Raw genomic sequence first — 284,623 nt, forward strand, 5'->3', positions numbered from 1 at the left:
TATGATTAGTTACAAAATCTTTTGCATCCATCCATAGGTCTGGACACAATGCGCTTATCTTTCCAGCAAAGGGAAATTTTTTACTTTTTTTTTTTTTTTTACAAATTTTTTACATTTTTTATAGCATCACTGACTTATGAATGAGGCAAGATGGATCAGGTAGTATTCTGAAACACAGCTCACCTCCTTTACACTAGCAAAGATTCAAAAGACAAGAATTTCCCTGAGCTTAAGGGACTTTCTGCAGGCGCTTTTGTTTGCAGTCTGCTTCCAGAACATTCCCTCTCAAATCGTGCATTTCATGCAAGACCAGCAGGGATTCTTGGTACTGAAACGTGCCACAGTCATATCAACATTTCACAGTGACCATTAAATTTTACTATCATATACACAGCGCTGTGCTTTATCCAGACTGAGAATTCCCAGCAGGGAGAGGAATGAAAAACAGGAGATGTGGCTAAGCAGTAATCACCTCCGAGTCTGCACTAAAAATCACACGGAGTGATTCCTTCACTCACGTTCATGTCTTAGACTAGATTATTGGAAGTGTCCTCAGTGGTTAGACTTTGAGAGGTGAAGGCAGGCGAGACATTTCCTAACTACATAATGAGTGTTGGACGGAAGCCTTCAGAATAGATAATCTCCTATAAACAGTTCCGGGAGCTCAGCTGACTGGGTTGTATACCTGGCAGTATCCCAGTATGGGTATCATGTCTGAACACTTCTATCCAGGTGAGTGGCAGAGTTGTACCTTATCTTGTGCCTGTCTTGGCAGATGAGACCGCACAGGTTTAGGGACACAAGAGAAAATGCTCATGAGGCAAACATTAAAAAAAGCGGAGCTTTGGCTCGAAGTTAAAAGTTCTGGGACAAAGGGCTTTGTGAAACCTCTGGGTTTACTTAAGATATGAGAATGCATTCATATTCATGACAAAGAACAATAAAGTCTCCTTTCTCCTATCTCTGTCTCCACAAAGAGGTTGAAATACAATATTATAAAATAGTGATGGATTGAATAAGAGTACTGGGTGGTAATTGACCAAACTAAGTTTATTTATTATAACATTAAAACACAATTCAGAAGTCTAAAGGTATTTTGAATAGATGCATTATAATGGACTTTTACATTCAACTACCTTATATAATAAGCACATCCTTACCTATAGTGTTTTAAATATAAAATGTATAAATTTTGTAATATAAAATGTATTACTTATTTATAAATATGTATTTATAAATTTTTATTAACTATAAAACTTTATTACAAATATAAATATTTAAATGTCTGATTAGATGTTACATTGAAGCACATTTAAGTCAAGAAAACCTATGTCTATGTACATGGCTGGACAATGGCATGTAGACCATACATGCAGAAAAACATTCCAGCGTATAATAAGAACAGAGAATATCTGTTCCCTTACTGCAAGGCACTTCAGCTGCTCTTGGATATCTTGCGGTGTTTAATCATTCTGCTTTGTGCTCGTGTATCCCATCACTTTGATGAGACTTAACGTGAGACAGAACAGTCATCTCACTGAGACCATCTGATTGAGGGAAGCACTGACAAAGACAGGCATAAGGTTCAAAGCCCAATTATCTGCCGAGGAGAGATCAGGCATGTTTGAGGATGACAATTATCACAGGTTTTTGGTTGTACTGCATTCCTGTGGTAATCTCAGTGCTCATGGATGGGGCCGAGTCCTGCTGGAGCTGACGGGGCACATGCGAGGGCTTCTCTATTGGCTTTCACACCCATCTCTGCCTTACATGACAAACAGCTTTGCCTTTCAGCCATTTCCTCCAGACACATCATCACCTCAAGCAGGCACTCGGGTGAAGAAGAGTCTCAGCATGCCAAGCAGAAGGGAAAAAAAACACCAAAAGAATGACAGAGCGCAAGCACACCATACCACATATCTTCCTGGAAATCAATCAAACACTTGAAATTTTGGAGATGTTACCTTTCTAAACTGAAGAAAAAGCATTATGCCCTGAAAATGGAGCTGTTTATCCAATAAGGTCTTTAAATTGAGACCAGTATGTTTTCCACACTGAAACTCACTTGATTGCCATTATGCCATAGGGGCATATCAACTATGACACTCCATATTTTTCAGTGAGGAATTTGTATGTATTATTTTACTGTAGTGATGAATGCATCTTTTTCTCACACATATCATGCTGTTTTGACTGGCTTGGTAGGTCTAAATGCAATGTATAAAACATATGTTGTGATACCTTTTCCTCTTCACAGGCTTCGCAGGCACACTGAAACAGATTTCTCCATGCCATCTGTTTATTCATTTGCCCTGGACCACAAGTGCCTACAATAGCATTCCCTCCTTCTTCCAAAGCTATTCCAGGTTCTTCTCTTGTATTATGTTTGGATCCAATCTTTCAGCGCGCCTTATAATGGAACGTGTCAGTAGTTGTCATGTCAGCCAAGGCCTGGACAGTTGTTTTTCACACCTCAGTTGTTTTCTTACTGATAATTTGATCAAAAATCAAGATGAAAGACCATTAGGATTTGTGGTGTGATTGGGGGGGGGGGGGGGGCAAAGGGAAGACCAATGCCCTGAAACTGCCACAGTGCATCCTCACTTGATGGATTGCAGCTTTTGTGGAGACACTCACTGGACCAATCACAAGCCACAGAGAGGTGGGGAGAGGGGACAAGCCATGTAATTTACCAGCCTGGGGAAAAACATCAGAAACCTAAAAAGGGGGTCAGAGCTGAGTGTTAAATGGTTAAACGCTTTATGCTACAACCCGAATAACCTTTGGTAAGTGAGGTATGCATGGGCATTTAGGAATTCAATTAGGAAGGCTTTCTGCAGTTTGGGCTGAGGGTAATTACCTGTGAAGTGGAGGTGTAAGGCTTGCTTATGCAGCACCTTGGTGGATGGTTTCACGCCTGGATGAAATAGAGCCTCAGCAGGCAAAGAGCATTTTCACTCTTATCAGAGCATCCGAGCCTACAAACGCCCCATGAGACACACACACATACAGGTTGTGATGGACATGTTGAGAGAACATGAAGAACATACACACCATGCAAGCACTTGTAGTAACCCAAAGAAGTCCAATAGAAACATTGTCTTGACAAGGGCAATCTTTGTTCATGCCTGTGATTAACGCTGAAGCGTGGTAAACCAGCGCATCTCTATCCTGAAGTCAAGTTAGGCACAGCACTGACATGACGATCTTACACCCACAAATAGTCAGGCTGTTTGTATTAGAAACAAAATATTGTATATTCAAGATGATATCCTCATAATAATTTGCAATAAGTGTTGCTCCAGGAAATATTCAAATGTTTTTAAGTTCATTTCTGTGGTTTTAAGTTCAGGTCAACTACAGGTCAGGCGCAGTAGTATCGAGCAGGAGTGAGACTGTTTGTCAGCAGCACGGCATGCTTCAGACTGAGGAAAAGCCGCGTGGTGCCAGCGTGAGGGGAGTCGTGGAGGTGCAGCGGAGCGGCACCGTGGCCTGAAGCCCACGGTGATTTACTGTGCTGCATACCGCATCACCAGGGCCAGCACATGCAACCTGATTTTTACGGTTTTATGGCTTTGTTACACCTCTCCCTCTCCCTCTCTCTCCCTCCTCCTCTCCCAGTCTCCCATTTTCTATCCCTCTCTCCCTTTGTCATCACCTCTCATCAGCCTGGTATTTCCCACTCCGCTTTCCCATCATCTCCCGTCACATGGCCTTTATCACACGTGTACACTCCTCGGCCGTTCTTTAGCAGCTGGATTACAGCACGGTGCACTGGACGGGAAATGTGTCGCAGCTGTAGTCTGCACCAGGGCAGCAGGGCTTCAGGACAGACGACCCCTAACTGCATCTCACTGCCCAGTTTCTGTCGCACTTCTTTAATCATCTCACGCCCCCAGCTCAACCAATGAATGGACCATTCACCCCAGATCTGGCCTACTGAATAATCAGTGCTTTATCATACGTAGTTACATATTCACACTCACGCGTACACACTGAGCACTAAGACATTAAACAGACACAAAAAGAACACACTGTGTGTAGACATCAGAAGGTGGTGACTATTAGAACCTCCAGATCTGTGCCATTTACTTTACTGTATTTCCTGGGATGCTGAGAGAACTGAAATGGAAGGTGGTGGTTGTAGACAGAAGCTTTACTACAGTACCACCACAACATATCACAACAGTAGTGATTAAAGGGGATTTATGAAAATGGAGTCTCTCCAGTGCTTTGGACTAAAAAATAAGTAAAGGTGAACTCTGTGAAATCTGTACTTATTATGATGTCTTGATTAAAGTCATGACAAGATCCCTCCCTGTTTTTACATGAAAATTCAGGCTTTTTCAAAAAATAAATTTTGACTTACCTGACAATTTTATCCAAAGCAACTTACAATTATGACTGAGTACAACTTCGGCAATTGAGAGTCAAGTGGCCTGCTAAGTGGCAACTTGGCAGTGGTGGGGCTTGACCCAGCAACCTTCTGATTACAAGTGAAGTACCTTAACCCCTGAACTACCATGGCATTGCATCATATGATAACGATACAATGCATTACATTAGTTGTACCCTGTTACCCTACTGTAATAGCCTCATGGTCTCAGTCTGCATGCAAGTGCAAAACAAGTGAAGTTAAGACAGTTTTGTAGCAACCTAATGCTAGCTGCGCAAGCTGCTACATACACTTTTAAAACTGCATACTACAGTAATTGTAGTTGATTTGGTTTTATTAAATAATGATTGATTTGGTTTTATGAAATAACTTGTCATATTTGGGATAGAAAGAAGTTAAAAACACTTACTTTAAAGAAGAGTGCTTGTATTAGCATGACTCATGCTTCTGAAGTGTGCTGTTAACTAGCTGTCAGAACCATGGCTCCACCTCTGACCTCCCGCCCACGTTCCAGCTCACGGGCCTTCTAACCTGTAACTTTCCATTCCCCGCCTACCACACCTGCAGTCTATCATCACCCTTTTAAAAGGATTCAGTGCCTCCACTGAAATTGCTGATTCTCTGTGGTTTTCCCTACTTGTAATACCGTCATTCATCACTTGTTTTTTTTCCCCCTTTAGACTTCCCCATTTTTTGATCCCTGGACCATTTACCGTTTTTTGTTGTTTATTACTGTTGCCTATATTGTTCTGTTTTCTTGAGATTGGACCTTTTTTCCCTGCTTACTGTTTTCTGATGTTGGATTGCTGTTATTGTTCTGTTTGCCATGTTTTTGACCTTGGACTGTTTGAGTTCGATATGTGCAATAAAACCTCTCTACTTTTGCATCCTGCCTCAGTGTGAGACATGACACTACTTAATTTACCAAAGTCGATGTTACCCCACTGACTCCTAACTCATACAGCCAAGTTTACTATTACTGTTGATAAACTGTAATATAAATGGTATCAGTTTACAAATATGATTCTTTATGTGACCAATTGGAAGCATATAATCACAGCCACACAGTCAGATATGCCCAGTTATCCAGAACAGATGTCACAATATTCATTTCCCAGGGCTACTTCTGGCAAAGGAGGCAGAGACATGACTTTCAAAGTATGAAAGATTTATTTAACATTTAAATCAATAAAAAAACACCATTACCACAAACTACTTTATTATAGTGTTTCTTGTAAAAAAAATTAAAAGTTATATATATATAAATATAAATATAAATATATATATATATATATATATATATATATATATATATATATATATATATATATATATATATATATATATTTGCTAACTGCTTTTAAAAAGGACCTTCAGTGGAACCTGCCAAATGTTCATGGTTTTTACTGCTACTCAGTGGGTTAAAGCCAAGGGGTCTGAAGAGAAGGAACAAAAGGGAGTGAGAAGCCTACACCAAAGCCAAGCCTTTCTATATTACACTTCTCAGTATCACCTATGTGTAATCACTAGATCCTCAAACCACATAGCATTGTTCTAAAAAGCACATGTTAGATTGAAGTTCCGCACTACTTTTGCAAATCTGCCAGGCACCACTGGAGCAATATTTGCTTTTACCACAGTACCAGAAGGTTGCTATGACAAGCCGATATCAGCCAAAATATACAAAATTCAGTAACCAGAATACCAACCAGACACAAGATGAAACCAAAGCAAACGATTCTTAAACCACTCTAAAGAAAACAAGAACTTAAACTCTAAGCAAACTAACCAAATTAATCAAGCACCTATTATTTAATGCCTATTAGACCAAATTATCTAAAACAAACATACTATGCAAAGAATGACACAAAAACAGACACAAGTAAGGCAAAAATAGCTAAAAATAGACACACCTAAAATAAAAGTTCATTAAGTCATTAAGTTATTACATTCTCTCATTACAATGACCTCAAGGTATTTAAGCACTCCAACCACACAGGCATTAAAACTCAGCTTTAATGGAGAGTACAATTGTACCTTCCCCAACACACAATGACTTGTTGTTAGAAATATCCAGTGCGTGGACCACAGAGGAAGTCTTCCCAAACTGGAGGATCAGCAAACTCTTAATACAATAAATAAACTAAAAACATTTTTGAAATATGCAAAAATGAGCTACTTACTCAAAATGCAAACATTACCTCAGGTATCAGTGTGTTTGAACAACTCTTCAGGAGTTACTCCAACCAGAATATTTCAGACAGTCACTCAGAGGGTAATCCAAACTCACATAACAAAGGCAGACATTTCCCTTTTACAGAAAGAGCCTCCTAATTATCCGCCCCAGAGACGAAAGGAAAGTGGAAATAACCATTTTCTAAAACTGCAAAAATGTAAGGGGGGGGGGGGGGGCACTGAGGGAAAACACTCCAAGAAAAAAACAAAGATAAAAAAACCTCTCAGTTTCTCAATCTACCACAATCAGAAAAAAAAAATTGTTTCTCTGTCTGCCAGTCTTAGTAACCTAATAACTACAAAAGGACAAAGTATGAACAAATACAGCAACTGTATGATTAGGCTAACTAAAATGAATGCTAACGTAGAAATCCTAATTACATGATGGTAGGTTACTGATTTGAAGTAAAGCAGGGTATAGATATGGGTGAAATAACAACTCCAAATTGTAAAAGCTATAGCTTCCACTCTGGTGTCTGAAAGAAGATTTGACTTCCACATTTATGCAGAGGCCTGTTAATTTACAGTAAATGAAAACCAACAATGGTTGCCAGTTCATCAGATATAAATCCCAACCAATCTATAATTCCCTATCCATTATCTGTTTATGTGCAACACAGCTTTTTGTCATCTAGAAGGCAACTCAGTACAAAGAACCTAACCTTTGGTTATTTGGTGTGTTTTAACGAGTTGGTTTGCTGTCTGCATGTAAATGAGCATGTTAAGTGTTTGAGAAGAAGCTGGTGTCCCTCATAGGAGCTAATCATACCATCCAATGCATGACAAAACATGAGCGCTGTGCTAATAGTAGCCTAATAAAAGTGTAAAGCCTGCATCCCTTACCTTTGTTAGAGGCAATGCACTTCTGTTAGAGGACTTTATTCCATGGGTACTCTGTTTTCTAGCAACATAGGGGACAGACAACATAGAAGGTCTGCTGGTTAAAAACATGTACCCCACTCCATAAGTCAGAGTGAAATGTTTACAGCAAAGTTCATAAAGGCTCATAAGTCTTTCATGAACACAGAGGAATGCTAATAGTATGCATAGTCTGTACATATATATGGTTCATAAATTAGGAGCCAGAACTAGCATTTTCCAATTTTGACTGTTCCATTTTTTTTTCCTCCAGCAGTGGTCGTGCTTGGCTCCCCCAGTCTGCAGAAGACAAATCATTCCACAGTAGATGTGTCACGAAGCAAAGACTAAACAGATGCTCCAAAAAAAAAGGGAGATGTTGTGAGCAGACAGAGGAGGAAATCTGAAGCAAATGAACAGTAAATATACAAGCAACAAAAAGACCAAACACACTCATAATGAGGACTACAGTGGGCATGCAGAGGAACTGTTCTCAGGCAAAGAGATGGTTTATGCTGAGGAAAGTGTTACTTTGTTAGCTTCTGATCTCAGGTACTGTTGAAGGGAATGTGAAGAGGGCATATCCTAGAAACACTGAATTAGAAAGCTGAGTGCAATTCTTGTTTCTAGCTCTTCCAGACAGTAAATGTGAAGTCCTGGCTTTTGGTTACAGAGACATTATCCAAAATGTTAACGTTGTTGTTTAAAAAAATAAAGGTAGTAAACAGTTCAGATTATGCCATTAAGATTATACTAACCTTCATTATTAGTTAACACATTAGAATTTGTGGATGAGGTAATGCTCTTTTTGTGCCTACTGTTCAGCAATTTTGTGTCAGTATTTCATATAAAATAAAAACAGGAAATCTGGGAGCTGGACAGCTGCATCCCACTAATGGGCGCGTTAGGGGAGATGTGTTTTATGGAGTTTCAGCTAGAAGAGCAGTCCCACTCTGAAACTTGAGACATGGGCCACTTTGCCAATTTGCTACTGTACTCGATAAGTACATCTGAGTGGAATTTCCATTAAAATGCTATAAAATCTTATGAAAAATTGTTGATTTATTTAATAATAATTAATCATTAATAAATGATTATTGTTTCACAGCAAGGGGGTGATTGCGGTGATTGCAGGCTGTTCTGAGTGTGTTACAAGCATTGTTGTTAGTCATTTGGCCATCAGTGAGTGAGAAGTCAGGAATTTATGACTTCTAAGCATAGTACCTATATGACACTGATTAAACGCAATGATGAAAGCCAAGGAGAAGTACTGAGACCAGATGGCAGTGGTGTGGGGAAGCACAGAACAGGTGCAGTCGGGGGGTATAAACATATCAACCCAAAGGCTAAATTGCAGTCTGATGTCCGGGAAGAGGAGGTTCTCTGGACTGCATGGCCACTTTTTGTAAACAATGCACTTATCATAATATGAACACCAAATTATTTCTATGAAAATGCACAAAATACTTGAAATCTGAATTGCATAAAATCGATTTATTTATTTATTTGTTGTTGTTGGGTTTTTTTTTTTTTTATACTACCAGCTGAAGGTTTGCCACTGAAGAGAGATCTCTTCTCTCTCAGAAAGGCAGCACAATACCTTTTCTCACAAAAATTCAAAAGAGTGTCTTTAATTCATTATTGCGTTTTGTTTCTGGTGAGCCCTGAGACAATGCGTCATAGCACAGACTGTGTCCAGCAAGGAGGACTTCTGCACTGCTCAGCTACAACAGCGTTTACGCAAACACAGTCTATTATCTTTCACTCCACTCTGCCCCCAGTGGCCATTGAAGAAGATTGCAAGCCACTACTTAGCCATACCAGTGGGACATAGAACTATTTTGATAGTTTTGGTTCCAATTTAACAAAAATTTTCTTCAGTTTCCAAAATGATATCTCTTTTGGCAAAGCCTGAGACAATATACAAACAAATGTTAGCGACAAATTGTTTCTCTAAGTGCTTTTCATCTGAGGCTAACCAAACTATTAGACTTTAGAAAAGAGTCTGAAAAGAGTGTTAAAAGTCTGATGTCTGACAACCTCTCACATCTAAAGGCATTGTAGTCACAGGCTATGATTTTTCAGACTGGGGATCTTGTAGGGTCAATATTTGTAAGACTGCAACTAGATTACATGGGAGATTATTTCCCCTCCTGTTATAAATTTACCAGAGAAACTGTTGGAACAGAAACAGAAAAAGCTTTTGAACAATGAACAGAAAGAGAAGCAGCATTTGGCCACAGCTGCTACTGTGTGTGCAGTAGTTTGTTCTGTACAGCAAAAACAAAAAGGCAAGTGGCTTCTGAGGCTTCCCCAGAGTCTCCTCCATGTCTCATATCTCATCTCATCCACCAGAGATGTCCCTGTATCCACTTTGCTGCTTCCTGTTCAGTGCTAGAGGGAGCTCGCCTTGTTAATACATTACTATTTTTACCTAAGACTACACACTCATGATAACATTAAACATGGTTGATGTTATTAGAATGTGAAGATGTGAAAAGGACAGACTTAAGACAGCTATCGTGGACACGTTATGCCATCTGATCAGGATGATGGGATGGTGCAACAACTCTTGCAACTCAAGATTTTAATCCAACACTGGAAATTTGTCTGGGATAGCGAAAACATTGAAAAGTCATTTGCTGTAAGGCCAGCATTACTTAACCTTATCGTGTCATTAAAATGCTTTGATGTTCCAAACACAGAATTCTAGTTACTAAATTCCAGTTATTACAAATAATACATGAAAAACACAACACATTTAATCAACCAATTAGAAAAAAAAAAACAATGCAATTTAAATCCATAGAAATTTAAACCTGAAGGAAATAGATGAAAAATGAAAAAAGAGGCATAACATGTGCTGATGATTCCAGAGAGGTATGCTGTATGATACAGCCAAAATAGTCGTATATATAGTATGAAGACTACATGTAGGGAGAAGAGAATTAAGAGAATTAATTTACCACTTGAGAGGATTGCATGTTGTGGGTTTGCCTGTCACCTTAGAGGAAAGCATCACTGTAAATAAATACAAAGTTAATCTGAATTTAAGATTTATCCTATGATGCCATTTATTTCCAGATTTATATCCTAGGAGTGATCTCTCCAAGCTAACCATACTACCATCCATAAAGCACAAGTGATCAATGGTTTGATGGTGTGAAAATTACCAAATATGAATCCAGTTGAACATCTACAGAAGATTTTGGATTGACAGTTCTAGAGTCTTGACTAGAATCAATGTCAAGGTACACTGAAGATCTTTCTGGATGCTCACGGTGCCCCAACACTTTAACTAGGACACTTTATGTTGGTTTTTACTTTGTCAGCCATGCCAGGTGAGCTCCTTGGTGTCTTTGTTAAAACAGAAGACAACAGTCAAGCATCTGTGTAATTGAGGAAACTGCACCATAGTGCCTCCAAAGATTATTTGTGGTCTTTGGGATTGAGAGCATAGAGCACTGCCAGAGCATCCTGTTTACATTCTCATTTGAGACAACATCAGTTTTCATCACTGTATTCAGATCCATGAATAGTTCAATGACAATTCACACTTAAATGTGCTCCTTTCCCTTATTGGCAAGTTTTACACTGACCTGAAGATTAAAAAATCTTGCCATAATGACTGGATGTACAAAGTCAAACATAAAATAGCAAATAGATTATAAGAAACTCAAAGGTTATCAGTGTCTGCATATCATGCACAGGGAAGAGCATGAAGTTTGTTTGTTTTTTAAACTCTGTTAAAAACCCCTCCTTGAAAAACACTTTGTCAGCCATACTGATTTCTTCTTTTAATATATGAGTACACAAAGAAGTCCATGGAGGAATAAGGTCCTACAGATGGTTTCAGACTGCTAATAAGTCACAGGTTTGTACGTGTTGTATGGCTTAAGGATTTTCATCATAAACCACTTATGTGCCAAGATGGAAAATGTTGAAAGCATAAATACATATAATTCTCTCACACATGGACCATGCTACTTTCCAGCACTCTCCCAGGATCTTGTCTAGGTGATTTTGCTAAGATGTTTGACATTACTCTGAATTTCATTCAACAAATCCATATATCCTTTCTAGGACTAGAAAGGGATTATTTTTTTCCACAAGAGAGCACCATAATAGTATACTATTACCTTGCTTCTCTTTATTTGCATTTAGATATTGTGACAAAAACTTCAACATCTATACAAAAAGGTTATATAAATATAGAAAGGCTGTGGAAGGGAAAAAGTTTTTCAAAAAAAACACGGAAAAGAGTTCATCTTCTTTCCGAAAGATGACAAGAATCAGGGTATGTATAATATGAAATGATGCATATAAGGTTTTCAGCAGAATCTGAGACATTGCAAAGCAACAGGGAAAACATCATACAAAGGCTGTTCTGAGTCAGGGGTCAACAAAAACATGAATAAAAAACACTGAGGAAGACAAAAAATAAAAAAGGCACATCAATAGAAACATGAAAGGGGGCTTTCATGTTACACTCAGCATGGGACCAGACCTGGGCATCACTTCACTACCCTTATGCCACACAGTCAACAGGCATGTGAAGCGCCAGTGCTCATCTTAAACGGCTGGATTTTCTGTTTCTGTTGTCTTTGAATTTCAAACCCAGGACTGGTGTATCTTGTTGTCATTATCAGTTGAAATACTGTCACAGTTCCCCCTATGGTGTTCCGGTTACCATGGCAATGTGCGCCATGTGGTTTTGTTTTTGCTTCCGTCTTTGGCCTCATATTGTGTCTTTTGTTTCTCCACCCTTTATTGGTCGCAGGTGTTTCTAGTTTCTGATTGTTTCTCCTTTGCATTTACACCTTGTATTTTCCTATTTGTCAATCTTTGTAACCACCTGTGTGTTTTGTAACACTCTGTGCTTCGTAACTACCTCCTTGTTTGTCTTTGTCCCATGCTTTTCTTTTTATTTTGAATCATGCATTTTGGTTTTGCTTTGATTTGTTCTGGTTTTCTGACCTGGGATTGTGTTAAAGATTATGAGAATGAATTTGCCCACAATAAACATCGTTCTTCTCTGCAAATGTGCCCTCTCTAGCCGTGCTCATATCACAAATGCCTCCATTTCAGAGTGCTGATTGCTGTCCAGCTGAAATGGGGCTGGTGGTCTACCAAAAAAGTACAAAGAGATAAACAAAGAAACGCATGTTCCAGGATGGTTGTATGACACGTCAGGCGGTGTCTCTTCACATTTAAGTGATTAAAAAAGTTAGGGTTAGCATGAACCCTAAAGAATACTGATTCAAGATCAGGCATTAAACACTCAAACAGTCAAAACATGTTCACAAAACAGTCTTATGGTCAATTTCACACAAGCCTAGTGTCACTGACTCATTATGCTTTCAGATATTTTCTGTTACACACATTCATGTCTGCATTTTTTTTTCAGAATGTGAGAAAGAATGAAAGAAAAACACTTCAAAATGTCATTCTGATGTAAGTAAAAGTAACTTATTGTCTCTTTTGCGGACGTATAATATGTTCGCATGATGTTGGAAAGGAAGAAGAGAGGTCACGATAACATAAACGCTAGACTTTGGTCAATGGTCTCAGTTTACAGTAACCTGGCAATAAGGCTACAGTATAACACTTCACATCCCAATAAACACAGACCATTAGAAAACCAGAACAGGGATTTGAAAAGCTAATATACAATTGAAATCTAAATCAATGAGAAGAAGACCTGGGACTAAGCATATGCAGTGTGAAGCTCTCTGTTTGTGTAGAGGGACAAATCAAAATGATGCTCCAGAACTTTAAGGAATTTGTAAAACGAAGTGTCATGACTGTTCAGGTCTATTTTTGAAGTGATGGCATTACTTTTGTAATAAGCGATATGCAAGTCCATGTAAGTGGATAAGTGAGTGGATGGGTGGACTGGTTTACATTTACATTTATGGCATTTAGCAGATGCTCTTATCCAGAGCGACTTACAAAAGTGCTTTGTCATTTACTCATAGAATACATCCTAGCCAGTACAGTAGGTTAGAGTCCAAGATACCAATGAACTAGAATACTGTTGAAATACAGGGATCAATGCTGATGCCTAGAAGTGCAAAATACATAAGCTCTATCAGTGCAATAAACAATAAGTACTAGAGTTTATTAGTCAACAAAGGAGCAGTCAACATCAGTGCAATAAACAATACCCTACAATAACTATTAGTTTCAGTTAGTTAACAAGGAGCAGGGTCAGTGGTCATTTAAATATTGCATAAATAAATGGGTCTTCAGCCTGCATGGGACTCTGCTGTCTGGACAGCAAGCAGAAGATACAGGAGCCAGGACAGAGAACGATGCTTGTCTTCCATGAGACTTGAAGTATGGTATTTCAAGGAAACTGTGAGGTCGCGGTAAGGGCTGGGGTTGAGCTTCAAGCAGTCGCCTGTCATCCATGACGCAATGTCAGTCAAGCATGCTGAAATACATCTAGAGACCTGTGTATCGGAGGGTGGGAAAGAAAGACATAATTGGGTGTCATCAGCATAGCAGTGGTAGGTGAAACCATTAGAAGATATTACATCACCAAGAGAACGAGTATACAAAGAAAAGGCAAGAGGGCCTAATACTGAGCCCTGGGGGACACCAGTGGAGAGTCTACATCGATTGGATGTGGATCCTCTCCATGTTACCTGATAGGAACGTCCCTCCAGATAGGACTGAAACCATTTCCATGCAGAGCCAGTCACACCTAGGCTGGAGAGAACAGAGAGGAGAACATGCTTTACGGTGTTAAAGGCTGCTGAAAGGTCTGGAAGAATCCAGACAGATGACAGATTGGCAGCTTTAGCAGGATATTAGTATTGGTTGAAGGATGGTAGTATTACATCTATGCCAGAGGCATCCCTTAGTTTCTACGAAATTACATTCATCAGTCAACAGCAAAAAGAAGCATCTTTTACACTGATATTCAGAATAAGGTCTTAGTGAGGGTCGCATTATCAGTCCCCTTCACACAGTGAGTGGTGGGTGTTTTCCTGACCGGACCAGAAACTCAGTGTATGTATGATAGAATGAGGGGCAAGACTTTTTCAATACACTTTCATAGGTGCTGTTACTCTTGGCCATTACCCTGATTTATGGCCTTCAAAATGGATGGCCTCCATACCCCCACACCCATTGTCTACTAAAGAGATTAAATCCAATAAATTCATGAACGCTCTCCCCAAGGTCAGAACATATTATTCTTCTATATCCAGTGAGATGATCCAACTAACATTCCATGTCTGTCGTGGATGTAAGAAATGTTTAACTGAGGTAAATCTACTTTTTCGACTCATTCAGACTTGATTCATTTAAGCAGCTTGGGCATGTTTTTCTTGAAGTGTTTAGCATTTGGGAGCAAGGAAGTGCTAACTGTGCACCAGTGATGTAAGGCTCAGTGAACATGCTTGATTTCAAAGCTCTAGAGGTACAAACAAGCTACCAGAGAGGACACAGTAAAATTACTAGTTTTAAATTATAGGGTTTTTTTAGCTGCTTGAACATTTTTCTTTGAATAACCCTCAGCTTTTCAAAATTCTATATATACACTTCTAAATTGTTTGTTTTAACACACAAATCAAATGAACAGAAACACTGTCCAGCAGTATTGTGGTGCTCTACCAAAATCCTTTTTATGTCAAATGGCAAAGTGATTGAATGAAATGACCCAGATGAACACTCTTACAGACAGGATATACATGGCCAAACTGTCAAACTAGTATTTAATATAAGATCAAATGTGTCACTATATTAACTAGGCTATTAGGTTAGGCTATAATGGATGAGTAAAAAGAATATTTATAGTCATTGAAACATGAGGTCTGATAGTAAACCTAATCTTTTTGATTGACTGTGCTTAAAATGTGAAAATGTATATTTTAAAAAATTCACATTAACTTATACCTCAGTAACAGTTATATATTTCCATATGTCACAGAGGAAGCTCTCTGTATTGTTATTACTTAATAGTGGGTTTTCATACAAAGGTAAAATCCCAAAGTCAAATGTACAGTATTTACTGCTATAGTTCCTCAGTACAATATCCATTAAATATCTTACAGAAGTGAATGTAAACTCTGTAATGTAAGTAAATAAGAAGTACAGTACATTTTATAAGACTGAAGCCCAAACCACAGCATATTTGTAAAATCAAAGGCTCAGACTCCCACTGGACAAACAAGGGTTTGCATATATTAAATACAGTAATCATCATTTATTTATACTGAATACATTATTCATCGTTTATGTGCTTTTTTAAATATTCCTTTCTGATTGCTATTTTCACTCTCCTTATTTAGGTAGAGTGAGATGAGATACTAATTTTCCACCCTGACAAAATATATGTTATTTAGCAATACAGTCATATGAGTGTCATCTGATGTGTGACTAATATGTCCTAACAGAGGCAAATAGAAAACAAATTACAGTTACAAACTGATATTAAACTGAACTGGAATTCTATTTGGAGATGTTGTTACCTAACAAGGACAAACCAAACAGCAAAGGCCTCCAGAAAGCTGTTCACTGGATATTGTAAAATCATAAGTAGAATTACCCAAATCAATTTCAAGCTTCAGGAAAATAAAATGTCAAAGGTACTGAAAATTTTTCTTAAATAAAGTGCAATGAAATATTAAAACCTGACATATTTGACTAAATCTACTTTTTCATAAAAATATTTGTGTGCTCTACTTCATCTTAGCATGAAGCTGGAACATGCCAGGTAGTGTATAATATCTGCTTTACATTTACACAGGGTGCATTTTATTGCTTTAGACTAACAGATCGTGTTCTTGTGCCAAGTAGTGTTTCGCCTGCTTTAAACTTTTCGTCTGCTGTTCAGTCAGATAAAGTGCTCACTTGTGCACCATATGAGTTAGCCAGTGCCAAAATTCCTCCATATTCTCAGATGACCACGAGACAAAATGTTTCATCCTCCCTCAGTGACGCGCATGTTTGGGTAGGGATCATACTCAACTATAGCAAAAACACCTCTAGGCCTGAAGTGTTCTCTGCATGATGGCCCGAAATAAACTGGCTTAGATCAAATCTGTCCCAATCTAAGACCATTTCATGAGGTGTTTTATTGAAGCACCACCCTGCAGGCATTTTAAAACACATCGCTGTCCAGTTAATGTTCCCATGCCTCTGTCTGCCATGTAGAAAACATGTATCAGGTTGGTGTTACTCATAAAACAGTGGCTCAGGCTTGCAGTACGGTATAATTCTTGGTCCAAAGAAGTGGGGCAGCAGGTATGGTGGCACTAAAGTGCAGAATAGGAGACAGGGGCTTCTAAAAACAATCACTGCACTATTATAGCAAACACAATCACCAGATGGGCTGTGAAATTGATGTCTGACTAAAAATGTTCATGAACAAAAACAATTTTTTCCCCATTAACTTAATGTTCAACAACAGAATTTCCTGATAGTGCCTGCCACAGCCATAATCCACTTTTAACGAGAGAAACAAATCTGATACTAACAATGCAGTAAAAATCAATCAGTCAATAAATAAGTAACAACTTTTTTAAACATTCTGAATCCATGAGGCATATGGAACATTTAGGATGTGCACTGAAGTCACTTAATGTGTTTAATGTTCAAAATAAACAGATAATTTTACCGTGTTTCACTAAATCCCCATTTGTTCATTTGAATTTTAGGTATTTGTCTGAGTTTGTGCATTTCAGTGAAGTAACACTGAATGAATGCACTATTGTATTACACACTGAGCATTTATTTTTGATAAATAGAACATTCCAAAATATGGACAATTTGTCCACAGAGGTCCAGCCAACCATAGAACTAAGTATTTTGTAATAGCATCTAAGTGACAATTTTATATTAAATAAAATTCAATAAATCCAAAGCAATCACAAGCAACCTGCTTACATGGATGGCTAAATGCAAGGCTACAAAACAAAATGATATTGTTTTAAGCAATTTTCCATACATTTATGTAATGCAAAGATGATCACTGAGAAAAGGTCATTTTACAAAATATCAGAAAGAGACACGAACAGACAGTAAACAAATAGTCGCTGGCGAAAAAAGTCTCACACAGTGGCAAGTAAAATTATAGTGTCTATGTAACACTGAGATTGAACCTTGACTATGAGAACACTGTAACTGTCATAGGCATGAAACAGCAATGCTGACACTTGAGCTGTAGTCCTAATTTAGTGTGGTTTAAATGTACTTATGTTTCAGAAAGAGGCACACAATCAAATGTGGCTGAGGAAAATCACTTGCCTGAACTGAACAGCAAATTCTTTCAAGCACAAAATCCACAGAGATATTCTAAAAACCAACTTTCCAAAATTACTTGAAATACAGCCTATAACAGATAACGTTAGACTTATCAAAGGTTTCTGAATACCTTTCAAAATATGGTAAGTCCCACTGGCCATTTTCCTAAACTAATATCAAATGTTGAAGCAAATAATACTCTTTTTGTGCATCTTGGACATACTTTGAGAAAATCTGCTGTTTATTTGGGTTTTGGTCTGAGTTAGTTCTCTCTCTCAAAAGCATATCATTATAGTCAGTCAGAATGGGACCATTTCTAGTCCAAACCCTTTCAGGCAGAGCAGGAGCCCACAGAGGCTGTGGAGAACAGAGAAGCTTTAAATTATCGTATATTGGTGAACCACAGTGGTGAGGCAAATTCATGCTGTAGTTGTTTACTGTTTTGGAAAAGCATTCATTGATCATATCACTTGCCACTCATGAAGAGACAGTGGTTCTCTCTATTTCCAGTAAAATATGGAAAAGTTTTTTTTCTTAGATAAAACACATGTATGAATTATAATGCAAAAAAATAAATGAATCAGTGAATGAATCGGATATAAAAAAACGTGATATGAGAGACCATTATAAACCTGAACTCTTTTTTACTGGGGGCGTCTCTTGTATTACAATACCAAATGCATGTGTCTTCTTCCAAACAGTCATTTCTTGGTGTATCTGCAAATGAAAATAAATGGTCTAACTAAATTTAGCAGCAACACTGGTGCCAAATAAGAGTCAGTCAAGCACAGACCTGTTTTTAGACTCTCACTGCACAGTCACTGTATGTGGGTTATATAACAGGATGTCAGCTCTTTCAGAAATAGCCTGCTTTTGCCCACGCTTTCTTCCCACAAAGCACAGAGGAGGATGAGAGCCTTTTCATTCTTGGCCCAACGCGATTTTGCCACCTGCTCCCTGAACCGCAGAAACACTGGCAATGTGAAATGAGCAACTGGGATCTTTAAATCCCTTTAACCTGTGAGATTTACTCTCAGGTCCTTAAGTAACTACTGATACTCTGACTTTCCTCTGCCTGAAGACTTCTCTGCAGTCCCTACAATCTTGCACTCATCTCCTCAAGGTGCGTTTTGCCAGCCACTGCTGGAGGATGGCGGGTGGGTGATAATAGGACAGAGGATGAGGGACTGCTTCCAAAGACAGCAGAAAATACAGAGCACCACATGATGGAATAGATTCATTTAGCTTCTAGATGAGGAAATGCTTCATTATGTAGGAGGGATATTATTTTAACCTTTTGCACCATTTAGTGGTTATAGTTATACATTGTTATACTATAGTGATCCTTGGTGGGGGGGGGGGGTGGGATAGGTTGGATAGGAGAGTAGGGTTGCAGCAAGTCTGGAAAACAGCATCCAGGGCCATATGGGGATGACTCGTGGAGAGGTGGAGAGGGAGCCTAACATAGGACACCATCTGACCTTGCCATCTGTCACCTGATCACGCTTCACAGGCCAGGCAGATGCCACAGGTGAGCTGGACAAGTCCCAACCATGACCAACTGGCACAAAATACAAACAAGCGGGGTCTCTAACAGCAGTGGCATCAGCACTTTGGTGGGGCTCTAAATAAGGATGTGGTAGGATTACAAACGTTAGACATTAAAGCAAAGACTGTGCCACTATAATTACAGACACAAAATTCAGTGGTCTTACAATGGGATAGAATGAGTAGTTGACATGTACTACTTAATGGCGTAGACAGTGATCAGACGTAATACACAGTGGTATATAAAGGTAAATAAGGGCTTTCAGGGAGATATTGTGGTGGACCCTCCTAAAAAGTTTGTGCATACCAGGTGCAAGTTTCAAAGTGCTCCCACAGGCCTATTCAGATGGTGGGCAAACTATCAGAGCACTGCAGCAGCTTTCTATTGCCAGCTCTCATTACAGCCTTAGATGAAACAGCCTGGTAATTAGAGTAGCAAATGCATTCCAATTCATTTCTCATTTTTAATTACAGCCCCTGCTGCTTCCTGAGGGTGTCTGCGTTGTTTTTTTAATCCCACACAGCTCTCCCCTTTGTTCGTCATTTTATTTATCCACCAAGTTGCATCTCCTTTCTTTTTCTTTTTCTTGTCTAATTTTTATTTTTTATTTTTTGGTCTGCAGTCTTTTAATTGCCTGGAGCTGGTGTGTCATAAGCCAGGGTGCTTTGATTTATGGAGTGGGTTATGATAGTGCCCTTGGTCCAGGGAACACATCTGTGTGGGTAGGTGAAGCTGCAGCGTACACGGCATTATGAGGGCACAGAACCGGAGCGTCGCTTCCGTCGCAACCTCGGCAGCCCGAAAATGAGATTCTCAGACGATGGATGTGTCAAAGTCACACTCTCACCTCTGGCAAAGTGCACCTCCTGTATGTGCCTTCCCTATGTCACAGCTGCTATAACAGGCTCGAAATATACATGCAGCATGTATGTCACTGCCGTCAGGGTGTTGATGCCAATTTAAGGAGATGGTGTGATACGTACAGTTGTTCTACACTGAACCCTACACTGTTCATGGAGAGAGATGATCTTCAGCTATCAGATAGTGTTGCCATGCACACACACTGGAACAATGAACAGTTATAAGTATTTTTCATGAACTTAACCAAACAGTAGCAGGATCCTGTAATGTAATTTTTGGCATGGCATAAAACTGGGACATTCCATTTTTGATCACTGCCACTTTTACCTGCCACTTGCTTGACAACAAGTCCTTGATTGAACAAATGACAAATTCCTTACTTCCTTGCTTTTGACATATTGTAAATAGAAGAGTCTTTATTCTCTATTAATCAGGTTTCATGACTCTAGCTACTTTATTATAGTTTTTACCTGGCAGACAAATGTAACAGGTTTATGGCAGCAGTTTTACTGGATTCATACTGCACAGAGATGAATCTCTTTCCCTTTCCCTCTTATTGTTTTCTTATGTATCAGTGTAGCTCTGCATCCAGATCTGCAAAATATGTGGTATATGAGTGTAGGTATTCTACATAACTAATACCATAAAAGTGTCTAATACCAAATGACTGTGTCTTAACCACACAGCATGAAAAACTAAATACAAATGACTAAATGAAAACGAAGAGGAACACTGCCTAAACAGTTTCTAGAACAAATGTAGCATCAGAAAAGCTCTTTGGCCAACACTTAAAGCTCCATCAGTGAGTGTTGTAATGCCTCAGAAATATCACCATGCAGAAGCTTGATGAATGGGTGCACCATAGGGTGAAAAGGAAAAGATGTGTTGACTGAAGGATGATGAACTAGTTCCTGTAAATGAGCCAAGAAACAAAATGAGGATGATAACCCACATGCATGATGCTGTTAAGAGACAAGGTGACAAAGGAAGAATAAACTACAAATGAGGAAGAAACTAGAAAAGCACACTCTTGCGGGACATGTGAAAGGAATGTGATGGTTTGTTTACACAGAGAGGAACTAGGCCACTGGTTGTCCAGGGCTTTGTCAACTTGACTAAAACCAAGGGGTCATAGGTCTGATGCCAACTGATAATGTCCATCCAGTGCCATTCCTCTCTTGTGTAAGTAATTTAACAGTAACCCTAAGATGCCCCTAAAGGATTATATCTGACACAAGCTGACATATGTGCCGTTCACAACAAAAAATAATGTATTGGTCCAATCAGTACCCTTTAAAACTATACATCTCTCGCAACTCTGTTTGTAAGAGAAACTTCCCACTCCCATGACAGCTCTGCTGATTTAGGTATAGGTCTGATTTAGGTATAGGTCTGATTTAGGTATAGGTCTGATTTAGGTATAGGTCTCAGTGTCCAAAACCATCACCTGAAATATATTACAGTAACCCAGTTTTATTTATACTGTGTGTTCCCCAAGCTTTAACTCATGGGGCTTTAATTATGTGGCTGTGATTGGGCATTATACCCACATTTTACTAATTTCATATGGTGCATGTGCATTTACTGCCATTTGTAAATTTGGTGGACAGAAATAAATGCACCTCCTCCCTAGTGGGTGGACCGGCATGACATTTAAAACGGCATGACATTTAAAACGTTACCAGCTGCAACGTTTTAACCCATTTTGTCTTACTACCTCCTCGGACCTGCTCTTAGCGTATTTTCCGCACAGGCACATAAAGCAGGCACAAAAAGATGTGTCCAGCATCTCACAATGCGATGATCTTGACTACGAGCATCTCCTAATAAAAACTAAATACAACTGATTTAATTATAATTTCTTTCGTAAGGAAACTATTGAAAGTGAATCAGACGTGTTATTACGCATGGAAAATTATATAATTAAACTAACTTAAATAGTCATATCACAAGTTTAAATATGACTTTTATTCTAATCATAGTGAACAACATTAATGAAAACATAATAATTAATAGTAACATGTATTATCATTGAGTGCCATGGCGTGGCAATTTTTAATTTTTTGGCACTACTTTTCCTGCATACTTGCTGCCTGTGCACTGTGTCACTGGCTCATATATACTAATATATACTGATACGCACACCTGTTGATCATGTATTCCGTCTAACCCTACCTGTAATTGCGCCGCTCTGTGGCGGATTACTCTCAACTACAGGTTATGTGAGTAACAAACATTTCTACCACGCCCACTCATGCTTGCGACGCAGTCTTATTTCTGCGCTCGGGCTGGGTGTCCAAAAACAGAAACTCCGTCTAAACTCCACAGTAAAACTGAGAAAAAAATATGAGCATCTTGCACAGTATTTCCGACGTCCTTTAAATGGCTTAGATCACGTGCCTTGATCTTGGCCAGCCCTGTAGTGCCGAGTGTGTAGCCCTTCTCCGCTTCAGGGCTCGAGCAATCACGCCTTTAGATCTGTGGAAACGAGCATAATAAATGAACCCATATGACTTCCCTCTTATTCACGTCCCTTTCCGTTCTCAGATGGCGGGGCGTTTTCCTGAGAGATCTCAGCGTCTCATGCTTCCCTTGCCGCTCACAACGCACGCGAATTAAAGCGGCAGTTCGAATTTGGACCCCTTGCTCTGCTCACCCTTCTGAGCACCAGTAATTACTGACTGACAGTCGCAGTAGCAGTCCCACTGAAGTTTCCCAGCTTAGCCAGTATCCGAAACATCAGGAAAAAAAAAACAACTTTCGTTTAACAAATTAAAAAAGGGGTAAATTAAGAAAGCGGTAAGGGAATGACCACTAACAAAATGCAGTGCGCTTTAGTCTGCGTGAAACAATCGGCAAATTGGCTTTTTAGTTTGATCGAAGTTTTTCTGCATTATTTAAACAATAACAGATAAGGAGGCAGTAAAGTACAAGAGGAAAATGGGAAAAAAAAAAGAAAAAATTTTAAAGCCCACAATATCTTGACATTAATGGACACAAGCTGAGAAAGAAATCAAACAGGGTTTAATGGCATGAAATAACTCCTCAAAACATAGACATTTTGCTCTAGGCTATTACTAATTTTTTTTGGAGCTCTCCAGTCTGGTTTCTCTAAGTATCAAGTACTGAAACTACTTTGTTTAAGGTCACTAATAACCTCACATCTGCAGATGTTGGAGCCTTTAGTATTCTTATTGTATTAGATCTGCTTTCAGCACGGCGTGTCATTCTTTCAACTTTCAATAAAAACAGCTCTATTAGTCTTTCACTGGAGAATACAGTAGTCTCCCCTTCCTCCCAAGATAGAAGTCTGGGTGTCATCCTTGACTAAGCTCTCTAATTCCACATCAGTTCTATTGCTAAAACCTCTTTCTTTCATCTCCATAATATAGCCAAAACACCCTTTCACACCATCCCTGCTGCTGTATCTCTCATGTATACCCTGTATTTTTAGTCGCTTGCACTACTGTCATTCTCTTCTTGGAGGTATTAGTTCTTCGTCACGCCACAGGCTCCAGATGGTCCAGAATGCTGCTGCACCTTCGCCCTCACACTCACTATAACAGCCACATTACACCTGTTCTCCGAGATCTCCACTGGCTTCCTGTAAAAGGTTGCGTTCCATTCAAAATCCTTCTGCTCACAAAGCTCTTAATAACCTCACTCCTTCCTGTCTGACCTTCTTATTTACCGCCCCCATCCCCTCCCCCGCACTCTCCACTCATCTTCAGCTGGTCTGCTAACTGCTCCTCCTTCTGACCTTCATAGTTTTGGTGACTGAGCATTCTGCAGATTAGCTTCCCTTCTCCGGAATTCTGTTTCTCCACATGTCCGTCAGACCGATTCTCTTCCCACATTTGAAACAAATGTCAAAACCCATCTTTTTCTCTATCTTATAACTTAACCCCACCTTAATTTTACCCTCTCAGTATAACCCTGTTTCTGTTGTCTCTTTGTGTTTTTTCATTTGTCCTTAAGTGTTCCTTATTCTAGTATTAATATAGCATCTTTGGGAACTCAAAAAGAGTTTAACGTATTATTATTATTATTATTATTATTATTATTATTATTTGTAAGCTTAGTTTATTGTTTGTTGGCTTAACATGTTAACCAGTGCATCATATACAGTGTTGTTTTCCAAATATATGAAAAATGAATTCTCTCTTTGGTTAATTTTAACATAAATCATTAAATCTTAAAAGAATCTCCTACAAAAATTAGACTATATTTTGCAATATAATTTTGGCATGTTCTAAGGTTTCGGGTTCAATAGTGCATCATCCTAGCTAATGACTCACAGAGATTACCTTCTCTGGTCATTGGAACTAAAATAGAATTATCTGTGAAAGTCCAGTAGATAGCAAGCATAATTGTGTCAAGGGGATCTTGTGGGAGGAAAGACAGAGACAGATAAAGAAATAAAACTCAGAGAGGCAGGCACAAAGAAAGGACCAAAAGAGAGAGCCTGCTATCTGGTGCATAGTTAAATAGCTGCCATTTGCCATTTGGCTGTCTTTAGAGCTGGAATGGGAGAATAACCTCTCCTCCTGCAGGCTGGCGACGTGGGAAACCATGAGTCACATTTGAGGATTCTCAAAGCATTTGCATTCCTTTCTCTTTCCCTTTCAGCAGGATCTGCACTGCACAACCAGGCAGAACCTCCACCGCCCCTGTGTTTCACACTTGCTGGAAGACACAAGCAAAAACACCCTCATCGAAACCTCAGTGACAAACTGTCGCCATTTTGGGCCGACAGAGTGGAGCTGCCTAGGTGGGGGTAGACCTGTTTCTTTGGAAACAATATTATCCAGGTGAAGCAAGACAAGTGTGAAGCTCCTCAGACTCATGAAAATACAACTGCTTTTTCCTTCTTCCCATTTAAGTGACAACTCATTCCCTCAAAGATCACTTGTAGTCCTAGTACAAACAAAACAAGGATCATGATGCTCGTATTTATTCACAGATACCTGTACATATATAAAATAAAATATCTTTATCTTTATTTTGGCAGTGAAAATATTTTCAAACTAATGTTGAGGAGGATATTAATAATATGTGAAAACAAGATATTTTCACTGCACAACAGGTATTCCATGAAAATCTGATACTGTCACAGCAGGTCCACTCCAAAAGCCATCTGACACACTTCTTTGAACTGATTCTGCACAAGGACATTGCTGTCTCCCCGTGGAACATGCGCTGGAAACAGACTGAGGTCTAGAGGCACAAAGTGTGTGCTCTTTGGCATACCAAGCCTGTGGACTGTGCTCTCCTTTCCGACCATTTGCAACCTAATTAGACCTTTGAGATGTGCAGACGCTGGACGAAAGTCATTATCTTTCAATGGCCCTGCATACATCTCTTTTATATTATGCCAGCACTGGCTGACATAGCAGCATATGCTAATCAATTATCAAGTATAGAATTTGGACACAGTGTGTCCTTTGAGGGGGTTCATGTTATGAACTACGTGTTGAGGAAATTCTGACAGGAAAAGTGACTTATCACAGTTGGTGTTGATTTCATCAGCCTCTCTGAAATAAAGTGTGTTCTTTTCTGTATCTAGAGTGTTCTGTTGAGAGTGAAAAAATGTCTGAAATACAGAGTAGAACATAAGGTCTTAAACTGAAATAAAATGTGCAGCTTACATGTGGAGTTGCTTTATAACTATCCCTACAAAAGAATATTTCAATCTCACTGGTGAATTCAGGAGAAATGAAATTCATTTCAGTGGTTATTCACCAAGATAGCATAATATTTAGCTGAAGCACAGGTTAAAAGTGAAGGTCTATATAAAACACATTTTCCATTCGAAAGGAACAATGAACCATTATAACCATTATAATAGCAGTTCTTAAAACAGAAATATTCAGTGGTGCTCTTGGCACCATCATAACAGCAGTGAGATGTTACTCCTATGACTGGATCGCCAGCCTACTAACCACAGCACCTGTTTGGATCTGCTATTCCATAAATACATGCTGTATAGTCTATGGTGTGATTGTGATAAAGATTTTCACAGAGACAGACAAAGAGATAATAATAAACATTTTTAAAACTTAACCATTTAATCAGTGACTCTTGTCAGTCTGCCATGCTTTCAGGGGTTATCAGTCTGGGCACAATGTTTTTATCTTGAGAAGTGTTGGCTTCTCCTGCCACACCCCATAACAGTATCTTGAAAAGGTCAGTTAGCCAGTGCCATCTTAGCCTTAATCCTAGTTCAGAGACACCTTTGTGCACCAGGCCCCAGCTTGAACAAAATGCTTTCCAACACCAGGTGCTTCATGAGCTACTGATTCAGATGCAATTTAAAGCAATAAATTGTGTTGCCCCATGGTAATTGGAACAAATAAAGCCAAGCTGACATGACAGTTTGCACAGTTTAGCTGCTTCCGTTAATGAGACACTGTAGGTCATTGGAAGCAGGTCAGCAGGTCAGAGTGATATACAGCCTTTTTACACACACACACACACACACACACACACACACACACACACACACACACACACAATATACATATATATATATATATATATATATATATATATATATATATATATATATATAGATAGATAGATAGATAGATAGATAGATAGATAGATAGATATACACACACACACACACAATATATATGCACACACACACACACACACACACACACAATATACATATATATATATATATATATATATATATAGATAGATAGATATACACACACACACACACACACAATATATGCACACACACACACACACACACACACACACACACACACCGATAAGCAAAATTAAAACAGCTCTGACCCCATCAAATCACAGACTTCACATGACTTTGAAAGTGAAGATCTGACTTATTTTTCCAGCACACCCCACAGATACCCAATTGGACTGAAATCTGAAGAATTTGGAGGTCAAGTTAAAACTCTTTGTCATGTTCCTTAAAACATTCTAACTCATAAGAAATACCATTGCCATGATGGGGTGTACTGAGGGTGCAGCAGTGTTTAGGTAGGTGGTACATGTCAAAGTAACAGCCACATGAATACCAGGACTCAAGGTTTCTCAGAAGAACATTTCCCAGAGCATCTCACTGCTTCCAGCCCCTTGCCTTCTTGTCTTCACAGTGCATCCTGATTCCATCTCTTCCCCAGGTAAATGATGCACATACACCTGGCCATCCACCTAATGTAAATTGCGATTCATCAGACCAGGCCACCTTCTTCCACTGATCCATGGTGCAGTTCTGATGCTCATGAGTACTCTGACTGCTCTTCAAGCGTCAAGCTGCAATGCACTGTGTTCTGATACATTGCTATCATGGTCAGAATGACCCTTTTCAGCAATTTGTGCTACAGTAGCTCATCTGTGTGAACATACCAGATGAACCAATCTTCATTCCCCACAGGCATTAATAAGCCTTGGGAGCCCATCAGTCTGTCACCAGTTCACTGGTTGTCTTTCCTTGGACCATTGCATACTGGGAACACTCTACAAAACCTGCCATTTAGAAGATGCTCTGAACCAGTCATCTAGCCATCACAGTTGGATTCAAATGCTTTACACTTGCACATTTTTCCTGTTTCCAACACATCAACATCAAGAAATGACTGTTCACTTGCCGCCTAATATATCCTATCCCTTGACAGGTACGATTGTTATGAAATAATCTATCTATCTATCTATCTATCTATCTATCTATCTATCTATCTATCTATCTATCTATCTATCTATCTATCTATCTATCTATCTATCTATCTATCTATCTATCTATCTATCTATCTATCTATCTATCTCACTCTCTGTATATATATATATATATAGAGAGAGAGAGAGAGAGAGTGAGATAGATAGATAGATAGATAGATAGATAGATAGATAGATAGATAGATAGATAGATAGATAGATAGATAGATAGATAGATAGATAGATAGATAGATAGATAGATAGATAGATAGATAGATAGATAGATAGAAATGAATAAACAATACATTGTGAATCACTAGCACTCTTGTAGAATAGAACCACAGGGAGTCTAGGCCACACAACCAGCAATAATGTCTCTGCATTCCATCATTATAATGCTTGATGGTAAAATTGGACGGTGCTGTGTAATACATCACAGCTCATTTATCCCAGTCAGTCAAAATTCCAAAAGACTAATGAGAACTGGGTAGATTGCTCATTGAGGACTGCTTAGCACTGCATTGTGTCTGTAACTCTGTTTTGTCTACACCCCTTGTAAAAAATCAACACTTTTAATGCTGTTTTTGGATGAAACTCAAAAGCTCATATTAAAAGATCATCTGGATGTTTTAATTACATAGAATCCAATGTCCTCTAATGTTCGAAGTGAATTGCAACCAGCGCACTGCATGAGATCATTTGAATCTGAATCTTTGAAGATTCCGATAGATTTTGCGAAAATTATAGTTCTGCTACCCTAGATGTACATAAAAAGAAATGCCCTCAACTTTTTCACTGTTTCCTCAGAGGTGTTTCTGATAGGATTACTCATGCCAGTGCTTTTTGACCAACTTCAATAATAATCACAAGCCAGTGATGTCACTTGTGTATGAATACTGTGTAGTTTGAGTGACTCGTTAGATGTCTCTCTGTGATGTATATGGCCATACAAGGTAACCTGATATTTCTAAGCATGACATCTACAACCTGATGAAGTCACACATTTTGCTGCACTGCACACTTTCAAGGCCATACAAGGTCTGTGTTCTTGGAGTCTTAGCAGAAACTATGACAGACATACAGCAAGCATGGCACATGTCCACCACTGTGGAGGTGACACATCTACATGTTTTCCATGGAATTCTGGGTTTTGGCAAAACCCTTTGATCCAGAATTACTATCATGTCTTTCCCTGAGTTAACCAAAAATATAAACTTTGAACTATGCCCTCCACTCTGAATAAACTAATGAATAAATATATAAATTAGAACAAAAAACACACAATTAATTGGAATACAACAAACATAAGTTTGCTGGGGGTTTCCTAATTCTACATGGTCTACTGAAAACAACAAACATTGTTTTTGTTTTTGTTTGTTTGGTTGGTTGGTGTTTGTTTTATGTCCTAGATGTTTGTCATAATGCTTAAGAAGAACACTAAAGAAACATGAAGTGAAACACACCAAAATAACATTAAATGTTAAGCATTGGTTAAATGATTTGTGCCTTCTGAGTCAAGTCTTATGTACTCCTAGAAAACATCAATGTTTCATAATTGCTTTATCAGTGAGGAAGACCTTCTGGCTTGTGGGCCTGCTAAGATGACCTAATTTTGGTTCAGAGTGTGTGTAGAGAATTCAGTGCACATCCCTATGCATCAGGGACCTGATAGCTGACAGCTCATTTGGGAACAAAGCGCTATACAGACTACTTACTGCTTTCTAGCTGGTGTGGGTTCTCTAGTTTCCAAGTCTTTTCGACAGTAACACTCTTGATCTGCAAATGTTTTATGAGAGGAAGATATATCAAGACACAAGCACACAAGGACTGAGAAAGATAGAGGTGACATATACACCAGACACACAGTACAGTAGATCACCAGAAGGTGTTAGTCAACAGCAATTCCCTCAAGTGAGACAGAAAAACAATTAATGCACATAATAATACAAACTAAAAAAACCCTGTCATGATTAGAAATTATATCAAACAATACCCAAAGACCAAAAGTCAAAAATGCAGAACTTAAAAATATGTATATAAAGCAAATATAGAGTATACTGTAACTAAAGCTTCAGAGCATCCAAATAACTATCTCCATTCCATTCTTTATTATGAGGTTTACAGCTGTAGACATCCTAGGGAAACTGAAGAAGAAATAATATTACACTACAGCTTGATAAAGGTCATATACTGCATCTTGATGGTAGGTAAGACTATTGCACAATCCTAGGAGGGTAGACCATGTCTGAGGTTATGCAAATAAACTGACTACATATTTAAATATGTACATATTGAAATTCATCTACACTAAGAACACAGATCAATGTCAAAGGTTGACAAATATTTCCTTAATGTTTTAGGAGTCATGACTCTGCAAGTAAAGCTTTTTTCCATTTTTCATGATGAACAACACTAAAAACATCCACTCTTTTTGGTTTCACTATTGGAACCAGATGTCTTTCCAGAACCAGGACCAAAGCATTTAAAACTATGCAGCACATAGCTTAGAACACATTTTCTACTAATTTATGTTGTAGTTAGGTGCTTAAAATGTAAAATATTTCCCAATCCTATATTTTCCATTTCCCTCAACAGAAATCAATCATGTCATATTATCCCATTAAAGCCATAATCAGGAGTTATTACACCTGGCAGGCCACCTGGGAGACAGCAACATTAGAGTACAGCAATATTAGAGTAACATCACTACTGCTGTCAGCACTGCACCCCGAGAGGGGCTTCATTCATCCTGCTGATGGGCATACTTAAGTGATTAATAGACACCAAGCATTGCTCTCTCTCCTAGTAAACTCATGGATAACCATAAGACAGCCATAGCACTGTTTTAGCTTTACCCTCATGATTGCGCATACAGCAATCCTCATTTCAAAGAGTGATTCATGCCGAAATGTTATTGTTGCTAATCATCAGAATGCATTAGTGAGCAGGATTCATTTAGAGTGCTAAGAGGTCCAAAAAGTGATTCTCTTCTACTCTGATTGCCCAAAGTCCTGCAGTCATTGCTTTCTCACCTAAAGTATGATGCACACGGGGTCAATACAAAAAGAATGCATGTAGTTTACAAAATGACAACTAACTGCACTTTTAACTACCACAGTAATCCAAATGGAACCTGTGCAGAATGGTCAATAAATTATAACAAACGGAAATACTTAATTGCACAAAATATAATCAGTGGGCCTAGTGGTGAACTGAACAAAATAGGTAATTGCAATTGCTTATCAAATACTAGTCACTAGTCATTGCAACACCTGAAAAACAAGGACAAATAACAGATCCGTAACGCATTTATGTGATGCCTTTTATCTGGCTGTTATATCCTCGAGATCCTTAATCACCGTTATTTCTCAAACACACTCAAATTGGGTGAAAAGCATTTTTGATGTTGTGAAACCAGCTTTCCTGTGTGTTATACGTGTGCACAACTTACCCAGAGCCCACAATGACTCCCTAAGGAGCCATCCGAGAGCTCTGAAAAGCACACCAACCTGGGCAGGCTCAGATGACACCACTAGAGACAAGAAGCACATTATGCCATCAGCAGTATATCGGTGGAGTGCTCACTGAGTTATGTAAAACACTCATGTTAACTGATACCCACTGTTACATTTCACTCCAATAAGAGGTTACTTTCAAGTGTGCAGAGAAAACGGATGAAACTATGATGAAACAGATGAAACTATGAATGGCGGGATGGTACATTTATACAAAAGCACATACATGCCAATAAGATAGTGATAGGCCATGATTACAGATACATTTAACAACTCTGAGAGACAATGTGCAGTACATCAGACAATGTGATAAGCATCCTAAAGCCCTAAAACTCATAGGTGTTCCACCAACATTGTGTACATATTTCAAGCCGCTAGTAAGCCCACACTTTAACACATCTGCAAATGGATCTACACACTGTCATAATAGTGTAAAACTGTAAAAATATTTTATTGGAAATAACACTGAAAAAATTTCTATTTTGTTCATATACTTATTTGACTGGGGAAGAATTTAGGTCACAGGTAGTGACAGGATATATGAATTTAAGGGCTACAGGTCCTGCAGTTGAAAAGACATATTTTAATATGAACAGTTTATATGTAGCTGTTCCATTGTTTAGGCAGGTCAGGTGGACTGTGATGTGCATGTCCACCTTGCATAAAGACCAGAGGTTGGTAGTAACACTACATTTACTCTGTTACACTTACTCAAATACCTTTTTGAACAAATTGTATTTTTAAGAGTTTTTTAAAGATCTTTTTCAGTTACTTTCTTACTTTTACTTAAGTGTTAATTTAAATAACTACTTTTATTTCTATTTAAGTAATTTTAAGTAACAGCACTTTTAACTGGTTACAGTTTTTGGCTCTGATAAAGACCAAATACACTGAACCAGTTTGCTTGCTTTGCTGTTGCACTCAGAGCGAGCGCTGTTTGGCACAAGCAGGCATGTTTTATATTTTATTCAGTAGTTTAGCCCAAAAACGGTGCATATTTGATCTTTCAGGCGGGAATGCCTTAGAATCATTCTGCAGTAAAACACTAGTCTCCTTTCTTGTCATCTGATTACACTGGAATTTTTGTTAGTTTTTTTTAATCCTTGTATTTTAAACATAAAGGACTCATTTTTTCCTTATCATACTGTCATGAATGATCTTACTTTTCTTGATTTGATAAAGCAAGAACACAATCCCCTATCAAAACCAACCTCAAAACTCACTGGACTATTTATGTAACAGAGAGAAAATGGGTGCCTCCGTTTGCCAGTAGCTCATTTCACTCTGCAGAGATCAAAGCTCAATGTGATAGCAATGGCAAGCAACGGAAGGCAGGTGCAGCCATGCACACATCACATTCCTGTTTCACAGCAGCTGAATGGTAAATCAGTTTCCCCAACAAGAAGATGGGTGTTCTCTTTCCCTTGGAGAGACAACACCCAAAGAAGGAAATTACAGTGTATACCCCTACTGATTTTCCCATTTAAGGGTGCATTCATATCGGGTAGTTCAGTTCCTAGTGACTTAGCTCAAAGCTATTTCATTTTTTACTCCCTAGTATCTATTTTAGTTCACTTTGTCCTTTCTGAAATCCTTTTTTGTCCTTTCTGGAAGTAATGTACCACGAGTGACAAACTACAACAGCATATGCTTATGGAAAAATCACTCATTACCCATTTCATTTTATTTTTAATGTAGTTTGCCAATAAAAGGTACATTATTGGTTTGTGATTTTCATATGTTTGTAATACATATATGATTATATATTTGAAATTGCAAATCACAAAATCCAAGGCCATCCAAATTTTAAGTATCAGACTTAAAATCAGTTGTATCCTATAATCCTATTGAAGATTAATTACCAATTTTAATTAATTACCAATTTTATTTTAAAAAATGTATTCACTAAAAAATCAGGCTCTTACATTTATAAGATTTTCCTTATTCATAGTACTGACTAATGTGAACCAACGTTAACTTTAAGAGAGTGCCATAAGTATCTATTATTATATTCAGGGTTATTGCAATCAGTAACTGGGTCTGTTAAAGAGTAACAGGGGGAGAGGGGGGAGGGTAGAGAGAGAGAGAGAGAGAGATTTGCATTTATCAATTTCTGTATGTCAGTAAGGCACTCATCTTTGCAACTTCACATTAAGGCTTTAAAATATTTGTGTTTTGGTTTTTTTTACTATGAGAGCCAAAAGTGTGGTAATGTTTTACTATTTAAAATCAAAGGACTGTCATTACACTTTTTTACACATTAATGTTACAAATTAATGTTTTTAGTTAAAAATGAATAACAGTGAAATAATTTAATCTTTCCAAACAAGGATCAGTGTACATCAAAAACAAACCTGAGAGTGAGCTGGTGAACTTTCCTGCATATCACCTCCAGAATATCTGCATTTCACTCATGTGTGTGTTCAGCCTCTCAGTGCTTATACATTAGGCTGGTGAATAATAACTACTGAAGCTAAATAGGACATCAAACAACAAAAACATAATACAATGAAGACTACTGCCTTCTTTTTATCTGTGATGCTCAGATATTATTAAACCTTATTCCAAGTCTTTTCAGAACACCTAGTTCATCAATACATCAAGCTGTATGGAGTTTGTGTGCACCTAGCCACTGTGGAACAAGAATTCAATCAGTGCCTGGACAGGCACTTATTGCTCTTCAGGGGACTAAAGGAGATGGTTAAGCACAGGGATTGGGAAGAACTGACTTATGTCGACAGATTTCAATAAAGCTAACTTAAATCCCTCGCGGTGGTCTTTGGAATTAGTACGCCGGGTGAGAAGTCAGAGCAATCCTTCTCCCAGAGTTGTCAGTGGAATGCCTCCTGTGTCTGAATAATGGATGTGCGGCATGGCGTGGCAGAGGGTCATGCAGGCCGTGGTGTGGGAAAAGGAGCACGGCGAGGCCTCGCCCTGCTGCTCGAGTGCTGGCACAGCAGACGTGGGCACGTGGGAGCTTGGCATCCCCTCCAGCCACTTCATGCTGACTGTAGTAATCTCTGAGGGCATGAAATTACCACCCATACAAACAGCAGGTTGATGTAATGTGAATGCTGAGTTTCACTAAGTTCTGAGAGATAGACTGGATAGGGGGAAAGGATCCAAAAGCACTATATTTGTTCTAATAGGATTTGAAATACTTCTGCCCTGGTCTATTCTTTGTTTAAACTATGAGGAAGGCTCCCTGCTACACCAGACTTTTTATACTGCAGTTATCTCATTTTGGTTTTGTGAGTAGTTATCAGATTTTAACATAATCATGACCTTCAGATGGCTTACATGTCCTAGTACATCATCAGCAAATGCTGAGAGCTGTTTAACAGGTGTAGTGGCTAAGCCAGGCCATGCCCTATGACCTTTCAGAGTTCAGAAGTCCTAGATGCAGCCATTCTGTATCAACAACCACCATGCAAACAACACATGTACCAGGGTTTTTCTGCCCTGATCAGACATCCTCTCCACACCCCAATAAGAACTATAGTCAGTGGCCACCCCAGAGAACAGCAGAGATAGCTATAGCCCCCTGTTTTTCTTTCCCTTCCTGGAGCTATTGACAGTGTCTCCCTCATTTTTCATCCCTGTCTTTGATAGGATGTTACACAGAAGTGGCCAACTAACCCCTCCCCCCTCCTACAGAGGGAAAGGTTAAATAGAGGCTTGACTGGGGGTCAAGAGAAGGTATCGTATATATATATCCTCCATCAGCATGCTCTCTAATCAAAGAGGTCATGTATTATAGAAGACATCTATCTGTGAAAATTGACATATAGCTGTCTGCAGCAGCCACACAGTACCTAAATCACAGAGCCTAAAAATAAAGAGAACTGGCCAAACATTTAGGCAGATGCAAGCAACACATGTGTGATGCCAGCGAGGTTTACAAATACTAAACTGATGTTCATGGTAGCAGAAAGATTTCCAAGATGATTAAGAATTTAGTATAGTAAATTCCAAATGGCTGAGTAAAGTGTAGAGTTCCCCAAATACAAAGGTCTCGGTTTCAAGGCCTGTTTGTGGAATGAAAGTCTTCTCTATTATTGTCTACAGGATCAATTTTATTTTGCCCTATACTAACATTAAAATGCAGGGATAGCTCATTTGAGACTATTGGAGTTAAGTGCATTGCTCAAATACATCCTTAGCTCAAAGCTAAGTTCTCTTAGTACTGTGCTACTTGGAATGTGTAGAGGACATGTCTTGATAATGGTGTTTGCTGGCCAGCAGTCAAACCTGCACAAGTTCTGTGTTAGAATTCATTATTCAATGGCATATATTAATCTGTAAAAGCACAAACTCTGTTCCTTTGGAGAATGTTAATCATTTCATTTCAAATCCCACTGTGCCATCCTTGTAAGCACCCAGTGACGAGGTGTAGCCAGTGGTGTGCAATCAGACCCTTCTAACCCTTCAGAGAGGCGTAACACAAAATTGATGGAAAAAATGATACAAACTATTTTCTTGCAAAAAAAAAAGAAAAGAAATTAATACTATTCAAAACTGTACTACTCAAAATTGCTCATTAGTATGGCTGCAGGTGCTGACTGCTGTGTACATGCCTTCATGACTCTTCTAGTGATATTTTGAAGTCTGTTAGCAAGGAAAATCAGGAAATCTGACAAATGAAATTATGATTTTCACTGTGGGAGCTGGACTATAGCACCCTGGCCCTTCTCATCATTCAGACAGGCAGATCACCATGGTCAGCTACAACCTGTGTGAAACAGCAAGGCTTGCGGACTAGCTGCAACTTGCTGTGCTCACTGGTATAAAATGGGTTTAACAACTAGCCTACAGCAATAAACGCCACTTTTGTTTTGTCAACTGTAGTTGCAGTTTGAGGACTGCTGAGCTGTATTTTGGGAATGCAAACAATAATTTAAGGTTGTGTGTAATGGGGGAGGCGGGGCTATGCAGAAGGTGTAAATGCTTTATGCACTGCCCACCACTGGGTTTAACTCACAGTAAACGAGAGGCGTATGTCAAAAGTAGTGGAAGGCGAAGTGCAGAATCAGCACAGGTATGCATGCTTGCCCCTGGGCAGCTGATTCTGCTGTTGATCCTTAACTTGTGGCTCCATAAGCTACACACTCCCACAGTCACTGCCCAGCTTTGAGCTATTTACAGAGCAGCAGCATCAACACATTAGGAAATGCCATAACACTGTGTCTGCCAGGACAAGCAGGCTTGGCAAAGATTTTCTTCTGATATCTGATTTAAGAGAAAAAAAAGATCTTCTTGGTACAGGACCTTACCAGGCTGAAAAAATAACTCCAATGAAGAGTCTGTACTAGCAGCAGAAAATGTAATCCATGACCACGCATAATCTGGCCCTGGAAATGTACCACATGGATTCTTAAAAAGAAATAACATGCGTTATGGATTTAAAACTCTTTTAAAAAAAGAAATTTATCTAATCATCGATCTGAGTGCAGACTCAGACTTATTTATTTATTATTTTGTGGTTATCTCAGGTCTCTGATTGCATTCCTTCTACCCCTGCTGCACCTCACAGTGTTCAAAGACCTGGCAATGGTTAAAGAAGAATTGTGATGTAAATCATTTGATCAAGTCTGTTAGCAGCTGTTGCCTGAGACAAAACATGTTCTCTGCATGACCAGCAGATGAAGGAATAAAGCAAGACAGATTATGCATCCACTCTGACTAGCAATCAGTGGCTGACCACAGGCATTCTGTGCTGAGAGAGAGAGAAGCCTATTCACAGAAAATGAGCAGGGTGTGACGATGTATGCAGGAAAACTTGAACGTCGGGCGAGCAGTTCATTAGAAGCTTCCAATATAAACACACGACATCTAATCCATTCAACTGATCTGCCTTACTTACATTGCTGAATCAATGTGTGTTTCTGGGAACAGGGCGAAATGAATTTACAGAGTGATGTTTCACAGTTGGTGAACATGCAGTCTCAATAAGCATGTAGCATCTCCAAAGATGTCTCTGTCAGAGCCATATTATCAGAAGCAAGAAACAGGCAGAAAACAGGCACAATAGCATTAGGTTTTCCCTGAAACACTTACTGAAAGTACTCTGTTCAGACTGGAGTAGCAAGAAAACCCCTTGTGTGGCTGCGAGGTGAAGAGAACTTTAGTGCCAATTAATATGCTGTGCATAGAGTGAATCCTCCTGGCAGTAATTGAAATGATCCAATTAAAACTCCCTGATAGGAGTTTATCTCCTGGGCAGTAACAAGCACCCGGAGGACATGCAGCAAGAGATGGAACAAAGGACCAGCTTTCCAGCAGCCTACCTGGGTTTAACATACCTGAGTTTCAAAATGTGTAACAGAATGGAATAGTTTTCCTCCCTGGACTGTTAAATAAAGTCACGATTTTGAACTGTCTGACTGCCTGCCTAGCAGTGGGACCGAGGCCTGATGAAATGCTAAATGTTTCCTATTTCTTTCTGTCTGTCTTTCTCACACTTTAACATTCTCTCTCTCTCTCTCTCTCTCTCTCTCTCTCTCTCTTATTCTTTCTCTCTCTCCTTCTCTCATTCTCTCTCACTTTCTCTCTATTCTTTCTCTCTATCTCTCTTATTCTCTCTCTCTCTTTCTCCCTCTCATTCTCTCTCTCTCTCTTTCTCCCTCTCATTCTCTCTCTTTTATTCTCTCTCTTATTTCTCTCTCTCTTTCACACACACACACACACACACACACACACACACACACACACACACACACACACACACACACACACACACACACATTCTCATTCTCATATCATTCTGCCAAAAGTCAAACTTTTCTGCTTATTGTGTGACCCAGTTTAACTGTTCATTCCAGTGAGTTTATCCATTTTAGTGTGACCCAGTTTAACTGTTCATTCCAGGTGAGTTTATCCATTTTAGTGTGCATCAGCCCCCTCTGTCACCTCCTCCTGAGTGTCATTTTAGTAGTGGCGTTTGCTTGGTCTGTCAGCGATATCAGCTATAGGCTGATACTTGATATGTCGCCGTGCCTGCTGTCCTATAGATCTCGCTTCCCATCTTCACCCTCCCACCAGAGCTCTGATCTCCACAGGCAGCTTTGCCTCCCACCTGGCTGGCATAGGGAAAGCCTTTCTCACTGCTTTACCACAAACACCGCAGCACTGTCGGGCTCTGCAGTGCACCGTCACATCTGTCACATGCTCTTTTCAGGCTTCCTCGCCCACCTACTGCTCTCAGCGTGTTCAAACCAGGTCATTCATGAAAGAGGTCAATGGAGACTTGCACAGGTTCAAGAAAGTCAGTCTGCTACCTTCAGCCAGTTAATGTCTGAATACAACCACAGTCTAAAATAAGTTATTACAACTGATACAATTGGATGGCATCTGGCGGTCTCTTGGGCACCCTGTATGCGTTATAGAGTGAGTAAACGGTTTCTCTGTACTTTGAACACACATGAAAAATCATTTCCTGTAGACAAACCAAAGGCATAAGCAATGCCAAGTACTGCCCATATTCCATCATTTCACCGTTTTTTTCATCCTAGTTGTGCAGCATGTAAGCCATATGAAAACTCTGCTCTAATTAATACCAGCATGTAAATTCAAAAACATACTAAGGTGTGAATCCTGGTGCTAAGAATATTTTTGTGCATTTTACCACCTAGCAGTGTGCAAAACCAAGCACAGTGAAATGCACAAGCTTTCACCCACTCCTCTCTTCAGTCTCTCGAATGCGCACTGATCAGCTCTGATTATCTGATTATAGACACATCTGATAAATGAGGCCTACAGTGTAGGAAGGAGAAGAAAAAAATTGGAAAAGAAGTGAGGATAAACAAGTAAAAGAAAGGAGGAGCAGAGTTGATGAAAGTAGCGAATGTAACAGCATACGTGTTGTGCTATGTGTGGCTCTGACCTCGACCACTCCATTCACATTATGCTCTGTAGAGGGGAGTTCTGCTCCAGCCTTGTGGCTCCAGCGCTGGCACAGTCCATTAAAATGGAAAAACAATCATGGGGCAGTGGGTGATGGGGTGTAGAGCATTTATAGCAGTCTCATTCTTCCCATCTGATGCAAGAGGTTTTCAGGAAAGGGCATGCTGTGGACACAGCTCGGGGGTGAACTCTTGACTGCCGTGAAGGATATGGAGAATCCTTCAGACTGTTTCCCTTTATAAAAATGAATGTCTCAAAAAAATAAATAAATAAAAGAACAATAAATTCAGTACCATGACTCATATAATTACCTATTAAAAGACCAATAAAGTTCAATGGTCATGAAGGTTTAGGGATTAAGCTAGTCCCAAGAACTGTGGTCACCCTGTTCAGTATGCACACCTTAATAGGTTATTTGTCCCAGCCATAAGGTTTAATTTATATAGCACCTTTCTTATACCAAAGGTGATTATACAAGCCAAAACACAGACTACATACCAAACAAAGCCAAAACAAATGTGGTGTGTTGGAACTGTACATTACAAATTACATTATATTCAGGTTTACAATGCTTTACAAGGATATACTACAAGTATTCTTAATGCTAAGCAACAACTTATTGTAGTTATACCTGCAGTTGTTATAGTTCAGTGCATTCTCACATTGAAACACACAGACCATTTCTACATGACAGAAACATCCAGAGCCAAAACAAATATCAACACCAACTTCCATAAGATGTGAACTTAGTGGCAGGGGCACTAATTGGCTGCCTGCATGGAAAATAATTTATAATTAGTGTTCTGTTTGGAAGGAGCTTCAGTAAGCATAAACAGAAAGTATTTGAAACAAACCATTACTCCCCCTGCTAAGTCTGAGCAGTACTCTAGAGCAGTCCCATCCCAGACCAGACAGGATTCTGTAGGGGAGTGAAGAGTCCCTCAAAAGCGCAGCAGTTTTAATGTATCAGTTGGTAGATGCTAAATTGACCCAGTTTGACCAGGTGCTGTAGCACCATCAGACACAGATCAACTAATCAGTTGTGACATGGCGCCGGAGTCAGCAAGCGAGGCGCATCAGTCGGCAACTAAGTGTTTTATTGATTAGCTCTTTCAAGTAGGTTTCTGAACAATGGCTGACACACTCTCCTCATAAACACTCAAACATTTATTTTTGATAAACCCACAAACATTTATTTCTGACCAGGTGCTGCTGGAAAAAATAACCAAGCACTTTTCTTTGCCATCAGATTTCTTAGCATTACATCAAAATAGACAGTCTGCTAACTAGACCATAGGCACAAGGCAACATTATAAGTTCCTGGACAATTTCTGAATATATCATAGTGAATTCCATCTATCCTATGCAATCTAAATCTGTTTATAAAATCTTGTATTGACCACTAAAGGAAGATATAAATATCATCTTATGACATAACAGTGATGGAATAACTCAGAGTATTATTGTATTTCTGGAGTATGACAATAATGCAACACAATGACCCAAGTTGGGAGCAGAAAACACAGAGTGCTGCATGTATTTGTGAGTATGTGAGTGTGAGATACAGCACTAAGAGGTGAGGCTGAATCTGTAGCTATTTATAGCTGTCTTAGTAGCCACAGGGAACAGCCACCATCTGCATAGAGCTCAGTGAGGAGTAGGCAAAGCCAAGCACAGCTTTAGACCAGAAAACTATCACCTCAAATTAGCAAACAGGCACCTACAGCAAGCATAAGTAGCCCAGAAAATTATGCAGACATAAACACAAAGATAGGATTACTTATGTAGAAAACAAAGGCACAATTATTATGGAAATGATAACCATGATTATTTTGCAGATATTTTGAGTACAGTCATCAACTGTGATTAACAGAGATTATACATTTTAATATAAATCACTCCACCAATGATTTATCAAGTAATAGGAAAATCAATAACATCTGTGATTGTTCAGAGCACTGACAGAACACTCAGTGGAAATTTCTGTAGGTTGAGTAGTCAGACAGATTCTGATACCGTGACTATGCTACAACAATAACAGCCACCTTCCTCTGCTGAATAATTGCACGTTTTCAAAAATATAGTTACAAATAATGTATGGTTTATTGTGCATCCTTACAAGAGCACACATGGAGGTAGGTACACACTGAAAGCAGCACAGAACTGCACATTTTTTTTTACAACAAAACCAACCTACATTAAATATCACAACCGTTATTCACAACTAATGATGTATATAGAAAATTCTTCATCCTCCTTTACCGCTCCAGATTTTGCCGCATCAGCATTGCTGAATGAGGTTCCTGCAATGCGCAGATTTCCAACACAATCTACTGCTGGACCCTTCATTTTACGCATGGGCTATTTATACAGCAGCTGCTATTTATAGCGGCATCACCACAGCCCATGGTTCTCCTCGGCTCCCTTAATGCAGACCTGCAGCAGACTCTGTTCAGACACACATGCAAACCACTGCAGAACTCTCTACATAGAAAATGGGAAAGGAGGAAAACATGATGGAGAAAAGAGAAAGAGAGAGCGAGAGATTAATTATGATAAGATGAAATATCATAAGATGAAGTATATATCTATTTTGACTAAATTTGCTTCCACATTTTCTTTAATCTCTTTTAAATTATGAAGGGCATATCAGAGGTCCCACTGAAAGTACTTCATTACCCATAGGCCTCTTCCTGCCTCAGAGCTCAGATGTTATTTCTTTCTGAGCAGCTCACTCAGGCCTTGTCACACTTCTATATTGTCGGTTTTCCCCACTAGACAACGAGGTTATCGCTCTTTGGAAGTGCATCATTTCCGGTCTCAGCAGGAACTGCTGCTTGGGGCCATCTGCACCATAACCAAATATTGGAGTATCTGACCATAAGAAAGAGCCAGTACTCACACATTATGTAACTGCCCTATTAGCATGTGCAGCCTGTCTTGGAAAAGGCAAGTCCAAGCTCCTAAGTGGCTCAGTGGTCTAGTGCTAGTCCTGTCATTTTGTGATTGCTGGTTTGATCGCCAGTAATGCTGGAGTCAGACCTGGGTGGGAGTCCAAGAGGGCATAATTGGCCTTGCTCTCTGGGTGAGTTGGATGCCCCATATCCTGACATGGTGCCAGCCAATCAGACTGTCTGCTTGCTGGGGAAGCAGGAGCTTGTGGTTGGTGTTCTCCAAGTGTGTTGGAAGGTCTGGTGTGCTTGTAGCAGAAGATAGTTGAAAAGAACACACATGTGCTAGCCTTCATCCTCCTCATCCTAACACTGGGAGAAAATTGGGGCAAACCCATGACAACATATGAATATCATTTTTTATAAAAAGCTAATTAATGTTAAAAATCAGACCTGGACATATGTATATTTTTAAAAGGTCATTTCCTGTGATTGAGAGAAAAGCTGTTTTGAATTACTGGTCAAAAGCAAACTATTACTCTGTTTTGCCTTGACATAATGTACTTTGATACAATAATTGGATCTCATATATATGGGCAGTGGTAGCTCAGTAGTAAGGTGTTCTCTTCCATACTAACTTAGGAATGTTCTGGATGCCAGCCAATCCTCAGGATGCTACAGAACCACCAGTTCTCAACATGCATAGCAATATAGGCTGCATTACATTTACAGCATTTAGCTGACACTTTTATCCAAAGCGACTTACAATTATGACTGAGTACAACTTGAGCAACTGAGGGTTAAGGGCCTTGCTCAGGGGCCCAAAAGTGGCAACTTGGCAGTGGTGGAGCTTGAACCAGCAACCTTCCAATTACAAATCAACTGAGCTGACACTGCATTACTACCACATATAGCTTCAGCAGAATCAAATGTACAATTAAAACTTTTTGTATTGTCAGTGTGATCTTCCAAATACTGTTAAAAAAAATCTGTGATAACAAAAGTCTACTGGATCCTTAGCAGAAGTTGGCTCAAAGGAAGCTATAATCCATGAACAACAAAACAAGGTTGATAGCTGTTAACATTCTGCCCTCTGGTGGTGCATGTAAAAACGTATCCAATAGATTTCAAATTGCGCTTGGATTAAATTTATTACTGGTTCAGTATGGCCAGAAAAGCTAAACAGTGATTATAAACAAACACCAGGAAAGAAGTGGGCAGTGAAAGTTGAGAGGAAGAGGAAGAGGGGTTTAGGCAGCGGGTGTTTTTAATAAAAGTATTTCCCTCTGTTCTTCCCTATTCCTGTGTGCAGAACAGAAGTAGTAAAATTTTAAGTTACAACCTGTGAAAAGTTAAAGTGTTTATAAAATCGATGACATGGCTTGATAGCTATACTGTAATGTTGGTTGCTTCTGTATTCATCCAGCTGTAAAACATTTTTGGCCTTGAGTAAGTGTTTTACTCCCAACATTCCATGCACAACAGACGGAAGAGTTGTCATTCCATAATGCGTTTTGCTTTTTTACTGGATTAGAAATATATTACAAGCTGTCATGATCCTTTTCTGGGTATGCACCATGCAATCTGGCAGTCTGAGAAACAAATCTGTGGCTGCCAGATTCCAGAATAATGCTACATAGTAGAATGCATAGTCCAGTAAAGTTTGTTGCGAGGGATAATGGTCTGAAGAGAGAGATTTTATATATATTCATCATGATGTTTGAAGAAATACCAGTATGGAGGGAGGGTTTGTCAGAAGATAGTGTGCTGGTGCTCTCTGCTACTTCCCTCCTTACCCATCCCCTATGCTTGCACAAGCTGCAATGAGTGAGTGCATGACATTACATATGAGAACGCTAAGACTCACTCAAAGGGCCATATTAACACTACAGGAGAGACACTGAAATGTGCAGACTATTCTGGAAAAAACAAACTGAATATCAAATTTCTTCTGCTGAAGAGATAGATGTGATACAATCACAGTTGTACAATGCATAGCCAAGTAGGGCAATTCTCAGCTTCAACCTCAATGTGAGAAGTAACTAAATAAACTAACTGTGGCTTCCACCATTTACAACTAAAGCAGATGATTACAGAGCTCATACCTCTAGATACAAATTCAAGACCAAATCATGATTTATGCATTCTGAATGGTTTAAAGAACAAAAGATGGCCTATGTGGTAATGAACTGTGACCCACACTCACTTTTGGAATATCACCCACTTGCCAAATCACATGACTATGACTGCCATGCTGCTGTGGACTGAGACATTGATACAGGAAGTCTGGCTGGACATGTCTTGAGCCGTGAGGGTGACCAATCTTTTGTCTCCCCCTATAATATCTCAGAGTTCAGAGCCCACTGAACTGTGGATCAGTTTGCTACACTGAATGAAAAAACTGCATGCAAAAGATTAAACGAAACCAAGACCCCAGCCTGGGGTCTGTGCTGCCCTGAGCTGTTGCTTCAGGCTATTACTTAGCACTGCAACAGTTCGGGCTTGCAACTCCCAGTCAGGATGTACAATCTCTCAAGGAATATGGCTGCTCTGCGAAAAGAAGCTTGCCTTGGACTACTGGTGGAAATGTATCCATAGGATTCTTTTTTTGTAGGACACTGAACAGGCATGCAACAGACTTTTGACTGGCAACAGCCAGAGGTGAGGAGAGTAGAGACTACAGCAGAGCTGCCTGAACACCCTCAAACACCATGTTATGTGAAACTCTTAGTGAGGTGCTGCAAAAGAAACTTTAAAATAAGCGACACTGACCTAGGCTACCTGCCTGCTGTCACCCAGTACTGGAATAGCTAGGCCGGTCTGGGAGTCTGTAAGAAGAACACTTCTCGGCTTCATACTTCATACAGAAGCTACATACTTCCTCGTCACAAATTCTAGCACAACACACCAACACGCACATGCACACACACACACACACACACACACACACATATATATATATAAAATTTAAACTCTCCTCGTCATAGTGTGCACGATTGTTGGTCATTGTAGGTGTCACGTCTTGATGTAATATTCCTTTCGTCATTGGTAAACGTATTCGTGTTTGTCGCATGTGTTTATTGTTGACCGTTTCATGTTTGTGTTTATCGTTTGTAATGCTTGTGAGTGCCGTTATCGTTCTATGTTTATATGTAAATAAATTTACGTCCCAGTCGCTGGAGTCTGTGCGTCCTGCCCCTCGCCCTGTGGCACTCGGGCCACCACACGTTTTATATATATATATACAATTTGAATAGCATAATTGAAGGTATATATATATATATATATATATATATATATATATATATATATATATATATATACCTTCAATTATGCTATTCAAATTTCAAAGAGTACAAAATTGCTAAACAAAATAGCTTTAAGCATTTAGAAGTGCTGTTTAGATTTTGATGTTTCCTTGCAATATTAATTTGCTATACAAGGTTTTTGTTTTTAAACGCTTTTTTTTAACGCTCCCCTCCCATATTAGTCATAGGGAAGTATAATCTGTACTGTTTTCCTGTCAGCAGCCTGCCGTTTAACCATTTTGAAGTTTCTGTGCTGAAGCAACAGTCATCTCTGACAGGAAGTCAAATGCTACACATCGATACAAATGCTAAAACTACTTCAGCAATCAGTAAGTAAAGACAAAACATTCTTAAGGCTGCTTAATGCACTTCTTAAGGATTTGTGATAGTAATGACTTCTACCAAACTGTTGACTGTTTTTTTTATCATTAAAAATATCATCTTAATGTCAATATACAGAACATGGTTTTGACATTTCATAATGGCATGTTTATAAATGGTATATTTCTAAATAGATTTTTTGAAGTTGTCTCTTGCCTGATACATAATATTCATAATAGTTGTGATACTCATATGTAACAATGTTCATGGTAACTTAGTGAGCTCAACTTCCAGGAAGTGTGAAAAAACACAAAATATAATACCACCTCTATATGTTCATGTATCAGTTTGTATCTAATCATATATCGTATTTATCGTGATCATTCTCTAAGCCTATAAAAAAGAGGAAGTTTAAACAGCTCTTTCTGTAGAAAATTATCAGTGGGAGTAATGACAGTAGAAGAGTACAGGCAGCACAGGCAGTTTGACCACTTATGGCTGCCTGAAGCCCTGCTTCTATGTACTAAGGATTGCTGACCTTGAACTGAACTTCTGTTTTTTTTTTTTCTGACAATTTCAGAATTCTGGACTTTAAGGGGCTTTCCAATATTTTCACCATCACATTCATGACTTGTAATCACATAAAAAGTATATGGTAATCTAAGATGTGTAATAGTTTCATAAGAGAGCAACTGATAAAATATAGTTGGGTTGTAAAATTAAGAAACCAACAAATGTTTTAGCAATTAAGCATTTACATTAACATATTTTGATATATTTATACTGATTTAATATATTTTAATGTTATCAATACAGCTTTCTTTTAATCTGGAGGAGACACTTGCTGGCCACTTTATTAGATAGTCTTATATTAAAGTCTTATATATTTAAAAGGTGCATTAATATACAATATAAATATGTAGCTCATCTGATGCATGCATAATCTTTCAGCCACCTTGTTTCTGACTAATTCTGACTGGATATCATTTGGGTAGGAGGCCATTGTCAAAACAGCATTCCTGACAGGGAACCTTGAGGTAGTATGGTAGTGAAAGTTATGTTGTTGTTGCTGAAATTGTATACTTCAGTGCAATGGTATTGTAAATGTAAACCCAAATGGAATTTGTCAAGAAGGCTATTTATATATGAAATACAATAAATTAAAAAAAACAGATAATTGGTTATACATCACTTTCTCAATTATCTTATCTATAAAAGGAATATTTGAAACATCTGTGGAGTTATGTAAAGAAGAGTATTTTCAAGAGTGGTTTAATGGTAAAATGTTGTATGATGTCAGATAGTCTACAGTTCATACAATGTGTTCCTTCTAAATTAGTTTTTCTAATAATGTAATTGGCAAATATATACTGCAGCTCACATAAAACCATCTTGAGAATGTAATATTATAAAGGACCTGATATTAAAAAGTAACAGAACATGAATTCCAAACATAAGAACTTGTACTAAAAGTGACTAACACTGACAAATATTGAAAGTCATTTGATTTATGATAAAACAATTGGCCCATCAAGAAAACAGAGCAAAACGAAATCTCTCTAACTTCATATAATCATTCGATCATTATGTGCTCATTGCTTTCTATGGATCTCCAATGCAATTTCAATGAAAAAAAAAATCAATGTCAAGGTAATAAGACATTTTAAAAACATTTTAAGTTTAAAATTCCAGGAAAACATTTTAGCAATACATAGAGTGAATATTTCTTACTATTGTGTATGGACGTATTTAGTAACTTGAGATTATTGTATTAGCAAATGTAATAATTTATCATTATTTAGTAATTAACAGTGTAAACTGTGGTCTTTTGTATTAGAGAATGCACCAGGCACTGTGTCTGAAGACCCTTCTCCTGCTGTCATTTGGAGGATATGGTAAAGCTTCACTGGATAGAAAAAGACCATAGTCTATATGTAGTATTTAACAAGGACACACAGTGTAATTGATGCAAAACAAAAGTTATTTCAGTGTTAACAGCACCCCCTTGTAGTGAATTATGTTAAGTCTGAGCGAGTGTGTGAGTTTGCATCTAAAATGTAATGTAGGCCAGAGTATTCTGTGAATACATACATAAAAGTTGTTTTTACTTCCCATATCTAAAATATGTTACTGTATTAGTCTTCTCCCAGGATCAATGTACAAAAGCCTCAGTGAGTACGTGTGATGACTGTATCAAGTCCGGACCAGCCTGTGCCTGGTGCCAAGAACTGGTGAGTACTGTGGTCTAGGATTAAGCACATGGCTCATTCACATAAACCCATTTAAATTACATTGAATGTACTTATGAGAGAGCTGGCAATGGTCCATCTTATCAAACACCACCCATTACTTAATTAGTCCATTGTTTTTACAAAATTAATAGTTTTAATACTCTGACAATTTTAAGTAGAACTAATTTGGTGTGGTTCAGTCTTTAAGTACAAGAAACATCTGAGTAGACACTTGGTGGGATAGGGTATAAAATGGGCATAGTTTTGCTTGTTTGTTTTCTTGATAACTGAGAAATGTAACGTGTGTTGGCCCGAGTGCCGCAGGGCGCGAGGAAGGACACACAGACTCCAGCAACTGGGACGTACACTTAGTTTACATATACGACACAACGGCACTCACACTTATCAAACAATGAACATGAAAGGGTTAACATTAAACAAACATGATACAGAAGTATACATCGAACATTAGCACGTCACACTCACACATTACGCCGACAAAGACCAACAACCTGCACCTCATTAGTCTGTATGTATATAAACCCGTGTTGAGGTGCAGGTGTGGTTACAAACAAAACAGGCCTCCCACTGCACGTGGCAGGCCGAACCACATGCCTCGAGGGCGGCGAGCGTTCCATGACAGAACCCCCTCCCAAGGGGCGCGGCTCCCGACGCAAGTCTCCGGGCGCCGTGTACACGTAAACACATAGCACGGCAGTGCCCGGCGCCCACCCAGTACCAGGCAGGCCAGGTGCCGCCAGCAAGGGAGACCTCGCAGAGAGAGGGAGAAAGGCAGCTTCCCTGCCTCTCTCAGGGCAGTCCGGTACGCTCCACACAATGTTGTGCCTGTAAACACAAAAAGGCGCAAACACACACGATAGAGCCAACACACAAACATAAGGCGCTGACATGACACCTGCCGTCCCCGCAGGCGGCTTGACGTGTCCGTGGCCTTGACACGCGGGGATGCACATCCGCCCCGGTTGCAGACGTGCTACCGCCCCTAACGGTCCTCCTCTCTTCCGCCGCTCTAGGAGCGTCCCTGAGGTGGTTTGCCTCCGAGGCTTTGGGCAGACCCTTCCAGTCTCGCTGGCGAGTCCGCTGAGGGGAAGGTGCTTAGGAGATCCCGCTGGCTCCACCCGACCGCCCTCTTCCTAGTGCCCCTCGGTCCTCCTCGGCCCAGGCTCCACAGCCTTAGGCCCCCCCCGAGAAATTCCGGGGGGTGTTCAACTCCGCCTCCGGAGAAGACACGGACCGCAATCATGGTCCTCTCCCTAATATCCTGAGATCCAGGCGGTAGTGCAGGGGGTGTCCACGCACCTCCTGCTGGGAAGTCCGTTCTTCGCTGAGGGAGTAGGCGTCCTGTGGTGATGGTCATTCTGTAATGCGTGTTGGCCCGAGTGCCGTAGGGCAAGGGCCAGGATGCACAGACTTCCTCGACAGGGACGAACATTTATTACATAAATGACAGCGGCACTCACATGTATTACAAACGATAAACATGAAACGCTTTGACATTTAAATAAACACAATACACAAGAATCCATCTAACACAAACACATTACACTCAGACATTACATCTACAATGACCAACAACGCCGCATACCCTGACTTGGGTTTAAATACACACAGACAAAAGGAGGTACAGGTGTGTGCAGGCGTGACCGCAAATGAAAGTCCTCCCACAGCACGTGGCTGGCCAAACCACGTGCCTCGCGGGAGGCGAGCGTTCCGTGACAACACTGAAGTATATTAACACAGAAGTACAGTTATTTGTACTGTACTCATACGAATATGAATTCACCATCACTTTTGCAGTGTGACATTAAAATGGGCTTTGAGCAAATTGTTATTATTTTTTTCTTGTCACGGAACGCTCGCCTCCCTCGAGGCACGTGGTTCGGCCCACCAAGTGCAGTGGGAGGACTGTCTTGTTTGTAACCACACCTGCACCTCATTAGTCTGTATGTATATAAACCCGTGTTAAAGTGTGCAGGTTGTTGGTCATTGTCGGCGTAATGTGTGAGTATGACGTGCTAATGTTTGATGTATACTTCTGTATCATGTTTGTTTAATGTTAACCCTTTCATGTTCATTGTTTGTGATAAGTGTGAGTGCCGTTGTGTCGTATATGTAAACTAAGTGTATGTCCCAGTTGCTGGAGTCTGTGCGTCCTGCCTCGTGCCCTGCGGCACTTGGGCCAACATGCATTACAGAATGACCATCACTACAGGATGCCTACTCCCTTGGTGAAGAATGGACTTCCTGGCAGGAGGTACGTGGACACCCCCTCCATTGCAGAGGTATGTGGACACCCCCTGCATCCCAGGATATTGGGGAGAGGACTGTGAGTGCTGTCCATGTCTTCTCCGGAGGTGGAGTTGAATACCCCCAGGAATTTCTTGGGGAGGGCCTAAGGCTGTGGAACCTGGGCTGAGGAGGACTGAGGGGCACCATGACGACCAGAAAGAGGGTGGTTGGGTGGAGTCAGCGGGATCTCCTGAGTCCCTTCCCCTCAGTGGACTCGCCAGCGACACTGGAAGGGTCTGCCCAAAGCCTTGGAGGCAAACTGTCTCTGGGATGCTCCTAGAGCGGCGGGAAAGAGGAGGACCGTTAGGGGCGGTAGCAGGTCTGGAACCGGGGTGGACGTGCACCCTTGTGTGTCCGTTGAGGCCATGGACACGTCAAGGCACCTGCTGGGACTACGGGTGCCACGTCACAGCGCCTTATGTTTGTGTGTTGGCGCTATTGTGTGTTTGTGTCTGCGCCCTTTGTACAGGCACAACGTCTTGTGGAGCATACCAGACCGCCCTGAGAGAGGCAGGGAAGCTGCCTTTCTCCCTCTTGCCGTGAGGTCTCCCTTGCTGGTGGCACCTGGCCTGCCTGGTACTGGATGGGTGCTGGGCATTGCCGTGCTGTTTTTTGTCTACGTGTACACATCACCCAGAGGTTCTCCTTAACTGGAAGGACGCTTCGGGAGCTGCGCCCCTTGGGAGGGGGTTCTGTCACGGAACACCCGCCTCCCGTGAGGCATGTGGTTTGGCCAGCCACATGCAGTGGGAGGACTTTTTTGTGGCCACGCCTGCACACACCTGTACCTCCTTTTGTCTGTGTGTATTTAAACCCACGTCAGGGTGTGTGCCGTTGTTGGTCATTGTAGACGTAATGTCTGAATTTAATGTGTTGGATGTATTGTGTATTTGTTTAAATGTCAAATCGTTTCATGTTTATCGTTTGTAATGCGTGTGAGTGCTGCTGTCATTTATATAATAAATGTTCATCCCTGAGGAAGTCTATGTGGCCTGCCCCTTGCCCTACGGCACTCGGGCTGACGCGCGTTACAAGTGTAAACATACTCCAGTGTAAATGCACTTCAGTGTAAATGTAGTCCAGTGTATGCTATCTGTATTATACTGCATTTACTTTTCTGCAAACCTAATTAATCTGATGCACAGAAATTAGCAACATAACATGATTAAAAAGGGTTTCAAAACAACTTGAACAGGAACTAAACATTTGTTACTGATTGTGGTATCAAAGCCAGCTTCCAAATCATGCATGCTCTTAATCATCTCCCACTGTACTTGGATCAGAATCAGCCAAACATTTTCACTTCATGGGGCAAAGGATTTCCACTCTCAAACACTGCCAGATATCTTAAATAAATTGTTGCTAATACCACTGCACTGAAGCAAACTGATATCAACTTTCTGTTTTGACAACAAAGAATTTTACCAAGCCTGGGGAGCAGGAAGCAGTACGATGTGACACAAGGACAGTGCTTCTGGGAAAAGGTTGCCTAGAGACAAATATTGTCAGCCCCAGGAGCAATCATAAGAAGGATAAAGACAGACCACTGTCTGGGGGCCAACACCAGAAAGATCCAGTTCAAATACAACCCCAAGAGATCACACTTGAGTTAAGACCAGGTATTCTAATTGAAATTACAAAAAAATAAATACAAATCAAAAGGTGTGTTTCCTGCTTTCCATTAGGCAGCACATTGTTGTGCTGGTTAATTCTACTTTCAACCATTTTTAAATGATGCAAAGCAGTCAGTTTCTAAAACTGCTTGTGGACATGCCTTAATCCCTTCAGAGACATCCCTGGTATAAGATAATGAGTTTTACTTGAACTTAAGTGAATAATTGGTTAAAACCTTTTTTCCCAGGTCACCCATTCACGTTCGAGTTTAAGTTTCAAAGGGCAGAGGGTTACCCAGTTGATCTGTATTATCTGATGGATCTGTCCTACTCAATGGGAGATGATTTGAAGAATGTGAAAAACCTGGGGATACAGTTACTTAACAAACTGAAAAGTATCACTGGACATGCAAGAATAGGTAAGAGGACATTATTAAGAAGGCATTAGGAGGACATTCAAACTCCAATAATTTGTTCAAAACCACTTTGTGAATGATGCATTAACTTGTTTTTTTTGTGCAGGCTTTGGCTCATTTGTTGATAAGACACTTCTCCCATTCACGGACACAAATGAAGAGAAACTGAAAAAGCCATGTCCACCCAAAGAAAAGGACTGTCAGCCAGCATTTGGCTTCCAGCATGTCCTCAATCTGACAGAGGATGCAGAATTATTCACTACTATGGTCTCTAAGCAGAACATATCTGGCAACCTGGACACTCCAGAGGGAAGTCTGGATGCCATCATGCAAGCTGTCACCTGTGTGGTGAGACTGCACTCAAAATCATTTCCCTAACATGACAGAAAAGCCTTCTTTTTGCTCATGGTCTTGTTCTTGGTATTCATGGTTTAACATGCAACAAGCCCACTCTGTGCACAGTGATGATGACATTCCATCTTACTGCAACATCTTTTCCAAATGCACAGGACCAGATCGGCTGGGGGAACAGCACACGGCTGCTTGTGCTGGCGACCGATGCCGGCTTCCACATGGCTGGAGATGGGAAGCTTGCTGGCATTCTAGAACCCAACAAAGAAACCTGCCAGCTGGACGGAAACATGTACAGCAAGAGCAACATTTGGGTACCTCTGACCACTTATGTTATACAGATGAATTGTAATAAATTAATTATGGTTGTATGGCTGCACTGGGGTTTTTTTTTGTTTGTTTTTTTTGTTTTGTTTTTTTTTGAGAATCCACTGAGAGATCCCTCTATTAGGTACACCTACTCTCTGTTTGGATGCTCTAATACACCATTGTTGGAAGCCATATTTTACTCTGAAGTTCTATACCATGTGTACCATGTGAGACATTAAGTCCTATATCCTGCAAACACTGTGATGTCAAGTCCTGTACCATGTGTACTCTGTGTACATGACATCCAGTACCCTGTGTACATTGTGACATTAAGTTTTGTACCCTGTGATACCTTTTCCTGGCCTCTTGACATTATTTTGACCAATACATTAATACATTGATACATACGGTTTATATGTAGGTATCAATATATGTAAATACGATTTATGCAAACATGCTTGAATACAACATGAAATATGAAATCTCCAGCACTTAATGAGAGAGGCCACTGGAAACATGGCACAACTGTGCAGTGACAAGAAAGGCCACCAGACATTTCACTTCTAAGTGCATGGGATTAGATAATAAAGGACTGGTATCCAATCTGTATAGATGCAGAGTAGGTGTACCTAATAATATTGAAATATTTTCTCCTCATGGATGATTCAAAAATACAATGCCCTGAGTTTTCACAACTGTAATTTCTCTGTCAGGATTACCCATCTGTTGGCCAGATAGCCAGAAAGTTGGAGAAGCAAAACATACAGCCTATTTTTGCTGTCACAGAGAACGTGGCAGATGTGTACACTGTGAGTAGTAATACCACAATATGCTAGACATTACCTCAAAAATAAAGAATGCATCCTGCACACTACCAAAAAGGTCAAGAAAATCCAATTGAGGTTTTTATCAATTTTATTTATACAACATACTTCTGATCTGTTTTGGTAGTGTGTGGCCTACATTCTTTATTTTTGTAGACATTCTATTATTTGCTTTATGCACCTAAAGCAAATGTCTTTCTGTTTGTTTTCTTGGATTGAGCACAACTTCAAACTTTTGTTTTTCATTACATTGACCTCATATTACAGTGACCTGATATTACTGTGACCTGACATTACAATTTCCTGAGCAGAGACAGAGATAGTGCTCATGGCTGTGGTCCTTTTTTTAGGAACTGAGCAAACTGATTCCTAAGTCTGCTGTTGGAGTACTAAGTGCTGATTCAAGCAATGTGGTCAACCTAATTGTGGAGGCATATAATGTGAGTTATATTTGTTCTCTCTATTTTGTTTTAACAAAATATTTGTAAATTGTAAAAATTTGGTATAATATTTATTTACAGAAACTGTCCTCCAGTGTAATTATGACCCATGATGTGCTTCCTGAAGACATAACAGTAAAGTACGCGTCTGACTGTGAAACAGGTGATAAGAAGGAAACCTGCAATGGTGTCACCATAGGAAAGAAGGTGAGTTCACTATTAACATGATCACATGCAGCACAGAGACCAGAACTATTTTTTTAATAATGAATTGTAATTACTTTTTTTCAATTAATGGTTTGTATTTTTTTTGGTAATAAATTAATAATTAATTATTAATAATTATTTTGTGAATTGGACAGTAAAAAACATTAGCAATTAGAGCAGGGTGATTTATACTGAGTAACCACTTAGGCAAACAAATTCTAGAGCTAAGGCTAGAGGCTACCAGTTTTCTTTAAGTCAGATGTTCTCTGCACATTCAGTTTCCAGTCATGTTTCCATGAATGACATGTCTTGAAATTGGGGTATGTCATGTCAGGCTATTTTGTGTACACATAAGAGCATCTATACAAATGTATGATTTATGATGTAATTCATAAGTGTTTGAATCAACATCGCATCGCAACATCACAACAGTGCATCGGCTGACATGCAGCTAACACCTTACCATTGGTTAACAACAGGAAATTCATGAAAGAGGCAAATAGGCTGACAGCATATTCAAGTTACAGGACTGACTTTAGAATACTTCAGTACTGCAAGAAGTGGTGGGTTACATCTTACATCTGACTGTAAAATGTATGGAAGTTTGTTTGACAACTCTAGAGTAGGTCTACCTTACAAAGTGATCACCCAGTGTAAAAAAATCATTTGTTTAATAATGATAAAATAGTAAAGCAGTAAGAGTCACTGCATGATGGGCTGAGACTGTCCACTCCTGTTATGGTGTTTGTGCTGAGTAGGGATTATGTTATTTTCTCCAGGTGACATTTAACATAACCGTGAAAGCAGAGTCATGCATAGACACAAAGTCTTTCAACATTGGCCCCATGGGCTTTCGGGAGAGACTGAAGGTCAATGTTAAAACACGATGCAAGTGCGAGTGTGATAACAGGATGTCCTTGCATGAACACTGTAATAACCGTGGCAGTGTCATCTGTGGCACATGCAGGTAAAAGACTGTCCCACACCCCACTCCCTTTTTTGCCCTGTGAAAATACAAAAAAAGGGTCAAACAGCGGCACTGATGTGTAATGCTTTTCATCCCCTCTCGCCGTAGATGCCAGGGAGGCTTCTTGGGACAACGTTGCGAATGTAGCCTTGGTGAGAAGGACGAGGCTACACTGAAGGCACAGTGCCGCAAAGACAACGGCACAGAGTGCGAGGGTCGCGGAGAATGTGAGTGTGGGGTGTGCAAGTGCCACCTTACCGAAGGAGGCCAATATTACTACGGCTCTCACTGCGAATGTGATAACGAGCACTGCGAGAAGTACCAGAACAAGCTGTGCGGAGGTAGTGCCATACACGTAACACACACACACACACACACACACACACACACACACACACACACACAAACACACACAGACACACACCCCCACACACACACATACATACACACACAGACACACACCCACACACACACACATACACACACACACACACACACACACACACCCACACACACACACATACACACACACACACACACACACACACAGACACACACACACACATACACACACGCACACACACACACACACACACACACACACATCAGGGGAAGCCAAATTGAGCTTGTGATTATGTGGGGTTTTTTTTTTGACCAGGCAATGGTAATTGCCGCTGTGGTGTGTGTGAGTGTTTTGAGGACTTTGAGGGATCAGCATGTCAGTGCAGGAAATCCAATGATGCTTGTACCACAAGTGGAAGCGATTGCCATGGACGTGGCAAGTGTGTGTGCAACCAGTGTGTTTGCATGCGGGAATACAAGGGACCCAAATGTGAAAAATGTCATACTTGCCAACTGCCATGCCAGAAGTCTGGGTAAGGAAAACATCTTCGCTCCAGAACTTGGCATTGCTTATACACTGATGTCACGACAATGCATTAAGGGACTTCTTTAATATATTAATTCTCCCCCTTGCTAGCATAATATGCTCATATAGCCATTATTATATGCTAATATTCACATCTCCATGCCACATGTTAGGAGCTGCATTGAATGTCTAGCCTTTGGAACAGGATCATTTGCGAAGAACTGCTCAAAATCTTGTTCCCACCTTCAACACGAAATGAATGAGAAATTGATAAATAATGACTGTCGAGTAAAAGACCATGAAGGCTGTTGGATGTTCTTCTCCATGACTGAAAAAGATGGATTTGACAAGTATTCTGTCAAAATTCTCAAGGAGAGAGGTAAGACCAAATAAATAATACATTAGCACAATAAACTTGAGAGACAGATAGATCAGCATAAATAGCAACACCAAATATTTTTAATCCAGTGCCACTTCAAGCACTATGCAGCTCATCACTGATACCTTTTAACTATGCTAATTCCATGTCTGTGTTATGTAACAGCAAATAGCAAAAATTAGATAAGCATTTAACCTGCCTGGAGGGTACATGTTCTAGGACATGGCACCTCATTCATCTATGTCCATCCTGTGTGTTAGAATGTCCTGAGGGGCCCAATGTAGCAGCCATCGTGGGTGGTTCACTGGCAGCTGTGGCACTGATTGGATTTCTACTACTCCTTATCATCAAGGGTTTTATTTATGTAAAAGATCTCAAAGAGTGGAGAAATTTTGAAAAGGAAAAGCAGCGCTCTCAATGGGCAAAAGTATGTTTTTTTTGTTTGTTTGTTTTTTTACTGCATATCATATAACAAACCTTTATAATACACCTTTTAAACATCAAATATTCCTGAAATATAACAATTCCCTACTGAGTTGCATGTTCAGTGGAAGCACAGATTCAATGCACTGTGTCAGTGGATGGAATGTAATTTTTGTGTTCCTGCTCCAGGGTGACAATCCATTATTCCAAAAAGCAACCACAACTGTTGCAAATCCAGCATTTACTGGAGACTCCTAAAGCAGTTGTAGAACACTGCAGGGAAACTGAGCTATGCATATGAAATCCACCAGAGATGCCTACTGTGCGAGCTGTGACGTCTGTGAACAATCCTCAAGGATGTGGACTATTATCTGAGCCAGGTGATCGATGCTCTGCTTTAAACACCTTAGCCAGATGATCACCTGGGCAAGGGAGTCGACCTCTACAGGCTTCAACTGCCTCTGGAGACATGACCTGGAAACCTCCTGAGGACTGGATTAATATGTGACAGTGCAATTATATTTTTCGAATCCCTTGTTACATTTGCAAGTGTTTTTATCATGACTGCTTGCTTTGCCAGTCTTTCAATGTACAATGAATAGTCATATCAATGTATAATTGTACAAAGTTGAAGATACAATCTAAATAAACATATTTCTTGGCTAATATATTTTGATGCTTGAAGCATGCATGAAATGGATGAACATGAAGTAGCTAGACATTATGACTTTTATAATTCAGCCCTCTGTTTTTTAGAACTACATGGATGCTTGTCCATATAATAATATAATGTAAAGAACACACTGACAATCTGAAGATTTGTGGCACATAGAAATGTGTCAGTGGGCCCATTTGCCACAGGGCAGGATTCACACAGGCACAGGGGCATGGAGCGAATGGGTGTCCAGGACTACATAAAACAGGGCTGAGGGTCACGAAGGCACGGGTCCCAGTTGTACCGCTCTCTCCACCTCTGCCTCCGCCTCCGCCTCTCCCCAGGCGGAGGTGGTTAATGAGTCTGCGTCTCAGTAGAGACACAGCAGAATACTGGAGGCTGAAGTTCACAAAGAGGCAGCGAGACAGCCTGCCATTCTGCTACCAGGGAGACACACACACACGGTACAAGACGCAGGTAGGATTCGTTTATTCTTAAATCTTAGTTAAGCTGGTGGTAACGACGAGGTTGAACTCATAGCCATTGAAAGCCTTTGTTAAAGTAATGAATGTTTGAGCACTGGTGGCAGCCTGTGTCGTTGCAAATAATTAGAATGTTTTGATGAGCTATGGTGCTATAAGGCTGTGTTTCTGTGCGTGTGTGGTAGGGTCAGAGGTTGCTAAATAGCATGCAAATCATAAATCATAAAAGCGTTCTAACCTCAGTTTCCCATGAAGCCCTCGCAAGCAACATCATTCACAATGGATCCAGTGTTGCTGTATGTGTTGGGCAGAACAAAAGCTGAAGCTATTAAACTGGTCCAAGAGAGCACTACAATGAGCCACTGTACATCTCAACAACAATCAACTTAACCCACATTTGGTGTTCTGATTCTGTGTAGCTCCAAATTCTGCCTTGTGATTTTATAAGATATTCCTGAGTTCCCATTTCGGGTTTTTGGTTGTCATAAAACAATGTAAAAAACAAAACAAAACAAAACAAAAAAAAAAACTGGTCATCTGTAGCTCATTTAAGCAGTTTAGGGATAATCAGTGCACTTGATGCTAAGAATGACATGGTTAAATTCATGTGAAGGCACCACATGCAAAGAATATTCCAAAGAAAGAAAAGGAATGAAGTAATTTTTCTGTAGTTCCTGGAGTTTATTAATAAGAAATGCTGTCATAAGGGGAAGATTTTAAAAGGTTCAATTATCTTATGGTTTTTGATAATGGATGAATTAATTATTTACAAAGGTTTTGGGCCCACAAACTTATTAGTTGTTAACTGGAGTTCAAGAAAAAAAAAATTTAACCTAAACATTATTCTCTCTTGAGTAGTCTATTCTAGCATATTGTAATATTTATTATTTATTCTAATCATATTTATTTACCATTGTTAAGACAAATTGTAATAATCCTCTTTCCAGTTGTAGTTACTTTAAAACAATTAGGGTTGATTGTCCCAGATACAACGATTAGACAGAATAAATAATGCCTTAGACATGAAGGAGTTAAAGGTTCATGCATTCCAGTTGAATTTACTCTCAAAATGGTTTTGTATTCATTTCAGCCAAAACACAGACAGCATTTTTATATTATTACTTGGCCTGTGTTTCAACAGCTGCCAAAGCAATTAACAATCCATACTTGAAAATCAGGATCTTCAGACCAAACAGCTACATGTGTGGAACTTTACTGTTAACTGCAAATCTCCAGGAAGGGTTTCTGAGGCTGGGAGCTTCTTCCTGTGAAGCGCATTATACCATGCACACCTGTATGTAGATCCACTTCGTCTGCCATAAAAGGTCACTGTGGCCCTGACTGGCTGCAGAAAGACATCCCAGCGAGAGGCAAAGTGCAGGGGCTGTAAAGTAGGGAGGGAACAGTAGAGACTCTCCGACACCAGCTGTTCTATCCCATAGCACCTTTCTATCTCGACACCACTCTCTCTCTCTACAGGTGAGTCCTACCCTATGCTACTCTTGCCTCTAATAATGAAAGAGTCCTAGATAGCATAATGATCATTCAACATAATATTACTAAATGTATTACTACAGTATGGCCTGTCGAAATAAAAATATGCCTTGCTTTCATGTAACGTATAACAAATGAGTTCTACACTATGTGTTTTGGTGGCAAAAAAAATTGTTGTAGATTTTCGTAAAAGCTATGTTCAAGATAATGAATTTTATAACTGTGATGCCTGTAAACAGCCACATCAGTGGCTGTTTAATTGTGGCACAGCTACCATGACACAGCCATCGTCACCATGGGCATGTTTCTGGATCTGACGCTCATCAGGTTGAGAATGTCCCATTTTGTTCTGCGTTGGTGGCAGTAACATTTTGACTGTGTTAATTTGTTTTTTTTAATTATTATTTATTATGAAAAGGTGTCAGGAATAGAAACATATTCTCAGCAAGGGCAGCAACCGAATGTCTTCCATTTAGGGTGTGGTTATACTGCTTTGCTGCAGTTATGTCTATATTTAGAATCACAAGAATGAAAAAACAGGGAAATTACAACACCTTAACAACCAAACATCATCCGGTGCATATGTAGGGTCTTTATTCTTGATTGCCTATCAGCTTATTTGTGACAATAAAATAATGAGGTGTACTTATGAAGTGCCATGGTTTGGATTAGCGCTGGATTTCGGAGCCCCTGTGACGGAGTGTTCCAGAAAGATTGGTCTGGAGGTAAGCGGAGCTCTGTGCCAGTGGGCGGGTACACTAAGACAGGTTGATGACAAACCCAGCTTACCTTTCTCATGGCACTATCGGACCACCTTACGCAATCGTCCAACACACCGCAGTAGACCACCGAATGATATGGAAGACATGGTATACTGAAATGTCTGAGAGAAATTCTTGTTAAGGTGGCATTAGGTCTTGCACAGGACACTGAAGGTAGGATTTTTATTTCCTTCCTCCATTAGCACAGAGACTGCCACATGGGCGCATAGGGAATTCCCCTGTGTCGGCTCCTTCACCAATGACATCCATTACTGACTGAGCAGGGAAAATGATTTCCCTTTAGACTTACAGGTGTATCCTTCCCTTATTAGACTGAGTTCACCAATCCAAACTCAAGATCACCAGTGCACTCATGAGCCAGTCTTATCATCATACCACCATAAGCATATACAAAGAGAAAATGATCTGTGATGAGATAAACTGATGAATAAATAGTTTAACATTATACCTCTACTCTTGTACTGTGCACAGAGAGCAAGTAATGGCCACTGTATTATTTGTTTTTGTGTACAGTAAGTATAGAGTAAAAGCAATGGAAAAACATATGAACTGAAGAAAAGAAAAAAGTATTTTGAATCCCTGAGGTTTTAGCTATACCACTATGATAATCAGCCATCACCCAGTCAAATTATCAAATAAAATTTGATGAACTCAGTCATGGGAACCTAGTCCCTGAATAGTACCTAACACCTGCTGCCTCTGAAGCTCTGAGGCTCTGAGGTAGGTGACAGTTACTAAGCGATGGTGAGCAGACTGACTCAGGCCCACTCAAGCATTAATGACTCAGATGATCTATGTGTGATGTGTGTGTATCCAACTGCAAACACGACTGAACATGGTAGGTGATGTGGTTTTGAGCTATGTGCTCAATTCATGTATGTGTTGCTAAACTCTACACCATAGCATATTAAAACAGCTGGGTTGCAACAAATACACACTGAACAAACATTGTGGGGTAACCTTTTGCAACTTTCAGTATGCACTGTATTGCACATTAACTCTTCATACTATTTAATTAACTAAATTAGACCTTTGAGCCAATATCTTATGATCGACTGAAGCCATAATTACTGATAGAAACCTGCAGACACCAGTAAAAAAAAAAAAAGAAAAAAAAAAGCAATACCAGAAAAGCAGAATTACAAGGTCATTTCCACACAGAACCCCCTGGCTTAACATTACAATTTTCAAAATCTGGCTATGAATCTTAGAAATGACAGTAAGCTAGCAAAAATAACCTTATTCAAATTACAAATTGATAGGTGTGTGTGTGTGTGTGCTACAGACCTAGGAGGTAATATTTTCAATTTCTGTCCTGTGAGCTTTACTGGAGGAAAGTTATTAAGAGAGAGAACAGAATATAATATACTTAGTCCGATGAGCCTGTACGGTACAAACAATTATGTTGTGACAACAAACCTATGCTTATTAAACATCTAATTCATAGAAGGGGTATGTTCTGTGCATTAAGAAATTATTTTCTCATCTTTCTGTCTTAAAGGTAGGTCCTCGATTCTGAAGCTGGCAAAATGCCACAAGTCCAAGTTAAAAGCGAAGTTCAAAAGGTCCTTAATAAAACTACACCAGGTCTACAGATATGGAGAGTGGAGGTGAGAGGTGAATCACATCAGCTTGGACATGTTCACATATAGCAAGCAAAGCAATGTTATTCAATGTTAGTTTTTTTTGTTGTTTTTTTTCTCAGTGTGATTCTATAACATGCCACTTATCAGACCTCTGTTTTATTGGTGGCAGAATATGGAACTCGTGCCCTGCCCACCTAAAACATATGGGCACTTTTATGAAGGAGACAGCTATTTAATACTATATGTAAGTATTTACTGCAAGATATCAACTGCATTATAAAGTTTAAAGTTCGATTAAATGCTTCATAAAGGTTCATAGACTACAGAGTGCTAAATATGTGCTCCACTCTATCAGACACACAAGACAAGCAGCTCCTTCAGCTATGACATTCACTACTGGCTGGGCAAGTCAACCTCTGTTGATGAGCAAGGGACTGCAGCCATATACACCACCCTAATGGACGATCACCTGGGGGGCGTGGCAGTGCAGCATCGAGAGGCGCAGGGCTGCGAGAGCTCCGAATTCAAAGGCTACTTCAAACAAGGCATCATGTAAGATCCTTGCTTTCAACAACTATAGTACTGGTCTGGGGTTATCTAGCATGTCAAGATCAAACACCTGTGACTGAGTCTGATAACATTACAGTATGGTTTGAAATAACAAAACAGAGGCATTAAGCCATTGGCACTGTTGGTCTACTGAGTGACTGCTTGTGACCCATAACAATAATAGTAACAATACAACATCACACAACATCCCTCTTAGTGAAGGTTATTTCTTCAAGAGGTTTATAGACCATAGCCTTGCATAACTCTTTCTTCTGCATTTTGGAAAGGTCCAAAATGCATATCTAGAGGTTGCATATTTGTAAGAGGAGCAAATGACTATATTAAGAAGCAAATCCTCTTTACCACAGTTATAAGAAGGGTGGAGTAGCTTCGGGTATGAAACAAGTGGAAACCAACACATACAACGTGCGCAGACTTCTGCATGTTAAAGGCAAGAAGAATGTGGTCGCAGGAGAGGTGAGAAGAGACCCACACTTGTCTTAACACAGGAAATATATGTGTTATTTTCATGCCCATGTAAGAGAGAGCCAATGTGTACTTTTTGCTCAAAGATGATGCTTGAGCTGATGGTACACTGTTTAAAGGGGTGTAAAATTGCCGTGCTGTGAAGTCTGTCGAGTCACGCATGGTAACGTGAACCTTAGAATAAATGACTTGAAGATGGCTATGTCCAAAAATGTGCTATGCAGACAATTTTCACTCTTAGCAAAAGACTTTTAACACACGAAAAATAACAGTATGTTGCAAATTTGCTTCACTCTGTGCTCAGGTGAATATGAACTGGAGCAGCTTCAATAAAGGCGACGTGTTCCTGCTGGACCTGGGAAGCATCATCATCCAATGGAATGGCCCAATAAGCAATCGCATGGAACGACTACGGGTAAATCATGTCAGGGTATATGAATAATATGTAACCTGTACTGGCAGAACACAAGATGAGTAGGTATAAAAAAAAAAAATAATAAAATTACAAGGTCAGTCTAGTATGACATTTTCAATCTTTTGTATGTCAAAACGTCCCATGTCTATATGATACAGTAATAACTTGGTTTTGATGCCTGTTGTCTTTGTAGGGCATGAATTTGGCGAAGGACATTCGTGACCGAGAGAGGGGGGGGCGAGCACAGGTGGTGGTGGTGGAGGGAGATGATGAGAAATCTTCTGAGGAAGCCATGAAATTGATGAAACAGGTCTTGGGAGAAAAACGGGAAATTAAAGAGCCCATTCCAGACGAAGTGGTGGAGGAGAAACTCAAATCCAGCATCAAACTGTTTCAGTGAGATCACATTACAGTTGTGGCTATATTTACATTCTTTACAAAAAATATCAAGTACCATATCAAGGCACTTTCCAGGTTAAATTAAAATTTTATTACAAATTGCCCAGATATCAATTACACTATTAAAGGTTAATTGCCAATTTTACTATGTAGTTGTGCCTAAATCCCTATACAGGTTTATCAAACATTAATGCTTTTATTGACTATCTGAACTAAAATTTCTGCTTTGAGCAGTATTTCTGATGCTGGAGGTAACCTAGTGGTCCAGGAGGTAGCAGTGAAGCCACTTACACAAGACCTGCTTAATCCAGAAGTAAGAAATAAACCTTAACACCAGTTCAGATTACATGAAAGATTGCTATTTAAAAATCACTGGTAATATATAGTGTTACATAAGTGTTATGTGTTATATATGAGAATACATAACAGTGGCATTACATGTCAAAAATGCATTTATTAGCTGTGAGGTCTCTAGTCCTTTTAGGTTTTCATTGCATTTCAAAAAGCGAAAACTCTGGTTGGTTTACACCATGCAGAGTAAATGTTTAACTACAGCCCTGTGATTATGCAGTACACAGAAGGGGAAGAGCATGGTGCAAAGGCCTTACTGATAGGGAAGGATCTAATGTCATAGAAACATTACACCTCACATCCATGATTAGGTGTACAAGTATATTCCATAAGTCCTCCGCTTGCACGGGGCATGATTAAATTCCAAGGTCCATAAAATCCCGAGCAGATGATAAGAGGCCTAGGCTAATCAATAACAACATCACTGTAAAGCTACAGAAAGGAGATCTCCTTCCAAGATACCATTCACAATGCAGGAACTGAAACCAACTTACTTCCTGTTCAAGACAGTGCAATCAAAGTTAAATTTTGACTGTATGGTCTCCTGTGGAATCCAAAGATAAATTAAGCTGCAAAACACAGACAAAGAGAAGTAAAACCACAAGAAACTCTTTCCACATGAGCAACTAATTATATACTTTTTAGCTGCTCACATAGTTGTGTGACGTGCTGACTACATTTGAAAGACCTCAGAGGAGAACCATAAGGCTGACCAAATAATAGATAAAGAACCATCACCCATGGAAAATGTGAGAGAAACAGACTATATTTAAACAGGAACTTTAATGAAACTATTCCTATTACATCAAAGATACATCTAATCTCTTTGATAGGACTGCTATTTGCTGGATCAGGGTGGAATACGAATCTTTATATGGAAGGGCCGCAAGTCATCAAAGACAGAGAGGTCAGAAGCACCGGAGAAGGCTGAGGTGAGTGCTGAAAATGCTCTTAATTCCTAAAAAGGAACTGAAGCAACAATGTGTATCTTTCACAAGAAACTGGTATTTCCACAGACCTAATAATAACAGAACTGCGGGTTCCTTATGCAAGGTACTTCTTAATTCATTCTTTAACTTTAGGCCTACAAAAAGGCTAAAGGCTATCCTCCATCCACATATGTGGAAACAGTGAATGATGGCTCTGAGTCCTCAGTGTTCAAGCAGCTGTTCCAGAAATGGACAGTGAAGGGTCAAACAGCTGGACTTGGCACCACGCACAGCCCAGGCAAAATAGGTGAGCACAACTTGAGTATACAAAAGAACATTGATTACCAGTTAGAGCCACAAATGATGTCTGCATAGGCAAAAAAAAAAAAAAGACAGCTGAACTGACTTTGTGCATTTTAATTTTCTCCACAGCCAAAGTTGAGCAAGTAAAGTTTGATGCTATGTCAATGCATGCCAGGCCTGACATAGCAGCCCAGCAGAAAATGGTGGATGATGGTTCTGGTGAAGCAGAGGTCAGTAATGTATTAAGTAATGGCACTGGAAGGATCTATGTTAAAAATGATTCAATACATTGTCCCAATGGAAAGACTAAAAAACAGAATGTGGAGGCACTCATTCAGGCAAAAACAAATGTTTCCCAAGTATCTTTGTCATAATAAGTAAAGTTACACGAAATTATGCCAAGTTAGAGCATGCAGAAGCCATGGCCTGAAGCATGTAAAAAAATATATTTAAAAAATATTCTCTACATGCTAATGCCATTGATATTAAACCTTTACATGCAGGGTATTGAGTAGACACAGATGGAGTGGTACTGTCACTCACAGCAGTCCCAAGACTCCCCTTTAAGAACTCACCTTCAGTTTGCAAGGATTGACTGTCCTTATCTACTGCAATCCTGAGCCTGTTTTTTTCTTTTGGCCTTCTAAGTTTTTTATCTATACCTGTTTTTGCCTTTTGAATTTTTGCTCTATGTGTTTTGCTTTTTCTGTATCTTGACTGCTGCTTAGACTTATGAACATTGGCCTGTGGCACTGATTTTTGGATTGTGTGACCTTAACCTGACTGTTAGTAAAACCTTAAAAATGGATCCCAGCAGAGCATTCAGACAACAATCATTATATGAGGCATGTAGAATTAAAACTGACTGCAAACTTGGGATCTCATCAGCCCATAACACATATAGGGACTTATCAGAGACATGGCTTCTTTGTTTTTGGCAAGTCATTTTGGTTGCCATACCAACATGTTCATGCCGAATTCCAGGATCCTGGATTTGCTATGGGAATGATCAGTCAGACTGCTTTCATAAAACATAACTGCTGTTTCTTTGTTCAGAAAGATGTCATCGGGAGTGTGTGCACTATTGTTTCAGGGGGTAGTGGAAGTGTGTAGGATTCCAAAATCAAATAACTATGAGGTTCAGGTTTTGCAAGTAAATGTCCTTTTTCTTCTTTCAGATGTGGAGGATAGAGAACAATGAGTTAGTCCCCGTGGACAGAAAGTGGTTGGGCCACTTCTTTGGTGGTGACTGCTACCTCATCCTCTACAAATATGAAATCAATGGAAAAATGCACTACATTCTGTATATCTGGCAAGTAAGTGCACATGCATAATCTTTCTGTCTTTCTGTGTGTGTGTGTGTGTGTGTGTGTGTGTGTGTGTGTGTGTGTGTGTGTGTGTGTGTGTGTGTGTGTGTGTGTGTGGGAACGTAAAAAAAATCAGCTAAGCAACAGATGTCCAGAAAGCTAACCACAGGTGTTAGCCGGTCAGCCATATTGGTGTACATTCAACACAGTTAGGAACTTCTTAATGTGCAGGGACGCCATGCAAGCACAGCAGAGCTGACAGCGTCTGCATATCAGGCGGTCATCCTGGATCAGCAGTATAACGGCGAGCCAGTGCAGGTTCGAGTGCCTATGGGAAAGGAACCCATGCACCTCATGGCCATCTTCAAGGGCAGGATGGTGATTTATGAGGTGGGTCAAATATGTGTTGCTCCATCCATCAGTAAAGGTTGTGAATCTTTTGCCATCATCTAGTAACCTCTTATAATGACACAAATCTGCATTCTAAAAAGTACCTTATTAAACAGAATATTTGATGCATCCACTTCCTGTTTGTTCATAAGTTCCCATTCATTGGTTCACAGGAAGGAAGTCCCAGAGAAGGCTCCACCGACGCTCAGCCCAGATCAAGACTGTTCCATGTTCACGGCTCTAATAATTTAAACACCCGTGCCATAGAGGTGCCTATCCGAGCATCCTCTCTCAACTCCAATGATGTGTTTGTGCTCAGCACTGCCAACTGTTGTTACCTGTGGTATGGAAAGGTCAGTGTCAGCAGTGTCACCACAGTCTTGATTCCAGCCATCATGAAGTCAGCAGCAATACCTGGACCAAAAGCAGTGTAACTCTAAGTGCTTATACCTATGTCTAATGATAAAAAAATTAAATACCATTTCAATTTTTGTAGCACTTTTCTCCATTGTCCATATAGCAAATGCATTTACTGCTGAGATTTCAAGTCATTACCAGTTATGATCCAAGTGCATCATTCAGAGCATAATTGTTTATGATGTCAAGATTTATCATCTGTAAAAGTGATGAGAAGTTCTAACATACAAATCCAAATAAAATCATTTACCACCCCATCTTTCCTCTGCAGGGCTGCAGTGGAGATGAGCGCGAGATGGGCAGATCCCTGGCTGACATCATCTCCAAGAGAGAAAAGAATGTGATAGCAGAGGGTCAGGAACCTGCTGACTTCTGGGTCAACCTGGGAGGAAAGTCCCAGTATGCCAGTGGCAAGAGGTAAAATGTCAAAACACAGTCACCCCAACACTGCACATGTGCACTGCTCACATCCAGCACTATGATTAAGCTCTGGTTTCTGTTCTCATGAGCAGGCTTCAAGAAGAAAACAGCCAGATCACTCCACGCCTGTTTGAGTGCTCCAATCAGACAGGTACATTCGTTGCAACTGAGATTTCAAACTTTAATCAAGATGACCTGGATGAGGATGATGTCATGCTACTAGACGCTTGGGACCAGGTGAGTCATGTTCAGCTTCTTCTCCAGGATTGTGGCTTTCACCAACAGCTAGCCAACAATAGAGTTTCATCTCAACAGGGTGGAGATAACATATGCCCGTAAGGTTAAGAGTGAAATCCATGGTTGCCTGCTATATTTTTCAGATTTTCCTGTGGATTGGGAAAGGAGCCAATGAGACTGAGAAGAAGGAAGCTGTAACTACAGCACAAGAGTACTTGAAGACCCACCCTGCTGGGCGGGACTCAGACACGCCCATCCTAGTGGTCAAGCAAAGCTTTGAACCACCCACCTTCACTGGCTGGTTCCATGCCTGGGATCCTCACATGTGGAATGTAAGCACATTTCGACTGCTTTTAAAACTGAGGTTAAGAATTTCATTTAACTTGACAACTAATAGAATTTTAATGATTTCTGCTTTGTCAGGATGGAAAGTCCTATGAGCAACTGAAGTCAGAGCTTGGAGATGCAACTGACATCATCAAAATTACCGTGGTGGGTGTTTTCCCTTATTTAAAGCTGCCTAATTTTACCCAGCATGTGGTGTTGGTGAGCAATTGTGGAACAGCTCTAGGAAGTAATAACAATACAGTAATAACAAGAAACATATAATAAAAAATATAATAATAATAATAATAATAATGCACCAAAAAAATTTTTAATAAAATAAAATAAGCAAAACTGTGCAAATTGTATAAACATTTTCTGGAAAACTCAAGGGCACAATTTGCACATTAAGCTGATGCTTTTATCCAAAACAACTTATACTTTTGACTGAGTACAATTTTGAGCAATTGAGGGTTAAGGGCCTTGCTCAGGGTCCCAACTGTGGCAACTTGGCAGCAGCAAAAGTTGAACTAGCAAACGTCTTAACCACCGAGCTACCACTGCCCTTTTTAAATGTTGGTTTTTTGTTTTTTTTTTAGTTGCACCTATTTATCAATTATGTAGTGTCTAACATAAGCAAAACTGTATGTGTGAGTACAGGATATGGCCAAGCCTAACTCTCAGATCAATGGCAAGGATCCAGTAGGAGTCATGTCCTCATCTACGCTGCCAAACTTCCCAGCAGACCAGCTGGTGAACTGCCAGGTAGCTGACCTACCTGAGGGGGTTGACCCTTCCAGAAGAGAGGTATTTGCATCTTAATGAACACAAATGAGTATCTTAGGTCTTAATGTGTAATTCTTTCTCTAATGAGACAATGAATTATGCTGGACAATGTGAACTGTTGATCTAATAATGAGATCATCTTTTACTTCAGACACTAAGCTCCTCTCACTGTCTCACTGTCCCCAGGAGTATCTGTCAGACAAAGACTTCAGTCTAGTCTTGGGCTTTTCACGGATGGACTTCTATTCTATGCCATTGTGGAAACAGAAGAACCTTAAGAAAGAGAAGGGCCTGTTTTAGGAGAGCCAGGAATCCATTATCAGGATGAGTGAAAGCTAACAGGTGTCTGAGTTAAAGTATGTCTGAGTGACACCTCAAGGAGATTACACTACCGTACAGATGACTGAAACCTGTTGTGAGATTTTTCATCTATTTGTTTACATATAATTGTTTTATTTAAAATATACATTAAATAATTTTACTACAAACAAAACATATGGCTGGGTGTGATTAAGATTTTAAGAATAATTTTCCTTTAAACAAATTATACAAGGATCATTATATAATACAAAAATAGTATATATTAATACCTTTTAATAACAAGGAACTGGGATAAAAAATGTTTAGTTGAAATGCAGCCCTCTCGCTAGTGTCTCAGCTCTGTCGCTACTCTGTTGCAGCTCTGTTGCACATCTGTCACAGCTTTGTTTTTACACACATAAACTGCCATTGTCACCATAGCTCTTAAATGAATATGAGCCCTTACATTTTTATGAAGTGGTCTTGTAAGTGTTGAACAGTCATTTCATGCCAAAACATAGCAATATACATAGAGAATACCACGTTTCTGATGTTAACATGAAATAACACTATTTGCTAATATCTTATAGTGACATCTAGATATTATTTGTTGCTCTGTGTATATAGACTATTTTCCAATTGCCATACAATCGCTAATCAATAAAAGAGTAAACATCCTTATTTCAGTTGCATTATTGTATTTTCATTATCCTCACAATTTTCCTTTACACATATTCATACATGTAGGTTACTTTAGAGTTCTACAGTGGTGGGGGCCAAATCGTTAAGATATTCCAAGTCATCAGTATATAACAGCCAAAGATTGATTCAGCTCAGTTTTTATTCTAGGCCTGTTCAGTTCACCATTTTACAATACTAAAACCTCATTTTGAACATAGTCTGTCAGGCATTCTTAAATGTATGATGGTACTGTGCTTTAAGAGCTTTAAAAAACAAAAAGTTTATAAATTTTGTAAATTCTAAAAGAAGCATATATAAACATATGTATGCATATATGTTTACATACATATATGTTTACATACATATTCAGACATCACTTCCCGTGTTCTAAACAGGCTTTTCAGGAGAGAGGCCACATGTAAAATGATAGAGAACCAGACAAATGACAAGATTTGCATGGACACACAAAACTATATTCAAGGGCAGGTGCATGAATTATAGGAGTCGGGGCATCTAGTGTCAAATAATCTGGAGAATGTGCAGCAATACGGTATTGACATCAGTGATGGCTTGTGTTTTCCTAGGTGAGGCAATGTCATACCCAACCCAGTAAAACCATGCTGGGTTTTTTTTCACATTTCAGACAACAAATAGCTTGACTGTGAGTGTTACATATAACGAACCATGCCTATGGGAGCGACATATGAGACAATCCTTATCACTGACTAACCACTACACTGCAAAACAGTTACAATATCAGTTGCAATATCTCAACTTTTCTGACGCTCTCTTTTCCTGATTCATGTTGCTGTTGCTCCCACAGCTGCCATCTGTCTCCACAGAAATAAAAAATGAGAGACAGCAAAAAATGATTTGCTGCAAATAGCACAAATGCTAAAAATGGAAATGTAACCAGGTAAGGTATGTTAGGGTTGAAACTTCATTTTTATTATTGTTGATTTCATTTTTTTCCATCATTTTCTTTATAGCAGAGTGAGATCATTTTTAGGCATTGGGGTACAGAGTGAAATATAAGGGGTATAAAGCAAACATTATTGAAAGGTCTAAGCCAGCGACGGGACAATAGCACCATCTAGTGATATTGTAGTCTATGTTATGCCTCATTTTTGCCATTACTTTTACTGTGCTCTTGAAATCACACAGAGCCAATGGAACACAATAAAAATATTGTATATTTTATATTTAGTGAAAATGTATAACATGAGCAAAATAAGCAATGAAATTATATGGAAATTTAAACGATTTGTCTTTTTATCTTCTAAACACTGGACTTTTTTTTATTAATCACAATTGAATTATCCTTTTAAACTAGTAGTAAATTGACAACTTCCACATTACTTCTTTGAAAACTAATAAATCATGAATCTAAGTATTCTTTTAATTGTCAGTCAGAAATTTCCATGATTAAAAATGATTTTAATATTATCATATTTTCATATCATATTTTCTATGCTTGACATTGTCTTCTAGTTTGGTCACTATCACCATCCTGCAATGTATGAATATATACAATGTATAAGGAATAAAATCTGTAGAATTTCAGTGCAACTGCAAACCTAACATTAGGTCAAATGATCCCAAATGATTTGACCTCTAAACATCAAGACAGAATCTTATTCACTGTACTCCCACAACTTTAGCCCATGTCCTTGAACGATGCAAAGAACATGCTTACATAAATCATCTGTTATTGCAGTTGTAAAATTGCAGGGTCTTGTGATTTGTTTAAAGAAAGAAAAAAGGGTAATCTGCTTCTATGGACAGAGTGCCTTATCAGAATAGTGGTTAATGAGTCTCTGTGCTTCTCTGATCCCTGAGAGGTAGGCTCCATGTGTGGTGGTGTAGAAATTCACATGGGTAGCTTCACCTGCAAACAGCACCTGCAACGGCTTCCGAGAGAGACAATCTATTATCTTAAAGGTAATTTTCTTTTTTGTATGGATGTTGTATGTTATTGGCCTGGTAGACTTCAACAACACCAGTGGCAAACATTCTAATATACTACAACAACACGGGTGGCAACCATTCTAATATACTACAATACCATGGCAAGCACTACATGCACACACAAAAAATGTATATGCATATGCCCCACCCTGAAGATTAACATTTGTGAAGAGATTAATTCCACTCATGATTTAACATGTCTCACTATTGAGATGCAACTGAAGGCTGTCTTCGATGTGCAGAATACCAGAACAAGGCTGTGTACTTCAAAAGTACAGACACTCCTCCACAGCTCCATCAGCTGCAATAATTCTAGTCCACCGAGATGTGCCACACTAAGTTAGACTTTTTTATCAAAAACATGCACATAAGGTGTTGGTTATCCTGTTAATATTTCTTTGAGAAAAAAATATGTATTTGGTTATGTTTATTTCTACTTTATTATATGATAAACCATTGACCAGTTGCAGTTTTGAAAATGAAGGCTGTACATTGTTTCTGAAAAATGAATAAATAATTTAATTAACTTTGCAGCTATGCAGCCTGTTGTCCTGCCTTTATAACTCACTCCTTGGACATGAATCTCTAAAAAACATCAGCAGCAAATCAGTACTGATTTACAAAAAAGAAATAAAGATTTCATGCAAGCGTTACATGCACAATATTGTGCAACAGGTGTGAATTCAAAAATACTAACAGCAAGAATAGATAAATATGATACCTTGCTTTCTGAGGTTTCACTTTGAAGAGGAAGAGCTGCTGCAAGAGCCTTCTGTCTTCTCACCCCATTTACCCCCTTGGGAATAAATGAATAAGAGCCAAAGACCCAGGGGTCATGACCCCACCTGGAGATCAGTACTTGGGACACATCAGGAACGGACCAGCCAGTGAAGGACCTAAGCAGTCTTTCAAAATAAAAGCACCAAGTTTCAGAAATATGTACAATAGACCAAAATATATTGCAAGTCAAGATGACATACTTCACACAGGTATTTCCCACTTCACTGTCCTGCAGTGTCTCCATATGAAGGGCCTCTCTGCCTGTAATCCAGCCGCAGAGTACTGTAGGATGGCGAGCCACGGTGTCAAAGCCACAAATCCATGTCTTTTTCCAGCCATCCTCTTCAGTTTGTGAGCCATAGACTGCCTTATCCTCAGGCCCCTCATCCCACACAAGTTGGATTCCTGCACAGTCTTCTGGCCAGAACCTCTCGCTAAAACATAGGAAGATCTTATCTACTGTGCCAAAGCCAAGCCTCTCTATAGCATCCATCTTGGATTTTGGTAAGGCAGGTTCAAACATGGCTCCTGCATGTTGTTTTAAAACTCCTAATGACACAGTCACAAGGACATGGTCGGCCTCGAAACTTTCTTCATTCTCACAGATTATCTTGATGGGATGGCTCCTCTCTCTGCTCTTAGTACCCAGGGATATTTTATTCAGGTCCCACTGGATTCTCTTCACAGGTTTACTCGTCAGGATGATTTCTGAAGGAACATCTTTCAGAAGAACATCTAAAATTGCTTGGTAACCCCTTGAACCCAAGGAATTAAAGAAGTCTCCATCCAAGTCAATATAATCACTAATCTGAGATGCAGACACTTCAAACAGGGAAGAAGCAGCCTCATCACTGCATTCACTCCTCTTGCACCACTCAAAAATCCTTGGTCCATCTTCTGACATTGCTAAAGGAGATTCTGCAAAGGAAAGATCAAGGTAATCCCCCAGGTTCATGTCTCTATACTTGCGTCCTAGTTCTTCATCAGAGGCTTTAGTGATGAGTTTTTTAAAGAGAGAAACGACCTGGTCAGCAAGATTAACAGAGAGGTGTTTTCCACCATCCTTAAAAAAGTAATCACGAGAAGTCTCAGAACTGTCTTCAGATAGCAGATGGTGTTCTTTTGCTATCCGGAAGAGAGGGTTCCCTTTCTGCCCATGGATCCAATTAGCCCCAAGCTCAATAATATTCTCTGTGAATGGCTTAGTCGTGCACACCCTGCCACCTACTTGTTCATTTGCTTCAAGAATCTTGACATGCTGGAATCCAGCCTGAAGCAAACATGATGCAGCAGACAAACCTGCTAATCCTGCACCCACCACCACAATCATGGCATCTCTGGAAATCGCAGGGGCCACACTCATATTTGCTCTTTAACCACTGAGCGCAACTATCAGACTGATGAACAGACAGAATGCAATGACAGGAAAACCCAAAACACAGCAGTATCCAATTAAAGGGGGTTTAAGGCCGTGAAGAGCAGACTATAGGTGAGCGTAGTGCGCGATTCGGCAAAACTGAGAGGAGTATAAACAGCGTTTACCGAAGTCGTTCAGATCCAGGGTTAAAATCCAGGGGCAAAATTCAGGTTGTGTCCGAGGAGCTGTCAGGAAGCAGTGAGCAAGCCCTCGGTATACATGGCAATATTTCACAAAGATGAAAGGGTAAGAGGGTGGGAACAGAGCCAAGGATAGGGGAACAGGTAGGGCTGGTTTATATTTAAGTGAACTTGATGGCGTGTGCTGATTAACCCTAGTCAGAATGCCGAGTGTAAGTTGTGGACACAGGACAGTATTCTACAGTCTCTTGTACAAGTCAGAGAGTCCGTGTATGAAATAAACGAGTTTGACTGCAAAGCGCTTCTCAGGTCAGACTGTGTAACGCGTGGTGGCCCGAGTGCCAGAATGCAAAGACTCAAGCAACTGGGAGATACATTTATTTACATAAATGACAGCGGCACTCACGCGTATTACAAACGATAAACACGAACATGTAACGAATGACATTAATCAAACACGATGAACATGAATACATTTTTAACAATGACGAAAAGACCATTAACACTCAGCACACTTTGACACGGGTTTATATACATTTAGACGAACGAGGTGCAGGTGTGGTTATAAATAAAACAGCCCTCCCACCGCACGTGGCGGGCCAAACCACGTGACTCGGGGGAGGCGAGCGTTGCGTAACAAAAGGAGAACGCCATCAGTTTTGCTCAATTTTTTGCATCATTCACTGGTTTAAAGCTGGTTATGATTTTGAGCCCTTTGAAATGATTTTACTACCATAAATTATGTAGCCAGCGATAAGAAGCCCAATCAGAAAGTTGCCAGTTCAAGCCCCACCTTTGCCAAATTGTGACTGTTGGTCCCCTGAGCAAGGTTCCTAATCTCCTATTGCTCAAGTTGTGTTCAGTCAGAATTGTAAATTGCTTTGGATAAAAGTGCCTGATAAATTAAAAATGTAAAAAAAATCTGCAGGCCAGGAGCCTACTCAGAATTTATTAACAAATTTGCAGATTTCCTCTCTAGTCACTCTAGTAAAAATAGCCATTATTGTAGGTGATTTCAATATTCACTGTGATAGTGTCCAAGACCCTCTGAGATCGGCCTTTAGATCTACAGTGGTGTGAAAGTGTTTGCCCCCTTCCTGATGTCTTTTTTTTTTTTTGCATATTTGCCACACATAAATGTTTCAGATCATCAAACAAATTTAAATATTAGACAAAGATAACTCAAGTAAACACAAAATGCAGTTTTTAAATTAAGGTTTTTATTAAGGGGAGAAAAAAAATCCGAACCTACATGGCCCTGTGAGGAAAAAAGTGATTGCCCCCTAAACCTAATAACTGGTTGGGCCACCCTTAGGAGCAACAACTGCAAGATAACTGGCAATGAGTCTTTTACAGCGCTATGGAGCAATTTTGGCCCACTCATCTTTGCAGAATTGTTGTAATTCGGCCACATTGGAGGGTTTTCGAGCATGAACTGCCTTTTTAAGGTCATGCCACAGCATCTCCATCGGATTAAGGTCAGGACTTTGACTAGGCCACTTAAGTCTTTATTTTGTTTAAGCCATTCAGAGGTGGATTTGCTGGTGCGTCTTGGATCATCGTCCTGCTGCAGAACCCAAGTGCGCTTCAGCTTGAGGTCACGAACAGATGGCCGGACATTCTCCTTCAGAATTTTTTGGTAGACAGCAGAATTCATGGTTCCATTTACCACAGCAAGTCTTCCAGGTCCTGAAGCAGCAAAACAGCCCCAGACCATCAGACTACCACCACCATATTTTACTGTTGGTATAATGTTCCTTTTCTGAAATGCTGTGTTACTTTTATGCCAGATGTATTGGGACAAACACCTTCCAAAATGTTCAACTTTTGTCTCGTCAGTCCACAGAGTGTTTTCACAAAAGTCTTGAGGATCATCAAGATATTTTCTGGCAAAACTGAGACGAGCCTTTATGTTCTTTTTGCTCAGCAGTGGCTTTCCTCTTGGAACTCTGCCATGCAGGCCATTTTTGCCCAGTCTCTTTCTTATGGTGGAGTCATGAACACTGACCTTAACTGAGGCAAGTGAGGCCTGCATTTCTTTGGATGTTGTTGTGGGGTCTTTTGTGACCTCTTGGATGAGTCTTCGCTGCGCTGTTGGGGTAATTTTGGTCAGCCAGCCGCTACTGCGAAGGTTCACCACTGTTCCATGTTTTTGCCAATTGTGTATAATGGCTCTCACTGTGGTTCACTGGAGTCCCAAAGCTTTAGAAATGGCTTTATGACCTTTTTCAGACTGATCGACCTCAATTACTTTGTATTTCATTTGTTCCTGAATTTCTTTGGATTGCAGCATGCTGTCTAGCTTTTGAGGATCTTTTGGTCTACTTCACTTTGTCAGGCAGGTCCTATTTAAGTGATTTCTTGATTGCGAACAAGTGTGGCCGTAGTCAGGCCTGGGTTTGGCTAGAGAAATTGAACTCAACTTTCCAAAGGTGTGATAAACCACAGTTCATTTATGTTTTAACAGGGGGGCAATCATTTTTTCACACAGGGCCATGTAGGTTTGGATTTTCTTTCCAATAATAATAAAAATCTTCATTTAAAAACTGCATTTTGTGTTTACTTGTCTTATCTTTTTCTAATATTTAAATTTGTTTGATGATCTGAAACATTTAAGTGTGACAAATATGCAAAAAAAAAAAAAAAAAAGATATCAGGAAGAGGGCAAACACTTTTCCACACCACTGTGTATTAGAATCAATAGGTTTCCCCTAATGTATAAGAGAACCCACACACTCTGATGGACGTATGCTTGACTTAGTACTGACATACGGTGTAGACATAGAGAACATAGTTATACTACCCCGGTCGGATGCCATCTCAGACCATTCCCTAATTTAATTTGAACTACATATGAGCCACAATATAGTAAACTCGCCTCACTATCATACCACACACATAATCACGTCAGCCACTGCACCTAGATTTATTGCGAATCTCCCAGACTTATCATTTGCGATGTCCCCTGCTGTAGCCCACCACACCGCCACCCCAGCCAACTACCTCTCTGTTGGACGTTCTCTTGCTGGATGTGCGAACCATCAGGACAAGACTAGGACCTCTAGAAAATTGCACTAGACATTATTTGCTTTAGTTTTATTTTATTTAATTTTATGTATTTGTTTATTTATTTTTCTCTTAGAAGTTTTATTATTGTGGTAACCGTTTTCGGCCAGAGGAGGATGGATCCCCCTTTGAGTCTTGGTTCCTCTCAAGGTTTCTTCCTCATGCTCTAGGGAGTTTTTCCATGAAACTGTTGCCCTTGGCTTGCTCACTGGGGGCTTGGACTTGGACATTTGTAAAGCTGCTTCGTGACAACATCTGTTGTAAAAAGCACTATATAAATAAATTTTGACTTGATTTGATTATAAATGCAAGACGTCCTGGTCTTTTAGAACTTCTTGTAAAATGCCAATCTAAATCTAAGACTAAATCTGTCAGACTGAACACTCTAACAGAGTATCTAACAGAGACTAACAGAGATGAATTGATGAGCCAAAGGAGGAGAACCATTCTAGATGGCAGAGCAAGTGGACATTAGTTAAATTTAATCTCATATTTGTAAATCTCCAAAACATTAAAGTAAGAAGTGAGAAAACACCAGTTTACATAATGTTTCTTACAATCAAGATCACAAATTGTAGCTTATCAGAATTTCCTTTTTGTTCCCTCAAGGACAAATTATTGCTGCTTGACATTGTCTTCTAGTTTTGTCACTATCACCATCCTGCAATGCATGAGGATATACAATGTATAAGGAATAAAATCTCTAGAATTTCAGTGCAACTGCAAACCTAACATTACGTCAAATGATCCCAAATGATTTGACCTCTAAACATCAAGACAGAATCTTATTCACTGTACTCCCACAACTTTAGCCCATGTCCTTGAACAATGCAAAGAACATGCTTACATACATCGTCTGTTATTGCAGTTGTAAAAATGCAGGGTCTTGTGATTTGTTTAAGGAAAGAAAAAAGGGTAATCTGCTTCTATGGACAGAGTGCCTTATCAGAATAGTGGTTAATGAGTCTCTGTGCTTCTCTGATCCCTGAGAGGTAGGCTCCATGTGTGGTGGTGTAGAAATTCACATGAGTAGCTTCACCTGCAAACAGCACCTGCAACGGCTTCAGAGAGAGACAATCTATTAACTGAATATTTGTCAGAGATCTAAAAAAATAAGTGTGTGCATTGATATATAAATTCAAATCATACTGCTTTCAATAAACAGCTGTATGTAGCTCAATTTATTTTCACACTGTAATACTGAAATAATGAAAGAAAAGCTCCAACTATACCTTACTCTCAGGGAGTTTACTTTGAAGGGGGAGAGGTGCAGCCATTGCCTCGTGCTCCTTCACCCCATTTACCATGTGGGGAACGAATGTATAGGAACCAAAGACCCAGGGGTCAGAACCCCATTTGGAAATTAGTACTTGGGACACATCAGGAACGGACCAGCCAGTGAAGGACCTGAGCAGTCTTTCAAAATAAAAACAGCAAGTTTCAGAAATATGTTTGTTTAAAATACTGTAGGCCAAAATAAATTGCAAGACATACTTCACACAGATATCTGCCACTTCACCATCCTGCAGTGTCTCCATATGAAGGGCCTCTCTGCCTGTAATCCAACCACAGAGTACTGTAGGATGGCGAGCCACGGTGTCAAAGCCACAAATCTTCTTAAACCATGTCTTTTTCCAGCCATCTCCTTCAGTTTGTGAGCCATAGACTGCCTTATCCTCAGGCCCCTCATCCCACACAAGTTGGATTCCTGCACAGTCTTCTGGCCAGAACCTCTCGCTAAAACATAGGAAGATCTTATCTACTGTGCCAAAGCCAAGCCTCTCTATAGCATCCATCTTGGATTTTGGTAAGGCAGGTTCAAACATGGCTCCTGCATGCTGTTTTAAAACACCTAATGACACAGTCACAATGACATGATCGGCCTCGAAACTTTCTTCATTCTCACAGATTATCTTGATGGGATGGCTCCTCTCTCTGCTCTCAGTACCCAGGGATTTTTTATTCAGGTCCCACTGGATTGACTTCACAGGTTTACTCATCAGGATGGTTTGTAATGGCAGACTCTCCAAAAACACATCTAAAATTGCTTGGTAGCCGCCAGGGCCTAAAGAGTTAAAAAAGCCTCCCTCAAGAGCAATGTAATACCCAATCTCTGATGCAGACACTTCATACAGAGAAGAACTTGCCTCATCTGTACATTCACTTCTCTTGCACCATTCAAAAATCCTCCATCCGTCCTCAGAAGCAGCTAAAGGTGATTCAGCAAAGGCAGCATCAAGATACCCCCCCAAACTTAGGATTCTATATCTGTCCTCAAGTTCTGACTCAAAGGCCTTAGAGGTTAATTTACTGAATAAGGAGCACACTTGATCAATATTGCCAGCACAAAGCAGCTTCCCACCTTCCTTAAAAAAGTAATCACGTGGAGTTACAGAGCTGGGCTGGCACATCACTTTATTTGCTGATATCCCCTCAACCAGCAAATCATGATCTTTGGCCAACTGGTAAATTGGGTTTCCTTCCTGTCCATGGATCCAGTTTGCACCAAGCTCTATAACATTTTTGCTGAATGGTCTTGTTGTGTGGATTCTACCTCCTATTCGCCTGCTGCCCTCAAGGATCTTGACATTCTGGAATCCAGCCTGGAACAGAAGAGATGCTGCTGCCAATCCTGCAAATCCTGCTCCCACCACCACAATCTTGGCATCTCTGGACCCCACGGAGGATACACTCATTGTATTGGTCTTCCAGATAGCTATGGAATGAGCATTCATGTTTGATTTGACCATCTCTTACACATCACATTTATTTATTCCATTTTTCGCTAACTCTATAAAAAGAATTATAAAAATGATACTTACAACAGATATTCCGTGAACAGTGTTACGACTTCTTGCTGTGTCAAATAGCTAGCTACTGACAGGTTACATTTATAGGGCAGGTTATTACATAAGTGATCTTTGGAACTAATCACTTATATGCTGTTATGGGATGATGTTATAAGTATAATGACTATGCCAAGCAACCTACCTATGTTTCCAATGATGCTAGCCTATAGGTCCTCACTCCGGACTTCCTGGATTCTGTAATCAGTGACAATTTATGTCATAGAACATGTAGATATTCAAATTCCAGCCCTCAAGCTCCACTGTTTATTATGCTGATATGAATACTGCCAAAGATAGTTACTTATTCACAGCTTATTTGTTGGATGAGGTTGGTTGCTTATTCGTAAAGGGAGTGTTCACGTTAATTATTTGATGTGGACTTTGTTTTACAGACATGAAGATGAAGATGTGATCATACATTTGTTAAGAATTGATTCTGTATCTCAACCTGGATTTAGACTAGCCCAACATCATTTCACACCTTAAAACTAACTGGAAACCTGGCACATTGAGCAATAGGATACAATGGCACATGAAAAAGAAGCTGAAATTCCAGATCAGTACTGAAGACTTTAATGACATTGGCCAGACAATAAGAAGTTGACCAAAGAGAAGAGGTCAAATCCTGTTTAAAAACAAACAAACAAACAAAAAAAAAACTACAACAAAAACAAAAAAAACTGATCTTTGGTTGACCCAAGGTGTGAGGTGTGAATGTTGCTTTAGTCAATGATCATTTCTCTTTTAATTCCATTGAAGTTGCCATTAAAAACACAAATCAGGCTTTCATAAAAGAACAACAAAAAATTTCAATTCCAGTCATCCCATTTTTCAGAGGAAAATGTGGGTCAACAAGATTCTGGAGCTGTTAACAGAAAGAAAGCTATGCTTCAGTAATTGCATTTATAAAAGGAAACTGCTGCTATGGAACTGTCTAAGACAAACCATGTGCTACTGCAAATGTAAGCATTTTTTATATTTTTCATCATAAATCAATCATAATACATCCCTTATTTTGTGTTAAGATGTAATCTTCTCTCAATAACTGAACTGTAATAGTTTTTGTAAAGTAGTGTTGTGACTTTATGCTAAAGACATTTTGCTATGGATGTAACTTTGCTTTGAAAAGTACTGGGGATAAGAATGTGGACTGGTGCCTGCATTCAGTTCAGCTGACCCACAAACTTACATTCCCTTCAAGAAATCAAGAGGAATCCGTTTAAATTTTCCAATCTGATTCATTTACGTATGTGCGTCATTGCTCAGTGTAGCATGTTGCCAGTTAGTTTTGAGGTATGAAATAATCTAAGGCCAATTTAAGATCATATTTTCTTACAGGACGTGACCTCTTCTACTTGGTTAGCTCATTATTTGCCTGGCCCAGTCATTAAAGTCCTCAAACTTGATCTGGAATTTCAGCTTTTTCCATGTGCCATGTTGCCAGTTAGTTCTGAGGTGTAAAATGATCTTGGACCAGCCAGATTTTTCTTACAGGGTAATAGGACTTCATTACAGTGAATTGGGCTTTCAATATGTCTCACCCTTGTATTCATTTATCTGTGTGCACAATGTGCCATGTTGACAGTTGTGATGTATTACATCACCATGGGCCAGATTCAGATCAAATTCTCTTCACATAAAGATATTTGTTCCCTAATGAAAAATTATTGCATGTCTGACCTGTGGTTATTTAAATTCTGAAACCTGAAATCTAGAATTTCTTCTGATTAACTTGTATAGAATCGCTGAATGTATCATGTTCTCAGTTACGTTTTGATGTATAACATCAACAGCTAGACAAAATAAATTTATCTTACGAAAGAAATGTAACCTAAAACAATTTGCATACTGAAATTACATTATACACTTGGAATGAATTGAAATAATAAATATTTCCCCAAATATTTTAATTACATTTTAATCTCATTTTTACATTCACAATATCAGTATGAGAAACAGAATCAATTTGTGATGACATCTTCATTTAGTATATAAAACAAAGTGCGCAGCAAATATGCGAGGTGAATACTCCCTTTACGAATAAGGAGCCAACTTCAGCCTCCGAATAACAAGCAGTGAATAATTCTCCAAAATAATATGAACCTGCGAATAAGTAACTCACTTCGTCGTCGTCTTGGGGTTCAGTTTTTTCGGCATTAGTACGGATAACGATATTACCGAAAACAGCTAGCGTTCTTGGGTTAGCGAACTTTTAAGAACTCTCTTAACTGTATTACGACACACCAAAACTAACAACTGCACACACATTTAATTTAAGCGCGTTTTCACTGTAATTTTTTTCTGGACCCAGGTCAGCTTGCTCCGCACGTTCAATAACTTTGAGAAAGTGATTGTTGAGAAAGCGGTGTCGAACCCGAGCAGTTCAGGGTACCGATCTCTGGTCCATCCAAAAACGGTGGTCTGGGGTTCGCTTCTAGGGCGGTCAAGCGTGGACACTCTCTGCTCCCAGCGCCGCTGGGGGGATGCAGACTCGGTTCATTTTGTAATGCGACTGCTTCGACGCATCTTCCTCTTGGTGTATTTTCTGAGTAAACGCATACTATCCAGATAAACGTTTTAATTCCTTTTTTTCTCAGGTACCTTGTTTTTGGCACAGCACCGTGCGGATTAAGTTTTTGTGTGTGAAAGCAAACCAGCGCTAAATGAGCCCCTCCCTCACACAATCCCCGAATCGGTCCTGGGTGCAGAGTGAAGTATTCGGGACAAGCGTGAAAACGCCCTAAGTTTCACTTATCTAATTAGCTACTGACAGTAGCCTATGTTTAGTAGCTAGCAAGGTTGCCAAACAAAGTCCTGTTGCTATTACACTTCCTCCTACACTTATAAAATCGTCGCACACAACAGGCAATATTATGAACGATAACCGAGAACTCGAATGGAATGACCGACCTAACTAGCTAAAAATTATTTATTAATTTATTAATGGGACATAAAAAGATATGGATGGTGAGCATTGTCATAGTTACAAGCGCAACTATGTAGTTATTAAAGCCTACACATATTTAAAAAATACAAGCAAAATGAAACAAGACAGGCCACATGTTAGCTAGAGAAACAATTATTAAATATTCTTTATGATTACCCATATACCACACGATTTGCGGATTTCTCTTGCAAAACATGGCAACCTCGTTCACGGTGTAACGTCCATTCCACTCTGAAGGAAACAAAGGCCAAATCTCCGACGATCCACTTCAAGAAAACAAATGCTGGCATTTTGATTGATGTTTAGTCTTTTCTCGCTCGAATGAATTAAAAACATCTGTTAGCTAACTGATTTCGCTGAGCATTTATTCCACAGTTTATGTTACTTTATTATGGAAGAATAAAGATGAAGTGTCGAGTCACCTTGTGACGGACATTAAGCTAACTGTAGCTAGTTAGAAAGCAAGCGGACATTGCACATGTAAACACCGACTTCTAATAACTTGCTTATAAAACGAGAAAAGTACACGGATTTTTTCCCAATCATCTTGACTTGACTTGACCTGACTTGGATTATGGGTGTAGTTCTACGCAACCTCCAACACGTTGTTCCCCTTCGACGTGCTAGGCTGCGCAAAAACGTAGAAATAGTGAGACATATTTTGGGCATTCAAAAATTTGATATGAGCATAATTTGTGTAGATAACCCAAAGATGCAACGTATCAACAATATCTACAGGAAAAAGAATATGGCGACAGATGTACTTTCCTTTCCATTTTATGAGGTAAAGATTCCTAAAGAAAATCCTTTTGTCAATGTCACGTTACAACGCTAAAACTGTTAAATCGAGTGTCTACGTAACTTGCGACCCTTTTCATTCTTTCTTCGATTAAAAAGACGCTTGTTTTCCTAAGGACCTAAGACCAGGGAAGCTACCGTGTGCCGTTCACAGAGATGAGTATAATCTAGGAGATATATTCTTGGGAGTGGAATACGTAATGCAACAGTGTAAAGAAACGTCCTGCGATTTTCATGGGACCCTGACAGTAAGTACCTCAGTCATGATATAAAAATAGTTAAACAAGTTGCATGAAAAGCGTCATGGCTTCTCTTGTCCCACAGGTAGTTCTTGCACATGGAATCTGTCACTTGCTGGGATACAGACACGAGACAGAGGAGGAGTGGGATGAGGTACAAAATGAGTGACGTAACGCAGAATAAAAGCCTCAGTGAATAATAGACAAAACCAAAGTGCTATCCCGCTGCATCCAAGTTGTGCTGATAAATTGCATAAAATGTATTCGAAAAGTACGAGGATTCTAGCTTATGAACGAAAGGATGCATGACTAACTGTGATTCACTTAAACAACTTTAGAGGAATATCACATATTCGGCTAAAACTAAATTTATCCTGTAATAATGCTAAAAAACATAGTAGTTGCACTCCATTTGCTGTAGATAATAGTTCATAAAAACGAGTTGTATTATAAGGTAGCTGTTTAAATTTGTTCTATTGACAGATGTTTCAGAGAGAAAATTACATCCTAAGTGAGTTCAACAAGCTAACTGGGAGTCATCTTGAGCCTCTAACCAAAAGATGCACACGACAGGTGACATGACACTGGAGGGAATGGGTTGAAGGAGTTACTGGACATCAAGTCAGAATAAAGACAGACAGTCACCTCAACTTTGCTCTACCACTGAAACATTTGATTTAATAATTAACATTCAAACAAAGTCTGCATTTTCTTTTTCTAAATAAATTTTATTTCTAAAATGTTGTTTAGGAAGTCAAAGACTTAATACTAAGCAACTAATTAAAGTTTATACCAGTTTTTCTGAGAAAATGTTCTTTATAACACCGGAATTCACTATTCAGCCCACTCTTCTGTTAATGCAATCAAGATGACAAACAGAAAGTGAAAACAGAAAAGCATAAATAAAAGTTCTGGAGATGTGATTACCAAACATATTAAAACAAGAGACAATATAACCAGACAGTGGCTTCCAAAAAAAAAAGTCATAAAATAAATATTCACATCTGCTGACCTCACAAAACGTAAAGTCACACTAGAATAGCTTCTCTATTCAGTAAAGGATTATGCGTTGTGTCTGTCTTCATTCTAAGGAAAGACATCCTACCCAAATTGGCTGTGCAACATCCACAATATAAAGCTCTATCTGGGAGAGAAAGAAAATATACTTTACTGGGTGTATATCAGAGGGTCACAAAGAAACCTTCAGAAGGGTCCTCTTAAAAAAAAGACAAGCTACATCAATCTTTTAGCTTGTTAGATTATATTTATAAAATATGATTAAAATAGCAATAAACAGTCTTCAGTAAAGCCTTGAATATAAACTGGAACACCCCCCCCCCCCCCAACCCCCTCATCGCTATATGACAGACATAAAAGCCAACTGGCAAAGTAAACATTGCACCACATTTTCAGCTGCATATCAAACAGGAAACAGATGTCCCAACATCACCCCCAAACATAGAAGAATAAATCTTTATATTTCAATAGATCATAAAGGATTTTGGAAAAGTTGAAAAAGAAACAGCTAAAGGACAAATACTCCCTGACCTCAAACATTTGCTCTGAAATTATTAATGCATAAAATGTTCTGCTGTGCCAAGAGACTTTATTTCATTAAATGCAATACTGAGCAAATAGGAAGAATTGAAAAAATAGATTAACAAATGTCTCGAGGCGAAATTTCATATCCTACAGAATCCCAAAATGCATTCATTATGTTAATTTATTTCGTTGGTGTTGTCATAAACTTTGTTATATTTACACAGGCTTACAGAACATAAATACTGCTCTACTTTAGTGACAATGTTCCACACCAAGGGAAAAAAAGGAAAGCAAAAAGAAAAGTGCCTGGAGTAAGTGAGTAAGGAGGGTGTATGGACGGTGATCAGTAGTACTGGACAGAGGTACAAGTTCTACACTAGACTCGGCTCATCCGTCCATCACTCCATAGACCCATCGCAGCAGCACAGGACTGCAGGTAGCACCTGGTATACACAGTCTCATAAAGGTTGCAGAACAGTGCGGCTGGAATCAGTGGTTCCTCCTGCTCTCTCTAACTCTGACAGCTCCTCAAACACATTCCTAAGAAGACAATGTTTAGCATCAGAAAAACACAGGATCTGTACTGCTTCCAAAAAAAAGTTTTTCAAAAGGTTCACTATGGATTTCCCAATAAAAATAGGTGTTTTCCCCCCTTAAGACATTAGCAACCATATACCATGTCACATATTTCTGTTCCTTACTTGTGCATGTAGAAGAAGATGTATCCACTCCTGTCTCTGTCTCTCTGCACAGTGGCCTCTTGTGTCCGGGACACATCTAAGTCATTGTAAGTGAGCCAGGACTGCTTCTTCATATCATAAACATCAGTGATGTAGTGGCCTGAAGAGAAAGAAGGATCATGGTCAATGACACTTTAAATAGATATTAGAATTTAATCACATTTTAAGACAAGGATGGAAACCCTGACATGAGAGCAAGCACCAACCATGTCTACTTCATGATGAATCTATTGAACCTCATTTAACCATACTACTTTAGTGTATTGTATGAGATCCTGTTCCAAAATTATGCCATGTAGCTTGGTCATACCTGATGATGAGCTGGTGCCAATGTGACTGACCACACTAATGAGTCTGAAAGAGTTTGCAAGCTCTCCACTCTGCAAAGGAGACAATTAACAACTAGCAATTGTAACTTGATGTAAAGTTACTGCCATGTGGTGGTTCAAAATAGAGAGGTACTTGATGGTCTCAACATCAGTCTTACCTCAGCATTCCTCTTCAGTTCCTCTGCCTCAGCTTCACTGTACTCCATGTCTAGAGCATCCTCATTGCCTGAATCATCATCAGAGCACAGCAGCTCAGGGAGGGAGTTGTTGAACTCTGAGAGAATCAATGATGAAATTTAAAAAAACCAAAAAAAAAAAACCAACCATTCTTACTTCTGAGCAAGAAACCATCCCAAGCATTTGAAATGATACTGAAGTAGAGCAGCTCAGTCCCTACTTCCCTACCTTGCAAGCTGAGCTCCGTAGCTCTTTTTAGATCGTCATCCTCCCTCATCTCCCTCGCCTCCTGTGCATGCAAGACACTTCCTAATATTAGCCATTTACCTGACACACAACTGCTTATTACTGCATTATGTATCTCAATCCCCACCCCCCCAAAAAAAGGACCCACATGGGCATTTTACAATAACCCAAGTCAGCATTTGCCATATACAATTACACTTATTGTCATGAAGTTAAAAATACAATTAATGGGAAACCAAAAAGCTATACATGTTCTTGCAGGCTCTGGGCGAGAGCCTGCTGCAGCTCCTGCTCCTCACGCTCCTGGTCCAAACTGTACTGCTGCATCCAGTCCAGCTCGCCCTGAGTACCATCTGGAGTCTGGTTCTCCTTGTTCTCGTCCATGGTCAGGTCCAGGGAACCCAGCACATCTGAGAGTTAAAAAACAAGTTTCAGAGGAGGAGAACAACAACAACCACATATGCACAATCTTTTTAACCCTTGTACACAACACAGCCTCCTGCTGCAAAAGAAAATAGATTCTATGTACTACACACCATTTAAAAAAAAAAAACAACACAAACACACTGAAGATTCCCACAAAACACTGTTAGAAGATCAAAGAAAAGAAAACGAAATGATTTGTTCTGGGATCTCTGTACACTGCCTATACCTCCAGATGGTTTGTCTCCATCTAGCAGATCCAAATGGTGAGTCATCTCCTGAGCATCTGTATCACCAAACCCCGTGTCAGGGCTGCTTGTTGGTTCATCATCACGGGGCACAGAGGGACCAGCATCGTGCCGACTCATCTCAAGAACAGCAGCCAGCATTTCATCGTCATTCATGCCTGTGAACTCTGACTGCTCCACTTGACCACTCTGCTGCACCTGGGCAAGAAGATGGCACTTCAGTTACATGCACTCCAAAATAATTTAGCTCGAATAAGAAAGAGGGTCCATACCACATTTTCACAATATATTACCCATTAGTGCTGCCGTTATATTTAGTTACTGTTCAGTATTGAGCGTAGACACTCTATTGCGATTAACCATGATTACTGCAATACATCTAATTTTATTCCAAAAGCTCCAGTGCATTCAATGCACGGACTACATGTTTATCAAAAAAAAAAAAAATTCATAGAGAGGCATAAATATGATTAAGTACCATCAGGCTGAGCTTCACTCTGCAATAGTGTTGTATATGACCACAGCCACACACCCCTGCCACAAGTCTCATTTCAAAAACAAAATTAAGGCATTTCCCCCTTGCCAAAAACTGGTTGGAATTCTCATCAACCAGCCTTCTAGTATGTACCAAATCAAGAATAAGCCTATCGGCTCACCTCCATCCTTTCATCATCTGGGAGGGATTCACTCAGTCGATGTTTTCCACTACCTTTCCTGATTAGTTCCTCTTCACTATCAGAGTCACATAAGACACTTCCTGTGTTTTCAGACTTTATAGACCCTTTCCTAAGAGAATAAAAATAATGGGATCAAGTGATAACTTGTTATATTTCAGTTATATCTCAAAGGGAATAAAATGTCATATCAGGATTAATGAAAAATTTATTGCCTTACCGTAACATAGAGGAGTTGACAGATTGTGATGTTTTCAGTGTTCTGGACCTGCGATGACATGTAGTGCACAACACACAAACGAGTAAGGGACCAAGACACCAGTGTGCCATGACTACCAATTATTGAATGTAGTTGGGCAAAAACAAAGAAAATAATTTTAAATTTCAGCAATTACAATAGGGGCTTGAACCCTAAAAAATAAAACAATGCATTACCTTACAGTAATCTTATAAGAGCTTAATAATTAGCTGGCAAGTTGAATCAAGCAGGTGAGCTCAAAAAGTCTAAACTAGGCAAAGCAGAGGTCCATCAGCACTGAATGTCCCTGCTGTACCAGAGTTACAGAGTTTAATTGATGAGCGGAGTCTCACAGTGCTGTGTAGGCGCTCCAGCCAAGGCTGAGCGGGGGCCGTGTATTCTCCGTGCAGTGGGAGAGCAGGGTGAGATATTTCGGGATCAAGACCTGCTGGCCCAGCTTGCTGTTCAGAGACAGCTGAGCGTTGTAACTGTACCGCTTCAGATGAAGAATCAGCACCCTGACCCAAGAGGAAAAAAAAAAAAAAAAGGGGGGGGGGGGTGTCAGCTTCCCTTAGACATGAAAAATAAGCACATATAAACTACAATAATGTGTTCTAGATTACCGGGGCAGCCTGCTGAATTTGTGTGTAACTGTAGCAGCTTTCCCATTACACTTCTCACATGAATATTCGATTTCTTCCATCTATAAGGAATGAGCAACATAGTTGCTGGTTAGTACTAATTAAATCCATATAAAAGTTAACAGTATTTGGAGAGCAAGTCTTGCTCGTGTTCAGCGCTGCAGCAGTATAAAAAAGTAGGAGAAATTGTTATTAACCTGTCATTTCAAAATATTTGAGAAGAGAAGAACAAAAAACTTTTGGTTTTTTTGCACAGTATTAATATGGAGATGTGAAAATTTCCCTTTGTAGGAACATGCAACCCTACCCTGAAGAAGAGATCCAGTGAGTCCTGGATGGATCTGAGAGGGAGGGTTTTCTTTCTGCGAGGCAGATCTATGGATAGGTCATTGAACCGCTCGCGTTTTGTCACCACCTCCCCACAGCTGAGTTTCATGGGGTTAAAACCACACAGCAGCACAGATAATGGACATAGTTAACAGTTGCAATGTAAGAGAAATGAAAAAAAAAGTCAACTCTTTAAAAAAAAAAAAACAAATGAAAATGTTTCCAGGGTAATGTTTATCAAATTTTTTTTACTGCATTCTTAAGCCAAACTCTCATGAGTTTCCCAACTACATATTTTACACAAGCTGCCAGCATGCTACATCAGGTGCCATGCCACTACTTCCTTTTGTAAAAACAAAATTTAAAAAAATATATAGACAATTGTGAACAATTAAATGCACTTTGTAAGACATCCCACCTTTTACATGTGATTGTGTGCTGCACTTCGAATTCCATGTTGACGGTAACAGGGCACGTGTATATGCGAGCAGTGTCTGTGTCCTCCGTTAACCGCGTGCCCTGAGGCTCATCCCAGGCTGAGTACTCACTCTTCCAGCTCTTGTTGACTTTCTCCACATCCTCCTTTAGCTGATCCAGACACTGGCTCAGGAACTCGTGGGCATCCTAGAAGGAAAGTTTTAAATCACGTATTTAATACAATCTTGCCTAGTTCCAAATGCATCTTAAAAATGAAGGTACCAAGGCAAATCAAAATGCATTATACGGTTTCATTCAGAGGATCAACCCTGTTTCAAGGGAACCATTCTAGTGCACAACTAGCTAAGAAGGTAACCTCTCATCTTCGTGGGTTTGAACGCTATGTTCTCACCTGCACACTCCCAAATTAGGATTAGCAAAGAAGGTAAGAATTAAACTGATGTGCCCCTCTTACATTTTGCATATAGCCAGAAAAGCGTTCAGCTGTAGATGAAATTGCATTCTTGACCCTCCTCAGCAAATCTTTCTTCACCTCTGGAGACGAGTTATCTTTTTTGGCAAGCAGATGGGCAAATCGCCTAATAGAGAAAAAGCAGCAAGGAATTATATTACAGGCTGTAATTTAAAACAAAACAATAGCTCATGTCTGGTGTTTCTGAACCCTTTTTAGGAACCCACAAGTACTGTTTATAGATAGCAATGCAACTGTACCTCAACAGGGCATTGATGGGAACCCTCCTCCATGGGATACCCTGTTTCAGAAGGTCGTTTGAAAAACAGGGCAGGCTGAAAAGTGACTGCAGTATGGCATTCATGTAGCAGGTGTTTCCCAGGTTGGAGAATCTAAAGGAGAGAAACTGGTCATTAAACAAGCACCTGAAAAATCAAAGTGACAAAGTGAGTGATATTTAGGACTCTGACCCCTGCAGAGGTGGCTGAGGTTGTGTTAGGGTGGAAGGTCTCGGCTTATTCCAGCCTCCATATTCCAGAGATGTCCGGACTTTCTTAAACGGAGTGGAGTGATTGGGCAGCATGAGGCTTCTTTTGGCAGAAGGGGACTGGCTTGTGCTGGTGGACCTTTAATAGCAAAAGTCAACTTGATAAGAGCAAATGCTCAATTGTTGGCAATTCTTATTTGTCTAAGAGAAGAGCAGCATAACACTCAATCTTACGTGTAAACCACCAGGCTGTCAGATCTGAAACAACTGTAAACTGAACTAGAGTAAACATACATCATATGGTCCTTACCTGTCCAATAATGTATGTGTTTGACTGTAATCTTTAGTTCCTGTCCTGCTGCCATAGAAGGATGATGGCTGGAGGGGTGCTGATGCATGGGGAGCTATTGGTGAGCAAGTGTTAAAGACCAAAGAATTAATTAAAAATCAAAACAAAACCGCACCTCTGGAAAGAAATTAATTAGCACCATGAGTACCAACCTGTCCTGTTCTCCTCTGCCTGCTTCAGCTTCTCTTTGCAGCTGAGCAGATACTTCCTGGAAGGGTCTGCGATGGCCTTATTGTTACTAGACAGAAAAAAAATTGTTTACAAATGGGCCCAGTATTTATGTATTCCAGCAATACATCTGTGCTTTAAATATGGAGTAGGTAATTTTGTAGAAACCATCAAGACTAAGATAGTTTATGCAAATATCCATTCAAACAAAATCCCACTCTACCTTCAGTGCTCCCCAAAAACACATGAACACACACTGCCTGACAACAGCTGGAGTCCACAAGAGCGCACATTAGAGAGGAGCACAACATAGCATTTATCCCTATATTCAACCAGTTCATGTCTCATAATGCATGTAAATAAAGGTTATTTCTAGTAGCCACACCTGTCAAGCTAGTATGTTAATATTGCAAAAGATGAAGTCTCATTGTTGGCTAGCTTGCAACAGCTAGTTGCAGTAATGTTAGATATCACGCAAAAGCTAAAAACACCAACCAGGTTAGCGATTCTACACAGCCAAAGTTGGTTTTGAATGTTTATTTTTAATCTTCAGCAAATTTAATCAATCAATGCTTGCTGATGAAACAGCAGCAATACCTAGATAACTACTGCTGGAAAGCCACACAAGTGTTCTCTGGTTTACATTTACATCATTTGGCAGACGCACTTGTCCAGACAGGGATTTACAGAATGAAATGAAAATAAATAATAAGCAAGAGACCATCAAGATTTCAACAAATATAACAAAAACATGCTTCTACAATTAACTACCTACTCCACCATTACAGGATAGGGATAATACTAATAATAAAAGTGTCTACTGTCTAAGTGTTTAATGAAGTGTCAGAAAATAATGTGACGTGAACCCACTGGGTTTGTACCAATTTATTCATTGTGTTTAGCCATCTTGCACACAGCTGAGGATGTCTGAATAATCCTTGAACTGTGGAAATTGTTCTTTTAGCTCTGATTTCTGAAGCTACTTGAAAGTCATGACTACCTAGAAGAGTCATTCTCTTTGGGGTAGTCTTCATTCAGGTCAGTATCTGAGTTTATCAACCTCTTCCTCTTCTCATTCCTTAGGAAGGCACACAGAAGAACACCTCAGTTATATCAAACCATGCAACTGTGCTACCCAATCCATCAATTACTTGATGTGCTACACCTACCCAATCCATCAATTACTTAAATGTTAATTAACAACCACCGGAGTAGCAAAATATCACATTATAGAAACAGCCACAGAACAGCAAAATGAGTTAAACTTCACAGACCTGTTCTCTGAGAGTCCACTGCGCACAGGTGTTGATGTTACTCGGCTGGGACTCCCAAGAGGCTTCCGCGGAGTGCTTTCCTCTCTGCTGTCCAAGCTTGACCGCCTTTGAGTTGCCTTGAAAGCATAAACAAAATACACAGAAGAAAAATTACAATGCCAGAAAGCAACTGGCATTTAATACATTCATGAAATGTGCATATACACTACCTGTTTTTCTGACTGAGATAAACCGGATTCATTCTGCGCTGTTCGGTTCCCAAGCACTAATCCAAAACTGGCACTCCCCTGGTTTGTCTTAAGAGCTAAATTAAATAACAAAAAGAACAAGTTAATAAAAACATGAATAAAAAGGAATCAATATTTCTTAAAAGAGGTCACTGCCTTAAAAAAATCATCCCTCCAAATTTGAAAAAATGTAATATACAATTATATTGATTATTTACACATACCCATTTGTTTAGCCTGCTTAATTGTTTCAAGGTAGTCCTTTAATTTTTTTCCAACCATTGTGGACATTTTCTCAAATATGACAACACTTGAGTCTTTCAGTGTCAACGACAAACGGCTAAGGTTGTGCATGGAACCCAAAACAACATTCTTCACATTGTGGTTTAACTGTAACGAAAAGAAGCAAAATAAAAAGTTTAAACTGCAATGCCTTCTTTTTTAAAAAACTGTTTTATCTATACAAGCTATACTATTTAAACTGTTTTATCTAACAAGTAGTAAGAACATATTCTTATTTACAAATGACCCCCTGCAACACAGCAGAAACTACCTGACTGACAAAGGCATACAATAAGGAAAAAGGGAAAAATGCAATCGAAGTTATATACCAGTCAGCTTGTGGATATGTGTACAAACGTGATGGTGGGGGTGTTATATGGCAATTACATACCTGAAAATGTTTTGGGGTCCCACCACTGTTGAACTTCAATACTAGGTTTACTTTGTTGTCCCTCTCGTGGATCTCAAATATTCCCTCCCTCCATCTGCTAGTGCCCACATCCCGACTGATGTAGCGAATGCGAACAGCGCCACCGCTGGACATCTTGGGCACTACAACAGCCATTAGTGCGTCAACTGGACAAGGCGCTCAAATTTTCGGCTTTCAATACTATTGAGGACGAGCAGATGAGGCCAGTGCTCCTCACAAAAGCCCTAACAATAGAGAAAAAGACACATTGAAAAAACACTAGAATGACACACAGTTAAGTGTAAATCTCTACTGGAATACTATACAGTTTGAGTTACATTACATGACAGAAATTGAACAAATGTGCATTTTCACAATAGCAAAAACAACATACGGAATGCCGGGAAGCTCTAACAGATTTAGGAGTATTGCATTTTCAGTTAGAAGAGTTTAAACTGGAACGCAACAAGATAAATTTAGCTAACCAAATTAGCTGATTTGTAGCTAAACGTCCAAGAAGAAATTAGTCGGTCAAATTAAACGAACCTCTAAACACTAAAACTAAGGCTGTTTGTGACCTGTCCAAATGAGATGTTAAAGAGTGTGTTCCTTGCCTGACACTTATCCTAGAACAAGATATAGCTGATGTTCCGTTAACACAGCTTACATAGATAACGCTAGCCAACAGTCTATTAAATCAAACAATTCAACGAATAATGAGTTTCTCTTTTACACTCCTCTAATATCCCATCAATATGAAGGTTGTACACATTATAAGGTAACCTAGCTAGGTAGTTAAAGTTGTAACATTAAAAAGTTAGCTAGCTATTCTAGTTCGCTTGTCAGTCTGGGTCAAAACAGAGGAATAGTATTCAAATAAAACAAAAATGCTTTCTTTAGTTATAGCTGTATATGTTTAAAAGGAGAACAATCTGTCAATAATCACAGTAAGATAGCTGGCGTTGACTACCCAGCACAGCTAGCTTTAGCTATGTCAGGCATCTACCATGCTAGCTAAGATAGCTATCCTAGCTACGTAATCTTGCCTGCTGGAGATACTTTAGAAGTCGACACCATGAAGAATAAGAAGGCAATTAGTCAAACAAAAAAGAAAGAAAGAATCAGTAATAACGAAACACCACATGAATAATCAGATGCTGGTAGGTCTGATGGCGCTACTAGAACTCTACATACAAAATAAATAGAGTAAGCTAGCTGGCTAGCTAGCTGTCTATCTAATCAATTACATGTCATGGCTAGTGGTTCAAACATACAAACAGTAGCTTGTAGCTAAGCTAAGAAGCTAACTTAAGCCAAAAATAACTGAGGCCGTACAGATGTAAGTTAGCCAGCTAACCTAGCGAGCTAACGTGCTAGCAATACATGACTTGGTAGTGGTTATTTTGCTTGCTAGTAATTTGAGGGAACCTGCCAGTTCCCTCCCAGAAAACAATAAATACGTACCCGTTTCCAGGCCAAAAACGTAACGAAAAGTCTTTACAATTAATATATCTCCCAAACAAGCTGCAACGGTTGTGGGCGAAAGGTGCCGGCATGCGGTGGCCCAGTGTTGTGTTGTTGCTGGTCCACGACGTCGCGTTCTGGCAGGCGATGATGGCGGGAACGTGAAAACTCACAGCGGAAGCGAGAGGCGAGGAGAGATCTCGCGAGATTTGCGAAGCTCGTGTGTATATTGTCCCGGTTGGCGTTAATGTAGTTATGCACGCTATTATGTATTCCAAAGACTTACTAGCCTGTCCAGCAAGGATGAAACAGTGGGCATCCGTAGGCTATCAAAAGCAAAATATAGCTGCAAAACGATGAACTTTAGAAAATGTGTTGCATAATGTTGGCAAAGTGCCCTCTGCACAAATAAATAACCCTATCCAGCTCAGTCTCATTTCCCATCATTTTATTGTTTGTTGTATTGTTCCAGTCTCATGCATGTTTACACTGTGTATTGCTAGTGTCTCAGAGGAGATTAGTAAAAGGCATCAGATTTTCCAAACATCTCCCTCTTAAAACCTAACCATTTCTGTTTAAAGTTGTATTAACATGGACTCTTACCAGATAATAAATTAAGCCAGGTCATATGATGCGCTTGTTTGTTTTACCTATTCAGGGAACAGATGCACTGACCTGTAAACAATCCACTGTTAAGACAGTAATGCTTAATTACCATCCTACAAATAAAACTGGCTAATACTATGCTTAAACACTACAGAATCCTCCAGGATGATGCCGAAGCCGCATCCCTTTTTAAGGATCCTCCATTAATCGCTTAAAAATGAGGAAAAAAATCAAAAACATGTTTACCAAGAGTGAGATCAGTCAAATAACTGGTACTGTGGCCTATAACTGCACTAGATGTTCTATATGTATATTATTAAAATAACTAACACAAAGGATCAATTGTTTCACCCATTCCTCCTCAAGCATTGGGAACAATTGGCAATGGTAGCTGAGTGGTTAAGGTACTTGACATCTAATTGGAAGGTTGCTGGTTCAGGCTCTACCACTACCAGGTTGCCACTGTTGGGCCCCTGAGCAAGGCCCTTAACCCTCAATTACTCAAGTTGTGCTCAGTTATAATTGTAAGTCGCTTCGGATAATAGTGTCAGGTAAATGAAATGAAGCATTACTGCAGGAGTTGTCTATTGTATTTCTTGCAAGAGATGTAACCAGCTTTACATTCGAGAAACCAAGAGAAGGCTTGCTGATTGTTGTTGTTGAACATATTCAGATCATCAGTATTAAGGATTTGTCATTTCCAGTGGCAAAACATATTAATGCTAAAGGTCATTTTAATGCTAATGAACTAAAGAAGCATGTTGCTTGCACAGCTGATGATGAAGAACCTCTGTTGAAACGGTCCTGTTTCTAATGGAAACCTTATGTACTTCACTGAAATTTTGACTACTTCTACATCTTTATTAAAGTACACTGTAGTTTCTCCCTCTTCTTCAGATTTATATACATATCATGGAAATTATGCATGTGAACACGTAGTGCAGCAAAATCAGGTGATTTCTTGGCACAGGAAATTTTATGGCATAGTGCCATAAAGATATGTGCCAAGTATAGGCTGGAGGTGCTGAGGTCAAAGCAGGACATATCTGTAAAAGTGGTGGAGAATGACCGAGCTACGTTCCTATGGGACTTCCAGATCCAGACTGACAAAATGGTAATGGCTAACCAACCGGACATAGTAGTGATGGACCAAGAGAAGAAGAGGCCTATAGAGATTGATTTAGCAATCCCAAGTAAGTGCAATGTCAGGACCCACAAAGATCAAAAGCTCAAAAAATACCAAGGTCTGAGATGAAAAGATGTGGAAGGTGAAGGCAACAGTGGTTCTTATGATAATTACAGCACTAGGAGCTGTGACCACCAAACTGGGAATGTGGCTTCAGGAGGAACAACATTCAAGATCTATGTCCAGAAGAGTGAAGTCCTGGGAACAGGATATTATATTATATTATATTATATTATATTATATTATATTATATTATATTATATTATGTTATATTATATTATATTATATTATATTATATTATATATGCTCCTCCTCATTCCCTTCTTCCTTGGGTTTCTGTTGTCTGAGGTACTCACTAAACATCACTAAACACTTCATCACTTCATGGCAGATAAGTGGTACAGAGCAATCAACATGTCACGTTGGACCAGTTAACCTCTGTAAAGAACACAGGAGCAATGAGGAAAGTGTCAGGGATCACCACTGAGTGAACAATGTGTTCTGGGCCTGCAAAGCAGACACATGCTTAAGACACCAATGTTAACCAAAGTTCATCGTCAACACCTCCTCCAGTGCTGCATAAAATGGATGAACAGTGGTGTATATATCATGAAATACATGAGAACCACCTCAAAGAGAAAACTGTGGGCCAAATGCAGGGAGGTGCTGCATTTGGGGGATGTTTTCCTGGCATGATCTTGGAAAGCTAATACCATTGCATGAGTCTCTGAACGCCAACGGGTACTTGGCAATCCTAGCAGATCATGTGCACCCCTACATGCTGACGTTCTTCCTTGATGATAATGGCATCTATCAACAGGATAACATCCACCCTTTGGTGTCCTTCTCTGGCCTGTTAACTCACCCTATCTCAATCCACTGGAGCACATCTGGGAACACTTGGATCACTAGGTTCACCCTGCTGACCTACAACCTCCACAACCACTGAGGGACTTCAGTGCTCTGCTGCAGTTGGAATGGGCATAAGTGTCCCTGGATACCTTCCATTACCTAATACAGTCCATGCCATGATGTCCTGCTAATGTCATCCAAGAAAAATGGAAGGTTAACACCTTCGAGGTTGTCCTAGTGATGAGAGGGGCACTTGGGGCTGTGACCCCTATGCTGTAGAAGTGGGTCCAACAGATCCCATAAATGTCATCAATCTCAGTCCAGTGCAGCGTAATTCTAGGAATAGCAAAAATAGTGTTCTGCACTCTCAACCTCCTAGGCCTGAGTGTGAAGAAAAAGATATAAATACCCACTGGAAGGGGGAGACATGAATTTTTAATTTTTAAGTAACTGCAGTGTACATGGGTTAAAAATATAGAGGGTTTCCAGAGAAATAGGATATTTCAGACAGAGGCTAGGAATAAATCAATGCAGAATGAAATAAGAATATGAGCAACAAATGCTAGCATTTTGATTGTGTGGCTGGTGTAGGACCTCTGTTTGAAATGTCCTTTTTCTCAGGAAACCTTGTGTACTACATTGCTAATAAAATTGACTAATTATTTCTATCTCTCTAATTTAATGGTATCTTCTTTATTTTCTTCTTTCAAATTTTTATTCTGTTCTTTTAATCAGAAATCAGTTGTAGCCTTTTACCAGCTAGAGTGGAGATAAAGCTTCACTGTCTAAATAAGAACATATATAAGAATTTTCTGGGTAGAAATGAAATCAATGCAGAATGAGCATGATCGACCAATCAGAATCTGGTGGAATAAACAAAAAAGCCATAATGGGAGTGGCGAGGAAAGGGGCGGGAGGAAGGGGACTGGGAGTTCAGCTTAGCAGAGGGGGCAGTGCTGAATACAGCTCCGCTCTCCCGGCTTCTCTCTCAGTACTGCCTGTCAGAGCAGAGTGCCTGGCCGCCCTAGACACAGCCTGGTTCCCAAGCCACCAGACGCTTTTCATCCATCATAGGTCTGCATCGGGAGGACACTTTCCAGACAGGTGAGTACTGTTGCTGACTGCCTTCTGGCTTCTCCTCTATTTCCATTTGGCAGGAATTAACATTGTCAACTGTAGCCCTGTGACAGGTTACAGTCTTAGTAGAGTAAATGTGGTTGGGATATTATTTTGTCTCTGCTTGCTGTTGGGTATAAGGAACACATTACAGCAGGGAAGGAAAAGGAAAAGAATAAACCCTTTAATTCACAGTTACTGTATGCCTGTGTAGTTTTGACTTTTCCTCACATACATAGCCCACTGCTCTGTTTAGAGTACTATAAAGAGAAAACTAAATAATACATTTTGTGATGCTGTACTGTGAATTCAATAATGTTGAGTGTTATTATAATTTCACGCATTTTAACTAACACAAGGATTTGTGCCATTGTTTTTCATGTAAGAACCAGATGGTTATTACTGTTCAGAAAAACTGTTACGACACCTGGCAGTTCTCATATCCTCCCATTGCATACTGCCCAACTGGAGGTAATTTATCCTCCCATTGCATACTTCCCTCATTGAGGTGGTTTATGCTCCCATTGCCTCCTGTGCTCCTGGAGGTAGTTATTTTTCATTGCAATGTGTTTGGTTGTATGCTCAGCCCCCAGAGGTTCCCCATGAATGCTGCCTCAGCACTGACCTAACGGGTCAGACTGACAGGCCTGCTAAACTGTGTTTCAGTTATTAGGAACCAATTTCAGAAATGGCTTACTGTGTGGAATTTTTAATCACTGCTCAGCACATGTATGTCAAAGGAGTGCTTCATCATTGTTTGAGAGTCACTGATAAGCTGATCTGTGGCCTTACTAGCAAAATAAACATGCTATGTTACATTTTTGTTGCTGCTCTGAACTAAAATTCACATTAGCAATGATGAAGGATGATAAAAGTAAAACAAATAAAGAATGTTCATGTCCACAGATAAATCTGTGTGGAAAATGGGATCTCCCCAGAAGTGCTGTAAGTTCTGGCCTAACCTCACTCTCGCCACTAAGCCCTCTCTTTTGGCACAACCTGTCCACTAATATAAATAATGTAAGGACTTCAGACATGCTTTATGGACATATTTCATCCTCTTGCAGGTGTCCAGACTGAAGCCAGTCTCGAAATTATGAAAGCTGGAAGTATCCTGAGGAAAGCAAAGTCTCAAATTTGGAGACACCGTCACTACAAACTGCAGGAAGACTGCAAGACGATTGCATACAAATCAAGCTGGGCTTTGAACTCTTATTCAACCTGTAGGTCCTTAATAATTGTTTCAAATCCCCCTGCAAAGGCATTGTCTACATGCATGCTGAAATCCATTATGGTCATCTCTTTCTGATGGATTAGTCAGAAATTTTGTGGATTAATGTTTAACTCTGGGTACTGACTGAGACTCACATTCGCATAATCCAAAAAAACAAGCAAAATGTGATATTTTCATTTTTCTGTCCTGGCACAATCGATACTTTGATTCTCTGGCATTTTAAATATTATGCTGATTGCAATATTGCACATACAATAATCACTGGTCTACAGTTTATACCATATAGGTTCACCATCTTGTAAGGTACTCCTAAAATTCTAAACACTGTTGATTTTGCTGTGTATTGTTTCTTTCTCAAATGCTCCAAACTTACAACTTACCGTGAACATTACATGCTATAAATCCACAGTGTTTCATTACTGAATGTTTTAATTCTAACTCTAATTTTAATTTTAACACTGAATTTTAATTCAGTGTGGTGTTTTCCCCAGTCTCTGTAGGTGATGTGGAGGCTGTGCGGGAGGGCCATCAGTCAGAGGTGTTCCTGAGTATGGCAGGAGAATTTCCTCCAGAACGCTGCTTTACACTGGTGTTTCATGGCCGCCGTGGAAACCTTGACCTTGTGGCAGAGTCTGCTGAGGAGGCCCAGGCTTGGATTCAGGGCATGCGGATTCTCATTGACAACCTGGAGAACATGGACAAGAGGGAAAAACTTGATCAGTATCCTCCTTATGCACATATCTGATACTCTTTCTTTGTGAGGCACAACAGAGGCAGGTCCATTTTGAAAGGACCCAGTTGCATATTCCTTAATGCTACTCAAAGATTAGTGTAAATATAAATATCAGGAATATGAAAGCATTTTTCTTTACAAGTCTATCTGCTCAGATGGGTCTCTGACTTGTTCATTAAAGCAGACAAAAACAGAGATGGCAGAATAAGCTTTAAGGAGGCTCGGAGGTTACTGAAACTTATGAACATGGACATGAATGAAGACCATGCATGGCTTCTTTTCAGGGTGAGAAGATCAGACATGGTCCTTTGCTCACAGCAATGCCTTTTCACAATTTATGATTATTTACAGTGAATAGTAGACAGTTCTGATAGGCTTACTTGTACTAAGTACAACTTACAATTACAGCTTGCTGAAATACAAGAAACAGAATAAGAACCTACACAACAGTTATGTATACAGATTTCACAACAGCCTGTAGACAAAATCAAGCTCATTTTTATTTGCACAGTGTTAGGGTGACACTGGAGGTTACATTTTATTCAACTGTTGTGATAAGTGGCCTGCCAAATGACCAGTGAAATAAATACTACATTATAGGGCATAATCTTAGTTATTTAAAGTATTATTTTTTAAAGTTATTTAATGTAACTTCAAAAGAAAGCAGTTTGCCAAAAATATGCATGTTGTAATTAGTGTCCATTTAAAATGTGTTTTTGTTCCTGCCATAAACATGCCTACTAAATGCTGTAAACACACCATGCCATTAAAATTGTATCTGTAGGTTTCTTTCTCTACTCTTCTTCTGACGCAGAGGGCTGATAAGAGCAAGACAGGCATGTTGGAAGGTGATGAATTTATCCTCTTCTATAAGATGCTCACTGAGAGAACAGAAATTTTGGAGCTGTTCCAGGACTACTCCAGTGATGGAGAGACGCTTTCGCACTGTGATCTGGAGGAATTTCTGCGAGAAGAACAGCTTGAAGGAGAGAGGAGTCATGAGCACGCACTCGAGCTGATAGAGCAGTATGAGCCATCAGATACGGGTACACTCAACCTAAGGAACATAGCTTTGCCTTCCACTGTGGCAAGATATAGTGCTGGCCTTCTGAAACAACAGAACCTAGAGATGTAAATGAAAGGCACAATGTTCACCCCTGTTCTTGATATTGAACAAAGTGTTCAGTGAATAAACCATTAGAGTTGATTAAACTAATGCTATAACAGTCTTATAATAAGAGCTTAGAGTAAAATAGAAGTACAGCATTCATTTACATTAAATTAGAACATTTTATAAGTAGAAGTGCTTTACTGATACATTGAATTTATTGTGACTTCTTTTTCATGTGTTCCTGACAGGAAAAACCTGCCACATCATGTCAATAGATGGCTTTCTGATGTATCTGACTTCTGTCGAGGGCTCTATCTACAACACAGATTACAAGCATCTCTATCAGGATATGACCCAGCCTCTCAATCATTACTTTATCTCCTCCTCACACAACACATATCTTTTAGAGGACCAGCTGAAAGGGAGGAGCAGTGTGGAGGCCTACATTCAGTAAAACACAGCTTTAGTCTCTTTGACTAGGCTCCATTATGTTTTAAATAGTTAAATAGCTTTGGCAAGAAAAGTCTAAATTCTTTTGTTTTCAATGTATTTATCCATTATTGTGAGAATATAAATATATATATATATATGCACAATGGTTTTATATGTAGCAAGTTCAGTGCAAGCTAGTTTATTCTGCTCGTCAGAAGGAGCTAACATCTTCTGTGTAGGGCTCTGAAGCGAGGATGCCGGTGCTTGGAGATTGACTGCTGGGATGGTTCAAACGGAGAGCCTGTGGTTTACCACGGACACACTCTCACATCCAAGATTTTCTTTAAAGATGTGGTCACCACAGTGGCAAAATATGCCTTCAAGGTGACTGGTGTTTAATGGGATGAATTCAACCAAACTGAGAATGTGCTAAGAATGTGTAAATTATCTTTCAATGCAAAACTTTGCCTTTCAGGTGTCAGAGTACCCAGTAATCTTGTCCATTGAAAACCAGTGTAGCATAGAACAACAGAAAGTCATGGCTCAGATCTTAAAGGATACATTTGGTGACATGTTGCTGAAGACTACAATAGATGGCAAGGTACCTCACGAGTTGCCATCTCCGGAGGTAAGTTAGAATTCAGAACATTTATGTCTTGGCATTAGCTATTAAAGATATTTTCCCACTTTTCTCACTTGTTTATGGATATCTGATCACAGACTCAGCCAATGTTTCTTTGCTCATTTAGATGTCTTAATATTAATGTCTGTCAAAACAGGAAGGTCTAATGTGTGTTAATGGAAGCTGCAGCATTAACAATTCAAAGACTTTGATTTTGAAAGTAGTTTCACCTAATAGCCTTGTCATAAAAATAGTTTGTCCAGTTAAATGGCTGAATTAAATCAATCAGTGTTTTGATAGTGTTCTGTAATGGTATGGTAATATATGTTTCATAGTGTTTTGCTAAATGAGAAAGCATTTTACAAGTAACCACAGTTATCACACATATATGTTTGTTTCAGGAACTTAAGGGCAAAATCCTCCTGAAAGGGAAGAAGATTGGTGGACTGGAGTGTTTGGAAGTAGACAGTCCAGTAAGCGTTGAAGTAAGTGATGAAGACGAAGCTGCAGAAACACTTAAGAGCAGTCCGACTGCAGAGAGCTGGCCGTCAGAAAGCAAGGTAGGCAAACCTGTACACACAGTATGGCTCTCACTACGATGATTTGTTCGTACTTTAATCATTCCTAAATTTTAGGACGGTCCTTTGGGATTGGCATACATACACTCCACAGTTAAGATTAGGGATGTGTTCTAGTTAAACATATGCATGACAGCTGAATGCTTTGTGCTCTCCAAAAGGTTGTAGTGCTTGACAGTACTAGATGCCACATGTCACTGTCACTGATACTATTATGCTGTCTAAGATGGAATAAATTCCTTGTTATGCCTTTCATTTTTTTCTTTTTAAAAAGTTAGTTTTAAAAATTGTTTTTTACTTTCCTTTAATAACTGTTTTATCTAATTTTATATTTCTATAATCTATTTTATGTGTTTATACATTTGTCTTTATAAAACACTTTGAAATACTACCACGCAATACAGTTAAATACTTGGAGCAAGACAACTGTGACTGTGACTAAACCGAGAGAAAATTAAAAAATGCCTAAAAGTTAGTAAGATTATGGTTGGGGACATCAAATGATTAAATGAAGATTGGGATTAGGGATTAGTGGTCTACCGATTAATCGGCCATCCGATTAATAGGGTCATTAAAAGTTGTTTTTAGATAGTCGGCATCGGCCGATTTAATAGATTTTAGGGGTTTTTTTTGTTTACTTGTAATTTTTAAAATTTAAAATAGAGTGCAGATCTACTTAAGCGACAATGCTCATCTTTTATTTGCAAATATTGTTCTGTGTGAATAATACATTAGTGTTAAATTTAATGGTCGCTGAGACAAAAACAGAGATGTGACTTGTTTATTTATCCTTTATTTATATGTTTGCTTTTTTTTGTTCCCTCTCAGAACTCTTAATTTTTTTTTACAAAGTTTACTTTCCTCATTACCTGTGGACATTTATTTAGTTCATACATTTTTATTTTGTAACGCGTAGTGGACCGAGTGCCGCAGGGCGAGGGGCAGGACGCACATTTATTTACATATAAATATAAAACACTAACGGCACTCAAGAATTACACACGATTAATACGAACATGAAACGCTTAACATTTAAACACGGACGATAAACACAAATACTTTTAACAACGAGAAAGGGAATATTACATCAAGACATTTACGACGTTACATCCACACTCTACGTCAACAATGACCGACGACTCTGCCCACCCTGAGGTGGGTTTAAATACACACAGATGAAACGAGGTGCAGGTGTGTGTAGGTGTGGCCACAAACGAAAGCCCTCACATTGTACATAGCTGGCCAAACCACGTGCGTCGCAGGAGGCGAGCGTTCTGTGACAGAATCCCCTCCCAAGGGGCGCGGCTCCCGACGCGTCAGTCCCATGAACGCGAACCTCCGGGCGCCGTATACACGTAAACACAGACACAGCACAGCGGTGCCCGGCGCCCACCCAGTACCAGGCGGGCCAGGTGCCGCCAGTAAGGGAAACCTCGCGGCGAGAGGGAGAAAGGCAGCTTCCCTTCCTCTCTCTGGGACGCTTATAGAGCGGCGGGAAGAAGGAGGACCGTTTAGAGAGGTGGCACGTCTGGAACCGGGCCGGACGTGTACCCCCGCGTGTCCGTAGAGGCCAAGGACAAGTCAAGGCGCCTGCGGGGACGGCGGGCGCCACGTCACAGCGCCTTGTGTGTGTGTGTGTGTGTGTGTGTGTGTGTTTGCGCCTTTGCGCCTTTTGTTTTTATAGGCGCAACATCTGTTGGAGATTACCGGACTGCCCCGAGAGAGGCAGGGCACTCGGGCCACCCCGCGTTACATATTTAAAACAAATACACGGTAGAGAGAGTGCAGATTTACTCAGACAAACAGAGACAATGCAGAAAATAATATTGTTAAATAACTTCATTTAAGTTCAGTAATTTTATTATTACTATTAAATTGTTGTATTTTATCAAATGCAAAAAACAACAAAAAACAAAACAAACAAAAAAGGGTATTATATCAGCATTAAATATTGACCATCGGGAACCCTTCTCTTTAAGTATTGGTATCAGCATCAGCTATTGCAAATCCCATATTAATGAATCACTATTAGGGATAGGTCAGGATCAATAGTAAAATATTTGGTTTACTTCATTAAACAGCTACAGTCAAACTACAGTGGACTCTCTAGATAAAATGCTGTTTTATTTAATTCCCTGTATCAAACACTTGATTACTGTTTTTATATCTTTTGTTTGTTGTCGATTAGAAATCAAAGCAAAATATATCCAAGGAGTTCTCAGACCTTATCATATACTTCAAGAAGGTACCATTCAGAGGCTTTGAGCACGCAAGCAGCCACAGCAAGCCTTATGAGATATCCTCCTTCTCAGAGTCCAAGGCTCGCAAATATATCAAGGAAGCTGGTATGCTCAGAAATCACACTGAGTTACAGCAGATTTACATATCACTCTCAGAAGATAACACAAAAATGGCAATTATTAAATGATTTTGATGTATTGAATGTATAAAATTATTGTTTAACTGCTTAGAGTATAATTATTTGACAGAAAATAAAGGTCCTCATTTGTTTGTCTCAAAATAAAGAATAAAACCACTGTAAAAGCATATTGTACATTGGCTTACGCAACAGAAATTCTCCATTAAAACACATGACTCAAAGGCTAGGCTTTTGTTTCTGTTAAATTATCCATTTGTTTTTCCCCTAAGTAACAGTGTGGTACGATTTATCAATACATGTAACATACTCACTATCAAAAGTAATCATGATGACAAATGGCTCAACCAAAAATTACTTGTTTGTTTGCTGTATGTGCTGTATGCATAATGCAAAGTCTGTGTGTCCACTCTGTCCAATAGGATGTGATTTTGTTCAGTACAATACAAGGCTGCTGAGCAGAGTGTATCCTAGTGGACTGAGAACAGACTCTTCAAACTTCTGTCCCCAAGAAATGTGGAATGTGGGGTGTCAAACTGGTAAGGGCCTACTGTAAAATCACTAATTTGTCTGAATGCGATTTAACTGTACAAAAGCATAAAGTAATATATTAATTTCTGTTGGAGCCATTTGAACAATGAATACTTTATTGTGCATAAAAACTTAATGGAAGTCTTCAACCCTGTAAATTGTACAAATGCTATGAGGGGTGGTGACTTGGACATAAGACTGTATTATGTATTCTATCATAAAATTGCATTATTTCATGTCTCTAATCCACAGTGGCTCTTAACTTCCAGACTGCGGGAATAGAGATGGATCTTAATGATGGTCTCTTTAGTCAGAATAATCGCTGTGGATATGTTTTAAAACCTGATATCCTGCGTAATAGAGAGCGATGTTTCAATCCAGAGAGGCCCCAGGACTGCAAGGACTTCTGTCCCCTCAACCTCACTATTCAGGCAAGAATTTTTTTTTTTACAAATTTGTTCATTAACATCTAGGCTTACATAACTTAGAAACATAAATAGAGGTATTAAAACTGTATATTGTTTTTAGGTAATTAGTGGCCAGCAGCTCCCTAAGATAAGCAAAAAAGAAGGCTCAATTGTTGACCCCTTTGTAAGGGTGGAGATCTATGGTGTTCCTCTGGACCAGACCAAACAGGAGACCAAATACATTGAGAACAATGGTGAGGAAAAGATGTGATGTCCTCAAGCCATATGGTTGCACAAGAAAAAAAGAGAAGGCTTTGCAATTTTTCTTTCTTTCAAAGCATTTATTGCATTTATAATATCCATTACTTTGTGATGAGATTTTGGTAGTCAGCCCCTGAGATTGCATTAGCATTGATTTCCTTTTCCTGTTTCTTTTGTTTGGAGGATTCAACCCATGCTGGAGTGAAATATTAGAGTTTGTGGTCCATACTCCTGAGCTGGCACTGGTGCGCTTTGTTGTGGAAGACTATGATAAAGCATCCAAGAATGATTTTATAGGGCAGTACACACTACCTTTTTCCTGTATTCAGACAGGCAAGTCTGCAATTAGGACATTAGATGTCATTCCACTATAAATATATATTTTTAATTTATTATATATATATATATATATATATATATATATACACACACACACACACACACACACACACACACACACACAATTTTCCATCAAATAAACTGTCTCCTATCTCTTCCAGGGTATCGCCATATCCATCTTTTATCGAAAGATGGCACAAGCATTTGCCCCTCTTCGTTGTTTGTGCACATTAAAATTACAGAGGTAACAGAGGTTCCCAGAGCCTCTTAGATTGCCTATCAAGAACATGCAGCATGATGGCAACAATCCTGGAGATGCCTCCACACACATTTGCAGAATGTATACTGATATAGTGTGCTGTTGTGTATACATACATATGAAGTTAAATTAGTTCAGAATTCATAGTACTACTACAATTACTGGTCTGGTTTTAAATGCTAAGCACATATGGAAAGATTCCCCAAAAGTAGCCAAAACTGAAGGACCCATTGGTTTAGTATTTATGTTTAACTGATAAATATGATATATAGATTTCAATGATTTTCTGGCTTTAGAAACTAGTAAAGGATTTTAAAACTGTAGAATAAATTATTTTACAAGTTGTAGACCTTCTACAATCTATGCAACACAGAACCCTAACTTAGCTATAGATCCTGTGCAGCAGGAATTTCCGACATGGGTGTTAAATGTTTTACTTTTATTTATTTAGATTGTTTACAATACACATTTATAACATTTCACTTTAAGTCTTGTTTTGAAGTAGTCACCTTGTATCAGTACATCCACTGCATTTACAGTGTCCCATTATCCCTGCTAATCATATTTTGTAGTCTTACCTCAGGGTGGAGGTCATTTTGCACACATCTGTGTCTCCTTAAATACAGGACTTTTGTGACATTCAGGGGAAATGTTTGAGGGAACACATATATAAATGTATGCTGCTATTAAAGCTATTTATTTATCCCAGTTGTTGATATTTTGTGTGTAGCTCTGGCCTGTTCCATTGTAAAGCCAGTCACTTCAAATAAAAGGTTATCAAATTACAAATTAAAGCATGAAGCAATTTTACATATGGTACTAAGCAATATTTTTCATGATAAAAGTGCCTTTAGAATCCCAAGAATAATTAACAAAATAAGAGTAAATAAAAATATTGTTTTCAATACCATATATGTGTGTGTGTGTGTGTGCGCGCGTGTGTATAAAAGACTATATAATTATTGTTGACTCTTTCCCCATCATGAAGTTTTCCCTTTGAATATGCAAGTGTTTCGAAAAGCTTAAAAGATATCAACTCAGATAAAAGACAATTCACCTTCAGTCAAGTGTATGTTAAACCTAAAACAAAACTGTTACAGTGTATGAATGGGCTAAACCCTCAGGGGAAAACAAAGGCTAAGGTTCTTCCATTTCTTTTACTGCCTCTGCAACACTTTGTCCTTCTGCGACCCCTTCTTCTTTTGACCCAAGCCTGGCCTTTTGGAGAGGGACTGCAGGAACGTCTGGGTCCTTATACACTCCACTGTGCAAGGGCTGGCCTGGATGATGCCTGCGTAGGTGCTTTACCACCTGGAACTTCTGCTTGGCACGGTAGGAGCAGTGCAGGCAGCGGAAGGGCAGCTGATTGGTGTGGGACAGGTAGTGGTGGCGGAGGCCGGCAGGCCAGCGGAACCCGCGCTGGCACACAGAGCACACATAGGGCCGCTCGTCGCTGTGCCTCTTCTGGTGCGTCTTGAGCAGGAAGCGGGTCTTGAAGGCCTTGCCACACTTCTCGCAGACAAAGGAACGCACATCCCGATGACGTGTCTCGCAGTGAACACGCAGGGCATCTGCGCGGTTTGTGCGATATTCACATTCCTCACACGCATATGATTTGGCTCCTTAATACCACAAGGAGAATTAAAAACAAATTTTTATATATATATATATATATATATATATATATATATATATGAGAATATATGAGAGAGAGAGAGAAATTATTAATTAGTAATTCATTAAACATGGTAACTGTGTTAATATCACTGCATTTAAGGACCTTACTCGTACCTGAATGTTTTGTCATGTGGTACTTCAACTGGTTTACCCATTTGCATTTGTAACCACATTCTGGGCAGAGATATTTGCGTTCATCCTGGTGAATCCTCATGTGATACTGAAACAAATAATGACTCAATAATAATAATAATAACGTCTCCATTTACATCCGTTAGTTAATCTTCATGGCTGTTTAAATGTAAACATTTCCCAAAAACTTTGTAATATTACAATCATTACAATTAGATGAAATGTTAAAAGTAGTTAATTACACTTTTGAAATTGTGCAATGGGACTCGTTGAGAAAACTACCAGTTGTTACAGTGACAGCCTCATTGCTGGTGTTTCATACCTTCAGTCGAGAAGGATCAGCACAGGTGTAGGTGCACTTCTCACAGCGGTACGGTTTCTCTCCTGTGTGGATGCGAATGTGCCATGTGATCTTCTGCCTGTTGCGGGTAGAAAAGTCGCACTCTGTGCATTTGTAGAGACAGGTGCCTCCATGAGAACGAACGTGCTGGTCAAACACAAGCTGATGTGAGCAAGAGAAGCCGCAAACATCACATTTCAGAGTTTTTTCCTCGTGACGTTCCCCCTCATGCTCATCCAAGATATGCTGGATTAGAAGCAGCCTCTTTCCAGTGGTGAAAGGGCAATCTGGACACTGCTGGGTGAGAGAGATCTTGTGGCGCTTCTCTGGAACAAGCCGTGAGTCTTGTGAGCTAGCACTATCATTTCGAGAATGTTCACGTTGCATGTGGTCTTTGAGGACAGGTTGGCTGGTGCAGGTGAAGCCACACTGGGAACAGCCTTGGCTGCTGTCAGTCTGGTGAGCCCGCTTACAATGCTGCTTCAAGGCAATATCAGAGCTGAAACGGGCCTCACATTGACTGCAGGAGTGACATAGCTCCCCCGTGTGGCAGCTGAGGGTGTGGCGGTTGATGTCGGTTGGGTTGTAGCCTTTGTAGTCACACAGAGGGCAGAAGTGGGTGGCCTGCTTGTCGTGGATCCTCTGACGATGCAGACGTAGCTTGGATGAGGTGCCAAAAGTGTGACCACACAGCTCGCAGCAGTGCCTCCCGACACCAGTGTGGATGGACTCGTGGGCATCCAGGCGGTTACGCCGTGCCGTGCTGAAATCGCAAAAGCGACAACGGAACGGGCGCACGCCCTCATGTTTCAGTGCCACATGCTGTGCCATACATCTCTCCTGTTTGCAGGTGAATGAACAGAGTCTACAACATAGCTGAGCTCTTCTGCCCCTCTTAGTATCCATTCCTTTACTGTGAATCAGGAAGTGATGCTTTAGCGATTTCTCTGATCTGGCCACGAATGAACAGTGCTGGCACTGGATCTCCCCAGGCCTTAAACAGCCTCGCTTTTCGTGGCTTGTCAACGCCCTCTTCTGTTGGCAAACAAACGGACATCTTGGACAAGAAATTCGCTTTTTACTCTTTATTGCTTTCTCTCCCAAGTCTCCTTTAGTGTTTCCTCTGTCTTGCTCCCCTTCCTCACAGTCTGACTCACTGTGCTGTTCCTCTGGCTCAGAGCCAATCACAGTAAACTTTCTTTTAGATATTCGTCTGGAGCAGGCTGCACAGTGCCGATCTATCATGGCCTTTCTGCTACATGAAAAGGAACATATTTTGCAGGTGAACTTACAACTGTCTTCATGATAACCACATGTTTCACCATGAGCCAAGCCAAGGGACTCTGAACCATCATTTGTTTTCGTGCTCTCTGAGTCAACATTTGCCATTTTAGCTCCCAATGTGATTTCCTGCATATTCTCCTTCCATTGATCTGTCCCTATAACAGGTGTCAACAGGCATCCAGTTTTGTCCTTATTATATGTTTTATTCTGGCTCTGTGCAGTTCTATCATGTTCTGTGTTCACAAAAAAGATTTTTTTCTTTTTCTGCAGAGCACGGCACTTTCTGAAACGGTGGGTGTTAAAGGAACGTAATTGTTTGAAGCGTAAGCCACAGTCCTGGCACTGGAGAGCCGCCTTCATCACCTGGCAGGATGATCTGCAATGCCTCACTAAAGCTGCATGTTTCCGGGTCACATACAAGCAACGATCACACTGGTAGATGTTGTTTCGAGTCTGGACCACCAGCATCTGCACTCGACCCTCCAGGATCAGGACCTCAGCTTGGTCTTTGTCATGTCTCCTCATGACCTGAAGCAAAGTTTCTGAACCTCCAGCCTCATTTGCATGGGCCGAAGAGAAAGCAGACTGAGTGGCTGCTGAGGTTTGGGCCTCGTCCTCCAAAATCTCATTTCCTCTGTCTGGTATCTGCTCATCAGATGTACTACCATCCTCATGGCCTGACATGACAACATCTTCCTCTTCACTTACAGTCTCCAGAGGGATCTGAGGGACATCACATGGCATGTAAGACCCAGTAGCACCATCTATAGGCACAGTCACAGCACTTTCTGTCTCAGTATCCAAGGGAGCCATCTGTGGATTTTCAGTTCCTGCTAAGGGAGTTAGAATACCAAATTGCTCTTGGTCAAGAATAACGGGCTGACTTCCTACACTGACCTTATTTTTTTCCTCTACAAACGACCTAACATCAGAACCGACATGGTGTTCTAAGATTGCATTGGCTTTGTCTGAATTATTTGCTGTTTCACATCTATGAGGACTATCGGAACTAACAATGTTTGTCACATTATTTTGCAACTCCACTTGGTTAGCATTTTGTGTATTGCTTCCTGAATCCGCAGGACTTCCTGAATTTTCCTCAACTGCTCTCTGAGGTCCTGCAACTTTAGAGTAAAAATTCTGCATTACATCCACAGAGTTCTTTTGTCGTTCTTTTTCTGCATATATCTCCAGCCATTTCACGTCCCCAGGGATATATCCATGAGCTTTCCGCTTGTGCAGGAAAAGACCAGTGTTGCTAAATGTGGTGTAGGAGCAGAGGGCACAGCGAAACTCCCTTGTCCGAGTATGTTTGCAGTTTTCATGGTTGTGTAGTGCTTGCCGGTACTTTGTTGAATATGCACAGAACTTGCACTGGTAAAGAGGAGGCTGGTGCTCTTCACCAGTAGAATGTTTAAGCTGCATGTGTTTCTGCAGTTCGGACTTCCGCTTGCAAGAGTAGGCACACACCTCGCAAATCAAGGTTTTGGCTTGATGACGGAGTTTATGGCTGTTCAGCTGGTCAATGCGGTGGCAGCGGTACATGCACTGGTTGCACTTGTACCTGTGACAGAATAAGAAATTGTGTGCTGTAAGTAGTGTTATACAAGTGTTATAAGCGTTAGCTGAAAAGGGAACCAAGAACGATCAAGAACCAAACGCACCGGAGATCACCAGTATGTTTGCGCATGTGGACATTCAGATAATGCTTCCATTTGGTGACATAGCCACATTCTGAACACATATGCTGCTTATCATCAGAGTGCGTCAGCATGTGCTTTGAGAGATACGTCTCATCTCGGCATCTGAATTCACACAGTGCGCATTTGTGGGGCTTTTCACCTGCAAACATTTGTGAATACAACTATGATCACCATAGAAAAATATATATTTCACATTACAACAATAAAAGAAAGATTACAAAAAGATCAACTCACCTGTATGCATCAGCAAGTGTCTTTTAAGGACTCTTTTGTGAGCGGTCACAAAGCTGCACTCCTGGCATCTGTGTATTTTCTCACTGGCATGGAGATGGCCTACATGCTGGTCAAACTCCACTGGATTGAAGGTGCTGAAAGGACAGAAGCTACAGCTAAGCTGTGTCTCACCTGCATGGCCCTGTCTTTTGTGCTGCTGGAAACGGCTCTTGTTAGAACAAGTGAAGTTGCACTGTGTGCAGTGAAAAGCCTGATGCATGCGAAAATGAGCCTCCATATCCTCTTGGCTCCCAAATAAAGCGCTGCAGGCATGGTGACGGCACTCCGTGGCTTTGACCCCATGTACATCAATTATGTGCTTCTGAATCTGCTTTTTTTCTGTGCTCTGAAAGGAGCATCCCTGCTGGAAGCAGAGCAGAGGCTGGCCATCGTGCGTCATGTGATGGGTCTTCATGTGGCTCTTTAATGCCTGACTCTGGTGAAAGCTCTTTTGGCAAGTCGGGCATGTGTAGGGGTCCGTGGCATGATCGTCCTCACCTTGGTGACCGTGCACGCTGATGAGGTGGCGGCGCAGTGTGTTACGCTCCACCGCGCTGTACTCACACAGGTGGCAACAGTGTCGCTTCTCGCCAGACTCACGGAGCATGTGGACGCGCAGCTTACTTTTGCTGGTGAAGTAATGCTTGCAGGTGGGACACTGCAGGCTGGGGTCGGGAAAATGGAGACGCATGTGTTCCATCAGGTGAGAGCGAGTCTTAAAGCAACGCCGGCATTCTGTGCATATGTGCGTGCGAAACATGTGCTCTGTACCCTCTTCGACATGATCTGCAATAAACAAATAATACAAGACAAAATATTAAATACATTAAATAATGTGCTGAGAATACTCAGTAAGGCTACTATGATGAAGAAGAGTATTCATAAACAAGAATCAACAATATAAAAAATGTAATTTAAAAAAACAGCATAATGAAATATAATAAAACCTGAAATGTTTTTTTAAGTGCTCACCTTGGATAGAGGGCACAGATGCATTTCTCTTAGGAACTTTTACTCTTTTATTTTTATTTTTATTTTCTTCAGGTTGTGGAATCTCAATATCAACCTCCCTATCTTGAGACAAAGCTGGAGACAGTTTTTGAACCTTTCTCTTTTTTTGAATTTCAGATTTGTTTTTATTGCAAAATGTATTCATAGTGACTTTATCCTTGTTACAAGCTAGTTAAGAATTTTAAGATAAAAAGAGGGCAACAAACAGAAGTCATTAAACAAGCAATTCTGTGGCATGGTTCTTGCTGCTTTTATTAGAACAAATGTGTAGCTCTCTTACCAATATTTGAAATCTCTGTCAAAGAATTCTCCTGCTGTATGGTGTTACGAACAGGTTCTTCATTGCACTGGGCTAATTTTTGTTCTTCCATCTTGAAACTTGTGTGAGCCTTTAAATCAGTGAATGTGTCTTCACAAGAGACGTCTAGCAGATGCAGGTGTCTCTGACAGAGTCTGACTTCTCTCCATGTCACAGTATTTCCACAGGCACACCTGCAAGTTATGAAATGAAATTAACCCAGTTACAGAATACCACAAAATAGTGTACTGCAAAAACAAAACAAAGTGCTCAGACTTGCCACAAGGTCAGATTTTCAGATATTTTTTACGTTATGCACCATGTTTAACTAGCTCTCTACATCTTAATCAAATGACAAAGTTGATCAATAGCTACATCTTTAAGAGCATACCATGATATTAAACTCTGTAACCCAGATGGTACCTTATGATGGTACCTTATTATCTGAATCAAGTAGCTAATATCTTAACGGAATTAAGACCCACTGCCTACGTTTTCAGACGTACTCACTCTAGAAAACAACGCATTTTCAGTCACCTAGGCCAGACAGGTAACTATCCTTGTTCAGTCATGAATTTACAGTTCGTAAAAAGAAGAGACTTTCAACAGAATAATTTAACCTACTGATACCTGATGCCAGTTATATTCTAGCTAATTAATTTTCTTTATTACCTTCACTTACGATGTTGATGAAACGTCGTGCAAGCGGCGCCATTTCTGTTTCTACGACACCATTGCTAATGCTAATCTTGCACTAAAAGTGGCAAGAAGAAGATAACGTGTTTCATGGCGTTTTAAATAGTAAATTAATAAGCGGTTATCATTTCTCTTATAAGATACACATATAATACCTTCTTTCATCTTAAAAGTTTTTATTGACATAATGTGTTATGGAACTATTTTGGTGGTACACATATCAGACGGATATTTTTTTCTTAACAACGGAAGTGTCATGGTAGCCACCAATGTGATTTGTCCTGTGCATTTATCCAATGAGAACTACACCGATGTGGTGTAACAAGGGCTTGTTGTGTATCTTAACTTATTGAATCTAACAGCAATGATGGATTTTTTTTAAATGTTTTACGCAAACAGTGAGCTGTACACCTAGCTAAACTTTGGGGAGATGATCATTTCATTAACGTAAGTAATGGGACCGTACTTTTCTACTGAATATTCAAGGAGACGGGCATATCTAGCGTTAGCTAACTAGCTAGTTAACTATCTACTATAACTAAACAATCTTATAATTTTGGAAGAATGTTTGTCCTAACTCATGGTTTTGTTAAATATCCAGCTAGTATAACCGGGTGTGTTTGTCATATTTTGTATTGTAGAGTGCACAGTGGACAGAAGAGGCAATTATAGCTAGTGGTCCTGATCCCCAGGAAAAAAATAAATAAATAAAAATAATACACCTACATAATGACCCTGTCCGATTTCCTTGGAGCACTGAAAGATAACCCCTACTTCGGAGCTGGCTTTGGACTAGTTGGTGTCGGCACAGCAATCGCAGTGGCGAGGAAAGGGTCACAGATTGGCATGATCTTCTTCAGGCGTCATTACATGATCACCCTGGAGGTTCCCAGCCGAGATAAGAGTTACCACTGGTTGCTGAGCTGGATTACTAAACATGCTAAGCATACACAGCATCTAAGCGTAGAGACCTCATACATGCAGCACGAGAGTGGCCGCATTCACACACAATTTGACTTCCACCCAAGTCCTGGCAACCACATAATTTGGTGAGGCACCACAGACAGTGAGAATCAGGGGTGTTTTGTAGTTTGACAACCCTAAGATGTCTGACTGATCTTATCAAGCTCATTGTCAGAACGTTCAAGAATATTGTGTAGAATTGACTGCATAACATCCCTGCAATAAAAACACAGTATTTTCAAATTATACCTTCAAGGCAATACACTGAAAGCCTGTTTGGAAGAATAATGATGGAATAATGTTATGAAAGTAGTTGGGTTTTTGTAGGTATGGAAGAAAGTGGATAAGGGTGGAGAGGACCAGGGAGAAGCAGATGGTGGATCTGCACACAGGAACGCCTTGGGAATCTGTCACCTTCACAGCCCTTGGCAGAGACAGGCAAATATTCTTCAACATACTACAGGAAGGTAGGAACCAGTCTTACAACTGCTGATGTGTTTGGTGCAGAGTGTTTCAATTGCTTCAGATGTTTTGAATAAATAATTGGTACAGAAGAAGTTTCTCTTGATTATGAATTGACATATCCATACATGGAAGACCATAACACAACACAGTTTAGTTTTTTTTCCTCCCAACCCACATAGTTTTACTCATCACCTAATTATTAAGCCCTTTATATGCTAAATCAGGTGTTAAAGCTGTTGGTTTTCAATACTGAACCCAGTTTCTTCGTTGTGTGGTAATATTGGCCCTTTTTTAAAATAAAAATTAATCAGAGTTTCTAATCTGAACTCACTGATGCATCAACTGCTTGCTCATGTAGCACGAGAGCTGGCTTTGAAGCAAGAGGAGGGCCGTACTGTGATGTACACAGCTTTGGGAGCAGAGTGGAGGCCATTTGGGTTTCCACGCCGTCGCCGCCCCTTGTCTTCTGTTGTGTTGGAGAATGGGGTGGCCGAGAAAATTGTGGATGATGTAAAGGAATTTATAAGTAATCCAAAGTGGTACACTGACAGAGGTATACCATAACATTCAGATAATTAATTAGGTCTGCATATTTGAAAAAGAGTGTATGGGTGTTGATCCTTTTTTTGTTTGTTTTTGTTTTTATTTGTTTATTGTAGGCATTCCATACAGAAGGGGATATCTACTATATGGGCCTCCAGGCTGTGGAAAGAGCAGTTTCATGTAAGACTTGTGACTTTCATCATTACTACAAAGCATTATGCTAGAGTTACTAAATATCATCAGTACAAATACATAATCCAGTCATATCAGAGAATTGTCCACGAATTATCAAACAGCATGCTGTGGTGGAGTTTTTTTCTTTCTGCAGTGTAGTGTAAAGAAAGCAAACTTTCTTTTGAAATTACTTCAGAAGAGTAATTTATTTCTTGGGTGAGATATGGCTTTCCACCTTACTCTCAGGTACAACAGAGAGAACTAATCAATTGCCTGGAGAACAAAGGACTCAATCTCCTTGATAACCTCAGTACATAAATTTGCAATATTCATTAGGCCTTACTGTATAAACTTTGAGTTCCATAGTGTCAACATGGTCATGTCAGTGTCAACATTACATGAATTTACAGGTCGTGTGTATGTAGGATTATGTCTGTTTGGGTCCTTTGGTTGTGTCTTTTAGAACAGCCCTGGCTGGGGACCTGGGTTACAGTATATGTCTGATGAGTCTGAGTGACCGCAGTCTGTCGGACGACCGGCTCAACCACCTGCTTAGTGTGGCTCCCCAGCAGAGCATCATTCTGCTAGAGGACGTGGACGCTGCATTCGTCAGCCGCGATCTACTACCCACCGAGAGTAAGTCTATGGGGTGATGCTTCTTGAGTACCTGATCGTCTGATTTTCAAAGTGTACCTGTTTTTGAATTTTTTACATTATTGCTAGATGAAGCAAGCTGGAATCATTTACTAAAGGCAAAGTGGCAGAACCAGGTTATGGGAATAAATAACTAATAATTTCATGCTTTTAAGTTTTGGTTTTGGATTTTGTTATTTTTTTAAAACAAACACAAAAAAATGTTTTCTATGTGTTTTACCTGGACCTTATGTTTGCTGTTCACAGACCCAGTGGCTTACCAGGGTATGGGAAGGCTTACATTCAGTGGACTTCTTAATGCTTTAGATGGAGTTGCTTCTTCAGAAGCCAGAATTGTGTTCATGACCACTAATTTAATAGAAAGGTAAGGGGGAAATTAATGAATACATTTGCTATGTACTAAGCATTGTTATGTTAATTGTTACCCTTCTGTTTAGAGATTCTTATATGTTTACCTTCACAGATATAAAACTGTGATACTTAAGCCAGACAACTGTTATACTACACTGTGCACACAATTATTAGGCAAGAGAGTATTTTGATCATATCATCATTTTTATGCATATTTTCCAACTCCAGGCTATATTAACTTGAATGCATATTGCTCAACACCCTATATTAAAGTGTGCATAATTATTAGGCAGCTTCTTTTCCTCAGGCAAAATGGGCCAAAAAAGATTGTTAACTGACTTTGAAAAGTCAAAAATTGTAAAAAGTCATTCAGAGGGATGCAGCAATCTTAAAATTGCTATGATATTGGGGAGTGATCACAGAACCATCGCACGTTTTGTTGTAAATAGTCTACAGCGTTGCAAGAAACATGAGAAAAAAAGACGCAAATTAAATGCCAAAGATTTCAGAAGAATCAAATGTGAAGCATCCAGGAACCCATTATTCTCCAGTGCTGTCATATTCTAGAACTGCAACCTACCTGGAGTGCCCAGACATACAAGGTGTTTAGTACTCAAAGACATGGCCAAGGTAAGGAAGGCTGAAACCTGACCACCACTGAACAATACAAGGTAAAACGTCAAGACTTGGCCACAAAATATCTGAAGAGAAAATTTTCAAAGGTTTTATGGACTGATGGGACGAGAGTGACTCTTGATGGACCAGATGTATGAGCCCGTGGTTGGATGAGTACACAGGGCACAGAGCTCCACTTCAGCTCAGATGCCAGCAAGCTGGAGGTGGGGTACTGCTATGGGCTGGTATTAATTGGGTTAAAGTTGGACTCACGATCAGCTCCCAAACCTACTGCCAATTTTTAGAAGACACTTACTTCAAGCAGTGGTGCAGTAGAAGGTCTGCAACTTTCAAGAAAACCATGATTTTTATGCAGGAAATTTCATCATATGCATCAAATTACTCTGCTGTGTGGCTAGCCAGTAAAGGCCTTAAAGATGAAAGAATAATGACCTCCTTCCTCACCTGACCTAAACCATATTGAGAACTTGTGGGCCATTCTTAAACAGGAGATTAATGGTGAAGGAAAACTGTACAGCTGTCTGAACAGTGTCTGGGAGGCTGTGGTTGCTGCTGCACAAAAATTTGTTCGTCAACAGATTAAGAAACTGACAGACTCCATGAATGAAAGGCTTATGACTGTTATAGAACAAATGGGTGGCTATATTAGTCACTGATTTAAAAAAAAAATGTATTTAAATGTCAGAAATGTTTATTTGTTAATTTAGAGTTATTTGTTTATTATTCTCACTTTAACAGATGAAAATAACTGGGGAAAATTTCCATTTTTCATTTAGCTTATGACTTAACTGTACAATGTTTGCCCAATGATAATGTTGTCTTTTTATTGCTTTTGTTTTTTAACCTGTCATGTGCTAAAGGCTTGATCCAGCTCTAATAAGACCTGGTCGTGTGGATCTGAAGCAGCATGTTGGCTACTGTACACACTATCAACTTGCACAGATGTTCCGGAGATTCTACCCACTAGAGTCTGCCGCTAATGGGGAGAGATTTGCAGAGCGCGCACTAGCAGTGCACTCGGAGCTCAGTGCGGCTCAAGTTCAGGGACATTTCATGCTATATAAAATGGATCCTATCGGCTCTATTGACAATGTTGCAAAAATTAAAGAGTGATGGTAATGGGAACAGCGGTGTGAATTGCCAAAGAAACAATGGACAGATGATGATGATGATGATGATGATGATGATGGGAACGGATATTAAACTTGACTTTAATCTTTTTTTGTTTATTTCTTATACAACACAAAATATTTGGTCATTAAAATTGAAGAATGTGAAGTTTTTCTTTATTCTTGTAGTTGAGGATTTTTTTCCCAGTTTTTACACGCTTGCACATAGGTGACTAATGTAGAACTGTGGTGATCTGCAAACATCTAAAATAGATGATGGGCTTTTCTGTTTTTTTACGATTTCTAGTCTTAAGTATTTTTGTTGACCAATAGGAAATCTGATTTAAGTAGCCCATTGATGGGATTTAATTATATGGGTGTCCATGAGTGCTTTGATTAAGTTGCAAAATGATCCTAACAATACGATGTCAACATTTTGCATTTGTTTTACTTTACTTTAAGTTGCCTAAAAGGAGTTTGTTTTAAAACAAACTTCAAGAAGTACAGTAATATGCATTCATACCACTATGAAATTACATATTACTAGTAATATGATCAGTTTCTGCACAAGCTACCCTTTCTGTGTTTCCAAAGAACTGATTGGAGATTATACATGCAAACTGGAAGTGACAAGAATTTCAAATTAAGACAGCCAGTGACAATGAAAAGCAAGTCTTCCGGTAAGTAGTTAATTTAATGACTGTATTGCAGTGTTCAGATTTGTAAATGACAAACATTTTAGCACAACTGGAGCTCTAGATGTTTAATTCTTTGCCAAGTTCATAATGGGAAACATCAGGCGTTCTCTGAAGTAAAGCAATACATAAAATAAGAGATGTTAATAAGGGAGATTAATTGTCTCCGCTTTGAGAAGCTTTAGCAAGGCATCCCCTATCGCCACTGCCACAAATCTTCCCACGGAGCAAAAATGTTTCAGGCTTTCTTTATTTTACTGGTAGGTGGACCAGTAATGTAAAGTTATACGGCAAGCACCGTTGTTACCAAAGTAGAACTCCGTGCTTATTTGGGTAAAGGGTTAATCTTCGGGTCTGTGGCCCCGCCTCATGTAACCTTTACACAGTGAAAAACAAGTTTCTGGGTACATATCCCTTCATGCTGCTGCACTGATGGCGGGTCGATTAGCTCTGTGTTTGGTCGAGGCGACGGCTGGACGGCTGTACTTGAGGCCCACCGCAGCCGGTCTGTGCCTGAGAAGAGCAGCAGGGGGGACTGCTACCACTCCTGTCCCACTGCAGGCCAGTTCTGGGAACCTTAGGACTCAAGCTGATCTCCCTGAGGTCACTCTGCCCACATTTCTGTACAGGATGATCTTCAAAGGGTATTACAATCGATTACATGAGCTGCAGGTACAGTAAGTATGTTAAACAATATGGCCGATGTGCTGTTGAGAGATTTCTGTGCCCACTGGGTTGTTTTGTAATACATTTTAGACTTCACTCATTTGTATTAAAGAGCTGCCTGTAAATGTGTTGTTACATTTATGGTCTTTCATTCTGAATTGTTTGCCGAGCTTTGGCTACCCAGATGACAAATTGATGGTCTTTCTTTCGAGCCAGTTCACACAAAAACCAAAGATTTAAAGATCAGAATTAAAAGATGAGATGGTATTGGGAGATAAGGTGGTTATGTGAGAACTAAACAGCACTGAAAACCGAACCCAGTGGTTTCAGATACTTCTGTCAGAAAACCACAACAGAGTCTTTTGTCAGTGCTGTTCAGGTCAATTTCAAATAATACGATTTGTTCAATGAATAGTTTATACACTGGACATCTGATTTAGTTAACTTGGTTTGTTTATCTGCTGCTCAGAGAAACAACTGAGATTAAATAGAATTGGACAAAATAGGGGTGGTTTTCCCAAAACCTTCGTAACGCGAACTACTAAGTGTATGAACATTCTTACATTTACGAGCGTTTAATAAGCTTTTAATAACTAATTTCGTTTTTAAACTCGTTCGTAAATTTAAGAATACTCTGATCTGTTCGAAACTCCCTAAGCTATGTACTTTGTAACTTGAAGCTGTAGTGTAGTGAAGCTGTAGAACTACCTAAAAAAGCGCAGAGGCCGATAATTTTCGTTTTAAAAACTCACTAACGCGCTGGTTCAAAGCATGATAAAAACAGTGTGTTTATAATGTGGCTGAGATCAGTCGTTATCGGTCAACGCACACCTGATTTCCCTAAATTAATTTTGATCACTGTAGGTTAATTACCCAATTTTCCAACTGTCTTTAAGCAAATGTTTCAATGTATGATTTCTCCAGTTGTATGAAAAGCAGATTTATGGCCCTATGCTTAAAATGAACATTCGTGGGGAGCAGACTATTAACCTAAGCAGTGCGGCGCTGCTGGAGGAACTGCTGAGGAGAGATGAGAAGTTCCCTCGCAGAGGAGATATGACTCTGTGGACTGAATATCGAGATATGAAGGGCTTTGGATATGGTCCCTTCACTGAGTAAGCCACATCCATATTCTTTATACCAGTGCTTTGAAACTCATCCGTTATGGTATATTCTAAGATGTATTATGCTCATCAATGCTCATTATGTGTTTCTGTAAATATGAAAGTGGTCATATGAGAAATGTATGTATATGTATGTGTGCTTGGGAAAATCCAGTGGTTATGTAATACAGTGTTATAAAGCACCGTTGCCTTACTATTTATTATTGCAACATCTAATTTTGTGTTTACAGGCAATCAAGCCTCTGCGGCTTTCTTTTCCAAAAGATGTGTCCAAGTTTAAAAGTGTAAAATACATGTTTGTCCTGTGGGAGCTGTTGTGATTAATTCTGTGGCTTTAGTTTCTTAAATCGCCAGTTTCGAGACCTTTGTGACCTCTCCAACAAAGGCAAACTTTTTCATGGTTTTTCACCAGAGAGGGAGAGAAGTGGTATAAACTCCGAGCTGTGCTGAATAAACGTATGCTGCATCCCAAGGACTCGCTGAAGTATGAGAATGTAGTTAACGATGTGATCACAGATTTTGTTAAAAGGATACGTTACCTGTGCAAGATAAGCCCTACTGGAGACCTGGTGCCCAATGTGACCAATGAGCTGTACCGTTTCTCTCTAGAAGGTATGATCAGTCAGGGCTTAATTACATCCGGAGCGTCTACTTATTGTAATCTACCCACATATTGTTTAATTTGTATTGTACGCTTAAATCATGTGCAAATATATAACAAGTGTGTTTACAGTGAGTATAAACACAGTTCTGATGAAGTAGAAATAATATACTGTTTAATTTCTGTGTTGAGCATTTCATCTTTCTGTCCTTTTCCTATTTTTTTAGGAATCTCCCGCATATTGTTTGAGACTCAGATTGGCTGTCTGGAAAATGAGATTCCAGCTGAGACTCAGAACTTCATTAACTCGATTTCCCAGATGCAAAGAGAGAGTATACCTGTGTCCGTGCTACCCAAATGGACCCGCAATTACTTGCCGTTCTGGAAGCACTACGTGGCTGGATGGGATGGCATTTTCAGTTTTGGTAAGTAATTGAAATAATTGTACAGTGTGGATGTTTTGTTTGTGTGTTCTGTGATATTTCACACTGTTTTGATTTACTAATAAGTACTAAAAGCTTTACTGTGTACACTTACTCAGTAGCTGTACCTAAGAGGTAGCTTTGTAATCCACAGAGATCTGCCAGTTGTAACCCACTAACATACTACTGGCAGTACTGTTGTATTGTGAAGTCAGTTGATCATCTGAGTCCCATACTCTCTGTATCTGTATCAGGTGGTGTTATTGCACTCATAAATACACTTTATGAAAATATACATTAATATATTAGAAATATACATATATACTGTATGTATTCATTTATATTTACTTATGCAAAATATCTAGACATCACCTCTCTCAGTTTTAAACAGGTTGTTAATGAAAGAGACCACTTGCCACATGTGCAAACAACAAGACAAGTTAGTATGAGCTTTTGAGTACATTAAATTGACAAAAAAAGGATGGTAAGTAGATGTACATAATAAAGTTGTCACTAAGCCTACTCAAGACAACTTCTCATTTACAAGTTTATTAAAACATGGTTTTGTATAGCATGCAAGCTAATTGACAGAAAGATGGAAGACATTCAGAAGCGTTTGGATACAAACCAGGAAGCTGCAGGAGAGTATCTCACCTACCTTCTCTCCAACACTAAAATGTCTAAAAAGGATGTGTACGGAAGTGTTGCTGAGCTACTACTGGCTGGTGTGGAGACGGTAAGTATTGAACACAATATAGCTTTGATTATGAATACACAAATTAGATTATTTATACGTGGCAGCATGAGTATAAACACAAGGAAAAATAAACAGTAAATGGGATAAAATGCACATCTGTCTCTGTCCTGTCCCTTAAGACCTCCAACACTTTGCTGTGGGCTTTGTATCTGCTGTCACGGGATCCAAAAGCACAGGATATTCTATATCAGGAAGTGGCCGACATCGTCAAGGGAGACCAAATACCTGCAGCTCAGGACATAAACAACATGCCTTACCTCAAGGCTGTCATCAAGGAGACACTGAGGTGCATGTCCTGAAGGAGAGAAAGAAGGTTTAAATTAACATTAGCATTCTGTTGAACCAGTTTTGTGTAAAATTACTTACATCCATGTTAAGGCAGGATTCCACAGTATGTTGTAGAAAAGTACTCAAATTATTTTCAGAGCAGTTAGAATATTTTACTATGGAAGGTAATGGAGTTATTTATTTTATATATTCTTTAAAATGCCTTGGTAATTTTAAACCACTTTATTAATGTTGTTATGATTACACATAGAATGTACCCTGTTGTTCCCGTAAATGCAACGCCTTTTGTCAGGAAATGATGTGAATCATTGGAGGACACTTCTTCCCAAAAGAGGTGCTTATTTTTTTTCTTTTACATTGCAACATTTGTCTGCTATGTATAAAGTGCAGTAACTAATCACCAGCCCTTATGACAGACAACGTTTGTGATCTACCATTACGCAATCAGTCAGGATGAGACAGTCTTCCTTCATCCACAAATGTTCAAGCCTGAACGATGGTTACGGGATGGGAGGGAGAGGCCTCACCCCTTCGGATCCCTCCCATTTGGGTTTGGAGTAAGAGGGTGTGTTGGCCGCCGCATCGCTGAACTAGAGATGCACTTGGCTCTGGCAAGGGTAAGAAACCAGACATGCCCACCCTCACTGGTCATATAGAGAATATCCTCTCTCTGCTTGCATAATTATTCAGTCACTTACAACATGTTTGTATGTAACAGAGTATTTTTAAATGTGAAGCAGATAATCATGCCTTAATCCATTATGTAACTTACTTATTCATGCATGTTTAGCATACTGAACATCCTCCACAAGAGGGATGTATTAGCATTCAAGTAGAGACACTATGTAAGAGTGGTGCTTTGCAACAGTAACACTTTGTAACACGGTTTTGAATTTATACACTTTATTTCTGTCTAGATAATCAAGCTGTTTGAGTCCAACCAGACCCCAGCATAGGAGAACGTCAAATCAAATAAACCGCAATATGCTCGTGCCAGACAGACAAGTAAACTTTCACTTCCTGGAACGGAAAAGATGCATCCACTTAAACGGCTTTTTCACAGTTTAGTTGAATTTGGATTGTCAGTTTACAGCAGATTTAAAAATATTGTATAAAGACATATGTTTAATATTATGGTTGCTATATGTTCATTTGACAATACTATGGTGAATTTGGTTGTAGTAAGCCCACATAAGCCCATGAGTACAGGACCGTTTTTATGAGTATTACTTTCAGTTTAAATAAAAAATTTAAATTGTTAATTAAAATTAAAAACAATTTAAAAACAATATGTGTGTTCAACTCATATATTAGATCTTGTCCTATGGTATGTTCCAGTAATACACTTAGGCAACAGATTTCTCTGGCTCCTCAACATGTATGTATGTGTGTGTGTGTGTGTGTGTGTGTATTTATATATATAACACACACACATATATATATATATATATATATTATATATATATATATATATAATATATATATATATATATATATAAATTATGTATGTGTGTGTGTATGTATGTATATATATATATATATATGTGGTGTGTGTGTGTGTGTGTGTGTGTGTGTGTGTGTGTGTGTGTATATATGTATTGTGTGTGTATGTATGTATATATGTTATGTATACGTATATGTGTGGATGTGGGTAGGTAGGTAGGTAGGTTAGGTATAATGGTTCATTAGTGTTATGTGACTGTAGTTCCCTTTTAATAGTGTTTGTCTCCAAAGGGGGGCAGTAGTTAGTTTTGAATATCACGAAACACACCCGCCATTACGACGACGAATTGAAAGTGTCGGTAGGTCTTTTTAACTAGCTAGCTAGGATAACAACATTGGGAATATTCCATTGTTTCCTCACCGATAACAATTATTTTGTTACAACATATGATGTGGACAAACCAAGGACAATATCCGTATTTGGTGTTGTAGTGTCTACCTTGTAGGAAATTGTGTTATGAAGGGTGTGGTGAGAAAGACAACGTTGCTACCAAGCTATCCTAAAGAAATGGCTAACCAAGCTAGCTAGCTATCCAACAGTACCTAAGTTAGCAATTTGTCGAGGTTTACAGTCCGAAGAGTCACATTAACATGGTCATCTTCGTGTAGTTATAGCCCACGGTGCATATTGTGAACCAGTATTGTTAATTTGATCACGAGACTAAACATCAAGATGAATTCGTCTAATATTTTTGGCAGACAACAAAGTGGCTTTCAAGTACCGAGTAATACCAGTCAGAGTAGTGGCATATTTCAATCATTTGGTCAGCAGGGCACAAGTAGCACAACCCAAAATATCAGCTTTGGGCAACCATCAACGTTTGGCCAGCCTTCAGCTTTTAATCAGCAGTCAATTTTTGGTCAACTAACTGGGCAAACATCTGTCTTTAACCAAACTTCATCATTTGGTCAAAGTGGTGGGCTAGGACAGGTCCTCATTTTCTTCCATGGCTCAATCACCGGGTTTTGGACAACCAGCTTTAGGTCAGGAGACACTTGGATTTGGAACACCTTCACCTTCTAACCGTGCAGAGCCAGACTCCTGCCTTTGGTCAGGTATCAGCATTTGGGTCAAAACATCTGTATTTGGACAACCCACATCTGGATTTGGCCTTCCTTCCACTAACTCTCAGCTGGCCACTAGTTCTGTCAGCACAGGAGGTACTCAGCCCAGCTTTGGGCAGTCATCTTTTGGTCAGCCCTCTGCCTTTTCTTTGCCTACTGCTACATCAGGCTCTGTTGTGAGTGGTCAGAATAATACACAGACATTGTTTAGCTTTAAACCACCAAATGAGGCTGTCTTCAAACCAATTTTCAGTGTCAGTCCAGAGCCTCCTAACCCTCAGCCGGCTCCTGAGCCTTTGGGTTTACCCAAGCCAACGGCGAGTGGTTCAGACAGCAGTGCACCTGGTGGCTCTGGTGTATCTCTTTTCACAGGTGTAAAACCAAGCACTCTGGGCTTCAGCTTCTCTCAGCCTGGATCTGCCCCTTCTGTCTCAGCTACAAGTGGCAAGATTTCCCAGACAGAGACACTGGGTGGAAATGGTCTCCAATTCACATTCTCACAACCTGCCAACCCATCGAGCAATTGCAGCAGCACTAGTGCTCTTCAACCCTCCACGGTTCCCAGCAGTTCTTCCTCATTCAGCTTCTTAGCAAAGGTCCTCCAGCCCCAGACAGAGACTAAGATGCCCCTGTTTGGTGGCACTGGCACTGCTTTTGGCCAGCCACCCTTTGGATTTAGAGGGCCAAAGCATGGACAGAGTCAGGCTGAGAGATTAGGAGATGAGGAGAGCACAGGAGAGCCAGAATTTGGAAGTCTTGGGAAGGGCATGAAACGAAAAGATGAGCCTGTTGACCCAAATTCCAGTCAAGGAAAAAGTTCCAAAATTGAGGAGGTGCAAGGTGGAGCAGAGGCCCCAAGGCACCTATCAAAACGGCCCCTCCTGCGGAATCGAGGACCTGCTAGCGGGCTATTTCGGAATGCCTTAAGTGGCTTGATGAAGACGTCAGTTAGGAAAGAAGACCGCCCCCTCAACTGGAATGAAGAAGACAGACCAGATCCCCCAGTTCCAGATGCAGATGTGTCTGCTACCCCACCTAGAGCTCAGGTTCCCATTAGAAACATTCTGGAGAAAGCAGAAAAAGCTGGTGAGGTTTTGTTTTATATTCATATTTATTAAAGCATATGATACAGCTACCATGCCCATTTATAATCTGGAGATTGCTGTGAACTGACCCCGTAATCCATAGCTATGTCAGGACTATAAAGTGTCATAGTATATTTGGCTCAGTCTGTTTGTTTTTGAAGCTTTTAAGCCTGAAGCTGAGAGAAGTACCCCAGCCCGAAGAGCTCGACATGGGGAGAGCACTGACAGCCTGGCTAGTCTCTCTCCCTCTGAGACTACTGTCATACAGTGTAAGGGAGTTCCCCCCCACATCAACAATAAAGGCATGATTGGAAAACATTTTGGCCGCTTTGGAAAAGTGGCCAGAATATATTGCAGACTTCAAAAAAATGTAGCCATTGTACACTTCCATGACCATGTAAGTTTCTCCTTTTTTAAAATAGAATATGTTTTCTAGATTCTTGTCACAGAAATTGTATGTTACATTTGATACCATATACGACGTGCTGTATGATACATGGACTAATAGATTTCTGATTTTATCAGGCAACAGCAGTTAAGGCAAAAAAGAGGGGTAAAATTATCCAAGGGACTGAAATACAAATATTTTGGCAAAGAAAGAAACAAAGTAAGTGACTGCATTGATCTTAACTTAATCAGATGATTCATTACCAGATCATCTGATACATTTGCTTGATCAAATATTTGTTTTCCAACTCTATTTTTGTATCTGACAGTCAAAAATAATTATGCTATATTTACCCATTAAGGTCCAAGCGAAAAAGCAGAGAGAGCTCCAGAGATCAAGGATGTTGGTGTAGAAGGAGACTCGAGGCCTGTGGGCTCCCAGCTCACTCCACTGCGAAAATCTTTGCCCAGATCTCCAGCTGTCACCAGTTCCATCTCTCTCCCTAAAGGGTACCTGCTCCAATTTTTAAAAAAATTTGCCATTCTTGTATCTAATTAGCACACATTTTGCAAATTAGCATGCTTGCTTACTCTGTTTGAAGTACTCGTGTACTCCTCCCTAAGAATGTTTCTCTTCATTTCTGCTCAGCTGTATTTTAAGAATACTCGCTTACACTTATATTCAGTTTTGTGGCATGCCCCACTGGTCATTATTACTGACTCTGTTTTGTTTTCTTCTTTCAGGTCTCCTGCCAAGAAACCCTCTGTGACAACAATACTCCAGTTTGATAGTGAATACCAACAGGAAATGGCCTTAGAGGGCCACAGCCTAGATCGCCCAATGATCAGTCTTCCTTCATCCCTCCAGCATCTGATTGGTCAGGAGGCTGAGACAGCAGAAGAGAAATACCGCCTTCTTGAACAAAGAGACAAGATCCTTCGACAATGTACAGACACGCTGCTGTTATCTTAAATGAATGTATTACTGCCTTTATTGCTTGCAAAAATGTAAAATGAATGTAGCAACCATTCTTTTTTTTCCTCTTTGTAGTGAGACCCAAGAGAACAGACTTGGACATGTCCAAAAGTGTTTGTGGGAACATGTCTTGATATGTGCCCTGAAAAGGAGCGTTATATGAGGGAAACATCGCAACCACTCAGTATCTTTGAAACTTATTCCAGACACAGAAAAGGTTTCTCCTTTCGGTTCTCTTCCACTCACATGTCGGAATCTTTATTTTATTTCATATTGAATGAGGAATTCTGTTTAAACTGTTTTGGTTTCAAGTCAAAATGTTAACCATCAGTAGTTTTACAATGTCTTTATTATTGTTACTTAACTTGGTCTGGCCCTACTGTTTTCTCTAAATTTATAGCCCAAAGAGCTTCATGAGTGTGTAATTCTGAACATTGAACAGTGACACTGGTGCTCATTTGGAAACTGGTGAAATCAGCCATGCTCTACTGTCCAGGTGGACCATTACGCTGCCATTAAAGAATACAGCAGGTCATCAGCTGATCAGGAGGAACCTCTCCCTCATGAGCTGCGGCCCCTGCCAGTGCTGAGCATGACCATGGACTACCTGGTTACTCAGATAATGGACCAGGGGGATGGCAACTATCGTGACTGGTATGACTTTGTTTGGAACAGAACCAGAGGAATTCGCAAGGTGTGCCCCAGTGCTTCAATTCCCTTTTTTATTCAGATTGCTTTTGTTACTATAGGCAACACACTTAATGCCTGTGGTTCTCTTCTACACTCTTGATTTATGTTTTTAGCAGGATATTACGCAGCAGCACCTGTGTGACCCTATCACAGTATCGCTGATAGAGAAGTGCACTCGCTTTCACATACACTGTGCTCACCACCTCTGCCAGGAGCCAATGATTTCCTTCGATGCCAAGATTAATAATGAGAACATGACCAAGTGCCTCCAGAGTCTGAAGGAGATGTATCAGGACCTGGCCACCAAGGAGGTGTACTGCCCCCATGAGGCTGAGTTCCGCCAGTACAGTGTGCTGCTCAAACTCAATGAAGGAGATATTCTTCGGTATGTTTCTGGGTTAGCAGTGAAATGAGTTGCCATTTGGTCTTGTACTATGTTTAGTATTTGTGCAAGTAGTGTGTAGTATTGCCTTACAGACTGTAACGTTTGTATGCAAATTGTGAGTGATGCAGTGATCACAGAAACACAATTTTTTTTGTCTTATAGTGAAGTGCAGCAGTTTCATAAAGAAGTCCGTGACTCAGCTGAAGTGAAATTTGCAGTACAAGCCTTTGCAGCCCTCAACAGCAACAACTTTGTCAGATTCTTCAAGCTAGTGAAAGCAGCATCTTATCTGGCCAGTTGCATTCTTCACAGATACTTTAATCAGGTGTGTGCTGTTTAGAGAACAAGTCATATCCTCTAAGAATATTTACCCAAGATTTCACTAATGGAATGTTTTTCTTGGTAAGGTGTCCAATTTGATCAGAACTAAAATGCAGTTTTTTTTTTCTGTGTGTGGGGGCGGTGTTAGGTGAGGCACACTGCACTGAAGGCCCTGAATATGGCCTACACTGTGGGCTCTCAAAGGTCCACCACCTTCCCCGTGGAGGACTTGGTCCGAACGTTGATGTTTCGCAATGCTTCTGAAGCCACCGACTTCCTGCAGCAGTATGGACTCAGTGTTACTGATGGGTAAGGACTAACATTTACTTTTTTTCTGTTCTTGGAATATTTATCAAAAACATAACAGTTTACGCTTTTTGGGCTCTTTTGTGTGTGTGTGTGCGCGTGTGTGTGTTTATGTGTAATTTCTCCAGCATGGCCGAGCTGAGTCGTACAGCCTATCAGGAGCCAGACTTGCCCCTGCCCCAAAGGAAGTCGATGGCCATCGAGAGGAAGAGGGCGGTACTGATAGGGGAGGTTGTGAACGGTGGAGCGCTACCCAATCCCCCTCAGCACATTCCAGTCTGCAGCTTTGATTCGAACAACAAATACAGAGGGGAGGGAGCTTCTTTTGAGCTACCTCCAGCTGCAATAAAAGGTTGTGCAAGAGCATTTTCATATACTTATCTTAAATTGCTTGATCATACTACTTTTTCCTTGTAAAAGAGTTTAGTGCTGTGGTTTGGGTTGTGCCAAGTCATTAAACACTCAAAACTTCAAAAAATTGTCATAAACGACCAACATAAAGAGCTTAGTTCTTCCAAGTGTGAATGTTATGACGACTGACTAGGCACCAAGACTGTGCACCCCAACTCACTGTTCCAGAAGTGTCAGTCATTTAAAAAAGCAATAGAAAGAACAACTTTAAGTTTTGAGATTTAGGTTGTGATTTTTGATTTCAGTTCATTAGTCCATACAGCTGAACAGTCTATTAGACAATACATGACTTTTTTTTTTTTTCTTTGGGCACAGATCTGAACCATCTGTAAATTCCAAATATGAGCAAAATGGTCTATGCGAACAGTCCCCTTAAATCAGTCATGCAAGCAATTTAGGAATGAATCTGTGTATATATAATTGGTTGTTGCATGAGGCCTCTTGTACCATCATGGTCTTCCTCTAGGCTTAGTAGTCTAATGGGGTTAGTCATGTGACTATACTGAGTGGTTTACATGTCTCCTCTTGTGCTGTGTGTCTACAGTGGAAGTTCTTCCAAAGCCTCTGAGTGCGACAGATGCAAGATCTCATCTCAGACCTAAACTGCTGGTAGAACCTAGTCTGTTTGCAGAGTCGCCTGCAGTAGTGGAAATCCCTCAGCCCACAGAAACGGAGCAGACTGGGGAGCCTTCCCAGCTTGTTGTCCCTGGGCTGCCCCTGAACCCAAAGCTCACGTTCCAGCCCATAGCACAGCCCCAGCCTATCAGACCCACATCCCCCCCTCCAAAACTCGAACCAGCCTACTCCAATCAGGTGAAATACTCAGAAGGTGGGATAAGGACAGGATTAAGGACAGCTGTGTGTAGTTTATGCATGATGAATATGTAAAGATAATTAGCATCCTCCTGTGCCTCCTGTAGGATCTAATGAATGAGCTGGAATCTGTGGTGGAGGAGGTTTTGCAGGCTGAGGTTGCAGACATAGCCAAAGCTGGGGCTGAATATGTCTCTGCAGCTCTGAGGTCTGAAATGTATTTTTCAGTATGTTATTATTTGAGAGATATATAATGTATAAAAATGTGTTTTTATTTATTTGTATATAGTTTGTTAATGCATCATCCTGTTGTAATGTGGGCATATCTTTGTGCCTTTGCACACTGCAGCGTGAGTGAGACTGAACTGGAGACAGTGGTTTGCGAGGTGGTGACTCAGATGCTCAGAGACCTGTCAGCTTCAGAGATAGCTGCTGAGAGGGAGAGGATTGCTGAGGAGAAACGCAAGCTAGAGGAAGCCAGGTGTCTGAATCTCTGACTCTTTGTTCAGGCTCACAAACAACTGAGAGGCTTTTTTTTCCACATTTCTTTAGTTTCTATTTGGATTGCAGTAAGAAAGTGCCACACAACTGCCAACTTCTCTAAAAGCACCAGTGGGATTATGTAAAATGTTGACATGAATGCAGAACATTTGCGATATTTGGATTAAGACTAAGTTTGCTTCATGCATTTGTTTTCAGGCAGAGGTTGGAACATGAGGCCTTCCTGGACGAGCTGAGTTCAGATCTCTGTGCTGAAATCACCGAGGAGGTCCTAACACAGTGCACCAGGGAAACAGCCGATGCAGAAATAAAGTCAGTCCAATTTTCAATGCAGTTAAAATCCAAACTTGCTCAGAGGCATTAAATATCTTATTGCAAATAGCAAGACATGGATCTCCCTCTACAAATTGATCAATCTTAAAAGCATGTAGTACCAGGAATTAATCCAGAAATTTTAATGTATGTGTGTACATGCATGCATGCATGCATGCATACATGGGTGTTCATTTTTAGTACATATAGAACGAATGTCTTCCCCATAGATGTGCGCTGGAGGAGAAGGCTGTATATGTGGCCCACTGCTCAGAGGAGGTGTGTAACAGCTTAGTGGAGGAGGCACTGGAACAGGAGATCGCTCATCTAGCCAGAGACTTGCTGGCAGTGGAGTTACGGCGAATACACAAGTTTATCAAAAGGTATAAAACACTTTTATTGCTGTGTCAGTTCATGTGTTTAATGTGTGGTCCTGAAGAGTGCACTTGTGCCCCTCTCCACAGAGTTGTCTCTTCTGCTTTTATATGTTTTTGAGAGTTTCTGCTGTGAATTTATTCCATGTGTAATGGACTCTGTGTTTTTTGCATGTTTAGGTGGCGTGATGTGGTAGCTGTGCGCAGACAGCTAAAAAGGCAGATGCGTGGGTTCCCTGCAGCCCCATGCTGTGTGGACCCTCGCTTCAAGCTGAAGGCCTGGGCCCCCAGCGCTCCGTCCCCCAACTCCAAGGACGTCCTCGCACGAGGCGTTGTCAACCTGGGCAATGCAGGGAACATGGTCGTCTCCTGCACCAGGTAACCACACCGGATTTGTCACTGCTCACATTCTCAGTATCACCATTAAAGTCATAACTGCGTGTTATGGTAAATGCATTTTATTTTTGTAATTACAGTCTACTAAAAACAAGGAATGACAGCATCCGTCAGATGAGAGTGGACTTCTACTTTAATTTGTTACTGAGGTGAGAGAATTTGGACTTGGCTATGTGTCTGAGTGTGCAGTGCACACTTCATTGTTGATCTGATTGAATGATTTGTGTGTTTTTCTTTGGTGCAGTGAGCGTATTTGGGCTCCTCTTGACCTGCCCATGCTGGTGGCTGAAAGCACCCCCAATCCACCTGACAGAATCTTCTGGAAAGCGGCTCTTCTGCTTCCCAGTGACCAGGATGATGACATGAGCTTTGCTGACAGGTGTGAGAAAGACTGCATGGCAACACTTTGTCCTAAGTGTCTGGACCATCATGTTTTGTCAAATTAGCAAAATCAGTCATTTTAGCTGTCTTTTGAGTCAATTTTCATGAGATTTTACAGATTAAAAAAAAAAAAAAAAAAAAGTTTGGAATTGTGTTGGAAAAACATTTGGAAAAAGTTTGGAATTGGGAAATCCTTCACAAAAAACACTTTTTGATGGCTGTGCTGCAGCACCCTAAAACACTGGCTGGAAGTGAAGCTGGGTGGTGCAGTGAGGAGGGAGGAGAGTGCAGCAAAGGTGGAAGGGAGCATGCAGACACTGCTCATCAGCAACAGCCTGAGAGATACAGGACTGAAGACCCACAGAGTTCACCTCTGCATAAAGGTGACTCCCTCTGCTGACAACCCAACACAGTACCGCAAACATTCATGTCTTTGTCTAACTGTTCAGCATTACTGTTAGACTGGGTCTGTACTGTACCAGTTATGTTTTCTTTCTCTATACATGTATTTTTATAATTATTTATTTCAAATTCTCAGATGTTGAATGCAATGGTTTTATTTCTGAGTACAGTTGAGCTCTCCATGTAATAAGTGATCTGTTAATTAATGTATTTATTAGATTTATCAGTTTTTGGTTATATTTTGGGTTATTGGGTTTTTGTCTTTTGCAGTAATAAATGCTGTGAGTATGGCATTGTGGTGTGTTTAACAAAACCTTCTATTGCATAGAGGTCCTGTAAAAGGATGTTGGAATTTAGTTCTCTCAAGTTTAGTCTTGATGTTCTCTCCCCATCTCCTTGCAGGTGAGCCATGGTCCTCTGAGCGAGGAGGGCCAGAGTCAGCTGGAGGAGGGAAAGGATCTTCTGGGAACCAGTGCCCTGCTCATGCTGCTGCCACCGCTGTCCAGCAGAGGCCATCCTGGCCTGGGGGAAGCTGACGGAGATGTGCCCTTGCTCTCTGCTCTTCTCCAGCTGAAGCAGGTGCAGCAAGCTAGTTGCTGGAACACAGCACTTCCCCTGGTGCTGCTTATACCTGGCCAGCTGGAAGGACAAATTACTGAAGAGAAGCTAGAGGAAGGTAGTGGCAGCTGTGTACATATACAATGGTGTTATTACAAAGTCATCACTATTTTTCTGTTTATCTCTCATTTTATCAATATTCAAATCCACATTTTCCTGAATATTTGTGACTTACAAACTCATGAGCTTTATGACCATGTCATTAGTTTTTCTCTCCTTTGTCCTATAGTTCTTATGTTGAAGACCCTAGTTAATGATGGGCTAATCTCAGAATACATCTTTATCCATGTTGCGGGGAACATCACTGACCTGCAGGGATCCCATCAGGTCAGTCCCATCATGTTACTAAGCCCCCAATCTAACACAAGCAGCTTTGGTACAGAGACCAGAATCAAAAGAAGTCAAAATATGCAATATGATGATGATTTTTCATCTGTAAAGTGTCCCTTCAGAGGGTTGACTCTTACTGTGTGTCATGCAGCATCCCATATAATACACATGAAATGCCTGGAAGTCAGCATGCTAATCCATAGCCTTCTTTTTCATCTCCAGCTTGTTGTGTTGTAGTGATTTGATCACATATAGCTCAGAAAAGACTGTATGAAGACAAACGAGATTTTGTTTGAGTAAAAAATACAGCTGTTGTTTTATTGATCTCCATCAGATTGGCGAGGCCGTGCGCTGGCTGGTAGCCCACTCTCCAGCCTCTACTGTCCTCTCTTGCCAGCCCCTGCTCCAGTTTGTAGAAGCAGGGCTGTGCCGCGAATTCCACGCCAGGTTCGGTCATGACAAGCAGGAGCGGCTCCAGGCTGGTTTCCCATGCCAGGAGCCAGCAGCCATCATTCGCCTGTATAATAGTGTGCTGGCCTATCTAGCAGGCATGGTCAGCTCTGAGCAGCTGGCCAGCCTCTCCTGGCCCCCGCCTGAGTTCTCTCTACCTGAGAACAAAGAGCTGGTGCCACACCTGGAGTGGAATTCTCCACAGCATCTGGCCTGGCTGAAAAGGGCCATTCTCAGCCTGCAGATCCCTGAGTGGGACCGGCCCCCTCCAAACAGTATGTCTGTTGCACTGATGAAAGTTTCTTCTGACTTTCAGTTTCTAGGTGTGCCTTAGGTATTTCATATATTAAAGCAGTGCCACGTCACTTGTAATTTTGAAAATCCTTTGTAAATAATTAAACAAATGTCTCTCTTCCACCAGCTTCGTGGCCCTGTCTATGTGCATACATATTTCAGTATGTATCCCAGATCCCTAGCTCTGCCCAGAGCCAGCCCCTCCTCATGTCTCGCCTGGAGCACTTGCTAGCCAGAGTGCTTGCCCAACAGCAACGTCTAGCCAGTGATGAGGAGGTCGATGATGAGAAAGACAGGCCTTCCTTTAATCACATACCCTGGGATGACATCTTATTCCTCTGCATAGAGCATCGGCTGAAAGACTGGAATCTACCAGAGACTCCAAATGCAAAGGGTGAGTGTGTCATTCATGGGGATTTTCAGAATTTTGTTCATGTTCTCTGATATGTGTCTATGTAGTTACATTTTCCACAGCTTTTTGTTTTGGGGACTGTGGTCAACTTGGCTTTCTATGTCTGTTATAGATTCCTTCACTGACAGTGGCGATATCTGGGTGTACTATTACAAAGACCAGCTTAAGGACTTCCTTCCTCCAGAGAGTTGGGTAGCAGCTGTAAAAGGCACTCACATGGAGAAACGGCAGCATGCAGATGGGTAAGAATCACAGGCTGTAGATGCACGTAACTCTTCAGTCCCGAGTCCCACGTTTCCAACTCAGTAATCAGCTTTTTCTAGTTCTTGTTTCTCTGGTACAGGCATGCTGGGAGGAAATATCGTTTAAGGGAAAAGAACCCTCAGTGTCATGCTATTCTGTTTTGTTTACATTCATGGATTAAACCTGGCACTTTTCCTGCAAATAAGACATTTCTCAGGTCATTGTGTAGCCAGATAGCTCAGAGTGATTTGATCAATCTCTGGGAAGGCTCAGAGAAGTAGAGGGTGAAAAAGGTCCATAGATCTTGATTATTCAACTAATGCAACCATACAACAAATGACGAAAAATAAAAACAAAAATATGGGCTGGCTTGTCCTTTATACTCCATTATTTATCCAATATAGAGATAATTTTGCATAAATTCCTTATTTGAGCTTTCAATTAGGTTTTCTTCCAGGTCAAAGGTGAGCTCAAGGCTCAAGACTCTGACCCCAGCTGCACAGTTGCCCAGGCAAAGGTTGTTCCAGAGTCAACCGGAGGCCGAGGAGAGCCCTTCTGTGCTGGACATCACTCGTACTCTCTCCACTCAGGAGCTGCTGCCCCACCATCTGCTTTCTAGCATCCAGTTGGAGAAGGCTCATAACCAGCGGTTAGTGAAACACTTCAGTCTGACCCTTAACAGTTTCTAACAGCTGTGTTGCATGTTGATGGATGCCTTGAAAGTGAAGATAAAAGTAGACCTAATCCCTGGTTTGTTGAGCTTGGAAACAGGTAAAGCTGTCTCCTCTGGACCAGTGTGCTGAACCTTCTGATGTGTGTTCAGATTTGAGCAGCAGCTGGAGCGCTGGTTGGCACAGGATCCCCTAGACTCTGTCTCCATGCCTCTCTTCATCCCTTCCACGCTGCTGTCTGTGCCTGAATTTTTGGCTCCCAGCCGCCGCCCTATTGTGTCTGCTGCCTCTCTAAAACAGGTAATCTCAGACCTGATTTTACATTTTATTTATTTTTCTTGCTGCAGTAGGCAGTCCTACTGTGTTTGTGATTGAAGGTACTTGTCATTGAAGTTGAGTTCTGGGAAGTGTTTTTAATAGTGTAAAATCTATTGCAGTTTGTCTCTGTATGAGCTGAAACATGAGTTTTTACAAAAAACATTTTTATGTAAAAAGAAAAAAAAAAAACAACTCAAAGAAATCATGGACTGGTTTTGATCTTTAGCTGTTTGAAGAATAACTCCATTTTATTTAGTTTTGCATTTAAAGTGTGACGAGACACAGGTGTTTTTGCACAAACTCTGTGTGTGTGTGTGTGTGTGTGTGTGTCTGTTTGTCTACCTACTTTTGCAGGGGATTGAAACCGATGACCCTGCTGAAAAGGTTCCTGCCACTTGCAGAAAACATGCACCTCTGTCTCTGACACAACGGCTGGAGGAGCTTGAAAGGTTGATATTAATCAATCAAGAGGAAGAGATGGCATGCAGTCTCAAGATAAACAGCCTGTTGGAAATCATAGAAGACTGAGCAATGTGCTCCTATCTCTTAATACTTTCTGTGGTATTATAGTTGCTTAATAGCCAGTGTTGGATTGTTTTGAAAGGATTTTTAATGTATGTATTAAGTTTTGATGCAATACATTGGCCTTTAAAAATAACTTTTTTTCCCTTTTAGTTTTGTATATCATGGTAGTTGTAATTAAAAAAAAAAATCAGCTGCCATTTGTACTTTAACATTTGTTATGGTTCAAAGTAATGTGCCTGGCACATGAGTTGATTTATTTGCTGATATTTATGTTTATATGCGAGTGTAGAATGCTTTTTATTGTGTTTTATTTATAGTACAGAAATGTGTGAGCTGTATTTTTGCCTTCTGCCCACTTTTGGGAAAGCAATAAAGTTATATACTGAAAGCTTGTAACCATTCTAGAAAGATTGAAATTGCTCTGCGTTGTGGCAGCGACTGCAAATTATTTGAATACCACGCCCATTTCCCCACCTTCCTAAAGGATAGTTGGACGAGCCGTCCTATGGTACTATCACTCCACGCAGAAGATGGCTCGGAAGGCGTCGCTGAGGGTTGTGGGGAATTTAGTTTTATGGTGTATTTTCGTGGACGAAGGTTGCATAAATGACTAATGTAGAGAACTACGTTAAAAAAAAATCCTCGTAGAGGGAGGATCGTCGGTGTCGGACGAAATTTGACGCATATATTTCAACTTTTAGAGAGGTTTAATCATAAAGTGACAATATGAGTGAGGGGACGTAAGTATATTTCAGCGCATAGGACAGATTTATTGAAATGCGATTTTAGAATACGTATGGGTTAGATCCTGAGGACATTTGTGTGCTTGTGTAATGTACTGGAATTAGAGTATCACTGGGGTAGCTTTTTCATGTTTTTTATTACTAACTTCACTTTCCATGTTACTTTATCGGCCTGCGTTATGGTTTCTTTATTACACGTTCTTAGTAAAACCTAAGTCCCAGTGCATTACCCAAACACTCCAGGTGTCTGCGGAGAAGGGGAGGACCCTATAAGACTGATCCAGCGACGGCCCTAACACGATGGAGGTTGTCTAGCGTCGAGGGGCGACAAACATGGAAATATCTGGAGGATGAAGAGAGCGTGGAGAGGAAACAAACGATGCTGGAGGCTCACTGCCTGGGTCTGGACACGGTAAACAACAACGAGTACAGCTTGTAATAAATGTGCACCAGTTGATTTAAAATTGCCACTGCATAACTGCAGTATGTGAATAATAAACCACACACACACAAAAAAAATCCTCATCGTATTTTTAAAGTAATGAAATAGAATGAGACGTTAAAGAAGTCAGAGCAACCTAATTTCAAAGTCGAACAAACTCAAGAGACGTTTTAAATTCATTCAACTTCATATTAGTGTATACAATATATTAATAATATAATACAGCAATGCTGTCTGCTTAATTAGCTCCGATTAAAAAAAAATGATAGTGAGCTTTGATTGTGTTATTTAAACTTTTATGTAATAATACTCACCCAGCGGTTATGCCCCCATAGAGGGAGTTCATGCCAGCTTCCCCTGCTGCTCTGACAGCTATCGAGGCTGCACTCAAAGGTATGGAGTTTTACAGCCGTCTCCAGGCTGAGGACGGACACTGGACTGGTGACTATGGTGGACCACTTTTTCTGCTTCCAGGTACAGTGCAGTTCTTCACATAAAAATGTCTTTAGCACAAATAAGCAGGAAGGTACGAGCGACAGTTATTTTATTTCCTTGGAACATCTTATCATATAAGTGAATCTGCATTTTGCAGGCCTTCTCATAACCTGCCATGTTGCTAAGATCTCTCTGCCAGAGGCCTGGAAAAAAGAAATGGTGAGGTATCTGCGTTCTGTGCAGCTGCCAGATGGAGGCTGGGGACTGTAAGTTTGACATGATTCAATACGTGTAATCAAATGGTTAAAGGAGATCATGGCAAGTAATTTTCCAGGAAAATGAAACAAGTTTAGTCAGTATTCTTTGTCATAAATAATAAAATCTTCTGTGCAGTTAGTGGAAATGATCAATTCTATCTATTTGATCTAAACATATTAAAGGTCTATTATCACAAATATGAAATACACCATGTCAGTGACAACATAAAAAACCCACAAAGGGGTCTATTTAAAAAAAAAACAACAACCTGCCTCTATGATTAACTTTCCAGGCATGTTGAAGACAACTCTACTGTGTTTGGTACAGCCCTAAGTTACACGACACTGAGAATCCTGGGAGTTTTGCCTGATGACCCAGATATGGTGCGGGCAAGGAACAACTTGCACAGTAAAGGTCTGTGCTTAACACTTAAGAAGTACAAATGCACAGTGAGCTGTTATTTAAGTGAGTGAGATGCAGATGTGACTCCACTCTAGTCTTCCACTGTTACTGAATTCCAGTCCTTTTACAGGAGGCGCTGTAGGTATACCATCTTGGGGAAAATTCTGGTTGGCCATCTTGAATGTGTACAGTTGGGATGGAATGAACACACTCTTTCCAGAGATGTGGTACACAAACATTTCAATACAGGCCATAATTTTTGATGATTTCCCTCATTTTTAAATGAATGTATTCCATTTCAAGTCTGTGTTATCAATCAGGCTGTTTCCAGCTTGGATGCCTGCACATCCATCCACACTGTGGTGTCACTGCAGGCAGGTGTACCTTCCAATGAGCTACTGTTATGCTGTTAGACTTTCTGCCCAAGAAGACTTGCTAGTGCATAGCCTGAGACAGGTACAATACAAACTTAAACCAATAGAGGGAGTCCTAGAATAACACTCATCCTTTAAGTGAGGCTTGTAATGGCCATTAATGTTGGGTGTCCTGGGGTCCTTCCAGACTTCTTTGACATATATTTTTATGCCCACATTCAGTTTTTATAATTGAGATTAGCATGTGATTTATAACTAAATGAAGAACACCTCAATGGTTTTCTCAGCCCATTTGAGAAAACTAACTAAACATGTTCAATTGAAACATTGATTTCAACTGAAACACATGGAAGGTTTACATATAAGGTGAACTCTTATATAAATGGTCGGAGGGGTCATTGGAATATTATTTGGTTTCTATTCAGACATACCTGTCATCATATATCATTACTGGATTGCACATTTCGACATGTACATTAGTTAAATTTCTAAGTATTGTTTTACAGTATTTTACAATGTATGCTATTTATTTATAGGAGTTGTATGTCCAGGACTATTCAAGTATTAACTGGCCAGCTCAAAGGAACAACATTGCATCCTGTGATATGTACACCCCCCACAGCACCCTCCTCACTGTTGCCTACAGTAAGTGTATATTTTTGTTTGTATCTTTTTTGTTGTTTACAGTCAGCAAAATGTGCCAGCTAATCTCTATTTCTCAGTGATCATGAACATATATGAGGCTCACCACAGTACTACATTGAGAGAGAAAGCAGTCAAAGAGCTGTTTGATCACATTAAAGCAGACGATCGCTTTACCAAGTGCATTAGTATTGGGCCGGTAAGTTACCCGACAAGCATCTTTCACATTTTGCCTTTAATGCCGTGATCAAGAATTTGTAAAGATACAATAACCACATTTTTGTTGTAAACCGATTGGTTTCCACTGTTAACAGTCAGAATCAGGTTTATAGGCCAAGTATACTGACATGCACAAGGAATTTGGATCCAGCTGTTGGAGACTCTTGAGCAATACAGTTATCTTCAGTAAAATTTATTTCATTGAATGCAAACAAAAGAATTTGAATACATATATGCCATTTGCTGCCTCTTGCATTTAAGGCTGTGGCCTGATGAGTTGTCAACTTTTGGTTTTAAAGCTTTGACTTGAACATGAACCAATGCTTCTTTATACCATCATTTTGTTGTGTTTTTTTTGGGGGGGGGGCTGTTTGGGTTTTGCTTTGTTGTTTACTTTGCAGCAAAGTTGAAATTTAATTATTGTTAGTAAATACCCACCATGAAAGCACAGTTTATATTCTGGCTGTATCCTCAGATCTCAAAGACCATTAACATGTTGGTGCGCTGGTATGTTGATGGACCCTCATCAGCAGTCTTCCAGGAGCATGTAGCTAGGATCCCAGACTACCTTTGGTTAGTGACATTTGAGTGACAATTGGACATTTGTGATCTGAAGATTCCCATGTACCTTTCCACTCAGATGTGTAGAAAGCACTCTTTAATGTCATAATAGAAGTATATTTAATAACATAAAGACTTATACAAAGTCACCTGTCCCTTCCCAGGTTAGGTCTTGATGGCATGAAGATGCAGGTGAGTGTCTGATTCACCAAATGTTCATACATACAGCTTTTATTGTCACACAGTAAACAATTGAAAGTGATCAGGTCAGGACTGGGTTTAGGTAAGAAAGATTCCTGGAAATGTTCTTAGTCCATCAAATAGTTATGACAGGTGTATTATGCACTTACCACTGCAGTGCTTTTGGCTGCCATAGGTCAGATAAGATCATTTCATTCATCGTATGGTTTTGTTGGGAATTGTGTCTCATTCTTTTTAAAAATCTGCTATGATTTTCCTCCAGGGAACCAATGGATCCCAACTATGGGATACTGCTTTTGCAGTACAAGCATTTCTCGAGGTATGAAAACGTGTCTGAGGTATTTAAATATTCATTTATTAAATAGTCAAATCAAATCAATCAAAGTTTGTCACATATGTAAACCATTCATTAAATTGCAAATAAAATAAAATCCAGACCATTGTGTTTTAGTGTTCCCCTGGGTGTTATTGCGTATCCCTAGGTGTTGTTGAGTATCCCTGGGTGTTGTTGAGTATCCCTGTGTGCTATTGAGTATCCCTGGATGTTATTGAGTATCCCTGGGTGTTATTGAGAAGCCCTGGGTGTTACTGAGTATCCCTGGGTATTATTGAGTATCCCTAGGTGTTTTGCCATTGATGTTTTCATGTGCAGGCACATGCCCAGGACCACCCCCGCTTTACACAGTGCCTGAAGAAGACCCACCAGTTCTTTAATCTAACTCAGGTAGGAGCAGCACAGACTTTCCTCACTGTGTTCCATAGTTGCATTTTAGAGCTTTGTGGAATCCAAGACCTGATTTCATTATTTCAGATTAAAGAGAACCCTCCAGAATATGAGAGATACTACAGACAAATGAACAAGGTACTGTAAGCATGCATTTAATGTTAATTCATTATCTGAATTTGGAACTTTTAAATGACTTAAAACATGTGCATGTGTGTGTGTGTGTGTGTGTGTGTGTGTGTGTGTGTGTGTGTGTGTGTGTATCCCTGCTTCTGCTTTTTGTGTGTGTGAATCAGGGAGGTTTCCCCTTCAGCACACGGGACTGTGGCTGGATCGTGGCTGACTGCACAGCGGAGGGGCTCAAGTCAGTGCTGTTACTGCAGGAGCAGTGCAGGTTCATCACTGAGGCCATACCTCCACAAAGGCTCTTTGATGCGGTCGATGTGGTACGGCCCTCAGAAAACCCCTCTGCGCAACGTACAATTTATGACATCGAGTCAAACTCTCTCTCTCTTATTATAGCTTCTTAGCATGAGAAACACTGATGGTGGTTTTGCCACATACGAGACCAAGCGTGGAGGAAAGCTGTTAGAGCTCCTGAACCCTTCAGAAGTGTTTGGTGAGAGTTTGTTAATAGAATGCGAGATTGTTTTTAACTCAACCCTTTTGAAAATCTATGCCTATTTAAGTAATTACGAATATATCACACTGTATTTTTTGCATGGTTTTAGGGACCTCTTGTTACATTTTCAGTGAGGTACTGATGCAGCTGTTTTTCTTGCTCAGTTTTGTATTTAACTACTTTGTGCCGTGTGACAGGTGATATCATGATTGACTATACCTATGTGGAGTGCACTTCAGCCGTGATGCAGGCTCTACAGCATTTCCACCATGTTTATCCTGAGCACAGAGCCCCAGAGATCAGGTACTATTTCAGTAAACCGGTCACAGCACTTATTAGTACATTCAAAGCATGCCAGGTGTTGAGCTCTAATGTGTTTATTATAGGAGTACTCTTCAGCAAGGGCTCAACTACTGTAGACGGGTGCAAAGACCTGATGGCTCATGGGAAGGGTAGGCAGAGCTTCAGTACTAATTTGAGACCTGAAAATTATAGAAGCTTAGAAAGGGACTGATTGATTTATTGATTTTTTTTCTTTGATTACTGTAATGTAGCATTCTGTAATGTATTACATATATTACAAAGAAAACAAAATCAAAATGCCTTTTTGACTAAACACATAATATATGTGAATATGTGCCTTTCCTTTTACTTTTGTGTCTGTCCTTGCAGGTCTTGGGGCGTGTGCTTTACATATGGAGTCTGGTTTGGACTGGAAGCGTTTGCATGTATGGGACATATTTTCCAGGATGGGTATGATGGGTACGTTACAGACCCATAAACCACGTGAAAAGTCGGCTCTTTCTGGTCAGTTCATGAGTCAGTCAAGCTGTCGTACTGGCTTTTCCTGTTCTTCGTGCTGCAGACTGGTGTGTGCTGAGGTGAGGCAGGCCTGTGACTTCCTGCTCTCTAAGCAGATGGGAGATGGTGGCTGGGGAGAGGATTTTGAGTCATGTGAACAGCGCCGCTATGTACAGAGCAGAAACTCACAAATACACAACACCTGCTGGGCTCTTCTGGGTCTGATGGCTGTCAGGTATTCACCATCCCCCAAGTACATTTGTTTAAGCATGCTCATTGATTGATTTAAGATTTTCTTTTTATTAATCAGAATTTTATTTTTTTTAATTAAAAATTCATATTTATCCACTGCGTATAAAGTCCTTCATTCCTTTATTCATACTGTAGGTACCCTGACCACAAAGTCATAGAGCGTGGGATACAAGTTTTGATTGACAAGCAGCTTCCCAATGGAGACTGGCCACAGGTGAGCTGTGTTTTTCCATTAGTTTATTTATGCATTAAGATTTGTAGTCTCCACTGTCAGTCTACTGTTCTTTTAAAATGAAAAAAATTTACATAATCCAGACCCTTCTTGACCTTTGCAGGAGAACATTGCTGGTGTGTTCAACAAGAGCTGTGCCATTAGTTACACATCCTACAGGAATGTGTTTCCTGTTTGGACCCTGGGCCGTTTCTCACGCCTCTACCCCTTTAGCTCTCTAGCTGGGAAGGTGAAACTTTGAGGCACTCAGGGGTCAACTGTGAGGAGTTCGCATTGCTTTAGTGTTTCATGGCCTGCTTTAATGCCTGAAAAGTGTTCAGTTTTCATAAAAACTGATTTGCTGCTAATATGAGATTAGAACTGAAGTATGTACACTGATCTCTTATGATTGCAGAGATTATGTTCCTTGATTTTGGTACTTTTTATGTAATTTTGAATGTCTTTTTTTGCACATGTGGAGCTTTGGTATAAAAGATGTTTTTGTCATCTTAAAGACCTGTAGGGTGAGCAGCTGTCCCCGGTCAATCAGTCATGTTTTCCTGAAAGTGAACCTCAACCTTTAGATGCACGCACCTCATGTACCTGTAGTATATTTCTGTTGCTTAACTGAAGAATCACATCTGGGAAAGACATTATTCCACACCTCATATTCTCATCATCTACTTTTTTAGAAGTAAAGCTGCATGGTTTTTGTGTCAAATTGTAACGTTGAGCAGTAAGGAGGAGGACGCATGTGCGGAGAGGAGCGAGATTTATTATGGGCAAATCCAAAATCCAAGAGTCGTTTAGGCAGTCCAGGGTCATAGAGCTGACACAGAGAGTATGAGGGTACATGACTAAACAAAAAAAACAGACACACACGAAGGCAAACGGGGAAGCAGGCTATAACTAAGGCTAGGAAACACGAAGGCTAAGATAAACACAAAGGCACGGAGTACAAAGAAACAACCGTAATGAAACACATTCAAACAATAATTCAAACGCATGAAACAGTCAAGCATCCAAACAATGAACAACCACGACCAAGGCACACAACAGAGTTTAAATACATGAACTAGAAATGAGGGACCAGGTGTAAGCAATCAATGTGAGGACAAAACGAAACTATGGAACGGAGCTAAACTGAAGACAAGGAAAATACGGAAGATGGAAGGGACTGATCGTGACACAAATGCATGATATGTTTCATTCTTCATCCTGTGAATGTGTCTCTTTTCAGTCAACTCTTTGTAAACAGCATAATTTTCTTTATTGGTTTCTCTTTGTATGTTGGAAATAAAACCATGCTCATCTGAAGACATTGATTGCTAAAATATCAGAAACATATTTGTTGATTTTGTAGAGATTGATGCTACTGATAGGTTGCTAGGTTTAGAGCTAGTTTAGATGCACATGGTATTGACCTTTTACACACAGTATTTTCCTTTAATTTATGCAGTAATCACTGCTAAAGTGTATTGCTAGTCCACAACTGGTAAATTCACATGCCAGGTTTAGGGATTTCCATAGTTGTTGGCTCTTTAGATCTAATCAGTGCCTCAGACATCACAGAGAAAAACTCTGATGCACCATAAATAGTAAACATCTTTGTGTGTGTGAGAGTGTGCATGTGCACACACTCAAGTGAGTGCACATGTCACCTATACTAACTTTTATTTAGATTTGCAGCCCTAGTTGTGTTTAGGAATAAACATTTGATCAGGATAATAAGTTTAGGCTTGGGAATTTATGTAACGTTAAAAGCACATGTATGTATGTGTGTATGTGTGTGTGTTTGTGTGTGTGTGTGTGTGTGTGTGTGTGTGTGTCTTCTAGGCAGCTGAAACTTTGGTTCCAGTCTATGGAATTGTTTTAAAGTTTTTGTAAAACACACTGTAACAGTGAACATTATTACTACTAAATACTAAATATTACATACAAATAAAAAATTGCCACACCTTTCTTAGATAACCTGTTATGCAAATATTTGTTATGTTGTGTTATTTTAGGGTTGACCCTGAAACTAAAATGTGTTTGGTTACCTGTCATGTGAAAAGTGGCTTGACCTGTTTGTGAGTCTTAGTTATGGGCATGTTTCATGCTATTTCTTTCTCTCATTTTATATTTTATTATTGTCATGACATGTTGGGTAGTTTCTTCATAGTTTATGTCTTGTATTGGTATCTCTGTTTATATTCAATAATGTGTACTAGTACAGTGTGTGTTAACAAAGCTTGTTATGTGATTAAAAACTGCATTCCATTATGATGCTTTATTATTAAGTATGGCATACACTGGTTACCAGTCACATTTGCTAAATGAAAGAAATCTTGAAGTCAATTACAAAGACAAAATTTCTATATAATTACAGACATATTTTATTCCTTTTTGCTTTAAATTTATGATCAATTGTATACTTTCAAATCATTATTATATGTATGCTTATATTCATATCTGTCATTTTCTGTTAATACAAAATATGATGTATAACATATATAATAATCAAATTCTCTGTACAATGAAACTTTTTGTTAAACAGTTTGTCCAAAAAGTTTTTGTAAAACACACTGTACCAGTGAACATTATTACCACTAAATGCTAAATATTACAAACACAGGATTACCACACCTTACTTAGACAACCTGTTATGCCTGTTATTTTTAAGATTGACACAGACATGAAAACATGTTTGATTACCTGTCATGTGAACAGTGGCTTGACTTGTTTGGGACTTTTATTTACAGGGGTGTTTCATGTAATTTTTCTCACATTGTATGCTTTAATATTGTCATGACATGTATTAGGAAGTTTCTTCATAGACTATGTTTTGTATTAGTATATTTATTTATATTCATTAATGTGTAATGTGTACCAGTTTGTGTTACCAAAACTTATGATAAAAATTGTTGGTGTTGATTATATTGATTGCTTTATTTTTAAGAAGTATTGCATACAGTGGTTACCAATAACATCAAATGTAATAAATCTAGAAGCCAACAAAAATGACTAAAACCTTTCTCAGAAGAATCCCAAACATATTTATCCCTTTGTTTTAAATTTATTGTAATACATTTTATACTTTCAAATCATTATCATATGTATGCTTAAATTCTGTCATTTTCTGTTAATACAAAATATGATGTATAACATATATAATAATAAAATTCTCTCTACAATGAAACTTTTCTGTATATGTCTTTAAGCTCTAAGTTGTACTACTCCAACTCAGAGCTCCTATTGGTAGGTGAGTTGAATGCATAAGCATAACATGTGACCTCTTTACTGAGGCTCTCAAAGCTTGTATAAAGAGACAAACCTTCTGTGTGTCCTTTACTGGAACAGAGCTTTTACACACCTTGGAATTTTAGAGACATTGCTGTAAGTGAACCTCTTGTCATTATTTTAATATTTCTTATGCTGATAATATTATCATTCTGAAAATGATATCTGATTTTTAACATTTTATTAATGATCTAATACATTGTAGATGACCTTAAACAGTTTTTTTCTTACTCTTTCTTTTTTCTTCAACCATACTTCAGCTGAAATGGGCATTTCATAATTAGTGTTAACACTCGTATTGATGTCAAACTCGTATTATGTAAATGTTTAAGGTATTAATACCTACCACCTTAAGTCTTATTTTTTTACGTGTTGAGGTTGTGTGTGTTGGCCGTTAAAGGTTTTCAGTTTAATGAAGAGTCATATGTTTATTAATATATTTATCAACAAACTTCTACATCTGATGTAGAAACTTCTACAGCTGTGCATTATAGTTCCAGAATTTCTTACGTCATTACAGTGTACCAGCAGTTTTTCTTTATTTGTAGTTTTTCTTTATTTTATGATAATAAACAAGTCACACTACACATTATCGTTAGTCTGTTTATTGTCAGCATTAATTTTATAGTTGAAAAATTAAAAAATATATACCTCTAGAACTTCGTCACTTAAGCATGCTATTTAGGATAAGGTCTTTAGGATACGTTGACATGATGAAGTGACAGTTCGTTAATTATTTTTAGCAAATTTAATGACAAAACAATTAAATATACTTTTTTATCAATATTCTTATTTTGCATACTTTTTAACACATGGAGATATAATCCAATATATTTAAAATATTATCAGACATATTACAAAATATTTATTTAAAATTATAAAGCATGATTTTGATGTTTTTATTTCAGGAGAGAGTCTTACTGGCACCAGCATGAACCCCAACTACCCACAGCAGCCATGGCCATGGGGACAACCTGGACAGATTGGCCCCAATCCAAATGCTCCTTATGGCAACATACCATACCAGCCCCAACCCCCACAGCCAGGCCTACCAGGATTCTGTCCAGCCAGTGTATGTCAAGGACCTTGTCCGTGCGGGCATGGCCAAGGAGGTTATATCCAGGGGCCAGGATGTGGGCCTGGATACGGGCCTGGATACGGGCCAGGATATGGGCCTGGATATGGGCCAGGATATGGGCCTTTCCATGGGCACAGTCACGGGCATGAGCCTGGACGTGGGCATGGCCTCGGGCACTTGCTTGGGCACTTGCTTGGACGTGGGCATGGGCACGGGCATGGACATGGGCACGAGTATGGGTACGGGCACGGGTACTGGCACACGGGTCACTGGCATGGTTATAAGCATGGGCATAAACACTGGAAACACAGAAAGGTGAGAACCCAATTACATAAAACTGAACAATAAATAAGTACATTTAAACACTACACAGAATTGTGCAGTTACTACTCATGGTAAACATGCAGGTGTGTGGCTAAATTAGTATTCATATGTCCTATAACTGAAATATAATTTGTTTCTTCCTTTCCACAGCATTCTGGGAGCAGCTCTAGCAGTGATTCTGATTAGGGAATGGATGAAGTTTGTCTACACATCGAATCTTTATGTTATCCACACTTCAAAAAATACATTAATTTATTAAAGTGTTCATCAGCATTAATAAGTAGGCTGCACTACATGTAATTGTCAACTTTATGAGATGAAATATCTGATAAGTGACTGAATGACAGGACACAAATTCAAACTCAGTATAAAGAAACCTCCCATCATTATACAACTTTAAAGCTACCATTTTTTACTTACTTTTTAAATAAAACTTTAGGGTCCAAGAGACCAAAGTTAGCAGCATGGTGCAACAGGTGTCAAATGACAAAGGACCTTCACTGGCCTAATGGTGGTACTATAGCACACCCTTTTATATTTTTTGTGATTTTCTCTCACAATGTCATTTTTAGAGATAGAATTCGACTTCAAATGCATTCCTTGGCTCCCCCCCGCCCCTCCCAACAAATCAGATTATTAAGATCCACCCGCTTTTTTGCTAATTTGCATAATATGTGACACTTTTGCAAAGTAGTCCTAGATTTTTCTTGTTGCCATTGTTGCCATAGAATCTCATTAAGTATCTCAATAGTTATCACAAAATAATCTCAGTAATTATTAAAAATAATCTGAAATGTCAAAAATATGGCATAAACTCTTTATGCTTCATCAGTTTATGAAACTTAAACACTCTGAATATTTAAAGATTCTCTAAGATTCTGTAATGTTTCAAAACATTTGGTCATTACGGGCAACTATTCAAGAAAATCAAGTACATATTTTCACTTAGGAACATAACACTGTATTCAAATGATTATTTTCAGGAGTTCTAATAACCTTGTAATTACAACTAATTATTTTAAAAATGTCATCAAAATTATTATTTTTAAAACATTTTTTTTAAATCAAGACCTTTTGACTGTATGTTACTGCAACCTGTTGATCAAAGGGGTTCCGGTAAGACTTTTCTGAGTTATATCACTGAAACTCTATCATAGTTTGTCTGAATTTGACTACAATGGAAATATCTATTCAATCTATTTTAACATTCAGAGGAAAACTACAAAGTTTGAGACTTAATCACTGGGAGGTTCTACAAGGCAGAGTTACCTATTTTGCATATAATCTTGTACAAAACAATGTATAAAACAAATTTTTGAGACATACATGTAATAATAGATTGATATTGAAACCTGAGAACCAGGTATAACAGCTGCAATATTTTAGCAACTATATACGATAGAATATTGCATGAATTTAGAGGTCTGTTAGAAGTCACTAAGCATGGTCTGGCTACACACTATACTTAAGTGTAATTGCACTTAAGAATGCTGATCTAATAGGTTACCAAAGAATTTAATGAGTTTTTTGTATTGTAATTATTACCTCTGAATCACTCAGTAAGATAATTGCCTAACAAAAATATACTAATCAATGTTTTTTTTGTTGGACTATTATTGGTTTAGTCATAACAATATTCTGAAGTTAACACGAATGTAAATAATGTTCATTCCCTGTCACATTTACCCTTCTTGAAAATTCAACTGTTTGCATAGTGGAAATAAAACCAGTTTGTCCATACATACTTAAGCTTGATAACATGCACTGTTATTCTCAAATGGTGTATTTGTTAATGATGACATTGGTGCATTGGTCTTTCCTTAAAATGTGGAAGATGGTTTGGAATGAAGATTATGTTTAGTTTTGTTGTGGATACAGTTTTTATAGCTAGCTAATATTTTTAAAATTACATTTTGGGTTTTATGGGTTTGAATGAAAAACACTTTTCCAGTTTGTTAGTTTGAAGTATAATATCCCTTTTTGTGAAACGTGGGTTGCAACATAATATAAAAGCCATGCTAAAAATAACATTAAATATAATAAAATCATATGGTAAACCATTAAACTTTTTAAAGTTTCATTGGTAGGAGTAGGCGAGGCATAGCTATGAGGTGTGACGAGAAACAAGAGACATTTCAGTATAAAGAGCCATCTTCTGAGTATGGTTTCAGTTTGTGTTTAAGGTGCCTGATATTTGCTGAACCATTCTGGACTTTAGTGATATTGCAGTAAGTACATTTGGTTTTATTAAAATTAAAACAAGACAATACCTGCTGTTGAACTACACTTTAAAACAACTGGAAATTTCTGCCCTAAAATATTGTGTTACAACTACAAATACTATTGGAAAGAACCAAATTTAAAAACAGAATGACATTTTCAGAAATAACCTAATTTTTGGCTGTGGCAATTGTGATAAGCAATGTAAATTTACAGCCTTTGGTAGATGCTCTTATCCTGAGCAATTTTTCAAAGTGCTTTGACTGCTTGAAAATAATTTACTTTTGTAATGTTGCGAGGCAAGGCCGGATGCAGAGACAAGCTGTGGTTCAGATGACACAGACAATTGTTAACACAATACTGAAAGCAGGAAGAACGACACTCAAACTCAGCAAGCAGTTAAACACGGTATGCACATACAACACTAGAACTAACATGGGTGTGTGTGTGTGTGTGTGTGTGTGTGTACTTTGCACTGTTGTAAGAGATGTAGAGATATTCAAAATTGTACTGAAGTACACAAGGTTTCCAGTCAGAAACATGTACTTTTTGAAATATAAATGGGTTACCCCTCCAACTATTTCAGAAGCACTTTGCTTGCACAGCTGATGAAGGACCTCTTTCTGAAATGTCCTGTTTCTCTATATATATACTGTGACACGGGGGCAGGGAGGGAGTGAGATGCAAGTGTTGTGAAGGGGTTTCTTTATTCTTTATTTCTTTTATTGTTCTATAAGCGAACAAAAGCAGCACAGCATCGAGTGTACAAAAAGAAAAGACTAACAAGCAAGTGGAAGCTGGCAGTAAAAACTCAGAAAACAAAGAGCAAAGTTTATTAGTTCTCAGTCTGAGGGCATCTCAGTTACACACACACACACAAGCGTCTGTAAGGGAGAGGCAACCTCCCCTTTTCTCAGTGCACTTTTATACTGGTATCTTATCGCACTACAGCTTTAGCAGGTGCACCACTCCCTGGATGGGGAGCAGGAACAACCCCATATAAGGAGTTGTTTTCCTCTTCTGTTGCTCTCTTTATCTAGCAACAGTGTGAGTGTTCTCTTTGCTTTGAAGCTCTGTGAGGTCGGCTGTTAGGGTAACAGTATTAGTTTCAAGAGAAAGGGAAGTGGATGTTTTGGATATTAGAAGTTGTGATGGGTTTCTGCGCTGCTGCGGCTTTGGCTACAGTGTCTGCTCCTTCATTTCCTAGAGAAACTGAGTCGCTGCGTGACGTGTGAGTGTTCAGAAGGGCTGCAATCAGGTTATGGTGTGTAATGCGTTTACCTGATGAGGTTAAAATCTTCTATGTTTCCACAGTGTGCCAAAATTGTAGAGTACCCCAAAGGCATATTTACTTTCTGAGTAGATTGTCACTGTCTTCCTTTCTGCTATTTTACATGCCTTCTGCTGCTTGTGCTTATAAATGTTATGGCAATGTATCTGCCAGGAGAGTTTCAATTTGATTCACTGCTGCAAACCCTGCGCAGTTCTTCTCTGACTCAGCATCTCTGAATGCTGATCCATCCACAAACAGTTCCATAATGGGCTTGCACAGTGGTGTCTCCTCGGGATCCAACCTAGGAGAGCAAACCTCTAGACAATCATGTTGTTCATGCACAATCAGGCAGGATTAAGCACTGTGCATCGTTTCATGGTTACATTCGGCATTTCTAATAAAACTGAGTGATGTTTCTGTTCTAGCAGCAATTGTGCAAATGTATGAGGAACTAACAAAGTCAGTTGACTGTAACCTACAATGTCACATGAGGCAGTCACAGCTTTTGCCACAGCCGCCACTGCTCTGAGACAAAGGGTAAGTCCCTGAGTCACAGGGTCGAGTTTTGCTGAGAAGTAACCCATAGTCTCAATTTACCACCAACTAAGTGCGCTGTGCGCCTGTAGACCCTTCCCATATGCTATTGCATTTAGGGGTGCCTTGAGGATTGAATACGCTGCAGAAAGAGCACATTCTCAGAAAATACATTAGTTGTTTCTTGTTGTAGGGCTTTGTTATTTTCTGAATTGCTTCAATCCTATGTGGATAAAACCTTTTTCTCAGTTCTAAAACTAAATGAAACTACAATTTCTTCCAACTAGCTTTGTGACCTTCTTTTGCTAGATGATCTAAGAGTTTTATAGTATCTTGTCTACACTGATCTTCAGTGAGAACTCCCAGGAGACAGTCATCTACATATAGAAAGTACAGAGGAGTACAGAACCTGGGAACAGTTGCAGTGTCTCCAAGCAGTTTTGCAATGACCCATTATATATAGTTGGATATTCACAATATCCCTGACAGAGCCGTGTTAAGGTATATGGCTTCCCCTTAAACTCAAATGCAAACCAATATTGGCTGTCTGGGTGGACTGGGATGCTGAAGAAGGTGTTGGCTAAGTCTACTACTGAAAACCATTTACAGTTCAGTGGGATCTGTGACAGTATTGTGTATGGGTTTGGAACGTTTCAGGCTCTGGCCATCACTGCCTCATTAACTGCCCTAAGATCTTGTACAAACTTCCATACTTCTGGCTCCGCTTGGGCCCTAAGCTATTTTACTGGGATATTTGTGTTCTATCTGAGGAGTTTTCACAGGGCACTATCACCCCTGTTTTAAAAGTTCCTCAAACACTGGTGTGATACCATTTATAGCTTCTGGTTTTATGGGATATTGATCATTGCACAGCCTATGGTCTGATTTAGGAGTTATTTGTACAGGGGCAAAGTTCATGATTAATCCTACATCAGTTTTGCCCTTTGCCCATAACCTTTCATGTGCGCCTTGCAGTTCTTCCTCAAAGCTAACTTTTGTGAAACATCCCTCTGCATTTTCACCCTCCTTTGGTGCTAATTCTAAGATGCTTTTTCATTAGGTCACCCAGTTTAATCCCATGCAAAACATTCTCATGTCCGGATTATATTTTACACCCGGGTCGGATGTGTTCAACCAGTTACTCTGTAACCCGGCTCTTTTTACTCACAGGCCCAGTGTCTCCCACCCACTCCCTTTGAAAGGCATGACTCCCCTTTTCATTATCAGTTCTTGATAAATTGACCTCAACCACACATCTGTGCATCCCAGAAAAACTTCTCTGTTTTGCTCCCTTACTTAAACCACACTTCCTCATAACTTCCATCGAGTCCCTCTCTGTGTACATGAGCAGTGCAGTGCAAATTGTTGTGAGACATATATGTGCCTGCGGGGTTAATGAGTGAGCATGCCATTTCCAATAGCTTTTGGTTCACTCCATCAACAGTGAGCGTACACAGTTTCCATACAGTATGGGTTCTGTGCTGAGTTTGATGGCTTGAACAGCAATATGATCACATTGAATTGTTAACCCTGGTTCAACAATAATCTAGTTTACTAATCAGAGTGATACCCAGTTTACACATTAGATCTCTGTCCATTAAATTTATAGGACAAACCTTTGACACTACAAATGAGAATTTGAATTTGTATCCATTATCAGCAGTACAATTTATTTTAGCTGAAAACTCCTGTCACTGACACACCAGATGCCCCCACTGAGTGTTGTGACGGTGGCGGTTCAGAGGAAGTGAGAGGCAAGGTTGCTCCAAAGTGCTCTTTATTTTCCATTGTCAGAACGTGAAGATAACACTGCAAATGGTATACACTACAAGGATACAGTAGTCCTTGTAGCAACGTGAACGATAGGAGTAAGTAGTCCGACGTGCCACTAATGTGCAGCGCTCTCTCTCGGAACCTGTGGGTTTAAATAGAGAGAACGAACAAGGAACAGGTGAAGGTGATTAATAGGCAGGAGACTGGGATCGAGGCAGGTATTTAATGAAATGCCTAGCAGGAGTGAGCATGTCCCTCCCTCTGGCTACCCAGCCAACCGTGACAGAACCCCCCGAAGACCCCGCTAGCCTGCCAGAGCACGGCCAACGCAGAGCAGGCTTTTGTAAGTGTTCCCTATGGAAGGAGGTGGTGAGGTCAATGTCTAATATTTGGGAGGCCAGTATCCAGCTGCGCTCCTCCGGGCCATATCCTTCCCAGTCCACCAGATACTGCAACCCGTTACCCCACCTCTGGGAGTCAAGCAGTCTTCTTACCTTATAAGCTGGTCCCCTGTGGAGGTGGGGTAACCGAGCGACCAGAGTCTTCTGCGAGGGGGCCTTCTGCCACAGGCTTTAGGGCGGATACATGAAAGGTCCTGGACGCCCGGCTGTTACTGGGCAGGCCTACCCAATAGGTGACCTCGTTGATCCGCTTGGTGATGGTGTAAGGACCTTCATATCTAGCTGCCAGCTTGCCCATAGAACCTGCGCGACCGTCCTTCGTTGCCACCCGCACCTTTTGTCCTGGATCATATGAGGGGGTCTCTCCATGTTTCCTGCCAGCTTTCTTCTTGTAGCTTAGCTGCTGATGCGTTTCCTCCTAGACTTGTTTGCTGCGCCGACACCAATCCTCTACCGCTGATTGGTCGGACACAGGGGTGTTCCAGGGGGAGAGCGATGGTATCCTAAAATGCACTCAAATGGTTTTAAACCAGTCCCTGTGTGATGCAGCAAATTCTGTGCATACTCAGCCCAGGAAAGGTAAGTGCTCCAGGTTTCGGGGTGTCTTTGACAGTAAAGCCACAAGAAATTATCTAATTCCTGATTTGCCCTCTCTACCTGACCATTAGCTTGAGGGTGGTAGCCAGACATCAGGCTGACTGTAATGCTAAGTTTCCCAAGTAGTTCCCTTCTAGTTACCCTTCTTGCTTGTCCCCTTAGTAGGTCAGTGAGAGGTATAGCCATCATTCTGAAGGACTTAATAAATCTCCTGTAAACATTTGCGAATCCAAGGAACCGCTGTAACTCCTTACGAGTCTGCGGTCTTGGCCAGGCCATCACGGCCTCCACCTTGCCGGATTGCATACGTACACTGCCCTCCTGAATGACGTAACCTAAGAAAGTTACCTCTCTGTGGTGGAATTCACACTTCTCTGCCTTACAGTAGAGGGAGTTGTGCAATAGGGTATGGAGAACGGTCCTTACATCTTGCACATGTTGGTCCCAGGAGGAGGAATAGATCAGGATGTCATCGATATAAGCAACAACGGATCTACCCAAGAACTCCCTTAAGACCTCGCTGATATACGCTTGGAAGATAGAGGGAGCCGTGGCCAGGCCATACGGCAGTACTAAATATTCGTAATGCCCTGATGATGTGCTGAAGGCAGTTTTCCATTCATCACTCTCTCTAATCCTTATGAGGTTGTATGCACTGTGTAGGTCTAATACCTGGCTCCCCATAACTGTTCAAGCGCCGCTGGGACCAACAGCAGGGGATAGTGGTACTGCACAAGCAGCTAGTTAAGCCCTCTGTAGTCCAGACATGGTCTTATGCCACCGTCCTTCTTTTTTTTACAAAAAACACACTAGCAGAGGCTGGTGACTTAGAGGGATGGAGGTATCCTTGCCTGAGGTCCTCTGTTATGTATTGCTCCATAGTCCTCTTCTCCTCCTAGGAGAGAGGACATATTCTGCACCTGGGAGGAACTGATCCCTCCTTGAGGGTGACAGCGCAGTTCCACTCACGATGAGGGGGAAGTTGCATGGCTTTGGTGGGGCTGAATGCCTGCATCAGATCTCGATACTCGATACAGCTGGGGTTAGCTGAAGCATTTCCTCATTGCAAAGCATAGAAAACTGTGACTCACTCGACCCTTCTGGATTCTCCACCGCTGGAATTCCCCCTCCCCCCCATCAGTTGCCTCCTTTGACCTTTGCTGGAGTGCTTTTCTCTGTCTGGGCATTCCCTAGCCCAGTGCCCAGATTTCTTGCAGATGAAACATTTGTCATGATCTGGGTCTACTCTTCCTTGGCTACATCCAAAAACACTTCCTCTTCCCTGACCTCAGCTTCGTTTTCTACCCTTGTGGTCCATAGTCATTTGAAGCATTGCCAATTGGGCCTTATGCATCTCATCCTTACGTTTGCAAGTTTTCTTCTGTTTTTCAGTGTGTACTGTGTGTTGTCCTATCAGACGCAGTTTTCCAGTATCCCACATGACACATTTGTCCTTTAACTTCTGAGCAATGTCCTCATGCATTCCATTTAGGAAGCTATTCCTCAGGTGTGCCTCATATTGTCCCTCCTTCAGGCTGTCTGGTTTGCCTAGTCCACTATGTGCATTATGTACATCCATTAGGCATGCTAAATACTGAGAAATAGTCTCTCCCTCCTGTTGTTTGCACATGGCTATTTTGGTCATATCCATTCTCACAGGTAATGCCATTTTGATGACATCACACAGTCATTGTACAAATGCAGTGTAGGGGTCATTGGCTGCATCATGCCAGTCTGGTTTTGTCATGTGGAAATTCCTCTGAGGTCAGTCCACTCGAACTATGCCAATGTCTACTCCTAGATTCTTGCCCAGTATTCATCTCAGTTCATGTGCCATGGAGCGGAACTCTTCACACAGTTGCTTTAGTTCAGCTGCGAACTTCTCACTGCCCACCTGGGATCGGATGTCTGTTTCATGATGTCCTCTATGTCCGATGCAGTCCAAGGCAGATGGACCAGGATTGCATCTCCTTCTGTTCCTGCCACTTCAACCATTGGCAGCTGAAAGATGCCCCTCAAGGAGGGACATCCAGAATGGTCTACTTGGCCATGTTCACTGTCATCATCAGGATGCTGGTTTTGTAGCGCAGTCTTCAAGCATGTTCAGTTGGACACGGGGGTTGTGCCAATATCGTCATATACAGGTGTTGGATCTGGGACTCCTGGAGGGGGCTGATGGCTACCGTGGTCTGGTGGGCCTGTGGTTTGGGATTCCTACGGGGACATCCATCCAGGTCTGCATCTGTAATTGTAATTGTAACTTGGCACACTGCAAACTGGTGTAATTATTTTGTTTTTTGGTTGGCTTTGATCACATCTCACGTGCCCTTGCCACAGTGACTCACATGTAATAAGCCTTCCAGTTTACCATCTTTTTCCCTTTTCCATCTTCCGTCTTACAACTTACACTTCAGTATTTCCAACTGTCTTATTGAAAAGCTGCCCTTGTCTGAGAAGTCAGATCTATTTACCCATAGGTCAAACTGGTCTAATGATAACTAGACTATAATTTTTAAACATGAACATTACATTTTGGTAATGGCATTGTTCTAAGGATAGCTTTTCTTGTTTGCTCTTATTATTACCCACTCTGCCTCTGATTAGATCATCATTAGACTGTGGAGGCCATTTGAGTACAGTGAACTCAGTTATGTTCAAGAAAACAGTTTGAGATGATTGGAACCTTGTGAAATGGCATGTTATCCTAACTGGAAGTAGCGATCTGAAGATGATTACATTATAGTCATAAAAGGTTGGACATGATAAGCAACAATACTCAGGCAGGCTGTGGCATTTAAATTATGCTCAGTTGGTATTAAGGGGCCCAAAGGGCCAAGAAAATAACTTCCACACTAATGCACCACCATCACCAGCCTAAACCATTGACGCAAGGTAGAATGGATCCATGCTTTAATGTTGATAATGCCAAATTCTGACTGTACCATCAAATGTCACTGCAGAAATCAAGACTCATCAGACCAGACCATCTTATGCTGTCCAATTTTTGTGAGCCCATTGAATTGTAGCCTGTTCTTCGCTGACAGGAGTGGCATCCAGTCTCGTCTTCTGCTGCTGTAGCCCATCTGCTTCAAGGTTCAACGTGTTTTTCATTGTGTCCCTTCTGCATACCTCAGTTGTAACAAGTGGTTAAGTTACTGTTGTCTTTCTATTAGGTTGAACCAGTTGGCCATTCTCCTCTTACCTCCTGCATCAACAAAGCTTTTTTTGCTTTGCTGAATTGCCACTCACTGGATATTTTCTTTTTTTTTTAACCATTCTCTGTAAACCTTGGAGATGGTTGTGCATGAAAATGCTGGTAGATTATCAGTTTCTGTATTACATAGGCCTGTAATACAATATGACTGACTGATTAAATATTAATGAGCAGTTGATCAGGTGTACCTAATAAAGTGACCAGTGCATGTACATATACATTTTATACTACTATATATATATATATATATATATATATATATATATATATATATATATATATATATAGTGGGGAAAATAATTATTTGATCCCCTGCTGATTTTGTAAGTTTACCCACTTGAAAAGACATGAAAGGTCTATAATTTTCATGGTAGGTTTATTTTAACAGTGAGATACAGAATATCAACAAAATAATTTAAAAAATCATTAAATAAAGGTTCTAAATTAATTTGTATTTGATTATGTGAAAAAGTATCTGATCCCCTACCAACCAGCAAGAAATCTAACCCCCACAGGCCGGTTATGTGTCTCTTCCATTCAAACCTCTCAACCACCATGAGCAAGACCAAAGAGCTGTCAAAGGACATCAGGGACAAGATTGTAGACCTGCATAAGGCTAGAATGGGCTACAAGAACATCAGCAAGAAGCTTGGTGAGAAAGAAATCACTGTTGGCATGATAATTCAAAATTGGAAGAAATACAATATAACAGTCAATCTCTCTCACTCTGGAACTCCATGAACTCACCTTGTGGGGTAAGGATGATTCTGAGAAAGGTTTGGTGTCAGCCCAGAATTACACGGGAGGATCTTGTTAATGATCTTGAGGGAGCTGGGATCACAGTCACCAAGAAAACCATTAGTAACACACTTCATCGTAATTGATTGAGATCCTGCAGTGCCCGCAAAGGCCTGTCTAAAGTTTGCCAGTGAACACCTGAAAGATTCAGAGAAGGCTTGAGAAAATGTGATGTGGTCAGATGAGACCAAATGAATGAGAATGATACCAAATGAATGAGAACCTCCTGGCCTCAGCCAGACCACTGAAGATGGGTCATGGATGACAATGACGGAAAACATATGGCCAAGGCAACAAAGAAGTGGCTTAAGAAGAAGTACATTAAGATTCTGGAGTGGCCTAACCTGGATTAAGGTCCCTGGACCTTAATCCAATAGAAAATCTGTGGAGGGAGCTCAAACTGCAACCTTCAGGATTTGGAGAGTGTCTGTAAAGAGGAATGGGCCAAAATCCCCCCTAAACGTACACAAACCTGGGGACCAACTACAAGAAATGTCTGACCTCTGTGCTTGCCGACAAAGGTTTCTCCACCAAGTACTGTCACGTTTTGCTTGAGGATCAAATACTTATTTCACTTAATCAAATACAAATTAATTTATAACCTTTATTTAATGTTTTATTTTGGATTTCTTTCTTGATATTTTGTCTCTCTCTGTTAAAATAAACCTACCATGAAAATTATAGACTGTTCATGTCTTTCTAAGGGCATAAACTTACAAAATCAGCAGGCGATCAAATCAATATTTTCCCCACTGTATATATACACATGTATAAGTTATATCAGAAATATGTATGTACCAAGTATGTATCTATGTATCTATGTTTTAGGTTGGGTGCAGTATGAATCCTTATTGTCCACTGCAGCCAGGTGCATGGGGAAATCCTTGCAACAACATGACCTACCCAGTCCCACCACCATGCGCATATGTCTACCCACCGATGGGCCCACATTCTATTCAAGGATGGAATAGACAAGGTCAAATGTTCCTTAATAACCATCATGGTCATGGTCACTGGCATGTTCGTGGATGCGGGTTTTGCCATGGCCATGGTTGTGGGCGTGGCAACCGTGGACATGGCAAATTTTGGTAGAAGAAGCAAAGACTGAGCAAGGCCACAGATATTTAAACATCTCTGAAGCTACAATATGGTATCTGGTAGCATTTTGAAGGAAACTCCCATTGTGATTCAGAATAGATAAAGACACTCCACACATGAAGTCCACACATAATGAATTGATGGTTAAGGTGTGTTACCATGAAGTTGGATTTTTTATTCTATGTAAACTTTTTATTCTTTGTAAATGTATATATAGATTGCATGGATAATTACTAGAACCTTTATCAAAGATTATTAAAACATCAGTTAACAATAGTTAAACATGACGGGTAATAATCTCTATAATAAACATAGGGAGGATGCCTGTTTATTATTATTATTTATACATTACCAGACACTTTATATTTTATCATATTGTAGTGTATAATACTGCAATATCATATATGGACTGAATACTTGCACACTTACTCAACTGTATTTCTTATTGCATTTCTTTTCATTACTTTTCCTTCATAGCACTCTAGTAAGGAAGCTTGTTTGCTTGCTGTACAATGAAAATAAAGATTCTTTTCTATTCTATTATAAATATTTGAATGTAAACATGTATATATCACTAGTACATGCAATAAAGTGTTATCCTTATGTGTAAAAATAAAATTTTTTTTAAATCATCAACAAGAATTGTTTCTGTATTTGCATGGTTTCCTATTTTACTGCAGTGGATTTTTCCATCATGAGCTCTAAATTGACCAATTGAGAGAGGTATAGTGGTTGTCCTAAATGAATCACAATAAATATGACATACATAAAGAGAACAAACAAAAAGATAAACAAACAAATAAATAGCCCAAAAGTTCCGAACAAAAAAACGCAGTATTTGATAGCATGTAGAGATCACCAGGTTTTCAATAGATAACATATCAATATTAATAAGCTAACTGAAAGGAAGTCCATAATAATCTTAAACAGTTTGAAGCATCTGGAGTTGTTGTATGCCAAGGGAGGTTTTTTTCTGACCAAAACTGAATTTTCTGTTCACATTAGAGGTATATTTTTTTTCTGAGGAGGGCAGCTTACAAAAAAGAGTTGTCTATTCAATGTTCAGTGTCTCCTATGACTACTGTTCACTGAAGCTGACACTCCCATTAGAGCACTTCTGTAACCACTATCATTTTATCCTGAAATATAAATTTGAAGACAAGTTGGGTCAACAAACCCAGAAACCTTCCCTTCAAAGAAATCTTCAATATGTTTAAATCTGCTTCATTTTTTTTCCAATATTTTTTTCCCTAAACTTTCACTCTAAATATTTTTTGTCCTCTTTCCAAATTGTTCGTATAAACACCTAGAGATATCTGAACATTTTAGATGAACAGGAAAGAGAACCAAGGCAACTTGTCTTAAAATTAAATCAGGGTTTAAAAGTATTTTATTTACAGAATCACTTTAGTGGGCAGATTAAAAACATATTTTGGCCCAGCCCTTCAGGGAGTCAGTTGCAAACATATTACAATTTGAGCATTATATATTGCTTTTACAATATTATATAGTTTGTCACATCAACACACAGAGATTCTGCCATCTGCACTCAGAGGTCTCTATCTCCCTATCATTGACCATATTACAAGGTCTGGCTTTAACTCTCAAGAAGTGCAAGTGCACAGTGAATTGTTATTCAGACTAGACTCCACTCTAGTCTTCCACTGTTACTGAATTCCGGTCCTTATACAGGAGGCGCTATAAGTATACCATCTTGGGGAAAATTCTGCTTGGCCATCTTAAATATGTACAGTTTGGATGTAATGAACACACTCTTTCCAAAGATGTGGTACACACACATTTCAGTACAGGCCATCATTTTTGATGATTTCCCACATTTTTAAATGAATGTATTCCATTTCAAGTCTGTGTTATCAATCAGGCTGTTTCCACTGTGGTGTCACTGCAGATAGGTGTACCTTCCAATGAGCTACTGTTATGCTGTCACACTTTCTGCCCAAGAAGACTTGCTAGTGTATAGCCTGAGGCAGGCACAATACAAACTTAAACCAATAGAGGGAGTCCAAGAATAAAACGCATTCTTTAAGTGAGGCTTGTAACGTCTGTTAATGTTGGGTGTGCTGGGGTCCTGCCAGACTTCTTTGATATATACTTTTATGCCCATATTAAATAGTTATAAATAAGATGCTTACACACAGAATAGGAAAAAATATATAAGGTATTTTTTGTAGAAAAATCTTTAGATTAGAAATCTAACCAAACATTTCATTGAAACATTGATTTCAATTGAAACACATGGAAGGTTTACATATTAAGGTAAACACTTATTTATGCTTTCTCAGGGATTGTTAGAATATCATTTGGTTCCTGTTCAGACATGCATGTTGTTTTATCATTACTGGATTATAGATTTCTGCATTTACGTTAGTTAGCATTGTTTTATACTGCATGGATGTATGTATGTTTTACAATGTATGTTATTTATTTATAGGAGTTGTATGTCCAGAACTATTCATCTATTAATTTGCCAGCTCAAAGGAACAGCATTGCATCCTGTGATATGTACACTGTTGCCTACAATAAGTGTATATTTTTGTTTGTATCTTTTTTATTCTTTATGGTCAGCAAATTGTGCCATCTGATCTCTGCTATGCCTGATATGAGATGAAAAAATGCACAGAGAGACAGAAATAAAAGACAAAACAGCTCAGAGCAAAAAGGAAAAAAAGCACACAATAAGATAAATGTTAAATATAGTTAATTTTGTTTGTCTGAAATGAAGTAAATGGCATATTAGGTAATCTAAACGTCTTAAAATGGTTGGTTTTGAAGAACACCTGAAATAAACATATGGATAGTCATTTATTGATTGAAACACAGGGAATTTGATCTTATTACTGGTTTGAGAGAACTCTGTAGGGATAGAACTTTGGTTATTGACCAATTCACATAACTTAAATAACGCGGAAACCGCTTTTCCTCACTTGAGATTAAGGAAGTGAATGCACTATTGATACTTGTTGTTTAGCTAGCTATCATTAAAGGTGATATTAGTTTTGGAACTTTTGCCATGGGAGGCAGGTGAACCGTTGCCAACACCAGGAGATGGTAGACAGGTCAGGGAGTTGGAAGCGCATGTTACAATCGAAAAAAATAGAAGTGATATGTGAAAGAAAACAAACTGCATTATTACTGGTAGCCAGAATTAATTAATTGAGCCCAGGATATTCCTGGGAATTGCCTAAACAGAAAGCCGTGAAGATGAAGAAAATAGTAGCAGTTTTAAATTGGAATCAGATGGCTGTTTTTAACCCTAGAAATTTGCAGAGATAAACAGCTTCAGGAACATAGAGATTGGGAATATGGGGATAAAGTTGAATGGCAAACCAGAGACTTAGTTTTACAGTGTATAAGGATATTAGTGTGTATAGACGTAGTTCTGTAATACATGTTTTTAGTAAAGAGGAAAATTGTGGACACAAAGGAAAGTAATTGTTTGGGGGTGAATGTTGTTTAGTAGATAAGATAACATAGTAGGGGGTGATCCACTGTATTACATTTTAACATCAGATATAAATTCAGAAGCAGATGTAATATGTAGTTTTAGAGATGGAAGTTGCGAGTACAACATGTTAAGATTACTTCAAATATGTTCCTGTTAATTAGAGATGGACATTGCTTTAATGTAAAAAGGTAGAAAATGAATTTCCATAGCAAAATACTGTCCCTGATATGTTAGATATAAAATTGCAATTTCTTACACCCGAACAGCTAAGTATCTGAGTTCCAAAGGAGGATGGCTATTAATTCAGGAAATTATGTAAATGGTTTTTATTTGAGAAAAATGGAAAAAGCAGAGTATGGCTATTGGAAATTTAATGTTATGAAATACTCAAAAATAATAATAATAATATTTGAAATGATGAACATCGTTTAAGATAATAACAATTAACAAAATGTGAAGTGAAAAATGCATGGGTACTAATATTGTATTTTAGCAGGCTACTACCATAGAAGTGAACTACGGAAGGGAGAGAAGAGTTAGAGTTCTAACAGTAGGAAAGAAGTGCAGTCAGGGGAGAGAAAGTGAGCTCCTTTGCACACACCTACATGACTCCTCCCAGCTGAGGAATAGGGATTGTCTTACATTCACACACATACAGCCCCTCACAACTGACAGAAGGGGTAGTCATATACACACACACAGTCCCACCCAACTGGCAGAGAGGAACAGCAACACATAATAGATACTAGACATGATAGTAGTAATTATTTCATTTTATTGACTTATTTTTGTTTTATTTTTATTTTATTCCATTCCATTTATTTTTATCATTCCACCCCATCATTTCATCAAATAAGATGCATTATGTGAAATAAATCAGTAATGCATAAAATAAAAGAGACAACACCCCTTAGCTTAATATTATCAGAGGGAATAGGGACTAAGAAGGAATTGAAAAGACTTATGAAGAAATGGCTAGCAAAATGACTAGCAAGAAAGAAAAGAAATGGCCAATGAGAGAATCCTTTGATGTAGAATTATGTCAAATAATAAGAAATATTGAAAAACAACAAAAAATTAGAACAAGAGCTCAACTAGTTGAACAACAGCGTGAATTAACAGTACTCCAAGATTTTGAAAAACACACAAAGCAATGGAAAGAGAAAGAATAAAAGCAGAAGAGTGAAGCAGAGGATAAATGTGAACAACATTTACAACTACAGAATGCCCCAAAACAAGAAGCCACATCAAAACTATATCCATAACTCACTACAAGAGAATGGACTGAATCAAAAGTACAGATGGATGGGAAAGTGAAGATACCGACTACTGCTGAAGAATGGAATAGAGGATTGCTAAGAGAAGGAATTCTAACACCAGACTCAACAAGAAGTGGACCACCTTCCTTGTTTTGGGTAGTGTGGATATTCAGCTGGAAGTAAAAGAAATCCCTTTACAGATCCAAACTCAAGGCTTAACCCAAACAGTCTATTGACTATCTCAGAAGGTATGATAAGAGAAAAGGATCCACCAACCCTGTAAAAAACTCCATACTGGGAAAACAAATTAACATGAGAACTACAATCAGAATCAAGGATTGAGCCATGCAAAGAAGAAAAATGCCCATTTCACTGATGATTTGAAGGAGAGATAATAATAGAATCAGAAGAGCAAGCAAAACGAAGATATGATGTTGTATAGAAAGAGTTGAAAGAAATGGAAGAGCAAGTGAGGAGGAGACATGAAAGTATGTTGAAAGAGTTGGATAAAGTGAAAATTCACGATGAAGAACAAAGAGGACAAGAAGTTCAAAGACAGCATGGAAGAGAAAAAGAGCTTCGAGAATTCAGAGCATTCACAACAGAGATGACCAAGAAGATTGCAGGAAGGGAAGAGAAAAGGCAAAAGAAAGTTATGAAAGAAACTGAGGCCCGAATACAGGAAGAAGTCTTAATGGGCTTTAATGAAGAATACAGTGAAAGTGAAAGTGAATATGAACAACCACCTAGATGATCTGCAAGATTAGCACAGAAATATCAATTTATAAAGTGTCCACTATTATATAAAACACATAAACACACTTATGTGCCATGGTCATTTATGGGTTTAAAGGGACTAATTGAACAACTGCCAAACAAATAGTGGAGGTCAAAGATGGATTACAGCCTTTGAAGAATGCACAGCAGAGCATCAATTGGACCCTGGAGATATAAAAGCTTGTCACAGAAAGTTGGAAATGGAAGGCTGGAAAGCAATTTCTCAATGGCACACATGGAAAACTACATCAAGAATGGATGGGATGGTACTCTGTTCGACCCACACAGAAACAAGATGTGGGATGCTATCAGACAAGAATTCCTATTAAAGATGGATCCCAGTCAGCTATAAAACATGGAACTGAAGTCAGGAACTTGTTTCAATGAGAACATCAACAACTTTCAAAAAAAGTGGCTGGAGGAAACCGGGTCATCATGGAATCAAAATGAAACCAATCAGACTCTTTCAAATGTTGCTCAAGAAAAGCCTGCTGAAGAAGTGCTAGATGCATTGGAAGAAGCTATAGGTTTAACTGGACAAGAAAGAGAAGAAAAAAGAGGATGCAACAACTCAGGCTGTTATAATAGTTAAGCAACACTGAGACCCCAGTAGTGCTCTATCCAAGTGACAACTCAAGCTGCAGTAATAACTCAACCAGTCCCTAACACAAACAACAATCCACAGAATATACAAGCTGTACCAACTACAACTCCTATAATACCTCCAATTAATGTTTATGTGAATAGTGTAGGAAGAGGAAGAAGAAGAGGAAGAGGTAGAGGACGAGGAGGCAGCCTAAGTCCATGTATCCCTTGATGTATGGCCAGAACAAATGATTCGCCTGAAGGGTAGTCCTTTGTGCCTTGGTTTCGTATTCAGCAGTCTCATGAATGCAATGGATGGGTTTTCATACAGAGGAGCAGGGGGAAATGAGGCATGGGCATTATCAAGTGTTTATTTGGTTCGTTTATTTTTGCTTGTTTATGAGTGGTTATTTTGTTCATTTATTTTTGTTCACTTATTTTGTTCATTTATTTTTGATCATTTTTTGTTTGTTTATATACACATATTTTTCAAAAGCTTATGTTGTTCAGTTAAAAACCATCCATATGTTATGTAATTACAGAATAAGCAGAAACTGAAAGAGACCTCTCTTGACTTGTTAGAAGTTAAGACTGTAGTAGGCTTAACATTGAATAGATGTAATTTTAAGTATTCCTTTAAAAGTATTCATGTGGTATTTTCCTGACATTAATGTGCTGACACTACGAATAACAGGGATAAAATAAGAATAATTGTAGGTATATAATAGTGCAGCTACACACAATGGTTAAATTTGCCCTGAAGTATATTACACATGTTGGGATAAGTGTAATTATAGCAACCTTACATATATGCTCTGTATGTGACTAAACACTTAAAATGTTTGAAAAGAGTAGCAAAAAAAGAACAGTAGACTGGTTCATGACATTTACCCGACACTTTTATCCAAAGCGACTTACAAGTATGACTGAGTACAACTGTGACAATTGAGGGTTAAGGGCCTTGCTCAGGGGCCCAACAGTGGCAACGGTGGGGCTTTAACCAACAACCTACGGATTATAAGTCAAGTACTTTAACCACTGAGCTCAATGGTGCCACCAAAAACCCTGGTAGCATGGTTAACAGGCTTGATGGTTTTCCAGTGCATAACACTGATGCCTGCATGGAGTCCTAAGAAGAATTCTGAGTTGCAATTGACGCTAACATAGGACAAAATAAATAAATACATTTAAGCGCTCTTGGGAGCCCTCTGCTGGCCATCGGGAGTCCTTAGCAGGTGCTCATTTCGCTTATATGGCTGGACAAGTGTACTGTTGTTATCCTACCTATCGAGCAGTCCTACCAAGAGTTAATGCACGTATGTACATCACCATTAAACCAGGTTTCTGGTGTTTATTTTAGATGCATTTGTGGTTGTATATATTATAATTAGGCTACTTTGGACATTTATATTTCGTATAGCTACAGCAGCTGCACTTCACACACGTAATAATCTGATCTAGAAAGTTGCCAACCCTATTAAAATATTAGGTTTATAGTATAATAGTTGAATTAAACAAAGCATTAATCACAATTATCTGCATGATGGTTAATCTTGAACCAAAAATGTCACTGAGAGCTAAATAAGAATAAATTAATTCAGGACAATTGCAGCATAATAAAAATGTTTAATTTCATACAGACCCAAAACCATTAACATCCTGTATAAAAATGTATAAAAATGTTGGTTATTTGTTTTATTTTTAGACATTCTCCAGAGGTTGCCTCAATAAAGCTTATTAATGTTAACCTGCAGCAAAGGATGGGACCAGCTATTCTCCTCTACTAATTCTGAAGTCTGCGCCTTTAATTGATATTTGAATGTTTAACAGCTGACTGGGGATTTAGAAACGACACCCTCCCAGGGCGAAGCCATCACTGAAGGCATGACCATGGCCAGCGACTTGGGCAGGTTGGCGGCTAACTTCACGAAGTTTGACAGGTGCTTGGGGCTGAGCGGGCAGCACGTGGATGAGTCTGAGTCCTGCGTGGCCACGCAGTTGACGACATTCACCTGCTGGTTCATGCCACAGCTGGGCAGGGTTAAACCACAAGATAAAGGATTTCATAATGGCTTTAAAAAGACTGAGCTATAGTGGAGCAGCAGGTGGAACAGCAGGGGTGTCAGAGGTCCTCTGAGTCGCTAGAGATGGTGATGATGTTCACAGATGGGCTGAGCATGTCAGAGATGATGATGATGGGCTGTGACGGGTTGCATCCCTGCAATAGGCACACACGTACACATACACGCGCGCACCCCGCGCACCCCCCCCCACACACACACACACAAATAGCTTTTAAAGAAGAGGCTTCAAGCTTCAAGAGGCCCAGTGGAAGGCCCAGCACTGTGTTGCACAGCTTGGGGGTTGAATGGGGGGTGTGTGTGTGTGTATGTGTGTGTATAGGATGTGCTGATATTGGAAGCAGCAAGCAAGTGCAGCCAAATGAGTCCCATCATGCTCTGCATCAGCCTTGCAACAAGCTGGTGAGTAAAGGAGGAGCGAGAAGGCTTCAGCGGGGCCAGGGCGTGGGGTTGAGTGGGCAGTGGGGGTGGGGCTTGGCTTTACACAGGATTTTCTGGGGCAAGGCTTTTGGGTGGTGGGGTGGGGGGGTCTTGTGCCGGTTGTCCCACCTGGCTGTGCTGGCCGAGCTGGCTGCTAAAGGTGTCAGTGAGGTTGGCAGTTGTGCTGGCCCCACCCCCAGACCCACCCCCACTGCCAAACAGGCTCGCACTGCTGCTTGCAAATATCCATTTTATGGACAATTTTGCACTGCAGCGAGAGAGAGAGAGAGAGAGAGAGAGAGAGAGAGAGAGAGAGAGAGAGAGAGAAAGAGAGAGAGACAGAGACAGAGACAGAGACAGAGAGAGACAGAGACACAGAGACACGGGTGGGGGGCAAGTTACAGTACTACCAGGGAAACCCTGATTCCATTTGGAATTCTAAATTAAGATGGTGTTCCTTAATTTATTTTTTAAAACACTGTGATTGTAGATTGGAAGGCCTAGAACAACTCACTGTACACTTTGAGGGAACTGGAGGAGGTGGGTCATGGTGACAAACAGGTGCTTCAGGGTCTTCATCGGCGTGATCCGTTTGTCAGCATCTAGCGCGAGCATCTTGTTCAGCAGGTTGATGAACTCCCACTGGTCTGCCTTCTCTGCCAAGATGTCTGTGTCTTCCAAACTGGTCATATTGACTTGTGCGAGAGACCCATGGGTGAGTCATATTATGGACCAGCAGAGGGTGCCGATGCACCTAAGATGCAGCAAGTTCTGCAGCAAAATACTATGCACTACTCTGCCTTTCGCAGACAACATTCTCCAGAGCGACTTATATGCGTTACTCATTATGACAGCACGAACGCTCAACCTTTGAACTAGCACCTTGCTCTACCTGCTCTATAATGTGAGCTGTGGGAGCTGTTTCTCACATTCTTCAATTTTACATCACAACAGTAAAGCAATGTATATGTGTGGCAAAAGCCCAAATAACTTGCATCATGTTGTCAAGGCCGGTGAAAATATACTTCCTAGTTTCTTTGGACTTGATGCCACACTCTGCCTCATGCTCTGAAGGCATCTGGAGAAAGGAAAGAAAAAACATACCATTCAGCTCCACCATTAAGTTACATGAAATCATTACGTTACATCTCTTATGAAACAAAAGCATGGTGTTTGGCATTTAAAGACTGGCGAACATTGAGCCTCCACAGGGGGTAGCTGGAGTCAGGGCTCCTGTGGAAATAGTAGGTGCTCTTGGTCCCTGCACTCAGCAGGTACTCTGCTGATAGCCCCTGCGTCTGGGAGATGTAACGGATCTGCAGAGACACCACACGGCAAGAGGATTACAATTTTATTTTGCGCTCATCCTTCCATTTTCAACATGAACGTGTAAAAAAAAAACAGCCCATAGAAACTCATTATTTATATTAATCCTAAAAATGACAGCGAAGACAGTAGCTAAAGCTCAAACCATACACATCACTACAACCACAAAACCACTACAGGTCTGTTAAGTGTTTTGCTAAATAACAGTACTCACATGACTCAATACAAATAAACCAATTATAAATCAAATATAAATCAATCATGCTCCAGTTAACTGTAATGATTATTGCAATTTTAATGTGTAGCAGGGTCATCACAACTGTCCACAATGTGCAGCCCTACTCTCAAGCACACTATAGTGCAACAAGTGCACACTTATTTCTAGCACATAGTTATTGTAGTTAAGCATTCTTTTTATAGTAAGCTTCAAGCTGTCTATGTGTTATCTGAACTAGCTCCTACTGATGGCTTGAAAATTAAAACTAGTGTGCTAACCTGGTTGTATACAAACTCACAGTGTGAGTTAACACATCTGATACCAACAGATCACATGTTGTAAAAACTGAAACAAACTGACAGAATCAGGGCTACGGCTGATTCTAGGCCATATCAAAAGCTCAATTAGAGTAGGCACAACTTTCCCACCTCGATCTGGCCCTGTCAAGCATAGAATGGATGATTTTTCAGGATCCTGATGGCAACAATTTCATTGGCGCCTTGCTTTGAGCACTTGGCCACCTGACCAAAACCTCTGTGACCAAGGAACTCCAGCACCTGGTAGCTGCTGGAGATGAAGTATAGCATCTCATTCTGCACCAGGTGGTACTCATAATTGCTCAAAAGGTTGCTGCTCTCTGTTGAGGCAAAGCAGGAAATATGGAAGAGGTGGTTGCCCTGCCCCTGGCCACACGCTAGGACAACGAAGGAACGGAGATCTCCTCCAGGATCTGTATGCCATCACTGCTGTGTCTCATCTCTATTCATCTTCAAGCTGCCCTGCTTCTGGTAGGAGTCAGGACACTACGAGGCCAATGTCTCATCTTTGCCCTGCCAGCTGGATGAAGACGAAGAGGCAGAAGATGATGACGACGCTTCGTCTGAGGCTTCAGAGGGGGAAAAGACCGGGGCAGGCAAGCCATCAGTTGAATTGAATCCTGAATCCGAGGGCCAGGGCTGTGCAGGTAGTAGCTACTCTCGAATTTTACCATTTAAGGAATCAGAAAGGGAAGAGAATATACCTTTAGGGAAAGATAAAAACAGGATCACTAACCAAATGAATGCCATGCAGATCTAGTTAGGGGCTATATTCTAAATGAAAACTAAAACAGCAGTAGATTAAAAAAAACCACAATCACAAATCTGTGATTTAGCAAACCGCTAAAGCTAACTTCATAACTCACTCACAGAGTTGATTATTTTCCCACCTTTAACCTTACAGAAAGAAGGTTCAAGAAAATGGATACATTTATCTTATGCTTTTATCCAAAACAACTTACATTTATAACTGAGTACAACTTGAGGATTAAGGGCCTTGAACAGGTGACCAATAGTGGCAACTTGGTAGTGGTGGGGCTTGAACCAACAATCTTCCAATTACATATCAAGTACCTTGACCACTGAGTTACCACTACAACTATAAAACCTGCTCATCCATGTAGTTTTGCCTTTTTCATCACTCTGACTGCTTAACTGAAATAATTTAAATTATTATCATGTTATATAGACATGATTCTTGCCATGGCAATGAGGTAAACTGGCAGGAGTAGTATCATAAAGTGGAATGTCAAAATGCATGTATTTGAACATAGCCAGTAGACAAGATAAAATGACACATATGGTCACACATTTAAGTTGCCTTTTAAGATACTATATTTTTCTCTTTCCCCAGAAATAATCAAAACTGCAGTGTCTGCTTGTTTACGCTGAAGCACGCTTAAGTGGGTATAGTTTCTGTGGATTCCACATATATATTAAAATGAAAATGTTGCCCAGTCATGTCGGAAATAGCAAAACAAAAATCACAGGCTGCAAGCTACTGAAAAAGAAGTACTCAATGAGGTCCTGGTAGAGCATAGCTGCAGGTTGGTCATATATCTTTATGAGGAGTTTAATTTAAACAAAATCCTCATTGCACACCCAAGAACAAAGCCTGCAAAATCCCCAATTAGCAAGACTGCATCAAGTTAGCACTGGCTGATGGAAAGCAAAAAAAATAGTGCTGTGTCCTGCTCTGTGGCTCATCCACTGTACCAATCTCTTAGTATTGGACTTGGTGTGGTTAATTCATCTTTGACTGTGCTTATATATTGTGCCATTTCAAGATTTAGCAACATGCCCTCAGTCCATCAGAACAGGAAATCTGAAGGCTGCACTGATAAATTACCCATGTCAGAATATACCTAGATGGACACAATCATTATGTGAAATTGCACTCACTATGTAATGTGGCCATAATTATATTTTTACATCTTATATTGTTTTGCAAAACAGCAGAAGTTTCAGGTTGGTTATGCTGCTGTGTCGGTTAAAGATAATCACAGACTGGGCCCATCTCAAACAATGAATTAGGATAGTTCACATAATCTACAAATAGTTTCAGCAAAAAAGTTAAAAGTTACAGGTTCTACAAATGTGTTTTATATTTTTGTTTAAACATTAAGTTAGCATACTAATTGCCAGCCCTGTGAATGTTTCAATTTTTTTTTTTAATTTTAAACACAAAGAATCCTGAAAAAGATTTCTCTATAGTAATACAATTCACTACTACGGGTGTAGAATTAGCTCAGAATTTCCCTTTAAATTAAACCAAAATTCAAAGTCAGAAGTTAAGTGTAACGGTGACCTTCATTCTTCACACATCATTTTTCATTCTTGCACACAACACATTAGGAAGGACTAAATACCACTCAACATCCACTTCCATCCACCTTCTCCATATTTGCTCTTTATTTACAGGACTTTTCTAAAATTATAGTTTTTAAATAAATTAATTTATAGATGCTTATAAAGGGATTGATTGATTTTTTTAGTGTTATTACTGTAATGTTGTCACGGAACGCTCTCCTCCCCCGAGTCACGTGGTACGGCCTGCCGCATGCAGGGGGGTTCACCCATGTTTGTAACCATGTTATTAGAGTCCATGTTTTGTTACGTGTGAGTCATGTCTTTCATTCACGTTGTATATGAGTGCCGTGTTGTTGTTCATGTCTTTTGTTAATAAATGTGTCACCTCATCGAAGGAGTCTGTGCGTCCTGCTTCACGCCCATCGGCACTCGGGCCAGCAGATACGTTACAACGTAGCATTCTGTAATGTATTGCATACATTACAAAGAAAACAAAATCAATTTTTTTTTACTAAATACATAATATATGTAAATATGTGCCTATTCTTTTACTTTTGTGTCTGTCCTTGCAGGTCGTGGGGAGTGTGCCTTACATATGGAGTCTGGTTTTGACTGGAAGCGTTTGCATGTATCTTTATATTTTCTAGAATGGGTATGATGGGTATATTCTGGACCCATAAACCACATTAAAAAGTGACTTTGTTCTCTGGTCTGCTCATAAGTCAGTCAAGCTGTCATACTGGCTTTTCCTGTTCTTCGTGCTGCAGGCTGGTGTGTGCTGAGGTGAGGCAGGCCTGTGACTTCCTGCTCTCTAAGTAGATGGGAGATGGTGGCTGGGGAGAGGATTTTGAGTCATGTGAACAGCGCCGCTATGTACAGAGCAAAAACTCACAAATACACAACACCTGCTGGGCTGTTCTGGGTCTGATGGCTGTCAGGTATTCACCATCCCCCAAGTGCATTTGTTTAAGCATGCTCATTGATTGATTTAAGATTTTCTTTTTATTAATCAGAATTTTAATTTTTTTAAATTAAAAATTCATATTTATCCACTGCATATAAAGTCCTTCATTCCTTTATTCATACTGTAGGTACCCTGACCACAAAGTCATAGAGCGTGGGATACAAGTTTTGATTGACAAGCAGCTTCCCAATGGAGACTGGCCACAGGTGAGCTGTGCTTTTCCATTAGTTTATTTTTGCATTAAGATTTGTAGTCACCACTGTCAGTCTACTGTTCTTTTAAAATGAAAAAAATGTACATAATCCAGACCCTTCTTGAGCTTTGCAGGAGAACATTGCTGGTGTGTTCAACAAGAGCTGTGCCATTAGTTACACATCCTACAGGAATGTGTTTCCTGTTTGGACCCTGGGCCGTTTCTCACGCCTCTACCCCTTTAGCTCTCTAGCTGGGAAGGTGAAACTTTGAGGCACTCAGGGGTCAACTGTGAGGAGTTCGCATTGCTTTAGTGTTTCATGGCCTGCTTTAATGCCTGAAAAGTGTTCAGTTTTCATAAAAACTGATTTGCTGCTAATATGAGATTAGAACTGAAGTATGTACACTGATCTCTTATGATTGCAGAGATTATGTTCCTTGATTTGGTACTTTTTATGTAATTTTGAATGTCTTTTTTTTGCACATGTGGAGCTTTGGTATAAAAGATGTTTTTGTCATCTTAAAGACCTGTGGGGTGAGCAGCTGTCCCTGGTCAATCAGTCATGTTTTCCTGAAAGTGAACCTCAACCTTTAGATGCACGCACCTCATGTACCTGTAGTATATTTCTGTTGCTTAACTGAAGAATCACATCTGGGAAAGACATTATTCCACACCTCATATTCTCATCATCTACTTTTTTAGAAGTAAAGCTGCATGGTTTTTGTGTCAAATTGTAACGTTGAGCAGTAAGGAGGTGGACGCATGTGCGGAGAGGAGCGAGATTTATTATGGGCAAATCCAAAATCCAAGAGTCGTTTAGGCAGTCCAGGGTCATAGAGCTGACACAGAGAGTACGAGGGTACATGATTAAACAAAACAAACACACACACACACACACGAAGGCAAACGGGGAAGCAGGCTATAGCTAAGGCTAGGAAACACGAAGTCTAAGATAAACACAAAGGCACGGAGTACAAAGAAACAACCGTAACGAAACACATTCAAACAATAATTCAAACGCATGAAACAGTCAAACATCCAAACAATGAACAACCACGACCAAAGCACACAACAGAGTTTAAATACATGAACTAGAAATGAGGGACCAGGTGTAAGCAATCAAACAATGTGAGGACAAAACGAAACTATGGAACGGAGCTAAACTGAAGACAGGGAAAATACGGAAGATGGAAGGGACTGATCGTGACACAAATGCATGATATGTTTCATTCTTCATCCTGTGAATGTGTCTCTTTTCAGTCAACTCTTTGTAAACAGTATAATTTCTTTATTGGTTTCTCTTTGTATGTTGGAAATAAAACCATACTCATCTGAAGACATTGATTGCTAAAATATCAGAAACATATTTGTTGATTTTGTAGAGATTGATGCTACTGATAGGTTGCTAGGTTTAGAGCTAGTTTAGATGCACATGGTATTGACCTTTTACACACAGTATTTTCCTTTAATTTGTGCAGTAATCACTGCTACAGAAATGTATTGCTAGTCCACAACTGGTAAATTCACATGCCAGGTTTAGGGATTTCCATAGTTGTTGGCTCTTTAGATCTAATCAGTGCCTCAGACATCACCGAGAAAAACTGATGCACCATAAATAGTAAACATCTTTGTGTGTGTGAGAGTGTGCATGTGCACACACGCAAGTGAGTGCACACGTCACCTATACTAACTTTTATTTAGATTTGCAGCTCTAGTTGTGTTTAGGAATAAACATTTGATCAGGATAAGTTTAGGCTTGGGAATTTATGTAACATTAAAACACATGTATGTATGTGTGTATATGTGTGTGTGTATATGTGTGTGTGTATGTGTGTGTGTGTGTGTGTGTGTATGTGTGTGTGTGTCTTCTAGGCAGCTGAAACTTTGGTTCCAGTATATGGAATTGTTTTAAAGTTTTTGTAAAACACACTGTAACAGTGAACATTATTACTACTAAATACTAAATATTACATACAAATAAAAAATTGCCACACCTTTCTTAGATAACCTGTTATGCAAATATGTATGTTATGTAGCGTTATTTTTAGGGTTGACCCTGAAACTAAAATGTGTTTGGTTACCTGTCATGTGAACAGTGACTTGACCTGTTTGTGAGTCTTAGTTATGGGCATGTTTCATGCTATTTCATTTTCTCATTTTATATTTTATTATTGTCATGACATGTTGGGTAGTTTCTTCATAGTTTATGTCTTGTATTGGTATCTCTCTTTATATACAATAATGTGTACTAGTACAGTGTGTGTTAACAAAGCTTGCTATGTCATTAAAAACTGCATTCCATTATGATGCTTTATTATTAAGTATGGCATACACTGGTTACCAGTCACATTTGCTAAATGAAAAATCTTGAAGTCAATTACAAAGACAAAATTTCTATATAATCACAGACATATTTTATTCCTTTTTTCTTTAAATTTATGATCAATTGTATACTTTCAAATCATTATTATATGTATGCTTATATTCATATCTGTCATTTTCTGTTAATACAAAATATGATGTATAACATATATAATAATCAAATTCTCTGTACAATGAAACTTTTTGTAAAACAGTTTGTCCAAAAAGTTTTTGCTAAATATTACAAACAAAGAATTACCACACCTTACTTAGACAACCTGTTATGCCTGTTATTTTTAAGATTGACACAGAAATGAAAACATGTTTGATTACCTGTCATGTGAACAGTGGCTTGACTTGTTTGGGACTTTTATTTACAGGGGTGTTTCATGCAATTTTTCACACATTGTATGCTTTAATATTGTCATAACATGTATTAGGAAGTTTCTTCATAGACTATGTTTTGTATTAGTATATTTATTTATATTCATTAATGTGTAATGTGTACCAGTTTGTGTTACCAAAACTTGTGATAAAAATTGTTGGTGTTGATTATGTTGATTGCTTTATTTTAAAGAAGTATTGCATACAATGGTTACCAATAACATCAAATGTAATAAATCTAGAAGCCAACAAAAATGACTAAAATGTTTCTCAGAAGAATCCCAAACATATTTATCCCTTTGTTTTAAATTTATTGTAATACATTTTATACTTTCAAATCATTATCACACATATGCTTAAATTCTGTCATTTTCTGTTAATACAAAATATGATGTATAACATATATAATAATAAAATTCTCTCTATAATGAAACTTTTCTGTATATGTCTTTAAGGTCTAAGTTGCACTGCTCCAACTCAGAGCTCCTATTGGTAGGTGAGTTGAATGCATAAGCATAACATGTGACCTCTTTACTGAGGCTCTCAAAGCTTGTATAAAGAGACAAAGAACTTCCCTTCTCTACCTGTTGTGTGTCCTTTTAGAACTGAGCTTTTACACACCTTGGATTTTTAGAGACATTGCTGTAAGTGAACATTTTGTCATTGTTTTAGTATATGGTGTAGATGACTTTAAACAGCTTTTCTTTTTACTCTTTTTCTTTCTGTTGTTTTCTTTTTCTTCAGTTGTAGCTTAAATGGCCACTCCGTAATTAGTGTTAACACTGATATTGATGTTGATACCTACCACTGTTATGTGTTGAGGTTGTTTATGTCTTGGCATGCTGTTAAAGGTTTTCACTTCACTGAAGGGTCATGTGTTTATTAAGTCTAGCGCACGGTAGTGCATGATTGTTCTAGAGCCTATTACATCATTTCACTGTTCCTGCAACTGGCAGAGCTTTCAGTGTTTTTTTTTTTTTTTTGCATTTTTTCTTTGTTTTTAAATAATAAACAAGTCACAACACATATTATTGTTAATATTGTTATTGTCAGCTTTCATTTTATATTTGAACAATTAAAGAATATAACTATAAGATTTCTTGCTTTAAGCAAGCTATTCAGGGTCTTTAGAATATGTTGAAATGCTAATGTGTCATTTCTTGAATTATTCTTAGCATATTTAATGACAAAACAAAACAAATATTCTCATTTTGCACCCTTTTTAACACAAAATGGAGATCTTCAAACCATAAGGTCTCTTAAGATCTTAACAGTGGCCAGCCAGTTTATTATTATGAAATGTATTTTTTTCAAAATCCTCTCTCACATACTACAAAATATAAAGTATGGCTTTAATTTATTTACTACAAAGTATAAAACATGATTTTGATGTTACTTTTATTTCAGAAGAAAGTGTGTCTTACTGGCACCAGCATGAACCCCAACTACCCACAGTATCCAGGGCCATGGGGACAACCTGGACAGCCCTGCCCCAATCCAAACATGCCATACCAGCCCCAACCCTCATATCCAGGCGTACCAGGGTTCTGTCCAGCAGGTGTATGTCAAGGACCTTGTCAATGCAAGCATGGCCAAGGAGGTTATATCCAGGGACCAGGATGTGGGCCAGGACATGGACCTCACCATGGGCATGGGCATGGGCATGGGCATGGGCATGAGCACGGGCATGGGCATGAGCATGGGCATGGGCTTTTTCATGGGCACGGGCATGAGCATGGGCATGAGCATGGGCACGGGCATGGGCATGGGCATGGGCATGGGCATGGGCATGGGCATGAGCATGGGCATGGGCATGGGCACGGGCATGGGCACGGGCATGGCAAACATGGGAAACATGGAAAGGTGAGAAACACAACACAAAAATGTACAGTTACTACTCATGATTAACATGCGAGTGGGTGACAAAAAAAGTATTTATATGTTATATAACTGTTTAATGTGTGTCTACCTTTCCACAGCATTCTGGGAGCGGCAGTGACTCTGATTAGGGAATAAATGAAGATTGGCTATAAATGTAAACTTTACCCTATCCACACTACACTTCAAATAAATAACTTCATTCTTAAAAATGTTCATCAGCATTAATAAGTAGGATGAAAAGTAAGGGTAAAATTTAAAAAATGTACAACCTGCTTAACTGCAAATATATACATCACTCAACGTAGCACTGTGTGTACCATGTATACCGATTGCATATTGTGCATATTGTGAATGACAGGACACAATTTCATACTTAGTACAAAGAGACCTCAAGTCATTATGCAACTTTAAAGCTACCCGTTACTTTCTATATAAAACATTACAAGCATTATTAATTGGAATTTGTGAATCTCTTATTCATAACTATATGAATAATGCATTATTTTGAGGAATAAAAGGGTTATTCTGGTTATGTCTTGTCTTTTTTTAGTCCTAACATTTTCATTGTAGAATAGACCATGCATATGAACTAACGTTGTAGAATGGATCATGCATATGAACTAACGTTGTAGAATTGACATTGTAGAATTAATTCACCATGCCATGGAAAAGTTTTAGGCCATACAGGAGTCTGTAGGTTTATAAGTATTAATGCAGCAGATGTTTCATCATTCCTCTCATGAACAGTAATTACTGTGATAAATGGGATATGCAAAGTTTGAGCTGTATGCTTATACCTAGTTGATGCTGATGTTACTTTAATATTTAATCTATTGATTCTGTTCTCATCTTGGGAAAGATTACTGATTATTTTTATTTCATCCATCAAAGCACTAGAGACAAAACATTTTTCTTTTTAAGTAATGATTTTATAATAAAATAGGTATTGAGACTGCTATTGATGGTTCAGATTTATGTTTGCCATGGCTATGTAAATTGGCTAGTAGTTGTACATAGGTCATGTATAAGTATTACAGCTGTTTTATGCTTGTTTTAAGATAAGGTGCCATGCTCATGGCCTTCTGTAATAACCATCATGGTCATGGTTAGTGCTGTGGCTGCGGCTGCAGGTTTTGCCATGGCCATGGTTGTGGGCGTGGCAATCATGGGCATGGCAAATTTTGGTAGAAGAAGCAAAGACTGAGCAACATGAGACCACAGATATTTAAACATCACTGAAACCACACTATGGTATCTGGTAGAAGAAAGACACCTATGTCAACAAAAATTTTAATATGGTACTGCAAGTTTTACAAGTAAGCGATAAAGATGTTGTTTCATTGTCTGACCAGTTTAACTGTTCTTACAGCATTTTGAAGGAAACTTCCATTGTGATTCAGAATAGATAAAGGCATTCCACACTTGAAGTCCACACATAATGAATTGGAGGTTAAGGTGTGTTACCATGAAGTTCAATTTTTTTTCTCATGAAAGCTCTATTTAATATATGTAAACTCTATGTATATCCAGATTGTATGCATAATTATTAGAACCCTTATCAAAAATTACTAACACAGCAGTTAATAATAATTAAACATGAGAGGTAATAATCTCTATAATAAACATAGGGAGGATGCCTGTTTTGATTATTATTATTTATACATTGCCAGACACTTTATATTTTATCATATTGTAGTGTATAATACTGCAATATCATATATGAACTGAATTCTTGCACACTTACTCAACTGTATTTCTTATTGCATTTCTTTTCATTACTTTTTCTTCATAGCACTCTAGTAAGGAAGCTTGTTTGCTTGTTGTACAATGAAAATAAAGATTCTTTTCTATTCTGTTATAAATATTTTAATGTAAACATGTATATATCACTAGTACATGCAATAACTAGTGTTATCTATATATATAAAAATTATCAAAATTAAATCTGTATTTGCATGTTTTCCTGTTTTACTGCAGTGGAAGAAAATGACACATACTTTTGCTATTTTCCATCATGAGCTCTAAACTGACCAATCGAGAGAGGAATAGTTGTTGTCCTAAATGGCAAAAAGATAAACAAACAAATAAATAGCCCAAAAGTTCCGAACAGAAAATTGCAGTATTTGGAATGGAATAGGAAAGGAAGTTCATAATAATCTTAATAACCTATTTGAAGCATCTGGAGATGTTGTATGCCAAGGGAGTTTTTATTTTGACCAAAATTGAATTTTCTACCTGTTCACATTACAGGTATATTTTTTTTCTTAGGAGTTTGGCTTACAAAACAGAGTTCAATATCTAGTCAATATTCAGTGTCTCCTATGACTACTGTTCACTGAAGCTGACACGCCCATTAGAGCGCTTCTGTAACCACCACCATTTTATCCTGAAATATGACTGTGAAGACAAGTTGTGTCAACAATCCCAGTAACCTTCCCTTCAAAGAAATTTTTCATATGTGTTTATCTGCTTTATTTTTTTCAAATAATTTTTTTTTCAGATTTTTAAAAAAATAAAACTTGTAGTCTAAAGATTGTTTGTTCTCTTTCCAAATTGTTCATATAAACACCCAGAGATATCTGAATATTTTAGATAAACAGGAAAGAGATCCAAGGCAACTTGTCTTAAAGTGAAATCAGGATTTAAAAGTATTTTATTTACAGGCTCACATTAGTGGACAGATTAAAAACATGTTTTGGCCCAGGCCTTCGTCAGGGAGTCAGTTGCAAACATATTAGCATTTGAGCATTATATTTTGCTTTTACAGTGTTATACAGTTTGTCACATCAACACACAGAGATTCTGCTATCTGCACTCAGAGGTCTCCATCTCCCTAGCATTGACTGTTATTGCAAGGTGATGGCCTTAACTCAAGAAGAACAAATGTGCAGTGAGTTGTTATTTAAGGAGTGAGATGCACATGTGACTCCACTATAGTCTTCCACTGTTATTGAATTCCAGTTCTTTTACAGTAGTTGCTGGGGGTATAGCATATTGCGGAAAATTTTGATTGGCCCTAGTTAGTCCCTCCAAGCTTCCATGTTCCATGTTTTTCCTGTCTTGCGTATTTTAGTTCCATTCCGTCGTTTCGTTTCCTCCGCCCCCGTTTGATTATCCACTCCCGTCCCTCATTTCTAGTTTTGATTAAGTTCATGTATTTAAACCCTGTCATATGCCGTCTCTTTTCTGTTCATTGTTTGGTTGGTTGTAGTGGGGGTTCATTGCTTGGTTCATTGCTTGGTTCATTGCTTTTGTGTGGTTGTATTTAGGTTTGAATATATCGGATGTGCGTAAGCCCGTCTGTGTTTTGAAGCCTCCGTTTACGTTAGCCTGTTTGATTCTAGCCGTTTTGTTTTTCTTACCTCGGTATGTCACTTTCTAGTTTCTGTTATTGCCTGCATCCCCTGTTTGCCTTCGTGTGTTTTGGTTTGTTATTCCTAGCCTTCCTTTTTTCCGAGCTCCTGTGTATGCTATCCTAGCCCATGTTTTGTATAGCAGTATCCCAGTATCTCCATAATGGCTCTATGATACTGGACTACGACTACGACTCTGGATTTGCCCTTAATAAATCTCGCTCTTCTCCGCACATGCGTCCGCCACTTTACCGCTCAACGTTACAGCATACTGTTTGGATGGGATGAACACACTCTTTCCAGAGATGTAGTTCACACACATTTCAATACAGGCCATAATTTGTGATTTACCACATTTTTAAATGAATATATTCCATTTCAAATTCTGTGTTATCTATTATGCTGTTTCCAGTTTGCCTGCCTGCACATACATCCACACTGTGGTTATGCCAGGTTTTTGTTTTTGTTTTTTTTTTGTACTGAAACGGATTAATTGGCACGTCATTTGTAACCACATAAAGGAGAACCTAATGGATTTGTCAGCCCACTTGAGAAATCTAACCAAACCTTTCAAGGAAATATTGGTTTCAGTTGAAACACATGGAAGGTTTACATATAAGGTAAACATATGCTTTCCCAGGGATTTCTGGGATATCCTTTGGTTCCTATTCAAACATACATGTTATATCATTACTGGATTGTACATTTCTGCATTTACATTAGTTAGCATTGTTTTACAATGCATGGATAAATGTATGTTTTACAATGTATTCTATTTTATTTATATGAGTTCTATGTCCAGGGCTATTCAAGTAATATATGGCCAGATGAACATTGCACTCTGTGATATATACACTCCCCACAGCACTCTCCTCACTGTTGCCTACAGTAAGTGTATATTTTGATTTGTATCTTTTTTGTTCTTTATGGTCAGCAAACTGTGCCAACAGATCTCTGCTTCACAGTGATCATGAACAAATATGAGGCTCACCACAGTACTACACTGAGAGAGAATGCAGTCAAAGAGCTGTTTGATCACATTAAAGCAGACGATTGCTTTACCAAGTACATTAGTATTATGCCGGTAAATTATGTGACAAGCATCTTTAACATGTTGCCTTTAATACCATGTTGAATTTATAAAGATTTTGCTACAATAACCAAATTTTTGTTGTATTCAGATTAACAGTGGTTTCTACTATTAATACTTTGAACCATCAGAATCGGGTTTACTGGCCAAGTATACTGACATGCACAAGGCAAAACAGTTATCTTCACATTATATACAGTTATACTGGAGCAATACAGTTATCTTCAATAACATTTAATTCAATTAATGTAGACAAAGGGCTTTTGAATACATCTGTCTTCTGTCATCTACGGCTTTGGGGGTTTAAAGTTTTGACTTGTACATGAAACCATTGCTTATTTCCACCACCACTTTTTTATTTTGTTTAACAAGAGGGTGTTTGGGCTTTGTTTTTGATTTGTTTTTTGTTTACTTTGAAATTGAATTACAATTAGTAAATACCACACCATGAAAGCACATCTTATATTCTGGCTGTATCCTCATATCTCAAAGACCATTAACATGTTGGTGCGCTGGTATGTTGATGGACCCTCATCAGCAGTCTTCCAGGATCATTTAGCTAGGATCCCAGAATACCTCTGGCTAGTGGCAACATATGCTTTATGATATCAAGTCAAACTCTTTTTCTCTCATTATAGATTCTAAGCATGAGAAACTCTGATGGTGGTTTTGCCACATAACAAGACCAAGTGTGGAAGAAAACTGTTTGAGCTCCTGAAGCTTCAGAGGTGTTTGGTGAGAATCTGTTCCTAGAATGCGAGATTGTTTGTTTGTACCTCGACACTTTTCTTCTTTGGACTGGAAGCGTTTGCATGTACAGGTCATAACTTCCAGGATAGGTACAGTTGTATGTGTTAGACTCATAACATGATGCATGGAAAGGCGGCTTTGTTCTCTGGTCTGCTCATAAGTCAGTCAAGCTGTCATACTGGCTTTTCCTGTTCTTCGTGCTGCAGGCTGGTGTGTGCTGAGGTAAGGCAGGCCTGTGACTTCCTGCTCTCTAAGCAGATGGGAGATGGTGGCTGGGGAGAGGATTTTGAGTCATGTGAACAGCGCCGCTATGTACAGAGCAAAAACTCACAGACTTGCATGTTTTATTAATTATGTTTTTATTTTTTGATTAAAAATACCTATTTATCTACTGCTTATAAACTGTGAGGAGGCACAACATGTATAATTGCAGAGATTATGTTCCTTGACTTAGTACTTTGTCATTTGGAATGTGTTTTGGTATAAACACCAAGGCCAAATGTTTCTTGCATAAAATAATACTTATGTCTTTAAAAGCATATGGATGTGTGTGTGTGTGTGTGTGTGTGTGTGTGTGTGTGTGTGTGTGTGTGTGTCTTCTAGGCAGCTGAAACTTTGATTCCAGTCTCTGTAATTGTTTTAAAGTTTTTGTAAAACACACTGTACCGGTGAACATTATTACCACTAAATGCTAAATATTACAAACAAAGAATTACCACACCTTACTTGGACAACCTGTTATGCCTGTTATTTTTAAGATTGACACAGAAATGAAAACATGTTTGATTGTCATGCGAACAGTGGCTTGACTTGTTTGGGACTTTTATTTACAGGGGTGTTTCATGCAATTTTTCACACATTTTATGCTTTAATATTGTCATAACATGTATTAGGAAGTTTCTTCATAGACTATGTTTTGTATTAATATATTTATTTATATTCATTAATGTGTAATGTGTACCAGTTTGTGTTACCAAAACTTGTGATAAAAATTGTTAATGTTGATTATGTTGATTTTAAAGAAGTATTGCATACAATGGTTACCAATAACATCAAATGTAATAAATCTTGAAGCCAACAAAAATGACTAAAACATTTCTCAGTAGAATCCCAAACATATTTATCCCTTTGTTTTAAATTTATTGTAATACATTTTATACTTTCAAATCATTATTATATGTATGCTTAGATTCTGTCATTTTCTGTTAATACAAAATATGATGTATAACATGTATAATAATAAAATTCTCTCTACAATGAAACTTTTCTGTATATGTCTTTAAGGTCTAAGTTGCACTGCTCCAACTCAGAGCTCCTATTGGTAGGTGAGTTGAATGCATAAGCATAACATGTGACCTCTTTACTGAGGCTCTCAAAGCTTGTATAAAGAGACAAAGAACTTCCCTTCTCTACCTGTTGTGTGTCCTTTTAGAACTGAGCTTTTACACACCTTGGATTTTTAGAGACATTGCTGTAAGTGAACATTTTGTCATTGTTTTAGTATATGGTGTAGATGACTTTAAACAGCTTTTCTTTTTACTCTTTTTCTTTCTGTTGTTTTCTTTTTCTTCAGTTGTAGCTTAAATGGCCACTCCGTAATTAGTGTTAACACTGATATTGATGTTGATACCTACCACTGTTATGTGTTGAGGTTGTTTTATGTCTTGGCATGCTGTTAAAGGTTTTCACTTCACTGAAGGGTCATGTGTTTATTAAGTCTAGCGCACGGTAGTGCATGATTGTTCTAGAGCCTATTACATCATTTCACTGTTCCTGCAACTGGCAGAGCTTTCAGTGTTTTTTTTTTTTTTTTGCATTTTTTCTTTGATTTTAAATAATAAACAAGTCACAACACATATTATTGTTAATATTGTTATTGTCAGCTTTAATTTTATATTTGAACAATTAAAGAATATACCTCTAAGATTTCTTGCTTTAAGCAAGCTATTCAGGGTCTTTAGAATATGTTGAAATGCTAATGTGTCATTTCTTGAATTATTCTTAGCATATTTAATGACAAAACAAAACAAATATTCTCATTTTGCACCCTTTTTAACACAATATGGAGATCTTCAAACCATAAGGTCTCTTAAGATCTTAACAGTGGCCAGCCAGTTTATTATTATGAAATGTATTTTTTTCAAAATCCTCTCTCACATACTACAAAATATAAAGTATGGCTTTAATTTATTTACTACAAAGTATAAAACATGATTTTGATGTTACTTTTATTTCAGAAGAAAGTGTGTCTTACTGGCACCAGCATGAACCCCAACTACCCACAGTATCCAGGGCCATGGGGACAACCTGGACAGCCCTGCCCCAATCCAAACATGCCATACCAGCCCCAACCCTCATATCCAGGCGTACCAGGGTTCTGTCCAGCAGGTGTATGTCAAGGACCTTGTCAATGCAAGCATGGCCAAGGAGGTTATATCCAGGGACCAGGATGTGGGCCAGGACATGGACCTCACCATGGGCATGGGCATGGGCATGAGCACGGGCATGGGCATGAGCATGGGCATGAGCATGGGCATGGGCTTTTTCATGGGCACGGGCATGAGCATGGGCATGGGCACGGGCACGGGCTTTTTCATGGGCGCGGCCATAAGCATTAGCATGAGCACGGGCATGGCAAACATGGGAAACACAAAAAGGTGAGAAACACAACACAAAAATGTACGGTTACTACTCATAATTAACATGCATGTGTGACTAAATTAGTATTTATATGTCATATAACTGTTTAATGTGTGTCTACCTTTCCACAGCATTCTTGGAGCAGCAGTGACTCTGATTATGGAATGGATGAAGATTGGCTATAAATTTAAACTTTACCCTATCCACACTACACTTCAAATAAATAACTTCATTAGTAAAAATGTTCATCATCATTATACTTCACTCAATGTAGCACTGTGCATATCGAATGACAGGACACAATTTCATACTCGGTACAAAGAGACCTCAAGTCATTATGCAACTTTAAAGCTACCCGTTACTTTCTACATAAAACATTGCAAGCATTATAAATTGGAATTTGTGAATCTCTTATTCATAACTATATGAATAATGCATTATTTTGAGGAATAAAAGGGTTATTCTGGTTATGTCTTGTCTTTTTTTAGTCCTAACATTACCACTGTAGACTAGGCCATGCATATGAACTAATGTTGTAGAATGGATCATGCATATGAACTAACATTGTAGAATTGACATTGTAGAATTAATTCACTATGCCATGGAAAGGTTTTAGGCCACACAGGAGTCTGTAGGTTTATAAGTATTAACGCAGCAGATGTTTCATCATTCCTCTCATGAACAGTAATTACTGTGATAAATGGAATATGCAAAGTTTGAGCTGTATGCTTATACCTAGTTGATGCTGATGTTACTTTAATATTTTATCTATTGATTCTGTTCTCATCTTGGGAAAGTTGCAAGTTTATAAATATTAAGGCAGCAGATGTTTTATCATATCTCAGATGAATTTTAATTACTGTAAATATTATATGCAAAGTTTGAGCTGTCTGCTTAAATTCATGTTTATGTCTAGTATATAGCATTTTCTTTTAGATCAAATTATTAAAAAAACTTTTGAAAAATTAACCATTCAGTGTAGCTCTAGTCCTTACTACACCAATACACAGTGCTCCCATTGGTAGGAAGGGAAATGAATAAGCATTTCACCACAACACTCAAATACAATTTCCAGAGCCTAGACAGTGATTATACCTTTAGGTTTTACATGCTTTGAATTGGGAGATACTGTTGTAAGTGAGCATGCTGATGTTAGTTTAATATTTTGTCTTTTGATCTTGGGAATGATTATTGATCATTTTATTTCATCCATCAAAGCACTAGAGACAAAATATTTGTCTTTGAAGTTATGAATTGATAATAAAATAGGTGCTGAGATTACTATTGATGGTTCAGATTTATGTTTGCCATGGCAAAGTTGGACAGTAGTTGTACATAGATCATGTATAGGTATTACAGCTGTTTTATGTCTTTTGAAATGACGCCATGTCTGGGTGTCACAGTACATGTTCTGACTAGCACCCTTGAATTCTTCACAGTCATTGAAGTGTGACAAATTTCCACATCAGTGCAATGTTTTTCAGTATGAACTGAGTTTTTTTTTTTTTTTTTATTCCTTGTGCAGCTTCTTTTGTATTTCTACAGTCAGCTATATTCCATTAAATAATTTACAGCAGTCTGCAAGTTGGCATTAATTCATTATAGAAATTATTTTACACTGAGAAATACCAAAGCATTCCTTACAAGTTCTTGCTATTTTTACTGTTAGTATAACTCAACTTATTGCAGAGAATAGAAATGATTTTTGTATACACAGTATAATAATTATTTCTGATTTTATCATGCACATTATTACGGCAGGGTCCCCAAGTCTGTGTGATGTCTTGTTGGTTGGTGTGTGTGTCTCCCTTGTTAATCGGTCTTGTGTCACACCTGTCTTTTGTTATCCTCGTTAGTGTATGCATTTTAGGTCTTGTTCTGTGTTTGTCCTTTGCAGTGTAATGTGTGCTTCTGCCGTTCGTGTTTAACAATTTGTTGTGTTTGTTTTGCTAGCGTAATGTGTTTTCACTTCATTGGGTTCGTGTTAATAATCATATGGGGGGTGCAAACAACAACTCCTGCTTCAGGCTCCTCTATGTCACACAAAATTTTATTTAATGTTTAGACACATTAAGGATAAATTCTCATTTAACTGATGCTTTTTATCCAAAGTAACTTACAGTTATTACTGAGTACAACTTGAGGGCCTTGCTCAGGGCCCCAACAGTGGCACCTTGGCAGTGGTGGAGCTTGAACCCACAACTTTCTAATTACAAGTCAAGTACCTTAACCACTGAGTTACCCCTGCCCATTTAACATCCTTGTATGATATGATTTGTTCCTGAATTAAATTTATTTTTAAAAGTATGGCTTTGATATATTAACTACATAATACAAAACTTGAATTCATGATTTCGTATGTGTTTATTATGTAGTGGGACACCAGTATGAACATGAACTATCTACAGCAAGCAGAACCATGTATCCAATCTACACAGCTTTGTGCAGCCCAGATTCTCCTACCCACAGGGCACTGCTACACAAGTCACAAGCAGTTGCACAGGCATTGATTCTGTACTGTCATCATGAGTTATGTGTGCATGCATTTTGGAAGAAATGTGGAAACACCCTCACAGTGAGAACTAATTGGCATAAAACAGAATAAGAAACAAGTACGTTGAAGTATTGTGCAAAATTGAGCAGTTACTACTGAACAACAGGCATATGCGTATATCTTTGTAAACTATAGTTATTGTTTGATGAGCACTCACCTTCCCACATCTTTTGTCTCTAAGAGTGGCATTGATACAGTGGGTGATAGATTCTCTCTACCTTCTATACAGAGTAATTAAGTCATTAATGTACATTAACATTAATAAGATGCTAAAATATTTTAGGGTTTCTACCTGTATTTAAGAAGATGCATAAACATTACATTTACTTTAAGGCTTTAGTGACTGTTGGAAGTCACAAAAATACTTTTGTGAGTATTTTTGTATATTATAATTACTACCTCTGAATCACTTGATTATACTATTGTCTGACAAAATTATACAAATCAATGTTTTTTTCTTGGATTGTTATTTAGTCATAACAATATTCTGAGGTTAACACAAGTGTAATGTAGTAACTATGCTGATTCTCTGTGACATTTACCCTCCTTGAAAATTCTACTGTCTGTGTAATGGAAATAAAACCAGTTTGTCCACACATGCCTAAGATTGTTAACATGCGCTGTTATGCCAAAAGAATGGAGCATTTGTTCATAATGGCATGTGCGCATTCATCTTTCCTACAAATGTGGAAAATGATGGCTAATCTAAAGTTTCTAATCATTGGGTCTGTTTTGGATACAGTTTTAAACCAATTATAGTTAGCTAATATTTTTAAAACTGGCAATTTTAGTTTTATGGGTATGAATGTAAAATACTTTTCCAGTTTGTTAGATTGAGGCATACTATTCCCTTTTTGTGAAACATGGGTTACAAACACAATATAAACACCATACTAAAATAACCTTAAATATAATAAACTTACATGTTAAACCATTAATAATTTCCTACACTCTAAGCCTTGATGTGCACGTGGCATGATTCCATTGGTAGGAGTAGACGAGGCGTAGCCATGAGGTGTGACGAGATACAAGAAGCATTCCAGTATAAAGAGCCATCTTCTGTGTATGGTTTCCTTGTGTGTTTAAGGTACCTGATATTTGCTGAACCCCTTTGGACTTTAGAGATATTGCAGTAAGTACATTTGGTGTTACTACGTCAAAAACCTTTGTTTTACGTGCTTTTGAACTACACTTTTAAACAACTGGAAATTTCTGCCCTGTAATATTGCGTTATAATTACAAATACTATTAGAAAGAACTGGATTTCAGAACCAAATGACATTTTCAGCCACAACCTGATTTTTGCCTGCAGCAAGTGTGATAAGCAATTGAAATTTCCAGCTTTTGGTGGATGCTCTTATCCTGAGTAATTTACAAATTACAAAAGTGCTTTGTTGTCTGCTTAAAAATAATTTACTCTAATGCTGGTATATGTAGATTGAATTGTAAAAGACAAACAATGAATAAACAGTAAAGTAAATTATGTTAAAAAGGTTGAATAAATTGTATACAACAACAAAGAGTTTTTGGAAAGCAAATCAAGTTGTTTCCCAAAGTATTTAACAGGTTTATCTAAATAGCACATTAGAGGGGATTAGAAGCTTGATCCTTTAACAGCACTTTTTTCAGTTTTATTCCTGTTTTACATAATCTTTTCACTTTGATTTTATTGTTTCCACAAACTCTTGATGGTGATTAGTTCTCATCAGGCAGCTCATGTAGTGTATAAGATAATGGTTAATTCCATTGTAATCAAACTGTAGTGTGTGTGTGTGTGTATATATATATATATATATATATATATATATATATACACATACACACACACAAATCTTGTTCATAGGTGTGTGTGTGTGTGTGTGTGTGTGTGTGTGTGTGTGTGTGTGTGTGTGTGTGTGTGTGTTATGAAAATGATGTATGTATCAGGTATGAACTGATATGTTTATCTTTTAGGTTGGGGGTGCAGTATGAATCCTTACTGTCCACAACAACCAGGTGCATGGGGAAATCCTTGCAACAACATGACCTACCCAGACCAACCAGGTGCATATGTGTGTCCACCAGTGGGCCTACAGCCTATTCAAGGATTGACTGGAATAGGAGGTCCAATCTTCCATAATAACCATCATGGTCATGGTCACTGGCATGGTCATGGGCATGAACATGGGCACCATGGGCACCACGGGCACCACGGGCATGGATTGTTTCACCACCACCACCACCACCACCACGGGCATGGAAACCATTTCTAGAAGAAGTCACAACTGAGCAAGGTGAGACCACAGATATTTAACATCACCAAAACTATACTATGGTATCTGGTAGAATGGTACAAGTTATTTCAAAACAGACATAAATGTAGTAAAGCAAGTTTTACAAGTAACAGGTGTTGTTTCATTGTCTGACAAGTTTAACTCTTCTTACAGCGTTTTGAAGGAAACTCCCATCATGATTCAGAATAGATAAAGACATTCCACACATGAAGTCCACACATAATGAATTGCAAGTTAAAGTGTGTTACCATTAACTTGGATTTTTTTTTCTCATGAAAGCTCTATTTATTTTATGTAAACTCTATGTAGACCTAGATTGCATGCATAATTATTAGATCCCTTATGAAAGATTACTAACACAGCAGTTAATAATAGAGATTATTAACTGTCATGTTTAACTATGATAACTATATAGAGGGCATGCCTGTTTTTATTTTATTTTGATTATTATAAATATTTCTTTCATGTAAACATCACTAGTGAATGCCATAACCATTAAAATCAAACAAAAATCAAATCAACAAGAACTATTTTGTGTATTTGTATGTTTTCCTATTTTACTTGGTAAAATTACACATACTTTTGCTATGCTATGAGGCCTAAACTGACCAACTGATTAATGTCAATAGTTGTTGGCTTTAATGAATCACAAGTGAGCCTGGTCTCTGTACTTAGTAAGGAGTACAGAATGTGAGAGGGCAAAAAGATAAATAAACAAACAAACAAGTATCCTAAAAGCTCCAAACAGAAAACTGCAGCATATGATAGCATGTAGAGATCACCATGTTTCTAATAGACATCATATTACTATCAACAAGTTAACTGAAAGGAAATCCGCGCAGGGCGCGTAGCAGGACTCACAGCAGGACTCACATACTCCCTTGACAGAGACAGGCGTTTATTCACATACGCAGTGGCGCTCACATAAAGCAACCAACGAGCACGAGCACGAGCACGAGCACGAGCATTGACAATGTGAACAAGTACACAAACAAAGCTAACATAAACAGAGACAATGACCAACGGTGACGCACCCCCCGACAGGGGTTTAAATACACAGACACAGAACCACACTAACTAGGTGCAGGTGTATGCAAAACATTTAGGCGTGATTACAATCAAGACAAAAACGTGACATTCTAACTGAACCACGTGACGGTCTAACTGAATGTTAATGTAATTCTGAGTCTTTGTAATTCCTGTTATAATTTCTTAGCGGACCTTAATTGAATTACATTCTTTTCTACTACTTTAATACCTGCTGACTGCTGGCCTATTGTTATTTGATTCAGTGTACAATCGTGATGAATACTAATTTTATAAACTTTAATGGTAGAAAAATGGTAGTAAAACATTATTGCATAATGTTTTTTATTTTTTTATTTTTTATTTTTCCAGCATGTAAGAAATGTATAATAAATAAAGTTTATTTTTAAAAATTCTAATTGTGTCAAAGACCTTTTGTTACGTAACATTTTAAAATGCAAATTACAATAAACAATAATTTCTTATTTGTGTGTAGAAAATATTTTTAATTAATGTTGACTTTTATTATGAAAGCATCTCTGTACTCTTTCTTACTGTTGCTGCTTTTACATTGAACCTGGGCGAGTTGTCAGCTGAATGAATGGCATATGCAATGCGAATGTATATTGACTTATCGAATGTACAGTTTTGCTATCCACCCCATTGTTTGAGGTATGCATATTAAAACTGCAAGGTCTGCGTGTGCAGCAAGAGAATATTTGGTTTGGACGTCGGGAGTTTGTCAGCAGCAGTTAAATGATGGCGACTGGTCTAAGCGGCTGTTGGAAGCTCCTTGGATCACTTAGCCGTGCTTGTGTACTTTCCTTTCTGCTTATCTGCGCACACTGTCACACATGTAACCACAAAGTGCCCTTGCCGTCAGAAGTAAGTTTACTCTTACGAGCTCTTTTTTTGTGCTGAAATTACAGTTCCCATAAACCTAGTTAGTTAGCTGGCTGAGTACCTTGCCTAGCTATCAAAACAACAGCAGACGGTTGTCGCCTGTCACCAGAGCCCAGTACAGGGAACCTAGGTTAGGTCATCTAGCTAGTTTGCTAGTGTTTTGTTTTATTACCTGTTCCCTACTCCCATATTAAGTCTGAGTCTAGACAAATTGTGAATTACTATTGATACTGCATTTTAGTCTAAGACTAGGCTTAATTCATGTCTCGGTAACTAATCGCTTTAGCGATTCACTCTCAATTCAACCGCGCTTTAAATCCGCATGCGTCTATATGTCTTATAGCTACGGTATTTCGATCAGCGCTAGGTAACGCCACCGAAGCAGAGAGAAAGGGAGACTTTCATATTTATTAAAGAACTTTGGTTCTTTAACATACACGTTTACTAAATTTATAAGTACAAAATATGGTTTACTTGAATAAAATGAACAAATAATGATTAAGGTTTAAGTTAAGCTCAGTGTAGAAAGAACACAAAATGCACATTTTTCTTGTTTAAATTTTTAAACAAAAAGAATCTTTAGTCCCCTGCAATTAAAATAATTCAGGAGCAGAAGCTTACAGTTGTAAACAAAATGTAGTTTCCATAGGTCAAGTGTTTAAACAATGCGTTCAAACAATGCATCGGCAATAGACAGTATATTAAGTAGAATGCAATGTCGTCCATTGCCACAGTGTCACATTTCTACATCGCTATGAATCGTCTCACTATGCATCGTTACACCCCTAGTAAATGTGGTTACTTAAAAATAAAATCTGTATAATGTATTTGTATGTGATGCTGCATGAAAGCACACATTGCCGGCATGTACCTTGAATGGATATTGCATCATTACCTTAAACACAATTAGTAATATATATAAATACCTTAATAAGCACAGTACTGAATGGTTTTTCTATATGTATCTGAGAATTTTTCCATTATGTTTATCCTAGGGTTTGACTGCCAGCTAAAATAGGGGCTATCACTAGTAGAATCTTGCAAATGTGCATGGCAGGAGTTACTCCAGCCTCATAAAAAATTCCACTGCCAGTGGATTGTAGGGGGCCTTGGCTATCAAATTCTACTGTGCCAGTTTTTATAAATCCATATTGAAGTCCTAATATCTTTATATTGGGGTTTAAATGCCAATTTCATATAGAGAAAGTATGGTTAGCTGTTTCTCAGAATTGTCGCATAATCCCCATAATAATAACAGTTTGGCTATCACCAGTATAGGATTGGGTAGATTCTACCATATCATTCTTTCATAAATCAATATTAAAGTCCAAATAACTTTTTATAGTGCTTAGAGAAAGCATGGTTAACAATTTCTATGAAATTTCCCATAATAACAAAACAATTCAGCGGCAGTTTGAGCAGATTCTGCTGTACATTTTTTCATAAATATATATTAAATTCACATTACTTTTATGTGAATTAATATACGAGTTACATATATGGTGCTTTGATTAGCTTTTTTTCACAGAATTTTCCAATAATGACAAAACAATTCCACTGCCAGTAAGGTTTGCTAGCCCATGGCTATCACCAGTGCAAGTTTAAGGACAGTCTAGTGTACCATTAGCTCATAAATCCATATTGAAACACAAAAATCTAGAGATGGATTATTCTTCTATTTTGAAAGTCTTGCAACTCGACTTGGACTTTTGTTTAACTGATTGATGATTCAACTCGTGACTTAAGACTCATGACATTTAAATGTTGGGAAAAACAGTCTAACTGAGTGTTTGAATAAAACTTATTTTATGTCTGAGCTCATGCAAGCATCTTGTGTATCAGTTTTAATACAGAATCTTTGCATCTCTCGGTGCTCACGCTGACATTAAATTCAGCATGGGTACACAACAAGCAATCATGACCTTCCAGTACAAAATCAATGCGTCAGAACGACATAGTCGAAGTGCTACATGCAGCATCAGAATAACGGATACTGGCAAAATGATGTCACATTTTAGGCTTAGAACACAACCAAAAGGTTGTTATGGACAGCAAACATGCTGGCTAGCCTGTAATTGGCAGAAAATGTATGGTAGTCAACTAGCTAGATTGATAGCTAATAAATACTTTTTCTAGTAAACTCCATATCATTTTAAGGAGTTTCTAGCTTTGTAACTACATGTTCCATTATTCTACTTGTGTCATGCAACCCATTTCTCCCAGCTCAGCCAACAATCAATATTACTACATTTCCCAGAATCCTGTTCACAGAAATGCACAATGTTCAACCAATCACCGATCACTTACTTGTTCATCCCTTACTTGTTCATCCTCACCTAACTATTGAATTCACCGGTTCCTTGTTATCCATGCTTATTTAAACCTGTCTGTTTCTTAGCCTCACTGAAGTATTGTCCCTAAGATTTTTTAGTATGTGCTGAGTTATGGGCATTGTCTATTCCGTGTTTGATCCTGTTGTGCTTTTTGGATTTTTGCCTCTTGTCTCTCCCTTTGAGTTGGTTTACCTGGTTGTATTTTCCTCTCTGGATATTAGATTTCTGGACTGGCTCTCTCTCTCGCTGGCATTTTGGATTCTCCCTCTAACTACTTTGTCTGTGTAAATACATTTTTCCCTTTATCTGTGAGCATCTTACTTCTGAATATTACAGGCTACTTCGCTCTCATGTAAATGGCAGATACTGAGGATCTGGTCAAGGCCATTACCAGCCAGGTACACTTGCATGGCCAGCAACAGCAATTACTGTCAATGCGCTTCCTAAAAAAGTCGAACAGCAAGCACAGATGGCTAAGCTGATTAGTAGCATGAGAAACTTCACTGCCAAATTGCAAGTCTTGGGCAGTACTTCTCAACCTCATGATCCTTCTGCTCCCCCTGCTTCATCCATTGTTAACAGCACATTGTTTCCTGTGAGTAAACCTGATAAATTTGATGGTGGTCCTGACATGTTTAGAGAATTGTTACTCCAATGCATCTTGTATTTTTGTAATAGTCCATCCAGCTCTGACCAAAGCAAAATAGCTTTTTTTTTTTTTTTTTACTTCCCGGGTTAACTGACAAGGCTCTGGACTTGGCATCAACAGTTTGGAATAATCTCCAAACATGTGGAGACTACTCCACCTGCTAATGTGGTGAGTCCTCCCACAAAGGGGTTGGTTTCTAAATAATTTGTTTTACATGTCACCATTGACTCTGTTTGGTTCTTCTATGTTTTCATTCCTGATTGACTTTGGAGCGGACAGAAACTTTATGCGTGCATGGCTGGTTGATGAGTTGAACATTCCAAGTGGAGCTGCTTCTCCGTACTCTATGTTTAGCTGCACTTGATGGTTCTGCTGTGGGATTTGGATCAGTAACCCACCACACAAGACTTAGTAATATCATTACAAGTGCCCTACATGCTGAACTCATCTCACTTCTAGGAGCTACTCAGCTTCCTCCTCACTGCTCATACGACTGTGCCATCGAGTTATTAGCGGGGGCTACGCTACCTACGGCTCATATTTATGCCCTCATACAAGAGGAGGAGAAATCCATGGAAGCTTGCATAGATGAAGCCCTTCAACGGGGTTTCATTCAGACATCCACCTCACCTGTTCCTTCCAGTTTCTTCTTTGTGAAGACAAAAGATGAAGGTCTCCGTCCTTGTATTGTTTATTGGGATCTCTACAAGATCACCAAGAAATACCCTTATCCTTTACCCCTCAACCCGGTATCTTTGGAATAACTGACAATTAGATCTCAGGATTGCATATAATTTGATTTGCATCAAAGCGGGGGAAGAGAGGAAAACCGCCTTTGCCACCACCAGAGGACACTGAATATGGGGTAATGCCTTATGGATTAAGTGTAGCATCGTTGGTATTTCAGGCATTTATTAATGGTGTACTTCGTGACTTTATTGGACATTATTGCTTACATTGACCTTCTCATATATTCTCCTGACTTACCTACCCATGTACAACACATTCGTTCCATTCTCCAAAAGCTGTTAGAACAACTAGTTGTATGTTAAGGGTGAGAAGTGCGAATTTCACCTACAGAACACTTCCTTTCTCAGATAAGACATCAGCCATACAGGCATCGGCGAGCTGAGGATGCCAAATTGCATCCTGTGACCGCCCCCATGAGCTATGCCCAGCTGAATGTAGCTATGGCATTGATGAACGTGAACTCCTATTAGAGAAGTCGGCCCTAGAGGAATGGAGACACTCAAGGCGGCTGACCACCCTTTTTTGGTACTAACCAACTGCAGGAGGAAGAGGGCACTGTTTACAAGGAGACAATCCTTCCGGCCCAGGTACAAATAGCCCGGTGCCAGCTCAACCATGGATTCGTATCACTATAGGTGGTCACTGATCTCCCGAACTCTCTCGGGCAAACAACTATTTTGTTGACTCTTTCTCACGTGGTGTTAAATTGATCTTTTTCCCTAGTCTCCTTACAGCCTTTCAGACAACTGATGCACTAGTTTAGCATGTGTTCAGAAATTTTGGCATACCTGAAGACATTTTACTTGACAGAGGTCCTCAGTTTATTTTCTGTTTGAATCATCCATCTGATTGGTCTAGGTTCCTTATGTGGGCCAAAATGCCACAGTACTCTCTTACGAGCTCCACCACTAGCCTCACTCCTTTTGAATGTATTTTAGGAAATCAGTCCCCCAATGGCTTTGTGGACAGCAGTAATGACTAAAATTCCTTCTGTGGAGAACTGGATGAAAAGGAGTAAGAACGTATGGGATGACACATCAGTGCATAGAGTGAGTCTTACAATGATGGAGGTAGCTGATCGCCACCAAGGGGCCAGTGCAGAGGTTTAACCAGGGATTTCCATAAAAGCTGGTCACTGTCATAAGATTAGTCCTAAGTACATAGGACCCTTTATGATTCTCAAGCATATTAATGAGGTCACATACCAGTTAGACCTACACACTACCGTACTTCTTGTTTGTTCCATGTATCTCTGCTTAAAGCTTTGGTTTCTGGCCCTCTGGACAAGATCTTGCCTGGTGCCCCTCCACCACCTAGAGTATGACGGAGACCCCATATACGCTGTACGTTAGTTCTGGATTACTGGAGACATGGACAAACCCTCCAATATCTGGGGGTACTGTCATGCAACCAATTTTTTCCAGCTCAGCTAGCAATCAATATCACTACATTTTCCAGAATCTTGTTCACAGCAAGCAACATTCCACCAATCACTTGTGTTCATCCTCACCTGACTATTATATTCACTTGTTCCTTATAAGCCATGCTTATTTAAACTTGTCTGTTACTTAGGATCACTGAAGTATTGCCACTCTGCTTCCTAGTGCGTGCTGTTTGCTTTGTACTTTTGTCCCTGTTGTGCTTTTTGGATTTTTGCTTCATCTCTCTGGATTTGTTCATATGGGGTTTGTTTTGTGTGTGTGTGTGTGTGTGGGGGGGGGGGGTTCCCTCCCCTCTCGATATTGCATTTTTGGACTGGCTCTTTTTCTGTCATTTTGGATTCTCCCTCTAACTACTTTCTCTGTATAAATAAACTTCTTCCATTTATCTGCAAGCAACTTACCTGTTCCGAATTGCATTTTCTTGTTCTCTAAAAGTGTAAATTTAGGGCAGTGGCTAAGGTATTCGACTGGTAATCAGAAGGTTGTCAGTTCAAGCCCCACCACTGCCAAGTTGCCACTGTTGGGCCCCTGAGCAAGACCCTTAACCCTCAATTGCTCAAAGTTGTACTCAGTCATGATTGTTAGTTGCTTTGAATAAAGGCATCACACAAATGAAACTTTTGGTTTTGGGAACTGTTCCACGTTTTGACTACAGAGGATGCACATTATCAACATCATAAATGGAACAGTAAATATTTAGATTAAAGCAAACTGTTTCTAAGGAGGACTTGAAATTTGACTCAGACTTGCACACTTGAGACTTGACTCGAACTTGTATAGTCAGCTGTGAACATCTCTGCTAATATCTTTAATGGTAAAAAGTAGAGAAATCAAAGTATGTGTAGCTTTCTTTCAGTTTTCCAATAATGGCAAAACAATTCAATTGCACACTCAACTGTGGTAGCCTCTTGCTATCTGTAGTGCAATTTTTGGTAGACTACTACTGTACTTTTTTTCCCCTCTTTCTTCTCCTCCCATAAATTCATATTTAAATTCAAACTACTTTTAGATGGATTAATATGCTCATTTCATATATAGTGATTTTGGTTAAATACTTCGAATTGACTACAATGCCATAAACAATTCCACTACCATGCAGGAGTGGTAGCCCCTGGCCTATCAGCAGTGAATGTTTTGTGCAGATTCTACTGTACCTTTTTTTTTTTAGTATGTGCTAAATCCATATTAAATTTCTAGTATCATTGATGGGACTTGGAGAGCGCATGTTTATTTATCAGAATTTTCCCATTGTACCAAAACTATTTCACTACCACTCAAGGACAGCAGATTCCACTGTATCATTAATGTGTGAATTAATATAGTAATTTCATATGTGCCGATTTGGTTAGCAATTTTCAGATTTGTCCCATTTAACCATTTTTTGCTTTGTTGAAGTGCTGTGCAACATATGCTCATTTTATTCAAGTAAACCACATTTTGTATTGATACTATTACTAAAAGTGCGTGTCTACACCAAAGCTCTTCAAAAAATGTGAAAGACTGCGTTTCTCTATACTTTTGGTGTGTTAGTTTGCACTGGGCATTGAAATACCATAATATCTCGCTTTTAGGCACATTTAGAACTACATAAAACTCCAGCCTCTCCACTGAAGCAGAGATTTTTTTCCAGCAATAAACCAGCTTACCCAAACACTCCATGACTATCCTTTTAGGTAATACATGAGGTATATCTGAAACCGGGGAGACTGACTAAAAGAAGCACTGAGCAGCAGTTAAAGGTTCAAATTGTTTATGACTCCAGTTTGGATGTGTAAGTAGTAGCCTACATCTGTAAAAATTAAAATAGAAGATTTTGTGGCTGTATGGAGACTAAACAATGTGTCTTTATTTCCTTTCTAGGTTGGATGAAGACAAGAGCAGCCTTGTAAAGGTATTTACCAGTGTGTGCTATTAGTACTCTATCAAATCTCTTTCCATACGGAGGATCAAATACAACTTAATTCAACACATGAACAATACTATGTTCTACCCTGCTTTGTCCACAGGACAAGCTCTTCCCACAAGCCATTGATTATCTTCAGAGGGCTTTCAAAGTGCGCAGACAGACAGGCACTGTGTTACTTAGCAGGTATTTGTTCTCCCATTCATGTCTTGCCCTACTTATGGATCAACTGACCGTAAAATTTTGCAATAACTTTAAACTGCATATTGATTATAACATATAGTTTATAGTTTTTGGCAGTAAAGGGGTCATCAGGATATGTAGTTATGTAGTTATTTTATTGTAACAATGATTCTTTTGATTAGACAATGTGCAACAAATCAGTATCTGAGAAAAAAAGATGATCCTCATCGTTATTGCCAAGGAGCTTGTGCAGGTATCACAAGATGTGGACCAGTTATTGTACCTGAGCAACATTTACAGGTTAGTCATTTACTTCTGTTAAGAAAGTATTCAATGAACCATATATGGTAAAGATATTAATTGTATGCTGAAGGCACAAGTGTTGCACATTTGGACCTGTCTTTTGCAGTGTACTTATAGGATGACCATGTTGTCCATGTTAATGTTGGTTAGGTTACTGCTGAGTACATGTGCTGGTCGACCTCCTGTACATAATGACATCAGACAGTAATGACAGTATTTAATGAGATTCAGCTGAGGAAGATAATTGGTATCTGAAATTCTTATTATGCTCTTGATACAAACTAGTTTTTAGTTTTTACTGCCCTTTCTTATGTTTGCATAGATTAAATTAGCATTTTCTAAATCCAACCCTAGTTGAGTCAGGTCTGTTAGATTCAGATATTTGCTTTGTGGTATTAAATTTGTTATGAACAAAGCCTAGCTGATTATAATGCATTCATGTTGTGCAGCAATGTAGGGTGTGCAGTGAGATGGGGAAGTCCTGTGGACCCGTGGGGGCCCCGGATGGCGAGGGCGTGGAGAGTGCCGATTTCCTGCTGTATGTGAGTGGTGTGACAACAGAGCGCTGTGGACAGGAGAACATTGTGGCCTATGCAGCATACTGCCAGCTGGAGGCAGAACTAGATAGGTATACACAGGGAGTATGACATTTTGAAAGTTTGCCATTAATGTCATCATTCATAATATTTTGTTTTTTATTACTGATTTAAAAGTTTCCTAAGTATCAAAATAGAGTCTAAATCTAAAAATAGAATAAAGTTGAAAATGGTGTATTGGCATTCCATTATTGCATTCTTTCAAATAGTGTTTAAATGCTTTTCAGATGTACGTTCCCTGCTGTCTTTGTTTGTAGGCCCATTGCTGGATATGCTAATTTGTGTCCAAATATGATCTCAACTCAACTTCAGGAGTTCGAGGGGATGCTATCAACTGTTAAACATGAGATCATACATGCATTGGTGAGCACTGAAAATGTGTTACCTTCTATATAATGGCTGCAACATGGGGCCTTATATAATTACACAATTACCCTGTTTTCATTACCAGAGACAGGACTGTCCCACTGGTATTCATGTCTTCCATTCAGACCTATCATATATCATATGATATATCATATCCATTGCAAGGGTAGACATGTGTTAGAAGGTATTTTTTTTAAAACTAAGTCTTTGCGACTTTGCAACTGTGAAAATGAAGCTGATACTATATATCATACAAAGCTTGCCGGTCACATAGGACCTGCCTAATGACAGTCAAGTGTTCTCAAGGGTAATGTTAGAGGATAATGTTAGAGTACCTCTCCATTGCTGAAATGTTCATAAACAAGAAACCCAATGGATGTCATAGCTATGCCTAACAGCGGCAAAGTGCAAAGAGGGCTAATATTTTGGCACAATGTCTCAGACAGATGACCACTCAAATTTTATGGTTCATTTAGAGATTTCAGATATTGTACAGTTGACACTTGCAGGAAGAGTGCTGTGCAGTGAATGGAGGTTTGGATAAACCAGTTTTGCCTAGCTGTCTTTTTTTTCGACTTAGTAATCAGTCTTGATTTTCTGTACAGGGATTTTCAGCAGGGCTGTTTGCGTTTTACCATGATGATGATGGGAAACCACTGACACCACGCTTTGCTAGTGGCTTGCCAGCATTCAATGAAAGGTAACTTATAGAAAGTATTTGTTGCATTACTACATAATGTTTGTGCCATAGATGTGATCTCAAATTCTGTTTATTTTGGTGACTGTAAATAGATTCATTGCAGACACTTTTGTTTCCACTTTAGTCTGGGCCTTTACCAATGGAGTGATAAAGTCATAAAGCGGGCAGCACGGTTGTGGGACCTCCGAGGTGGTCGCATGGTTCAACATGAGGTCCATCTTATGGTGACACCACGGGTTGTAGTGAGTGTTTTAAAAAAGCTTTATAGACATCCTCCTTACTAGACTTATAAGTCCACACATTAGGAGCTTCTACATGGTCTTTTAACTGTGTTTCTTACACTTCATTAGGCGGAAGCTCGAAGACATTTCAAGTGCCCTATTCTAGAGGGCATGGAACTGGAAAACCAGGGTGGCATAGGCACAGAACTGAATCACTGGGAAAAGCGCTTACTGGAGGTACAGCAAGGCATAATTAACAAAACTATTAAGGGATTATTATTAGACTTTTATTAAACTATTACTAAACTTTATTTAGTTGAGTACACATGTTTCCAACAATAGAATGAAGCAATGACTGGATCTCATACTCAGAACAGAGTGTTTTCCAGGATCACACTGGCTATAATGGAAGATACAGGGTAAGTGGTCTGCCAAACATCTTCAGAATGGATAACACATTAAGATAACAAAAAAAACAAACAGATGTTAGACTCACCAAATGCTGTCAATTTGTATACAAAGTATATATGTACTGTCGTACTTTGTGTTCAAGGTATTACATGTAATACCCTTGTCCTGGAGAATAATTAGTGTTGAGCATTAGTTCTGATGATAAGACATCAATACTTGACTTATGGTAAGCGGGTACGGGGTGACGGAAAAGGGAGAAGTAAACGATGGTCTGGTTTGCTGGGTTCCCAATATGTATGGTAAAGAAGAAAGAAGCTCTCAGGTGTTAGACTTTCATGGCTTTCTGATATATTGGATATTACTTCCTCTTCTGTTGCTTGACCTTCTTTATGGTTTTCTCTGTGTTAGGTGGTACACTGCCAACTATAGTATGGCAGAGAATTTGGAATGGGGCAAAGATTTGGGCTGTGACTTTGTGATGAAAAGCTGTAAATTCTGGATTGACCGTCAGCGCCTGATGTAAGTTCTTTAGCATAATGTATATCTTACACCTCATATTTGAAATCCCGAATAATGACTCTTTGTCTTTCCCAGCAATCTTATTTCAACTTTATAATTTGGCTGACATCCTTGCAATTACTAATCAAATATTAGCCACTCTACATGTTCATGTATGTTTAAAATGTAATAATTTCCTGAGGATTATGGAACAGTGAAGCCAGACTCTATGTATGAAGGTGCAAGAACTTTGCTATGTTTTCAGCTGACTGTGAGGTTAACAGGATCCTGTATCAGGGCTTTTACTGTGAGAGGCTTGTAAATGTGATGTGCAGGAATCCCACCCGTACCCCGTACTGTAACTCTGTGCGAGGCACTCCACTGCAGCTCTCTTGCAGGCAGGACCAGTTAGCAGTGGCTGTGTGTAACCTGCAGAAATATGGTCAGCCTCTTCCCCATGAGTATCAGGTAAAAATAATGATGATAATAATACTTTTTTCATGCTTCGTCAGTTGATAGGAAACAGTAAGTTTGATCAGAATCAGGGATGACTTTAGTTCACTTTGATCCATTTCACTCTGTTTAAACAAATTCTAGAATACTGTTATCCATCCTCAACCAGCTTTTGTTTTTTCAGTGGTAAACCAACCTAAATAATTTAATCATATTTTCAAAATAAAATGCTTAATCTAATGTGCTCTTTTTCTCAGTACTTTGACAGCATCCCTGGAGTGCCTGAAGAGGATTTGCCCTTGTATGGAGGTGCAGTGCAGATCGCTGACTTTTGCCCCTTCAGCCAGGAGTTCAGCTGGCACTTGAGTGGAGAGTATCAGCGCAGCTCCTACTGCAGGATCCAAGCAAACCAGCCAGGTGTCCTGCCAGACTGTCCTGCCCTTTCCATGCCCTCACTATCCTCAAGCACCTTCAGAAACTTTGTCAAATTAGTTGATGCTCATTGTTGGTTTCTATAAAGGACTCATCATGCCCAGTTTAGAACAGGTTTACTGTTCTCTGCGATGTAAAATTTACCTTGGTACAGTTGTGTTCAAAATAATAGCAGTGTGTTTAAAAACGTGAGTAAAGCTCAGAATCCTTATAATAGTTTTTATTTCCATGCATTGGGAACACTGCACATTATATTCTAAATTAAAACATGAAGAAAAATGTATCAATTTTTTAATTACTTTACAGAAAATGAAGAAAAATTAATATTGAGCTGTTCAAAAAAATAGCAGTGTCTGCATTTTTATTCACAAACTCAAATAATTACTGTATAAACTGAAAAATCTTTAGGAATAAGTATTGCTAAACTAATATTTAGTTGTATTATCACAGTTTCTGAGAACTGCTTCACATCTGTGTTGCATGGAGTTGACCAACTTCTGGCACCTGTGAACAGGTATTCCGCCCCAGGATGATTTGACAACTTTCCACAATTCCTCTGCATTTCTTGGTTTTGCCTCAGAAACAGCATTTTTGATGTCCTCCCACAGGTTTTCTATCGGATTAAGGTCTGGGGATTGGGCTGGCCACTCCATAACTTTCATTTTGTTGGTCTGGAACCAAGATGCTGCTCGCTTACTGGTGTGTTTGGGGTCATTGGCTTGTTGAAACACCCATTTCAAGGGCACTTCCTCTTCAGCACAACATGCAACATGACCTCTTCAAGTATTTTGATATATGCAAACTGATCCATGATCCCTAGTATGTGATAAATAGGCCCGACACCATAGTAAGAGAAACATCCCCATATCATGATGCCTGCACCACCATGCTTCACTGTCTTCAGAGTGTACTGTGGCTTGAATTCAGTGTTTGGGGGTCGTCTGACAAACTGTCTGTGGCCCTTGGATCCAAAAAGAACAATCTTAATCAGTCTAAAAATGTTTCTCCATTTCTCTTTAGGCCAGTCCATGTGTTCTTTGGCAAATTGTCTTTTTTTTTAACAGTGGGACTTTGCGGGGGCTTCTTGCCAAAAGATTAGCTTCACACAGGCGTCTTCTAATTGTCACAGTACTCACAGCTAACTTCAGACCGTCTTTGATCACCCTGGAGCTGATCATTGGCTAAGTCTTTGCCATTCTGGCTATTCTTCAATCCATTCGAATGGTAGTTTTTCTTTTTCTTCCATGTCTCTCTGCTTTTGCTTTCCATTTTAAAGTATTGGAGATCATTTTAGCCGAGCAGCCTAACATTTTCTGCACTTCTTTGTTTTCCCCTCTCCAATCAACGTTTTAATCAAAGTACGCTGTTCTTCTGAACAATGTCTGGAACGACCCATTTTTCTTACGTTTTCAGAGAGAAATGCATGTACAACATGTGTTGGCTTCATCCTTAAATAATGGCCACGTGATTGACATCTGTTTTTTCACAGAATGAATGACCTCACTAATTGAACTCCACACTGCTATTATTTTGAACACACCCGTTTCAATTAATTATTCATTTACACAAACTCAGGAGCATGCATATCATAAATGTTGGGTCTGATGGTTTTCTATGACTCTACTACACCTACTGGTAAATTATTTGCCATGTAGTAATATAATTTCTACCAAAAACAGTGATTGATCTGGTTAGTCATGTTGGATTGCTATTATTCTGAACACCAATGCATATTATATTTTCTTGAAGGATAGGATTAAAGTGTGGGACTGGGTTTGCTCTTATTGATAATGCAGTGACCTCCTTTGATATAGTACACTTAAATCCAGTTTAAACTGCATAATCAAGTAAAACCCAATAACAAAATATGGAACTTTGCCAAGAGCACTTTGAGGCAGACAAATTCTTCAAAGCTAGAGATTATGCTTGAATAATATGTTTTGCTGCAATAATAAAATATCTATATCACTGTCCTTTAGTCCTGGATATTTTCAGTTTGTAAATTAAGATAACTGAGGTCCTTAGTTTGAGTTATGTTCTCATGTCTTTCACTGAGGCAGACTCATGGAGGAACTATGCAGCTGAGGAGTACGGCCCCAACTCTGTCTGCCTGTACCAGAAGTCAGCCTTTGTCATGGAGCAATGCAATAAACGCATGACCTACCCAGACTGGGGAAGTGGCTGCTATAAGGTGGGGCATCTTACATGGAGGGCAGTGGTAGCTCAGTGGTTAAGGTACTTGACTAGTAAAAAAATTCAAAACTGATGAAAATACTGAATGAACAATATAACACCTTAAAAAACATTAGTGGTTTACTCTTTTTAAAAATTTATGTTGAGAGTTTAAAATCTTTCGAGGTCATACATATTCAACCCAGGATGCGTGTGCTGCTTTCCACGCTGGTTGGTTGTTTCACAGACGACGTGCTCAGCAGAGGGGCTGCTGGTGTGGGTGCAGGAGCAGAGCTTCCTGTGCATGCACGCTGGGCATCTGCTCAACGTAAATGTGAAGGTGAACGATTGGGTGTACCGTGGTCAGCTGATCTGCCCTGTGTGCTCACACTTCTGCAGTCACTGCCCCCTCCCTCACGAGCTCCCACCAATCAGCACTAATCGCAGTGTGCACATAGGTAAGCTCAGCTTTCCATCCACATCTGCTCCCAAACCCTAACACTTCAGATGATGGTATTCATCTCAGCTGAATTTGATTAAATTAGATTGCAGATAGTAGAAAAGCATTTTTGAAAGCATTTACTTGATGTGCTGCTGAATCACTTTTCTTTTCTCAGACCCTTGTTCCAGCTCTTCTGGCTTGGTGGTGAAGTTGTGGCTACTGCTGCTCAACCTCATTCCATTGCTGGCAGGCTTCATTCTCTGTGTGAGGGGCTGAAATTAGGTCACATACATTAGGTCAGGGAGGGGAGGACACAGGCATGTCACTGCCATAGGCTTCTGTCTGACATTCTTCTGTTAGCAGGGAAAGCAACACTATGTACTCTGTACTGATGCATTAACTTCCCTTTGAACATGAAGGCCAATGTGAATGTTATTAATGAGGGATGGAAAAAGCCATTGACTGTACTTTGCTTTGTGTAGATAGCAAGTGCCAGTCAGCAGTTGTTCAGGCAAGAAGCCATAGCCGTGCAAGCTGGTGGTGTGCAGTGGATGACCTTGAAATGCTGGTGCTAATTTGTGGTGTTTTCAAATTCCTAATGTACATGTAGCATTGTGATGTGTGTGTGTGTGTGTGTGTGTGTGTGTGTGTGTGTGTGTGTGTGTGTGTGTATATATATATATATATATATATATATATATATATATATATATATATATATATATATATATATATATATATATATATATATATATATAATGTGTGTATATATATATATATGTATGTGTATATATATATATATGTGTGTATATATATATATATATATATATGTATGTGTATATATATATATATGTATGTGTATATATATATATATATATATATATATATATATATATGTATGTGTATATATATATATATATATATATATATATATATATATATATATATATGTGTATATATATATATATATACATTTTATTTCCTCGACTAAAGCAGTTAATGATAATGTTTATTTAAATAATTAATTTAATTAATTTGTTATAGATCTGTGAATGTGAATTATGATGTTTGTGAAGTGGCTCAGACAAGTCAGAGAAACCTCCTGAAGGTATGGAGGTTTGAGATCTAAGTATAATGGTGGTACCTAACACAGATGAATGAGTCTTTGATTGTTGCAGTTTTGTTTGAATCAGCATGTAGTTTTATTTTTAAAAATGAACTTAAGGTAGCCTATAATTCAGTATGTTTACTATTCAGTTTCATTTGATGATTTTGTCTTTGCTTGAATTCCTGGGTTGCCAAAATGTAGTTTTTTATTCTAAAATGCGCAAAGATTGTCAAACCAATGCGATACACAACACTACCCAATGCACTAATTTGAAAACCCAGATTAACTTCAGTTTTACTGTCCAATAATATAGAAGTATAGTGGTGATCAGTCTATCTTAGTGGACTATATTTCTGTATAGGTTTTTGTTTTGTTTTTACTTTTTCCCCACTCTTTGTTATGCTTTTTCTTGCAATGCATTTCTTTGGACTTGCTGTGAATGACATTAGTGATTCCTGCAAAAAAATTGCATTGTTTTTCATTGTTTTTTCACATAATAGACTACATCCAGGCAGAAGACTGAAGACCATAGTCTTTAATTGTTATTATCTCACAAATATGTTGCAAACAATAATAGAATTTTAATAACCAACATGTTTTATCATTTCTTTAGTTGTAGCTATAGCATATCTGTCTATCTATCTATCTATCTATCTATCTATCTATCTATCTATCTATCTATCTATCTATCTATCTATCTATCTATCTATCTATCTATCTATCTATCTATCTATCTATCCTTTAATTTTATGTATTTTTATTTCAGTCGTAGGAGTTATTCATTAAAGTAATATTCCAGCATTCAAACTAAGATCTATCTACCATGTCTGTAGTGAATGAATGATTTCAACAATAATTACAAAATGTTTCCCTTTACTTAATGGAAATCTAGAGACAGTTGTTGGGAGTGTCAACATTTTCTTTTGTGAAACATGTATATTTGTAGTATGCTATACATTTCTTAGTGAGAAAAAAACTTTTAAAATTTGTAAAGCTTTAATTCTGTAAACATTTCTTCTTTCTAAGATTGAATTTTTCCAGAGAAAATAATATGTGGTAATGCAATACATCTTACTGTAAACGCAGTTCTGCTTGACTGTAAATGGATATTACAGAACTACATAACAGTTTTAGTAAGACATTATGTGATGTCTGTAACATCCTAAGACATTTATTGTTAGAATATTGTTAGTTTTGAATTTGTTATTTAGTGTTTTGAGTAAGCAAGTTTTCTTTCTAAATACAATGAAACATTTTGAAATTACTTCCCTTGGTAATTGACCATGTGCTTTAAATATGGTGGATACGGATTAGGTTGAAAAATTCTGGAATATTCTTCTAAACCTTTCGAAACACTAGTCATAGGGTACTGAAAACTTGTATCAAACATGGCAGCTTGCACTTATGTTAATGTGTAATGTTAGGGGCATATCAGTTATATACATTATATTGTACATGTAATTTATAACCTGGCATATTGGGACAACTGTTTTTTCCCCCCAATTCATGACTTGTAGCTTTTTCTTGGAGGTGAAGCCTGCAGTAAGAAGAGATGTGTTAAAATGATATTATGAAATGTAAAACATTAGTTTTTTCTATGAGCAAAAAAATAAGCAGTTATATTCTTAAAGCTTTTTATGTTAGTGCAGTATGGCGTTTTAATATACATCTCCTGCACTAAAATATAGTCTGAATGAACCTTCTAGTCCCAGAGGGTCATTCCTATTGAAGTCAGGGACAGGAGTTTCTATTGCACCAGAATGCCTACCTTTCCATAATTTATTTGTATTGTTTAAAGTGCTGTGAAGGTAAAGTCTGGATCACTGTGTGTGCATGTTTCATTTCTCTGTTGGACTGAAGGGTATATTGTCAGTTAAAAGTTTAGAGACTGTTGTGAACATAAGGTGCTGCAGACCCTGAGGTAGCATAGTAAAATCTTGGTATGTAGTGTCCTTTTAACTCTAGGAAATTGTCATGTTTTCTTTTAGGTGTTTGAATTTTTTGTCAATAAAAGACAAGCTAATGGCAAATGCCAACATTTTGATAACATTTACCCCCTTTATTTTTAGTATTTTTTATGTGACATAGTTAAATTGACTGTAAATCTTTCTCTTTGCCAGTAATTCAAACACATGCTATTGAGATTACCTTACCCTGAAAACTCACAGCAGACTTTGTACATATTCACCCAAAATTTATGTAAAATATAATCAGTGATGTTTACTATAAACACATTTCTATACATTCTAGGGCTTGCTTTGTGCATCACCTATTCCAGTAAAATTGGATACATTTTTTCCCATTTATATCTCAGGGTGCATTCATATATCTGTGCCCAGTACTTAATTAAAGCATATTTGAAAGCTGTTTTTTGGACACAGTTTAAACATGTTTGCACTAAATTATCTCGTCACTTGTAATTTACCACTGAAAACCCTATCTATCGCATACACTGCAGCTCAACAAACAGCCCAGGTTATTTTACAATTCATATTTCTAAATATGAATTGTTTACTTCATCAGTGATGATTCAAATCATCACCATTCACCTTATATTAAACTACAGGAATAAAAACTACAAATGAATAATGACAAATATGCCAAATAACACTCAGAGACCAGAGTTCTTGGATAAATCAACAGAGATCAACATGATAGAAGCACAGAAAGGAAGTAAATATGTGGCAAACACATATGGAGAGAAAATAAATGTGTGATAGACCAAAGAAAATTCTATGCATAAGGTATTGTACACAGTAAGCATCATCAGTTTTCTCATAGAATTACTCCCTGCTCCATTTTGCATTTTGAATAAATTCGTATTTTGTGCATTTTATATAAAACCGACAGTATGTGTATTGATTTCCTCTAGTTAATTATGTATTTTATTAGAAAAAAAAATTAGAACTGCAGCACATTGTGGAATAATTTAACACAATAAAATGTATCCCTTTTTTGTTTTCATAATAAATTAAATGATTTTTTTTAGAAGGGTTGGCTCTACCTTTAATGCAACCTGTGGTATTGGTTTCAGTGAATAACAAAAAGCATGGCACTGCACAATGTGGAAAATGTATTTTTAAGGATAGACTTTTAAAAAATTCTGGAGCCCAATTTTGTGTTTTGTTAGTGTTGTTAACATTGAAGAAATCATCTTAAAACATTTCCAAAAGATGTTAAATGTAACTAAAATGTTTATTATGATGTTTTAAAAATAAGTGATTAATTTATTCATTTGTTAATACATTTAGCTTGCTGGCTGGCTAGCATTAGTGTTGTGATTGTAAAAATGCTTGGCAAAATAAAATCTGCCAAAATAAAAGCCCATGCATAAACTTTTTTTTTTTTTTTTTTAAGATTCCAGAAAGGAAAAAAAAAAAAAAAAAAAAGATGTATTGTGGGAAACTAACATCCTAAATAACTTTTAAAGATTTATAACATTGGTTGTAAATTCAAGTTAAAGAACAATTTTAAAAGTTTGTGCAGGTATTTTAATAACTTCAGGGCATCAGGAAACATGATAGATGGCATTTTGAAGAAAAATACGTCACAACATTAGATATTCTCTGTTTTGACTTATTTGACATTTCAGGTTTAATTCAAAATGCATCTTATTAAAGTTTTATGTATTCTCATCATCATGAAGCATCAGCAGTGCTTCATTTTCTAGCAGCTCTAGTCTGGTATACATGCCAATGTCTGAAATTCTAGTTTTTATTTATTTATCATGTTTGATGTGCTCCCACAGGCTGAAAGGCCTATATATCACATCACATGATTATGTCTTGATAAAATCCCAAAAACTCAAAAATTCTATTGACATGGTGCCATAAGATTCAGTGGTGGTTAAACAAAAAGGATGAGTGATAGGAAAAACAGAAAGAGGAGCACAGGGTTTGGAGAAGGAATGTGGGATAGGAGAGAACATCTGAAAGTTAAGTTGGGATCAGTCCAGTGAGTGAATTGAATGTACAGAGGTGTTTCTTACATTCACAACAGGTTTTGATAGAATACCAGTGAAGGTTTTCAAGAACTGGGGTAATATGGTAGCGGGATATGGAGGAGTCATGGGGGGATTATTATATATGGATGATATTTGCATACGCTATAATAACATTGGCTTTTATTTTGACGGGGAAATCAGAATTTCCCAGTGACATAGCGTTGTTTTTTTTGTTTGTTTGTAATGCTTTTTCAAAGATAAACTTTCGCATTGGAATCATTTTACAAATTAGAAAAGCATTACAAACAAAGAAATATATAACAAAGTATATAAAAATGTATATTTGTAAGATATATCTTATGAAACATTTTTAGGAAATATGCTAGCGACCCGTGCAACGACCCCGAAAACCATGTCACATGATCTGGATGGACACTTCACGTTCTGGCATGGTGGCATAGGGCTGAAAAGGGGCATACACGTTTGTTTTTTTCCCAACTACATTTATCATATTCAGACATTTGGGCATGTAGAATGGGAAAAACATAAATAAGCGCAAAGCATTCGAGGTGCATTTCGGTTCCGATAGCCGTTTATCAAGCTTAGCTTGATAGTTGGACTTCTTTTGCTACAAACACTACTAGTGTTAGCCAAACGCTAGCTAAGCTAACTCCGCAACTATCCATCTAATCTGCTTGTCTCTTGTGAGAGGCCACCGATAAATGCAAGTTGAGACAACGGCAATACGAATGTCTGAAAGTGAGGCGAAGCTAGATGTTCACGCCCAAGGGTCCTTCAGGACAAAATTAAAAAATTGGCAGTACAGGTATACGTTCAATTGCCTGACCCTATGATGTGTGATGATAGCTCTGCTAGTTAGCCTTTAGCCACCCACTCTTTCTAAGTCGGGTCCAATCCAGTCGCAGAGGGTCAATGTTTATCCGATTTTAAATGGAAGGGATGCTTTAGCGACAGTTTTGGCTTTTTTTTAGATGCGTAGCTGCTTGAGCTTGTTTATGTATGGCTACGGCCATAGATCACAATCTCTTGAGTTCAGTATTGTATTGTGTGTGTTAGCTACACAAGAGGTCAGTAACCCTTAACATAAGTATTTTAATTGTATTAGCTAACTGTAGAAAAGACTTATGTGTTGATGTAGCTAGTTACCAAGCGATAATTCACCTAGACAGTTCTATTGTCTTATATAAACAATGCACCTTAAAATATAGGTTAGTAATACTTTGTTTTATGTATAATTTAATAGAAGGTAGGTAGATATGTAGCTAAGCAGGTATGAGAACTGTCAAATTGTTAATTTTTTTCCCTTTTTTATTTACTCACTGAAGTGATCACATGGAGAATGTGGATGGGTATTTAATGAAATATACAAATCTAGTAACTGGATGGCAGTATCGGTGAGTACTTGTTCAGAACTCTCATGAAATAGACATGTTTTATTTCTGCACTGAGCTTCAGAATAACTTATGTGAGACTGTGAAGTAGGCTTATCTGGGTTTGACTGCCAGGACTATTGACAAGGCTTTCTCTACTGTCTGTAGATTCTTTGTACTCAACAATGAGGCAGGGTTGCTGGAGTATTTTGTGAATGAACAGTCTCGGCACCAGAAGCCCAGAGGGACTTTACCTTTAGCAGGTGCAGTGATCTCCCCCAGTGATGAGGACTCACACACTTTCACTGTCAATGCCATCAGCGGGGAGCAGTACAAACTCCGAGGTGATTTGGTGATTTTGTCTTTGCACTCTCTCTCTCCCATCTTCTTTTTCTTCTAACCCTTGTATCACTTAAGTCAGCTGTGTTAATGCTTAAACAACTAATATTATACGTATTCGTAACTGCAAGGCTGAACAAAGTAGTGAAACAATAACACCATTTCATATTTCCTGTTGTTATTATAGTGGAGTACTGACTTTAAAACTACTACACTTTAGCTTCTTATAAATGATTGTACTTATTACTGGAAACCGTTGCTGCCAATATTTTAAATGAATGACAATCAAGAGTGCACCTTTCATAGGATAATTATTAGTGCTCTTGTGATCTCTATAGACTGGGTTGTTATTAAGCACTTTTGTATACGGTCCTCTCAGCTACTGATGCAAAAGAGCGACAGCACTGGGTGAGCAGATTGCAGATATGCACACAGCACCACACTGAAGCTATGGGCAAGGTGAGGAAGCCTAGAGCTTCATTAACACTTCTAGTTTCTTCCTATCACAGCTCAACTCAGTAACACCCTGGCTAATTCACAGGTCCAGATAGTCTTAGTAACAGATGGGGTAAGGATCAATTTTTGGTGCTTTCTTAGTTTGTATGAAGTTTTTTGCCCTTCTTTTAGTGTCTGTGTGATGGCCAGTCTTACACTTTACTTTTATCCTGAAGACAAATCCACCATTAAAGACTCGCAGTCTGTCCACAACATCTCAGGGCAGTGCCAGTTCTCCGGGATCCCAGCGTCGGATCAGCCATAATGCCGGCTCCGTGCTTAGTCTGTCTCAGCTCCACCGTGGCTCCATGGCTTATGCTGGCAAGCGCTCTCTGCTGCCCGACCACCTGGTGGAGGCTCGTGAGGTGAGGCCATATGTGTGCAGTGTATTCAACATTAGTGTCACAATTTGTATTCTGCTGACTGCCCATAGTTTTAGGGCTGATGTCTTAATACACGTCAAGAAGCACATTTAAATAGACATGATCCTTAGCTGAAGGACCTTGTGTTCTCTTAATCAACGCCAGAGAACTGAGGAATTCCTGGGGTTTTTTTTGTTTTTTTTTTCTTCCATGTACAGATGATGAGTCAGGTGCAGGGCCAGCATAGAGACATGGTGCAGTGCATTGAGGGTCTGCCGACCAGCCATGGTCCTTCTCCACTAGACCAGGACCTCCTGCTGCTCAAAGCCACCTCTCTGGCCACCATGACCTGCCTCAGTGACTGCCTTCACATTCTGCACCTCCAGCAAGTGGCACATCAGAAGGTTCCTCTTGGAGGTGAGGGGCAACTGCTCCCATAATGATTTTACTTTAGACAATACTAATCCCAAATAAGCTTTACATGTCCATATAATCCTATTCATCTGGATGTCAAAGACAAAAACATACTAAGATCAATACTCTTGATCTCAGATACTTGAATATAGTTCTTTCTATAAGGGATTTTGCTGGCTTCATGGATTTGTGAGTTGACTTTAATCTTAAAGTAGCCTTTAACCCAGGTCAAGTTAAAAGGTCAATATTATTTACATAATAAACACTAAATTGGCACTGCTCTCTGGGTTAGGGGGATGACATTACTCTGTCCCCTGTCAATTACAGTGGCACGAGCCTATCTTGTGCTCACACCTGCTGGCTGTGTTCCTGTGTTGCAATGTGCAGTGGTTCAGAAAGATGCAGTGCTTAGTTTCATGTGTTTTGGAGAAGGCATGTGCGTGGCTAAAAACCCCAGGGTTGGTAGCCATCATATGATGTGAAAATTAGCTAGTTGATGGGTGGGAATTGGAGTAATGAATGAAATTGGAATTAAAATGAGGTAAAATGTAGGTAAAAAGGTAATATGAGGTTTAAAAAAAAAGCACTAAACAATAGCATGCGTTCTCTTGTATCAGAACCTTTGTATTGCATTTTCATTCCATAGGCCAATAATTTGTACTGGTTTGCAAAATGATTTTGTTGGTAACAAACACTTTGCATAGTAGCTTATGCCAGTATATGCACAAACAATTCACATATAATTCACATACTGATTGCTGTGCTCTTATGCATGATGCTTATTTAAAGAAAGATAAAATTAAATTGGCCATGTAAGCTCATTGTTAAGATTTAAATAAATAATGCAAAGCAGTTAGAGAACAGGGTAAAGTCTTATTTAAATTAACTATCAGACAGTTACTGAACACCTTAAATCACACAGTGTCTTGGACTCATTACTCTTCATTTAATCAAGGCATTTAAGATGACACCAGATACCTTCAATAAAAATAGAAAGGCTTCTTGCACAACTTAGGTTCTGTGTGTGACCTATATATGAAAATGACTTAAAACCTCAAAGAATTATCCCTTATTTTCAGTTTCATCAAACATGTCTCACTTGTTGTGTTTGCAAATCTAAATCCAAGGCCATGTTCTTGTCTGTACATTTTATGACCTGGGGCCTTGTCTAAGGATGGAATGGAATATAGTTCTATAATGAATGAGGAATTGTATCTCCCTCTGATAGGCCAGTGCAGGTAACTAGAGCTTTGAGGGCGTCACCCAAGTGAGCCGCTTGCTGGCTTCCTCAAACTGTGCTCCTGTGCTGCTGTTAAGAAACCATGTTACTAATGCATAAACGGATCTTCTGTCTGAGTGGTTGGCTTTCCTTATCTAGCACAGGTGTGCAGTTGTTTTTTCTGAATTCCTCTAAATCAGTATAATATATATACTGCAAGCCTGCATTTTTATTGAAGAAATAAGATGAGCATTGATGGCCTTCTAATTCTTTGCATTTTCAGACTTGAATTTGATCCATTTAAAAAGCATACATATTTTATACTGCCCCGAAGGGAAAGGAGTATACAAACCGGCTGATATTCAGTGAGGTGTATCGGTATTTTAGTTGCTGTGTAGCTGGAGTAAGATGAAGAGGTCAATATTTCCTCTTAAGTTTTAACTGCTTAACATGAGGCAGAAGTGGTGAAAGTAATCTTCCCACCAGCAAAACAGCAGGTCTGCAATAGACAGAGTTGTGAGCTCTCGCTAACCTCTGGGCTCAAGTTGCAAATGTGAACTTTAGGACAATTGTGAGGCGATTGGACACCTGGGATCCTAGTTGTGATAGAATCAGCCATTGGCCTGTCGCCACTGTGTGTAGAGTCTGGTGACATGAGCAGCTCTGAACAAGGCTCCGTTTGCCCTGCAGGGCCGACCATTGAGTGGCTGGAGCCCAAACTGCCGGACATCCTAAAGAATGGTGGCACCCTGGCCAGTATCACCAAAGACGGCGGCAAAATACAGGAAACGGCTCTAGAAACCATGGAAATGGACTCCTGTGACATCGCTGTGGTAGGATAGGCTTTACACTTTCCCTTACTAGATACCTAGTCCTATTTGAGATGGTGTGGCTATGGCAAATACTGACCAAAGCAACACTAGTATTTGAATTGTATTACTGAAGGTTATAGTTCTACACTTTTTAATCCCCTCCCTACCAGTCCTACTTTATGTACAGTTGTGTATTAAATGAGTTTGACTTGGACTGAAACTCCCATCAGACTTGTCAGTAAGATGAAGCTTGGATGGAGGGTGTTGCAGTAAAGCAGCATGTGGGTTAGTCAGTTACTGGAAGGAAAATGCAACACAAGAAAAAACTGCTCTTCCTGAAAGTGGTTTCTGTCAGTAGGCCTGTAAAGTGATAACACACTTCCCCACAAAAACTTGTTTACGCTAACTTTTCATCTCCTCAGTTGCTGTTGCTCTACACTTATTGCTCCATACTTATTCTAAGTTTAAGGAACTGGGTTAATAGAGCATGATCGCTGAACTTTTTTATTCTGTTGTAGTCTTAATGTTTAAAATTAGCTGGCTGATTTGGGCTTGAATGTGAATAGTCCCTGATGTCACTTGAAAGTTAGCTGAATTTGTATGAGAGGACTTGCGAGAAGTAAACACACATTTCTGGGAAGTGAATTTGTTTGAATGAGCTTGGTGGTGATTCAAGTGGTGATTGAAGCCGAAAGCATGTCTCTTTTTTTAAGCACGTCTCTTTTTAAGCACGTCTCTCATGATTGAAATGTCTCTCATGATTGAAATGTGCTGTGCTGACATTCACTCATGTTATACTGAAGTTTTATATTTTCGGCTGATATTACAGGGTTTCTTGGTATAACCATTCAGTCCCGAAAGTGCATTAAGTATACAGTGGTGGTGCGTACCTGATTATAAAACCTTTCCTTAAAAACGTTCAGATTAATCACACCTATTTTAGGTAAAATATCTGCCTAATGTTTACTGGTGAAATTTATTCTTGTGTTGATGATGAATGATGAAGGGCAGACAGTGGATACAGGGTTTGATAGATGAGTGTAATCAGTAGTGGGAAAAGAGAACAGAACAGCAATGTTAAAAAAGTACTGTATACTCGACTGCACAACTTTACTGTGTTTGCCAAGATTGTTGTTTAGCTTGTAATGTTACAAGCAAGAAGGCATTTAAATGTTTAACAGCAAGGGCCAAAACACTAAAAAGATGAAATAAAAGAATATCTCTTTTTTTTATACTCAAACATAATCTGTTTTCATCCCCCCCCAAAAAATAAATAAGTACTGATTACAGTGTTGGTGTACATGCTAGGAGCAGGAGGATATTGATGTGGAAGAGGAGCAGGAAGACTCTGTCTTGGCTGAGGAAGAGGACCTTGGAGCAGTAGAGGAAGAACGCAGCGTCATCCTCCACCTCCTCTCTCAGCTCAAACTAGGCATGGACCTCACCAGGGTGAGCAATCTGACCCAACTGTCTGCCCCACAAATGCGTAGGTGCTAATTAGGAATTTCTAAGCAGTCTGCCACAGATCACTTCACTGCTTAACAGCATTCCACGTTAAGACAAGTTTGCCTTACACAAAACGTTGTGTGTTAAGAATAATAAAAGTTATAAATGGGAAATAGGAAATATGAGTAAACAAATGTGTGTGTGTGTGTGTGTGTGTGTGTGTGTGTGTGTGTGCGCGCGTGCTACTTGCACCATACTGGATTCTCTGATGTGGTCCCTACCATTTAGGTGGTCCTTCCTACCTTTATCCTGGAGAAACGCTCTCTGCTGGAGATGTATGCAGACTTTATGTCCCACCCAGATCTATTTGTGGCCATTACTGATGGGACAAGTCCTATGGAGCGCATGGTCCGATTCGTGGAATATTACCTCACTTCCTTTCATGAGGGCCGCAAGGGTGCCATCGCCAAGAAGCCGTACAACCCGATCATTGGCGAGATGTTCCACTGCTCCTGGAGAGTGCCAAAGATGGCAGCATCTCATGGAGGCGTTCAGAAAGAGGGCTTCAATCCATCGGACTGCTACCACTTGCGTTTTGTGGCTGAGCAGGTGTCCCACCATCCGCCAGTTTCAGGGTTCTATGCTGAATGCCCTGAGAGGCTGATTTGTGTAAACACACACGTGTGGACCAAGAGCAAGTTCATGGGAATGTCCATCGGCGTTTCCATGGTTGGAGAGGGTAATGCTTTTTAAGATCTTAAAATCAGGGTGTTATTATTTTTATGTTACTTATTTTATCAAGAGCTTTTTTAAATAATTTTATTTTTTTAAAGATATTTCTGATTCATAGAGGTCCTAACCTGTTGCTTATTAACCCAGATGTTTAAAAATGACTGATGATTTTTTAGATATTGTTCAAATGCCTCTGTACCCATTACTTTTGATGTTAAAAAAGTTTGATGTAAAAAAAAAAATAAGTTTTTCAGTACTCAAGTTATATTGCAAATATATTGGGACAATGGTATGAATTATCAGTTGTGTGTATTTGCTAAAGTGTTATGTCATATTTCTGATATTTATTCTTGACCTTGTTGTGGGTTCTCAGGTAATATGCACCTGTTGGAGCATGGAGAGGAGTACACATTTGGTCTGCCGTCAGCGTACGCCCGCTCCATCCTCACCGTACCCTGGGTGGAGCTAGGTGGAAAGGTCAATGTCAACTGCGCCAAGACCGGTTACAGTGCGGCCATCACCTTCCAGACCAAGCCTTTTTATGGGGGCAAGCTACACAGGTCAGTGGCACATGATCAGATTACATATTAAATGGCTCTACTGTTAGTCTGCCACACTGTGTACTGTCTGAGAAAAGTAGAGCAATAAAAAAGCTCTGTTTTTTTTTTTTTCTTTTCTTTCTTGTGGTCTGAGTCTTGGACAGGTTATTGTGATGCGAGTCACAGTAATAGTGGCTACTTGATTTCCAAGAAATTATTTGTAATTACGGGAGCGTGCCTAGACTTTGGATTGGTAGATATTTGGAGAGCTTTTCACCAGCAAAGGAGCACATGTATTATTCAGGAAGACATTTAAGCTGGAACAGAGTAGATTTTTCTTTATGTTTAAAAGTGACGTCTCCCTGTCAGAAAAGTTTAATGCAGGTTTGACAAATTCATTATGAAATCACATGGAAATGGGAATGATTGTGTGGGAAGGGCCTGTGCAATCAGAATCAGAAGAACTCGAGCTGCAGAAAGGAGAAGCGTTGGAAGAATGAACAGGTCCAGGTAGAGGTATCTACACAACAAGTTTTATCCAAGCCAAACTTATTAAAGGTTGTAGGATATAGGTAAGAGGCAAGTAAATAATCTTGCATTACTAATTTAAAGATAGATCTGACAGAAATTGTAACGTAAAACAGCCCAGCTGTTTCTGAAGTGTTAAGCAAAACTATTATTAATAATATAAGCAGTAGTTATGAAGTAGACTTGATCAAATAGAAACTTTTAATTATTTTTAATATTTTAAATAATTTTTAAAAATGCTTTAAAAAGGCAGATAAGGTGACACTGTTTTGTTATATATATATATAGAGATGTGGGCTTCCACTTGGAAATCCACTTTAATATTTATATAAAGACGCCATAGTATTAATGTACTACAATATTATCTGTAAATACAGACTACAAAATGCCAGCTATCAGATTAAAGCATGCTCCCAATATAAATGATAACAGATGAGGGTGGTTTTATTCCTGGTAGGCTCCTATCAGATAACATAGACAAATTGCAAACAACTGACAGTGCATTACGGACATCTGTTACTTTTGAGTGGATGCAGTTTGCTTACAGAGCAATAAAATATTTGCAGTTTTATGAGTAAACGTAGGCTATCAATTGCTTTTTATGCAGACAATGTTTGTAATTTTATGTTATTAGAATTATCATTTCCATTTTGGTATGTGAACTATATTTAAATTAATGTAAAAGCTATTGGTACCTAGATAATGAAATAAATAAAACTATAGACAAATTCCTACAGTTATCTATAGTTCTTCCATACGGGTAGCACAGTGACTTAGTACGTAGTTAGTACTTTTGCCTCTCAGTGTTCAAGCCCCTATCTGGATGGAGTTTCCTTGTTCTCCCCATATCTGAATGGATTTCCTCCAGGGTCTCCGGTTTCATCCCACCGTCCCAAAAAAAAACTCTGAATTGTCCTCTCTCTCTCTCTCTCTCTCTCTCTCTCTGTGTGTGTGTGTGTGTGTGTGTGTGTGTGTGTGTGTGTGTGTGTGTGTGCGCGCGTGCGCGCGTGCGTGCGTGCGTGCGCGCGCCCACTGCAGTCCTCCAGGGTTCTGTGGTTTCTAATAGAGAGCATGTTGTGTGCAAACTGGCTGCCACTTCTCATCACTGTGTGTGAATTGATCATAAAAAGCTGATTTCTCCATCTTAGAGCACACAGCAACAAGTGCGTCTATCACTGGGAAAACCTATTTTTCCAACTTTTTCTATTTGTATTTTTCTCATGTTCCTTCCTTTGGATGGTTTCATCACTTGGGACTGCTACATCTGCTACCACTACTATTTTCTGCATCTTGTCCACTATCACAATGTCTGGATGGTTCGCCACTTGTTTTATCTGTCTGGATATGGAGGTCCCAAAGGATTGTAGCCTTGTTGCTTTCCACCACACTGTGCTGCCTCCCATTTGGACTTGGCTCATACACCTGTGCCTCCCAGCTCATGTCATGATTTTTTTTTTCTTTCTTCTGAAGCACTTTGCTTGCTCAGCTGATGAAGGATCTTTGCCTGAAGCATACGTTTCTCTGGAAACTGTGTACTTCAGTATAACTTTGAATCTATCTATCTATCTATCTATCTATCTATCTATCTATCTATCTATCTATCTATCTATCTATCTATCTATCTATCTATCTATCTATCTATCTATCTATCTATCTATCTCTCTCTCTCTCTCTCTCTCTCTCTCTCTCTCTCTCTCTCTCTCTCTCTCTCTCTCTCTCTCTCTCTCTCTCTCTCTCTCTCTCTCTCTCTCTCTCTCATATATATAAATAAATATCAAGTCAATGTCAGGCATTATCTGAATTGGTGAATTTGATGATCAAAAATAGAAATAATTCAAATAGTAAATTATTAAAATCGCATATTATATTCTAAAAGCTGATTGTCTAAGAGAGGACAGTGTGAAACAGAAATAGGAAACGGCTTGTAGCACAAATACCAGAATATTGGAAAGAAATATATATACATATTTTAATAGTGATACCAAATATTGCAGGGAATTTTCAGGGAGTATAAAATTATTTGTAGTGCCAAAGTTGCAAGAAAGTTAAATCTCCCAAGGATGGCTGAACTCTAGGGGAACCATGAAGACAAGAAAGCCATTCACATGTTTTTTATGGTTGCCCATCATTAAAACCCTGGGAAGCAATCTGGAGTCAGTTAGTAAACAACAATGTCATAAGAAGTGTGTTATAACCACCCAGAAACCACATGAATCAGACAAACATTTTTGAAACACATGGGGAACCATTATAAAGGTGATTAGGATGTGGCTGTATCCTAAATCACAACAATAAGGTTGATGCTTTCAGCAGGAGAAATAATAAAAATAGAAAAAATAACAAAGAGAAATTAAAAGAAAATGGATAAATTCATAAAATGAACAAGCATGTGAAGCAGTATAAAAGAGCTTATGATGGAAAACATGAATAGTACAAAAAAAAAAACAAGATGACAAATACCTTGCAGATCTATAAGATGTTAAGGATTTTTAAGCAGTCATCATTGCAGTAACGTTTTAAAAGCAAAAATGTAATTGTTTACATTTGAGCAAATATTACTCATTATATTCAAACAGTTGTTGCTCAGTCTTTTATTGTAATGTTTAAAGTGGTTACTGTGTTGTGTTTTGAAGCATGGTCTCAGTTGGTATTGACTGTCTAAAGAATTGTGTAGATAAACATGCTGTTCATAGTTTATCTGAATGTTGTGTAACTGATCAAATATCAGTTGCTTGATTATTTATACCTGTAGCCTTCTGATGATTTACTGGAGAAACCCATATTCTCACAATCTGAAAGCCCATTTCTGTTATTGTGTCTACCTACAGCTGTCTCCCACAATCTGTCATTGTGTTCTTTTTGACTGTCCCATGTTTCCGTCGTGAAAGCTGAGCATGTAGCTTGTAACAAGAACCCGTGTTTCTGTCACGTAGAGTGATCGCGGAGGTGAAGCATAACCCCAGTGGTGCAGTGGTGTGTCGAGTGCAGGGGGAGTGGAATGGCGCACTTGAGTTTAGCTACAACAACGGTGAGACGCGCGTCATAGATGTCACCAAGCTACCTGTCATCAAGAAACGAGTGCGGCCCAATGACCAGCAGGGACCTTATGAGTCTAGGTGAGGATAACCAATCAGATGATTCCTCTTGCAGCATGGTTTGTTATGATGTTTTTCTTATTTTGTCATCACCTTCCAGTTAAATACATAACGAGCATTAACTAGCTGTCTGTTCCAATTCAGTGTTGACTATTAGGGTATACTGCCATCCACTTTTATAGATAACTAGATAGTTATGTCCAATTAACACAAGCATAAAAAAACCAAAAATATGGTATAACTTGTCTTAATGAGTTTGTATGTCATATGTCAGAGCCTATAATTAAGACTCTTTAATTTATAATAAAACTTTCACAATTCAGACTCACAGTTTATTAATGTATTTCACATCACCCATAGTTCTACTCTGAAACCGCAGCCTCTGTGATGCAGCTGTGGGTGGTCTTTCTGCAGGCGCCTATGGCGGCATGTGACTGAGTCCCTGCAGCAGAAGGACATGGAGAAGGCCACGGAACACAAGCGCCTCCTGGAGGAGAGACAAAGGAAAGAGGAGAGGCATCGCATTGAGACAGAGACGCCCTGGAGGACCAAATACTTTGAGAGAAAAGTAAGTGGCCTCATCGATGCTAGGCTCTGTTAACAAAGAAATTCACATTTTGTTTGTATGTTGATTTGTTGAATTAGTGGAACCAACTAACTACTTGAAGGGGGAGGTTCTTCCTTAAAATTTACTGATTGTTTTTGGACAGATTGTGGGTTTAACAAACAAAATGTCCTTATTAATGATCCTAAGCAAGTTCCTTTACCTGTTCTTAACCTAGGGCGAAGGCTGGGAATATCACAAACCACTGTGGAAAACTGTCTCAGGCCAGACCTCCTCTCCCATAGCCCCTCAGCCCAACCCCTGACCCCAACACCTGCTGTAGCCTCCAGCCTGGCCCCAGGTGCTGTACTGCCCCCAGCCACTACCCCGGGGTGGGCGCTTCCACTCTCAAAAATGAAGACACCCCATGTAGACCCATCTATGATTCCTTAATGATAACGCTGATATTGAGTGAAATGCTCATTGGAGGGAAGTGGACTGCTGGTTTTACACTAAAGAGAATCAGATGTTCGTATTTTGCCTTCCTTGATTGGTATTATTTTGTATAACTTCACAGTGAATTATTCTGATCCACAAGGAGTCCCAGTGTGCACAGAGGTCTTTTGTTGATGTTGCCTTAATGGGAGTTGTGAATAGCAAGGGATTATGGTGGTCATGATAATGATGTGACAGTTATGTGGAAAAAGATTGTGTTTCAGGATACTTTATCAGTTTCTCTTGATCTTAATATAGAATGCTGTTATTTGACCACATTGTGGTCAGACGTTTTCAAACACTTGTAAAATTGATGTATTATGATTTTGATATCGGCAGAAACACAAGAAAAAGGGAGATCTTGGCTAAAATTTGGAGTTATAAGAGCCAGCATCTAGATGATGAGCACTGTCTTGTTCTTCTTCATCTCAGCTGGATTCCAGTGAGCACCTGGAACCATGATGAATGAACCTTTTAGTTCAGGTCTTATTTTGTCCTACTTTGGTTAGCTGGGTGTTGCTGGGGGAGTGTTAAGGGTGCAGTTGTATTTACTTTGAAAATGCTTTTTCCCCCTCTTTTTCATTCTCTTTCTGTCTTTTTAATCTGTCTTTCTCTCTCACCATCTCTCTCTCTGTGTGTGTCTGATGCTCAGGTAGAGGCTTGTTCTGTTTATTTGCCTGTTTCGAGAGCACGCAGATTATTAGCTTCTATTATAGACTTTTAAACAATCCTTCACTGTTACACTTTAGCAACATAAACCATTTGTTCCAGACTCCATGTTCCTTCTCTCCTTCTATCTGTATGAAATGCCGGTGAATATGTAGAATTCATACAGTATTAATGCAAATTGACAAGTTCAAACTTTCCACATTAATGTGATCTGAAATTTCAAATTGGATAAATTCCTCTCATGTAATTCTATCTCTCGACTGAAACTGTTCAGTCTGAAAGGCAATCAGATATGTTATCTTATAAATCCATATGTAGCTTGGATATGCCCTAAGCATATGCTTTACTGCAATTTTTGCAATTTTAATTTGAAAGACAGGGTGACTCTAGTTTTTGAGTCATGTGAAGCCAGCAGGTAAAATGTTTGGATATTCTTGTTTGACCGAAAAATTGATGTAAATTTTTGTTTGTTTGACCATGAATAGATGGCATGATGCGTGAACATGTGCTGGACAGAGCACAAGTTAAGCGCCTCTTATATGAAGTCACTACTTCAGCCCTGGTTGGTCTTGCTGAGAAACTTGTCGTGCCTTATTTGTGTTGGTCTTCCTCAAGTTCATGCCTGCAACACATTCTTCACCTTCTTCATGAAATGCATTTTGAATGAAACCACAGCCTGTGTACATACCTTCCCCTAGCCCCAAGTTTCCTGACAAGGACACCCAGAATGTCTGCTATCTGCTGGTCACTGTGTGTTCGAGAATTCTCTCAGCTTTCCACTCAAAAGGTTGATTTTCAGACCACAGATCCAGCCAAACCATAGGCTCAAACACACTTTCAGTGGAGGATCTCTACTGATCATGTCCAAAACAAGGCTTGATCTATGTCTGGAAAACAGACCTAAAGTGTATATCCTGCTGAGCTGTGAACTGCACTGATGTTTTAATTACACTCCCAGTAGCCTGAGAAAAGTCCTGATGAATGAACTAATAAAATTGCTAATATATAAATTCAGTTTCTGGTTTCTTGTTTAGTAATTTTGTTTGAAAGATGAATGCTGTGTTCTAGCTGTTCATTAGCTGAAATGTGCAAGAGGTTTAAAAAATCAACACAATGATATATAAACCCTTTATGAGTATATGATCTATACATTTGTGACACCAGTTCACAGTTTGAAAAGGACAAACTGGCTCAATAGATCTGTCCTTCATCAGTAATGTATAACAGCCTCTTTTTGGTTGTTTACACAATTATTTCTTCCAAAAATCTTTTTTTTCCTTCATTGTCTCTTCACTCAGTGCATGATCTGGCTTATTCTATAAAGCCACAGATTATATCCTCTCTCTACAGGCTACTTGTTTAAAATGAATTCTGCAACAATCTGTTTAATACTGTGACTCATTTCCCAAAATAATCATAGTAATGGTAAAGTCTAGATTTAGATTAGTGATACTCTGCCCTTGTCATCAAAGGACTTTGTCCTCTGACTCTTGGGAAATGTACTGAATTTAATTTCACACAAAAACAAAGTCAGGACAAGTTAATTGGCATCCCATGTCTCCTAATTGGTACATGTCCTTTTACTCAGGCATGTTAGCTTTCTAATGAGAAATTGGCTGGGTGAATATCTAAAACAATAAAGAGTGCTTTGATTAGTTAATTGTTTATGATCTAAATCTAGTGCAAACTCTTCCCATGACCTCTGGGTATATGAGTGTATGACCCCACTGGGTTAGACAAGTTAGTATTAACTGAAAATGGCAAGTCACCAATTAAAGAAGCTTGGCATATGAATGATTGTAAACCTCAAGTCCATAGCAGATTGCAAAAGAGCTAAGAATTGTTTCCATAAAGAAATGCGTATGAGCACTGATCAAATTAGAGAAATGATAAAACTCTGACTTTCTTTCATTTGAAAAAAATGTTCCACTAGTGTGTTGGGCCTTTGACACATATACTTACTTTAGGGCCTGTGGTTAATCAAATTGAAACCCTCTAAAAGCCAAGCTCATGGGAAGACCACAGTGTTGTTAAAAGAAAGCAACTCAGAGGGCAATGGAAAAATCTTAAATGAGAAAATGATGTGTGGTAAACAGTTTTTGGAAAACTATGCTAGCACAGTGAGGTCCCTGTCCCTTGCTCCTGCTACATTAACTTTCCATCTCTCATTCAGGATCATTTAAGACTGGCATATTGCAGTCTGTAAAACTAGTATTTTAAATATCTGCTGGGGTGCCGAAGACTGAAGCTTAAATTGCTACCCCAAAATGTGGTTCACATGCTGCTGACTGAGGGCAACATACCCCTTTTGCAGGAGCAGTCTACCGAAGAACTAAGAAGTTATGGGAATGGGATAAACTCAAAGTCAGAAGCTATATTTTCTTACTTGGAATTCTTCAGTCCTTGTTCAGTCGTATAATATGTTCATTAATTCTTTTTGCACCAAAACAAAAGCTGATATTTAGATAAACAATAATAAGAAACCAATGGAGACCAGCTCCACATATTGAACCAATATGGTATACAAAAATAAGTCTGTCTTGTAGGCCTTTGGGAGTGGTCACACTTCACTCAGTTGCCTGATGGGGCCAGTATCCTGGGTTGCAGCTGTAGTAGGAGCTTGTGGATGGGATGGAGATGTTGGTGAGCTCCCAGTGCTGTGCTCCATGCAGGGAGAGGCGAGACAGGACTCTGGCTGCTCTGTGGAGCTAGGAAGAAGAACGGTGATTGTGGTACTCTCCAACTCCTCTTGGGTCAGCGCATTGAAGCGCTCCAGCACACAGTGTGCTGTCAGACGCGCCTCTGGGTCATGGTCCCAGCACTCTGTGATAGTGGCACACAGTAGCTTCATTCCCTGCGAAGGCAACGGCAAAACAGAAAGATTCTTTCTAGATCCTTCATTGAGGAAGAAAACCCACAAAGGATAACAAAACTGATAAGCAAATACGTACAGACAAAACACATTCAAATCCATACACTGTAGTATTAGTATTTACAGGATTGTAAGGAAAGCATAACATTTACTTTACGTGTTATTGAAAACTGGTTTTCACAAATATTTTTGATAATATAACTTAAGACACTATGCATGATTTATACACTGTAATATTTTTTACATTGTAGTTTTGAATTGTAATTTTATACTAAGGAGCACACACTTGGTGTATTGTCCAGCTAGGTGGGATATCAGGACGACCCCTGTCCCTCAGCACCAGATCCCTCATGCTGTCCACGCATGGCTGCTCACACACCTTTGAACCAAATGGAGGTTCATAATTCTTCACCTCTGTCCAAATATCAATAGAGATAAGGATGCATTTCATGTTAGAATGACTTGGACATAATTTCAGTGGCATGTCATTTGGTTAGTAACACTTTAGGTTTCTATGGGCTTCTTGATTTTGCCATAATTATGTACACTTATCAAACCACAAGACCACACTGACGCATTGCTGGTAACGTGAAAAAGCACACTGTAAACGTAAAGAGAATTAAACTATATAGGCAAAAGTATGTGGAGAAATGATTGTCAGACCTATATGACTTTGAAGGTCAACCCACTCCTTAAACATGTGCATTGATATAGTGTTGACTCTACCTTAGGAGCTGTGATAGCGTCCACTTGGCAATGTGCATAGTGATCTATGATGTGTGTGTTTCTTATCAGTCTCTGCACCATGCTCCCCAATGACAAAGCAAAAACAGTTTTTTAGAATGTTTTGTAAATGTATTAAAACTACAAACCGAAATATTCTATTTACATATGTATTCAGCCCCTTCACGTAGTACTTGGTTAAAACACCTTTGGCAGCAATGAGAGCCTCACATTTTTTTTAGAAACTTGATACATCTTTATTTTATAAATTTTTCCCAATCTTCTTGGTAGAAGAAGCTACCCAGGTTGGATGGGGTCATTTTCAGGTCTCTCCAAAGATGTTCATTTGGGTTCATCTCCACACTCTGGCTAGGCCCCTCCATGACATTCAGCTTTCGTGGCGGTATGCTTTAGGTTGTTGTCTTGTTGAAATGTAAACCTTTGATATAGCCTAAGATCTTCAGCACTCTGGAATATGTTTATTTAGGAATAGGTCTACTTTGGAATAGGTCGCTCTGGAACTGCTCTATTTTTCTGCATCCATCTTTCCCTCTATCCTGACCAGTTTCTCTGTCCCTGCTGCAGGGGAAAAAAAAAATTATTTTTGGTATTAATTTTGAGGCTCACTGTCTGGTTTCCTCCATACACACTGCTAGGAATTTTTTACCAAATAGTTCAATCTTCATTTCTTCAGACCAGGGGATCTTGCTTCTCATGGTCTTAGAGCTGTTCAGGAACCTTTTGCAAATGTGCCAGCTATAATTTAACTTTAGTGAGGAATGACTTTCCTGTGTCCAACTGGCAGAACGCTGCACTGATTGTTGTCCTTCCGATGGTTTGGCTGGGTGGTCAGATAGGAAGACTGTTGGTGGTTCCAACTGTCTTCCCTGATGCACACCTCCCTACTCTTGGGGATTTTCAGTGCAGCAGAAACATTCTTGGATCCTTCCTTAGATCTGTACCTTAACACAATCTTGTCTCACAGATCTACAGACAATTCTTTCAATCTCATGGTGCAAATGGACTCAAGTGAAGTAGTAGATGCATTTCCAGAATCATTGATAAAAGTAGAATGCACCAGAGCACAACTGTGACTATCATAACAACTACCATTATGTAAATTTGATATTTTAGTCTTTTATTTTAATACATTTACAAAACATTAAAAAACAGTTTTGCTTTGTTGTGGTGGAGTATTGTGTGTGGATTGATGAAAAAAATATCTATTTCTAATTTTTTTATAGATATGTCTGTAACATTACATTTTGGAAAATTTAAAATGGTCTGGAAACTTTCCATATGCACTATATGAAGTCATTATTTTATTTACATGATTTACTTTTACATTATTTTATTTACTTTAACAGCATATGTCAGATTCCCTTGTCCAGAGTGACATACAGAAGTGCTTTGTAGTCTGAAATATACTGCAATATATAGTGCAATCATAGCATTTTATGAATTCTGTAATATCCTGTATAGAACATTGTTGTGATTGATGTTTAAGTTAGCAAATTCTAGATAAAATGTGTAGCCCAAATGAGTTGCATATATAATAATTTCTAGTTGGTAGTCTCATCTCTCTCACCTCCTATGACATCACAGCGAGAGGCCATTTCCCACAGCACCAGGGCCATGGAATAGACATCCATCTGTTTGAAGGACTCCAAGTCCTCTAGGTTCACTCGAGATTCTAGGACTTCTGGAGCCATGTAGCGTGCAGTGCCAACCTTGGTAAGACCGAGCAAATGAGTGAACTTCAGGTGGTTAAGTTCTTCAGTGCCATTATATCTGAAATTTGTGATTTATCAGTGGGGCATCTTATATATAGAATATATTATAAGAATTCTGTACACAAAAATATATTTTGCTAATCCCCTAAATGGCAGGTTTTATGGAGATTTTTTACATTAAAGGGGCCTAAAGGATGCATAAAAGTGACAGTATAAAAATGCTTTCAAGAACAAAGCAGGTACCATGGGTATTTATACTGCTTACCTGTCCACTGTTAGCAAAGTCATCCACAGTGAGCGTTAGATCCAACCGCAGAGCCAAGCCAAAGTCGCACAATACACACTCTCTGGGGCTTTTCACCACAATGTTGCTGCTCTTCAGGTCGCGGTGAGCTATGGGCACTTTTGACATGCCACTGAGAGTGGTGTCACTGTGTAGGTGTGCTAGTCCTCGTGCCACCGAGCCAGCCATTGCACAAAGCTCGGTCCAGCTGAGGACATGGCTGGCTAGGAAGTCCTGCAGGTTACCCAGGGCATGATAGGCCATGATGAGCCAGTACTGCCTCTGGGGGGTACTAGCTGTACCACCACGCTCCTCTGCTGTGAGAAACTGTACAATGTTCTCATGTTTTAAGTTGGCATCAGAGAAGATGGCCCTCTCATTGCGCCATGAGGCATACTCCACAGCAGGAAAAATTTTCACTGCCACTGTTTCATATTGGCCACATTCACTGTGGTTGAGTTGTGCACGCCACACCTCAGCAAATCGCCCTTTACCTACTAGCGCCTCCAGCTGGATGGGTAGGTGCTCTGTGTTGTGGTTTAAGCTGTTTGCGCAGCTTGATGACATGTCTGAATTTGCGTCATTACTGAGTGACAGAAGCTTGCCATGGTAGTCGATGCCATTGGCTTCACGAATGCAGCCATCTGGTGGTTTGAGGGACTGGTAATGAGTGCGCTTTGGGGGCCAGTCTTTGGGCTGTTTGTTCTGCTGGCGTGTACGGTAGAGATAGAAGGCCATAGCAGCAATGACAGCTACCAGGAGTAAAGGAACCAGGCTTATTACAACTACTGGAATCACGTCTTTACTTTTGAGCCTGGAAAAACCTAAAAGTAAATGTTAACATGTTATGTCTGCATCTGACTTAAACCATATCCAACTGTCACTGAAAAAGAAAAAGTAAAATATGTTAGAATTTACCATTTGTTCCTTTGTCAAAGATGAGCTTGTCATTGCAGTCTTGCTCTTTGATACAGCTGCAAAGGTAGAGCATACTCTTCTCAGAGGGCACAGGAGTCATCACGCATTCAGAGGAGCTGTCATTAGACAGCACTGTGTTCTCCAGTGCATGGCGTGGATTATGACACAGAGTTTGTACAGTCAAACTCTCATTCACCTTCTTCCTGTGAAGAACACACATGCATTCATTCAGGCTGCAAAATTAAAGGGTTTTTTTGTAATGTAATTTTAACATAGATAAGATACTCAAATCTTTCTGAATGTTTAGGAACATTCTTCCAAGGCAAAAAGAGAGAAATGAATAACCAGTGTTTGGGAAATCACTGCTCAGTTTTCTTTGTACTTGTTTCCAAAGTCAACTCTTTTCTGAAAGTTATAAATGTGTTTGTTCTTCACCCTGTGTGAGTGATGAACAGGAGTTTTTATTTGACCATTTTATTTGAGTAGTGTTCTGTTTTGCATTCCCCGAGAGAATTGGCTCTCCCTCAGTATGCCCAGTTACTACGCGGTCAATCAGCGGTCAGTTCGATTAACTTCCCAGAAAACCTCCCCAGGGGCCAAACTGGGTGGAACTAGCTCAAGGGAAATCTTTAAAAACAGGGTGAATTATCATAGCAATGGGCCAGAAAGGAAAAGCTCAGCTAAAATCCTTGTTAATTTAAATCAGAGTATGGTACGCTGGAGTTTGCTGCTGCTTTTGGTCCTTTAAGCATGTCTTTAAGCATGTCTTTAAGCATGTTATCATTTCAATACACGGAGCAAACTATAACATTTGTAGGACATTTAAAAATAGCTGGTTACTAATGACAAACTGAGTTTGTACTGTATTATACATAAATGTCATGTTTATTAAAATTGATAAGGGCTGTGCTCTGGCTATGTCTAAATCATCCACTATGGCTCCAGACTCAGTTATAGACTACTCACACCTCAATACAGAAGGAAGAAATATTTGTTCAGCTTAAGAACTTTGTGTACTGTTTAATAAAAAGTGGCATGGCCCATACTTACCATATAGCCACGCAGACTTCTTCAGCCAGCGTACAGAAGGAGCTGAAGTTACAGTTACTCATGCAGATGTTGTCCTCACAGACAGGATTGGATTGATCACACCACTTACAAAAATTACTTGTAGGAGTGAATGCACTGACCTGAAATACTAAAATGTGCAAAGACAGAAGTAGAGCATTTATGAACTTAAAAGGAAGTAATATAGGTCACTTGTATAATGCAACATGTTTTACCAATCTCTAGAGAATTTCTAGACAATTTCTAATGAAGTTATAGCACTGACATCAAGTCATCACACCATAAAAACATACATAAGTCATGATTTTGTTAAAATTTCTACAAAGAGAATCCTTAACAGAAATAATAAATAAGAAAACCACAAACCCTTAATTGCTTGAATGCATAGATATCTGCTTTAGATTATAGCATGGAGTATTTTGGTCGTAATGCTATATCATAATGAAAATTGTGATGAGAAATCACTGGAGCAATTAAAGTCATAATGACAGCCGCATTCAAGATAGTATCTATGGCCAACCCTGTAGGCAATGTTGTAGCCTCTCTGGAGGCTATAGCGAGCTAAGTGGATTTGGATGATGTGTGTTGGGATGTGTGTTGGGATAGATTTTGTTTGGTTCTCTCTCTCCCTCTCCCTACCCCCCCCCCCCTCCTTTGTGTGTATGTTTTGAAGGTGAGGGTCGTGAGTGCTGTGATAATGTGGGTGTAAGGAGCAATCCTTCCTACGCATCGTCTCTCCACTGTCCTTACACTGCCACATCACAACCATATTAATTGTTGATTGAAAGCAGATGGGGGGTTCACTCTGAGAGTGTGGTGATCTAACAGAACTGAATAAACATTAAAAGAAGCTGCATAGATATTTCACAAAGACTTCCAGATGTTCACTGATGCCAACCATCAAAATATAGATGTGAATGGGGGGAGTGGGGTGGAAAAGAAAAAAATAAAAGGCTGGATAAGCAAAAAAGCCTCCTCTATAAACTTTCAAGTAATTAAAATCAGCACTGACTGCTCCAGAAATAAATTGAAGCCAGAAGTGTTCATTCTGGCCAAGTTTGAAGCACAACCCCTTTGTACTTATGGGAAATCCAAAGGCCGCATGCTTACAGGAGGCCCAGAGATGTTGGCTTACAGTTATTTGCTTTGCAGTCAAGCACGCTTTCTTCTTCAATCCCTACTTGTAATTCACAAGTTCTATCAACTCTATTAAATTCTATTAAAATCTATTAAATTCTTATTAAATTCTTAATATGGCATGAGGCAACTCTTTAAAAGAGATTACTATCTGTGTTACTATCTTTTGATGTCTGATATAATACAGAATTAAGTGCTGTAGAGATCATAGTATATTTTTAAAGAATTAAAGTAACCTTAAACATCATTATATTTTATTTTTAAAACAAATCTGCAGCTCTTTTCTGGCGAGCCGTAACACTGCACCAATTAGGTTTCACCTGCCCCAGCACACCTGGTTGAACTCAATGAAAGGCTTGTTAATGAGTGCCTGGACAGAATGGTTTGTTTCAACATGGAACACACTAAACTTTTCAGTTTGCCTGTCGTGTCTTAGAAGAAAGGAACATTGCTCTGAAACCTCTGAGATTTTCAGTGTAATATTCAAATTCAGCCACTGGGTGGCATATTTATTCCACTAGCATGTTCCAAAGTGCTTCCTAAATAAATTAATCACAAAGCATAATCAAAACATAACTTTTCTATGAAGTTCCCAAGCTCAATAATAATACATATATACTTCATCAAAACGTTTATGGCTCAGTTAATTTCTTAGAATAAAGTCAGAGGATGCTGTCATCACTGCATTACTCTTATCCTTCCTATATTGTTTTTAGAACTCAAATTCATTTAGAACACAGACAGGAGAGACCAACTCTTAGAGCTGCCAATGAAATGCTTATTATATCATATCAAATGAACAAAAACATCTGTTTAGCAAATAGTTAAATTTAGCCATTTATCTTACTTGTAATCATTCTGATTCTTTTCCCTGAGTTACTATTTCCTGCACAAAAAAAAAAAAAAACAGAAAGAAAAAATGCAAGAGAAACATAACAGTCCCTCTTTCTGCTCTCTGGGCATGACACAGGGTGGCTTACAGCATGTCAGTAACTTACATAACCTTCATTTTAGTTCTGACAACATTAGCATTGTGTGAAACTGAGACAGCATGTCAGAAGAGAGAACGTCACATCAGGTTCTTGAGATCTTTTGTCTTTGTATAGTAACATTCTTCCAAGCTGGTCTCACCTCACCACATGTGCCCTCTGTCTCTTTCAGTATTCACCAGTTATTTTAAATAACACAGTTTCAAACAACAGCTGGTGTATGGTGTGAATGAAAAAGAGGTTACGGATTTTTCTCTCCACCCACACAGTAATATTTCATAATTGTTGGTGAAAGTGTAACTGCTCGCTCACACACCCAGTCCATTTAAGGGGGCCTCTGTAATGCAACAAAGATAATTTGGAATCTCAAGATGGATTTCCTGCTGGAAATTTCCATTGCATATTACAGTGACATTTTAGTCTAGTCACAGTCCATTGCATCTTTTTATCTTGATAGCATAAATCCTGTTTTAAATTGCAGTATTTCAAGTATATAATGAAGGGTTCCAAATATACACTTTCAGCATATGTGACTATGCAAATTGTTGTGTAGAAGAAATATTTCTATGCTGTTATATGTCAGGATCATTCTGTTTGTGCCATAGGCTTAACACATTTTCTTTCAGAAACAGAGGGAAATGCAGATGATTATATTAAAATCTATTCATAGTATCTGCCAGTCACATTATAGCATACAATGTTTTGCGATCCCTAATCCTAAACATTAATAACATGCATTAGCGCAACAACAGTAAATTTAATGAGCAAAAATCCTGGAGTGATTATTTTCATTTTTAGTATAATATGTGAAGTCTAATTGTAAATAGACAGTATGAGAAATATACAGTTAATCCTAATTCTATTCTGTGTATTTTCTACACTTAAATCTTATGAATTAAGACAAGCAACCAACCATAAAATCCACAGATATTTGTCATTTGACATATTTCCACTTTTTCATTTTTAAAGTGTGTAAACAGTACAATATGTCAAACTGATAAGACATTCTTTATTCTTCCCAGGGCATAATCTTACTTAAATCACAAGAATGAGGAAAAGATTTACCCTAAAATGTATGTCGTTTGATAAAAGCATACAGTGCTTATTTAATGCATTATGACAACTTGGGGATTTCAGTGGGAGAATGAGGTAGAAGAGACACTGGATGTGAAGCTTTTGTACCTTTCAACTATTTTCATAACAATCAATTACTGTGTATCTGTCTATCATAAACATCAAATATTTAAATAATGAATGCGTAGTATCAGTATTAAGTCAAAAACTAATACCAATACTGTGCAAACATTATCTTCGCATTAAAACCTTTGTTTCAAGGGCTATTTGCTTCAGGCAACGTAAGTGAACACAAAATTGACGGTTTTTAACTTTTCCTATGTAAACGTTCCACTAAGAATCACTTTTAAAAGTGTTCACACTTTATCTTAAACCTAAGATGCATTAGATTTTTTTTAACAAAAGTTTTTTTAAAGCTTTGTCTGACATTCTGTTGTAGACTGTCAAGTTCAAATAAGATAGCAATGATCGATTAACGGATCCAGTGAAAACAGGCAAATTTTTGATCGCCGTATACTTGGCTACAAACCAATGATCACTGCAGCAGCTAAATACGGCGAAAAGGCGAGCAATAGACTAAGATATCCTACTCACGAAGCGACAGAAGAACAGATGTTAGAATCGAGAGCCTCCAGTGTCTGTGCCCCATAATCTTGAGCGAGATTTCAAATCAGAGTACTCCGAATCAGAGTACTCCAAGATATTCGATGGTCTGTAGGATAACCCTTTCTTTACATTTCTTTGTCAGGGACAAAGATAAATTCACATGTAGGCTATGAACTTTTAGGCTATAGGCTATCACGCTGTAAGAGGAGTTGCTGGGACTGAAGCTTTTTTTTTTTTTTTTGGTTTAGCATTACTTGTAGGCGGATCCAGATGTTTTTAATCCAGCTGTATGAAGGGGCCGGCCCTGGAATTTGAGTTTATTAAAGTAGTAGTCTATTCAAAGGTCTATTCAATACTCTATACTCTTATCATCACAGGATAAATAGGTAAATACAAGATATTTTGCTAAAATATATGATTTTAGGAAGAATAGACTAGCCTGGATTATAACCAAATCAACATGACTACAGTGAACATGCTCTTTTTAATGGCATGGGTCCCACAGAGCGAAAAGCAAATATTAACATACTTAATGGTGATGGATGTTTGGTGTTGTGTCATTTAATTTCTTTCTGAATAGATTTACATATAAATTGACCTCTTTGTTTTGTTTTTAATGTCTCCATTTTGGTCTTCTAATTGTTATCCTAGGCCTATTTAATATACTTTCTTAATTTCCTGGCACACCACAGTGAATCATTTTTGACAACCTTCATATTTCCATCTCAATTATTTTTATTCCACAACTTCTCTGTCTCTTTTCGCTGAAACATGCGTATCAGTGATATAATCATAACATAACAGACACAGAGGGGGTTGTTGAACGGCGCATGCACCGAAATAGGAAACAGTCGGAATGATGGCGGACACGGGAAGCGAAGACGTAGCGGTGATCGGAAACACTGATCAAACCCCTTCGGAGTTACAAAACAATATTAAAAACACGGTAAAAATAGTTGTTTTCTGTTGATTTAAACAAAATACGAACGTGTTACCTGAGCTATGGATAAGTCAGAACCGATTCAATTCAGAGAGGCCCGATGTCCGTCCACGGACTCGCTTGGATCATGATAGCTGGGTTAGCTGGCTAGTCATCTAGATTATGAACAAGTTGTGCAATAGCTCGCTGCGTAGCCTTTTCAGAATTTTTAACGATCCTTCTTTTTTTTTCTTTTTTTCAGCAAACATATTTGCTTGCTAGCTAGTCATGTCACAGAACCGCAAGTAGATAGCGATATCTGTACAGCTTGTTATTAAATAACTAGCTAACAGTTAACTAACTATCTTACTGATGTTTGATGCTAGAGAACACATTAAAACACCTTTAGCTAATTGTGTATAAGATAACAAATTTCAAATTCCTATTCTTGTATTTGACTTCCACCTCGAAGCTCAGTAAGTAAAGGAACAAGAGAGCTAGGTTGGTGTTATGCTAACTAGGTATTAAGCTACGTGGGTCATAGGAACATGAATCCACTGTGTAAGTGTGTCTGTTATAGTTCATCAGATTTGTGATGTTACTTAAGTACCAGAGGGTCAGGCGAATGCTTTAGACCTAGGTTGGCTAACTTGAATAATGCGCGGATTTCCTTCCTATGTTTTCCTTTGTTGTTTATTATGTAAACACATTATTAATAGATACTTATTTACTTTTCACTCCACAGATGGTTGAGAAGGGGGGCACTCTCTTGAAGGGACTGGAGATCAGCGTAGCTGAGGCAGAGAAGAGAACAGGAAAAAACGCAGTCAGCATACAGGAAACGTACACTGTATATCTCATCGAAACAAGGTAAATTACTTCACTTGCCCTTCTCTCTTCCCCACTATTAAGTTTGATGATACTGAAGTAAAAAGATGAATTCAACTTTTTTTTTTTTTTTAATCTCAGTACCTTATCAGTTTTGAGTATGTTTCAGATTTTGTTATATTGCTCGAGTACATAAAGTGATTTAAAAAAAAACAGGTCCAGTAGTACCATTGGTCTTATGTGACCAGTCTGCTTATGTAATTTGGCCTCTTGAGCCCCAAACTTCATTGAACCTAACTTTTCATGAATTCCCCTTCCCTTGGTACTGTACAATTAGTGGAACTGTACAGTTGTGTTGTGGTTGATGTGTGGTAAGTAAAAGGAAGGGAAGCAAAAGCTAGGTGGAAATGTTAGGTATGCTCAAAACCAGTATGTCCACATGACTGAATATAACAGAAGACTTAAAGATAATTAGCCATTGAAGGGTTGAGCTTTTTGGATATTCATTTTATTACTATCCTACTGGTCTTAGAATTATGTTTTTTTTCTTAGGAAAAAGGTACCCTTTGATTGTATGTGATTACTTATTCTAGATTAAACACTTATTCTGACCAAACACACTTTCTATATTAATGCCATATGGGTAAAGGATGGCCAGGTCATGTCCTTATGCCAGAGCATGTCTCTCTTGTCTTCCCTCACATCTTTTATTGATAAGAATTGTGGAAACACTAAACTGTGCTACATTGTGGCTGTCTAGTACTAGACTTCCCCAGCCCTGCTTGGAGCCTGTAGGCTCCCAGAAACTGCAGGCTGGTGTATAGCTGCACAAGATCCCCAGCACAAGTGTGAAACGTAACAATGGCTGGAGAGGCATTCCAGGTTCGGGATGCATAGTATGCATTAGTGTTTACAAAGATCATCCTCTTTCCTTCAGTTAAGATGGCTTTACAGTGTTGCACAGTGCTCAAGCCGTAGTCTCTACTGATCAGAAAGTCTGTGCAACAGAGGTTTACTTTCTTCTTTGTCTCTCTTACGTTTTGTGTTTCTCTTGCCCAATAGCGCTGCTGGAAACCAAGATGTCACTTTTTATGTAGGAGCTGAGTCGGCAGTTTGAACCACTGTACACTGTCTCAACTGTTTTGACTTTTGGACCACAGGCATATACAGTACAGACTCAGTCACAAGACCCATTCATAAACATCAACATTTTCCTTTTTATCGGCCCATCTAACCTGTTGGGCCATGTTGTGTGCTACCATTTGAGCAGTGCCGCTTTGTGGAAAACATTCAACACATACAGCAGGGTCACCATAAAAGATAGGATCTGTTGGCTGCAGAGAGTTTCTGTGGGGGCACAATGTTCAGTGGTAATGCAGGCTGTTCCACCATTGATTCATTTTTAAACAAAACACTACAAATAGAAAAATCCTGTGTTGCACACTCATGGCCTTGGAGTGCACAGAGTCATGTTGCTAGATCACACCATAAAAGAAAAGACATGTTTTCTTAAGGATTTGTGCAAGCTACACATTATTATTATTATTGTTGTTGTTGTTCTTGTTGTTGTTGTTGTTATAAGTAAACCCAAAGATGCTTTTCAATAAGCAATAAACATTAGGGATTAGAGAGATATTAAGAAAGGAAAGTTTTAAGCAAGGATTTGAAAGAAGACTGTGATCAGCAGTTACAGAGAGATTGAGGCAGAGTTCCAAAGTTTGGGGTCAGCACCGCTGAAGGATCTGCTACCAATGGTTGAATATCTAGTTGCATGTGTGCATACATCGTGGGTTTATTTATCCCATACAACACAGGGGGAGCGGTTTTGGGGTGACTGGGTTCTTGGGCACAGTCATGCAGATGGGAGTGCAGAGTGCCTCCCAGTGAGTGTGGCACTCCTGCTGCTGCTGTACTGAGGGTTATTAGCATAGAGTCCATTATAGGGTATCATTTCCTCCCTGGAGTACTCTGTATCCTGAGCTCTTATTTCAGAGGCTCCCTCATCTCTCTCTGTCCCTGCTTTGCCCTGCTTTTCCCTGCTTCTCTGTCTGTGTGCATTTCTGCCAACTGTATTATTGCATGTAAACTAGATTGCCTGTTTCTCATTAAGTGTAATGCTTTGCTAACTAGTGAAGCAATGTAGGGAACGCTTCATACAAGACCTTTGTTCTGCTGCTATATACTAGGTTTTTTAGTGGTGCTCTGCCCTTAAATTAGAAGCACTCCTGGTTCCAGGCACCCAGCATTACACAGTTGAACTTCTGGTATGTGTTTATTATAGACCCTTAAGATTTCTTCCTTTATTGTCTAAACTTAAGCCATCTGAAAGTTTGTAGCTCTTCTTTGTGTTTGTCAACTTAGTTTTATTTGGGATGTTGGATTAAACTGTTTGAGCAAACTCACATTTCACTGGTAAGTTTTTATTTATTTTTTTAAATTTCTGTTTATCAATTTATTTATTTATTTTTGGGTTTCTTGAAACCTCTGTATAAGTGTTTTTATTCAGAGTAGTTCAGTATCCGATATTTTGTGCCTTGATTTTCCTTCAGCTACTTGAGGGGGTGGTAGCAGAGAACTTGGCTTTGACCCATGAGGTCAAGGTCAGAGCTCAGCTGATATAATTCTGCCACAGCCATTGTTCCTTGGAGGAAAACAGTTTCATTTATGGCTGTCAAAATGCCAGCATTTTCATTTGGCAAAATACTAATGCTGACTTATGCAAATCATGACCATAGTGTTATGCTTGGTTATATCGATTAACCCCAAGATATAGCTATAGCAGCTATCAGTTGCGTTGGGCTTTAAAATGGCTAACAAAAACCTTGATCAACTCTTTCTGCTTCAGGGCGGTGGATAATGTGTCTGAGGTTGCCAATCCCACCCCTGACTCGCTTTGGAGGCGCTACAGCGAATTTGAGATCTTCAGAAACTATTTATTAGTCACCTATCCATTTGTAGTCGTTCCACCTTTGCCAGAGAAACGGGTAAGAGAAGTGTCTTCCTCAATTGCTTGCAGACATTTGTAAGATTGCAGCTGACTGTTTGTTGGTGTTGCAGGCAGAGTTTGTGTGGCACAAACTGTCTGCAGACAATATGGATCCAGACTTTGTGGAGAGGCGTAGGGTTGGGCTAGAAAACTTCCTGCTCCGGGTTGCTTCCCATCCAGTCCTGTCTAATGACAAGATCTTCTACTCCTTTCTCACTCAGGTAGTGCTGATTGGAGAAAAAAAGTTTCAATGAAACACTTCCTCAATATCTACTAATCAGTCCAAAGTTCCTTAACCCTAAACTGTACTGAGTTACCCCAAACAAATAATATAGTATTTCTGCTGAGATCCCTAAACATTAAGCACATTTTAATTTATAAAAAGATTTTCCATATTGACTAAGGTTGCACACTTTGATAGTATCTTCTGTTAGGCAGTTATGGTATTTGTCAGTGTCAAAATATCTCTTCATTGTCCCACAGGAACAAGGCTGGAAGGAAGTGGTATTTGAGACAGGATTTCAGGCAAAGGTATTTAATTAGTGATTTATGTAAATGTATGTTCATGCACTCCCTGAGACCCATACTGGATGTCTGTAATATCATTGTTGATGTGTAGCTTGACTGTATTTCTAATTATAAATTGATATGCCATACCAATATGGAGTTGAATTAATATGAATGCATCATTAAGATCTAATTGTTCTCAACATGATAATGACATGAGGCAGTTAAGGTACTACTGCTGTGAAGAGTGTTTTATCAGTACATGCTAGTATATATAAATAACCAGAGGAAGTCTGTTTTAGCAGCCTGGACCAACCCAGTGAGAGCAGCATAGTTTTTTCTTTCGTGTGTGTGTGTGTGTGTGTGTGTGTGTGTGTCTGTGTGTTTGAGTTTGACTTTTTGCAGTGTTTAAAATCTATGAAGGGACTGAATAAAGACTGAACCTCAGTAGTTTTTTGTTTTATGTCTGTTGTTTTGTGTTGGGTTTTTTGGCCACCTTTTATAGGCAGATTCGAGGTTGAAGGCTTTAAATGCTACTTTTAGGGTGAAGAATCCAGACAAGTAAGTTATTTAATGCAGAATTTCTTTGACATATAGACAGTTTTATCAGTAGTATAGTGCACAATTATTAGAATGGCTTCTTTCAGAAAAAAATTAATTGTTTAAAAAAGAGGACTGACAGCAGGAGTGTCAATCCACATCATATTATGTTGTTTCAAGTCTTGACCCCTTTGTCTGTCTCTTCCCCCATCTCGCTTTCTCTTGCTCACTCTCTCCCTCAGGAGGTTTGCAGAAATGAAGCACTATGGAGACGAACTGCAGTCTGTTATATCGCAGCTGCTGCGTGTGCGAGCAGTGAGTATGAACAGCTGCTTGACTTAGAGACACACACACACAGGCAAATAGACTATGAAATCGCAGTACTGCTTCAAGTAATGCTTGCCTTATTTGGACTGAGATTGTGTATAACAGACTAAACCATGTTAATTGCAGTAATGTGTAGTTCCTGCATACGGGCAATCAAATGATATTGGTGCAACACTTTAGCAGATGTCTTCAAGTTTGTATGTTGATAGAGGTGCTAATTTTTTACTAACTAAAGTGAACTCTTTTCTCAGAGAGTGGCTGATCGCCTGTATGGGGTCTACAAAGTGCATGGAAATTACGGCAGAGTCTTCAGGTGGGTGTTTTTTTTTGTTTGTTTGTTTGTTTGTTTGTTTTCTTTTTAAACACACTGAATGCAACAGAACAGCATAGTAACCTATTTAGGGTGGCGTGTATATGGTTCACGTCACTGATCATACCCATCAGATTCATGCTGAATGTGATACCCATACACCATGTTAACCTTGAATATTAGTCTTTCACAGATAGTAGCTCACAGTTAAGATCGTAGTTTAACCTGTTACACCATTTTCTTTATGAGCTCCTTTCCTATTCTGAAATTCTAAGGCTGAAACCAAATATTCTGTACAGCTTTATTTGCATGTTTCATGGATGTTTCATAAGCATTTGAAGCTTGACATAATTTAATTTTAGTAGTTATCACATATTAAAACGTAATTAGCAGTTGAAATGTTATTAGCACAATTTTTCAAATGACTGATCTTTGAAACCAAGCAATTTGTATATAAATCTGACATTCAGAAGCTGTTGTACTTGTTTAGTGCTTCAGATACATTGAAAAATCATACACTAACAGCTGATGAGCAATTCCTTTTTGTTCTGGACAGTGAGTGGAGTGCCATTGAAAAAGAGATGGGAGATGGACTACAGAGTGCAGGACATCATATGGATGCGTGAGTTTGTTTTGCATTGAGTTTGAGTTTCTTACATGCACATGCACACACATCCATACCATATCAATAGGGGGTCACTGCCACATTTATGAGCTATTCTCATGTAACCTTTAAAGGATTAGTGCAGGATTGTGTTGCAACAGTTTTGTGTTTTCGTTTTCCCTGCATGCTACCTTCAGCTTCCCAATCAGCCTATCCTGTTACCCTCAGAGAGCTCATTGAGAGAACTGAAATATGAAGTCCCTGCAGCTTGTAAATCTGATTCTCTGTCCAGAGCGTTAAAACACATTTGCTCAATTGATTTGAAAGCACTCCGGTTTCTAGAGAAGCCCTCACCACTACCACTGACCCCTGTAACAAGTAGCCAGGAAGGTGAGCTTTTGGGAGGCTCCTATTTCAGCTTGGCTGGCTTACAAAAAATGTATCTGTAGCAGCCAGAACCAATAAGATTAGCATATTTCTTGAAACATTGAAGAGATGTTGTTAGAACTTCACTAGAGGATTGGTGCTTGCAGTCGGTGGTGTTAGCCTGATGCTATCCAGCCCACAGCACTTCTCCGTTTGTCAATGCTACCATCTATACTGACGGCTTCCAGATTGCTTCATTCAACTGCAAGGTCATCTGGTCCCAAGCCTGGTCTTGCGGCACCTTGTCATCTGCCAATCATGCTCTCATGAGGGCAAATGGCCTGTCCATCATCAGCTTCCCTCAGTGGCTGTCAGAATGCTCCAAGTATCACATTTCTCAACTTTTCCCAAGAATCAAACAACAAAATTAAACGCATGTGAACGTGATGGCTCTTGATTTGTATTTATGCACCACAATGCTGTTTTTTATGGTAAAAGTTGTCTTTATAATGAAGTGTATTGTAATGTGATTGAAACAGCACGTTACAGTTATTTGTAAGAAGGGCTGTTCCATATTTTGTGGCTTTGCTTTAAGCAGCAGTTTCTATTTCTGGAGTAAGTGGTTTAAAATTACAACACTTACTCTTAATTTCCTCATCTTTATATATTTTATACCATGATGCATTACTGAAACACATTAAAAGCACATTTGAAATATTTTATGCCTGTGTGTATATGAAGTACTTAACAGGAGCCTTTTCTCTTGGTAGGTATGCTGCTTCTATAGACGATATATTGGAGGAGGAGGAGCACTATGCTGACCAGCTGAAAGAATACCTTTTCTATACGGAGGCATTAAGGTTTACTATACAAAAAATATTGGTGCAACAGAAATGGTCTTGGATCAGCTGCAGTAATATGCCCAAATATGAATGTCCTTAATTATATTCATTAAACTGTGAATGACAAACTTTTTTGGATCAGTGTGCCTTCTCTGATCCACACAGTAAAGTATACAGCCTGTATCTATGGCCTCTAAAGCAGAAAAAAAGTATCACACTGCAGAGTTATTTTCAAGCCCATGTGTGTTGGATTAGTGCTGGAAGTAAATGCTGCAGGGAGATCTCATTGGTACTGAGCAGCATGTGAAGCAACTCAATCTGCCCAAAGTCTGGTCTCCATAGACTGCTGAAAGGGCCATTCTATCACAGAGAGCGATATTGATTAGCTAATTTGGCCTTAAAAATTGTCACACAAAGTAGTTAATACTATTAGCCCTTAAGATGTAGTAGAGTGTATAGTGAAGAAAATCTTGTCTGTCCCATTAGGGGTTAAGACCTATTTTAATTGGCTTTAAATTACCATTCTTTTTGTTTGTTTCTTTAGTTGTGCTAGTTTTCAATTAGTTTTTAAGTAGTTGATTTGGTTTTATATTGTATGTAGGGCAGTGTGCAGGAAGCATGAGCTTTGTCAGTTTGAACTGGAGATGGCTGCACAAGACCTGATCTCCAAGAAACAGCAGAGGGAGGAACTGGCTACTGGGGTGAGTGTCCATTCATTTCCCCCTGCAGTGACAGCAGAAATTTCTCACAATGTAGCATGTTTAGAGCATCTTGGAACTAATGGCCCAATGGCATATTCATAATTTTTAAAAGCTTTTTGTTTTTCATAAATTGCCTTCTGGACAAACTGTTGATCACAATTTGAAAAAGCTGATGTCTGGAGAACAGATTAACTCATGTACCTGAGAGCGAGACTAGCTAGATCTTGAAAACTGCAACGGTTTAGAGCACTGTGCTCAGTCACTTATGCTGTCGTTTCATTAATACACATTCTATGAAAAACACTGACTTTTAAGAGAAGATGCTAAACATCCATAAACTCCAAATCTGATAACTTTTTTGCCATCTCTTTGCAGACAGTCCGAACCTTTTCCTTGAAGGGGATGACCAGCAAGCTATTTGGCCAGGAGACGCCTGAGCAGAGGGAGACCAAATTGAAAACCCTGGAGACCCAGATTGAGGAGGGAGAGGAGATGGTGAAGGAGAGAACTGCAGAGTGCGAGTGAGTATTCTTCTCCTTTCCCCACATCTGTTGAGTATGAGTGGAAGTATAGAGTCCCATGCTCATATTATTTTATTAAAACTAACAAAACCTTCTTTATGGTGTTTTTGTGTTTTCCTTTTTTGCTTCTTTTATTAATTATTCTTTTTTTATTTCTGAAAGATGGGTAAGGGGTTGTTCCTCTTTACTTGACTCACCCAGAGTGATGGGCAAGGTCCACCGTTTACTTGTTTTCATCTGAATATGAGCTATCGTCTTAATTCATAATTGCTGCTGGTTCAACATTAGACATGAATAATTATATTGACATTTTTCTCACGTGTAGTGAGTTTGTGAAGAACGCTTGGGAGGACATAGAGAGGTTCAGAGAACAGAAAGACAGAGACCTCAAAGAAGCTCTTATAAGTTATGCCATCATGCAAATCAGCATGTGTAAAAAGGTGAGTGATCCCTTTGCAGACAATAGGGACATATAAAAGGTGAAGTAGTTTTCTGAAGCTCTAAAGAAGGGGGCAGGTTCCTCCTAACATTATAGTGTAATTTAATAGTCAACGGTCAGTGACAAACACCCAAGTATTAAAAGCTCTGTATGATTTATGTATTTATATGTCCATGATATTAAAATAATGATACATTAAACTGATCCTGTTTTGGTTCACAACTGTTGTATTTGAAAAGGAGGTACCTCAAGAGTGTAATCTTTTGTTGGTAACAATAAAAACCAAGTCTTAACAAAATATTGTGGTTTTAACCTCAAATGAAGTGAAATCTAATTGCTGCCCAACCACTGATTTTTGTCTGTAGGGAATTCAAGTATGGAATAATGCTAAAGAGTGCTTCAGCAAGATGTGAGTTGTGTCTCTAGCCAGAGTTTAATACACAGCCATACAGCTGTACAAACATCTCAAGGTAAGAGTGCTGACCTATGATCAGTTGTTCATCTCCTATCATCTCCTGGTGACTATAAATATGTGGACCAAACTGATCCAAGATTAGCATTCTTGCAGAGATGCTCAATAGGTTTGAGCCCTAAGCACAATCTAAGAGGGCACTGGAACCACCATTGCCACAGAAGCACACTCCTAGGCTGACCTAGGGGAATGGAACTTTCCTCTGAATTCTGCATTTTCCTCTGCCACATCCACTTAAATCCAGGAGTATCTTTCATATATGCAGTAAAACACATGCATAAATAAAATAATGAGTGGGGGGAATTTTTAGTGTTATTTCTGTTGTGCTGACTGGTATGGATTATACCAGTTTCATACCAAATTCCCAGAATCTTTGTTTGTGCAAGCTAAAACACAAAGTGGTTTAAACTTTTTATCATTAACAAAATGTATGTACATTGATTTATATCAGGTCTGGAAAATGGACTGTTGGCATACAGGTATTTAGGGTAAAATCATTTTCTTTTTCTTTTTAATGAAGTGACCATGCAAATGTATATGCCATCATTCCTCTTTTGTATGTTTTATACTTTTCGAAAACGGAAGTAATGACTTTGTGTACCTGAAGGAAATGTCTTGTGATCTGCTTACGGTTGCCATCAGTGCCAGAAAGTCTGTGCCACAAAGATATGAGGCTTCAATGACAGAAAGATGTCTGTGAAAACATTGAGTTTCAATACAGGATCATCACATTAAAGTTTCCGTAAACATCTGAAACATGTTCATTTCATTGAAACTTAAAAGTATAAAAAAAAAATAATGTAGTGAGGTCTACATGAGGCAAATACGCTCTGGTAATAAAGCAACCAGGCTTATTGATAACTGAGCTTACATGGCCTGTGGCTGATCTCACTACTGATGTTCATAATAAAATTCTGTATGCTCATTATTAGCACTTTCTGCAAACTGCCAGGACACGCAAACTGTTTTATAACCACTACTCCCTTTAATATGGTCCAATTAGGTTGAAAAATATAAGCCTGCTTTTTGTCTTATGCAAGACCTTATGCAGCATATTTTCTTTGTGGCTACAGATTCCACTTTGAATGCTAGACTTGTAATTTTTGATGATGTGTGGGTGGGTCCGTATTTTGAATTAAATCTGGCTCTGGAGTAATAGGAAGGTCACACAGGAAAGGCAGGGTAATTTATGTTAATTTCTTCTTAACAGTTTTGTGTGGAAATAAGCCTGGCCTACCCCAATTTTTTGGCTGGATTTTTTATGCTGTTTGCTTGCTTGTTTTGTTTCTACACCTTGGAGCTGATTGTACTATATTCGCTGTTTTATTGTGCAAACACTAATAAATACAATTTTCTAAATTTTTTTTTTTTTTTTACATTTTCATCATATTGTGATTTTAAATGTTTATAATAACATAATTCCTAACACTGTTTAAAAGAATTATCAAAATATCTCCTTTTTGTCTTCATATAATTACTTTTCTCCTAAAAATATATAGTACACCCTCTGAAAATATGGAGTTTCCCAAAAACTGCTGTAGCCAAAGCTAAAGTCATAACAGAATTGTATAATTTGAGAAGGATCTCTAATAAGCTGTAGGTTTGATGGCCCTCCAATGTAGACTATTAGAGATGATGATGAAAACTGAGTTTGGACTATAAAAGTACAGTTGGTACTGGCATAAAACATAATTACTTAGTCAGTCACAAGTACTCTTATCAGTAATGAGGACCTTTTTTAAAATAAAATTAGTTTGGAGTGTTTACTGTCACACTGCTATTTATCATACAATCATTTAAAACTGAAAGATGTGCACAATAACACGACGTTGAGCATGTTAAATAGTGTGTAAATGCTGCCCTCTTGTGGTGTTAGGAGGTTTCTCATTGCTTTACAGACCTCTAAATCTGCGTTGAGTTGTCAGCGTTGTAAAAATGCGGTAAAAACTAGCTGAAGAGCTGATAGCAGACTTATTTAGACGCTTAAAAGTGGAAGAGTGGTAAATTAACAATAGGTGAAATTTTGTCTAAACAGGTTACACACAAGTGGATAATCTGCATTAAAAGATATGTTTAATAAGGTTTATTTAAATCTGATGTATTTAGATTTGTTTCTACAATAATGAGTCTCCACAAGTCTTTTAGTGGGGTTTTAAAATTACTAAGTATGTTAGATTCTAAACAGCCAAGCTACTGTTTTACCTGAACATGTACTGTTATGAAATAGAGAAAATGCATGTAATGGAAAATGTAAGGAGGGATCTCACAATTGCCCGTACCTCTAATAATAAACACTTCTAATAAATTAGTACCAATAAAAAGCATATCTAAGGCATAAACATTTAGCTTTTTTCCCCATTTTGAAAGATACATTAACCCATGCCTCTTAGGATGATTGTGTATTGATGGAATCTCAAAAAAATAAAATGAAGTGTCTAAAGACTGACAGTATTCTATTATGGTGGTAGAAAAAATAAGATAATGCTTTATTGATCCTGATGAACACTGCAGTAGATCAGATAGATCAAAACCATAAAACTTGTACTTTAAGGAGAAAACAGTATATTACATTTCATATCAGTCCTGTCAAGACAGCATTGTTTTTGCAAAAATACTAGCCCGCCCCGCTTCTGATAGAATCTTCCAGTTAAGATTCAGGATTATTTTTATATGACTGTATTACAGAAGTGCATGATCAGGAAAATATAAAGTAATGCCTTATACAAAAACAATATCCCTGGGAATCTTGACATTTTTCTATTTGCTCCACAATTGAGAAACTATATTATACATGTATGATGGATGCGGTTCATAAATCAGACTACATATAAAAATAACCGTTGAATCACGGGATGTATTTGTAAGTTATACAACTGCCTACATCTGAATCCATCTTCTTCACCTGGATAAATTCAATGAAACAGACACCATGTAATACAGATAAGTCCCACAATGCACCGCAAATAGATTACAGTACAGATGGAATGTTACTAGCTGGTTATTAGCATCCAGTTAGCCAGCTCCTATCAATCTGCACTGCACAGAAAACTTTTACAGGAAGATGTTGACTCCTGAATTTATATTGCCATCGGCGCTGTAAAAACGAGTAAGGTACGTAGCTAGATAGCTATAGAAACTACAAGTCAAACCTTGCACATGATTGTGCGTTGATTCTGGTAATTTTCTCCGAAACGAGTAGCTAATCGTGTCATTCCCAAAGTGCAACTTGTCCGTTTAGCTAACCTACCTAACTGCTGTTTTGATTTTCCAGGCCTGGACCTGAATACACATAGCTAGCCAGGTCAGCTAATTGGGGATGTAGTAGCGGTCAAGCAGCATTTTTACATTTGCAAACGAAATTTGTCCCCACAATTTTATGTCGGATGTTTATTAAAGGATGCTTTTGGATATGGAATGGGTTTGGCTATTCAAATATTCATTCGGCGCTAGCCCAGCCAAATAGCTAGCTAACGGGTTAGCTAACCTAGCTAGGTATCTTTTTCTCCACTCTTCGACAGAGTCGCTCCGGAACTGCACTTGAAGCTGATGTTATGTCGATAGCATATACATCGTCTGTGATGGTTCCAAACGCAACAAACCTTCCAGTAATTTGTATGTGCCAAAGGCATGTGTCTTTTGCGGCCTACATTGCTAGCATTAAGTAGTTAACGCTAGCTAACGCCATAACTTGTTAGCCAGCTAGCGTTAGCCACCTGACTTTGCAAGGACATGGCCTGTTACAAAATCATTTATTAGTGGTAACATTAGCTTTTTTAAGACGTGCAAATTGTTTAGTAGGCCAAATGATAAATTCCTAGGTAGCTAGGTTGAACTTGGACCCATCATGATTAAAACAATATGGCTCTTCGCTGTGTTGAATATTTTAGTTATTTGAAGGAGGACTTGAAACCTTGAACTTACTTTATATCAGTTATCTTGGCTGGCTAATGCTAGCTAACGTAACTTGGCTTCACAGGTACTGCCCAGTAAGCAGATTTTTAGCTCTTCCAGCTGTATAGATGACTTAAAAAGGTTTTATATTTGAGATCGTCAAGTTCTTAGTCCCAAATGTATTTTAGAATCGAGTGTGGGTGATTGTATAAATTTTTATTATTTTTTTAATGTTTATTTTGTATTGGTGTGCAATTTTGCTTATTGTTTTCCCATTTAAAACTCTGCTCTCACTTGTTTTAAGATATTGAATGAAATGTCCTTTTTCCTGACTTAGCCATTAGAAACTTTGAAGACATACTCTTTTTTTCTTTTTTTTTTTTGTCTCATCTTTCTCTGTACCTCAGCCTTCACTCAGGTTTACAGGAGATTTAATTTACTCTGGACAACGATAGGGACTCCTGTCAAGAATACTTAATAGGTCCATGACTATTAGCCCTTTCCTGGTACCTAACACCAGCTGAATAAGTCACAGAGATGAACATCGATGACAAGCTAGAGGGAATGCTGATCCGATGTGGCACTGTGGGTCTACACCACTCAACAAGAGCACTGGAACCCTCAGGGGTGGACAGGAGGGGCGGAGGAAGCTTGGATATGGCTCTCGGGGAAAAGAGCTTGGCCAATCAACCCCTCCTTGCAGAAGACGACGATGATGAGGAGGATGAAGACCTAGCTGGAGGGACGCTCTCCTCACATGACCTCATCTCACATGATGAACTAATGGTTCATGAGGAGACTGTGAAAAATGATGCAGAAGAGGAGTCCGAGTTGTCCCAGCAGCTCTCCCATAAGCTACCATATACACTCCACATGCCTGTGAGTTCAGTCAACATTATAATGTTTGTGAATGTAAGTCACAGGAGCATTCTGTAAATGCCAGAGAGGTTTAAATTAGCATTTGCTGGGTTACCTTTGTGTTAACTGCCTTATAAACACTCCTCATTATTTATAAGTGTCAAATGGCACTGATCTTTCTCCTGTTAGGCTCTTGCGGAAATTCTCTCTTTCTCTCTCTCCCTCTCTGGGTTTTTATTATTAATTGATTTATTTATTTAAAGTTGCTGTGCTAAATTAAACAGTGGTGATTTAGTCTAGGGCCTAACATTAAATTGTGTGCTTGTCAGGTGAATATTAAACAGGAAATGAACCTGTCTGACTCACTAATTCTCACTAAGAAGGACAAGAAACGGGGGAGGGACATTGCAGAATGTCACAAAAAAAAGAAGAGAAAGCAGCGATCACCTGCCAAGGTAACTATACCATCATATTTTTATTTATAGAGAAAATGTATGACTTGCTCTTTGAAGGGCTGTGTATTTTTGATTTATTTATTTATTTTGAAAACTTACTGTTGGGTCTGTTAGTTTTCTAGTCTATTACTCTTACTTGCATTTGTTAAATCATTTTTATCACTTTTACTGAACTATATGGTTTTTAAAGCAGTAAACAGGGAAATAGAAAGCTGAATAAATGTGATGATGCATTTGCATTAATTTGTCACCCTGTTAGATTCTCACCATTAATGAGGATGGCTCACTAGGTCATCAGAGTCCAAAGTCTCACATCTGTGAACACTGCAATGCAGCCTTCCGAACAAATTACCATCTACAGAGACATGTCTTCATCCACACAGGTACATACACATCCTGAACATGATCATCAAAGATTAGCTTTGTTTTGTTTCTTCTGCATGCTCATCCTCAATTACTTCAACAGGAGAGAAGCCTTTCCAGTGTAGTCAATGTGATATGCGTTTCATTCAAAAGTATTTGTTGCAGAGACATGAGAAAATTCACACAGGTAAGATAATTTTAAATCATGGATCTTGCTTTCAAACCAGAGATACCAGTTTATTTACACATAAGATTTGTGTTTCATACATTATGAAACTCTCATTCCATAGGAGAAAAGCCTTTTCGATGTGATGAATGTGGAATGAGATTCATTCAGAAATATCATATGGAGAGACACAAGAGGACACACAGTGGGGAGAAGCCCTATCAGTGTGATTACTGTCACCAGGTTGTGATGTTTTTAGAATTTTTAATTTCTATACTAAACCAATAAGCCATGAGAGGATGTGAATTTCAACAATGAAATGCATCATGCTGAAAACACCCTTACCTATGATAAAATCACTGTAATACACAGCCTCACGAGGCTTATTGATTTTATAAAATGGCAACAAAAGCCATATGATGATATACACTTCTGCTCAGTAAATAGTTTATTATTAACAATATTCTTAATAAACAGTTAATCTGCCAGGCAATGTTGTTTGCTAATGAGCTTTTTTTTTTTTTTTTTTTTTTTTTTTTTTTTTCCTTTCTTTCTTTTTTTTTGTTAAGAAGCACAACAGTTTTATTGGTTTAAGAACCTGGCACATTAATACAGAATCTGGTTACTGTGAAGCAGTCATGGATGTGTGTATATCAAAGATTTTACGATGGCTTCCAGCGCAGCTCAGCCAATCAGATTATGACCAGAACTATCCATTTTATAATGGTAGTCCCATTTTATAAAGAGTTCGTTGTGCTCTTTGACAATGCCTAAACCTTCACTCTTAAACTAAAAAAAAGTAATGTTGCGTTTTATAAAATTTTATTGAATACATGAGATCCCTGTGCCCTGATCTATAGTGTGATTTTAATATAAGGAGATGGCACCTATTCTGGATATCTGTAATCTTAATTTGGATGTTAATTTCATTCTCAGTACTTCTCCAGAACTGATAGAGTCCTGAAGCATAGGCGCATGTGTCATGAAAATAAAGAGAGGAAGGCTCATAAAGCAACTTCCAGAGATGGCCTTCTACGCAGCGCAGAAACCCTGGCCTTCTCCTTCTCTTCCAAGGAATGCACGCTACCCAAGAAAAAACGGCAGAAATCCACTGATAAGAATTGCACCCCAATCACAAACCCTGCTGTTGCCAGCAGAGTGGTAGAGAGCGGTGGTGAAGAAAAGACAGAGGACAGGCTTAGCAAAAATGAATGTCTTCCTCTTTATGCTGTGGCCACAAAGGTGAAGGATGAGTATGTAGTGGCAGAATATTCTGTTGAGCTACCAGGGGCTTCACCAAGAAACCGACACCTTACTGGGGAGGCATCTACTAATGAAATCATCACTCCTCCAAAGTTAGTGCTTAAGAAGATTGCCAGCAAGAAGAGTGTGAAGCAACAGTCCTTGGAACAACCCCAGCCTCCTTCCCCCATGTCAACATTTGAGGAGGGAAAAGTCACAAGATATACATTTGAGATTGTGGATAACAAGGGCTTATTGGATGTAGAGCCGAGCTCTGACTTGGAGACGGTCGATTCTCTCCAGGGTGGGCCAGCAAAACCAGTTGGGTGCAGTACAAATTATGATGATGCCATGCAGTTCCTCAAAAAGAAACGCTACCTCCAGGCGACCACGGCTAATCGGGACTATGCCCTAAATGTGAGTAGCATCTCTTCACAGCCCTCTGTCACTCAGGCAGCTGTGGTCACTGTCATAGATGAAACTGTTCCTGCCACAATCCTCTCTGAGACTCAGACTCTGAATGTGGAGATCAAGGCAAGCCATGAGAAGAATGTTCTTCCAGATGAAGTTTTGCAGTCACTCCTGGACCACTACTCCAACAAGGCTAATGGACAGCCAGAGATCAACTTCAGTGTAGCGGACACAGAGGTGACTTCCAGCATATCCATCAATTCATCTGACGTTTCTGAAAGCAGCCCTACTGAGGCCTTGGGAACCAGTTCTCAAGCGCCCCCAGCAGAGAAAGCCAGCCTTCTTCAGGAGTACTCCAAGTTTCTCCAGCAAGCATTGGAGAGGACCAGTCAGAACGACAACTACCTTAACAACCAGAGTCTCACCTTTGTGAATGATGGTGCTGGGCCACCCTTGTTTTCTACAGACAAACAATTCACTTCCACAGGTCGGTTCAGATCAGGCCTGAACTCTCCTCTAAGGTCAACTTTGGAGAAGCCCAACTTTGGTCTTTTAGTAGATTCACAACACTCGTTTTCATTTTCAGGGGATGAGACTAACCCCTCTTCAGTGTCACCCACTGAGGACTTTCTGGACCAAGTGTCATCTCCAAAAAAGTCAGACTCTCAGGGCATCAGTCAGACATTTCAAATAGCCACTTTTGACCATAACTTCAGATCACAGTTCCAGTCATCCCGCTCTGGACTGTCTTCACAGTTTAGCGTTGCCAATGGACAGGTCAGCTTAAGAAGTCATGGAGGAACAGACTTCCCAGAATTCCCTCTTGTTAATGTTACCGAGACCAGAACACAGATAACTTCATCCCCAGATGCTACAAGCAGCCAAACGTTTGGCTAAAGAAAGCTATTTAAGATTTTAATCATGTTAAAAGCACTTTATACTCTTGGTATCTGAGTTCTGTGAATGTAAGAACCAGATCCTCAGATGTTGATCTCTTTGCAAGCATTTGAACTGAAGATTTTCTCTTTTTATTTGGTGGTTTTATTAATCAAGCACGAGTGAAAAATCACTTTACCAAGTCGATCTTACCAGTCATTTAATGTTTCTCTACATTTCAAAATGCACTTTCTTTAAAGTTTTCTTTATTTTGTATTGCAATCAGTACATCTGCAAAACTGGTTGCAGTTTCTCCATTAGAGAGCATTTACAATGCCGACATGTACAACTCTTAAATTTGAAGTGACCTAAATTCCTTTTAAATTTTTATATAACAAAATTATACAGCTAATGTATTTTTGCACATTGCTTTTAAGGTAGTATAAAATCAGATGACTGCTCTTAAGGTACAAATTAAATGTAGATCTGTCATTATTTGTTCGTTGGAGTAGGTACATAGTTTTCTGACATCATTTTTATCTTTGTACAAAAGTCATGCCAATGAGACTTGTATCCATTCGTTTTATATTAGATTTCTACAGAACATGCATACTGTATACTGTACAGGAGACCTGCATAGACATATTTTTTTGTTATTGTAGAAGTTTCATGCAGGGATTGACAGGTTGGACATAAATGGATCAGTTAAAAGGAATTCATTGGAATGAAAATAATTCATATTATACATGGACAGCATACCTCAGATACAACATGGAGTAATTAATATGATAGACTAAAATTACTAAATTACTATTTCAAGAGTTTGATTTGGTTTTAGGAGTTGGATAAAGTAGGCCTACTTATTTTTGTGCATGTAGTGCCTTGTGTATTTGCAGATACATATTCAGAATATTCTTTTTTTTTTTTTTTTATTGCCTCTCTCTTTGTTTTAGAAGTGGCTTTGAAAGCAAAGAGGCTAAAGAAGGCTTTAGGCTTTAGAAAGTAACCCACTAAATTTGCACTTGGGCCTTATGGGTAAAAAGCCAATGCTCTTTATCATTTGTTTTACATTTAGATGGAAGCAAAAGCCCAGCTTGAATAACTTGGTTATTCTTTTTTTTTGATGCACCTTTTCCCATTCATTGCAATCACATAGACATTTACAAGGTCAGAGGTTAGCATGTTGGATAATGAATTTGCAAATTAATAATTCAGTCTTCTGGCTTTAATCATGAACTAAAAGATGAATTATCTTTTGAAAGAGTACATTTTACATTTATCAACTGACATTTCTATGCTTTATGGCCAGTTGGAATAAAAAGGCTGAAGTGCATGATTTTGATATTTGGTATAGATGCATATATTTGGTATTTGTAAACAGTTATGTTTGTTAAACATCAAATTTAATCTTAATTCATTGTGTAAATGTCTTTCTCTGTGTACTAATATTTGTTTTGTTGTTTATGAAAGTGTCTTACAGTTCTGTGAACAGTTGCATTTTATTCAACACCATTTCTCCTTTCAGACACAGTACTATCCTGCTAAACTGCAAACTACATGGAAATTCATTATCATCTTATTATAAAACAGTAAAGTCTACTCAGTCAGGGACAGAGACAATCTTTGTTGCTGTTACTTCTCATAAGTCATTGTAAACATTCCTTAATTTAACAGTCGGTAGACAACTAGTGTCTTGTTTATTGTAAATAAGTTGTATATTTCGAACTGTACATTTTGGTTTTTGTATGCTAAGAGTGATATGGGAAAGTTGGATGTTTTTAGGCTTTCTTTTAAATTTTATGTGAATGTACTCTGTGTAGTAAGCATAATCCTATTGATTCTGGCTCCACTGATCAAAGATCATGTTATTGTTATAGACTGGGTTTCTCTGCTCTTCCATCTATCCGTCCATTCCTCCATCTAAGATGAAAATGCCAACAGTTAGCAGTGTTTAGTGTTATTTTGAAGTCTTAAAATACTTATTTCACACCACGTTAAGAAATGATGAGCTTTTCCACTCAATGCATTCTTTAAACATACAAATTTTTTCTGTGTACAGTTACTTCTCAGATCACTCCACACATGAGAGATGCATTTCTTGAGCAATTTCATACGTATGTTAACCCCAATTAAACACAGATACTTGGACAACCAGGATACCTATAAGTGCCCCTTAAGTCAAATGTGAACAGATTCACCACAACTGTTTTGCTGTTGAAAAAATTAAATTATTTTTTCCCCCTTGTCTGTTTTTCAGACATTTGAAGTCAAGTGAGTAGGGGTAGTGATTGATTGATTGATTGATTGATTATTTCTTAGCTTCTTAACGGTTTCAGACATTTCATTCAATAGGGTGATTGCATGTCCAAATCCACTGTTTTTGTACACTGGTTATATTTTTATATATAATGTGTGCATTTTATTGTAGCCTAATTATTTCCATAGAATACTATTACTTTTATGCAGTACTATATGTAAGACATGGAAAAAAGTTTTAATCAGATTTGGGTGTGGAGTTTGTGGTTTTTTTCGGGGGGCGGGGGGCGGTGGTTGTGTGTGTCTTGTGTGTTCTGTCTTTACAAATACAACAGCAAAAGAAATTAGTGTTTTTCAATCATCTTTTGCATTTACTTCCTTCCGCCTTCCTTTCTTGTAATTACGTTTCACAATCAGACGTTTCACTGTTATGATTACTTTGAAGCTATTGAAAAAATTCTTGTGTTCTGGCTACCACCTGTCAATATACAATGTCAATAGAGACATTCCTTTTGTCAACATATCTTGCTGAATACCAATGATGTGTACACATAATGTGCCAATCAGAGAAGTGTTTATATATTACTTAGGATATATGAGGACTGTATAGAAGGTGGAGCCATTTCCAGCAGACGTAATCATTAGCTTTTGAGGGGAATATCTGTCACAGTGGTATGAGGTATCATGTTCTTAACATTTGCTGTTGAAATATTTGTGAAACATCACCTCAGTAACAATCTCTTGATACTCTGATGCATAGGCAGGCTGTCATTACTAATTCATATTAGTAAATGGGTAAATCTGCTTCAAATGAACCCTCACTTTGTACATCTATTTTATAGTATAGTTGAATGGAGCCAATTTGTGGGAATGCATATGTCATTGCTGGTCAGTTTCTGACTATAGCTGACCAGATGTTGGACTCTTCATAACACAGCATTAACACACATTGTAGTTTTAATGTGACTGCTGGGTTGAGAGTGGTTGGTCACCCAAAGATATCTGGCCAACAGCTAGAGAAAGACTTGCGTATTGCAACAGATAGGATAGCCTCAAAATAGAAAGTGTTATAATAAAGTGCTTCTAATAAAATATATGGTGAGTATATGTGGTGTCTCCATCGGAATTGCTCAGTAGCCTCCTAACATTTATGTAGGGGCGTCCACTCCTGCACGCGTAGTGTTAGGATACTTTAAGAGTGAAGGCCTGTCGCATGGATCAAGAGGTTGATCACAGTAAAATTAAATGGTTTTTAACTAAAGTGGTAAAATGTAGGGTATTTAATATTTTCGAATGCTTATGTTGCTAAAAGAAAATTGATTTGTCAGTTGTAGTAAAGGCTGAATGGCTGCGGAAACAGCACAAAGAGTAAGATCAATAAATGTTTCTTGAAAGATCTGATTCGTAGTTTGTGTTTTTCTCAAACCTCTAAAAAATAAACTCGAATTATCATAACCTGCCAAACGAAAGAAATAAAGCCGCTTTTTGAGGCGTTAACGTGCGCACCTAAATGACGCACATACATACACGTAAGTTGCATCCGGGAGGCATAGGTAAGGTGCAGTATGTCTCGTGTTTATATAAAGTGTTTTAAAATGTGTTGCCATATCAGACTTTATAAACGTTTGTAGGTTGGTAATGTTGCAATATCAGACTTTCTAAAAGTTTATAGGTTATGTGAAAAGTTCTAGTCATCACAGCTTACTTATTTTCATTTTTTCCATAAGGAAATGGTCGTAGTGGACAAACTGGAAATCTGTCCCATGGGATTTGTTCTACTACTACCATATATAGCTCTTTTAGATGTTTTTATTGGTGTCACTTAATCATTGTTTACAAATGCATGTCATATAGCAGTGGAAATGGGTGAGAATGTATAATTGTTCTCTGTTGGTTCATTAACAGCGTAAATACTTAATTCATTAGCAATGACCAGCGCGTGTATAGGCTCATATGACAGTTTACCAGAAACGTTGTTTTTTTTCCCCCATGTCTACAACTAAGGTTTAACAGTCTTAAACGCTGGAAAACCTGTTGTGGAAGTCTTTGAACTGCCCTGTAGCAACACAAAAAAATTCACTAGAAACTTTGGGGCATTTTTTTTTTTCTTCTCTGTGCTTCCAGGTGGTAGAGTAGCCTGAATTAGTGCTACATTCAGGGGATCCCTCATCCACTTGAACCTCAGTGTCCCTAACACCTCACGTGGACAATGTTACACTGTTGAAATCTTGGCTATAAGGCAACATGAACTCACAGATTCAAGAGTTATTCCATGAAAATGCTAAGGTATAGTTTTCTTTTTACATGCATGTCTTTATAAACACTTGGAGAAACCTTTAGTGTAGTCTGCCATGAAACAGCATAGCTCATTGTGATGTGTTTGTTTTTAGTCATTTGTCATTTGTTTTTAGCTTTAGGTTTAAAACATTTTGATCCTTGTTTCCTTAGTCTCTGCACATTTGTAGTGTCTAGGTAGTGTCATGGTATGTGAGTAGGGTATATTTCCTTGCAGGGCTCTCAGATGCATGCTGAGCCATGGTGGAAGGTGAATCTGTTCGTATGGGAACCTGTGCTCTTTGGCACATGGGATGGTGTCTTTACCACATGCATGATCAACATTTTTGGAGTAGTGTTGTTTCTTCGCACTGGTTGGCTTGTTGTGAGTGATGTTACACAACATTAGAGTTTTCTTCATTTGGTGAAGCAGCAACAAACTATGTCATAGTTATTTAATGTTCCTAAAATGCTTTAGTTATATTTTAGTGATAAAGTGATTTTTTTTTAAAGTCCTAAACAGTTACTGGGACCATTAGCATAGAATTTTGGAGTCAATATTCTGTGTTATTCTATGAAAAATGCCAGTAACTATACAAACGTGTAACAATGATGTTTTACCATGATGTAACAGGTAGAGAGAGAGAGACAGAGACAGAGAGAGAGTCTCTTTACCCACCTGTTTACTTGTTGCTTTTCCTAGGGTAACACTGGAGTGTTGCTGGGCTTGCTCCTGGTGTCATTGGTGGTATTGGTCGCTCTGGTGACAGTGCTGTCAGGTATTGGGGTGTGTGAGCGCTGTAGTGTTGGCAGTGGGGGTGTTTATTCAATGATCTCAACGGTTCTTGGAGGAAGAGTTGGAGGCACTGTAGGCCTCCTCTATGTGTTTGGACAGGTGAGAAGCATAGTTGCTGTCTGAGTGCGAAGCCATGGAGTATCTGTAATTTAATGCATCACGATATTTCTCTCTGTTCCCTCTCAGTGTGTGGCTGGAGCCATGTACGTCACAGGCTTTGCAGAGTCAATAGCAGAATTGCTGACTGTGGAGAGTGTGTGGGCTGTCAGGGGGATCTCTGTGGCCGTCCTGCTGGCCCTGCTAGGGATCAACTTGGCTGGGGTGAAATGGATCATCCGGCTACAGCTGGTCCTTCTGGCCATCCTGGCAGTGTCCACTTTGGACTTTATTATCGGGACCTTTAGCCACCTGGATTCAGGTATGTAATTAGTAAATTCCAAGCAAAGTACTGAAGTAATTTGTATTGTTTTCAGGTCTATGTAGCTTAAGCATTAGTTCAGCAAGCTTTAAATCTATATTTAACTATATCATTGCATATAATTCATTAAGAAGTTGATCTTGATATCCATGGGCAGGTTGTCTGAAGTTATCTGTTTAGAAATCATGATAATTTAACTTTTTAGAAATATTTCCTAGTGTCAGGGTTTCATCTGGTCAAAAATGCAGAGACTGATCAGTTTAGGTTGCAGATGTATCTCTAACATATATTTTATATTGAGTAAAAAAAAGTGAATTTGGCTAGAAAGTTTATATTTCTGATTGTAGTCTGTTGAGTGTAGAGGCTATCCTTTCAGACACATGTTGAATATCGGGGCTTTTCTTTTAGATGCTTTTCCTTGCTTTCCTCTTCCTTACATTTCCATCTGTACAATCTGTTGTCTTTCACTCAGCTGTCCAGTAGGTGTCAATGTCGGGCTGATGGGAAGTTCTTTTACGTTTTAATTTTGATTACATTTTTTTTGGCAGTAATATAGTCCATTTCATATGAATTTTAACAGGCACACAGTCATTGTTGTTTTGGCTCCATATGTTACCATACTGGATTTGAAATGAAAACATTAAAACTATAAAGCTACATTCCACAGTGTCAGATTGTGAAGCACAAACAGTTTACCATGTGGCAATTTATACATGGTGCCCATTTTATAGTAGGGTCCTACCATAAGTAAATGGACAGTTGGCTGAACACTGGTTTCTTGGCCACCTGTGTGTCATCACATTGTCCTCACATTGTTAGCACATGCACAACAAGCTATGCTAGTTCTAGATGTAGTTTTTGCATCTGGACTCAGCTGTTGTGTTCAAAACGTGATGACCATAAATTGTCGGGGACAGAAAAACAGGCTATCATGAGGCTTAAGGGACACAGCTAACACATCAGGTGTGCCAAAATTAACTAATGTATAGTTATATTAGTGAGCCTTATAATCATGGCCCAACTGATAAAACTACACTAATGGGTGACTGTAGAATATTTTTAATCTTGTGCAAAATCCCCATGTACAGCTATTGGGCAAATCAAAACCATTGTCTGAAATGAAGGCATAGATGTCTCAGAAGCTACCATAAACAGAGGAAGCAGCATAACCTCCGGTTTTACCACAAGATTCAAATCACTAATAATCCTCAAGAGCAGAAAGGCCATGTGTGAAACATGAGTGGTTGCACATTTGTGACTGCCAGTGGAACTTACTCACTTGTCTTTACTGATGTGACTGAGCAGCATAAATTCTGCTGTATATAATGGGGAACAGCCTTCTCAGAATAGCTGAGTCAGTCTCATAATCTGAAATGAACTGAGCACCATTTTCACTTGCTACAGACAGGGCTGGTCGCAAAAACCTCTGAAACCACCAGGGTCTGGATATTGCTGCATTGCACACCTACCAGAGTACTGGGGAAATTTAATTTGAATTAATTTAATTACTTCTGGATCCCTGCACTGTTATGTCTACTCCCTGAAGCAGGGCTACGGTTCCTATTTGGTTCATGCAGTATTGATAAAATTAAATTAAATTAGCAGCAAATTAAAGCTGCTGAATATGGTCAAGCTATAGTTGAAGTGTCACATTTTGACTTCATAGTTGGTTTTAATTTAAAAATAAATGTGCTGGAGTACAGTACCAAAACACAAAAATTGTCACGATGTGAATATTGCACTGCATTCTCATGGAGTCTAATATAAGTGCAGTATGAGACTGAACTCTAACTCCAATTTTATGTATATAAATACTATAAAATTCTGATAAAACTTAAAGCAGAGAAGCTACATCTCTGCAGAGCATTTGGGTTTCGACTTGAAAGGCCTCTCTGCGTGCTGCATGATGTTTACACAGGAGTCTTGGGTGCTGTTTCAGGTTGAAGGAAGGGCCCGAGCTCCACAGGACGGGCCCGTATGTACTTTCACACTAACCCTTCAGGAAGTCCACCCCAGCACTTCCTGTTCTCTTGATTACTGGCTTCCTGTCCCTAATGGAGAAAATACTTCCATTCTCTCTGCTTCTTTCTTCTCTCTCTCTCTCTCTCTCTCTATCTCTCATATACTCTGCACCCCCTGACCCCTATGTTAAGATGCAGTAAAAGATGAAGAGTAGGGTATTAAAAACTACAGGAAGAGATTAAAAACCTCTACTGAATTTCTCAGAATGTGAGAGATTATTCCCTTGGCTACTGTTGCTGCTCTTATCCTGTGCCCCATGCATGTGTTCCACTCTTTTGGTTTACTCCTTTGAAATGGGCCTGGATCCAGGCTGGGTTGTTTGGGTTGTATAGTGAATAGAAATTCCTAATTTTTCCAGGGTTTTCCAATTAGAACTCATGGTACTGAAGTGATCTCACCACTGGCACCGTGCCAGTGGGTTCCACTTCGGGCATCACATGGGCCACTTACCTGCCAGTGGCAGGAAAAGGGAGCTGGGACACAGATGTGTTTGCACTTGGATAATGCTGTTAATCAGATGGTCAAGGCCAGGCAGCCAGCACAGTCATAACAGAATAACTTCCCCTGACCCTACTGTAAAACTCTCAGATCTCTTGACCTTTCTTTGCAATACTGTGCGGTCCTAAACCATAGAAATTAATCATTTGTTCCTAAAAAGTACCATTTGGTAAAAGTGAGGGTAGCACATACTAACTTGCAGTTGTGTTAGATCATACCTAAAATGCTATGGCTGGAAAAGAAGAGCAAGTTACAAGCAGTTATCCTCCTGAGATTTCTTCAAAATTTCATACCATTGCAATGAGCGCATTTGTTTTAGGGGCCAAAACAAGGGGAAAAAACATCCCCTCTCATACCTTGTCCTCTTCAGTGGGATTTTCTTAAGAGGGGCATTTATCCTACCCCCACCCCCAATGTCCCACACAGTCTGAACTGACTTCTATAACTCAATAACTTCTATAACTGCAATACTGTTAAGTGTGTTGGTCAGTGGTCAAAATTAATTTAGTCCAGTTACTTTTGTTTTATTTTTAATTGTTTTCTTCTGTCCACAAATTGTGTTTCTGCGATGGGACATTCAAGACACCCTGTTGCAATGCCTCAGTTTGGACAGGAAATGTATATGCGCTCATGGTTTTCGGTTGAGGGTGTTAACCGGGCTCACCCACATATTTGGCCTGGGACGAAAGAACAGGCAGGAAGCAAATCGTAGCCTTGTGCTTGAAGTCTCCACATCACTTACTGGTCCCCAACTTCAGATGAGAAGCACTCTCACTATAAATAGCTGTATGCAGATTTGATTTGAAAAGATGTCAAGGAGGGTGGCAGTCACAATCTCTCTCATTGTCTCCCTGTCTGTGTCTGGCATGTAGGTGTAGCTTGCTTGTTGTTGTTTTTTATTGATTTATTGATTTATTTATTATTATAATTATTATTATTTTTTTAAAGAGCTTACACATGCTTATGTCACTGAATCTTCACCTTAAACAATGCTATGAGTATGTATACCTCAAAGGATATGGCCACCAGAATGAATCTAAACAACCTGACATTACAATGATTCACGGATTTCTCAAGTCTGAAGTTCTCAAGAGACTTAATTATGTAACAAATATATTTAACCGTACCAACCATGCTAAATATATTTTAAATTACATATCAGTTTATTCATGGAATTGCAATTGGCAGTAGTATAACTGCAATAGTAACATTAGCTAATATAGTATTGCATTGTTTTATTCTTCATCACTGTGATATTGCTTGAAAAAATGACAAACTAGAATTTTTATTTTATAAATGCTTTATATATTAATATATTTGTTGGAGAAATAAATTCTGTCCAAGGATGCAACATTTTATTTTCATACATGTAAATGATGACTGGAAGTGTCTGCAGTGTAAATCAATCAAAAATACTGCAATCACAAGCACATGGCTGGCTCATCAAATCTCTTTAACCCCAATCTCTTGTTTTCTTCTCTTTGTTGTTTCTTCTCTTTGTCGTTGACAGTTCGTTTTCTCTCTTGCTCCTACTCCGAGCTGTGACTTGGGAGGCTTTGAGGCAGGCAGGGCTTCTGAAAGGGTGGTGACTTCCTTTTGGAAAAACATGTCATTAATCCAAGAGAATGCATTCTTTCCCATCACAAGATAACCAAGAGGGAAATGGCTCATGCTGCTGCTTAACCAGGCCATACAAATCTTTCTCTCTTGCTCGCTTGCTCTTTCCTTCTTCACTGTGATAATTTTCTCACCACTGATGGTTTTGTATACACATATGATTACACTTGGTATGCTTAAATCTATAATTTTATGTAAGTAAAGGGTCAGGTGACATTCAAGAGAGCTGTATTATCCTGTGTCCTTGTTGTTAATACTGTTCTGTAATATTTTATATTGTATACAGACTGAATTTACCATGGCAGAGAGTCATACAGTGTCAGTGTTACATTTCGTAGTTTTCACAACTGCCATCGAGTCTACCCTTCTTGGCACAACACTGATCTTTCCCATCAGTATTTGGGTATCTCTAGTGTCTGTCTGTCTGTCTTATTTTGTTTGCCTGTGAACACACCCAAACACCATTCCAGCATTTGCTTCTGTTGAACGTAGCCCTTGTTTCTGAACATTGTACCCAGTACTGCTCTTGCAGGCATCTTGGTGGGAGCCAATCCAATACCAATATAAAAATATGACATAAAAAAATAATCCAATACCAATCTAAAAATAGAAGAAATATCATCCTAATGTTCATAGTGAATGGTTAGATTCCATTTTGAATGTAATTTATCTCAAAATAACTTTGAAACTATATTAACTTATGTAATGGTGTTGCATGTAATCACTGAAAATATTAGTAATCATTGTTGAATGCAGACATTATTCCAGTGTGAATGTGTTATTTTTAGAACATGGATTCATTGGCTATTCAGAAGAGCTCTTGTGGAAGAACACTCTGCCAGACTACACTGCTGGAGAGACTTTCTTCACTGTGTTTGGAGTTTTCTTTCCAGCTGCTACAGGTACCTCTGCTGGGCTATATATTGTGATGATTTTATCTAACTTGATAAAGATTATGTGTCGTTAATCCTATTCGGATTTAAAGTGCATGTTAAACCATTACTTTGACGTATCCAGTCCCTCCAAATCATCATCTTGATCTCCATTTTTTTTGTCTTTTATATCCTAATAGATACAGTTACATTCATAGGGTGAATGATTGATTCTTTCAGTTTACACAGGGAATGAAAACAGTCACTGGTTTCCTCTGATTCTTCTTTTCTGTCTTCTTTACAAATGTCACTACACCCAAGACCATATTTCTATCAGGTTCTCTTTTATCTTAAAAGTAGAATCACTGACTCTAGAGAGAATCCCATTTAAGGATATTGTTTTAAAAGCCTTTTGTCAGTGACCAAAGCCAGGTACAGGCAAATGTGACTGAGACTTTCAATATTTATCATCATCTTGTCATTTGGCTCTGGCTGAAATCTTGTTTCCTGCATTTGTGTAGCCATTAAGAGCGTGTGTGTGTGCGTGTGCGTGTGCCCATGGTGTAAAGGTGTGATGGCAGGATTCAACATGAGCTCAGATCTTCAAAAGCCTGAGCACAACATCCCTGTGGGGACCCTGGCTGCTGTCTTCACCTCGTATGTGCCTGATTTACCTCCAAATATCTAATCTTTTACAACCTGAAATTTTATTAGATATACATTTGATATTCACTGTTCAGTATATCTTTTGATGGTTATATTTAAATCATTATTTAATAGTTTCACTATTCACTGTTCTAAGGAAAAACCTACCATTTACAGTGCCTACACATACTGGCCACCTCTCTTGTAGGTTCATTAATATGTGTACATTTACAGACTATAGTCCATCTCTTGCCATGCAGTTTGTTAGCTAGCCTCTACACCTTTTAATACTGGCAAGTACCTAACCACAGGACCACTTATGACCAGATTATGGAGAGAGGACCGTTCTCAATGCAGCAGTGACACTGCCATGGCTGTGCTGTGGGTGTTGCAGTTGTATGAGTGTATTCATCTATTGCTGGAGTTTTTACACATGTCTATGCTGCTGCTGGTTTAAATGTCATTTGCCATGCAGAAATCTCCATCTGGCAACTGTCCTGTGGTCAGAAACAGACCGCTGATGAATAGTTAGGGGACGGTTAACACAAACTGTGCATGGCAAAATATGGGGTGTAGTCTATAACTGTACATATACAAGGGGTTTCTAATAAATGAATGTTTTTAATATAGTAGGGGTGGATATTTCTGACAGTTTTCTGAGTAAGTGCTCTGATCAGGGATTTGTTGCATAAAGGCAGTTTGTAGAACCCTCATGGGGGTGAGACTGTGGGTTTTTGCAGGTGGTTCCTGTATCTTGTCTTTGTATTCTTGCTGGGAGCTATATGTACCAGAGACGCCCTGCGCTATGACTTCTTAATAGCAGAAAAGGTAATGTGACATTGTATTCAGCTTAAAGGTTTAGGGTTGTTTGTGGTGTCTTTTTTTTTTTAAATTGTGCATTAGATACCTACAGGCTTATAAAAACTCACAAAATGTGCTTCAGAATGATTTCCTTCTCATTTGAAGTATTTAAGGTAGTTATTGGCTGTAAGAGATTTACAAGTACTACACATTAAAATTTTATTTAAAAATCTATAATTTTTCCCAAAAGATTATGTAAATACCCTCAAAGGCTGCCATTCCACTTTATGATCATAGTAACTGTTTCAGACACCCTGAGCTAGTGTATAGAGGCAAAACAACAGGAACTGTGTTGCTGTCCAGTAACTTACAGATTGTACTCTGTAGTAACTTTAAAGCATACATTTAGTTATATTTATGAATCAGTGGTGAGAGCGGTTTGAGGTTCAGCTCTCGACATTTATTTAATTATACTCCTGAAGATCCAGAAGGTGTAGAAGGGTATCTGAGTTCACGCTGCTTATATTGTAGATGGCATGAGAGCAGCTGGTATGATCGCTGAGATCAGGGACTAGCTGGGGCGTGAGTGTCTGCGGGCCTCACCCTCTCTGGCGGTCATACAGCTGTTCCTCGGCTAGGGTTGCTGTGCAGGACAAGGTCCCTGCTAGAGCTTCTCAGAGTTGAAGCACAGACTGCAGGACTACCTGCAGTGTGATGGTAGATACATATGCAGGCTTAGGGAAATGGGTAAACCAGTGAAGCATGTTGAGTTTTGCATCCTTATTACCCCGATAGCCAATTATTAAGAACATAAAACAAACATTTCTAATTTTCCAGGAAAATAGTTTTTAATGAGACAATGAACAGGCTTATTCATTGTAACAAAAATTTGGTTAATTCGTTGTTTCAGTGAATTATTTATTTAATTCAGCAAATTATTTCTTTGATTTGCTTTGAACTGGACTTTTTTTTTTGTTTGTTTCTTTTCCTGCGGGCTGAGCATAGCTGGGTTGGGTGGGGTCCTGTGCACTCTCTTCCTCTATGTATTTGTTCTGTTTTTTTTCCCCAGGTCTCCTTGGTGGGTTTCCTGTTTCTGCTGGGCCTCTATGTCTCCTCCCTGGCCTCCTGTATGGGTGGCTTGTATGGCGCACCCAGGGTTCTGCAGTGTATTGCCCAGGAGAGAGTTATCCCAACTCTGACTTTCCTGGGCCAGTGGGTGGGTACACAGACTTCAGTCAGTGCTGCAAGGCAAGCATATTATCTCAGAGGCCAAAATTGTAGCATAACATTTTAGAATATAATGTAGTTGTAGAATTTTTTTTAAACCCAGATACAGCCTGGAGTGGTCAGCAATTTGTGCATTTCTTTGTAGGTTAAAAACAGAAAGCAAGCAACTTTTCATGCTGTAAATACTTTAACAGCCTGAATTGTATTTTTATATTCTAGACATGAGGCAGACAATTGGGATAAAACAGATTAAACTGAGTGATACTACTTTTATAAATCAAATCCTTGCCATCATGCTTAATCAGAAGCACTGTTTGGTGTGTCCAGGGAGGCAGATAGTGTCCATAAAAAGGAGGACTTCCTACTTATAGGGCATTTATACTGCTCATCTAAAAAACATATAAAGGGCTAATTATGGCTTTTTAAAAAAAATTTAAAAAAAAGAAGAAAAAGAAAGCACAGCTTGTCCTTTCCCTTGCCCCTCACTCTGTCTGGCCCTACTGTGTGGACTGGAAGCAGGCCCTAGACATCTCGGCCTCGAATCAAAGACCCAGAACAAATGCAGGAATTGGAGCCAAGGCCAGCCCAGGTTAGCCTGGCTCCCTGCCAGATAGTACCAGGGGCACAAGCACAGCACTAATCACACCTTAACCAGGATGAGAGAGAGAGAGAGAGTGAGTGAGTGAGTGACTAACTAAGAGAAGTTGTGTATTGTTAGAATTCAGAAAAGATGTTTTCTCTGGATTGTTTTAGTTGGATGCTAAATAATATGTGGAGATTGTGAGAGATTACTGTGGGAAGATGTGGAAAGCAAATGACTCTTTTACTATGTTCATTTAGACTGTCTGTTCTTATCTTATTTATCATGGCTTTTCATTAATTAAAAGCACAAACTTATTAAAATCTAGTCAGGCATAGCTTCCAAGCAAGTTTTTGATGCCATATGAATGGCCAATATTGCACTGCTTGTTCAGTTTTTAATGTAGTCAGTAAACACATCGGTTGCTTTGAGTATGTGCACTGCATCCATGTTCTCCCACCCCTGTTCATTTGCAGAAGGGTCGCAACAAAACGCCAGTGGCGGCCATTTGTTTGACGAGCTTGATCTCCATGGCCTTCATCTTCATCGGGCAGGTCAACGTTTTGGCTCCCATCGTCACCATCAACTTCATGCTGACCTATAGTATTATTGACTACTGCTACTTCTGTGTGGCCAAAAGCTATGAGCTGCAAGCCAAGCAGAGGAAGCCCTTAACTGAAAAACCCAGTTCAAGGAAACCACTGGTGGCTACCAGTCACCCATGCTATGGCAGCAACAGTGTCATGAACAACACCAACAATGGCACTCTTCTGGAGTTCACCAAGGACATGAACCAGATATTCCCACTGCCCACTGCAGACAGCCTAGAAGAAGAGAGAGCCTCCAGTTCCACAGCCAGGGCCCAGGGCAAGAAGGCAAAAGTTCCTGCTAAGGAAACACTGAACAGCAGTTTCAGGTTGCATTTGAACAACAAGAGTCCACTAGAGAAAGTAATGGATGAGGGGATGTTTGAGCAAAGCTTTGGCCAAGATGATGAGACCAGCAGCCAGGTAGGGCTTATGGAGTCTGAGCCAAGAGTGGAGAGGAAACAGGCCTTGCTTACTGAAAGCCCTATTGAACTGGATCAGCTACCAGGAGAGCCAATAGAAAAGAATGGTGAGTTAGAGAGTTCATCAAATGACATGGAATGTTTATGAAGTGGTCAAGCTCTAAATTTTTCAATGTTTTCTTTATTTTTACAGATTTGAAACAAAAGATGGAGGGATCAGAACTCAGACCAATCCCAAAATCCTTTTATGCCAGGTTCTGCAACCATTGGGTAGCATTAATTGGCGTGAGTGTACTCTTAAATGGCAGTTACAAAATATTTTGAGAAATGTATGTAGTTTAAATTAAATATCATTTTAAGCATATTTTATGTACTTCTTAAGAAAAAGATTGTGTCTAATCCTGTGTAGGCTCTGTGCTCTGTTATGATAATGTTCGTCATCCAGTGGGTGTATGCCTTGGTGAACATTAGTGTTGCCCTCCTCCTGTACCTCTACATTGGAAAAGCAAGCCCTGGTTTGCCAACAGGTAACTGTGGTTTGCCAACAGGTTTTTCCCCCACCTGTTTGGACTGTTTGGATTACATGATTATGGGAATCTGATAAACAGCCACAAATGTTGAAAATTATCCCTGTGCAAAAGGATATGTTTTTTAATATTAATTTGTTTTTTGCATGTAGTAATTTTAAAATTAACTAAGTTTTAATATTTTATTTTAAACATTTCTGCAAACAGTTCATGTATAAATACTTTTATTACTCAGTCTATTAAGATGAGAAAACTGCTAAGAGTAGTCTTTTTGCATTTGTGGTTGTGGCTTGGCATGGTCAGTGTGTTCTGCAGCTGCCGTGTGGGATTTCTGGAATAGTTTGATAGGTGGATTCAGCAACTGTGTATACATACTATTAAGTACTTATCATTGCCATGCCTCCTTCACCTGCCTACACTCTGCTATCCATAGTAGCAGAGATGATGAGTGCATTAATAAGCCTTTGGCATCCATGACCCTGTCACTCGCATCCTTACACTTGCCCATTTTTCCTGCTTCCAACACGTCAGCTTCAACAACTGACTGCTCAGTTGTCACCTAACATATCCTACCCCTTGACATGTGACATTGTAATGAGAATGAATTTTATGTGTGTTAAGATTAGAGTTTTTTCCTGGTAATATTGATTGTTTTGTTCTCTTTCTGATAGGTGCAGCAGCACACTTCAGTTTTTTCCAATGGATTAAGAATTCTCTGAGTAATCTGGGCAGGTAGAGTATGATGGATTAAGGACTCTCTGAGAAACCTGAGCAGATAGATTATGATGGATTATAGAATCTCTGAGTAGCCTAGGCATGTAAAGTATGGTGATGAGGTTATGGTAGAGCTGTGACTCCCTTTTGTTCTTCGGGAAACTCTTAAAATGTCTCCTACTGATTGATGACTTTATCCTTTGCCTTGGCTCATTAAGAGATTTCCTATGCCAAATTCTACAAATAAAACTTTTGACATGGTGATGGATCAGAAAAATGATTTGTCTCTTTGAACTTTAGGAGTGTTTTTCTTGAGTCTTTGAGTTAATATACAGCACTTGATGCCACTGATGGCACTAAAACATTTTTCTCCTTTAGGGGAAAACAAGCAATTCAGGACCAGATTGTGGTGACACCTTCTTTGTCAGAGGTTGGCATGGAAACCAAGCAGTTGACTGAGGAAAATGCGGACTTTGCTTTCCGAGACCGTTACCATCATTCATCCATTATCACCACCACAGACAAAATGGTTCATCCTTAGCTCACTTAACAGACCTCATCCCCCTTAACTGGTCCTGCAATGCATAGCACAGGTGAACTGAGTCAGGGTCAAGTTGTTTTTTTTACGTGATCCTCAATCAGCACACCTTCTTTGGTATGAATTTATGAATATCAGCAAATACTTAAGAATCTATAGAACTACATAAAACTGTACATAGATACAACTTTATAGATTACAATGTCTAATGAGAGCAGTCTAATACCATATAAGTAGTTTTGTTCTTAGACAGGCTCTGGCCTACACTCTACATGCAAATGGACAGGGCTTGTAACTTATGAAATATTACATCTTATTAGGTGTTGTTTGACTTTTGTTTTTGTTATTTTTCGATTGGTATCATGCTGCTTATTTCAAGAACAATTTGAAGTATGCTGTGGGCAGAACAAGTGAGTTTAAATTTTCAATGTACAGGAAGTGCAATAAATCTAATATAAACCTATCCACATGACGGAAAGGGTAGGTGCAGTCTTTTCAGACTTTGTTACAGCCTGTGTTTCGATAGGCTCCTTAAGCAGTGATTTGCAATAAACGGAAGATAAAGATGTGTCAAATGCATTTGCTTCTTGTTAACCTTGTATTGAAGGGTCTCAATTTAAACAAACTTGGCATCCAGTTTTGGATGCCGACGCACCGTTCTGTTGAGCATCTTTTGGACTTTGCGAAAAACAAGCCTGTGATGCAGGCCTTATCACATGCTCGTTACAGCATAACGTAGGCTGCAATGTTTTTCTTTCATTCATACAAGCCTGAATTTGGAGTTGAAGGAATGTGTAGGAAATCGCTTTATTTGATAGGGGCATTCATTTAATAACCACAGGCTAATTAGCCATTCGGTTGCAACAATAGGCACACCAGTAGCTGTTGGGACAGAGAAACTCTATTCTTACACCCATTATTTCTCAGCAAACTTCAGATGGAAAAATCCCGCAACTGAGAGCGGAGTGGGGTGGAAACCGCTATCGCTATGCCGAGGGGAGGAGTTAGTCCATTCGGATGTGATACGAACTTCGGTTTCTGCTTCTCAGCGATCACTGGAATAAAAACCCACTCACTCTAAAAATGAAGGTTAACTAAATGTTCGGGCTTTTACAAATGATAAACTGTTACAGGACACACATTTCCGATGGTGACCCAGACTATTTTATCGTTTGATTTACTACGAAGTCCACAATATTTCGGTCGCTTTTTATCATGGAAACGTGTGCTTTCAGACGCACTCAACGTGTAATTTTGGTGGTAGTTTTCTGTCTCTTAAAACCAACAGTTGCTGGAACCTTCGCGCCGAATATCGACCCGAACGACTCGTTCATGACTGGGACATATTTATCAACTGGCACACACGATTCAGAAGAAACAACTTATTTGCCAAGAAAGCTGACAACTTCCACAATAGTGTTCACTGGGGAGGCTGTGAAGTTTGACCACTCATCCACAGCAAGACTCTCGGATATCCACCCTAGCCTTTCAGAGAGTGAAGCCCAAACTGGTAAGGGTCGCCGCATGCTCGTTCCTTGGTGGAGTTGCATCACAGTGAAATGGTTACCTCTTGTAGTAAACTGAGTTTACAGTAGGCCTAGTTTGCAATGAATTTGCCTGGTAAATTAATCTCTCAGCAGGTTTGTAGTGATGACGGATAAATATATATATATATATATATATATATATATATATATATATATATATATATATATATATATATATATATATATATTTTTTTTTTTTTTTTTTTTTTTTTTTAAACACTGACGATTACTTAAAACCTAGTATGCTATATAAAAATCATATCATGGTAATACACAATTTGTATTAGTGTCAGTGCCATAATATTATGCCTGCTTTGGCGGGGATAACCTATGCTGTATGTGTACAAACACTAAGCAACTGGAAATTCTCCCTGCACTCATCGTAAAACTAGACAATAAGTTCTGATTCAGGACTGTATTTACATTTATTTAGGGATGTATAAAGTTCTTAATTCTTAGGTGCGTTTTAATATATAATTCACTGCATTTTTATTTTTTAATTTTTTTTATAGAGTACTCCTCGAGGTTTGATTGGAAGGTCTGAATATATTAACTGGAGAAATAAATAAACAATATTCTACTTACACATGCTAACACATAAAAGCTTACAGTATAGCCACAAAGCCCATAAGCAAATGCAGTTACTCAAATGCTGCTGCCTGCATCAGTGAATATATCAAAAAGCTGCTTCATTCTGACTAATTTGGGCTTTTAAAACACTTCAGCAGAATGACCACAGCTGCTGTGTGTTGAAGCTTATGAGTAATATACCAAATCCACAGTCTTTGCACTATAATGGACCAGAAATGCAACATTCCAAGGATAGATAAACAGATAGGCCTACTCATAAATGCTGAAATCTTCATTGCCTGTCATTCCCAAAATTCATTGTGCTTTTTAATGTATGACACAAGTGATTCAGTGCAGGTGGGGAAGTTGCATGTTACAGCTTCTTGTTTCAAACATAGTTAGGTATATCAACCTACATCATGCTGTTTCTATTACATGTACTTAGTCTCATATTTTTATTGATAATTTATTGTGTTGATAATATTTTCTGTGATGCTGCACTTGACTGTTTTGACTTACTCATAATAAACCTGGAAATATACACTAGGTTTTCCTAGGTAAGAACATTAAAGTTGTGGCTTCTGTCTGACCTTATTGAATTGGGCTTGTTCCCATGTTGCAGTCTGGTGCAGCTGAGTCGGCTGGCTAAATTGTTTTGTGCTGTACATTAGACTGTACTATATTGACCACTTTTTGGTTGCCTGTCTTTCCATCTATTCACAAATGTTGAATTGCAGTTAACAAGGTGAAATTTGTGTACCTTTTTTAGGGGATACTACCTGAACTTGTACCATGTTGCCTCAGAAATTCAGTGTTTCAGGTTAAGAAAGGGTTGGTACACTGTACACTGATATTTTAGAGCATCATTTGAATTTAGACTGCAGTTCTTGTATTCGTAATTCTGTTAAGAAAGTAAAACATCAGGATTTGTTTATGAAAAGTTATTTAATTGTAATTAGTAGATCAGTAGATATTAATATATATATATATATATATATATATATATATATATATATATATATATATATTAATATATATATTAATGGGGGACCAGATTCCATATTGTAAAAAGTATGATATCTTCTCGGTCAGACCTTTGTACTTTTTCATTACATTATTACCAGGGTATGAACTCCATGTAGAGTTTGACATTGTTATATCATGGTCTTTGCTCGATCAGCGTAAGGAAGGAAACTGCTATTCCCAATGGGTCAGGGTCTTCTCCATTTTTAGGGCTAAAGCTTTTGTTAGCTTAGGCTTTGGCTGCCAGTTATTCTCCACCCAAAATCATACTCATTTTGAGAACATCTTCTGAGATGGGCACACCCTAGTGGTGTGCCACACAAAATGCAGAAAAATGAACTCGTCACTCTAAATGGCCATATGGAATTTTCCTATGGTTAATTACAATATACACATTATGTTGTAATTCACTTGGTTGACAAGCATTAAAAGGTCCTGTTTAAAGTCATTATTAAAGTATTAGAAAATGAATGTGTCTATATATCTGTTAGAAAAAAACTTCTTTTTTTTTTTTCTCTGTGATTTGTGCTTGATACTTTGCTGTTTGCTATTTATACAGCCACTGATCAGAACTCTTTCCACGTGGACACAGAGAGCTGGACAGAGACCAACCCAGATGTGTCCATGGAGCCACTGAGCTCCAGCTTGAAACTACCGACTATCACAGCCACTCAGCTGGGAGAGCCAGCAGTTCTAGCTAACATCACTAATGCCTATCTGGCTTTAACAGAGGATTGGCAGCCTCCAACTGAGGCCAGGACTGCAAGAGACCTCACTGTGACAGAGCTGACCAAACCAGGAATCAACAGTACCGATGTGGCTGATTCCATCTCGCATGCTGACAGCCTCCACATCTCTACCACTGTTACACGCACTCTGCTCTCCATTACATCCAACAGCAGCTTTCCATACATAGAGGACACCAGCTCCTCCGAGACGGTTCCCCGCACCGTTACCTTGGGGGGAGGTAGTACAGGTGTTACTCATGGCAGGAACTACCCAGATGGTCTCTTGTCTACTGAAAGTGACCATTCCAGTGCAACATCTGACGATCATCTCCCCATGAATGCCACCCAAGGGACAGTTCCTAGGTCCGAGGTGCCCCATGTTTTCTTGGGCACACAGTACCAGACTGGACAGCCCAACGTCACAGGGCCAGGCTTTGCAGGGATGGCTGACAGCACCAGTCCTGAGTCCAGTCCATCTTTCACAGAGTTCAACAGTGAGGCAAACACCACAGCTGATTCTTCTACCAGTGGGGCTTCCTACACAGATAGGAGTATGTTGTCACCCTCTGTCCCTCCATCCGTGCCCCCTGAGAATAGTCATGCCATTACGTCCCACCACGACAGTGACACTGTGGCCACTGAGACTGTCACAGGGCGTGTGAGCACCAGCCTAGGGGATGTGGAAGAGCCCCAGACTCATATGGAAGAGACCACTATTTCCGGCCTGACCACTGCACCTCTCGCCCCCTCAGATGTGGACACCACTGTGCAAGAGTCCTTCTCAAAGTTTCTCTTTGGCCAGCAATCCTTTGTCCCCCCAACTGATCATTCATCAGATGGCCTTACCACAGCTTCAGGCCCACAGACTCAAAGACCACAAAATACAGAGGAAGGCACTAACATGGCTAGCACTATCCCTGTTGCTAGCACCAGGCTAGCCAGCACTAGCACTGCAGCTTCGATTACAACACAGAATGTTCAACCCAGCACCACTGCCTTGATGCACATAGCTCACACCACCCTTGTTATCACAGACACTACTCAGGTGCTGACCACGCCCACTACAGAACAGTATGCCCCCACCTCCCGAACAGCCACACCCCTCCAGCATCCCAGCTCATCCCAACCTGGAGATATGGGTACTGATGTGAACACACCACACCAGGAAACCAGCACTGCTACCCCAGGAACGACCACCAAGCATACCACTGCCTTCTACACTAGGAGCACCCCCGCCAGGACTACTGCAGTAGTGAGCACAGGAAGGCACACTGTCAAAGGCCCTACAGAGAAGGAAACCACAACCACACAGATGTCTTTGAAGTCAACCCCGTCTCCTGGTGTGTCTCTCAAGCCTAATATCATTTATTTAACTACATCCTTTTTCAAGCTTGCTGACATATCTTTACTATGTTGATGATATGCTGCTTTTTTAGTAACACACAAATAACCCTTTAAAACCTAATACTGGTATATTTAAATGATATTGTACATTAATATGATGTAATTAATGGTCTCAGAGAACAACCTATCATAGTTTTGTAAAAACATAGTAATGTAAAGATGATCTAACCTATTACACAGTTTGTTGAAGGGACTGCTCAATGGGCTGTCCTACCACGATCATGATAATACAATACCTATTACGCACGTTTTGACCTGCAGATGTGGATGAGTGTGTGAGCAACCCATGTCCACAGGACTCGGTGTGTGTGAACACTCGTGGCTCATTTAACTGCGAGTGTGCCCTGGGCTATGACCTGGAGGATGGCCGCAGCTGCACGCAAGGTAGGGGGTCAGAGATCTGCTCCACAGTGTGTAATTTAATGCTGTCAATTTTGCTGTCTTTAATAAAATATTGGCTTGTTCAAACTGTTTACAAACTACTGACTACTGACTAAACTTCACAATGAAGACTAACTTCATTGTGTTTGTGATTTTGCTTCACAGCAAAGACGTTCTTAGGTATGTTCAGTGTAAACAGCCCTTTGTACAACTCCAGCACTGATCCGCATGTACTTCACAGGGAGATCCTGCAGCTGGTATGTAGTGGGAAAAATACATAATATTGCCCATTTTGGACTCTGTATTAGATTGTGCTCCAATGCCATGTTAAGTGGATATGCTATAGTCAGTTGAGAGTTTGAATTAAAAACAAAACAAAAAAATGTCTAATGAAATTAATGCTTTATTCATCCTCTAATTTTAATTATATATTTTTTCCAGCTAAATGCATCTCTGTCCATTCTACATGGTTATAGACGTTCTACACTGCGGTGAGTTTGTTTTTATGTCATCAAAAACTGTGCAACCATATTATTTAAGGGAAAGGATACAAATTAAATCAGGGAAAGTTGACATTCTTAAGTGGTTGTATTACTTGACAGACACTTTTTGCTAGTTCACACACATTTGGTTCTGGCTTGTTTAAATAAACACCTTTCATTGACACATATCGTTATATCTGCTGTGGTTTTCGTTTGATGGCGAGATGTCATGACTTTGCTGTTTTTGTGAGCAGAGACAAAGATGGCTTGCATATCATGAATATGTTCTCCATGTCTGCCAATGTGACCACCCATGAGGTTAATAGTAGCATCCAGATGTCTCTGAAGAACTGTGGGAAACCACAATCCGTCTGCTCGCTCCATCAGCGTTACCAGTTGACTTACCAAAGTACGTCCCATCTTTCCTTCCCCGCACTAGTTCTCCTACTCTATTTTACACACTTTTCTTGCTTTGTCACCCTTTATCTTGCAGTCCTCTTTACTTCTCCCCTCCTTAATCTTCTGTCACATTCTCCATTTACTGTACTTTCTGTTTGGAGTTGCTGACACATAGCAATTTGTTACAAGGCAAATGACCAGATGGTAGTTCTGCATCTTGATTGGTTGAACAGCACTGTATGATAATCAGTGAAGTACCCAACAGCTCATATAGAATTACATTAAACTGTTAAGTAGAAATGGCTACACTAAGTAAAAAAACAGTCAAGGTTTTGGATAGCTCAGGTAGTTAATGTGTCAGTTTGAAATCCCTATGTTCTTGCAGCGGAAAGTCTGTGCTTGGTTCAGAAGAACAGATGTGACACCCAGTATTCCGTGTGCAATGATACCTATGGGACGCCATACTGCCAGTGCCAGAAAGGCTACTTTAAAAAGAACCCGGAGGACACCACCTGCAGAGGTAGGAACTATAGATCCACTTAGCAGTCGGGATCATGTTTGGAAGAGCAAAGCTTAGGATACTAGAGGTATTTGAACTCAAGATTGTCATTGTTGTGTAATAGTGTTGATTTTGAGCTTAAGTCCTTTTCCAATGTTCCCATTTTTCAGACTGTGGTGATGGCTTCGAGCTTTTTAATGGAACTTGTGTAGAGTAAGTGTTTGTGGACCAGTTAATACTTTTCTGTGCCTTTTACCTTCAAACTACTGTACTTTAAATCAAAGATTTAGATATATTTGTTTACTGTCTTTCAGATGCACATTTGGATTTGGAGGTTTTAACTGCAATAATTGTGAGGAGCTTTTTATATTAGTTCATATTGAATTTACTCTTTTCATATGAATTACAGTCTGTTACCATGTGTAGAGACAAACCACTGCTAAGAGATATTTTGAGAATATTATTTGTTACAGATTATGTTACGTGCAATGTAAACTTAGAGTTACTTTAGAGTTGCACTACTGTTTACATTTAGGCATTTGGCGGTTGCTTTTGTAATAACTTGCTTTTTTATATCAGTTTATGGGCTGATAGCCAAAGTGGTGTCACCTGCTGCTGGAGGGTTTTTGCTCCTTGTCATCATTGCTCTGATAGTCACATGTTGCAGGTACCCACAGCTCCATTATGGACAATAGTAAAAATGAAATCATAACAATATATATATATTTTTAAACCAGAGGTTTAAAGCTGTAAAATTGCATAATAACTTGAGATAAAACTATTATAGAGATGTAAATATTTTTTAGTGTACAGTATATTAAAAAAAGGTTATTGAACTTTTATGATACTTAGACCAAATAATATAGTAACACAAAACTGCATGGTCTGTAGTTACCTTTGTTAAATTCTTGTTAACTTCTTTCACAGGAAAGACAAGAATGACATCAACAAAATCATTTTCAAAAGTGGGGACCTTCAAATGTCTCCATATCCAGAGTTTCCCAAAAGCAGCCGTGTGTCTCTGGAGTGGGGCCGTGAGACAATCGAGATGCAAGAAAACGGCAGCACCAAGAATCTGTTGCAGATGACAGATATCTATTATTCTGTGTGTACTCAAATAAACACACTGATCGTTCTAATTATTACTCAAATTTTATACTTAAAATAATAAATAATAATAAACTATATAAATGTATTTTATCGCTACCATTAAGCAACTTGTTCTTAATTTTCTGTCTTGTTGTTTCATAATCTCTGGTTTACAGTATGGATGTGCTGCATGCAATTATATCATCACGTGACTAACATGGAACTCTGGGTTTTATAGCCAGCTCTGCGGAATGCTGATCTGGAGAGGAATGGGCTGTATCCGTTCTCTGGCCTCCCTGGTTCGCGGCACTCCTGCATCTACCCAGCACAGTGGAATCCGTCGTTCATCAGTGATGACTCAAGGAGGAGGGACTATTTCTGACCCCGCCCCTATCACCTCAGCAGGTCAAGCTCAGGCCAGGACATTAGGCCTCTCACTGGCTGAAGCTGGACAACAACTGACCACTAAAAGGCATTTGAATGTGAAAATTAACTGGCAGAAAAAGACTGTTATTAGATTAAGGCTGGAAGAAAAGTTCTGATCAGGGTTGTTTGGCATTTGCATTCACAGTGACTGGGTAAAACTGCAGTTGTGTTTCTGTTCAATGACTGAACTTTAGTTATTTCAGAGGTGTTTTGTTTTTTTTATTTTGTTTTGTTTTCATCTAAAATCATTTCTATCCACACCTTAGAACTGTGAAATAATTAACAAAAATAGGAAATTACACACAATTTGTGCAGTTATTAGCATATTCATTGTTGCACTGCAAACTCATCACAGACATTTCATTATCTCAAACGGAATAAGCCATAAATGTAACATATTTATAACTAGAGTGATTCACCTCCTATGTTTTGTAAATGTGTGTGCATGTGTTCAATAAGGGGTGTGTGTGTTGGGGGAGGGGGGGGTGTGTGGGTGGGTGTGTGTGCACATATGTGTGTTTGCACATGTCTGTTTGCATATGCATGTGCATCAAAAGTTCTGTATTGTGCAAGTTCCTTATGTGTGAGGGATGAATAATATTTTTTATGAAAAACTGGTAAGCTTTTGAAATGGTATATTGCTGTAGATTTTGTTATCAGTAGATGTAGCAGAACATAAAAGGTCATTATATTAACATTCACTTAAGGACCTTCAATGACCAGAAATACACTTGGTGCTACTTCTTTGAATAATGCATTTGATAGCAATGCAAGCTTGACATATAACAAACAGTACCATGATGTCTAATTTATTCTAATAGCAATGCATTTCTAGATAAATATGCAGTTCTGTTGGATATATCTTCTTCTATCAGAATCTATGAATTCAGCACCTCCATTCACGATGTCTGTGTGAGTGAGGGAGAGGGAAAGGGTGTGAGAGACGGGCAAAGCCGCTGGCCCCATGTGGTGCCAGCTATCCACTATCTTGCATGTTTGGTTAGGAGAAACGGCTTACTACCTTTATCAGTATTGTTTCCCTCCTTTGTGGATGGTCGTTTAATTCTGGCGTTTTAGTCAGACATATTTAAATAAAGGAAATGTAATTATGTTGAATCTCGTGTTTTCATGGCATTTGGGTAGACCTTCCACTCTTGCTTTTTCAAAACAGACGTAGTTGAGTCCAGACATTCAGATGGGTGTGGGGAACACATGCCACAGCTTCCACTATACATAATAT

At 39.1% G+C, this 284,623-nt stretch overlaps 20 protein-coding genes, 2 long non-coding RNA genes and 1 pseudogene across 40 annotated transcripts; 17 read left to right on the forward strand and 6 right to left on the reverse strand.

The window, feature by feature from the left end:
• The first annotated feature begins 45,676 nt into the window (after positions 1 to 45,676).
• On the forward strand, positions 45,677 to 57,784 carry itgb2 (integrin, beta 2). Of its 2 annotated transcripts, XM_035523588.1 has the most exons (17): positions 45,708 to 45,784; positions 46,357 to 46,424; positions 47,614 to 47,671; positions 47,916 to 48,007; positions 51,735 to 51,936; positions 52,179 to 52,349; positions 52,453 to 52,694; positions 52,856 to 53,011; positions 53,720 to 53,815; positions 54,181 to 54,270; positions 54,352 to 54,477; positions 55,257 to 55,444; positions 55,553 to 55,785; positions 56,103 to 56,319; positions 56,486 to 56,691; positions 56,952 to 57,118; positions 57,304 to 57,784. In XM_035523588.1, the coding sequence occupies exons 3-17, from the start codon at positions 47,617 to 47,619 to the stop codon at positions 57,370 to 57,372; spliced, it is 2,310 nt and encodes a 769-aa protein (XP_035379481.1). In that variant the 5' UTR covers positions 45,708 to 45,784; positions 46,357 to 46,424; positions 47,614 to 47,616; the 3' UTR covers positions 57,373 to 57,784. The 2 variants fall into 2 exon arrangements, with proteins under 2 accessions (XP_026865540.2, XP_035379481.1); XM_027009739.2 differs by lacking the exon at positions 46,357 to 46,424 and having other exon boundaries at positions 45,677 to 45,784.
• Positions 57,785 to 58,138: 354 nt separating this feature from the next.
• Positions 58,139 to 70,407, forward strand: vil1 (villin 1). 3 transcript variants are annotated; one of them, XM_027009748.2, is made up of 21 exons: positions 58,139 to 58,246; positions 59,393 to 59,730; positions 62,029 to 62,137; positions 62,283 to 62,357; positions 62,469 to 62,665; positions 63,031 to 63,139; positions 63,453 to 63,563; positions 63,757 to 63,959; positions 64,197 to 64,275; positions 65,147 to 65,245; positions 65,396 to 65,549; positions 65,675 to 65,775; positions 66,724 to 66,861; positions 67,084 to 67,242; positions 67,416 to 67,595; positions 67,931 to 68,076; positions 68,172 to 68,316; positions 68,460 to 68,648; positions 68,740 to 68,808; positions 69,301 to 69,447; positions 69,613 to 70,407. In XM_027009748.2, the coding sequence occupies exons 3-21, from the start codon at positions 62,057 to 62,059 to the stop codon at positions 69,724 to 69,726; spliced, it is 2,496 nt and encodes an 831-aa protein (XP_026865549.2). In that variant the 5' UTR covers positions 58,139 to 58,246; positions 59,393 to 59,730; positions 62,029 to 62,056; the 3' UTR covers positions 69,727 to 70,407. The 3 variants fall into 3 exon arrangements, with proteins under 3 accessions (XP_026865549.2, XP_026865550.2, XP_026865548.2); XM_027009749.2 differs by having other exon boundaries at positions 58,148 to 58,246; positions 59,577 to 59,730; XM_027009747.2 differs by lacking the exon at positions 59,393 to 59,730 and having other exon boundaries at positions 58,150 to 58,246.
• Positions 70,408 to 72,014: 1,607 nt separating this feature from the next.
• On the reverse strand, positions 72,015 to 74,518 carry LOC113577225 (spermine oxidase-like). The gene is made up of 3 exons (XM_035534430.1): positions 73,356 to 74,518; positions 73,097 to 73,280; positions 72,015 to 72,317 (listed from the first exon to the last, which is right to left on the reverse strand). Exons 1-3 carry the CDS (start codon positions 74,516 to 74,518, stop codon positions 72,183 to 72,185), a joined length of 1,482 nt encoding a protein of 493 aa, XP_035390323.1. The 3' UTR covers positions 72,015 to 72,182.
• A 3,722-nt stretch (positions 74,519 to 78,240) lies between these two features.
• LOC113577205 (spermine oxidase-like) lies at positions 78,241 to 83,730 on the reverse strand. Of its 4 annotated transcripts, XM_035520784.1 has the most exons (6): positions 82,750 to 83,730; positions 80,770 to 80,822; positions 80,601 to 80,655; positions 79,273 to 80,494; positions 79,011 to 79,194; positions 78,241 to 78,839 (listed from the first exon to the last, which is right to left on the reverse strand). In XM_035520784.1, the coding sequence occupies exons 4-6, from the start codon at positions 80,472 to 80,474 to the stop codon at positions 78,705 to 78,707; spliced, it is 1,521 nt and encodes a 506-aa protein (XP_035376677.1). In that variant the 5' UTR covers positions 80,475 to 80,494; positions 80,601 to 80,655; positions 80,770 to 80,822; positions 82,750 to 83,730; the 3' UTR covers positions 78,241 to 78,704. The 4 variants fall into 4 exon arrangements, with proteins under 4 accessions (XP_035376677.1, XP_035376674.1, XP_035376672.1 ...); XM_035520781.1 differs by lacking the exon at positions 80,601 to 80,655; XM_035520779.1 differs by having other exon boundaries at positions 79,273 to 80,655.
• Positions 83,731 to 83,755: 25 nt separating this feature from the next.
• Positions 83,756 to 85,582, forward strand: ybey (ybeY metalloendoribonuclease). Its single transcript, XM_027009724.2, has 4 exons — positions 83,756 to 84,358; positions 84,489 to 84,620; positions 84,697 to 84,765; positions 85,095 to 85,582. The coding sequence occupies exons 1-4, from the start codon at positions 84,149 to 84,151 to the stop codon at positions 85,191 to 85,193; spliced, it is 510 nt and encodes a 169-aa protein (XP_026865525.2). The 5' UTR covers positions 83,756 to 84,148; the 3' UTR covers positions 85,194 to 85,582.
• A 367-nt stretch (positions 85,583 to 85,949) lies between these two features.
• Positions 85,950 to 95,885, reverse strand: usp37 (ubiquitin specific peptidase 37). The gene is made up of 24 exons (XM_027009717.2): positions 95,746 to 95,885; positions 94,264 to 94,526; positions 93,815 to 93,980; positions 93,573 to 93,667; positions 93,364 to 93,479; positions 93,090 to 93,167; positions 92,074 to 92,159; positions 91,883 to 91,976; positions 91,556 to 91,711; positions 91,346 to 91,477; positions 91,089 to 91,212; positions 90,615 to 90,820; positions 90,177 to 90,294; positions 89,852 to 89,931; positions 89,582 to 89,746; positions 89,211 to 89,258; positions 88,973 to 89,102; positions 88,298 to 88,514; positions 87,895 to 88,055; positions 87,628 to 87,688; positions 87,381 to 87,496; positions 87,204 to 87,273; positions 86,855 to 86,993; positions 85,950 to 86,693 (listed from the first exon to the last, which is right to left on the reverse strand). The coding sequence occupies exons 2-24, from the start codon at positions 94,435 to 94,437 to the stop codon at positions 86,612 to 86,614; spliced, it is 2,814 nt and encodes a 937-aa protein (XP_026865518.1). The 5' UTR covers positions 94,438 to 94,526; positions 95,746 to 95,885; the 3' UTR covers positions 85,950 to 86,611.
• A 4,532-nt stretch (positions 95,886 to 100,417) lies between these two features.
• On the forward strand, positions 100,418 to 108,746 carry plcd4b (phospholipase C, delta 4b). The gene is made up of 15 exons (XM_035520118.1): positions 100,418 to 100,450; positions 100,573 to 100,728; positions 101,231 to 101,459; positions 101,628 to 101,757; positions 102,287 to 102,518; positions 102,832 to 103,033; positions 103,255 to 103,399; positions 103,491 to 103,643; positions 104,039 to 104,197; positions 106,404 to 106,560; positions 107,015 to 107,131; positions 107,376 to 107,554; positions 107,652 to 107,784; positions 107,975 to 108,124; positions 108,292 to 108,746. Exons 1-15 carry the CDS (start codon positions 100,429 to 100,431, stop codon positions 108,399 to 108,401), a joined length of 2,274 nt encoding a protein of 757 aa, XP_035376011.1. The 5' UTR covers positions 100,418 to 100,428; the 3' UTR covers positions 108,402 to 108,746.
• A 67-nt stretch (positions 108,747 to 108,813) lies between these two features.
• Positions 108,814 to 115,982, reverse strand: znf142 (zinc finger protein 142). 5 transcript variants are annotated; one of them, XM_027009707.2, is made up of 8 exons: positions 115,790 to 115,982; positions 115,090 to 115,301; positions 114,771 to 114,977; positions 113,760 to 114,584; positions 113,487 to 113,664; positions 110,521 to 113,386; positions 110,181 to 110,286; positions 108,814 to 110,011 (listed from the first exon to the last, which is right to left on the reverse strand). In XM_027009707.2, exons 2-8 carry the CDS (start codon positions 115,178 to 115,180, stop codon positions 109,527 to 109,529), a joined length of 4,758 nt encoding a protein of 1,585 aa, XP_026865508.2. In that variant the 5' UTR covers positions 115,181 to 115,301; positions 115,790 to 115,982; the 3' UTR covers positions 108,814 to 109,526. The 5 variants fall into 5 exon arrangements, with proteins under 5 accessions (XP_026865508.2, XP_026865507.2, XP_026865510.2 ...); XM_027009706.2 differs by having other exon boundaries at positions 115,780 to 115,982; XM_027009709.2 differs by having other exon boundaries at positions 114,771 to 114,884; positions 115,780 to 115,979.
• On the forward strand, positions 115,602 to 120,878 carry LOC113577203 (mitochondrial chaperone BCS1). Of its 4 annotated transcripts, XM_035520119.1 has the most exons (8): positions 116,082 to 116,250; positions 116,445 to 116,852; positions 117,094 to 117,233; positions 117,590 to 117,784; positions 117,891 to 117,954; positions 118,412 to 118,584; positions 118,849 to 118,966; positions 120,450 to 120,878. In XM_035520119.1, the coding sequence occupies exons 2-8, from the start codon at positions 116,533 to 116,535 to the stop codon at positions 120,700 to 120,702; spliced, it is 1,263 nt and encodes a 420-aa protein (XP_035376012.1). In that variant the 5' UTR covers positions 116,082 to 116,250; positions 116,445 to 116,532; the 3' UTR covers positions 120,703 to 120,878. The 4 variants fall into 4 exon arrangements, with proteins under 4 accessions (XP_026865517.1, XP_026865514.1, XP_035376012.1 ...); XM_027009716.2 differs by lacking the exons at positions 116,082 to 116,250; positions 116,445 to 116,852 and adding an exon at positions 115,602 to 115,657; XM_027009713.2 differs by lacking the exon at positions 117,590 to 117,784 and having other exon boundaries at positions 116,081 to 116,250.
• Positions 120,879 to 121,789: 911 nt separating this feature from the next.
• Positions 121,790 to 126,537, forward strand: LOC113577222 (sterol 26-hydroxylase, mitochondrial). Its single transcript, XM_027009742.2, is given in 12 exon segments — positions 121,790 to 122,065; positions 122,984 to 123,174; positions 123,596 to 123,795; positions 124,012 to 124,209; positions 124,779 to 124,942; positions 125,083 to 125,249; positions 125,502 to 125,529; positions 125,531 to 125,554; positions 125,556 to 125,585; positions 125,668 to 125,868; positions 126,169 to 126,222; positions 126,224 to 126,537. Coding segments are annotated over 12 exon segments (1,593 nt in total). The 5' UTR covers positions 121,790 to 121,825; the 3' UTR covers positions 126,320 to 126,537.
• Positions 126,538 to 127,578: 1,041 nt separating this feature from the next.
• mcm3ap (minichromosome maintenance complex component 3 associated protein) lies at positions 127,579 to 139,816 on the forward strand. The gene is given in 30 exon segments (XM_026995790.2): positions 127,579 to 128,905; positions 129,066 to 129,301; positions 129,430 to 129,511; positions 129,654 to 129,801; positions 130,036 to 130,238; positions 130,343 to 130,374; positions 130,376 to 130,462; positions 130,464 to 130,484; positions 130,764 to 130,961; positions 131,074 to 131,342; positions 131,505 to 131,667; positions 131,812 to 131,972; positions 132,098 to 132,321; positions 132,925 to 133,193; positions 133,301 to 133,401; positions 133,543 to 133,674; positions 133,893 to 134,006; positions 134,237 to 134,389; positions 134,561 to 134,758; positions 134,857 to 134,925; positions 135,021 to 135,155; positions 135,387 to 135,540; positions 135,962 to 136,235; positions 136,407 to 136,504; positions 136,842 to 137,232; positions 137,379 to 137,645; positions 137,776 to 137,905; positions 138,352 to 138,555; positions 138,730 to 138,877; positions 139,250 to 139,816. Coding segments are annotated over 30 exon segments (6,039 nt in total). The 5' UTR covers positions 127,579 to 127,701; the 3' UTR covers positions 139,424 to 139,816.
• Positions 139,817 to 139,985: 169 nt separating this feature from the next.
• lss (lanosterol synthase (2,3-oxidosqualene-lanosterol cyclase)) lies at positions 139,986 to 147,233 on the forward strand. The gene is made up of 22 exons (XM_026995794.2): positions 139,986 to 140,160; positions 140,407 to 140,575; positions 140,941 to 141,079; positions 141,198 to 141,306; positions 141,591 to 141,712; positions 141,831 to 141,927; positions 142,021 to 142,156; positions 142,611 to 142,719; positions 142,797 to 142,915; positions 143,411 to 143,508; positions 143,661 to 143,688; positions 143,960 to 144,016; positions 144,350 to 144,421; positions 144,509 to 144,559; positions 144,718 to 144,867; positions 144,944 to 145,040; positions 145,241 to 145,346; positions 145,430 to 145,495; positions 145,716 to 145,805; positions 145,909 to 146,079; positions 146,232 to 146,310; positions 146,432 to 147,233. The coding sequence occupies exons 1-22, from the start codon at positions 140,147 to 140,149 to the stop codon at positions 146,567 to 146,569; spliced, it is 2,217 nt and encodes a 738-aa protein (XP_026851595.2). The 5' UTR covers positions 139,986 to 140,146; the 3' UTR covers positions 146,570 to 147,233.
• A 23,576-nt stretch (positions 147,234 to 170,809) lies between these two features.
• On the reverse strand, positions 170,810 to 173,617 carry LOC113567697 (annotated as a pseudogene).
• Positions 173,618 to 176,580: 2,963 nt separating this feature from the next.
• On the forward strand, positions 176,581 to 177,560 carry LOC118240981 (lanosterol synthase-like). Its single transcript, XM_035523723.1, has 3 exons — positions 176,581 to 176,595; positions 176,749 to 176,827; positions 176,949 to 177,560. The coding sequence occupies exons 1-3, from the start codon at positions 176,585 to 176,587 to the stop codon at positions 177,084 to 177,086; spliced, it is 228 nt and encodes a 75-aa protein (XP_035379616.1). The 5' UTR covers positions 176,581 to 176,584; the 3' UTR covers positions 177,087 to 177,560.
• Positions 177,561 to 184,582: 7,022 nt separating this feature from the next.
• On the forward strand, positions 184,583 to 187,765 carry LOC113590609. Its single transcript, XR_003412114.2, has 4 exons — positions 184,583 to 185,413; positions 185,596 to 185,681; positions 186,522 to 186,618; positions 186,840 to 187,765. It is a non-coding gene; the product is annotated as an uncharacterized LOC113590609 (long non-coding RNA).
• Positions 187,766 to 192,918: 5,153 nt separating this feature from the next.
• Positions 192,919 to 194,584, forward strand: LOC118240983. Its single transcript, XR_004775755.1, has 3 exons — positions 192,919 to 192,959; positions 193,781 to 194,100; positions 194,254 to 194,584. It is a non-coding gene; the product is annotated as an uncharacterized LOC118240983 (long non-coding RNA).
• A 1,128-nt stretch (positions 194,585 to 195,712) lies between these two features.
• lmln (leishmanolysin-like (metallopeptidase M8 family)) lies at positions 195,713 to 210,529 on the forward strand. The gene is made up of 17 exons (XM_035523526.1): positions 195,713 to 196,011; positions 202,877 to 202,974; positions 203,064 to 203,094; positions 203,210 to 203,292; positions 203,472 to 203,589; positions 204,042 to 204,220; positions 204,446 to 204,551; positions 205,160 to 205,254; positions 205,379 to 205,496; positions 205,605 to 205,712; positions 205,818 to 205,894; positions 206,295 to 206,405; positions 206,720 to 206,852; positions 207,095 to 207,254; positions 209,330 to 209,460; positions 209,689 to 209,899; positions 210,059 to 210,529. Exons 1-17 carry the CDS (start codon positions 195,883 to 195,885, stop codon positions 210,157 to 210,159), a joined length of 1,989 nt encoding a protein of 662 aa, XP_035379419.1. The 5' UTR covers positions 195,713 to 195,882; the 3' UTR covers positions 210,160 to 210,529.
• Positions 210,530 to 215,370: 4,841 nt separating this feature from the next.
• osbpl11 (oxysterol binding protein-like 11) lies at positions 215,371 to 229,028 on the forward strand. Of its 4 annotated transcripts, none has more exons than XM_027030805.2 (14): positions 215,371 to 215,760; positions 216,281 to 216,349; positions 216,494 to 216,669; positions 217,044 to 217,123; positions 217,206 to 217,232; positions 217,336 to 217,524; positions 217,740 to 217,938; positions 219,845 to 219,987; positions 221,275 to 221,415; positions 221,701 to 222,151; positions 222,518 to 222,704; positions 226,145 to 226,327; positions 226,721 to 226,874; positions 227,089 to 229,028. In XM_027030805.2, exons 1-14 carry the CDS (start codon positions 215,657 to 215,659, stop codon positions 227,173 to 227,175), a joined length of 2,190 nt encoding a protein of 729 aa, XP_026886606.2. In that variant the 5' UTR covers positions 215,371 to 215,656; the 3' UTR covers positions 227,176 to 229,028. The 4 variants fall into 4 exon arrangements, with proteins under 4 accessions (XP_026886606.2, XP_026886608.2, XP_026886607.2 ...); XM_027030807.2 differs by having other exon boundaries at positions 217,381 to 217,524; XM_027030806.2 differs by lacking the exon at positions 217,206 to 217,232.
• Positions 229,029 to 229,457: 429 nt separating this feature from the next.
• On the reverse strand, positions 229,458 to 239,627 carry tgfbr2l (transforming growth factor beta receptor-like). The gene is made up of 7 exons (XM_027030810.2): positions 239,406 to 239,627; positions 235,594 to 235,741; positions 234,544 to 234,746; positions 233,608 to 234,449; positions 233,198 to 233,339; positions 231,173 to 231,300; positions 229,458 to 230,868 (listed from the first exon to the last, which is right to left on the reverse strand). The coding sequence occupies exons 1-7, from the start codon at positions 239,458 to 239,460 to the stop codon at positions 230,575 to 230,577; spliced, it is 1,812 nt and encodes a 603-aa protein (XP_026886611.2). The 5' UTR covers positions 239,461 to 239,627; the 3' UTR covers positions 229,458 to 230,574.
• A 631-nt stretch (positions 239,628 to 240,258) lies between these two features.
• On the forward strand, positions 240,259 to 251,138 carry snx4 (sorting nexin 4). Its single transcript, XM_027030812.2, has 14 exons — positions 240,259 to 240,363; positions 241,082 to 241,206; positions 244,010 to 244,148; positions 244,222 to 244,371; positions 244,634 to 244,681; positions 245,163 to 245,218; positions 245,440 to 245,512; positions 245,776 to 245,837; positions 246,391 to 246,456; positions 247,575 to 247,664; positions 248,248 to 248,347; positions 248,723 to 248,868; positions 249,194 to 249,308; positions 249,673 to 251,138. The coding sequence occupies exons 1-14, from the start codon at positions 240,274 to 240,276 to the stop codon at positions 249,718 to 249,720; spliced, it is 1,308 nt and encodes a 435-aa protein (XP_026886613.1). The 5' UTR covers positions 240,259 to 240,273; the 3' UTR covers positions 249,721 to 251,138.
• Positions 251,139 to 252,772: 1,634 nt separating this feature from the next.
• Positions 252,773 to 260,544, forward strand: znf148 (zinc finger protein 148). Of its 2 annotated transcripts, none has more exons than XM_027030814.2 (7): positions 252,773 to 252,890; positions 254,078 to 254,549; positions 254,858 to 254,983; positions 255,243 to 255,366; positions 255,450 to 255,533; positions 255,637 to 255,755; positions 256,449 to 260,544. In XM_027030814.2, the coding sequence occupies exons 2-7, from the start codon at positions 254,208 to 254,210 to the stop codon at positions 258,060 to 258,062; spliced, it is 2,409 nt and encodes an 802-aa protein (XP_026886615.2). In that variant the 5' UTR covers positions 252,773 to 252,890; positions 254,078 to 254,207; the 3' UTR covers positions 258,063 to 260,544. The 2 variants fall into 2 exon arrangements, with proteins under 2 accessions (XP_026886615.2, XP_026886616.2); XM_027030815.2 differs by having other exon boundaries at positions 254,912 to 254,983.
• A 1,909-nt stretch (positions 260,545 to 262,453) lies between these two features.
• slc12a8 (solute carrier family 12 member 8) lies at positions 262,454 to 275,414 on the forward strand. The gene is made up of 13 exons (XM_027030813.2): positions 262,454 to 262,583; positions 262,810 to 262,956; positions 263,275 to 263,466; positions 263,554 to 263,785; positions 268,711 to 268,824; positions 269,364 to 269,451; positions 270,180 to 270,267; positions 271,310 to 271,456; positions 272,524 to 273,163; positions 273,250 to 273,341; positions 273,466 to 273,583; positions 274,255 to 274,315; positions 274,676 to 275,414. The coding sequence occupies exons 1-13, from the start codon at positions 262,542 to 262,544 to the stop codon at positions 274,836 to 274,838; spliced, it is 2,124 nt and encodes a 707-aa protein (XP_026886614.2). The 5' UTR covers positions 262,454 to 262,541; the 3' UTR covers positions 274,839 to 275,414.
• A 427-nt stretch (positions 275,415 to 275,841) lies between these two features.
• On the forward strand, positions 275,842 to 283,577 carry heg1 (heart development protein with EGF-like domains 1). Of its 2 annotated transcripts, none has more exons than XM_027030819.2 (12): positions 275,842 to 276,345; positions 278,568 to 280,043; positions 280,369 to 280,491; positions 280,654 to 280,745; positions 280,930 to 280,979; positions 281,225 to 281,379; positions 281,755 to 281,889; positions 282,039 to 282,081; positions 282,183 to 282,220; positions 282,448 to 282,535; positions 282,796 to 282,973; positions 283,196 to 283,577. In XM_027030819.2, the coding sequence occupies exons 1-12, from the start codon at positions 276,051 to 276,053 to the stop codon at positions 283,337 to 283,339; spliced, it is 2,817 nt and encodes a 938-aa protein (XP_026886620.2). In that variant the 5' UTR covers positions 275,842 to 276,050; the 3' UTR covers positions 283,340 to 283,577. The 2 variants fall into 2 exon arrangements, with proteins under 2 accessions (XP_026886620.2, XP_026886618.2); XM_027030817.2 differs by having other exon boundaries at positions 275,843 to 276,345; positions 278,535 to 280,043.
• Positions 283,578 to 284,623: the final 1,046 nt, after the last annotated feature.

This window comes from Electrophorus electricus, chromosome 2, assembly GCF_013358815.1.
Source record: "Electrophorus electricus isolate fEleEle1 chromosome 2, fEleEle1.pri, whole genome shotgun sequence".
Taxonomy (NCBI): Eukaryota; Metazoa; Chordata; class Actinopteri; order Gymnotiformes; family Gymnotidae; genus Electrophorus; species Electrophorus electricus.

What these genes read in the sequence shown, in the direction of transcription:
- itgb2 (XM_027009739.2), top strand. Translation starts at nt 45,761, where the DNA reads ATGCTAAAACTACTTCAGCAATCA. An exon ending in TGCAAGCTGTCACCTGTGTG is followed by an intron (nt 52,695 to 52,855) that starts GTGAGACTGCAC and finishes CCAAATGCACAG; the next exon opens with GACCAGATCGGCTGGGGGAA. An exon ending in CAAAATTCTCAAGGAGAGAG is followed by an intron (nt 56,692 to 56,951) that starts GTAAGACCAAAT and finishes CCTGTGTGTTAG; the next exon opens with AATGTCCTGAGGGGCCCAAT.
- vil1 (XM_027009748.2), top strand. Translation starts at nt 62,057, where the DNA reads ATGCCACAAGTCCAAGTTAAAAGCGAAGTTCAAAAGGTCCTTAATAAA. An exon ending in TACAGATATGGAGAGTGGAG is followed by an intron (nt 62,138 to 62,282) that starts GTGAGAGGTGAA and finishes TATTGGTGGCAG; the next exon opens with AATATGGAACTCGTGCCCTG. An exon ending in ATCGCATGGAACGACTACGG is followed by an intron (nt 63,564 to 63,756) that starts GTAAATCATGTC and finishes TTGTCTTTGTAG; the next exon opens with GGCATGAATTTGGCGAAGGA.
- LOC113577225 (XM_035534430.1), bottom strand. Translation starts at nt 74,518, where the DNA reads ATGAGTGTGGCCCCTGCGATTTCCAGAGATGCCATGATTGTGGTGGTG. An exon ending in GTGGGAAATACCTGTGTGAA is followed by an intron (nt 73,281 to 73,355) that starts GTATGTCATCTT and finishes TTATTTTGAAAG; the next exon opens with ACTGCTTAGGTCCTTCACTG. An exon ending in GTGAAACCTCAGAAAGCAAG is followed by an intron (nt 72,318 to 73,096) that starts GTATCATATTTA and finishes CTCTCTCGGAAG; the next exon opens with CCGTTGCAGGTGCTGTTTGC.
- LOC113577205 (XM_035520779.1), bottom strand. Translation starts at nt 80,528, where the DNA reads ATGGTCAAATCAAACATGAATGCTCATTCCATAGCTATCTGGAAGACC. An exon ending in GTGGCAGATATCTGTGTGAA is followed by an intron (nt 79,195 to 79,272) that starts GTATGTCTTGCA and finishes TTATTTTGAAAG; the next exon opens with ACTGCTCAGGTCCTTCACTG. An exon ending in GTAAACTCCCTGAGAGTAAG is followed by an intron (nt 78,840 to 79,010) that starts GTATAGTTGGAG and finishes CTCTCTCTGAAG; the next exon opens with CCGTTGCAGGTGCTGTTTGC.
- ybey (XM_027009724.2), top strand. Translation starts at nt 84,149, where the DNA reads ATGGGTGTAGTTCTACGCAACCTCCAACACGTTGTTCCCCTTCGACGT. An exon ending in TTTCCTTTCCATTTTATGAG is followed by an intron (nt 84,359 to 84,488) that starts GTAAAGATTCCT and finishes TGTTTTCCTAAG; the next exon opens with GACCTAAGACCAGGGAAGCT. An exon ending in ATTTTCATGGGACCCTGACA is followed by an intron (nt 84,621 to 84,696) that starts GTAAGTACCTCA and finishes CTTGTCCCACAG; the next exon opens with GTAGTTCTTGCACATGGAAT.
- usp37 (XM_027009717.2), bottom strand. Translation starts at nt 94,437, where the DNA reads ATGGCTGTTGTAGTGCCCAAGATGTCCAGCGGTGGCGCTGTTCGCATT. An exon ending in GGCAGAGGAGAACAGGACAG is followed by an intron (nt 91,977 to 92,073) that starts GTTGGTACTCAT and finishes GCTCACCAATAG; the next exon opens with CTCCCCATGCATCAGCACCC. An exon ending in AACTGAAGAGGAATGCTGAG is followed by an intron (nt 87,274 to 87,380) that starts GTAAGACTGATG and finishes TCTCCTTTGCAG; the next exon opens with AGTGGAGAGCTTGCAAACTC.
- plcd4b (XM_035520118.1), top strand. Translation starts at nt 100,429, where the DNA reads ATGGGATCTCCCCAGAAGTGCT. An exon ending in CAAATATATCAAGGAAGCTG is followed by an intron (nt 106,561 to 107,014) that starts GTATGCTCAGAA and finishes TCTGTCCAATAG; the next exon opens with GATGTGATTTTGTTCAGTAC. An exon ending in CCCTCAACCTCACTATTCAG is followed by an intron (nt 107,555 to 107,651) that starts GCAAGAATTTTT and finishes TATTGTTTTTAG; the next exon opens with GTAATTAGTGGCCAGCAGCT.
- znf142 (XM_027009707.2), bottom strand. Translation starts at nt 115,180, where the DNA reads ATGGAAGAACAAAAATTAGCCCAGTGCAATGAAGAACCTGTTCGTAAC. An exon ending in GACAGAGATTTCAAATATTG is followed by an intron (nt 114,978 to 115,089) that starts GTAAGAGAGCTA and finishes ATTCTTAACTAG; the next exon opens with CTTGTAACAAGGATAAAGTC. An exon ending in AAACATACTGGTGATCTCCG is followed by an intron (nt 113,387 to 113,486) that starts GTGCGTTTGGTT and finishes ATTCTGTCACAG; the next exon opens with GTACAAGTGCAACCAGTGCA.
- LOC113577203 (XM_035520119.1), top strand. Translation starts at nt 116,533, where the DNA reads ATGACCCTGTCCGATTTCCTTGGAGCACTGAAAGATAACCCCTACTTC. An exon ending in CCTGGCAACCACATAATTTG is followed by an intron (nt 116,853 to 117,093) that starts GTGAGGCACCAC and finishes GGGTTTTTGTAG; the next exon opens with GTATGGAAGAAAGTGGATAA. An exon ending in CGATCTACTACCCACCGAGA is followed by an intron (nt 118,585 to 118,848) that starts GTAAGTCTATGG and finishes TGCTGTTCACAG; the next exon opens with ACCCAGTGGCTTACCAGGGT.
- lss (XM_026995794.2), top strand. An exon ending in GAACAACTTGCACAGTAAAG is followed by an intron (nt 141,713 to 141,830) that starts GTCTGTGCTTAA and finishes GTCCTTTTACAG; the next exon opens with GAGGCGCTGTAGGTATACCA. An exon ending in AGTTCTTTAATCTAACTCAG is followed by an intron (nt 144,422 to 144,508) that starts GTAGGAGCAGCA and finishes TCATTATTTCAG; the next exon opens with ATTAAAGAGAACCCTCCAGA.
- LOC118240981 (XM_035523723.1), top strand. An exon ending in CCAATGGAGACTGGCCACAG is followed by an intron (nt 176,828 to 176,948) that starts GTGAGCTGTGCT and finishes TGAGCTTTGCAG; the next exon opens with GAGAACATTGCTGGTGTGTT.
- lmln (XM_035523526.1), top strand. Translation starts at nt 195,883, where the DNA reads ATGATGGCGACTGGTCTAAGCGGCTGTTGGAAGCTCCTTGGATCACTT. An exon ending in TATGACTCCAGTTTGGATGT is followed by an intron (nt 202,975 to 203,063) that starts GTAAGTAGTAGC and finishes TTTCCTTTCTAG; the next exon opens with GTTGGATGAAGACAAGAGCA. An exon ending in CTCTTCCCCATGAGTATCAG is followed by an intron (nt 206,853 to 207,094) that starts GTAAAAATAATG and finishes TCTTTTTCTCAG; the next exon opens with TACTTTGACAGCATCCCTGG.
- osbpl11 (XM_027030805.2), top strand. Translation starts at nt 215,657, where the DNA reads ATGCAAGTTGAGACAACGGCAATACGAATGTCTGAAAGTGAGGCGAAG. An exon ending in ACACTGAAGCTATGGGCAAG is followed by an intron (nt 217,124 to 217,205) that starts GTGAGGAAGCCT and finishes GCTAATTCACAG; the next exon opens with GTCCAGATAGTCTTAGTAAC. An exon ending in TATGGGGGCAAGCTACACAG is followed by an intron (nt 222,705 to 226,144) that starts GTCAGTGGCACA and finishes TCTGTCACGTAG; the next exon opens with AGTGATCGCGGAGGTGAAGC.
- tgfbr2l (XM_027030810.2), bottom strand. Translation starts at nt 239,460, where the DNA reads ATGGGGCACAGACACTGGAGGCTCTCGATTCTAACATCTGTTCTTCTG. An exon ending in ATCTGTTCTTCTGTCGCTTC is followed by an intron (nt 235,742 to 239,405) that starts GTGAGTAGGATA and finishes TGCACATTTTAG; the next exon opens with TATTTCAGGTCAGTGCATTC. An exon ending in CTTTGACAAAGGAACAAATG is followed by an intron (nt 234,450 to 234,543) that starts GTAAATTCTAAC and finishes ATTTACTTTTAG; the next exon opens with GTTTTTCCAGGCTCAAAAGT.
- snx4 (XM_027030812.2), top strand. Translation starts at nt 240,274, where the DNA reads ATGATGGCGGACACGGGAAGCGAAGACGTAGCGGTGATCGGAAACACT. An exon ending in GTATATCTCATCGAAACAAG is followed by an intron (nt 241,207 to 244,009) that starts GTAAATTACTTC and finishes TTTCTGCTTCAG; the next exon opens with GGCGGTGGATAATGTGTCTG. An exon ending in GAGAGAACTGCAGAGTGCGA is followed by an intron (nt 248,869 to 249,193) that starts GTGAGTATTCTT and finishes TCTCACGTGTAG; the next exon opens with TGAGTTTGTGAAGAACGCTT.
- znf148 (XM_027030814.2), top strand. Translation starts at nt 254,208, where the DNA reads ATGAACATCGATGACAAGCTAGAGGGAATGCTGATCCGATGTGGCACT. An exon ending in ACATGTCTTCATCCACACAG is followed by an intron (nt 255,367 to 255,449) that starts GTACATACACAT and finishes TTACTTCAACAG; the next exon opens with GAGAGAAGCCTTTCCAGTGT. An exon ending in ACATGAGAAAATTCACACAG is followed by an intron (nt 255,534 to 255,636) that starts GTAAGATAATTT and finishes CTCATTCCATAG; the next exon opens with GAGAAAAGCCTTTTCGATGT.
- slc12a8 (XM_027030813.2), top strand. Translation starts at nt 262,542, where the DNA reads ATGAACTCACAGATTCAAGAGTTATTCCATGAAAATGCTAAG. An exon ending in TCCTCTATGTGTTTGGACAG is followed by an intron (nt 263,467 to 263,553) that starts GTGAGAAGCATA and finishes GTTCCCTCTCAG; the next exon opens with TGTGTGGCTGGAGCCATGTA. An exon ending in TGACTTTCCTGGGCCAGTGG is followed by an intron (nt 271,457 to 272,523) that starts GTGGGTACACAG and finishes GTTCATTTGCAG; the next exon opens with AAGGGTCGCAACAAAACGCC.
- heg1 (XM_027030817.2), top strand. Translation starts at nt 276,051, where the DNA reads ATGGAAACGTGTGCTTTCAGACGCACTCAACGTGTAATTTTGGTGGTA. An exon ending in TGGCCGCAGCTGCACGCAAG is followed by an intron (nt 280,492 to 280,653) that starts GTAGGGGGTCAG and finishes TTTGCTTCACAG; the next exon opens with CAAAGACGTTCTTAGGTATG. An exon ending in ACAGGGAGATCCTGCAGCTG is followed by an intron (nt 280,746 to 280,929) that starts GTATGTAGTGGG and finishes TATTTTTTCCAG; the next exon opens with CTAAATGCATCTCTGTCCAT.